Raw genomic sequence first — 239,788 nt, forward strand, 5'->3', positions numbered from 1 at the left:
GCTTGATGGGGCGGGGGCGGGGGGGGGGATGATTATTCCCATTTCATAGGTGAAGAAACACAAGATTGCAGAGGATTAGATGACTTGCCAAAATGACCCAACTAGAAAGTGGTTTGGTCGCCAGGCATCCCTGATTTCCAAGCCAGGGCTCCTCTGCTCTGCTGTCCTGCCGTTCCACGGGAGATTGGGCACCTTGGTCCTTTGGCTCTGACTTGATCTGCCTGGCAGAAAACTTGGGACCGTGCCCAGGTCTAGCCAGTCCCCTCCATCTTTTCCCAAAACGCGCTTGATGGAAGATTTGTCCTGCAAGATGATCTGCAGAGAAATGGGTTCCAAACAAACAAACGAACAAACAAACAAAAGATGGAGAAATGCTGCAAAAGAGAATTCGCTCTCGGAGATTCACGTCATATAGTAGAATCTTAAAGGCTCAGGACAGTCTTGCGTGAAAGAAACACTATCTATCTCAGTGCTTCCCAAACTGATTTGAATATAGAGAGTCCTCTTTGCTCGCATAAAATCTATTAATAACTATGGAAAATTGTGGTCTGTGGGACACATCTTGGAAAACGGTGATTAGGGACATTTTCTACACTCCCCTCTCAAGAATGACTCTCTTGAAAAAAAAAAAAAAAGAATGACTCTCCTTTTAGACTTCTGCCACTATGGTGTCACAGTTCTTGTTCTTGTACCTTTTTGGAATCGAGCTGGAGTTTGCTGCATTCTTTTGGGCAAAAGGCTGCTCTCTTGAAAGGCTTCAGTCTCCAGCCCCAAGCCCATCCAGATTTCCCACCCTCCTTCTTTTCTACGACTTCACGTTGTTGAGGCTCCAACCACGACAAGAATAAAGCCGTGTAAATGACCACACCCATAGATGTTGAGATGAAAGAGGAAAGGAAGATGACGGGGACAAAGGAAAATAGAATGAAAAAGAAGGGAACAGGTGAACAGGTTTCTGTGTGAAAGTTCGACCACCACTTCCGTAGGGGCACGTGATAACACGCAGAAGGTATTTACAAAGTTGCCTATGGTTGAACCATTCCCAAACGGCTTAACAAATCATGTTTTTGTGTCCAGAACCGTGAATTCAAAGTGAGGAAAATTCTCAGTCTTCTGCGGCAGGGATAGCACTGCAGGGGAAACGTTCTATTGTTCGGTTCTGTAGAGCACTGACTTTCTGTAGAGACAATAATGAGCTCATTCGGTCAACAAACATTTATTGAGCACCTACTAAATGCCGGGCTTAAAAAATGCTTATTTATTCTGAGATACATCGCTTCAAATCTAAATTATTTAAATCTTTCATCTAGATTGAGTTCGCTTTTTAACATAGGGTTACATAGGAATCCACCGTCATCGTTTTGTGTGTGGCTATCGAGGTATCCCAGCACCATTTGTTATAAAGAGTGTTTCTCCCCCATTGAATGGCATTCACAGCATTTATAACCACCTGGCGTATTATTTACTTGCTTGCCTATTGTTTTTTTTTTTAAGCATTTTTTAAAAATGTTTATTTATTTTGAGAGAGAGAGTTAGAGACCGAGCAAGGGAGAGGGCAGAGAGAGAGAGAGAGAGAGAGAGGGAGACAGAAAATCCCAAGCAGGCCCCACACTGTCAGCGTGGAGCCCTCACAACCAGGAGATCATGGCCTGAGCTGAAATCAAGAGTCAGATGCTTAACTGACTGAGCCACCCAGGTGCCCCAGGCTTTTTTTCTTTTCTTTTTTTCCCTACGTACTTAAACAAGTAGGTTAAAAATACTGTGTGTGCCAGGGCCCGGCCGCAGATGCAGCCAGGAGCCCAGCTGAAGCCCATGCCCCCCACTCACACTCCCCATTGCTGCCACTCCACACGCACGAGCACTGACTCACTTTACCCGGTTCCACACCCCTCCTCACCCTACCCTCCCTTCCCTGAGACAGATGGGTCAGAGGGGCCTACAGGTGGATGGGCAGAGCTGGGCCAGATCCCTTGGTGGGCAGGGGTCTGCTGAGCCAGCCCAACATCCGCTCCTGGGGGAGGTGCCAGGGGCACGTTGATCCCACTCAGTGTGACGTACATTGGTCCCAACAGGCCTGCCGCCCTCCCCTTCCTGTGTTTGGCTCTCTGGTCACTGGACGTACCCTACGCAGCCTCTGGTGACCTGGGACCTTGCCGGGCCCGGTCCCACTCCTCCCAGGGGAAGTATTGAGCCTCGGAGGAGGGGTGAAGCCCAGCTTGGATGCCGCCTCTGAGCAGGAAGTCCGAGAGCCCACCCGGGCTGCTTCTCCAGGAAAGAGACAGGCCTGGAAGGGCGAGGGGCTGGTGAGGGTCTCTGAGGAAGGTTGGGGAAGACCTGAGGCGAAAGCCCAGGCTTCCTGGGTCCCGGCCTTCTGCCCCCGCCTTCCATGCCCTGGGCTCATTCTCTACTGACGAGACTCTTCCCTCTCCCACCCCCACCCTCGGCTGGCCAAGGATTGGGGTTGGGGTGCTCCCTTTGAGCCAGCGCTGTGGAGGGAGAGACCCTGTGCCTGACCTTCCCCCCCCCCACCGCCCCCCCAGATCCGGTGCTGAGGATACAGCTCTTCTCAGTGTCTGAACAATCTCCAAAATCGAAATGTATATTTTTGCCAGGAGCCCCAGCTTCCTGTGTTTTTAATATAAATAGTATACACAGACTGACAGAACTTTAAATAAATGGGAATTAGATATTAAAAAAAAAAAAATACTGTGTGTTGGAGGGCGGTAAGTGCCGCGGAAAATAGAATAGAGAAATTGAATGAAGGGGCATCAGATGGGGAGAAGGAGGGGTACAGATTGCGCTTTTAATAGACTGGGAGAGACGAGAGGAGAGGAAGTGTAAGCAAAGATTTGAAGGAGCACAGATGAAAGCTGATACATTTTTGTAGCCATCCTTTTCTTCCTCCAACGCTCTTTTTTGCCTATGCTTCCTTGAGTTTTCATCAGGCTTCATTCATAGTTTAATTGTTGAAAAAAAAAAATTTTAACGTTTATTTATTATTGAGAGACAGAGAGACACAGAGCATGAGCAGGGGAGGGGCTGAGAGATGGGGAGACACAGAATCAGAAGCGGGTTCCAGGCTCCGAGCTGTCAGCACAGAGCCCAAGGCGGGGCTCGAACCCAAGAACCGCGAGATCATGACCTGAGCCAAAGTCGGACGCTCAACCGACTGAGCCACCCAGGCATCCCAATAGTTTAATTGTTTTTACATCCGGCTGCTTGGGACTCTCTCTCTCCCTCTCTCTGCCCCTCCCCTGCTCATGCTCTCTCTCTCTCTCAAAATAAATAAGCTTAAAGAAAATCAGAATGACATCAAAATATATACATTAAAAAATGTTACTCCTCATTTTGTGTCTAACCATCCTTTTTTCCTCCATAATGGAAATAGAACAGCTTGTGTGTATCCTTACAGTATTACTTTATATACATACAGCAAATATAGATTTATATTCTTATACTGCCTCCCTCCTCCACCTTTTACACAAAAGGTTACATGCTGTACCCTGTTTTGCACTTTGCTTTTTAACTTAACACGAGGGGGATCTTACCCATATTAGCACATAGCGGTCCTTTTCCGCTTCAGGCATTGGTTGTGTGACTGTCCTATAATTTATTTAACTGCTCCACTATTGATGGTCATTTGGGCTTCATCAGTCTTTTTTTAAATATTTTTTTTTTCAACGTTTATTTATTTTTGGGACAGAGAGAGACAGAGCATGAACGGGGGAGGGGCAGAGAGAGAGGGAGACACAGAATCGGAAACAGGCTCCAGGTTCTGAGCCATCAGCCCAGAGCCCGACGCGGGGCTCGAACTCACGGACCGCGAGATCGTGACCTGGCTGAAGTCGGATGCTTAACCGACTGCGCCACCCAGGCGCCCCTGGGCTTCATCAGTCTTAAACACAAGGTGACATGACCTTGAAATAGAATGTGCCTGAGGCACCTGAGTGGCTCAGTCGGTTAAGCGTCTGACTTCGGCTCGGGTCATGATCTCACGGTTCGTGGGTTCGAGCCCCGCATCGGGCTCTGTGCTGACAGCTCGGAGCCTGGAGCCTGTTTCAGATTCTGTGTCTCCCTCTCTCTCTGCCCCTCCCCCACTCGCGCTCTGTTTCCCTCTGTCTCAAAAATAAATAAACATTAAAAAAAAAAAAAAAAAAGAAATAGAATGTGCCTGAAACAAAATTTAAGGGATGATACTAAATTTTTCCCCTGAATTGAAGTCAGTGGGAAAAGATGTCCCACAAAACTTCCAATGACATTTATTGCTGCTTTCAATATTGAGGGTCTTTGGGCCAATGTTTATGAATGAGAAGATTTTTTTCTTTTCTTTGCATGTTTATTTCCTGTGTTAAGAGCGGTAGAAGTCGGTAATGAAACATTTAAAATAATACTTCACAGGCTTGTTCACAGGTTTTGGAATATTTTGTGAGTGTTTCTCTGGCCAACTATAATAGACATCTATTTCCACAGTAGTGGTAAAAGGAGTTAAAATTTCTGTGTCCTGTATTTCTGTGGCAATTTATTTTTATCAGTTGTTTCCTCAAAAGATTAAAATGAGTCATTGTAAGCATTAGTGTAAGATTTTTCTTCAAACTATATCTTCAGAAAGGTAGGTAGTATGAGGTTGCACAGAATGAATGAATGAATGAATGAATGAATACCAGCTTCCAGGCGTATCCTAAATCTATATCACCTGATCCTCACAAATGTGTGATGACCCATTCTTAGCCCCTTTTACAGATAAGAAAATAGAATCCCAGGGGTAAAATGTTGTGCCCAAATTACATATCTATTTAGTTTAAGAGCCAGCGTTCAGTCGATTGTGTCTTCTCGTTCTGCCATCTGTGTGCTTATCTAGTGAATTTCCCCAACTCTCAGGAAGTTCTTGGTACATGGCCTGTGACCATTTATTTGCTGACAATGTTCAGATGAATCACCTCCCTTTAAATTAAAAAAAGAAAAATCATTTTGCCATCTTTTAAATTAAGAAAACAAAAATCATTTAGGTTTCGTAAGCTAGCCAGGGACCTAGGTCAGCTCTCGCGCACACACACTCTCTCTCTCTCTCTCTCTCTCTCTCTCTCTCTCTTTGTTTGCTCTCAAGAATCAAGTAGCTCTGAAAAGAAGTGATGCATATTAGATAGTAGGTCTTGGCTTCTAAAATTTAATAATGGTACAACAAATTTTTGTAGACAAACCATTGCCCCTTCCAAAGATAAGGTAGAAAGAAACGTAGAGAAAACCGCTCTCCAGCATAATTTCAGTTCCTTCCACGCAGAAACCAGATCTGGGGAGATAAGTATGTCACCGAACAAAAGAAAGTAAAAGAAAAATGGGGCAATTAGAATCATATCTCCAGTTCTGTATAGCATGACCATACTATAACAGCTCCCTATTGACAGAAATACGCTATCATCCACTGTTGGGAGTTGTCACTTGACACAACATGTTTTATAGAATTATACTGGAAAAGAAGGAAAAACAGGGGGAGAGACCCCTGTGATTCACATATTGGAAAAATATCTTCATATATTTTGATATATCTCGAGTATAAGGTAGTTCATCCTCTTGCCTAGGTTGTTGATGTGTTCGCGAAATGCATGGGCACTGAGATTTTTCCTTCCCATTCCATCCACCTGTCTTCCCTCTTTCTCTCAGAATTGGAGAAGTAACTTGGATTTGAGGTTCTCCCTTGTGAAGTAACTCTGGTCAGGGAAAGTGTGAATGCCGTCTGTGCCTAATAACGTCAGGGCATCCGTTTGCAAGAAACAAAGCCAAAATGATATTAATGGGAAAATAGAAATCTTTTGTGCGTAGGGAAGATTCAGGGAAACAACAACAACAAAAAAGGATTCTTGTGGTTGGTGAGAGTTTGAGTTTAAGTATTTTCACGGAGGCCTTGTTGGCCCAGAGTGAAGGCGCTCTCCCAGACACATGTCCCAGTAAATCCCAACTCTGTAGGTATTTAAACCCCTTCAGTCTAGAACTGTTGCACCCTTCATGGATTCCTGGATGTATTCACTTCACTCTCTGGGCAGGCCCAGCGAGGCGATACCTGGGGATAGCGGGAGGAGGCCCATCCCCATTCACCTCAGTCAGTGCTGGGCAGAGGCAGCCGCCCCTTTGTGGTCTAAGGGCAGTGAAGCACATGTCCTGGGAGAAATGACATAGCTGAAGAAATGGAAAGATCTTTCCCCCAAATTTCCTCTTCTTGGAGGAGAGCTAATGTCTATCCACCGGGAGACCAAAAGAAGGTGCCCATCACAGGGGCTACCTACACATAAAAATATTTGTTTGCCAAGAAAGAATGGAAATTTGCCATTGGAAATACTAGTCATGCTTGTACGTTGTGTATTCTTGACATATCTTCTTGGCACGCATCGATAAAATAAGTGAAGATTCGAAATAGTGATTACCACTGGGGAAGGGGATGAAATCTACAAGGGGGTAAAAATAACTTAAAAAATTTTTTTTAATGTTTATTTATTTTTGAGACAGAGAGAGACAGAGTATGAACAGGGGAGGGGCAGAGAGAGAGGGAGACACAGAATGTGAAGCAGGCTCCAGGCTCTGAGCTGTCAGCACAGAGCCCGACGCGGGGCTGGAACTCACGAACTGTGAGATCATGACCTGAGCCAAAGTCCGACGCTTAACCGACTGAGCCACCCAGGTGCCCCGACAAGGGGGTAAAAATAACTTTCAAGTGTATCTGTTAAATTTGATGTCTTTGGAAATAATCTGAAGCAGATATGACAGACCTTAATATTTGGTAAGCTGGGTGGTTTGCTCATGGATGTTGAATGAGTTTCACTCATTTTTTTTCACGGTTTGAAATCTGTTATGTGGCAAATACGTGTTGGCTTGCTGAGGATCCATACCAATCTCCTTCTGAAGTGCCTCCCTGAGCTCAGAGACTGGAAAGCTAAAAACTAGAGTCTCTCCCCCCTGGGGTCCCTGGTATGATTCAAGTTCCTATAGCATGAGACTTAGTTGGAATTGACATCATTGAAGGGAGAGGCAGGAGTGAGGCATCTATTGGCAGGGTGGCCATAGAGGTAGTCTGTTTCATAGCTGTGGTGCAGGCTCCCCAACATAGCTGAGCTGGCATGATTTGGAGCTAGCGGGCTCTCTCAGACCATGGTGAGTGTGTCGGGGCTGTGTGTGCGTAACACCAAGCAGAGAACCAGCAGAGACGGAGTTCCAGAAATGTGGAAACCTGCATAGGGGTGGTCTTGAGTCTGTGGCTGAATTCTAAGCTGTACCCATGTAAAGTGAAATACCACAGACAGGCAAAGAACAGCTACATACGCTGAGGGCCATTCAGGTCTAGAAGATATTCAGGTCCTGACTGGCCAGAACTGAGAGACCTAGTTGAACATCCCGGGCAGTGGAGAGAAGCCTCTTATTTTAGTAGTAGGATTAAATTAGCTTTTGATTAAAGACTACTCTAGATATCCTAAAAAAGCTTATAAACAAACCTCAAAACGGTCAAATTGACTTGTGGGTAACTTAACTGCCAGCCAAAACAAAATTCAATGTTTTTTACAGGAAGAAAAAATTCAGGTAGTCAACGATATAATGTTCAAAATATCCAGCATCCAATAAAAAGGTTATTCAATATAGAAAAATGGAAAAAAAAGAGAAAAAAAGACCCAAACATGACAGCGATGATGGAATCAGCAGAAAAAGCCTTAAAACAACTACCATAAAAATGTTCAAGTATCTAAAGGAAAGCAAGACCATAATGAGGAGGAAAAAAAGATATTTAAAAGCCACAAAATGGAGGGGCACCCGGGTGGCTTAGTTGGTTAAGCGTCTGACTCTTAATCTCAGCTTAGATCTTGATCTCAGGGTCATGAGTTTAAGCCCCACATTGGACTCCATGCTGGGTGTGGAGCCTACTTAAAAAAAAAAAAAAAAAAAAGGAACTTTCTGGAGTTGAGAAATACAGTATCTAAAATAAACATTTCATTGGATGGGATTAGCAGCAGATTAGACATCCAGAAAAGAAAACACTGCAGAAGAACGGTGGGTGGTCAAACCAAAGGAAAAAAGATGAAGGAAATGAAAAGAACCTTAGCACCCAGTAGGACAATAAATATCAATTACAGGTACATGTAACTGGAGTACAGATGAAGAGGAGAAAGGAGAAAACAAAATCACTTGAAGAAAAAGATGTTTGAAGAAGTAATAGCCTCCAAATTTCCAAACCAACTGAAAAAAAAAATCCATAACCACACTGTTGGGAAACCATGATAAATATAGACTGCTAAAAGCAGTATGGGGAGAAGGGGTGGGAAGAATTACCCACGGGAAGAAAAATGTATAATCACTGATTTCTCACCTCTCTGGTATTATCTGGTATCTCTTAATATCAGCTGGAAGACAGAATATTTCTGTTCTGAAAGTAATGAGAGAGTTAAAAAACATCAACCTAGAATTCCATATCTAGCAAAAATATCCTTCAAAAGGACGGACAAAAGGACAGACATTGTTCAGGCAAAACTGCCCTACGAAAAATGTTAAAGAAAATTTGTTCTTCCAGCTGATGAAAAACGATCCCCGATTAAAAACTCAGAGCTAAATAAGGGAACAAAGAATAGCGGACATGGTAAATATGTTAGTGAATGTTAATGACTCTTTTTCTCATTAAAAAAATTTTTTTAGTGCTTATTTATTTTTGAGAGAGAGAGAGACAGACAGACAGAGACCGTGAGCAGGGGAGGGGCAGAGAGAGGGAGACACAGAATCCCAAGCAGGCTCCATGCTCGGAACTGTCAGCAAGGAGCCCAACGCGGGGCTTGAACCCATGAACTGTGAGATCACGACCTGAGCCCAAGTCGGACGCTCAACTGACTGAGCCACCCAGGCGCCCCTCTGTTTCTCATTTTTAATTATTTTTCAAATAATTGACTATGCAGGTCAAAATGAATGAGAATGTATGTGTGGCTTTTACTACATGTAGAAGTAAATTGTGTGATGACCACGGAAGAGGGGTAGGAGGGGCTGAATGAACCATGCTCTGTGCAGTGGTATCATATTATGTGAAGGTGGACAGTGAGAACTTGGAGAGGCGGTGATACATGAGGGGTCTGGGGAGGCACACAGAAGCTCTATATAGTCCCTCTGCAACTTTTCTGTAAGTTCCAGGTTATTTCAAAATAAGTTAAAACGAAATGATCAACTTTATACATATTTAAAATGGGTGCATGTTATCTTATGTTATTGGTATCTCAAGACAGTTGATTTAAGAAACAAAGATACCACCACGGACCCAGTGTTGTCTGCTCCCTGCGGGTCATGGAATCAACTTTATTTTCAAAGTGGTTAGTCATTAGAGCTTTGGGATAGCCGCCAGCCACAACCGGGACGGCTAGTTTCCTGTCTGTGGAGTCAGGGAGCAAGCACCTTACGGGAAGCTCCCATAATTCCTTCACAGAGAGCCCCCAAACATCTCTTCTTGTGTCCCGCTAAGCCCATTGGATCTCCTGCCTACTCCTGAACAGCATGCCCTGGCCTGGGAAATAGGATCAGCCAATCAGCGTCCACCCTGGAGTTGGGGGTGGGGTTAGTCTCATCTAAACCCTGATACTGGGGAGGTTGGGGTCTTCCTGAAATGTTGGTAAAAAGGAATGTATGCTGGGGAGCTGGCCAACAAATGCCTGGAAGAGATGGCTTCTGGCTTGCTAGAAGGACAATATATTTTATTTAAAATTTTTTTTAAGTTTATTTTGAGAGAGAATGAGAGTGCGCACAAGTGGGGGAGGGGCAGAGAGAGCGAGAGGGAGAGAGAATCCCAAGTACGCTCCACACTGGAGCCCAGAAGCCCAGGTGGGGCCTCAGTCCCACAAAGCATGAGGTCTTGACCTAAGCTGAAATCAAGAGTCAGTTGCTTAACCCACTGAGCCACCCAAGTGCCCAGAGACAAAATATTCTAAGTTCCCAACCAAAGAGGCTCTAAAGAGGAATTACTTAGCATGACTTAACTGTAGCTATTTCATCAGCCTACTCGCTCTTTCCAGTCAGAGAAACTTCCCAGGTTTGGGGTGAGCTTTGCACGGATACCGTTTATATCAAGCAGGAGGTAAACTCAAATCAATGCTTTTGACGACTTCCAGAAGATGCACCATTCCATTCTCTTTCTCTTTCCTCTTCCTCCCCTTGACAACCTGTGTTTCCCTTTTCCTTCCCCTCATTTCCCACCTTTTTTTTTTTTTTGGTTCTGAATACCTTGTTTATAACAACACAGGTAGAGCAATCTTTGAGTCAAGTGCAATATCCAACGAAATTTCTTTGGTTGTGTTGCTGCTGACAAAGAACATTTTGTCCTATAGATGCTTAGACTTTGATTTTTCCAACGATTATCGAATGCAAAAATAGCATTGCATATACAAATGTCAAATGTTCTGTGAGCTCGGTGCCATGGGATAGTCAGCTTAAGGGTGGGGATTAGAACCTTTGCAAATGGAAGAATGGAATGACAGAGATTCTCCCCTCACCCTTGCTTATGGTACACAATTTTGTCAAACTTCCATTGGTAGATGTTTCCCCAGTGGCTGTCATGGAAAAAGATTATAATTTTCCTGAGCCTACTCAAATGCTTCTTTCCAGCTTTGACTGAGTCTAACACTTTTGGAATGAATTTCGAATTTTCAGGGAAAATATGTATCTAGTTTCAGAGTTTGCCAATAACAGGAATCCACACCAAATAATGTATTATCTGTAATTATGTTTTGGTTGGCATGCTATTATATAATTAGCAATTTTTAGATCACTGTAATAATCAAAAGTGCATATATTTTGATAATGTACTGATTACATAGCCCACAGAAGATCGCAGTTCTTAAGATGCTTGCCTCTAAGCATTTTTAGAATTCATACAGTGAAAAGTCAGCTCATCTAGCTTCTCAGCTGCAAACCACTTAACAAATCCAGAGTGAATTTGAAAATTGCCGGTCCTGCTATCTGAAGAGCCTGCTGTTGTGCCAGATTCCGCTGATGGAGGAACGTTTTCTACAGCTCGAGTATCAATCCTGAAAACACATCCCGCAGAAAGCAGAAATATTAGACAAAGGGGGAAGACTTTTAACCAGAGAAAAGATGTACTATTTCCCTAGCTGGGGTGGTCTGGACTCATGATTGTCTGCATTCTGACTCTCCCGGTTTGTCCTTTCTAGAAGCGTTGCTTTGACTATTTTTAACTTCACAACATTTTACACCATTCGCTGTTATTAATTCCCAACTCAGCTGAGTGTTAATTAAAATAAATCAAGCATAATGTGTATGTATTTAACCCAAGTTTAAAAATCAAGGTAAATAATTGTTCTTTTCCCCCAGAATATAAAGTATTGTGTGCTGTTGCACAGGGAACGGGCATATCCACGTTAGGTATGAGTGTGTCAAGCCAGGGTTTATACTATCGACCTCACACTCAGCCTAACGGTAGAGTTCGAGACACTAGGGCCATTCTGTCCAAGAGAATATAGTGTGAGCCACATGTGTAATATCTAATTTCCTAGTAGCCGTATAACAAGCAAAAGGAAACAGGTGAGACTAATTTTAACAATATATTTTATTTTGCCCTATATATCTGAAACACATGATTTCAACATGTGGTGGATATAAAATTATTCGTAATGTACTTCACCTGTTTTTCATACTGTGTCTTTAAAATTTAGTGTGTGGAGTAAACCCGCAGCACAACTCAGTTTGGACCAGCCACCCTTCAAGCTCTCAACAGCCACACGTGGCTTGTGGACACCACATTCGACAGCCCAGCTCTAGGTGGATCCACCATGCGTTAGATGTCCTTGGCTTATCAGGCTTTTGGGAGATGAATGATGTTAATGGATTTTCTATGTTAATGGATTTTTTAAAAAATATGAACTTCTTTTGAAGTATAAACCGTACAGGAAAATGCACGGGTCATAAGCACATTTGAGTGAATTTTCGTGAAAAATGTAGTTGTTTAACCAGAAACCAAGAGATAGAGTATTAACAGAACCACAGAAGTTTCCTCACAGTCCCCTTGGATTTTCTCATATCCCAGATATCAAGACCTTGCTCTCCGTGCCCTCTTTCCTTGAAGTAGATCTACTTAGATAACCAAGAAGAAGATATTGCCGATGTGTTGAAAACCAATCCTTTGGTGCTCAGGGAATTTTCATCTATGGCTAAGAACCTGGATTATGGAGCCTCACAAATATGAAGAAACTCTCATGGGATCATGCCAGGAAAGGAGGCTTAGGGGAAAAAAAAAAATGTCCCTGACTACTTAGAGAATTGGGTGTTTCTGTATTTGTCCTGGCTCTCATTTAGTTTCAAACATACAGTGATTTATTTATTTATTTTTATGTTTATTATTATTATTATTATTATTATTTTCATTCTTGAGAGAGACAGAGTGTGAGCAGTGGAGGGGCAGAGAGAGAGGGAGACCCAGAATCTGAAGCAGGCCCCAAGCTCTGAGCTGTCAGCACGGACCCTGACTCGGGGTTTGAACTCACGAACCGTGAGATCATGACCTGAGCTGAAGTCAGACGCTTTAACTGACTGAGCCAGCCAGGTGCCCCGAGATGATACACATTTTGATCAGGCAAAGTTTTGTCTTGGCAGAGCAAGTAGCCTAGCATTTTATGTATTTTTTTTTTCTGGAAAAAATTTTTTGGAAGGCTATCTCTGAGGTCTATAGATACAAAGTCTTTCTGGAGCCAGGTTGGGGTGCAGAGGCTCACAGAAGTGGTCAGAGTGAAGGATTAAGCGTAAATGCAAGGACACAAACATGGCCAAGCTAGAGAAGAAATCACACATCTCTGACCATTCCTTCAGGGGCCTAGGCCTGGGAAGGGAGAGCTGCACGTCTTAAAGGCCCTTCCGAGGCAGAGAGCAATCTCCCCAACGCACAAATCAAAATGGCTCCCGCAGGAAATAGGACGCCTTGCTTGCTCCCGCTGTGAGCTGTCTCTCCTTCTCTCTCTTTCTGGCTCATTCTTCCCAGGAGGGTGCCTCTCTGGAAGAAAAGGTGTCTGGGCTATTTTCAAGCACCTGACAAATGAAGGTCATAATGAGAGCTGGATGGCCACATAGCTATTGAAGTCGTTAAAGACAGAAAATGATATTGGCTAAAATCCAGCCTTTCCATAGCTTAGTGACTATTTTGTCATGCCCTATTCTGAACAGACTGAAATCATTGTATAATATTGGTGTTGAGGGAACGAGGCTGAGAATTTCACGTTATATCACTTGTTCTGTGCCACAGAATATGATTTAACCCGGGCGAATCTGAATGTGGGGAAAAACTGTATCACTGTGGAGTTTCAGGATTGGGAAACGGGCTGGCAACAGTTGACCAGCCACGGGTGGAAGCTTTTTAATTCCCCACAGGACTTCTGGTTGTGTACCTTTGGGAAACTCTTCGAATAATAGCATTAGAACATTCAGGAATAAGAGGCACTTGCCTGGCTCAGTTGGTGGAGCATGTGACTCTTGGTCTTGGGGTTGTGAGTTTGAGCTCCACAGTGGGTGTAGAAATTGCTTAAAAATAAAATATTTAAGAAAAAAAAAAGAACAGGTTGCCTAAGTGGCTCAATTGGTTAATCTCCAACTCTTGACTTCGGCTCAGGTCATGATCTCACAGCTCGATTTGTGAGATCGATCCTGCCTTGGGCTCTGTGCTGACGGCATGGAGTCTGCTTGGGATTCTCTCCTATCCCTCTCTCTCTGCCCCTCCCCTGCTCATGTGCACGCATGCACTCTCTGTTTCTCTCTCTCAAAATAAGTACACTTAAAAAAAAAAAAAAAGAACATTCAAGAATAAAATAAATTGGTATAGTCTGAATATTTCTGTGGAAAACAGATCTTCCCGCCCTCTAAAAAAGAGAACCACAAAGCAAAAAAAGTTATCTGAAGTTACTGTTTTGTAAATTTCAGCTTTGTAGAGGCTTAACTTAACATAAAATTGTAAGATATTTAAAGTCTACGATGTGAGGGGGACCTGGGTGGCTCAGTTGTTTGGGCGTCTGACTCTTGATTTCAGCTCAGGTTACAATCTCGTGGTTCTGAGATCGAGCCCCGAGGCTGGGCTCTGCGCTGGCAGTGAGAAACCTGCTTGAGATTCTCTCTCTCCTTCTCTCTCTGCTCCTCTCCCACTAACACACACATGTGCCTGCTCTCTCTCTCTCTCTCTCTGTCTTTCTCAGGGTAGATATAAAATAAAATAAAATAAAATAAAATAAAATAAAATAAAATAAAAATAAAAAAGTGTACAACATGCTCTTTGTGCACATTCTTCTTAGGTAAGTTGATCACTTTCATGAATTCAGATACCTTCTATTACACCAACAACTTCTATGTCTACACATATGGCCCAGACCTTTCCTCTGAGCTCCAGACCCATAAATGGAGTTTCCAGTAGACATCTCCAAACACATGGCTTATAGGTACATCGAATTCAGCAAGTCCTGTTGAGCTTGGGGTGTTACCCTGACAGACCTGTCCTCTTCCAGTGTTTTCTGCCTCGGTGAATGGCACCGCTGTGTCCCTCGTTGTCCAAGTCTGACACCTGGGAGTCACCCATGACTCCTTCCAGTCAATCACCAAATCCTAACTGGCTCAAGTTATTCATGTCAATTCCCAACATCAACCAGATTCCAATCAACCACTAAATCTAGCTCCTGAAAATCTTTTTTATTTTTTATTATTATTATTTTTTTTAATTTTTTTTTCCCAACATTTATTTATTTTGGGGACAGAGAGAGACAGAGCATGAACAGGGGAGGGGCAGAGAGAGAGGGAGACACAGAATCGGAAACAGGCTCCAGGCTCTGAGCCATCAGCCCAGAGCCCGACGCGGGGCTCGAACTCACGGACCGCGAGATCGTGACCTGGCTGAAGTCGGACGCTTAACCGACTGCGCCACCCAGGCGCCCCCTGAAAATCTTTTTTAAAAAATAAGTTCATTTATATATTTTGAAAGCGAGACAAGGCAGGGGAGGGACAGAGAGAGAGCGTCCCAAGCAGGCTCCGCCTTGTGAGCATATAGCCTGATGCAGGGTTCAATCTCACAAACCATGAGAAAACGACCTGAGCCGAAATCAAGAGTTGGTCACTTAACTGACCGAGCCCCCCGGGCTCTTGCGTATCTTAAATCTATCCACTTCAACTTCGAGTGCCATGTCCTCAAGGATGCATGACTCTCCCGGTGTCTTTAGGTGGCAGAACCCACAGGGAGTGTCGTCAACTAACAAACTCACTCACCTGAGTGAGTTGGTTGTGCAGAGATTTTAACGGGGTTTCGTTAAGTAGGCATGGCTGATTGAACACGCCCACACTGGCTAAGCTCCATCTACTGCCCTCTCCCCTCCTGGGGGGTAAGATGGGCGCTATGTGGCTCAGTCTTTATGGTATGGTCAGTGCTCACTTTAAAACTATTGGCATAGGTCCCCCCCCCCTCCCCCCAAGGAGTTCTTGTTTTGCATTAACCTACCAGGTGCCTGCTAGGAGTCATCTAGTTAACAGAAACTGTTAGGTGTGGTCTGAGGGCCCGTCGTGAATCATAACACGTTTATTGGAATTCTTCAGGAAATTCCAAGGGTGCAAAGATCGACTCCCAAGAGCAGGGACAAAGGCCAAATCTCTCTTTGAGTAAAGTTAATTCATCACTATACAGCATCTTGGAGCTGGTAGATTGGTGCCCAGGACAGATAATCTGGGTTCCTTCCCTTACTGTACACCTAAGGCCAAAGACCACGCACACAAAAAGCAAGTTGGGGCTTGGAGAGGTTTTAGTCTTCAAATACCATTAGCACACTTTCATTCGGTTACTCTCGTCTTTGGCTACTTAAACTTCACGGTAGGATTTCCTCCTAAGAATGTGAAAGGCATATTGACAGGGAAAAATTAGTGTTAGCAGTTGTGCAAGGGAGAGAAGACCTTTCAAAACAACGACCACTAGAGTAGGGCTTAGTGAAACCAAAGGTTACAATACATTACCTTACCTTTTCCCGGTGATTTATAGTTTGCAAAATGATTTACATACCCTATTCCTTCGAGTGTTAGCCATGGTGTGAAAAGAACATAAATGAAGGATTCAAAAAGTGAGTGACAATTAAGGGAACAAAAAGATTATTCAACTTAATTTATTTAAGAATTAAATTGTGCTAGAATTCATTTTGTCGGCACTCAGAAGCATCATTTACATAAGAATTGATATGCTAATGGAGATTCACTTAGGAACTCTGTTAGGTGTCAGTGTTTTGTTAATGCAGTTAACGTTTTAAGAATTTGAAAGGTCAAATTAAAAAAAAATTTTTTTAATGTTTACTTATTTTTCAGAGAGAGAGAGAGAGAGAGAGAGAGACAGAGTGTGAGCGCGGGAGGGGCAGAGAGCGAGGAAGACACAGAATCCGAAGCAGGATCCAAGCTCCGAGCTGTCAGCGCAGAGCCCGACGCGGGGCTCGAACTCACAAACCGTGAGATCATGACCTGAGCTGAAGCCGGCTGCTCAACCGACTGAGCCATCCAGGTGCCCCAAAAGTTCAAATTTTGATACACAATAGTTTTTTGAGAGTTTTTTTTTTTTTTTTTCTGAAACCAAGCTTATGTTAGTGTGGCATGAAAAAATTAAGATAAAGCCAATAATGAACTTCCTTCTCAGAAAGAAGGTATTCACCAGTTAAGTAGAATATTTGATCCCTTGCCCCCTAAAAAGGTAGAAATTCTATCACGTGTCTTTTTGAGAACATGTGAAAGTTCTTTGCATTTAACATTATACCAGTCTACCTGTCAGTGATTTTTAGATGTGGAAAGTTATGCCTTCACCCTTTGTGTCTTTAACATTTCTATATTTAAACCCTTCACAAATCCATACTGTCCGAACTGAGGAGTCTTAGCTATAATGATGACATTTTTCTAGGCCTTTAAAAAAAATGGTTCCAGATACTTTATTTAAAAAATAAAACAGGGGCGCCTGGGTGGCTCAGTCGGTTAAGCGTCCGACTTTGGCTCGGGTCATGATCTCACGGTCCGTGGGTTTGGGCCCTGCATCGGGCTCTGGGCTGACGGCTCAGAGCCTGGAACCTGCTTCCGATTCTGTGTCTCCCTCGCTCTCTGCCCCTCCCCCGTTCATGCTGTCTCTCTCTGTCTCAAAAATAAATAAACATTAAAAAAAAATTTTTTTTAAATAAAAAATAAAACAAAAACTAACTAGGGTGCCTGGCTGGCTCAGTGGGTAGAGTATGTGACTCTTGATCTCAGAGTCGTGAGTTGGAGCGCCATCTTGGATATAGAGATTACTTAAAACAAAACAAAACAAAACAAAATAATCCCCCCCTGCAAACTAACTAAAGAATTCTGGTGCATGATAACAGATTGGGCTCAGGCCAAAGCCTTATTCTATACCTTTCAAACCCTAGAAATAAGATTAAATAAAACAAACGGGTAAGTTCCTAATTGTTGGGGGGGGGGGGGGACAGTTGGAGACCAAAAACCATGAGATGCTTCTAAAATATGGAAAGCAGAGAAGTTCAAATTTTAATTTTTTTTTTTAAGTTTATTTATTTGAGAGAGAGCATGCATGATCAGGGGAGGGGCAGAGAGAGAGGGAGAGAGAGAATCCCAAGCAGGCTCCGTGCTGTCACCATGGAGCCCTATGCAGGGCTCTAATCTCACAAACTGTGAGATCACGACCTGAGCTGAAATCAAGAGTTGGAGGCTTAACCGCATGAGCCACCCAGGTGCCCTGAGAAGTTCAAATTTTAAGTCATAGCTGGAAATGTAAGAGTAATTGCTATAAAAGAACTTTTATAAATTAATAGATGTATTCCAGTGTATCAGGGAAGTAGAGAAACAGAACCAGTAGGGGGTATATATATATATATATATATATATATATATATATAGTATAAGTGAGTAGGTACATACATATATATACTGTGTAAGTGGATATATACATACACATATATGTGTAAGTGGGTAAACCAATTCCCTGAACAAATCTTTTTGTACGTAGAAATATATACAGGAATGTGTATATAATATATATTGTGTGCATAATACAGGGATATTATATATAAGGATTATATAGGGATATAAAAATGTTTTATAAGGATATATATTATATATGGATATAGTATATATAAAGCTATATATAATATATAAAATTTAATTAATATATGTATAAATAATTGTGGGAGCTGGATTCTATAGGGATGTATAGGGATCTACATGTATATTCCTGTATAATTGTGAGAGCTACTTAAGCAGTTTCTGTGAAGCTATTGTCTCTGCATTTTATTTCTTATTTTTTATTTTTTAAAATTTTAAGTAGGCTCCATGCCCAAAGTGGGGCTTGAACTCACAACCCCAAGATCAAGAGTCACGTGCTCTGCTGACTGAGCCAGCCAGGCATCCCTGGGTCTATTTTTATTAACACATCTCTTTTCCTGGATACGAGCTACCATATTCTGCTTTTATTTTTTGCATATCTAGTAATTTTTATTGGATGATGGAAATTATGAATATTATGTTGTTGGGGATCTGAATTTTTATAAAAACTTCTTTTAAAGAGTGTTGAATTTTATTATGACTGGAAGGCAGGTTGTGTCTGGATCAGTTTATCCTTTTGACGCTTTTTTTAAACATGTATTTATCTAATTTTGAGAGAGAGAGAGAGAGAGAGAGGGAGTGCATGCATGCACAAGCAGGGAAGGGGAAGGGCGGGGGGGGGGGGGGGGGGCGGAGCAAGCTTCAGGCTCTGAGCCGTCAGCACAGAGCCTGACACCGGGCTTGAACTCACAAACCGGGAGATCATGACCTGAGCCGAAGTGGATACTTAACTGACTGAGCCACCCAAGCGCCCCTTGATGCTTCTTCATAAGCTTTGTTAAGATGGGTCTACAGTAACCTTAGCTTTAGCACTAAGTTGCAATACTTCGATGGTCTCCACGGAATGCTCCATGTTTCCAATATGGTCTCCCCATTCTAGTTTTCTAATGAGACAATCAAGCATCCCCAGCCCCATGTGAGCTCTGGGGATTTTTCAGCTCACGGCTCCTTGGCGAGACCTCATGGGGTTTCGCACCGCACATGCGCAACGTAGTATTCTGCCGAAACACCTGAACAGACTGTTGTGCGGATTTGCCTTTTTCTGGAGCTCTCGCCCTGCCCGGTTCCCATTTTCCCCAGCATTCTGCCCTACAAATTCCATTCACCTCAGCATTCCCAAACTCCAATCCCAGCGTCTTCAGTTCAGGGAGACCGTCGCGATCTGCCTGGTTCCCCCTTACTGGACTGCAGTCTGGAAAACGCCTCTAGGCAGATGCCAACAGTGATCACCAATGTCATCTTAGTTGGTTCATTTCTCTTAAGTATCACAGTCCCTACTTTGCATGTCTACAAACTGTGGTTTCAGAGACTGTCCAGTTTTCTAGATGTTTATGGCTAGTCTGGTGTCAGTTATTCTGTCATGGTTCAAAGAAGAAATCACATTTTCTCTTGGTTGTATCATTGAGCCGATGAATCACATGAAAAAGAAACGACCTCTGGACATTTTAGATGCATGAGCCAATATGTTTCCATGTTATTTTGAGACGGAGTGAGCTGGGTTTTTCTGTCACCTACGACCAAAAATTGCATATGAAGTGACATACTATATAAAGACTTATTTTCACAGCCCAAAATTAAAATACTTATTTAATATTCTATTATGTCTCCTACATGTTTGCCCCAAATTGGTCTTTCGCAATGTGAACATTGCTCTTACTTGACATTTATTGAGATGCGTCTAAATATAATATACCTAAATATAATTCAGATGCTAAGTTGGACACTGAGGCTTTAAAGGTAAATTTCCTGCTCTCAAGAAGCTAACAGGTCACTAGGGGAAATTTACATATATGTAAATAAGGGTAACGCGGTTTGTTGTGTATTGAATTATGTCCTCCAAAAAGGCGTGCAGAAGTCCTAATTTCTGACACTTGTGGTATCAATTTGGGAATAGGATCTTTGCAGAGGTAGTCAAGTTAAGGTAAGGTCATACTAGAGTAGAGTGAGCCCTAATCCAATGCTTGGTGTCCTAATAAAAAGAAGGAAATTTGGGTGCAGACACACAGAGAGGAGAAAGCCCCATGAAGACAGAAGCACAGACACACAGGAGAGAAGCCCACGTGAAGATGGAGATAGAAACCGGAATGATGCATCTATAAGCCAAGGAATGGCAAGGATTACCAGCAATCCCCAGAAGCTAGGAAGATGCAAAGAAAAGATTTTTCTCCAGAGCCTTCCTAGAGAGCGTGGCCTTGCCTACGTCTTGCTTTTGGACCTGTGGCCTCCAGAACTGTGAACCCAATAAATTTCTCTGTGTCAGGCCACCCAGTTTGTGTTACTTTGTCACAGCAGTGCTAGGAAATTAACACTGGGTTGTATACAGACAATAGTGGAATTGCACTGGGGGAGGAAGAGCACAGAGCGGGGGGGGGGGGGGGGGGGGGGGTGGGGGGGGGGGGTGGGGGGGGGTGGGGGGGGTGGGGAATGAAAGTCCCCCAGAATTTATACTCCCTGTGATTGCATCTACTAGCAGTGAGTAGAAGGACCCATTACCAGGCGCTGGTCTAGATACTTTGTATCAGTCAGAAGCCAGAGGGGGAAGGAGGGGCAGAAACAGATTTGAAGAGGTAACAGCCAACGATTTTCCAAAAGAGGTGAAAACTGTAGATCCGCCTATGGGGGAATCTCACGTTTCAGCAACAGAAAACAACAAAGATTTCTCACGCTCACGAGAGTCATTGTTTCTGGAAGACTCTGCAGGGTATCTTTCATCCAGGGGAGGGCTTAGCAGCATCTTCCTCAGCTTTGAGTGGATACCATATCATTCTTAGGATGGCCCCTAGGCAATGAGGAACAAGGCAATGGATCAAAGGCTTAGTCCTTTCTGCCCAAGGCAGGACTTCCCCGAGGGGAATCTCTGGTTCCGAGTCCTGCATTTTTTGTGGTAGATTCTACCTGGTCTGCCCTGTGATCCCACGGCTTCCCTGACCCAGTCCAACTTCCTCGCCTTTTCCTTTGTAACTTTTATTCCACCATAAAATGTTTACACCCCTAACTCCATCACCACAGCTGCTTGCTTTTTTTTTTTTTTAACATTTCTTTTTTTTCTCTTTCTATTTTTAATTTTAGAAAGAGAGACCACAAGTGGGGGAGAGGGAGAGAGATAGAGATAGATGGAGAGAGAGAGAGCGCGCGAGAGAGAATCTTAGGCAGTTTCCATGCTCTGCACGGAGCCTGATGCCGGGCTTGATCCCACAACCCTGGCATCATGACCTGAGCCGAAATTAGGAGTCGGACGCTCAGCCGACTGAGCGACCCAGGCGCCCCAGCAATGTGATTTTAATCTGGGAAAAGAGACACAGCAGTATTTGGGCGGGGGATGTTTTTGATCACTTGACAGGTCACTGTCTGAGTTTTTATACTGTCAGGAAGGACAACTCGCCAGCCTCGATTTTGCTTCATGATCCCTCCCCAAAGAGGGTTGCAAGGGACATCCCGTGTGGAATGAGAAAGCGTTCCCGTCATACTCTAGATAAAGATAGCTATCTGTGTGTAGAATTTCCTAGATGCACATTGGTCTATTTTAACTTTATGAACCTCAGTAGTTGGCTTATATTATAAAGTGGTTTCCCAAAGTCTACAGAATAAAACTCAAAATGCTTTACATAAATGCCTTGGGCATAAGGTCCCTTTCTACCTTTCTCAGCTTTATCTCCTGTCCCTTCGCACAGGCTCTGTCAGCTCATGTTATTGTAAGTTTCTTGCGGTCTGCAAAATATATTTTGTTAATACTATTTCCTCTGCCCAAAATGAGATCCACACATTGTGTCTCTGGCTAAAATGTAATCATTTCTTGAAATTCAGCTTGTATCGTCCACTCCTTGGAGCTGTCCTGCTTTCTTCTTCCTTCTCTCCTGAACGAGGCAGTGTCATTTGTTGCTTCCTTTTATATCGAATCATGGAGGCTGAGAATTGGGGAGTTACTGGCAGCTTTTACAAAAGACTAAGATTTTGTAGTCACTAATTACCCTTTTTGTAAATACGGTACATCTATTTTTTAACCTGTTCATGTAATTAAAAAAAAATTTTTTTAATGTTTGTTCATTTTTGAGAGACACAGAGAGACAGAGTGTGAACGGGGAGGGGCACACACACACACACACACACACACACACACAGAGAATCCGAAGCAGGCTCCAGGCTCTGAGCTGTCAGCACAGAACCCGATGCGGGGCTCGAACCCACGAATTGTGAGATCATGACCTGAACCAACTGAGCCACCCAGGTGCCCCCTGTTCATGCAATTCACAGGAGTCGAAGTAGAAAACATCTGTGAAACACTAATAGCTTTAAAATAAAAAAAAAGCTTACAAAAATAAAGCACTAACTAGTATAAATATTCTAATTACTATATTCTTTACTATATGTTCCCGAGGAAGAGGGCCTTACATTTAGCTCTGTGAAATGCACGATAGGCCAAATTCTGGATAGAAGAGTGAGGTAGAAATTTCAGTAATCAAATGTGTATTTTTCAATAGAGTCTTCTCGGTATCATCAAAATTTTGCTTCTGACACTATTAGTGTAAGTAAGGACTAATTTTCTAGTTCCGGAGATGGACTGTGAGTAAAGACATGCAAATTCTGTTCCCCCTCCCATCCCCCTGAGTTGCAGAGGGAAAAACAGGAAAGATTTTTGTTGACTCAGGTGGTGGGGGGGGGGGGGGCGGGTAGAGAGGTGGGGACCGGTTGGTTTTTGAAATGCATAGGTTTCCAAGGGACTGAATTCTTTTTCCACTGATTGGAGTAGAGCACTGGCATTGGTGGTCTCAGCGGCCAATGGAGTGGGCTCAGTGGAAGAGGCTGGTTATTCATCCTGTCACCCCAGACTGTCCGATAGTTGGGGACCCTGAACTCTGACTTAAGGAGCCAGCTGGATATACCTGTGCTTGTGTAAGCCTGGTAGGGCATTGGGGGTCCGGGCTGCCCAGATTCAAGTTTCTTCTTATTCTTCTTCTTGCTTCTGCCCCTCCTCCTCTCTTTCTTCTTTTTTTGTTTTAATTGAATTTATTTTTTTAAATGTTTATTTATTTTTGAGGGGCGGGGGAGAGGACATGAGTGGAGGCAGCGCAGAGAGAGAGGGGGCAGAGGATCCAAAGCGGGCCCTGCACTGACAGAAGCGAGCCCTACGTGGGGCTCGAACCCACGGACCGCGAGATCCTGACCTGAGCCGAAGTCGGACGCTCAACCGACTGAGCCACCCAGGTGCCCCTATGAGTTTGACTTTAAAGAAAAATTCCACATGTAAAGGGTACCATGCGATATGTGTCTTCCACTGTGTGGCTTATTTCAATTAGCATAATGCCCTCCAGGTTCATTCGTGATGTAGCAAATGGCAGGATTACTGTTTTTTTTTTTTTTTTTTCAACGTTTATTTATTTTTGGGACAGAGAGAGACAAAGCATGAACGGGGGAGGGGCAGAGAGAGAGGGAGACACAGAATCGGAAACAGGCTCCAGGCTCTGAGCCATCAGCCCAGAGCCCGACGCGGGGCTCGAACTCACGGACCGCGAGATCGTGACCTGGCTGAAGTCGGACGCTTAACCGACTGCGCCACCCAGGCGCCCCATGGATTACTGTCTTTTTTTAAAGGCTGAATAATTTTCCAGTGTGCGCGTGTATGTGTGTGCGTGCGTGTGCGTATCACATTTTCTTTATTCATCTGTCAATGAACACTTAGGTTGTTCCTATATCTTGGCTGTTGCGAATAATGCTGCAATCGACATGGGAGTACAAATATCTCTTTGCGATAATGATCTCATTTCCTTTGATTAAATAACCAGAAGTTGCATTGCTGGATCATATGGTAGTTATGTTTTTAATTTTTTGAGGAACTTCCATACTGTTTTTCATAGTGGCTATGCCAACATACATTCTGCCAAACGTACAAGGGTTTCCATTTCTCCAGATCCTCGCCGGCATTTGTTATCTCTTGTTTTATTGATAGTAGACATCCTAACAGGTGTGAGGTGATATCTCGTCATGGTTTTGACTTGCATTTCCTTGATGATTAATGATGTTGAGCACCTTTTTATGTACCTGTTGGCCATGTGTATGTCTTCTTTGGGAAATGTCTATTTGTCCAGTTTTAAATTGGGTTATTATTTTATTTTATTTTATTTTGCTATTGAGGTGTACGGATTCCTTGTATATTTTGGATATTAACTCCTTAATGGATATGTGATTTGCCAATATTTGCTCCCATTCCATAGGTTGCTTTTTCAGTTTGTTGATAGTTTCTTTTGCTGTGCGGAAGCTTTTTAGTTTGATTTAGTTCCACTTATTTATTTTTGCTCTTGTTACCTTTGCTTTTGTTGTCAAATGCAAAAAAATTCATGGCCAAGACCAATGTCAAGGAACTTACTCCCTGTTTTCTCCTGAGAGCTTTAAGTCATACGTTCAACTCTTAATCCTTTTTGACTTGATTTTTGTGTATGGTGTATGGTTTTCTGGGCTCTCTATTCTGTTTCACTTATCTATTTGTTTTTATGCTAATGCCATATCGTTTTGATTACTATAACTTTATAATACACTTTCAAATCAGGAATTGTGAGGCCCCCAGCTTTGTTCTTCTTTCTCAGGATTGCTTTGGCTATGGGGGCTCTTTTGTAGTTCTGTAAGAATTTTAGAATTTGTTATTCTATTTACGTGAAAAATATTGTTGGGAGTTAAATAAGGATTGCACTGAATCTGTGGATTGCTTTGGATCGTGTGGATACTTTAACAGTATTGATTTTTCCTGTTCGTGAACATGGAATGTCTTTCCATTTATTTGTGACTTCTTCAATTTCTTTCACCAGTGTTTCATAGTTTTCAGGGTATAGTTTTCAAGACCTTTCCCTTCCTGGTTAAATTTTTTTCTGAGTATTTTATTCTCTTTGATACTATTGTAAATGGGATGGTTTTCCTAATTCCTCTTTCCGATAATTCATTGTTAGGGTACAGACACACAGCTGATTTTTGTATATTGATTTTGTATCCTGCAACGTTACTGAAGTTATTTGTTTTGATAGTTTCTTAGCGGAGTCTTTAGGGTTTTCTACATATAACGTATCATCTGTGAACAGAGAAAATTTCACTTCTTCCCTTCTAACTTGTATGCCCTTTCTTTCTTTCTATCTTGGCCGAATTGTTCTGTTTAGTTAATGTCCCTGGTTCTGCACAACAGTGCTCTGCAGAGTAGCTTTGGCCATCAAATAATTTTTTCGATGCTCACAACACTCGCACATCCATACTCACGCTTAAATATGCATCTAAATATTTGAATCGGTTACATATCTGCAAAACACTAGACGTTTTCCTCGAGTCACGGACAAATGATTATGGAAATGGAATCCAGTGACCTTGCTATTCAGGCCAGAGTAACGAATGACAGCCGATTATCTTAGCCGATAGAGATCATTTTCTTGATTTTGGCTTTCAAGATGAGTTCTATCTTGATTGCAGCTACATGAAGGACCACCTTAGAACCTTCAAATCACAAACGGTAGTATTCAGAGCTAGTGAGTGATGGAACATCTGGAGTGTTCTTCTGTCATTTATTCTGGTGAACCAATTAATTAAAACCTGTACAGTTAGGAAATAGAAACTGCAAATGTTTCTCGTTACCAAAACTGTAATATTCTTTCACAACGTTCTTTTGACAAAGCATAAAGCATAGCAACGTTCTAGTCACAGGGATTCCCAGTTAGTAATGCCAAGCTTAGAATGATAGCTTTGGACTTGGATTGTATTTTATTAAGATGCTCAGAAATGTAATGAACAGAATCCAAAAGTTTTACATGAAATATAATGTTTGTGCTCAATATTAATGGGTTAAAAAAAAAGTCACTACTGTTTCACTTACTGTTACAATGTGAATGCTTAGAGCAACATTGGTTGGTGCTAACTTTCTCAAGGGTAAGTACCAGGTAGCATGCTATGACTTCAGGGGAAACAAATTACATGATAAGTGGGTTATATGTAGACCTACATTTTCTTTTCTGCAAAGATAGGCATGCATTTGTAACAGGTAGAGACTAAATTTGAAATGAAGAAGTCACCCTATTTGGAATGGAAGAAAACAAAATCTATTTTAGTATCATTTTCTTTTTGGAAGATTTCTGTATTTTAATATATCAGCTCCAGGGTGAAAAATTGAATCAGATGAATGTGATAGAGAGACTCATTGCACTTATGGGTTTGTATTGTTACTTAATCTTTGTGTGAGTTTGGCCTCAGTCTTCCATTAAGTAAAGATTTTAGAGTATATTCTCCCTCCTTAATTTTTTGATTCTTACAGAGGGATCATGGTTAAAATAAGCCCTACAATCAACTGTTCTAGAAATCATTAGCTCCTTCAAATGCCCTGAAGTTTGAGGTGTAGACAAAGTTAAAGATACACTTTAGGTAATGCTACTGATTTGTGAATTACAATTTTTTTTGAATTTATAAAATTTCACTTATAATGTCATAGATTATACTCTGCTTGAAACTATAAATTATTTGTTTAATATTTAGTAATTAAGACATTCACTGTAGACATATCTATCCATTATAATTTTTAAAAATATTAACAAGCAATGGGGATCTTTCCCCACCTACTTATTTCAAAATATACTACAGGTGATTATTACCATCTTCTTTTGCTTATTTTTTTTCTGTTGTTCGAGTACTTAGATCAAACTTTATTTTTATTTTTTTAATTTTACTTATTTATTTTGAGAGCGAGAGAGCAGGGGAGGGGCAGAGAGAGAGAGGGAGAGAATCCCAAGCAGCCTCTGCACTGGCAGCTCAGAGCCCCACGTGGAGCTCGAACTCACGAACTGTGAGAATCTGAGTGGAAATCAAGAGTTGGATACTTAACCCGCGGGGCCACCCACGCACCCCTAACTCTAGTTAAATTTAAGTAAGAATTTTCATTTGTTTTTTAAGCTGGTTTTACTTGTCATTTCTTAATGTTTATTTATTTTTGATACAGAGAGAGACAGAGCATGAACAGGGGAGGGTCAGAGAGAGAGGGAGACACAGAATCCGAAACAGGCTCCGGGCTCCAAGCTGTCAGCACAGAGCCCCACGCAGGGCTCGAACCGACGGACCGCGAGATCATGACCTGGGCCGAAGTCGGACGCTCAACCGACTGAGCCACCCAGGCGCCCCTACTTGTCATTTCTTAAAATAAGTGATGGAAAATAAAATAATTTGGAAACGAAAGACTGATAACTCTGTCCCAAATTAGACACAACTCTCCAATAATGTGTAGAAACTAAACCACCTGTCCCTAGAATGATGCTGCCTTGGAACCAGATCCCTGTAGGGTGGCCCCGCCCTTCAAATAAGGAGGACGCAGAGGACCCTCCGGAGTCGGGATGATAGTCACCACCTGCCATTCAAAAAGCTTGAGCTCAGCTCTTTTTCCAGCAGTAATCATTTATCACTCATGATCCAACCAAAATCTTTGGCCCATTTTGGTTAAGAAAGTCAAGGCCAGATCTGACCCAGGATCCTGGCCTCAATAATACCATGTGCTATTGGATTACCTTTCCACTCACCATAACAGGCAAAAAAGAAGAGATCGGAGAACCATTCTTTGTACCATCAACAGTCCCGTTTTATTCAATACAGTTTATTTTGGTGTTTCTGATCTGAGTTGTATTTTAGATCAACCCACTTATTTTCAGCTCAAGGGATGCTTCAACTGAGATCGTTAAACAGACACAATTGTTTCGCTTCTTCCCCTTCTTCTTCTTCTTCTTCGTCTTCATCTTTATCTTCTTCTTCTAAATAAGCTGAATGTCCAAAGCCAAACCAGGGAATCTTCATGTCAAGGGGTTGCTTAGATCACAGTTCCTACCGTTTATCCACAAACATAGGTTCCACATATGATGTAGAGAGCTGGCTAGTGGTGAAAGAGGTCATTCTAAGGCATCCTTCACAGAATGAGATGTCATCTCAAAGGGGTATATTGTCTCAGACACCTTTAATCCATCTTTTTCTTTAAGTGGGATGCATCCTATTTTCTTTTAAACCTCGCAACCTCTAGCAAACAAGCTGGTATCTCCAGAGTGCAAATTACAGAAACTGAGTTCAGAGTCAAAGGATTATCAAGTCGAAACTAAGAGCTAAGGGAATATGGACCCCCACCACTAAGTGAGGCTGATTTTAAAGGCCTGGAGTCAAGTACACAATGGGTATTGTTTACTTGGAAACTCTATCTCTCAGGCTTTTAAATGATCTTTTTAATGGTGTGGCTGCCTTTCCCGTGAGGGGATCGCACCTTCCCAGTGGGTGCTCAGGAGTATTACCCTTTTGAATAGCCAACAGGGCCCCCCCCGCTGATTCATGACCATTTGCAGAACAGTGTCAGTCTCTGGGGTCCTTAATTTTTTTTTTCCTCTCCTGGTACAAGACGAATGCACTGAATCTGTGCCCAGGTTTTACTTCAACCATAGCATGAGATAAAGAGGATTTACAGGCAAAGAACTCCCTTGAACCGCAGCCAAAAAAGCAGATAACTTTTAAATAAAACGATGTGGTGGAAGAAACTGCCTTGTGGCTATCTACTTTTGAGAAAAACAGCAACTATTTACAGTAAAGTGTTGGCAAACTGTGTGTGTTTAGGCTCTAGGAAAGGTGGAAGGTCACCACACTGCTTATGGGTTTTCTTTCATCGAGAACACTGACTTGAAGGTTACAGACAGAAGTTACATTTTTATTATTTATCTTCAACCAAGTTCAATTGATTTACAACAATCAGCCATATGACTCATTCACTTTGAATGGAAATGAATTCAAAGACATTAGAAGAAACATACAATGAGAAATTATCTAAATTATACAATTGCACCCCCTCACTTGAAACAGATTCAGACTTATAATAGATAATTGCTTTCTTGTACTGACGGGTTCTTTTCCTTTTCAGTATAAGGTGATTCATCTCCAGGTTTCCCTAAATAGTGAACTCTCTTAATGTTCTTAAAGTCTAATTAGTTTTCAAAAATCCTTTTCAAAAACATGTTTTGTGGAATATATCCACTGAATCCAATGAGGTTTGTTATGCTAAGACTCTCAAGTTGTTAACATGGGAGAGCTGACGATGTCATGTGCTTTAATTAGCATCCAACACCACAGTCCTTACGGGTAGTGCGTGAGGGTAATAACACCTAAGGACACTAATTTTTTTTTTTAAGTTTGTCCATTTTTGAGAGAGAGAGCGAGAGAGAGCAGGAGAGGGTCCGAGAGAGAGGGAGAGAGAGAATCCCAAGCAGGCTCCGCCCTGCCAGCACAGAGCCCAACAAGGGGCTCGAACCCACAAACTGTGAGCTCATGACCTGAGCCGAAACCAAGAGCAGGTTGTTCAACCGACTGAGCCACTCAAGTGCCCCAGGACACTGATTTTTGAACACACATAATATGAAGGGACAAAACGTCTCCTAGCCACGGAAATAACCACATAGACCGTAACAGCATCCAGGGAAGAAAGATGGTGAGTCTGAGGCGAGTAATAATCCAGATGCAAAGGAAGTGTTGTCTACGCTACGGTAGGAGAATCCATTAGATGTCTCATCTCCTCTGGCCCTAGTTCACGTTCACCCGCAATATTCTGATAGCTAGTTTGCTGCTCAAGTGCCTTAAGACCATGAAAGGAAGACCACTGGTTTAGAGGAAGTGACAGTGGTTTTCGTTACAAACTGTCTAATAGACACAGTTGGTGATCTCTGCAGGTGTGGACAGTGGCAAATTCCTGGACCAGGACTGTTGAAAACAAAATCCTATACATTCAACCCAGAACTTCTATTGGCCAGCAAGTCTTTAGATGAGCAGTTCTCAAATGTTTCCACATCATGGCATAGGAGGAAATGATAATATTTGTAAGTGTCCCTGAGGTGAACTTGAGGGCATTTGAGGAGTCACTATGGGGCTTTGTGCAAAAACGATTGCATTCCCTTTATGTTACATATTGATGATAAGGCAAGAAAATAAAACTTAGTCGAAAATATTGAATATCGAGTTTGTAAAAAACTTAGATAAAATGGCTTCACTCTTTTACGTGAAAAGTGGAGTTGGGTCCTGAGAATATTTTACACACACACACACACACACACACACACACACACACACACCTGATTTGCAGTTCAAAACCGTTCCATGTAATTCCTGATCCGAACCTTTCATATTCTTCATAGTTACCTTGGTCAGAAATTATGTTTACAGAAGCAGAGGTACCAAATAGCAGATTATCACTTTTTCTTCCATGAATGGAAACTGTTTTCTTGCCCTTTATCTTTGATCTTTTATTTTTTTAATGTTTATTTATTTTGAGAGAGAGAGAGAGAGAGAGAGAGAGAAAGAGAAAGCATGAGTTGGGGAGGGGCAGAGAGAGAGAGAGGGAGAGAGAGAATCCCAACCAGGCTCCTCCCTGTCAATGTGAAGACCGATGCAGGGTTCGATCTCATGAGCCATGAGATCATGACCTGAGCAGAAACCAAGAGTCGGCTACTTGACTGGCTGACTGACACACCCAGGTGCCCCTGATCTTTGGTCTTTTAAAATCTTACTTTGGGGGTGCCTAGATGGCTCAGTTGGTTGGGTATCTGGTTCTTGATTTTGGCTCAGGTTATGATCTCGTGGTCCTGTGGATTCGAGCTCCACGTTGGGCTCTGTGCTGATGGTGCAGAGCCTGCTTGGGATTCTCTCTCTCTCTGTCTCTCTCTCTGTCTGTCTGTCTCTCTCTCTCTCTCTCTCTCTGTCTCTCTCTCCCTCTGTCCCTCCCCTGCTTGCACTGTCTCTGTCTCTCTCAAAATAAATAAACCTTCGCAGGTCTTAGAAAGCTATTATTGAAAAAAAACCCTAAAAATCTTCCTTCGTAGGTTTATCATTTTTAAAGAATGAAAGTCCCTTCTCTTTGACAAATGCAACATTGAAATGTTTTGTGTTAATGAGTGGATTTTGAAGCCTTTAAAATGTTTTCATACTAAATATTTCAAAGTTTTCATGAAGTTTTTCTTCCAGCATAAAGATCTTGCCCCACTGGTTTTACTAATAATTTCGAGTTTGAATTCTAACAGTTACTAAATATCAGTCATGGTGTTTTTCTTTGAACGCATCAATATTGACACTACACGCTCATTTATTGCATGGGGTCCTCCCAATCTTGGGTCAAGTTCTTTAAGAAGCTCAACAACATTAGTTAACACATTTTGAAGCCACCATACCAACCCTCATATGTGCAAAGTAAGAATCATTTACACCCACACTTACACTCACAATTTCAATGGCTCTTTCAGCTCAGAGACTCCAGAAATTTTTCCTTGGTCATCCTCTTGGGTGTGGACTGGTAGTATATGTTTCTGATCTCAATTTTTGGCATAAAGCTCTAGACAAGTGTGACTGTAGTGGCTTGAATTCACCGTTTTGAAAATATCATTTAATGTCGAATATAGAACCATGGAAAATCTTTATGCCAACATTTCTCTGCATTTGTAATTGAAACACGAAGGCTTTCCTTGATGGGATTTGGGGGGACCAACATTAGCTTAACAATGAAATTGTCAATACACATCTAAGCGTTGTACCTGATATATATTATTTGTTGCAGTACATTGACTTAGCGCTATAAGCAGCTTATCTCAAGCGATTTGTTTTGGTACCTCTTTGCAGAATAAACAATGTTTTGCTGTAGCATTTCTCGTTAGGTAGCCCAACTGGATCTATTAACTGGGCACACTTGGTAATGCCTGTAGATTCAGCAATCTTTTTTTTTTTTTTTTAATTTTTTTTTTTCAACGTTTATTTATTTTTGGGACAGAGAGAGACAGAGCATGAACGGGGGAGGGGCAGAGAGAGAGGGAGACACAGAATCGGAAACAGGCTCCAGGCTCTGAGCCATCAGCCCAGAGCCTGACGCGGGGCTCGAACTCACGGACCGCGAGATCGTGGCCTGGCTGAAGTCGGACGCTTAACCGACTGCGCCACCCAGGCGCCCCTCAGCAATCATTTTTGATATCTAGATTAGTGTTAGCTCCATGGTGACTCACACGTCACAAATGCATCTATTTGTGGTACTACTCAAAAGTGACATGTTTTCTATGCCTTTACTTTGCTTGCCCCAAACATAGACAATTTTAACACAGGCTATTAAGTTGAATAATCCTATACTGTGGTCTGTGAGCTGGCTTTAGCTACGGAATTGAGTCTAATCTCACACAAGTGTAACTGACGTCATAAAAAAATGTCTTCTTTTTAAAAATTTAAGCTTGCAGATGCTTTAAGAAGTTCAAATCTTTTTCTCTTTGAAGAGATAAGCTTTGTGGAAGGGAGCTGGTCTGATGTGCTAGGCATTGTTGCTTCATTTGATAATTTTTCCACGACAAAAAAAAAAAAAAGGCTGAGGATTAAAAGAATTAATGAAGAGCATTAATGTGAATTTGAGATAAATCCTCATTATTCTGCGTGAAAGTGATTTAAGCCTCCTGATTCCTTGGCTTTCTTGGATGGCCACGTCTGCGGTGTTTTGCCCCAGATTTACTGAGGTATAATCGACATACAGCATTGTATTAAGTATAAGGTGTACCACGTGATGTTTTGATAGATATACATATTGCAAAATGAATATCACCACAAGGTTAGTGAACATATCCTTCACTTCACATAATTACTATTTTATTGTGGTGGTGGTGGTGGTGAGATTGAAACTTTGTCCTCGTAGCAACTTTCAAGTACAGTTATTGTTCACTACAGTCACCATGCTTTATCTTAGATCTCTGCAGCTTATGCATCTTCTAACTGAATGTCTGTACCCTTTGACCAACATCTCTCCATTTTTCCCGACCCCTCAACCCTGGCAACCACCATTCCACTCTGTTTCTGTGAGTTCAATGTTTTTAGATTTCAAATATAAGTGGCATCATACAGTATTTGTCTTTCTCTGTCTTATTTCACTTGGCATAATGCCCTCGAGGTCCATCCACGTTGTCGCAAATGGCAGGATTTCCTTCTTCTTTATAGCTGAATGGTATTCCATTGTATACACTTACTTTCTTTATCCTTTCGTCTGTCCGTGGACATTTAGTTTGTTTCCATGTCTTGGTTATTGTGAATAGTGCTTTGCAACACTGTTTTGAAAGTCATCTCTGACAGTTCAGTCTAGAACCTGTCACTCCAGCCCTTGCAACAATCTTATAAATCTCTAAATCCCTGCCAACGAGACTAGATTTTGCTGTCCTCAGTAGAACTTCAAAAGATACAATGACTGGTACCAGAAGTGGCTGCTGACCTCAGAAATTCAAAGACATAAATCTGGAACTGGTTGTTTAATCTGAGTGGATCTGGAAACAGTGAAGAGATCTTGAGTTTACCTTGAGAGGATGTCTTATGGGACTCACATGTGGTCTCTTAGAGAGAAGTAACTTTTGGAGACAATTTTGACAGACCAAGCCGCTACTGACATGGCACAGTGTGGTGGACAAAAGCACCTCCAGGGATGTGAGATGGGTGAAATCCTTCTAATTATATTTAGTAGTTCTGAGACAGGAAATGACAGCCTTAGAGTTTTCAGTTTTAAGCCATGGCCAGAGAACCAGATAGCTCCAACGACTGCCATACGATGATATCTTATCTCTTGTAACCACAGTCTGGATCTGTAGATTTCTGATTTATCATGTGTGCTGAACTCATAGCGTCACCAGGTTTCTGAAAAGATCTAAAAGCAGTGACCAACCCAGTAGCAATGAGAAGCCCTCGTGTTTAACTTATGGTCTCTAAATTTAATTTTCCACTAGGACGAACCTGGGCAGAAAATTTTTCCAAGTTATGTATGATAAGTGACTTGTCCCCAGAAATATAGAGGACTATTATGAGTCAATAGTAATAAGACAAACAACCCGTTATGAGTAGGCCAAATGTTTGAACAAATACTTCACAAAATAAGTTATAGAAATGGTTAACAAAAACCTAGAATGAGCTCATCATTAGTCATGAAGGAAATACAAATGAAAACCAGAAGGATACACCACTACACATCCAACAGAATGGCTGAAATTTATAAATTTTTTAACGTCTATTTATTTTTGAGAGAGAGAGAGAGACAGAGACAGAGAGACAGAGAGAGAGAGGGCGAGCATGAGGGGAGGAGGGGCAGAGAGAGAGGGAGACACAGAATCCAAAGCAGGCTCCAGGCTCTGAGCTGTCAGCACAGAGGCCAACATGGGACTTGAACCCACAAACCGTGAGATCACGACCTGAGCCGAAGTTGGATACTCAACTGACTGAGCCACCCGGGCTCACGGAATGGCTAAAATGGAAAGGCCTGCCAATACCAAGTGCTGTAGAACATAGGAAGCAATTGGATGGCTCACTCATTGGTGGTGAGCATGCAAATACAGTATAGATCCTTTGGAAAAACAGTTTGGCAAGTTCTCGTAACATCAAGCGTACACATGGCATAAGACCCAGAAATCCCATTCTTGGGTATTTTCCCAAGGAAGGAGAAACATATGTTCACACAAAAACCTGTGTCTAAATGTTTAGAGCAGATTTATTGATAACAGTCCAAAACTGGAAAGAACCCAAGTGTCCATCAACCAGTGATTGGATGTTGTATATCTGCGTAGCGCAGTCGTCCTCGGCGACGGAAAGGGACAAGCTCCTGATATATGCAACACCATGAACTAATCTTAAAAGCTAAATTAAGGAAGCCAGACACAAGAGGTAGCATATTGCATGGTGCAACCGATAAGACATTTTAAAAATACAAAATTATAGGGAGAGAAAACAGACCAGTTTTTCCCGGAGAAGAGGGTTGGAGGGAGAGGTCTGACTTCAAAGGGGCATGAAGGAAATTTGGGAGGGTGGAAATGCTGTACATCTTCATTGTGATAACAGTTACACAGCTGTAAACATTTGCCCAAACTCATCCAGCCATATATGTTCAAGTAAAAAGGACCAAGGCTGGGGGACGGACAGAGGCAGGCAAGGGACGGAGTTTGGAAAGTATGAGAGGAATTCAGGAGAGGGAGAGTTTTGTTTTGTTTTGTTTTGTTACTAAAGTCAATCAAAGGGTCTTGTAGAAGATGGCATTTGAGCTGGGCTTCGTTAAGTAGAAACAAAAGAGTATTCCAGGGGTTACACGAGCTGCGGATGATGTGGCAAACAGTAGGTGCTTAATAAATATTTGTGGAATAGACGCAATGATGAAGGGACAGTGAGCGAAATCCAGAGGAGAAAAGTATGGAAAAATTGGGGGTGACAGTCGGCTTGGCTGGGGCTTGTGTTAGGGGAGAGAGGTGGGCGGCCCAAATAGGGAATGGGCAGACGGTTTTGCATACCAGGCTAATAAGTTCAGACTTTATTTTTAGGGAGCCAACTGAAGTTTGAATAGGGGAGTGACACGTCTAGAATGAGAAGTTCTGGAAGGCTGATCTGCCTCTGGTATGGTCTCTCGTATCGATGCAGGAATAGGAGGCAGAGAGGAACCGAAGCCATCAGACGCCAAAAATGGTGGCCCAGATTGGGGTGACCGTAAGGATTAAAGAGGAGGAATAGATTAGGAGACAAAATGAAGAGGGCCCGTTGACCTCACTGCTGATTGGAGTAGAGGAGGGTGGAGGACGAAGAAGGGAAACTGAGGTCTTAGGCCGTTGGGAAGGGTGGCATAAAGAGGAAAGAAAGGTGGAAGAGGAGGAGATTTTGACGGGCCAACACAAGTGCCGTGAGGGCAGACTGGACACCCTAGGGTCTGGAAAGTGGGCCACGCAGGGGTGCGGCTTAGGGGAGCCTGGACAGGGGGGGCGGTGATGTGGCAGCGTTCGGCGCAGACTCCGGCTGGGGCCTGTCTTTGGGGGAAAGCGCCAGCATCCCAGAGTACGCGAATCCAGAGCCGGTCCGCGGGCCAGAGGCTGAGGCTGGACTGCCTGCTGATTTACAGTGTTCACCCGGACTGGCCGCGACAGTTAGGAAGAGCAGGGTTCCCGTGTCCACCCCGCGCAAAGCTCTGGACTCGGAGCTCAAGGTGCCTTCGCTGCAGACCGCTTCCCCAAGGCGGGACGGGGGGCGCGCGCGCAGCCCAGCGCGAGCTTTCAGGGCCGAGGCGCGCGCAGGCGCGGCCGGTGTCGCCTAGCAACCAAGAGCAACAGTGGCCTCGGAGGCGCGCGCGGACGGCGGCGGGTGCGGTTCTCCGGGCGCGAGGGGCCGCCGCTCGGCGGGATCCGCCGGCAGGTAAAGGCGGGCGTGCGGCTGCGCGGCTACTCCCGCGGTTTGGAGGGGCCCGGGGCCGAGGTCCCCGCAGAATTTGGGCAAGGGGGAGGTGCCCAGCGCGTGGGGACCTCTGGGACTACCGACGGAACGAATGCCTCGTTGGGGGTTGTCGGTCCCTGCCCTGTGCGCCCAGTCTCAGCCGGGGATCCGGGTGGGTTTCCTACGCATCCTGGCCTCCTTCCGTTTAACAGGTGACAAAACAGGCCCCGAGAGGGGATCTGAGAGTCTAAGATTCCGTTCCGTGCCTCCCAGCAACTCAGGAAACGAGTCCCCACTGGCTGTAGTCTTCCCCCTTCCTTCACAGTTTTTAAAATAAGGCTCCTCCTCAGAAAACATTTAAGATCGCACAGGCTGAAAGCTCACAAAGAAGTACAAACGGTCGACAAATTTGTGGGGGGAAAGCGTGGCTCCTTTCTAATGACGGAGGAGGTGGCCATTTAAAGCAGATTTGCTTTTGTACTCAATGCGGTGAAGTTCATGCCTTTTCCTCCAGTTGTTTGCCTTTCTCTTAAAGAAGCAGTTGAGGACGCGGATGAACATTTTATGTCTAAGGAGGTTCATTGCAGCCTTATCCATACTTTCGGGAAATGAGAAACAAATGTTCAACAATAGGGGACTGTCTAGATACATAGTGGATTTGACAATAGTATTTTCAATGACATGATATGCTGATTCACTGGCGATGATTGGAGCAATGAATGGACACGGAGATTTCACGAACCTGTCCATTATTGTAAGAAAGCAGTAGGAAAGGAGGGCACTTGTGGGGATGAGCCCTGGGTGTTGTCTCTAAGTGATGAAGCACGGGAATCTACCCCCAAAACCAAGAGCACACTGGACAGCCGGTATGTTAGCCAGTTTGACAATAAATTATATCAGAAATAAAAAAAAAAAAAAGAAGAAGAATATGGTAGGCAAATGGTTCCAGGAAAGGAAGTTGAGAATAGGAGATCGAAACCCATGTAGCCTGGTAAAATCCCTATAGAAAACACACAAAAAGGAACTATCCTGAAACAGTGCTCATCTCCCTGAGTTTATCCCTGAGTGATTTTTTTTTTTTTTATGCCATGTGCCCTTCCTTGTTTTCCAAATTTTCTGTAATGAAATGTATTCTGTAGAACTGGACAGTAGACACAGAACTATACAGTTAAGCAGTGTTAAAATGGTCAGTTTTATGTTGTGTATATTTTAGCACAATCGAAAACATCACTGGGAAGGGTGGTAAAATAGTCAAGGAAAGCAGGTGTGCTTCAAAAAGTCAAAGGGATTTTTTTTTTTTTTTTTAATTTTTAAAGTGTTTATTTTTGAAGGAGAGAGAGACGGAGTGTGAACAGGGGAGGGGCAGGGAGAGTGGGAGACACAGGATCGGAAGCAGGCTCCAGGCTCTGAGCTGTCAGCACAGAGGGCCATGCGGGTTCTCTCGAACCCACAGACTTGAGACATCATGACCTGAGCCAAAGTCAGATGCTTAACTGACTCGAGCCACCCAGGCGCCCCAGGATTTGTTTTCTAAAATATTTTTTTTTTTAATTTTTTTTTTTCAATGTTTATTTATTTTTGGGACAGAGAGAGACAGAGCATGAACAGGGGAGGGTCAGAGAGAGAGGGAGACACAGAATCGGAAACAGGCTCCAGGCTCTGAGCCATCAACCCAGAGCCTGATGCGGGGCTCGAACTCACGGACCGCGAGATCGTGACCTGGCTGAAGTCGGACGCTTAACCGACTGCGCCACCCAGGTGCCCCAGGATTTGTTTTCTTAATGGGGCGTCTCTGGAGCTTTAGAGGCAAACAAATCTTTAAAGAATAAACGAACATAAGATAATGTGGTTGTATCGTGTTGATTTTAAGTGAAATGTTGAATTTACAACGTTAAAAAAAAAAAACACCTTACGGTCATCTTTGAGGCTCATCGCCCCTGATCTATGTCAGCTAAATACTTTGTCCCCCATTAACTACTATACTCAATTTGGTAATAAAAACACAAACTAAATGCTTCCTACTTTACGGTACTGCCTGGGATCGACTCCCTTGCTGTTGTCCTGTGTTAAGGCGATTCTAACCTCTGTACTCTTCAGTATGCAGTTACTCAAAGCCACTATCCTGAAATGGGAAAAAATCAGTTCCTGAGTGAAAATCAGATGATGTACAGTAATTTAATGCAAGCATAATTCAGTTCTTCTTAAACATTATTCATAAGGAGTTCGTCTGTAAATCAAAGGCTGCTCTACCTTGGAGTCGATTACAAAGCGCTCTAAAATTTCTTTTTCCTAGAGATTAATCGCAAGATAGATTTGCATTTGTCCAGAATGGTTTCTGTCCATCTGCCTGGAATATCATAGACACAAAATCGAGGGTCTGTGTGCTTTTCAAACACCTATGAAAGATGTTTGAGTTTTGAAAAAAGTATTGCCTCTAAAATCTGAAAAGAAACTTGAAAAATTAATGTAAATGTTTTAATATTAAATTATATTTGAGAACAGTTTTCTCATTTTGCAAGAACTTTGAGGTATACAGCCTGCTGAATAATTTCAAATGCTTGATTTCAAAACTTTATGTGATGAAAATCGTATTTAATGGGGAATGTGGGTACATTTTAATGTTTTAATATATTGGATGTGAGGGAGGGCATCACAGTGTAAGCTTGCCCAGACCCTCAAAGATCTTGAAATTTACGTGTCCTGAACTGAGGGATCTGGATGTCTTTCAGAAGCCCCTAGGAGTTTCTATGAACATGTGGCGTTTTAAAACATGTGATAAATTCTGGTTAGTGCCTCTAATGCTAAGAGTTGCTTTTGTCCCTTGAGAGACCCTCTGAACCAATCCTGACATTGTAGATTCTCACCAAAGATTTTTGACTTCCCAGAATTTTCTGGAAACTGTACTAATTTCCCTGAGACAGGCTTGTAGCATCTGAGATTGCCCAAATGCCAAACATAACCTCTCATTGGAGAAAACTCGAAAGGTTTCTAGAGTTATTTATTCTAACAGTCCCCAACATCTTGGAAAGTCCTCTGTACCCAGATGGGGTTACTGCTCTGTGGTTTATCAGCTATCAGTACCAATCCTTTGACTTTTTGTCTGCACAGTTATGGACATACGAGGGCAGGTAGAAACAGGTCTTGTAAGCAGTAACCCCAGCTTCTCCAGAATACATCTCTTCAGATTCTCAATTACTTTTTTTTTTTTTTTTTTTTTTTTTTGAGCTATGGATTATATTAGAGAAAACTTTTGGTTATCTGGGAAAATGACACCAACGTTAATTTGGAGTTGCCTTGTCTTGGGTATCAGTCACAAAATCATACTCCCAGGAAAAACAGAGTTAATGATTTTTATACATATCGAATACCTACCATGTACCAGATACTGTTGGGATAGATCAGTGCAGGAAAGCAGACAAAAATCCGCCCCTTTGTGGCAGAACATTCTTGGAGCTCTCAAAAGTAAATTGGATTTAGTCTCCTAAGCACCCCATCAGTGAGCTATATGCATGGTAAACTGTTTCCCGTTATATAAGTAAAAGTTATGCCATGGATGTGTTCTCTTCCTTACAAGCTGGAAGCCAGGACCGATGCTCAACAATCTTAACAGTAAGTTCCTTAAAAACTGTGGCGTTTGAAATACGACTGCAGGTAACATATTTGTACAGGTACGACCATTCCTACCTATATCACATCATCTCTTTTTTAGGTAAAATTTAAACGAGGAAATAAATCTCCTTCGAAGGCATCCATAGGTAACTGAGAGATTTGTGCATATACAAGGTACAAATGACACTTTAACTAATTACTGCATCTTTTTCCAGAATGGGAAAAAAGGTAAAGAAGGAAGCAGAACCCCCTCCTAAGGATGTGGTAAGTTTCTGATTTTAAGACTAGTAGCACGTTAACAACCAGTTTTAAAAATAAATTGTTCCAACTGTTTGGCATGTACCAGCATATACATGAGTACACATTGGCAGAAGTCCAAAGTCTGACTAATGATAAGATTAGTTAGAGAAATCTAACATTATATAAACAAACATTTACAACGTTGTCATTACATAATCAGCACAATTAGAGAGTAATTATTAGCTTTTCCAGGATGTGGATGGCGTGTTTATGGGCCTAGTTAATGACCAAATAGTTTTGGTTTGTTCTTTTAAATATTTTAAATTGATATTTGCTGGTCCCTCGTTTATGTTAATCATCCAAGTGCGTTTTCAAAAATAGCTAGGAGTTTATGCTATAGCTATTAGCTCTGTATATGAGGTTGTCTGAAGATGACCATTTGAACATCAGAAGGCTCGTATTTTCCAGTTCTATGGAGAGAAAAGTCTGGGTTCATGATCTTTTTCTGTTCCAGATGTTTGACTAATACATTGCCTAAAACACAAAGCCCTGTCTCTCTTTTATTTTTTATGTATTTATTTTTTCAACGTTTATTTATTTTTGGGACAGAGAGAGACAGAGCATGAACGGGGGAGGGGCAGAGAGAGAGGGAGACACAGAATCAGAAACAGGCTCCAGGCTCTGAGCCATCAGCCCAGAGCCTGACGTGGGGCCCGAACTCACGGACCGCGAGATCGTGACCTGGCTGAAGTCGGACGCTTAACCGACTGTGCCACCCAGGCGTCCCAACTGTCTCTCTTTTAAAAGTATGTTTTTATCTTATTTCTCTAAGGTTTATGAATTACCAAAAGATTATGTTAAAAATAAAAAATGAACTTGGACAGTTTTCAGATTAGAAACTTATTTTGAGGGACACCTGCCTGGCTCAGTCAGTGGAGCGTGTGACTCTGGATCTCGGGGTTGTGAATTCGAACCTCACATTGGGTATAGAGATTAGTCAAAAATAAAATCTTAGGGGCACCTGGGTGGCTCAGGCAGTTGAGCGTCCGACTTCAGCTCAGGTCATGATCTCACGGTTCCCGAGTTTGAGCCCCGCGTCGGGCTCTGTGCTGACAGCTCGGAGCCTGGAGCCTGCTTCCAATTCTGTGTCTCCCTCTCTCTCTGCCCCTCTCTCGCTCCCTCAAAAATAAATAAACATTAAAATAAATGAAGAGATGAAAAATCGTTAAGAGCGAAAAGAAACTCATTTTGAAACAGACATTTGGTGTGATTTTCTTCAAGTAAAATGTGACTGAAAAAAAGTGTTTATGGTCCGTCAGTCGACTCACAGGGATTTTACAGTTTGAAGGAAGCTGGGCTTAGTGCAAGGTCTTTCCAACAGCACTGGAGCTTTGCGGTTACAAATGTGAGCTACGTCCCAGCCCTGCGTCTCAGGACCTGTGTTATTTGGCACAGCGTTGCCAAACGTGGCCATGTTCTTTCAGTTCTTGTTTGAAATTTCTTCAGTGTGAATTGTGAGGCCCAACTCGTTTTGGTTGTTGTGTGAATTAAAATGAAGTAAAGCTCATCACGGTTCTCAGTGCCTGGCACATAGTTAACGCTAGTAAATAAGACCTAATGTTGCGGGTCTCCTTTCGACTCTGATACACAGACCCACACAGACACACACCTGTGTAACTTCCTGTGTTTGATCCTTCAATACAGTTGGGAACGAAGACTCCAGAAGTATCTGTCTGGGGGCACCTGGGTGGCTCAGTCGGTTAACCGTCTGACTCTTGAGTGCGGCTCAGGTCATGATCTCACGGTTCCCGAGATCTGGCCCTGCGACGGGCTCTGTGCTGATACTGTGGAGCTGGCTTGGGATTCTCGCTCTCCCTCTCCCTCTCCACTGCTTCTGTGCACTCTCTCTCTCCAAATAAATAAACTTAAAAAAATAAAACGAGATGAAGGAGAAGCATCTGTCTGCTCAGGTCTAGGAACACTTTGCAGAGATAGATGGCCATGGTGGTTCACGATACAGTTTCATCATTCCAGTGGCTCTCTTTTGGACATCCTCCTAAAATGTTCCAAATTCTCTTATTTTTTTTTTTCATTGCCACTTAAGTTTGAATTATCCCTTTTTGCTGCAAAATGGCGTTTTTAAAAAAAAGATTTTATCTTTAAGTAATCCCTACACCCAGCATGGGGCTCGAACTCACAACCCCGACTGAGCCAGCCATTTTCCCCGGTCAATATCCTTATTGACATCTTATTACCAGAAAGTGGACTAATGAACACAGTACTTGATGACAAACATTTCCTGATTAAAATTAGAATTAAGGGACCATTAAACAATAGATATATTTGCCTAATACACTTGCTATCATTTTGTAATGTTTTGCTGGCTTGTCCTCTGTATTCCAGGCCTTGGGGGGCACAATCAAGGGCTTGAGAAACAGTTTTAAACCGAGTGTTAACAGAAAACTAGCTCTCCTTTGTCAGTTCACGAGAGCCTGAGGGACAGCCAAAGCATGTGTAACGGCCAATGGCAAAGACATTGCTGTCTCTGTTTTCTTCTTGGAGTTTTATGCTTTTAGGTCTCATAGTTGGGTCTTTTCATCCATTTTGGGCTTATGTCTGTGTACGGTGTAAGAAAGTGGTCCAGTTTCATGGTTTGCGTGACCGTGTAAGCCTGGGTTTATTTCCGGGCTCTCTATTATGTTCCATTGATCTATATGTCTCATGTCCGTGCCAGAATCGTACCGTTTTGATGACGAGCGCTTTGTAGTACGTCTTGAAGTCTGGGATTGTGATACCTCCAGCTTTGTTCTGCTTTCTCAAGGTTGCTTTGGCTATTGGGGATATTGTGTGGTTCCATACAGATTTTAGTATTATTTGTTCTAGTTCTGTGACAAATGTTGTTGGTATTTTGATAGGGATTGCACTAAGTATCCATCCATAGATGAATGGGTAGAGAAGATGTGGTATATATATATATATATATACACAATGGAATATTACCTAGACATAAAGAGGATGTGGTCTTGCTGTTTGCAACAATATGGATGGAGCTAGAGGGTATGATGCTACAGGAAGTAAGTCAGACAGAGAAAAATAAATACCCTGATTTCAGTCAAAAGTGGAATTTAAGGAAAAAAAGAGATAAACAACAACAACAAACAGACTTTAAGTACAGGGAACAAACTAGTTAGTGGTTGCCAGAGGGGAGATAGGTGGGGAATGGGAGAGATTAAGAGCCTACTTATAGTGGGGCGCCTGGGTGACTCAGTTAAGCGTCCGACTTCGGCTCAGGTCATGACCTTGACGTTCGTGAGTTCGAGCCCCGTGCTGGGCTCTGTGCTGACAGCTCGGAGCCTGGAACCTGCTTCAGATTCTGTGTCTCCCTCTCTTTCTGCCCCTCCCCTGTTCCCACTTTCTCTCTCTCTCTCTCTCTCAAAAATAAACATTAAAAAAGAGTATACTTACTGTGATGAGTACTGAAAAATGGATAGAATTGTTGAATCATTACATTGTACACCATAAGCTAGTATAACACCGTAGGTTAATTATGCTTTTTAAAAAAGTAGAGTGATCCAAAAAAAAAAGGATGTATATAACAATTACAATGGGCCTTGACCATGGCCTTTCCTCTTAGTCCTTCCATACTTCTCTTACTCTGACTATATGTTAATAAAGCTGGCATGTTAGTGTTAAACTATGTAACCACTTTCTATCTTGTGAATTCAAATACTTCAAAACAGTATACCACAATGTCAACTGTCTGAACTTGGCATTTGTGCCAAGGTATACCTCTTCAAAGTCCATGAAAGGGTTCTTGTACAGAGTTTAAAAGAAAACCAAATTTCAAAGATGGATGTATAACTGCTTTAAAAAATTAACTTTCCTGTGCCAACTAATAACAACTGGCTTCTTATTTCCAAAGATTCGTGTTGCTATTAGTCTTTTGTATACTAGTTAAAATGGGTAATGGGGACAGAAAGAAGAATGTTCAGTTATATGGTTAAAACAAAAAGCTCCCCTTGCTCTTCTTAATTTTCGAATCGTCAAAACATACGTTTAATATACGCCCGTATGGTTTATTGACCTCCCTTCTCGTGAAAGCGACCACTAGCTAAGAAGATGCTTAGGGACGGGGAAGATAACGGCTTGAACGACCGATGCAACTATAATCTACCTCCCCAAACATTTCCACGTCTGGCTGAAAGGTTGTTTGTGATGCTTTAACAAAAGGAAAACTTTCTATGGAATGATTGCATAAGAGAATTACTAATAGAAACAACCTTAGAAGGCAATATTTACTATAAGGCAAGATGTTTAGGGACTAAGGATCCAGGCTCTGGAATTATACCGCCAGAGACTGAATCCTCACTCCATCTGGAGGCCAAGTTCCCGAACTCTGTATACTCCAGTGAGGATATAACGAGAACCGCTTCATATCTATTCACAGTGGGGAGGCAAGGTTAGGTAAATATGAGATGCTTAGAACAGCGCTTGGCACTAGATGAGAACTTGGTCAAAGTTGTTATTCTTCATGATGTAATTGAGGGTACTGTTGATCATCCCATAAAACTTGAGAAGTTTTGCGCATTGTCAAAGGAGGCAGGGAGATCAGCTGTGGAAGACCAGCTGGCCACTAAAGTTCCTGGTGGCCTGGGGTGTGGCCCTCATGCTTCATGGTCAGGTTTTCAAGTTCATGAGCATGGAATTTTTATTTTCTTCATATTTCAGAGGCAACCGAATTTCAGCGGACTAAATCCACAGTATCTAAACTCACAAGGGACTGTGACCTGGTTCTGGAATCTCACTGTCAAGTTAACTGAATGTTTATGTATTTACGTTAATGGTTCTGCACCTTCTGTCCATAGTTAGGTGCAAATGGGGGGAGCTAAGCTCGCTGAGTGTTGAGTCAGAGCATCAGGTGACAGCAGGATCTGCTTCCTCACGTGGGTGGCCAAACCCAGTTCCTTGGAAGAGTGGGATGTCTCCAGTGACTTGTCTTCCCCGGACGCTCCCGTCACCCTCAGAATGCAACCCTTAACGCGTTGTCACGGGCTGTCAGAACTGCCTGGACTTATTTCAGAAATGAAGCTTCATGGGAATTAATTTTCCGATGTTTCTCCTACATCACAGATTTTAAAAAGTCATGATTTAAGAAAAATTAGTATAAATTAAGAAACATGCACGAAACCGTATTCTAAAAAAATCTTGCTTACCTTGATCTAAAAGTTTAATTCAAGTTGTAAAGAAACCTAGAGGCCATTTTAGCTGTTTTCATTTTAACCTTTACACTTTTTACTGGATTTTATTTTTATTTTTATTTTTTTATTTTTTTTAATTTTTGTTTTTCAACGTTTATTTTTGGGACAGAGAGAGACAGAGCATGAACGGGGGAGGGGCAGAGAGAGAGGGAGACACAGAATCGGAAACAGGCTCCAGGCTCTGAGCCATCAGCCCAGAGCCCGACGCGGGGCTTGAACTCACGGACCGCGAGATCGTGACCTGGCTGAAGTCGGACGCTTAACCGACTGCGCCACCCAGGCGCCCCAACTGGATTTTAACTGATGTCTAGATGCTTTCTACTAAAAGTCCCTACTAGAGTGAGACAGTCCGTTTCTGTTCATCTGTCTCTCTTTTCATGTATAATTGGTTTCCCCCCTGATCTGAGACCAATGATGTAGCAAACACGCTCCAATAGCCATCAAAAAAGCCTTTTCTTTGCCCTTCTTGGTACCATAAAAATTACGAGACTCTCATGATTTATCTATTGTCACTGAGTTCAACTTTACAACTTTGTATTCTTTTAGGCCCGGCCTAATGTAGCAGTCACCAGTCACCTGCGGTTATTTAAATTTAAATTAATGATGATTAAAGGCATAGTAATTGAAATTAACAACTAAAAATAAAACGAAACATTCAGCACCTCAGTCACCTTACACTTCAAGTGCTCAAAGGCCACATGCGGCTTGTGACTGCTACATTGGGCAAAGCAGAATCAGAACATTTGCAGTGTTGAACTTTGTGCTGGACAGCATTGTTCTAGAAGGTCTTGTGTCCTTAACAGAGATGTAAAAGTATCTCTGTGAGACTATGGCTGCGCTAATTGACTGAACTTAAAATTCAGAGTTTAGCCAAAATGCTTCCCCTTTATTTCACCCTTTCTGTAAATAACTTTGGTTCATCATTTGTTTTGTATACAGCGTGAAATTATAATTTCACAACCAGCTTGCTGGTGAGTGACTGTGAGTTCCTCACGGGAAAGCAGATGGGCTATGTAATTACAGCACAGTATTATTTATTTAGTTGTGTGGCATTCTGTTCTAGCTATCATTTGATTCTCAGCACCTTTTTAAATAAAAAATTACTATAATGCTGTAGGCTCTGTAGGAGAAACAGATGTCATGCCAAGTTTTCTCCGCTCTCTGTGCCAAATATTGGTATTTCTCCTCCTTTAACAGCTCTTTAGACTGTAACTCTCACAGTCTGAACCTTCCCTTCGAGCTTCTTGTACCCCATATTACCTTTTTCTTAATGACGACCAGAAGATAGGTCAAAATACCAAAGTGTTTTCTCCACCACTGAAGAAGGGTTACAAATCTTTACGATGGGTTCGGTTTAAGTATATTTTCAGGTACTCCTTTGACAACTGCAGTCACTGTGTGGAGATCGTGACATAAGTATGTTTTAACAGAGCATATTTATTCCCATGCTTATAAAATCAGCTTTAAAAATATTGAACTATCAGTGGTCTCTGAAGTGCAAGTTCTGAAGTGGAAGGGAACTTTGTCCTGAGTGGGGGTGGATAGAGAAGACAGCCAGCAGAATGCCAGGGAAACTGTTGTGGGCGGCAAAGACGATTTAAGGCTGTGATTCTCAAGGGTTGGGGGGGGTGCGGTCAGGGAGCCCTATGAGGGTGGGATGGTCAGTGTGGACTCCCTCCCCACAAAAATGCCCACCAAAAGTTTTACATACAATTTTAGTGGAAGGATCTATCCCTGAAGCCCATTGATGGCTCCACGAACCTCAGGTTTAGAACCTTCTTTTCTGACATCAAGAGACAGTACACAGTTAAAGCCCTTTCAGGCCACAGGCATAAAACGGAAGTTTCCAGAGGTATTTTCATGCACTTTTTGATAAACACTTATTGAGTATTTCCACATCCTGGGTTTATTCTAAGTCATGGCGGTAGAGAAATTACACAGTCCTTTGCCTGAAGAAATTCATTCACTTATTAGACAAATATTGAGTGAATGCCCCATTCAAGTGTTTGTCTACCTCCTGGGCATATACATGGGAGCAAAACAAAGTTCATAGCTTATATGCTAGTTAGGGGAAGCAGTCAATTAACAAATAATAATATAATTCAGGTAGTAATAAGATCAATGGGGAAAAATAAAGTAGGATATAAGGATGGGGAGGGATGGGAGAATCCAGGTCAGGGCAAGCTTTCTCAGTGGGGTCACATTTAAGAAAGACAGATGGAATGAAGAAGTCTGCTTTGCAAATATCTGGGAGAGAGCACTCTAGCTAGAGAGCACTGTAGCCATACTAAGACCTTACTTGGTATACTTGGGGAATGCCAAGAAGGTTGATGTGACTGGAGACTAGAAAGCAGGGAGCAGGAGATAGGGATTAAAGGTGGGAGGCTGGTGGTGATCACGGCCTTTTCCGCTATATTAAGGAGGTTGGATGTTTTCCTAATGTGCAAAAAGGGGAATCCATTGGAGGGTTACAAGTAGAGGATTAGTGACATCTCATTTATATTTGAAACGAAAAACATTAAGATCATTCTAGCTACAACGGGAAAAGTGGAAACTGGAAGACCAATATGGAGGCTGTTACGGAGGAGCGATGAGCTATGCAGCCCGGTGGCCTGAGTAAGTAGCCATGTTGAAGGCAGAAATGACAGGATTTGCTGCTGGATTGCATGTGGGGTGTGAGAGGAGAGGAAGTGGGAGATAGTTCCAGGTTTTGGGCTTGAGCAACCCAGGAAATGATGGTAAACATACTGAAGAAGACACGTAAACCCAAGAAACAACGCAATGCATTAAGTGCTGTTACAGAGAAGTTCAGAGGAATATAGCTGTGAAACAAAACAAAACAAAACAAAACAAAACAAAACAAAACCTTCAAAGCAACAACTGCCACAACCACAACAACACCCCAAGGATTTTTTTTTTTTTTAATATTTATTATTTTTGAGAGAGACAGAGACAGAATGAGAGTGGGTTAGGGGCAGAGAGAGAGGGAGACACAGAATCTGAAGCAGGCTCCAGGCTCCAAGCTGTCAGCACAGAACCCGACGTGGGGCTCGAACTCTCGAGCTGTGAGATCATGACCTGAGCTGAAGTCGGTCGCTCAACTGACTGAGCCACCCAGGCACTCCCACCAAGGATTTTTAATACCCAAACTATCATGAAAAAAAGCAATAAAAAACTCCTCCAGAAAGATGCAGGCCTGACAATTCAAGTAAGCCATAAGCTTCTACAGTTTCAAGCATTGTTTGTTATTTTAATTCTCTAGAAATGAGGTTAAAATGTCAAGAAGTGATAAGTAACATGGTGTTCACTGTTGATGGTCTTAGAAATATTTTGGTGAACCAATGAGGATGAAAGTCAGGGTGGAGACGTTTAGCAGAAGTATGAGGGGGAGAAAATGGAGGAAAATCAATAGTTCCTAAGAATTTTTTCATAGTTTTTTTTTTTTAATGTTTATTTTTGAGAGAGAGACAGAGTGCGAGCAGGGGAGGGGCAGAGAGAAGGAGACAAAGAATCTGAAGCAGGATCCAGGCTTGAGCTGTCAGCACAGAGCCCGACGCAGGGCTCGAACCCGGAAAATGTGAGATCATGACCTGAGCTAAAGCCAGACGCTCAACTGACTGAGCCACCCAGGCGCCCCAATAGCTCATGAGATTTTTGACTGTGGAAGGGAAGGAGAGCTAAGATAGCACCTGGAAGATGATTAATATCTAGGGAAATATTACTTTTGTTTTAAAATAAAAGAGTTTTTGGGGCGCCTGGGTGGCGCAGTCGGTTAAGCGTCCGACTTCAGCCAGGTCACGATCTCGCGGTCCGTGAGTTCGAGCCCCGCGTCGGGCTCTGGGCTGATGGCTCAGAGCCTGGAGCCTGTTTCCGATTCTGTGTCTCCCTCTCTCTCTGCCCCTCCCCCGTTCATGCTCTGTCTCTCTCTGTCCCAAAAATAAATAAACGTTGAAAAAAAAAAATTTAAAAAAAAAATAAAAAATAAAAATAAAAATAAAATAAGAGAGTTTTGAGACGTCAGAGTGTAGAGAGGCTAAGGTGGTGGAAATTTGCAGAGTGCCAGAGAGGAGGGAAATATATGGGAAAATAGCTCCAGAAATTTAGTTAATGATTTCCTTGATTCTTTGAAGTCTAAGCTGTACAGGGTGAAACTCATGTTCATGACAAAGAACAGGCATGAACAACTATCAGAGAGCTACAAGAATAATTTTAAGATTCAGACCCGTCTGGAGGGCATTCTAATTTTGATCCAAAAGATTGGAGAGATCTTGTTGAACATCTGGGGCATTAAGTAGAGCCCCCAGCAGGGTCATGCCTTAGTTGTAGTATGTCTAACCCAGCCCTAGAGCAACGGCTTCCTCAGACTTGCTGGAATAATGTTTTCAAATAGGCCTTACACAGACAAAGCTGAACCATAAATAAGACGACTGTTGACAAAATTCAACATCCCTTAAGAGAAGGACCCCCAGGGGTGCCTGGGTGGCTCAATTGGTTAAGCGTCTGACTTAAGCTCAGGTCATGATCTCACAATTCATGAGTTCAAGTCCCTGGAACCTGCTCTGGATTCTGGGTCTCCCTCTCTCTTTGCCCCTCCCCTGCTCATGTTCTGTCTGTCTCTCCTTCAAAAATAAATATTAAAAAAAATTTTTTTAAGTGAGAGATTGTCAAACTGAATAAAAAAAACAAGATCCAAACTGTAAGTTGTCTATAAGAAATCTTTAAATATAAAGATATATTGGGGCACCTGGGTGGCGCAGTCGGTTAAGCGTCCGACTTCAGCCAGGTCACGATCTCGCGGTCCGTGAGTTCGAGCCCCGCGTCGGGCTCTGGGCTGATAGCTCAGAGCCTGGAGCCTGTTCCCATTCTGTGTCTCCCTCTCTCTCTGCCCCTCCCCCGTTCATGCTCTGTCTCTCTCTGTCCCAAAAAAAATAAATAAATAAATAAAATAAAATAAAATAAATAAATAAATATAAAGATATAGCTAGGTTAAAGGTCAAATTATGGAAAGATATACTGCAAACTAAAATCATAAGAAAGCTAGAGTGCCTATATTAATACTAGATGAATTATATAACAGGGCAAATAATATTACCAGAGAAAAAGAGACCCATATCATCATAATGAAAAGGTTCATTTGTAAGAGGAAAAATGGTCCTAAATATTGTTTACCTAATGACACTTGCTTAAAATAGATGAAGAAAAAAAGATCTCATTTGCCATAGCATCAGAAACAACAAAATATTCAGAGATAAGTTTAACAAAATAAATGCAGTGCCTATGTGCTGAAAACTATAAAACATTGCCAAGACAAATTAAAGAAGACCGAAATAAGTGAAGAGATATACTATGTTGGATACAGATACATTGCTAGTGGGAACCAAGATAGTAAAACTACTTTGGAAAAACCTTATTTTTTTGGAAAGTTAAACCTGTACTACCAGTCAAGCCAGAAATTCTTCTCCTAGGTATTCACTCAAGAGAAATGAAAATATACATCTACAAGAAGACTTACGTGGAAAAGCCCATTGCAGCTTTCATTCATAATGGTCCCAAGTGAAATAACCCAAAGGTCCATCACTAATTGAACGGATAAACAAAAAGGAATGAACCACAGATACGTGGACTAATACGGATGAATCTCATAATCGTTCTGCCAAGTGAAAGGGGCCATACGTAAGGGGTACCTGTGTAATAATTTCATATTTAAAGAGTTGAAGTTAACCTACGGTGAAAGGATGCAGATCAGTGGTTGCCTAGAGGAGATATGGGAAAGGGAATCAGCTGCAGAGAGGCAGGAGAGAGTATTTTGGGGTAATGGAAAGTTCCACATATTGTTTGGAGGAGGTTAGTTAGAGGTACCTATACATTTATTAAAACTCATCAGACTTAAACTTAGGTGCATTTTATTGAATCTAAATTGGCTCTCTGCAAAGTGGACTCAGAAGTAATGGGAATAATCCAATTGTTAGGAAGAAGTTGACTACTCAAGAGAAAAAAAGGATGATTAATGGTATGACCTAACTGACAATGTGTAAGTTCTATGAGAATAGGGGACTTGATTATCATGTTTAGTATGCTGTTCTGAGTGTATGGCATTATTAGGGTTGAATGAGTGTTTATTGAATCAATGAGAGAATTAAAGGTGAATAGGTTAAAAATCCAAAGCACACATTAAATACTGGGCTTAGATAGTAGGAGAAACATTTTCTCTAAAGTAACAGAAGAAGATATAGATAGGTTTGAGCCTCCTGTGAAATTATTGATCTTGAATTTACAGCAATACTAATTTTCCCTGTAGCTTAACATTTTCCAAGAATGCTTGGATGTCGGGGTACAAATGCAAAGAAAGAAAATTCTAGTGTTTGTCCATATTCTAGAATTGATTTGATGACAAGACAGAAGGATGAAAAAAAAGTTTATTTAGGGTTTGGCAGGAGTGTTCTTAAAATAATAGATCATAATCTAAGCAAGATAAGAAACAAAGTGGAAAAAGCAAATAAAGAAAAAAAAGCAAATAAAAAATAATACCAAGGATTGGTGAGGAGGTAGAACAACTGGAACTCTTTATCTTTAGCTAGTGAGAATGAAAATTGATAAAAGTACTTTAGAAAACTGTTCAACAGTGTCTATGAAAGGTAAACGCGTGTCTACCCCATGACTCATCAAGTCCATTCCTAGGTATATGCCCAAGGGAAATGAGGGCATATATCCATAAAAAGACGTGTGCAAGAATATTCATTGCAGCTTTGTTCATGATAGCCTCCAGCCGAAAGACAAGAATCTAAACTGGTATATTCATAAAATGGAATAATATATAGCCATAGGAAGTATGACTTCGTAATACAAAAATGTGACTGAATCTCAGACATTGTGCTGAGCTAAAGAAGGAATACATGTTATATGAGTCTATTTATACAAAGTTGAAGAACAGGAAAAACTAATGGATGATTTTACTTTATTATTTATTTATTTACTTTTTTTACTGAAGGATGATTTTAAAAGTCATAGAATGGTTATCTTTCTGGGGGGTGTTTTTGGAGGGGAAAGGAGCGTAAGGGAAATATTCAGAAGTGATAAGAATGTTCTATGTCTTAGAGAGATAGATCTGAATTTGTATTCCGTAAGATCAGGTGGAAGACGTATATATCACTACACAAAAAACAAATTTTGACAAGCTGACAATCTTAGTTACTGAGATCTATTTGCCTTACAGATGTTTATTTTGACCACTGATAATATTTGGTTTTATTCCTATCATTTTTAGGTTTTTGGGTTTTCTTTGCTATATTTTCACGTTGTGTTTCTCTTGTTTTTTCTTCCCTTTTTCTGAATTGAGCAACTTTCTTTTGTAACCTTGTCTTTTTGGTAAATTGGAACGTTTACTATTTTTCTGTAGCCTATTAAGCACACATATTTAAACCTGTGTTTTTATATCAAGGAAAAAATAAATAATAACTAGGCAATAACCCAGTTCTCTTTACCAAAACAATCTGGTTTCCTTTACCTGAGCTTTACTGAGAAAAATCTAGAATTTTAATTCCAAATTCTTTTTTCCCTTATAATGTGTTATCACTACTTCAGAAATCCTTAAGAATTACATCATGATTCACAACATCATTATCATTCAATTTTACTATATATCTCGTTGTATTTATTGAGATAGTACTATTGTTTTTTTATATCTTGTCTTCCCCAGTGTTGGCTGGAGCATTTACCCAGTAATTTCTTTAAGCGTATAGTTAATGTGCTTGTTGGGTTTGTGAGTGCCTGCTGATTTTCAAGCCTCACTCCCCAAATGCTTTCCTCCCTTAAAATTTCTCTGGGTTTCCAGGTCGCTGTGCTCTCCCGATCAGTGTTGGAGCCAGTGTCTCCGCCACTGCTGTCTGCTCTGCTAGAGGCCATCTTGTCCCATTGGTTCACGTCACTGGAAACCCACAAGTACTAGAAGCTTGGTGCTTGTGGCAGACTTTCAACGAAGATTTGTCTCCCCAGAAAGAGTCTAAGAGGCTTGAGAACAAACACCATGACTTCTGTAACTCTCACAGTTTCTAGTAGAGAGTTAGACATATACAAACAATGGCTTTAATTTGGATGTTAGATAACGCTGTCCCCAAATCCAATGGCCGTTTCCCCTGCGAGGGCTATTTTTATCCCAGCTGTGCCCTTTTAGGTCACAGCTTACTGCTACCTTCTCTGTCTTCTGTACTCTTCCAGCCTCACACAATTATACCTCCTTACTCAGAGTAATCTGTCTCTCCATTCTCTGCCTGAAACCGAACACCAATGTTTGTTATATCTCCAGACGCAATAAGATGTTCATTTAGAAAGGGACCAACACAAAGAGCCAGCTAAAGCTTTGAAATTCAATTTTTTTGTCTTTAACATAAGCAGAACACCCACCTTCACCAGTCTCTGGAAATGGAAGAAAAATAGCGTAACAATTTGTTTTCTCCTTGACCAAAGAAAACCCACAGGAGTCATGCATTTGTTATTGTGTATTTTGGCTACCCATGAATTCTGAACATCTCAGAGCGGGATATAGGTCTTCCTAGAGCTCTATACTTTTTTTTTTTTTTTTTAGTGTTTTATTTTATTTTTGAGAGAGAGAGAGTGAGTGCGAGTGGCAGGAGGGGCAGAGAGAGAGAAGGAGACACAGAATCCAAAGCAGGCTCCAGGCTCTGAGCTGTCAGCCGAGAGCTTGATGCGGGGCTCGACCTCACTGACTGTGAGATCACGACCTGAGCTGAAGTCGGACACCCAACCGACTGGGTCACCCAGGCACCCCTACTTTTTCTTTATGGCATATTACCATTTGCCCTGTTTCAGATTTTATCCAGTCTTACACGGTGTTATGTGCAGTTTTCTATTGCTTTTTAGTGATTTCACGTATGTAATTTCTGCTTTCTCAGAAAGAGTAGTGATTAGAAGCAGGTACTAATTCTGGAGACTGTCAGGGCATCAAATATATACAGGTACTAAAGGCTTCTTGTGTATTGACTAAGAATGATGCCAATATATGTTATTTAATGACCTTCTATTATGTGCAGACAATGTGCTAAATGCTTTACACACATGATCTCTAATCCTCTCCTTGCTCCTTTGAGGAGATAGGTATTATTATGCTGTTTACACAGAAAGGGAAACTGCGTGAAATTCTTGCAGCGTAAGTAACTTGTTGGATTCCACATGGCTCGGTTGAAAAATTAGATCTGTCAGATTCCAAAATACTCTGCTCCTCCTGCCATCACCCCAGGAATTCCAAAGCCACCAATATTGGCAACCGTATCTCTATCAGTGATGTTTTTTTAAATAAAAACTTTACAATGCACTTAGTGGGCAGTGACCACATCCTTTTTGTATGATTATGTTCTCTGCAAGTTTCTAGACGCCATTCCCTTTTTTGGTGTGATTTTTAAAGCTCGTATGTGAACCTGATCGTTTTCTCTCTACATTTCAGTTTGATCCACTAACGATTGAGAGCAAAAAAGCGGCAACGGTGGTGTTAATGCTTAATTCTCCAGAAGAAGAAATTTTGGCTAAAGCATGTGAAGCCATTTATAGATTTGCTTTAAAAGGTTTGGCTTTTTCGGTTTATTTTTCTATTTCATTAGTTTCCTAAAATATTTACTACATAATGGGCACTCTCCTTAGTCTTTAATTCACTTCTTGTCAGATGAATTCTTTCGGACAACCAGAATATCACTTAATGCATTACCTGAAAGTAATATATCTCCCTAAGTGCCCAACGTAATCTCGAGAAGTAATTTAGTCGCTGCATAGAAGAGTCATGTTGAAGGTTTGGTTGTAGTCTAAAAGATTGTAAGTCACGGGAGCTGACAGAGCTCCCAAGGGTCAAAGCTGGCACGATTTGAGCAGCAAAATAAAGTCGTATTGGATTATAACCCAGAGCATAAGTAAGTGTTTATGAGCCTCTACTGGTAAAAGTAAATAATTGAATAAGTAAATAATTGGGCGAGAAAAGACAAATCTCCCACGCAGAAGAATGCCAAGTAATTTATGTACTCTGCCCTCAAGGAGGCAGAATATAACTTTTCACTCTTTAGGTATGAGCTTGGCATAGTGACTTCTTTCCAAAGGTTACAATATGGAAGCCGGGAGGAAAGAGTAAGTTGACAGTGGAGAAACTTAACAAACACTATCTCAGCCAGGTGATCAAAATCAGCATCAACAGTGATAAGTCCTATTGATAATGGGTGATCTTGACACGATGTAATGAAAGTGGCCCTTCCGTTATTTTTTCCCCCAAAACTTATAATCCTCAAATCAGAACAGTTCCAAGTCAGGGACACTCTACAAATACCTAACCAGTACTCCTCAAAATGGTCACTGCCGTCAAAAACAAGAAAAGTCTGAGGAACTCTCATAGCCAAGAGGAGCTAAGGAAATGTGATGACTGAATGTCATAGGAGACCCAGGGTAGGATCCTGGAACCGAGAAGGAACATTAGACTAGAAGTACGGAGATCTGAATAAACATAGACTTTAACTAATAGTAACGTATCCATATTAGTTCATTAATTGTGACAAATGTACCTACTAATGTAAAATGTTAATAATGGGAAAATGGGTATGGGATATGTGGTAACTCTATACTATCCTCGTCATTTTTCTGTAAAACTAAAACTGTCGTAAAAAACTAAAGTTTAGGGGCGCCTGGGTGGCGCAGTCGGTTAAGCGTCCGACTTCAGCCAGGTCACGATCTCGCGGTCCGTGAGTTCGAGCCCCGCGTCGGGCTCTGGGCTGATGGCTCAGAGCCTGGAGCCTGTTTCCGATTCTGTGTCTCCCTCTCTCTCTGCCCCTCCCCCGTTCATGCTCTGTCTCTCTCTGTCCCAAAAATAAATAAATGTTGAAAAAAAAAATTAAAAAAAAACAAAAAACTAAAGTTTATTTAAACACTGTAAATGTTACAGGTTAGATTCTATTGCAAGGTTTATTCATAGAGGGTTTATAAACGCAAATGATAATTATATTTTAGTTCATTCCAAGTGGTGAGAAAATGAGACTTTTATTATACTGTGTAAGTTTTTTAAGTTTCTTTATTTTGGGGTGGGGGAGGGGCAGTGTGCAAGCAAGGGGGAAGGGTAGAGAGAGAGGGGAGAGAGAATCCCAAGCAGGCTCTATTCTGTCAGCGCAGGACCCAACATGGAGTTGGATCTCATGAACCATGAGATCATGACCTGAGCCAAATCAGGAGTCCGATGCTTAACCGACTGAACTACCCAGTCTGGTATTGAGACTACTTGGAGAGTTGAGTGTAACTTTGTAATTAAAAACAAACAAACGAACAAAAACTTTTAAACTAAGAAGGGAGCAATTTGATTTTTAAGGAAATGATACTTTAAGCATTATTTTTGGGACTTGTCGGAGAGAACAACAAATCATTCTGTTAGCAAATGGTGAAATATTCTCCTTGCTACACCACTCTAGTCATCGTTGGGAATCCAGATAAAAACCAGAATCATTGCTTCCGGCAGCAATGGTTCATGAGTAATTGCGTGGAATTCTGGGCTAGATTTCAGGGAGACTGGATCATGCAGTTATGGCAGCATGAGTCTCACTCAGCCACAGGGTCATCAGATACCATCTCTTTGCATATGACATGAGGTAAAGAAACGGGTAGATTATGTGAAATCAACACAGAAAATATGGTAAGTCTGGTGTTTTATACTAGCAGTATTTTCTGTTTTTTAAAGATAAATGATGGGACTTTTCCCCCGGCCACGAAGGAGTAAGGGGTCAAATTTACTTTCCTAATTGAAACAAGTAAGAAAACAAAAACATACGAAATAACAGTGGCTGAAACACTGAGTATTAGGCGATGAAGGACAGTGACCATTGAGAGACAGGAAATGAAGGAAATAAACTCTGTGATTACATCAGCTTATTGATTTCAGAGAATATCCAGACCACATCACAGGAAGGGTTAACCTATACAGAGTCTGGTAGACACGGAGTTGAGAAGACAGATCTGAAAGTTAAGGGAGACAAAGGAAGCAAGAGTTTTCAGGACGGTAACAGAGAGGAAAGAGTTGCATAGAAAGAGAACTGGAGATTGCTAAAGGGTCCTACTCAAGACTGATCAGGGTGTATATGTACGGGAACTATTTGAAGTCGGACAAAGGACCTAACAGGATCAGAGCTAACGGTGCCTAGTGCTCACACAGGGCCACAAGTAGGGCCCGTTCCCATCAGCCAGACTGGAAAACTGCAAGATTCGTGGACGATTGTATGGAACATACACAAGGGTCTTACTTCAATAGTTAGAAATAATTAGTGCTAGATCGAACTCTGTTCTAGTACTATCTAATGAATATTTAAAAAGCAAGACCTGAAGGGATCAAATTGTTTCCAGATAATTGTGTCCCAAAACAAATTTGAAGAATATAAAAATAACCATTTACCAATTAGGTAAAATTCACAGTGTCTGGCATCCAATAAAAAATTACCAGGCATGAAAAGAAGCAAGAAAATTCGACCCATAGTGAGGATCTAAATCATCAGTAAATCAAAACTGATGCAACATATGTGTAACCGGAGTCTTTGAAAAAAATGTGAGAGGGACAGAAAAAGAATTAGAATAAATAATAGTTCCCAATTCCTCTAATTTAATGAAAACTCTAACCTTCTAGATCCAAGAAGCTCATAAAAGCCCAAGCACAATGAATATGAAGAAAATTATATACTAAGGTCTAACAAAACAAAATTGCTTAAAGAGAGTAACAAAGAGAAAATCTTAAAAGCAGTCAGAGGAAAAAACACATTACATTCAGAGAAACAAAAATGAGGATGACAATAGATTTATCATCCGAATTATGCAAGCAAGAAGTCAGTGGAGAAACATCTTTAACTAAAGCTGAAACTGAAAGAAAAAATAAAAACTTTAAACCTAGAATTCTGTTCCCAGCAAAAATACCTTTGAAAAACATAAGTGAAATAAAGTCTTTTTCAGACATTCCAGAGCCAAAGTAGTTTATTGCAACCAGAACCATACTACTAATTATGGTAAAGTAGGTCCTTCAGGAAGATGACACCAGATGGAAATGTGGATCTACACAATACAATAACAATAAAGGTAGAACGCTAGAAATTTAGCATATAAAGTTTTTCCTTATTATTTAAGTCACTTAAAAATCAAATTGGTTATTGAAAAAAAATTTAATGAAACACTTAATAAAATGTTTATTTTAATTTTGAGAGAGAGAAAGACAGTGAGAGAGAGAGAGCGAGAGCGAGAGAGAGAGAGAGAGAGCAGGAATAGGGGAGGGGCAGAGAGAGAGAGAGAGAGAAGGAAACACAGAATCCAAAGCAGGTTCCGGGTTCCAAGCTGTCAGCACAGAGCCTGACGTGGGGCTCAAACTCACGAAAACCTTGAGATCATGACCTGAGCTGAAGTCAGATGCTTAACCGACTGAGCCACCCAGGAGCCCCTCAAATCGGTTATTTCAAACAAAAATAATAATCATATACTGTGCAGCATGAAACATTTGTATAAATAAGGTATATGACAACAACAGAACCAAGGGAGAAAAGGGAAAAATGGAAGTATACTATTATGAGGTTCCTTTACTGTATGTCAAGTGGGATATCACCACTTGAAAGTGGACTGTGATAAGGATGTATACTACAGACCCCAATACAACACTAAAATAACAAAACAAAGGGTAATATCAAATAAGCCAACAAAGGAAATGAAACGGAATCATAAAAATAATCTTCAGTTCATAAAAAGAAGGCAGAAATGAAGACGAGTAAAACAAAGAATGAGACACAAAAACCAAATAGATGGTAGACTTAAACCTTAAACAGATGACCAAACGAAATGTGAATGTCTGAGCACCTCAGTCACCAGCGTGAGAGTGTTACATTGGATAAAAAGCAAGATCAGACTACATGCTGCCTTCAAGAAATGCACTTAGAGGGGCGCCTGGGTGGCGCAGTCGGTTAAGCGTCCGACTTCAGCCAGGTCACGATCTCGCGGTCCGTGAGTTCGAGCCCCGCGTCAGGCTCTGGGCTGATGGCTCAGAGCCTGGAGCCTGTTTCTGATTCTGTGTCTCCCTCTCTCTCTGCCCCTCCCCCGTTCATGCTCTGTCTCTCTCTGTCCCAAAAATAAATAAACGTTGAAAAAAAGAAATGCACTTAGAATATAATGACACAGATAACGATAGTAAAAGGATGAAAAAAAAAGGTATCTGGGACGTGAGGGTGATCTGGCTGCGACATCTGTCACCCCATTGATCGCCACGGTTGATTCGGCTGATCTGGCTGGCTAGGCGGGTGTCCCCTTCCTGCCTCACGTGCGTCCCCTCCCGAAGCTGTGAGCTCGGTCGAAGAGGACGACCTTCCCCGATAGAAGAGGACCGTTCTTTGGTCAAGGGTGTACAAGTAGCTGTGTTCCCCTCCTGGAACCTGTAAACAGGCTCTCAAGGTCCATTTGTAGGAGAACGTAGGGTAGTCAAGTTGCCATGACTCCAGACACATCCAAATGTGACACTGCACGTGGCAGTCGGCCTTTCTTAAAAAAAAAAAAAAAAAAAGATATCCTACGTTAGCACTAATCAAAAGAAAGCTGGAATGGCTGTATTAATTATCAGAAAAATAAACAGCAAAAAGAAGAGTATCAGATAAAAAACCTCATTTTATAATAATAAGGAAAGAGTCAATTAATCAAGAAGCTATGAAAAAAACCTGAGCAGTTATGTCGTTAATGTCATACCTTCTAAATACATGAAGTTAGAAATGCAGGGAGAAATAAACATCCACAAGTATAGCTGAGGATTTTGATAACCTCTTAATAAATGAAAGAACAAGTGGATAGAAAATCTGTAAGGATATAAAAGATTTGAAGAGCAATATAAATGAATTTAACCTAATGGATATTTATAGAATACTCCAAGCAGAATGTACATTCTTTTCAAATGCACAGAGGACATTTATGAAAGTAGGCAATATTCTGAGCCATAATACAAGCCTTAATAAATTTCTTTTTAAGCCTGAATGAATTTAAAAGGATTCCAATCATATAAAATATATGTCAGACCACAATAGAATTAAATTAAAAATCAATTACACAAAGGACTCTGGACAATCCTTAAATAGTTAGAAAGTAAACTGCACACTTCTAAATAATCTGTGATTGAAAGAATTCAAAAGGAAAATCCAAATTGAAAGTGAAAACACAACATATACAAATTTGTGGGATGCTACTAGAAGAGTATTTAGAGAGAAATTTATTGTACTAAATGCCAGCCGGAAAATAAGGTCTTGGGGCATCTGGGTGGTTAAGCATCCAACTTTCCTTAACTAGTCAGTTAAGCATCCAACTCTTGATATTGGCTCAGGTTGTGAACACGCAGTCATGAGATCAAGCCTCGCATTTGGCTTCATGCTGATCATGGAGCCTGCTTGAGATTCTCTCTCTCCCTCTCTCTCTCTGCCTCTCCTCCTCTCCCAAATAAATAAATAAACATTAAAAAAAGAAAATAAAGTCTCAAATCAATGACTTCAACTTCCACTTTAAGAAACTAGAAACAGAAAAGCAAATTAAACCCAATTATTAGTAATAAGGATATATGAGCAGAAATCAATGAAATAGAAAACAGAATGATGGACAAAAGTAATGAAATGAAAAGCTGGTTTTTTGAGAAAATCAACAATAATGAAACAGAGTCTTAAATGCAGAGAACAAACTGGTAGTTGTCAGAGGGGAGGTGGGTGGAGAGATGATGTAAAGGGGATTAAGAGGTATGAACTTTCTATTATAAAATAAACAAGTGAAATATATGTGTGTGTGTGTGTGTGTGTGTGTGTGTGTGTGTGTGTGTGTGTATGTGTATGACTCTTGAGCCAGATTGCTAAAAAGAGAGAAGGCAAATTATCAATACAGGAATGAAAGAGGGGACATCACTCTGGATCCTACAGATATTAAAAGGATAATATTAATACTATGAACAATCTAATGCCAATAAATTCTACAACTTAGATGAAGTAGGCAAATGTATTTTAAGACAATAAACTCCCATAGCTCACTAAAGAAAGTATAGATAGCCTGAATATCCCTGTATCTATTACAGAAATTAAAATTTGTAGTTCAAAACTGTCTCACAAAAAAAGCTCCAGGTCCAGATATTTTCGCTGCTGAATTCTACCAAATACTTAAGGAAGAGGTGCTACCAGTTATATATAAACTCTTGCAGAAAATTGAGAAAGATGGAATAATCCCCTATTCATTCCGTGAAGTCACTATTACCCTGATACCCCAAACAGACAAAGTCCTTATAGGAAAATAAATCTGCAGGTTAATATACCTCATAGATATAGATATAGATATAGATATAGATATAGATATAGATAAAGATCATGACCAACGAGATTTATTCCCAAATTGCAAGGTTGCTTTAACATTTGAAAATCAATCAAGGTATTTTACTATGTGTGGTAGGCAGAATAATAACTCCCCTAATCCCTGAAAGTTGTGAATATGTTATGTTATCGACAACCGAAATAAGGTTGTAGATATATTTAAGGTTGCTAATCAGCTGATCTTGAGAAGAGGAAAATATCTTGGATTATCCAGGTGGGGCCTACATAATTACAAGGGTCCTTATAGGTGGCAGAAGGAGACAAGAGAGTCAGAGTCAGAGGAAAAGATGTGACAGTAGACGCGGAGATCGGAGTGATGTGATTGCTGGCTTTAAAAATAGAAGATGCTCATTAGCCAAGGAATGTTCATGGGAAGAAATGAGAATGGGTTCTTGCCTAATACTTCAAAAAGGAACATAATCCTGTCCGCATCTCAAATTTAGCCCACTTGGCCAACTACATACTCCTGACTTCCAGACCATAGATAATATATTTGTGTTTTAAGCCACTACGTTTTTGGTAATTTGTTATAGCAGCATTAGGATATGAATAGACTATATTTAAAAAAAGAAAAACCATATTATGATCTGAATAAATGCAAAGAATTATCTTTATAAAGTCCAGTGTCTCCTCCTGATAAAATATCTCAGCAAAGTAGGAGTAGTTACAGACTTCCTCTATGGCCAACTAACACTTAATAGTGAAAGGCTGAATGCTTTCCCCCTAAGATCAGGAACAAGAGAAAAATGTCTGCTCTTGGCTGTATGGGAAGTTCTAATTAATGCAATCAGGTAAGAAAAAGAAACAAAAGGCATCCAGATCGGAAAAGATGAAGCAAAACTATATTTGATTTATAGACTATGATATCATCTTTCATATAGAAAAGTCTATTGAATCTACAAAAAAGCTACTAGAAATAATACATTAGCAAAGTTCCAATTGGAAGTTTAGCAAAGTTCCAATTCCAGGTTTCCAATTGGAAATCAACATGAAATTTAACACTATTTACAATAGCACCAAAAAGTATGAGATCATAGGATGAATCTGACAAAAGGTGGGAAAAAAATCTGTACACTGAAAACTATAAAATATTTCTGGGAGAAATTAAAGAAGTTCTAAATGAATGGAAAGAGATACTGTATTAATGGCGTGGAAGATGTCAATTGTTAAGATGTCATTTTTCCCCAGATTGATCTATGTATTTAATGCAATTCCTACCAAAATCTGAGCAATTTTTTTTTGTAGAAATTGACAAGCTAATTCTAAAATTCAGATGGAAATGCAAAGCTTCTAGTAAACGTCAAAACAATCTTTTTAAAAAAAATTTTTTGTGTTATTTTTATTTGAGAGAGAGAGAGAGCACGAGCAGGGGAGGGACAGAGAGACAGGATCTGAAGCAGGCTTCAGCCCAGGGCCTGATGCAGAGCTCAGATTCACAAGCAGTGAGATCATGACCTGAGCCGAGGTCAGATGCTTAGCCAACTGAGCCACCCAGACACCCTGAAAGTGAAAACAATCTTGAAAAAGTAGCAACCTTGAGAACATTCTCTTCCCGATTTAAGACTATTATAAAGCTACAGTAAGTAAGATAGCGTTATTGGCACAAAGATAAACAAATAGATCAAAGAAGCAGAATAAAGAAGCCATACATGGGCCCACATATATATGGACAATTTTTCAACCAAGGTACAAAAGCAATACAGTAGAAAAAGTCAGTCTTTTTAACAAATGGTTTTAGAATGAGATATCCACATAAAACTTAAAACTATAAAACTTCTAGAACACATAGGAGAAAACCTTTCTGAACTTGGGTTAGCCAAAAATCTCTTCGGTATGACACTAAAACATAATCCATAAGAGGACAGTTGACCGGATGTTATCAAATTTACCCTGAACCCACACACCTAACCAAAAAAAGATACACAGATGGCAAATAAGTGTGTGAAAAGGTGTCGTATGTTAACCAGGAAATTAAAGCAAGAGTGAAATATCCCCACACACCTACTAGAAGAATGGCTAAAATTGTAAACAGCATGAATTCATGGCAGCATGAAGTGCTGGTGAAGATGTGGAACAACAGGAACTTTCATTCATTGCTGGTGGAAGTCCAAAATAGTACAGGCACTTGGGAAGACCGTTTGGTAGTTTCTCGGAAAGCTAAACATAATCTTATGCATTTCTCAGAACCCATAGAGTTGTACTACACAGTCAGTGAACTGTAATGTACATTGCCAACTCTAGTTAATAGCAACGTATCAATATCGGTTCATCAATGGTAACAAATGTGCCACACTAATGCATGATGTTAATAATTAGGGAAGTGGGGGAAGGAAGAGAGATGGAGAGTATGCGAACTCTGTGTGTTTTGTTCCTTTTTTTTTATAAACCTAAAACTGCTCAAAAAAAGGTCTAGTAATTTTCTTTTTAAAGATAGGCTATAGATCGCGAGAAAATCTTTGTCAATCATATATCTGATAAAGGACTTGTGTCCAGAACTCTCAAAACTCAGTAATAAAGTAAACCAAGTTTAAACATACATATGAGCAAGAGATTTGAATAGCCACTTGGTTAAAGGGCCATATGGATGGCAAAAATCAACATCATTAGTCATGAGGGAAATACAAATTAAAACCGTGATGAGATACTATTTCACAGTCACCGGGATTACTCTAATCAGAAAGATCGACAGAAATATTGGCTAGGATATGGAGAAATAGGAACTCTCGTACATTGCTTATGAGGACGTAAAATGGTACCATCACCTTGGAAAACAGTTTGGTAGTTTCTCAAAAAGTTAAATGTACACCTACCATATGATCCAGTCAAAGTGTGGTATATCCATATGATGGTGTAGGACTCGGCAATAAAAATGATGAACTATGATACGTGCTACAACATGGATTCATCTCAAAGTAATCAGACTGAGCAAAACCAGACAATAACAAATTCATACTCTGTGATTATATAGAGTTCTGGGAAATGCCAAATAATGTATAGTAACAGGAGGAAGAAGTCACAAAGTGTCAAGAGGAAACTTTTGGGGCTGTTAGATATGTTTTTTTTTTTCCCTTAATGGTGCTGTTTGGTTTCATGGGTGTTAAACATGGGTCAAAATTTATCAAATTGTTCTCTTTAAGTTTGTACAGTCTATTGTATGTCAATGATGCCTCATCAAAACTGTCAAAAAAGAATAAAAATAGATGTAAAGATTACACAAGCTATTAATTTTGCAAATCCTCTTTTGCTGGCCATAAAATCATAATACACAGCATTGTTTATAAACTGAGAAGAAATGTATTTTGATGAAGAAATAATTCAAGTTATGTAATAAAAGTCTCAGAACAAAAATTTAAAGACAAACTTAATTTTTATGACAATATGACATATAAAATATCTTTTTATTTAAGCATAAGTATCTTAAAATTTATACTAAAGATTCATTTGACAAAATGTTTTCACCTAAGAAATTAAGTTTTAGAATTTCCTTAAGATGTAAATATTGGAAGATTTGAAGAGAAGTTTGTGATAGTCAACAATGCATATTTCAACATGTTCTTAGCAGGCGACAAATTTGACCATTTAGAGACAGGGCAATTTCATTAGGAAGATATAGTCTGCGTGTTATCAGAATATGGACCTATAACTTAAAATATAAAATACTCTAATTTTATGAGAAAACCGAGGCAAGACAAGTGAAAGGGACTTTATTATATCTCAAATTAATTTTGAAAGTGAGATCTATGTTTTCGTAGTCCATGAAATTAAAAAGCTGAAATTAATCAGGACCCAAACATTGTTCCTGACTTTGTAGAACGATATCCCACTCATCAAGATATAGCTAAATTGCTTCTATAGTTCAGCAAGACTCTGGCATTACGTGGCCTTCTGGGGTTTCTTGCCACAGCTAAGGAGTCCCCAGTTACCCTGGCGGCTCCCCTCTGTGTGTGAACCTTCATGCTAGCTGCAGACACATCTTGGATGACAAAATAGGTGCTGTAACCCCAGTGGGTGAAAAACGAACTCCCTGAACTCACCCCACCATCCCACTTTAACTTGAAGTGGGGTCCGTGTATGTTAATGAAGTCTCGTGATTAATTACGCCAGTATATGACCGGCTCTATGCTAGGCGCTGAGGATACGAGAGAACAGAACAGAAAGGGTATCTGTCCTCGTGGAAAATTAAGTTCTAGTGGAACAGGCAAACGAGGCAAGGAGATGGCTAAGTGGTATGAAGGAAATAGACTAGGGAAGAGGAAGAAAGGCTTGGACGTAGTGGTAACATTAGATAGGGTGGTCAGGGGAGACCCTCTGAGCAGGTGCAGTGTGAACTGAGAACTGAATGACAAGAGGAAGCCAGCTCTTGAAATAAGCATCAGGAGGAAGGAAAGCAGCAAATGTCGAGGATCCCTGCGCTCTAAAGTTTATTCCGAGATCTATGCGGAAATAAAGTGTATGTATATGCGGAAGCAAAGAGGAATGTGAAAGGCAAACAGCAAGTAAGAAATTAAAATGGCACGAGGGAGAGTTTTGATGAGACTGATGATATCCATGCATGATTTGATTTTACCTGTGCTATCAGGTGAAGAAAACAAAGCTACCCTCCTTGAACTTGGAGCTGTGGAACCTTTAACCAAGCTGCTCACCCATGAAGACAAAATTGTAAGACGAAATGCTACCATGATATTTGGAATCCTGGCTTCTAATAGTAAGTATCAACTCTCAGACATAATCTCATAACCTCATGTAATGCATTATCCTTTTTTTAAAATTTAACTTTAAGGGGTTTGTTTTTAATTTTATGTGAACTGACTTTGATGTTAACGAAAAGTTAAATAAATATAATACAACAGATTATGATTTCATATTTTAAGAACATATTTTTCTTCTTTATTTTACTGTTTATTTTTTTTTGAGGTGGCAGGAGGGGCAGAGAGAGTGGAAGACAGATGATCGGAAGCAGGCTTTTCACTGAAAGCACAGAGCCTGTTGCAGGGCTTGAACTCATGAACTGAAAGATCATGAGCTGAGCCAAAGTCAGATGCTTAACAGACTGAGTCACCCAGGAGCCCCGAGATATTTTTTTTTTTAATTTTTTTTTTCAACATTTATTTATTTTTGGGACAGAGAGAGACAGAGCATGAACGGGGGAGGGGCAGAGAGAGAGGGAGACAGAATCGGAAACAGGCTCCAGGCTCTGAGCCATCAGCCCAGAGCCCGACGCGGGGCTCGAACTCATGGACCGCGAGATCGTGACCTGGCTGAAGTCGGACGCTTAACCGACTGCGCCACCCAGGCGCCCCAACCCCGAGATATTTTTAAAATATAAAAATATATGCAAATATATCCATGTAAAACTCTCAGAGTTGGTGACGTGGTAGGTTTGAGTCTAACAAGTTGAAGGGCACTCATTGTCTCTTAAAATAGCTCTTTTCTGGAGTTAGCGTGACGTAATTTGTCCGCCCATATGTCAGCTACACTTCGTATGTATTTCATAGTGAAAGTAACCCAGGGCGAAGAGGTTTGATACATTTATTTTTCTGAAACTGCAAAATATACTTTGCCAAAAATAATTTTAGACATGTATTTATTTCTTAAATCAGATCTATGGCTTGAATATTTTCATATGTTTAATATGGTGAAATGATAGTATTAGTTAAAATATGCTATTATGTCTGTTAGAATACCGGTTTGACGAAAACTCTGCCAATAAAGGCAGTCCCTGACTAATGAACAGGATGCCTGTTTCACTTGAAAGTCATTTTCATGTTATAATGGTAGGTTTCTGAGTTAGCCACTAAAGGCCTTGTGACTTTATAATAAAACATGACATTCTTGGTGAAGACTGCATGAACTCTAAACCGAAACCCAGGCAGTTAGGAATAAACATATCTGTCTGTCTCATGGCATGCGGCTAAAGTTATCATCCTTCCCCCCCCTCACCAGTCTCAGCAAAAGCACAAGCTCAGTTTCCTCCCTCAACTTCCTGACTCCCCCCCCCCCCCTCACTTTCCTGAACCCTGGGGTGAGACAGGACGGGAGAGGAAGGGGGGCTCCTTATTCCACGCTGTCCAGCAGGGACGGTGGCATTAATGTCACAGACAGGAAGATGGGAAGTGATGGGGAAGGAGAGTTTTAGGTGACATCTGTGCCCTTACAGCCAACGCCGCCAAGACTGCGTGAACACTGCCTGCCGTTCTGGGGGGCTGATGGGGCCCCGCTGGGGCTGTCAGTGGAAGGGGATCTGGAGGCAAGTGCGGGAGCTCTAATGGCGGCTGTTCTGGAAGGCAGGGGCTCTGGGGGTATTTCTGGCTGCAGGATGATGAGGACAGTCGTGGGGGAGTGGATGCTCTACCAACCCAGATTTTGGTAACATTAGTCAACACTCACACAGCATTTACAATGTGCCAGGCGCTGTCCTACATGCTATTTGTACGTTCAGTCATTTAATGAGGTCGGTGCTATGGTCATTCCCTTTATATGGGGGGCAACTGAGGTACAGAGAAGTTAAACAAGGTAGTAATCATTTGTATCGTGGGGCCTTCATGAATTTGTCTCAGGGGCTGTCTGTGTACTAATTCCGCCATGTTGAATGAGCCACCTTGAAAGTATTTATAATCAAAAAAGGGAACATGAAAATTTTTCTTATGTTTTATTCCGTTTACACGCCACAGAATTTGAGAAGCGGGGGTGCTTTGTAATACCTCTTATGCAACTCCTCGTTTTAAAAATAGAAAAGAGCTCTGAAAGGATTAGCTTCCTTGTGCATTCATGCGGGTGGTTAATAGAAGAAATCAGATCAGAGCTAGAATTAGAACTCTACTCTCTGGCTCCTAGCTTTGTGGACTTGTATTCATCAAGTATTCTCCGATCCGTAACACGAGTGCACATGCTAACTCAGGTTCTCCTACTACATGATTCTGGCGGAGAATGCGTGTCCTTTGGAAAGGAGAGTCATAATTTTCTGCTGAGACTTCTGCCTTCTAACTTAGTGTCTAGGTTTCTATGACTTTTTTTTCCTATTTACTTTTGTTCTTGGTTTCTCGCATTCATTTTATTTAGAGTTTGCACCTTCCAATACACGAGGAGCTTATAATCTGTGAAGCCCTCCAAATTGTTTGCCACATTTGCCTGAGCAGGGTTTGTATGTTGCATGTCACAAGTTTCCAAAAGAGTCTGTGACCCTAAAATATTGAGAATAACCGTTGCATTTGCGTGCTCAATGTGACGGCTCTCAGACCCGTAGAGCCACCCCCTGGGAGCCTGCTGGCTGGGCTGTGACCAGTGCTGGGGTGCAGTCTGCTACCACGAAGCATAACACTGGAAAGACTTTTGCTGTCTTGGTGGTTTCCAGCGAGCCTGTGGGTCTTAGATATGGTGAATGAACCCTCCCGCCCCCTGACCAAGAGCTTTCTTTTGATTCCACGAATTGGGTAAAAAAAAAAAAAAAAAAAATCAAGGCATTTATGGGAACTGATTCATTTTCTACGTGAACGATCTGATGACACGATAACCTGCTTGGCGTCCTCAATGGCTCGTGTTCCTGCTTTGTCAGTACGGCCAGTACATGAATAGCTTTTGCTTCACTGGCCATCCATGTCCAAGGCGACTAAGCTAGTCGTTCACTCTAAACGAAAAGGCCTGGGGCACCTGAGTGGCTCCAGTCGGTTGAGCATCTGACTTCGGCTCGGGTCATGATCTCACAGTCCGGGAGTTCGAGCCCTGCCTCGGGCTCTGTGCCGACAGCTCAGAGCCTGGAGCCTCCTTCGGATGCTGTGTCTCCCTCTCTCTCTGCCCCTCCCCCACTCACACTCTGTCTCTGCCTCTCAAAAATGAATAAACGTTAAAGAAATTTTTTTCAGTGAAAAGGCATGTTTCCAGACTAATTGGTAAACAAACGCACCTCTGGTGCTGCATGGTTAAATCATCTTTAGACTGTCTTAAAATAACCGCTTTTTCTTTAGAGATGTGTATCTTCACATGCCTTTCACGTACTCAATGCTTTCACTATGTTCATAGTGGATGAACCAGTACGATGTTCCAACAGAATGCCTGGTGCTAAAAGGATTGCTGTGAGAGCAAACAAATTCTTGATTTTTCTTCTTCGTCTTTTTTCTAAAGTGATTGAGTTATGAGCCTATGCTAATCCTGGGTCATTCAAGACAAGCATTTAAATTACTGTGTTAAACCTTTTAATCAAAATGGAGTTGCTGTCTCTTACGCACCACCCCCCCCCGCCCCCGGTTTGTATTTAGTTTGATGAGGCCGTATAACAGAGGCTCATTTAATGAAGTCAGCTAAAGAGAGAGTTCATTGCCATCCTTGAAGCCCAGATTTTACATTACTTATGGCGATCTGAAGAGCTTGCCATCTTAAGAAAAGGTTGATGTAAAAGAGTATATAAGGTCAAAAATAAATTGGATGGTTCATATTAGGCAACCAGAAAGTGTAAATAAGAGTGCAGTTACAACAGATTGCATGGGATGTCTGGGTGGCTCAGTCGGTTAAGCCTCTGACTTGAGCTCAGGTCACCATCTTGCCGTTTGTGTGTTTGAGCCCCATGTCGGGCTCTGTGCTGACACCTCAGAGCCTGGAGCCAGCTTCAGATTCCGTGTCTCCCTCTGTCTCTGCCCCTCCCCTGCTTGCTCTCTCTCGCTCTCAAAACTAAGTAAAAACATTAAAAAAATGTTTTTTAAAAAAACCCAGATTGCATGAAGTTACTCCAGGAAGTGAAGGTGTTGGCAGTTCTGAACCACCTAAAATTGTATGTGTCCTAGAGTTTAGCTGGAACATATTTAAAGCCAATTTTTAAAAATGTATTTATTTATTTTGAGAGAGAGACAGCACAAGTGGGGGAGGAGCAGAGAGGAGAGACAGAATCCCAAGCAGGCTCCACGCCATCAGCGCGGAGCCCGATGCGGGGCTTGAACTCACAAACTGTGAAATCGTGACCTGAGCCGAGGTCAAGAGTCAGACGCTTAGCCAACCGTGCCACCCAGGCGCCCCCAGCTAGAACACATTTGCATGGACCAACCACAATAGATAGAGTTTCTATTCAGTTGCCCTATATGAGCGTGTTCTCTGTGGAGAAAGAAGGGGGCAGAGATCGATATTGTTTTTAAAGTGATGAAAATAGGCACTTATCCGTTATGTTTTGCTGACTTACCCTCAGGAAAAGAAAGATCCTTTAGGGACAATTGGTGTCAAAAAGCAGAATAACAAACCGATCCGCTATGCCACCGATTTATAGGCACTGCCACAGAATCTGAGCCCTCCTCTGAGCCAAGAGAAAAATGGTTTAGTGGAGAGCTCTACTAGATCTGTTACTGGACAGATTTGGCTAACTTCCTGTCTAGAAGGGAATTTCGTGGCACGGGTTTCTGTGATGAAGACTTTTGAGTTGTTAGGGCAGAAGAACGTGAGGTGTCACATACGGGCCCAGCCAGGCGGCCTCGGTCTGCGGGAGCATTTCCTTCCTGCAGGGAAACGAGAGAAGCAGAGGGCACAGTAGGATCTGAGTAGGATGCCTTCACTTGTTTAATTCCCTGTCAAGGTATACTTTTTTTTTTTTTTTTTTTAATTTTAGAGAGAGAGAGCAAGAGAAAGCATGAGCCAGGGAGAGGGACAGGGAGAGAGGGAGAGAATCTCCCGGGGCTGGATAACTGGATCCCATGACCCTGGGATCATGGATCCCATGACCCTAGGATCATGGCAGAAATCAAGAGTTGGACACTCACCCAACGAAACCACCCAGGCGCCCCCGTTTTTTGAACCAGTGTTGACTGTAAAATAACGCCCTCCACTTTGGGACGCTACCCTTTCCAGAAGCTCTACTATTCTTTTGTACTTCGAGCTTATTTACATACATGTAAGCCAGCGATAAGTTTGCTGGCCCTCTTCCGCCATTTTGAACAGAAACAGAGCAAAAGGTGTCCAATAAAAGTCAAGTATACCCAGTGGTTAATGAGGAAAAATCCATCCAGAGACTCTCAGCCGTGAAGTGAAATTTTCCAAAATGCTAATGATGCTAATTTCGGCTTACAAAGATAACTGACCAAGAACCACTGCAAAAACTAAATGAGTACCTTATTTCTTATGCCTTATTTCTCAGAAAACACGGGTTAAGGATGGCAGCGGAGAAATAGGGGCGTGTCTGCCCGGCCTTAATTAGGCTCACGTGACTAGTACAGAAGTGAACTTTAAACAAATCAATATACTTGTCTTTAATCATTTTTGGCATCTCTGATAATCAAATGGAACACAACCAAGATATAGTAATCGAAAAGGCTGAGGATAATTCTTACTTGCATTCTGCACAAGTTTTCTTAAAATCAAAATTTAAAAATACCCTTTCCAACAAAACAACACCAAAAGGAATTTCTACTATACGGTAAACAAATGTAGGGAGCAGTAACTCGGCTTTACTGATTAGTGTTCTAGGTACACTTTGCACTTTTCTGGTTATCTTTTCTAGTGTTGTCGGAAGGTAGTATATTTCGGTGATCAAGGAGAGGGGCTAGAGTCTGTCTAGGGTCCGACAGACCTGACCATGACCATGCTACCTGGTCTCACCACTGACTTGCTGATTTTGAGCCTCAGTTTCTTTATTTGTAAAATTAGGTAATAATAAAGCCTATCTCATAAGGGACTGTTTAAACAACCTCGCTGTTATTGATAATAAGAAACATTAACACGCTGTTTCTTCTTTTGCAGACGATGTTAAAAAATTGTTAAGGGAACTAGATGTCATGAATTCCGTCATCGCTCAGCTTGCTCCAGAAGGTAGTTTTGCATCACGCATCTGTTTCAAAAATGGGACTGGTTTGTTTTTCGCAGTTCATTAAACTACTCCTCGGAAATAGCCTATGTAATATCAACGGTGAATTGTCCTTAAGGTCTTTCAAGCCAAGAGGGGCTCTCACCAAAGTTAGGATTCGTGAAGCTTTGGTTTTCAAAACGTGTTTTAAAGTAGTGGTTGCGGAAGCCTTTCGCACACTTGTGTTGTTTATCTTTGATGTGCAGAGGAAGTGGTGATTCATGAGTTTGCCAGTCTTTGCCTGGCGAACATGTCTGCGGAGTATACCAGCAAAGTGCAGATATTGGAGCACGGCGGGTTAGAGCCACTCGTCAGACTGCTGGCCAGCCCAGACCCTGACGTGAAGAAGAACTCTGTTGAGTGCATTTACAACTTGACCCAGGTGAGGGTGATTTCTAAAAGTGGGTTTTGACCAAAGCTATTTATAGAATTGATTTGCCCAATAAAAAAGGCTAAAAGGTGTTAAAAACTCCTCAGTTTTGATTCACTGGTTTTTGTTTTTGTTTTTTTTTTTTTTTCTGGTACTATTTAGGAGTTATCGTTTGGGGAAAAGAAAGAATGGAGGTTGAGTGTAGATACCTTTCAACTTTCACATTTTATAAGCAATTGTGTCCCATGAAAGGGCATTTTCAGTTTGTTCTCTATAGTTAAGGATCTGTTTCTTTTTTTCTCTCTCTCTCTCTTTCTGTCTCTCTCTGTCTCTCTTTTTTGCCTTTGTTCATTTGTTTTGTTTCTTAAATTTTTAAATCATATGGTATTTGTCTTTCTCGGACTGACTTATTTTGCTTAGCATAATGCTCTAACTCCACCCGTGTTGTTGCGTTATGCCAAGACTTCATTCTTTTTTTGACCGAATAATATCTCATTATTTATATCTCCATCAACAGGTGAATGGACTGCTTCAATAAGTTGGTTATTAGACATAATGCCGCAATAAACATAGGAATGCATGTATCCCTTTATAAATTGGGGTTTTTGAATATTTGGAGTAAATATCCAGGAGTGCAATTACTGCATCAGAGAGTAGTTCTGTTTTTTTAACTTTTTGAGGAACCTCCAGACTCCCTTCCACAGTGGCTGCACCAGTTTGCATTCCCACCAACAGGGCGCGAGGGTTCTTTTTTCTCCACATCTTTGCTGACACCTGTTGTTTCTTGTGTTGTTGATTTTAGCCGTTCCGGCAGGTGTGAGGTGATAGCTCACTGTAGTTTTGATTTGCACTTCTTTGATGGTGAGTGACGTTGAGCATCTTTTCATGTGTCTGTTGGCCATCTGGATGTCTTCTTTGGAGAAGTGTCTGTTCATACTTCTACCCATGTTTAATTGGATTATTTGTTTTTTGGGTGTTGAATTGTATGAGTTCTTTATATACTGTATTTTGGATACTAACCCTTTACTGGATATGCCATTTGCAAATACCTTCTCCTATTCGGAAGGTTACCTTTCAGTTTTGTTGATTGTTTCCTTTGCTTGTATAAACTTTTTATTTTGATGTGGTCTCAATAGTTTATTTTTGCTTTTGTTTCCCTTGCCTCAGGAGCCATATCTGGAAAGGTGTTGCTATGGCCAGTGTCAGAGAAATAATTGCCTGGGCTCTATTCAGAGATTGTTATGGTTTCCTGTCTCACATTTAGGTCCTTAATCCATTTTGAGTTTATTTTTGTGTATGGTGTAAGAACGTGGCCCAGTTTCATTCTTTTGCATGTTACTGTCCAGTTTTCCCAACACCATTTATTGAAAGACTCTCTCTCCCCGTGGATGTTTTTGCATCCTTTGCCAAAGATGAATTGACCATATAATTGTGGGTTTATTTCTGGGTTTTCTATGCTGTTCCATTGATCTGGGTGTCTACTTTTGTGTCAGTTACCATCCTATTCGATTACTACAGCTTTGTATATACGTTGAAGCCTGGAGTGGTGGTTCCTCCCATCTTGTTTTTCTTTTACAAGATTGCTTTGGCTATTTGGGGTCTTATGTGGTTCCATACAAATTTTAGGATTGCCTGTTCTAGAATGTTGTTGGCATTTTGATAAGGATTGCATTAAATGTAGAGATTGCTCTGGGTAGTATAGGCATTTTAACAGTATTTGTTCTAATACATGCGCATGGAATATCTTTCCATTTCTTTGTGTTGCCTTCAATTTCCTTCAATGTTTCATCATTTTCAGAGTACAGGTCTATGAAAGGGCATTTTAGAAGTGTATGTAAATTTTCAAAGAATAGAATGGCTTGCAAATTAAGGCAGGATGAAAGTAGATAAATGTATTTCTTCTTGAAACGTGGAATCTAATACATTGAATGAGGTTTCACCCACGCAGACTTATTGACCTAACCTTGGTGATCTAAGCACATTGGATGCAATGCATACCGTATTCAGTGTACCAAGATTTTTGGATTAGACTTATTTATTGGTGAAGACCCAATGAGTTGAGTATGCTGAACAGGGCTCATTGTTTATGATTGCGAGGTGCTTTGTCACTGAACTGTTTTTCCTTTGTTATGGAAAGAAACAGCCTGCCTTGGCCTCTTCTACCTGTGCTGTCCAGCGTCCCCACCCCTCCCGCAGCCCCTCAAGGCACCGCCCCCCCACAGCAGGTCAGCTTCCTGACACTTTGAACAGCCTTCTCTGTTTCTTTTGCCGCTCAGGTTCCTGAACAATTCGCACACACATTTGATTAGCTTTGCTTAGATCAACTGAAAATACCAAAATGCCATTTGAAAGAGCTAGCAGTAGAAAATAAAAGGAAGAGATAGTGAAGTGAAGGTAAAGGAGGGTTCACCGAGAGGTGGAGTATCTAGACAAATCATATAGAAAGAGAGACAAATGGGCTATGCCCGAAGGCGGCAAGAGCATTCCCGGCCTCAGAAGTCATTGCCCCAGGCTGGGCACTCACTGGCCTCTACCCTGGCTCCTCCCTGCTCCACAGTCCCCCTTCTCTTATCCCACAGGCCTAAATAACGCGGTCAGTGGGTTAGTATCTTTCATCCCAAGACTCCTCATAGCTCTTACTTCCCTATAATTTTTTAATCAAAGAGAAATGAAAAGACTTGCCTTCACTATTCTTCACAACAGAAGTACTGGTGAATAACAGCATGTTAATTTCCTCCGACCGCCCGTAACAAACTACCCCAGACGTGGAGCGGCTTAAAACAAACAACAGGGGTTTCTCTCAGTGCTGGAGGCTGGAGGTCCGACCTCGAGGTGTCAGCAGGGCCCTGCCCCCAAGGCCGCTCTGGGAAGCATCCTCCCGGCCTCTTCCTAGCTTCTGGTGGCGGCCGTCAATCCCTGGAGGTCATTGGTATACAGCTGCCATCATTGCAATCTCTCCCTCTGTTGTGCCTCCTCTTATGTATTTAAAAAAATTTTTTTAATGTTTATTTCTTTTTGAGAGAGAGTGAGACAGGGAGTGAGCAGGGGAGGGGCAGAGAGAGAGGGAGACACAGAATCCCAAGCAGGCTGCAGGCTCTGAGCCCCAACGCGGGGCTCGAACTCACAAACTGAGATCATGACCTGAGCCAACGTCGGACACTCAACCAACTGAGCCACCAGGGCACCCCATGCTTTCTCTTCTTTTAAAGACCCCAGTCCTCTAAGGACACCGTTAAGTACCTACCCTGCTCCACTATGACATTATCTTAACTAATAACATCTCTACTGACCCTGTTTCTACATAAGGTCATGTTTTGAGATACCGAGGGTTAGGAATTCAACATACATTTTGGGGGGACCCAATTCAACCCACAGCAAACAACTTTCTACAGTTTTTATGCCTGTAGGAAGCATGCACTGAAGGATGGATAGAGAAAAGCTAAGCTGTTAATGGGACCTTTTCCACCTCAATACTATTTGACATTTATGATATTTTGATTTTAAGTGTCACGATTAGTAGTCAGAGTTTGGGGGCTTTTCATGACTTTTTGCTTGGTTTTCTCCACTGCTCACCCCAACTAGCCCTCTCCCCACCACTCACATACACAGAATTGCAGACACACAGGGGAGAGCGACTCACCGAGACTCTAACGACCCCTTGATATCATAAACGTCTTGTATAAAGGTCATGTGTCTGAACTCAACCTGGTATAAATTTGCGTGCACAGGGCCTGCCAGCAGCACTGTGTGCATGTAAGCATTTCATAAATAATCCATTTGGATGAAGATAATAAGGAATTGATGGCATCATTTCATTTTATCAAATACTATTGGAAACAGGGTATAGAGTGTGAAAAGAATTTGATTATGCGCAGATTTATTGTAGTGCTGTTAGTAACAAAAGGACTTTGCTGGATAATAAAGAAACAATAGGTACTGCAAAAATCATAGATCACATCTACTTCCTGTTATTGACAATGTCTGCATAGTTAAAATGAATATTCAGGTGTTGTCGATGGAGGGTTTTTCTTACTTACTGGGTGAGCGACTTTGGAAGGGAATCTGGAATAAAAGATGGGAAGTTTAGAACTTGTAATGTCCTTTGTTAGACCATAGAGGTTCTCCATTCTTGTGACTGACTGTATTTTGCTTTAAATTTTACTTATTTGATCATTCGTATCTCATGGCAGGATTTTCAGTGTCGAGCCGCACTTCAAGAACTAAATGCAATCCCCCTATATTGGATCTCTTGAAGTCAGAATATCCAGTTATTCAGTTGTTGGCTCTCAAAACCTTAGGTATTATTACAAATGATAAGGAGGCACGAACGACGCTGAGAGACAATCAAGGAGTGGACCACCTTATTAACATCCTAGAAACTAAGGTATTTGACACTTTTCATTCAACTTTCTCTGAGGAAATGTACCTCTCCTACATGTTGCTATAAAATCCGAATGTAGAATGCTTTTTAAAATAAAATGTTATTATATTTAAGCATAGTGTTCAGTAAAATGGATTAATTAATTTGTTTATTGCTACATTGTTTATCAGCATGAGTAAATCAGATTAATGATAGAGGCCATTATAAAAGACTTTTTTTGGGGCGCCTGGGTGGCTCGGTCGGTTAAGCGTCCGACTTCGGCTCAGGTCATGATCTCACAGTCCGCGAGTTCGAGCCCCGCGTCAGGCTCTGTGCTGAGCGCTCAGAGCCTGGAGCCTGTTTCCGATTCTGTGTCTCCCTCTCTCTCTGCCCCTCCCCTGTTCATGCTCTGTCTCTCTCTGTCTCAAAAATAAATAAACATTAAAAAATAAAAATAAAAAAAAAAGAAGCAGCCAAACTGTTAAAAAAAAAAAGACTTTTTTTGAGGGGTACCTGGGTGACTCATTGGTTAAGCGTCTGACTCTTGGCTTCAGCTCAGGTCAGGATCTCACGGTTTGTGAGTTCAAGACCCGCATCGGGCTCCATGCTGACAGTGCAGAGCCTGCTGGGGATTCTGTCTCCTTCTCTCTCTGCCCCTCCCTTACTTGCTCTCTAAATAAATTAAAATTTAAAAAATAAAATAATTTTATTCTTCTGGTTTAGAAATTTAAGATTTTTAAATTCTCGTTTAGGATCCTCTTCATGATTTCCTGAAATACCTAGAATTAGTCTTTTAGGCTTTACCAGCCATAGTTTTCTCTAGGATAAAGCAGGAAGGGTTATTTAATCCCCACTGGGGAGAATCATCTGCTTTACTTAGTCTACTGATTTATATAGTATGTTCATCTAGAGACATACCTTCATGGAAACATCTAGAATAATGTTTAACCAAATATCTGGATACCGTGGCCTAGCCAAGTTAAAACATGAACATTAATCATCACGAGTCAATTTGGCATCCCTACATATCTCCTTAAATCCTACTTAATCTCAAAATCAAGGCAATAGCAAGGTCCTTGCATGCCTAGCATGATATAACTATCCTGTGTACAACCAGAATATACTAACCCTTTCCCCAGAAGAGGATGCAATGTCCTTGGGGGATATTTAGTCTTCTCCTTGATATCCTGTAACTTAAATACTATGAAGTAAAATTAAGAATAACTACTAACTTGTAAAGTCAATACATCTTAGGTTGCCTGAGGGGATAAGAGAGGGAAAAAATGCCCACACTATTTCACAGACACACACACACACACACACACACACACACACACTCATAACAAAATAAGGAAGAAATACTCATGGCGGTTACAACCCTCTTGTCTACAAGTGGCCACATGGTGGTAGTTGGTATGGGTAACTATCTTCCTCCAATACCCATTCCACATTTCCTTTTCCTTCAGCAAGGACTTCAACCGGATGTGGTTCTTCACCCGGTGGGGTGATCCATATCTTCATACCTGAGGGTCTGGGCCATTCAGGAGGCCTGCTTGGATTAGGTTATTCTAGTTTTCTTTCAACCTTATTCACAGAGCATGGTAATACTAAGAGATACCCGAAGGGCTTCCTGTATTCCAGATATACTCTTCTTCCTGTATTCCGGATACACTCTGGTGTGGAGTAGCAGTCCAGTTTCCCCTTGGTAGTTGGGATCAGCCACCCTAGCAGCACAGTAACTTCCTTCATTGCCTGCTTATGTGGAGGCATGGGGAGGCCAAAGTGGCCGGGGGAAGTTTTAACTTCTAGTCCGGTGGAATCATTGTCATGCCTCTTGGTGGAAGCATTCTCTCCTTTGGAACTAAGACCTCTAGGCCAACAGAGCATGAGTTCTGGGAGAGAGCAAGCAAAGATATGGCTAATGGGCCACGAGGGGGTAACAATGCTACCACACCCGTTTCCACCCCCTGATTCCTGGACCCACCATCACTGGCTATGGGAGATCCAGCACCGTATATTGGCCACTGATTCAGAACGTATATGAAGTGGAGAACCTTGCCCCGGCCCTGCCAGGTATTGCCACCCACTTCACTGGCACCGTAACTGTCTTCAAAAGGCCACTTTGTTGAGCCAGCTGCTTCGGGATGGTGGGATATGGGCATGGACCCACTGGCACCCTTAGTTTGCTGTGAAGTGAGCTCCTTGACCAGAAGCATTGCTGTGTTGGAGCCCATGATAGTGGAGGCAAGAAGTCACAGACTTACAACACTTCCCTCTACCAGCTGGAGATTTTAGGGAATATGCTTTCCTTCAGCTCCTGTCTGCTTTTTCAAAGAATATTTTCTTCGGATTTTAAAATCGTTGGCGGTACGAGGTTGTATGAGCAACTTCACTGGGCTACTATTGCTGCAAGCGTCTTTATCTGTGAAAAAATGATCCTGTATCTGTGAAACATTTTGGAGCAGGGAAGCAAGAAGAGATGGGGCAAACTGTGAGGGAGAGTGATGTTATGATAATTAAACAGAACTGTTTCCTTGGGCATCTGTCACAACAACGTTAACAAGGTTATGTTCTGACTGACCTTCGTCTTGTAGTAAAATTTGGGAAGTGTCAATTTCTTTCACTACAATTTTCTGAAGTTGTATTTGCTTTTATTATTAGGAACTGAATGACCTTCATATAGAAGCACTTTCCGTGATAGCCAATTGCCTTGAAGATATGGATACTTTGGTGCTGATTCAGCAGACCGGGGGTCTTAAGAAGCTCCTGTCCTTTGCAGAAAATTCTACAATTCCTGATATTCAGAAGAATGCAGCAAAAGCAATTACTAAAGCAGCTTATGATCGTATGTCTCATTTTATATAAACTAAGCACACATGCTTCCTCTTGTATTCTTGGTTTTGATTAGTACTAACAAGCACTAGAGTATTTGTCTGCTTTTAATTAATTTTTAAAGTTTATTTCTTGTGAGAGAGAGGGAGAGCGTGTGCGTGCGTGCACGTGTGGGGGAGAGGCAGAGAGACAGGGAGAGAAAGAATCCCAAGGAGGCTCCGTGCTGTCAGCACAGAGCCCGACGCGGGGCTTGATCTCGTGAACTATGAGATCATGACCTGAGCCGAAATCAAGAGTGGGACGCCTAACCCACTGAGCCAACCGGGCACCCCAGTATTTGTCGGCTTTTAAATGAGCATTGGAGAATAGTGCTTACTATTTAAGGTCAAGATTCATCTCAATGCCAATTAGTAGAAATAGAAATTGCTTTGTCAGGGACATAATTAACTCAATATGATTTAATTATGAATCTTTTTTTTTAAAGCAATTCATTCCTAAGTTAAGCCTTTATTTCCCCTTGATTCTGAAATTTTACAGAATCCGTGCCTTGCTTGTGATCCTGAAAAACGTTGTTTCAATATACCGACATTCGGAATGATATCTGTACAGTAATTTCCACTTCGGCTGGAGACAGGCAGTGATATAGCCATGTGATATGGCTGGGAAAAATAATATGCTCACACTGTATACATAATGCAATTTTCATTTCAGTGGCAAGCTATGTTGGCATAAATCTGTAAAGTATGAGAGATTAATTACATCACAAGCACTGAAGATGAAATTATAGTTTTAATTTATGTATATTTGGAGTATTTTATTTAATAAAAGATGTGATTTTATTTTCCTCCTTCCACATCACTCCTCTTCTAAATGATGACAGTTTTGACTAGTTTAAATGATTTGTTTCTGAACATAGACACCCACATCTGTACATATATATATGCCTATGTGTATATTATGGGACCCACTTCCTTTTCAATCCATACTCAGTTCTTCAAGGCAGAGCTTTACAGCAGTAAGCCGAATGTCACCGTCCAGTACGGAGTTAACATGGAGGGGACTTGTGCGTTGCGTTATGAATGCCAAATCTAGACAGGTTGCAAAATCAAGGTTTTTAATACTGGCAAAAGTTGCCTGGCTCGGTGTTCTATCAAATGGAACTTAGACCTTATTGCGCCTGGTCAGTTCTGTTTTCCAGCTATCCCAGGTCTTCTTAGCTGTCTGAGACCGAAAGAGAGGACGATGGCGAGAGACAGACGATATCAAAGCCAAAATTTTTGCGACTTCTCTTTTGTGTGGTTGGACCATTTAAAGCCGGTCACAGCCCCTCTTGGGATAGTGAGTTTCATGAATTTATGACCCATCGTGTGACGTAGCAGTGGGAAGAGCCCTGGGTGGAGAGTCCCTGGTGGTCTAGTTTTACCACTGGTCCCGCTACCTGCAGTGCAATGACCTAAGTTGTAACTATGAATGAACCACAACCTCTCTGGACCTATTTCCTAATTCATTTACTAATTATTTATTGAGCCCCCCACTTTGGGTCAATAAACCCAGAAGGGGCAAGGAAGCAGATGATCACACTGTGCTTGATGGTGGAAGGACAGGATCACCTGGGAGGGCCACCTAAAGTCAGGTTGGATCAGATAGGTTTTCCCGACATAAGTAATTTACCAGCCAGGACATAAAGTAAATAATAGAAATTGTCTGGGCAAAGAAGGTCCTGGTGGGATGGGGAAGGGTCACCAGTGCTCTAAGGAGAAGGAACAGGGTATAAAGGCCAGAGGAGGGACAGAGCATGGTAAATTCTAGAACTGAAAGTTTTCAGACCGGCTAGTGAATAGAATGCAGCAGAAAATTGAAAGTGATGGCTGTGGTAGTAATGAGGAGCCAGATGCTAATGCGCGATATAAGCCAAGTAAGGACTTTGGACCTTATTTTGATGGCAACAAAGAGCCATTGAAGTGGCTTAGAAAGGTGAGGGACCATTGCAGATGCTCACTTTTAAAAGAAAGAGCTCTCTTGCTGCAAAGTGGGGGAGAGATTCGAAGTGTGCTGGACCGGACCCAGAAAGACCAGGAAGAGGACTGCTGTGGCCATCTAGGTGGAAGGTGAAAGTTTCCTGAAACAGACATTTGCAAGGAGAACCCCCATGACAGTGCTTGGCACATCGGAAGGGTCCATAAGTGGTCGATGAGTGACCACATGGGTTGGAGGAGGAAGAAGGTGATGTCAAGGACAAGACCAGGTTTCTGGCTAGGACAGCTGGGCGTAGAATGGTGCCATTCACAGAAATGGGGAACTCAAGAAGAGAAGCTGGTTTTGATTAAAGGAAAGGAAATGAGTTCTACTCTTTAAAAAAAAAAATGGTAGCAAGATGTACATAATGTTAAATTTAGCGTCTTAACCATTTTTAAGCTCAGCGGTATTAAGTACATTCACGCTGTTGGGCCGCCGTCTCCACCATCCATCTCCAGAGCTCTTTTCATCTTGCAGAACAGACAGCTTGTACCTATGAAACAAGAACTCCCCACTTCTCCCTCCCTGTAGTCCCCACCAACCACCACCCTTTCTGTTTCTGTGATTTTGACTATTCTAAGTACTCCTACAAGTGGAACTGTAAAATATTTGTCCTTTGGTGACTGGCTTATTTCACTCTGCGTGACCCATCTCAGGTTCCTCCATGTTCCAGCATGCATCAGAACTTCCTTCCCCTTCCTTCCCCAGTCGGTTGTGCATCGGACTTCGGCTCAGGTCATGATCTCGTGGTTTGTGAGTTCGAGCCCCGCGTCGGGCTCTGTGCTGACAGCTGGGAGCCTGGAACCCGCTTCGGATTCTGTGTCTCCCTCTCTCTCTGCCCCTCCCCTGCTTGTGCTCTGTCTCTCAAAAATGAATAAATGTAAAAAAAAAAAATTCAAAAAAAAAAAAAGAACTTCCTTCCCTTTTAAGGCTACATAGTATTCTGTATGTATACATCACATTTTGTTGACCTGTTCATCTGTTAATGGACACTTGGGTTTCTTCTACTGTTTGGCTATTGTGAATGATGCTGCTATGAACATACATATACAAATAGCTTTTCAAGTCCCTGCTTTCCGTTATTTTGGGTATATACTCATGACTGGAATTGCTAGATCATATGGTAATTCTGTGTTAAATATGTTGAGGAACTGCATACTGTTTTCCACAGCAGCTGCACCCATGTTACACGCCCGCCAACAGGGCACAAGCGTTCCAATTCTCCACATTCTCACCCATACTTGCTGTTTTATTTATTTAGTTAGTTAGTTAGTTAGTTAGTGAGTAGCCATACTCGTGTGTGTGAAGTGGTGCCTCACTGTGTTTTAATTTGTATTTCTCTAATGATCCGTGACGTTGAGCTTTTTTTTCCATGTGCTTATTTTCTTTGGAGAAAGGTCTATTTAAATCCTTTGCCCCCCCCCCCTTTTTTTTTGTTTGTTTAAACCAGGTTGTTATTGAGTTGTAGGAGTTCTTTCTATATTCGGGATGTTAACTCCTTATCAGACGTATGGTTTGCAAACATGTTCTCCCGTTCCGTGGGTTGCCTTTTCATACTATTGATCGTGTCCTTTGACGCACTGTTTTTAATTCTGGGGGAGTCCGATTCCTCTCGTTTTTCTTTCGTTTCCTATGCTGTTGGTGTTATATCCAAAAAATCATTAACAAATCCAATGTCGTGAGAAATTTCCCCTATGTTTTCTTGTAAGAATTTTATAGTTTTATCTCTTAGGTTTAGGTCTTTGATCCATTTTTGAGTTGTTTTTGTGTATGGTGTGGTGAGGGTCCAACTTCATTCTCTTGCGTGTGGAAATGCAGTTTTCCTAGCACCATTTGGTGAAATCCATTCTTTATTTGTAATACAAAGAAACTCAACCAGATAGTCTTTAAATCCCATCTGGCACTTAATGTTTTATGAATCTACTTCCTTATGTTAGTTCTTTTTTTTTTTTTTTTTAATTTTTTTTTCAACGTTTATTTATTTTTGGGACAGAGAGAGACAGAGCATGAACGGGGGAGGGGCAGAGAGAGAGGGAGACACAGAATCGGAAACAGGCTCCAGGCTCCGAGCCATCAGCCCAGAGCCTGACGCGGGGCTCGAACTCACGGACCGCGAGATCGTGACCTGGCTGAAGTCGGACGCTTAACCGACTGCGCCACCCAGGCGCCCCCCTTATGTTAGTTCTAAAATGACTACATCCCAGTTCCAAACTGTGTCTCCTCACTATTTTAGAATCAAATGACTAAATCTGTATTGATTTCATCTATGCCATTTGTGATTTTTTTTTTCATGTTTCCTTTAACCATTATTTTTCCAGACTGAAGAATCTTCAGTTAGCCTTTCCCCATACATCACGTCCTTATGCTACCCTGTAATCATTCTCTTACTTTTTCTGGATTTTCTCTTAGTCATGATATCCTCTTTGAAGTGGGGTGATGTATATTACGAACAGCATTTTAGAAACATGCACCATCATTTTATGTAATATAAAGATTTGGTTATCGTAGGATTATTTTCAATTTCAGTTTTATGAAGCAAGGATTTTAATCAGCCTTTTGACCATATCAGCAAACTGGGCCAACCCTTGAGTGAAAGACCTACAGTGAGCCCCAGATCCCATTTCTCCAGCAGGACCCAGAGTTCAAAGTCTCCCATTTTAAATTCTAACATTTTTTTGATTTGTAGTTTAAAAAATGCAAGTTTTGCTTTGAAAATAATATTGCATTGTCACCGAGGCCTAGTATATGATCTATGGATACGAGTCTTCTATGAGATCTTGAAAAAGTATGCTCTTTGCCCACTACTTAGCAAATATTTATTGTATGCCTGCTATATGCAAGGCACTGTTCTAGAAGATAAAGGTAAACAATGAATAAAATAAGGGAATAGATACTTGTTGACTAGACAAAAGGTGTATTACCAGCTCGTTAAACTCCAGATGAGTTCAATAAAGAGACACATGAAGGGACTACTTTCAGAAGTACGGTCAGGGTTAAGGGAACAAACAAGGGATAGCGAGGTCCCCACAGATTAGCAATATTGTGAAACCATCACTCGCTAGATCCAGAGGCAAGGGGATGAACCATTGTTAGGTTTATTTCTACAACTATTGTATTTGTTTCACCTTCTTCCTGACCGTGTTTGCGGTTTTCGGCTTTTCATGTTTCTATGTTGTCTTCTTTGCTTTCTTCCTTTTTTTTGTTATATAGATGAAAGGAAATTTTAAAAGACTTTTTTAAAGATAGAGTGGCTATAGTTATTGAAGACATTTAACTTTTTTGCTTCCATAACTCTTCCCTTTCCTGATGTTTGTAAATTTCATAGGGGGGTTATAGATTCTCCTCTCTAAAAATCTGTGTAATTTGGGGGCACCTGGGTGGCTCAGTGAGTTGAGCATCTGACTCTTGATTTCAGCTCAGGTCACGATCGGGTTGCGGCATTGAGTTCCGCACCAGGCTGAGTGTGGAGCCTGCTTGAGATTCTCTCTCTCTCTCTCTCTCTCTCTCTCTCTCTCTCTCTCTTTCTCTCTCTCTTCCTCTGCCTCTCTCCCCCATGCATTCTTCCTGTAAAAAATGAATACATAAATACATTTTAAAAAATCTATATAATTCTCTTTTTTTATGAATCAGTTTGCCGTTATACACTCAATTTTTTCCACACTTACTGTTATTTACATATTGAATCCACTTCAATGTACATTGTAAATTTCTCATGATAAAACATACCCATTCTTAAGATTTTATTTAGGAAAAAAGCACATAGGACGGTTTGGCTGGGTCTGGAACTGTTACATCACAGCATTTTCTCCAATTTTCTACGAACCTTCGTTTTGTAGCGTCTGAGTCTAAGGGCAGTCTGACTTCCATTCTTCTTTATAGAAAATATTTTCTTTTTGTATTTGTGCTGAATCCCTTATCCTATAAGTTAAAAAAAACTTTGTCAAAATGTGTCTGACACATACCCACCCTCTCTCTCTGCCTGAAACAGAAAAGTCTTGTCATCTACTGAATCGTGGTTTGGGATTTGTTTTTTGTTTTCTAACTCAGGAAACTTTTTTCCTATTATACTTTTGGTTATTACTTTTGTTTTATTTTCGGTTTTTTTTTTTTTTCCCCCGGGAAAATTTATTATTTTAGCCCGTCTCTGTTCTCTTTCTTCCATACCTATTACACATTCCTAATTGTGGTCTTTAATGTTTTGATGTTTTTGTTTTTTTTTTCATCAACTAGGCCTAGTTACAATAATCAGACAAGACCTGCAGGATGCCCTTGCTTATTTACCCCATCAACTGAGATGGCAGTGGAGTCCTTTAGCCCAGTTTTGGATGATGATGAGGCTTTCCCACTAATGTGGCATTACAACACTGGGGTGCTATTTTCTCCTGGTCCTAGTGGTTATATAGGAGGAAACTGATACAAATTTAGAACCTTCTGAGGAGCCCATAATTGTTCATTGACCAGGAGTAGTTTACAGAAATTTGTTTCTTCCCGACTTGTCCCTGACCCACGGCCCCCTCTTTCCCCCCTTTTCTTCTCAATCGACTTCTTTGAAAGACTAGTTAATTTTATTTAAAAAAAAAATTTTTTTTTAATGTTTATTTATTTTTGAGACAGAGAGAGACAGAGCATGAATGGGGGAGGGTCAGAGAGAGAGGGAGACACAGAATCTGAAGCAGGCTCCAGGCTCTGAGTGGTCAGCACAGAGCCCGACGCGGGGCTCGAACTCACGGACCGTGAGATCATGACCTGAGCCGAAGTCGGACGCCCAACCGACTGAGCCACCCAGGCGCCCCAAAAGACTAGTTAATTTTAAATAACTTCACCTCTTCATCTCATCTTCATCCCTCGACCGACTGCATGCGACTTCAGCTTCTCCCATTCTGCCAAAACAGTCCTCGTAGGATTTGACATCGACTTCCCAACTCCTAAATCCTACAGCCGTATCGTTTACCTGATGATCTGTTTTATTTGTTGTTTATTTACTTCCTTACGCTGTTTACTTGGCCAGATCGACAATAAGTACCTCTTCTTCCCTGCCTCCCTTCTGTACTGTGCCTTCTTTTCAAGCCCTACCTGTGTTTCTTGTCTACCCCTTTTTATACCAAATGTTGCCTGCCTTGACTTCTCTCTGCCAGACCCAGCCAGATCTAGGATGCTTTATTTTATATTAACTAGTGACAATGAAAAACTAAAAACTTACTAAGGAATAACAAAGTTCTCTCCTACTATTTCTGTATTGGAAGTAAATAATCATGAAGTCTCAAATAATTTTCCACAGTTAGAAAACCCCAGAAGAGAGCACAGGCAGTAATTTCTCTGACATCAGCTGTAGCCGCATTTTTCTAGATGTCTCCCGAGGCAAGGGAAACAAACGCAAAAATAAGCTATTGGGACTACATCAAAATGAAAAGCTTCTGCACAGCATAGGGAACAATCACCAAGACTAAAAGACAACCTACTGAATGAGAGAAGATATTTGCACAGTAAGAGAACTCCATTTACAAGTAGGTTTTCACAACTATAGCTCCTTATCCTGTTATTAAGACTAATGTAACCATCAGTATTCACGTAAAACTTTCTTTCTTACTTTTTCATCATCAAAAATGTTTTGTAAGTTAGGGAATGCATTGTCATTGCATGTCAAAAACACACAGACACATAATACATATTCTTTAAAAGAAATTTTTTTTTAATGTTTATTTATTTTTGAGAGAGAGAGAGCAAGGGAGGGGCAGAGAGAGGGAGACACAGAATCCGAAGCAGGCCCCAGGCTCTGAACTCTGAGCTTCAGCACAGAGACCAAAAGGGGGCTCGAACTCACAACCGTGTGATCATAACCTGAGCCAAAGTCGGACGGACGCTTAACCTGTTGAGCCACCCGGCGCCCCTTAATACACATTCTTTAAGTTTTGTTTGTTGAGTACTTTTTAACATGCGTCCCCACAGTCGAAAGCCCAGATCAGTCAGTTTTTGACCTGGGACCGGGAGGAGGAAGGTGTTAATTACCACGTTGCCAGGAGGTTTATGAACTGACATTAACATCTCAGCAGGAGCAAAGGTGGCGCCATAGCAACTTCCCGAGAGCGGGTGAAGAAAAGCATCATTATGTGTAGATTTATTTCCAGTTACAAAGCCTCACGCTTTTTATTTTAGTGATACTGCACAAATGTTATCTTTAAAGGACATTACTCTATTAGTAGCATAATTACCTTGCCATCTTTATTATCTGTATAATTAAAACATAAATACTTTACTTCTCGGTGCAGCAATTCAGTGAAGGTACTTGGTTAATATGTTAATTCATCTTTTAAATCTATTATGGCCACACTGCAGTCAGCACTTTTGAGGTTTGGTGAACGCAGCTGGATTTTGAGAACACTCCCAGCAGGGATGAGAAACTAATTGGCCGTGGTACTTAGATTATTTTTAAAAAAAATATTTCCAAGAATTGCATATATACTGGTTTTTGAATGCGACAACCACATACTCCAAAGTTAGTCTTGACAAATTAATTCTTCTGGCTGATTTTCCTGGTAGAAGTTATGCTCAGAGTGTTCTGTTTAGTAAAGTTAATTTAGGGCTATCAGGGAAATCTTAATTATAAATCTAAGCATTTTAGGTCAAAGACTCTAGAAGAGTTTCAGATCTTTTTTATTCAGGGAATACTAATCAGGACTACATATATTTTAAAACCTTTCAGAAGCCACATACTTGAGATTTAAGTATTAATCGCACCATTTACAAGAGTAAAACAGTCATGACCTGCCTGAATCCTCAGTTTAAGTGAAAGGAGCAAGGGATTAAAACGATAGGATTACAGGACATGGTTCATAATTGGTTTAAGACAAATGAACAGAAGTGTTAGTGATGTAGCCAGTGCCAGTTGTGACCAGGTTGCTGTGTTTGGAATGAACAAAGGCCAAAAGTGATTGCAAAGGTGGTGGCATGTGAGTGTGGTTCCGCTTCTGCGCAAAAGGGGGCAATTTGAGAAAACTCACGGTTAAAAGAACAAAGAGATCCTCTATTAACTTTAAAGTGGACAAGCAGTTATGATAAGTTCTGAGAATATTCCTAGAAACACAAGTTAGTTGTAATATATGTAAACGATGAATTAGTTCCTCGTGCAGAAGTCACGTATGATCGAAATGAGTAGGGCGGTTTTTGCAGAGATTTTTTATTCTAACAGAATAGTCTCCTCTTAACGTATATCAACATCCTAAGAGCATATCTTACACGTTCTTCTATTTTAACCACGTAAATCGACTTCAAAGGGTAATTAATGGAAAGTCAAACCTATGATGACGCTTTTTGGAGGACTGTAAACAAATTAGCAAAGAATTATTTGTAAGCTGGTTCTTTTCAAACTAGTCTCTGATTCCTCTTACGGCATTAAAATTGAGTTTGGTTTAATATATCTTTTTTCTAGTACATGCCTTTAATAAAGAGTAACTTATGGGATGCCTGGATGGCTCAGTTGGTTGATCATGTGACTCTTGATTTTGGCTCAGGTCATGATCTCATGGTTTGTGAGATCAAGCCCCACGTCGGGCTCTGACCTGACAGCATGGAGATTCTGTCTTAAAATTCCGTCTCTCTCTCTCTCTCTCTCTCTCCCTCTGCCCTGCTCCCCCACTTGTGCGGTCTCTCTCTCTCCAAAAATAAAAACATTAAAATAATAAAAATTTAAATTAAAAAATAGCTGGAGAACACAAAACAAAAAAATGAGGTTTTAACGTTCTAATTTAGTTTAATGCAGTGCTTGCTTAGTATAGTAATGAGGTTGTCATTTATTTAAAAAAATGAAAGGAAATCAAGAGAAAAACAGTAAGGAACAAAAAGAACATTGAAAATACTTTGATTTTTAATTAAGTGTTTCATAATGGGGTGAATATCATGGTATGTTCTTAGAGTCACAATTTTATTTGTTTTCAAATTAAAAAAAAACCATGCTAATGTATGTTTAGGTTGTATCAATGGTAATTCAGCAATTAAATATTTATTGTAATTTTTGCTGCAACAGCATTTATTGTAACTTGAGATAAAAATGATTATGATTTTTTGATATAAGATTATAAATCCCGAAGACTTAGGCTCATTCTCTTTTACTCATTTTTACTTTCTCTACTTCTCTCCTTTTCTCTTGAGTATCCAGCATGCCAGTTTGTATGTCTTAGGCATTCTTCAAATGTTGAGTTTTGTATTTAAAATAAACATCAAATAAGCAGGGTTTTGTCCTTTCTAAAAAAAAAAAAAAAAAAGTCTTTATTTATTTACTTTGAGAGAAAGAGAGAGACAGAGCTGGGGAGGGGCAGAGAGAGGGAGAGAGAGAATCCCAAGCAGGGTCCACCCTGCCAGCACGGAGCCCCGTGCGAGCTCGAACTCATAAACTGGGAGATCGTGACCAGAGCCCGAATCTAGTATTAGGCGCTTCACCGACTGAGTCACCCAGGCGCCCCAAACAGGGTTTTGTCCTTAGTGAGAAGACAGCATTGTGTGAACACGGCACCGTGCCAGGCAGCATGACTGGCGTTAAATAAATTTTCCCTAAATCTGAAACTTGCCTCTTTCTTATCATAGAATTTTCTTTGCCCTAGTACTGGTATTATACAAGGGAACAGGAACTTAAGTTTTAATATTCATAAGTCACTTTGCATAGTCACTGTGTTCTAGAGGTTGAGTGGGGGAATATTTTATTTAGTGTAGAGCTTTGTGGCTGAGGCTAAGAAACAGTTGGAACCTCTTGTCACATTTTAGATGAGGAAGTAGTTACCCTTGCATGGTTTTTTGCGGCAAAATCCTGATTAATTTTTTTCCTTTTGGTTTATGAAAGCTGAGAATAGAAAACTTTTTCACGAACAAGAGGTTGAAAAATGCCTCGTAGCCCTTTTGGACTCTGAAAACGACGGAACTAAAATTGCTGCTTCCCAAGCGATCTCGGCAATGTGTGAGAATACGGGCAGCAAGGAATTTTTCAATAACCAGGGTAAGCAAAGCAGAAAAAACCATTTCGAACATTTTTAGGTCCCCAGTTGTAGTTTAGCTGGGTATTCACAAAACCACATCTTCCCTCTCTTTTTCTGTAGGGATTCCACAGTTAATCCTGCTGCTGAAGAGTGACAGTGAGGAAGTGAGGGAAGCCGCCTCCCTGGCCCTGGCCAATCTAACCACATGCCATCCCGCTAATGCAAAGTAAGGAGAAACTCAACGCTGACTTGTTTAGGGGTATCTAACAGTCCAAGATGTTCTCATTTTAATATTTTGGCTTTCCAGGCAATTTGCATATTCTTTCAGATGTTCTCTCTTGGGTTACTCCTCAGGAATCCTTATGAAAGTCAGAGTCATCAGATGGCCCTGATTTTCAAAGATGTTACAAAATCTTGACTCTTCTGGGCCGATTGGGAAAATGGGTGAGCCATCTGGTTCAGCTCACAGTCTAACTTTTGTGCACGATTCCAGAAGAAACAAAACGGGAAATATTAAAGGCAACTTTGTAGAAACATTTGATAAATCTAGAGAAAATTTAAAAGATCCGTTTTATTTATTTATTTATTTCTTAGAGTTTATTTATTTATTTTTGAGAGAGAGAGAAAGAGGGGGAGACACAGAATCCAAATCCCAAGCAGGCTCCAGGCTGAGCCGTCGGCACAGAGCCCAACATGGGGCTAGAACTCACGAGCGCCACCCAGGCGCCCCTCCAAGACCCATTTTAAAAAGACGTAAGTATTAGGTAATTCTAGAAACATTTTAAAAAGTCAGTGGAGGGGCACCTGGGTGGCTCAGTCGGTTAAGCGTCCGACTTCAGCTCAGGTCATGATCTCGCGGTCCGTGAGTTCGAGCCCCGCGTCGGGCTCTGGGCTGATGGCTCAGAGCCTGGAGCCTGCTTCCCATTCTGTGTCTCCCTCTCTCTCTGTCCCTCCCCCGTTCATATTCTGTCTCTCTCTGCCTCAAAAATAAATACACGTTAAAAAAAATTAAAAAAAAAAGTCAATGGAAAGCAATATATTTATGGGTAAACACTATGTGGAAAGATTGGAAAGGAGTGCCCTCTATATTCTAAGCACTGTGGTATGTGATCTATATTCAGCACAAACTTCAATTACCAAGATAATCTGTCAGCAGATGAGGAAACCGAGGCTCTGCAAGGTTACCTAATTTTCCTGGGTACGCACATTTATTAAAATGGCTGAGCTGGAAATTAAATCTGGAATCTGTGTTCTTTCCTCCACAGAAGATTGCCTTATAAAAGAGCGAGAACTTCTTGAAAGAAACGTTCATAAATAATTATTTACCCTCCCTGTATCTCATTTGGTATGTTTATTATTAAGGATTCTCTAGAGAAACAGAACCAATAGGACATAATATACAGATATGAGAAGGTTTATTATAGGAACTGGCTTATGTGATTATGGAGGCCAAGAAGTTTCATCATCTGCCATCTCTAAACTGGGGAACCAGGAAAGATGATCTCTTGGTATAATTCAGTGTGAATCTGAAAGCCTGAGAGCCAGGGAAGCCAGTGTCCCAGGCTGGAAAAGATGAATGCTCCAGCTTAGGCAGAGAGCAATTCACCCCACCACCTTTTCGTTCCATTCGGACCCTCAACGGATTAGATGATGCCCACCCCCATTGGTGAGGGCCACCTTTACTCAGTCTCCTGACTCAAATGCTAACCTCTTCCAGAAACACCTTCACATATGCACTCAGAAATCATATTTTACCAGCTATCTGGGTATTGTTCCGCCCAGTCAAGTTGACACATAAAATCCACCATCACAATACGTAAGTTATTAACTTTTGTGTATTATTGCTTTATGGCATTGTGGCTGAGATCACTCTTTTCTAACTTGAAATTGATGTTCCTCTACCTCCATCATATACTTAATCTATTTCTTACCCTTCCTACCCTTTCTTTCCCTTTCTCTACTCCCACACAGTATTTTATGAGATCTTAATGGAATGACTAAAAATCTAACAATGCCTGATTAAAATACAGCCAAAATAGGATAAGCATCAGAACAAAACTGTGTTCCTTTAATAGCTCCAATCTTTGACATAGCAATTTCCTAAATTCAGGGTCATCATTATCTATGTGAAAGTACACAAATTTCTAGAATATTGAGTCATAATAAGTAGCAATTTGAAAATAACATTGTTCCAGGATAGTGGTGCCAGTGAAAAGTCTTACCAGTGACATTAAAACACTTCTATCTTGGGTGCATTTAGATTGATATATTATCTAAAATACTTTAATAGGCCTCCAGAGTGTATAGATGTCTTAATTTGATGTGAGTTTGCCTGGCTTACATAATTTCACAGTTTTCTACAAAATCATAGAAAATTAGGATGTTAAGTAGCTTCTGAAAGAGGCTCCTTCAGACTTTCTCTTGCAATTCAGTCGTCTGTTACACAGAACTTTGTCATCCGACTCTATGGTTCCATGTTGTCAACATAGAAAGGTCAACTAAGACTAAATGATGCCACGCGTCTCTTTATTTTTGTGATTTATTTTTATTTTTATAAAATTTTAATGGCAGGTGTTTCTTTAACCTGTTATATACTGTCCATTCTGATCATTTTTTTCAATATGTGTTTGGAATGGGAAATGGGATGTGAATGAAAATGGTTGTCTCTTGAGATATCTCTTAATGGCTATGGATATCTGTCTCTCTTGAGACCTATATACTTTTTACTTTGGACTTTTTGAGCTAAAAGATACTGAAAATGAATGTTTTGGGGGAGGAAATGGAGTCAGATTTGACATATTTGTGCCAAATGCTGAAGACTGGAGTTGGCAAAGATTCTACAGTCAACCAAAAGGAATGAAAACAAATAAACCACATTGCCCATCCTTCTAGCAAGCCTCCTAGAGCATTAATTAGAACCAAAACAGAAGAGGCAATAACCATGATTGATTATTTTTAATCAAAAGTGTATTCTACTCAGAGTGTCTTTAAAAACATACTAGCTTAGGGGCGCCTGGGTGGCGCAGTCGGTTAAGCGTCCGACTTCAGCCAGGTCACGATCTCGCGGTCCGTGAGTTCGAGCCCCGCGTCGGGCTCTGGGCTGATGGCTCAGAGCCTGGAGCCTGTTTCCGATTCTGTGTCTCCCTCTCTCTCTCTGCCCTTCCCCCGTTCATGCTCTGTCTCTCTCTGTCCCAAAAATAAATAAACGTCGAAAAAAAAATTAAAAAAAAAAAAAAAGAAAAATTTGCAATTAAGCATTGTGAATACTAATTTTGTTTGTTAGAAGACAACCTCTTCTCTGACAGTCATATCTCAATGTGCCTAAAGTGGATTTCTAATTATTTTTTTTTAATTTTTTATTATTCAAGTTTATTTATTTATTTTGAGAGAGAGCAGGGGAGGGGTAGAGAGAGAGAGAGAGAGAGAAAGAGAATCCCAAGCAGGCTCTCTGCTGCCAGTGCAGACAGAGCCTGATGTTGGGTTCAGACTCACAAACTGTGAGATCACGACCTGACCAGAAATGGAGAGTCACATGCTCAACCAACTGAACCACCCAGGAGCCCCTGGATTTCTAATTCTTAAAGTCAGGGCACCTTCTGGAATTGGAGGCCCGTTTTATGCATTGAGTGATCTCTGGTATATTATGATTACACGTAATGCTGGCATAATTTCCTTTATGTAACAACGGATTTTGGGGGGAAAGTGGACTTACACCGAAAATGCGATGGAAGGTGAAAGGACAGTGAAAAATCAGAAGGTCTGACATCAACCAATGCCCGTAATTGAGAACAGAAAGCGATCGTTTGTATTGTTGTGTTTTTACATGATTTGGATCACAGAAGCAACAGTGGAAACTTACCTCTAAGACTTTTCTCTTTGTACTATTCATTCTTTATTATCTGCAGGGTAAAGATCACTTAAAGTGGATAAAAATATGGAAAGGCCATGAACACAAATAAAATTAACAATTTGAGGGGCCCCTGGGTGGCTCAGTTGGTTGAGCGACCCACGGGCTCATCATGATCTTGCCATTGGCGAATTCAAGCCCTGTGTCGGGCTCTGTACTGACAGTGTAGTGCCTGCTTCAGATCCTCTGTTCCCCCTCTCTCTCTACCCATTCCCCACTCGTACACTCTCACTCTCCCTCAAAAATAAACAAACATTTAAAAAAAATAACAATTTGAAGGCATAGGAAAAAAAGGACAAGAACAGTCAGATTAACTTATTTTATTTAATGTTTATTTATTTAGAGGGAGAGAGAGAGCATGAGCGAGCACGTTGGGGGGTGGCATAGAGAGCGAGGGAAAGGGAGGGAGAATCCCAAATAGGCTCTGAACTGTGAGCCCAGAGCCCGATGTGGGCCTCAATCTCAAGGTCCGTGAAATCATGACCTGAGCTGAAACCAAGAGTCAGACGCTTAACCGACCGGGCCACCCAGGCGCCCCTAACCAGATTTGCTTATTTAAAGTGATAGAAGGAGAAAGAAAAGTGAAATCATTTTTAAGCGAATAAATAAAAAGTGAGAAGGCTAAGACAACCCTTGTAGGAAGAAATAGATGAAAATAGAAACCTAAGAGCAATAATGAATTCCATATGAAAAGGTAACCCATTTAGTCACTTTGGGCACTTTTCCTTGCTTCGTTCACTGCTAATCTTTCTGACAATTCTCCATTTGTGATACTTCTTGGAAAGGAGAAAGTTGTTGATTTTTGATCCAGGAAATAGCATCTCAGCGAAATTTCAGGTGATCTTTACTTGCGCTCTCCTGTCCAATTATTCATATTAAAGTTGTACATGATTTACGCAAATAGGGAGGGAATTATTACCCGTGGTTGACATTCTTCTGAGGAGCAGATTCCACACATTACAAGAATATTTTAAGCTGTTAATTTATAACATCACTGCCATCTGTTGGATCTGATCAGAATTAGAGGTTTTGAGTTATCTGAAGACTAAAAAGACTTTCATGTTTTTCATTTTCCTTTCCAACACGAAGTGAATTTTGGCTATTAGTAAACTAGGAAAAGATTAGAAAATAGTATGGTTGTTGCCAGGATAGCTTTCAAACGATGCAGTTATTTTAGGAAATAAGACAAGGAATAAAATAAAAATACAAAAAGTAGGGGCACTTGGGTGGCTCAGTTGGTTTAGCCTCCAACTTTGGCTCAGGTCATGGTCCCACAGTTCGTGGGTTTGAGCCCTGCATCCGACTCTCCGCTGTCATCACAAAGCCCACTTAGGATCCTCTGTCCCCCTCTCTCTCTGTCCCTCCCCCGCTTGCACTCTCTCTCAAAAAATAAATAAAAACATTTAAAAAAAATATGAAAAGTAATAATACAATTAATACCCATAGATAAGTAGGTAGTAACTAGTTTTGCCATAGAAAACACATAATCTATAGTCTCCGTTGTTCACAGATCATACTAACTCCTGATTCTTCCTGCTTATTCTGTGTTACCTCCGTGAAGAACTGGGTGATTTCCCTTAAGCTTAGAGAACTTATCTCCATTTCTTCTCTTTTTTTTTTTTTTTTTTTTAATTTTTTGTACCCCTTCTTGGGCTTTCCACAACAGCAGTGACTTAAGAGAGTTCTAAATGACAGCACATATAATGGTTACCCACCCCTCCCCCCCCCAAATGAATGATTACTGGGCCACTGCAGGTCTCCATGACACGAGGGTCAAAGAGCTCTTCTGTGGGGACCCTTCTACTGCTGTGTGACCTATAAGTAAGGAGTATACCCCAAAGGGATCCCAGAAAGAGCCACAGTGCCCCCAAGTTGTATGGGTGTATGTTTGAGTAGTTTGGGAACTTTTGAATGTTTTTTTTTTTTAATTTTTTTTTTTTTTTCAACGTTTATTTATTTTTGGGACAGAGAGAGACAGAGCATGAACGGGGGAGGGGCAGAGAGAGAGGGAGACACAGAATCGGAAACAGGCTCCAGGATCTGAGCCATCAGCCCAAAGCCTGACGCGGGGCTCGAACTCACGGACCGCGAGATCGTGACCTGGCTGAAGTCGGACGCTTAACCGACTGTGCCACCCAGGCGCCCCTTGAATGTTTTTTTTTTTTTATCATCTGTGGATAACCTGTCATTTCATATTACTCTTCACTAACAGAGAAATAAAGCATTGACTGAATAGTTTTAAGGCCTAGCAGAATTATTCGTGGAGTACCGTGCCTCAGAAAGCCATGTAACGTGTAGAGAAACCATTTAAAAGGTATGTCATGGACAGAACTTAACACAGAACTTCAAGAAAAGGACTTCATTTATTCACAGTGACCCGACTCCCTGTCAGTCATTTGGCATTGGCGTTATCGGGGAAGAGTCTGGCCCGAAGTGATTTTCTTCTTGGAATGTTAAATCTCTGTAGTGTGTATAAAAAGCACTTTCAAAGCTTTTTTTTTTTTTTTTTTTTTTCCATTCCCATCCCATTAAATAGAGTTAGGAGAAGGTAATACATATTTATTTTTATAAATACCTCTTTTTTTTTAAACATTTTTTTTCAACGTTTATTTGTTTTTGGGACAGAGAGAGACAGAGCATGAATGGGGGAGGGGCAGAGAGAGAGGGAGACACAGAATCGGAAACAGGCTCCAGGCTCTGAGCCATCAGCCCAGAGCCCGACGCGGGGCTCGAACTCACGGACCGCGAGATCGTGACCTGGCTGAAGTCGGACGCTTAACGACTGCGCCACCCAGGCGCCCCTATAAATACCTCTTTATTTGTAGACTCAAGTATAGACCAACGCTGTTTCTTAGGATGGCCTGTGTTGTGCATGTGGGGCTGCACCGAATGACAAGAGTCCTTTTGAAGGAGAAAAAACAGTCTCTCTTAAAGTTGGCAAAACGCCACAAAGTTCCCCTCCATCTCCGCCCTTCTACAGGAAGAGGTGGGATGTATGGCTTTGAGATGGCTGGAGTTGTGTCATTCCACCCTTTGAAATTAAAAAAAAAAAATTTTTTTTAATGTTTATTTACTTTCGAGAGAGAGAGAGAGAGAGAGAGAGAGAATGCGAGCGGGGGAAGGGTAGAGAGAGAGGGAGACACAGTATCCGAGGCAGGCCCCAGGCTCCGAGCCGTCAGGACGGAGCTCGACGCGGGGCTCGAACCTGAGCTGCAGTCGGCCGCTCAACCGACTGAGCCACCCAGGCGCCCCCCACCCTTTGAAATGTTAACGTCTGTTCTAGAGCATACTTTGTGCCCAATACACACAGGTTCACTTAGAAGAAGTAATCTTGTCACGGTGACTGCTTTGTTACTAAAGAAACATTGACTATAGAACGAATCCACCGTGATTTACAAAATTAAAATGCGGTCTCATGAAAAATGCAAACTCATGTCATAGACTCGATGTGTCCAGTCTAAGATAGACTTAAGAATGCTGCAGCTCTACAGTTATTGTCTTTATTGCGCGAGGGTTTTACCCTGGGAAAATGTTTCCAGGGCTCTGTTTTCCCTGCCGAGCAGTGAAGGGAACCGTGTCTTTATACTGACCCCTAGTGGTGCTTAAGGAGGAAGTTGGGGGAGGGGCAAAAAATTGGCAACGGAAAGATTGCTCTGTATTTTAGTGGAAGACACATTAATTTAATTTGAAACACCCTCTGGCGTGTCTAACGTAATAGCTTAAAGCATTATTAAAATATTGTGATCTGGCAAGCATTTCATTGTGTTGCTTTTAAAGAGAGAATATTCTACCACTAACAGTGTGTTCATGCTTGAGTTTGTCTTTGGTCCTTTGTAAGGGGCAGTCGTTTAAAAATGTTCTGACACATTCATAGTTCTGGTGGCTGAGTATGTGCCGTGCTATATAACCACACAGGATTAATATAATGTGCTTGGACAGCATCAGTTAATCGCATCGTTATCGTAATTACTCTAGAGTTGATTTTTCGCTCTTGACTGTGTACCCTGGAAAAGAATATTTTGTTTTAAAATGCCTGTTAGTATCACTTTGTCGTAAGATGCTACCTCCTTTGAATTAGAATGCTCACAATATGAGCGACCTACAAGATAAATAAGCTAGTTTCATAACCTTTTAGGAAATTCAGTTTTGTGCATAAGGATGTTTTAAACTTTTGTATTAAGGTTGATCCCTCAAAGAACTAAATGTGTTATTTACCATTTTAAAAGACTTCTGAAGTTAACAGATGAAATAAATGGGAAGAGTCTTTGAGGTAAACTTAAAATTTCTTCTTTTTTTAAAAGTTTATTTATTTATTTTGAGAGAGAGAACACGAGCGGGGAAGGGGCAGAGAGAGAGAGAGGGAGAGAGAGAATCCTAAGCAGCCTCCATGCTGACAGCACAGAGCCTAATACGGGGCTTGATCTCAGGAACCATGAGATCATGACCTGAGCTGAAACCAAGAGTTGGACACTTAACTGACTGAGCCACCCAGGCGCCCCTTAAAATTTATTCTTGTGTTACTTCCATCCAAGTTTACTGAATGGATACTTTTCTTTTCTATCTTGATTCCTTCTCTGCCTGATGGAACATGGTTATAACACAGGCTATATAGTAGGCCGGAAAAAAATCATACTGGATTTGAAGAAAGATACAGAATGAAAAGTTGGATTTTGCAGTAAACCAAGTTGATTCCATATCCCCATTTTGTGTTCGTTGTTGTCTAGTCAACTTTCACAAACGGTTTAAACTTTATTGGCTACCAGTTTTGTGAAGCTCTGTGAATCCCATGAAGTGACCAATTAGAAAATTATCTATGCTGCTTTTATTACCCAGAGAGCAGACGCTAACATTTGCATTAACCTTATTTTAAAGCTGCTGGTACCTCTTTCCAGTTTAATTCCCAGCAGTACTGATTTTCCTAGAAAACTATCAAATTATTGTGCGATTTTTTTTTTCTCTTGCCCTCTCAGTTTGAAGCAGTAGTTAAAACCTACATAAATTCCATTTTTACTTATCCTTGACGTTTCGTATTAATCATTTTCTGTGTGTTTTCTTCTTCTCTGGAAATGGCTTTTCTTGATCATTGACTGCACCTAACTGGGAAAGGCTTGGGTGGGATCCCGAGAATGTCCCAGCTCCAGCCCTGCAAGTGTTGGAGATTTGACCACTTAGCCGAAAAGTTGTTTGAAAATGAGAATTTCATACACACAGGCAAACTTGGAAATACGGTGTTTTCCCGTGGTCCGAGAAATCGAGACAGGATATGGGAAAATCCCTGCACCGAGGCTCACTGAACAGGAGTAGACAATGGTGGTGATGACCGTTGGGCCAGGCATTAAGCTAAGTTCCTGAAGTGGAACATATTACTAAATCCTCGAAGCAGTGCCATGAGGCAGGGATAATTGTTAGGTACACGTTGCAGATGAGGAAACAGAGGCACGGTCTTTGCTCAGGGTCACGGCAGTGGGGTCGAGCTACGCCGAGGCGGACTGCTCTGTACATCCCTAGGGAGTTTGCCATGGTGGAAACTTCTAGTCTGCACTCCTGCAACTGCTCTTTCTCTCTGCCTCCTGCTCAGTGTCTGAGTCTGAACTTTTCCAGGTCGTCCCTGAAATGCTTTTCTTTGCTTTCCTGATCTCTTTGAATTCTTCCAGACTGGAACAGCCATGACTCCTTGAACTCCAGTAGGGCGCTTGGGAGGCATGAGCTTTCATTTCCTCCTTTCCTTCCTCCCCTCCTTCCTCTTCTCCCAGCTTCCTTTCCCTGTTGTCCCCCCTCCACTTCCTCTTCTTACCCCTCCTTCTATAAAGGGAATAAAGAAAAGGGAAAAAATGTATCCAATGGTCACTAAGAATTTCCCACTATGCTACATATCAGAATGGCCCATGGCCCACCTCATTTCTCATTCCCTGAGGAATGATGAAATGAACCAGGTAGATCTTGGCGCGCTTTTTTTTTTTTTCCTTTTTCCTGGAAAAAAAAAACCCCACCGTACTTTTTTAAAGCTTCAGAGATCGATGGTTATAAAAGGTTATAGATAAGTCAGACCACCATAGTTTTAATCCTGTGTTGGTTGATTGACTTGCCTGGTGGTTAAGTCTTAGTCTCTCTAAATTTTCTCTCTTAACTATAAAACAAAGAAAAGTGAGCCTAGATTACCTATTATATTTTGGGTATCTGAATAATTACCCTCTGTCTAGTATCCTAGGGCGTTTGGAACAAAGCTTCCACTAGGAAGGATGGGATTGCTCTTGACCTCTTTTATTGTTTTATCTCAAAGGTGAAGGAGGTTATTACTTATGAATTTAGGTTTCTTTTGTAATTCTCTCACCAGTGCCCAAGTGTTCTTTATGTCTGTTCTTAGCTGCAGGGATACCGTAGGGAACACAACAAAGGTTCCACGAAACTGCTGTCGTGAAACTTACGTGTTGGATGGGAGACAGAGACCATATACGAGTAACTTTAAGAAGGTAATTTCAGAAGTGATAACAGCATCAGTTAAATAAAACAGCACAATGTCAGAGAGAGGGGCACACATGACACCAGGGTTGTGAAAGGGGTCGAGGGAATGACATAATGCTCGTCAAAGATGGCCTCTCCAGAAGAAGGTGACATTAGAGCTGACGAGAATAAGGCAGCCCCAGCAAGTGCTGTCACACGAAAGCACGCAGCGTCCTTATGATTTAGTTAAGAAAACCAACAACACGGTACCTCTAATTACTTTGGGATTGCGTCCCTTGTCATGTGCAGATATGCAAAGAGACTGATTTCCAGGCTAAACAGAAACATTGGGTAACCGCGAAAGCCATTTATTGCGAATATTCGGACACCTTGACCATTATTCCTATTTTATCAGGAGACAAGTCAGCCATGTAAAATGAAGACAGTTGTTCTTTCCTGATGGCAGCTAGTTAATTATTGGCAGCCATTCCAGCTTTTGAAACAGAAGGTGGCATGTATGGAAGGAAGTATTGTGATTGGACAGATAGGTCAATAAGGATTCCATGTCACTCGTGAGAAAATTGCATTTGAAATCCCTAGACTTTGGTTGACTGCCTCGTAATTGGTAACAAAAACCTGCATGCTGTTTTGAAGGTGCTGGGTCAGCCTCTGCTAGGTGCTTTGCAACTAGCCATTATCTCTTTGGAAACCATGATGTCATAGCAACTAGAGCAGAAAAGCACACTCTGAAGGTCTCAAAATTATGCCACTCAGAGACACCAACGTGATAGAAGCAATTTGGTTTCGCGTCCTTTAAAAAAAAATTTTTTTTGCGTTGTTCCTATTTTGCTGTGGAGTGTAAAACGTCGTGCATTTGTTTTTGTGGCTGGGTTTTATTTTAATAATTGTATGTTGCTTAAAAACCCTTCATTTTGAGCATTTGCCTACAATTCATTGTGATTCTCTCCCTTACTGCTGATAAGCTTCTTTAAATACTATTCCTTTAAAAGGAGAACTCTCTTGGCTACTTTTGTCTATCCTGGAGCTCAGCCAGAGCTGGGGCACGTATCCCGTTCTCCTGCAACCGTGGGGCTGCAGCGGGGTCATAGTTCTTTTCGATGCGCTCAGAAATCGATCAACTTCACGAATACGCTCGACTTCTTGGATCATTACTTTTGTTGAAAAATTGGCTGGAACCAGAGTCAGGAATCCTGTTCACAGCATTCCAGATCTGGCTGTGATACCCGAGAGACCCGTGTATCATAACGGCCAGCGTCCCATCCCCAGGCACCTGTACAGCCTCACTGGGAGCCCGCAAGGCTTAACCGCGCCAGCCCTGAGCCGGCGGCATATGCACCTCTCCTGACCACTTGCGGTGCGTCTGTTGCCAATATGTCTTCCTTGGTGTGACGAACTTCGCAGAGACATATGAAAAGTCACGCTGGTGAGAATGGTTGTAATCACTGTTAACAAACAAGGTTCTGATTGCCAATATCACCATCTGTTCCATCGGGTTCCACATATTACCCTGTATGTGGGCTCTGTTAAACAGATTTCTGCACCGCCCAAGGTCACCCTTGATTCACGTAACCAGCCTTCGCAGATGGGTTAAACGTGAACCTCCAAACTGCAGTGAGGGTTTTCTGAGAAGTACCAAATAGCGTCATCTGATGATGGGACCCGAGTAAACAGGTCAACAACGTCTGCAAAGACAAAACGTAGACATCCTTTGGCACATGAAATGGATATATCCCTAAGAGGTTGTCTAAAGCGTAAGATGCCGTGTGCTAAACCCCACATGATAATTACTTCACGGAAATAATTAGAGTAGCATTGGGGGTGGGGAGGGCAGCCGTAGGTGATCTGAGCAGAGACCTCAACTTGGTTGGGTCCTATGCCTTCTTGCAAACTTAACGCTGAGCCGGGCATTTTCCCCTCACCCTCTCGCGACTCCTACTGAGGTTTTCTTCATTGCTTCCCTTGAGCTGAGTCAAGTCAGTTTAGATATATTGATCTTCTCAGCCCTGGGGATATAAATTGGACTCAAGCCCTGCCTCTAAGAAGGGGGAGCCAGGTGTAGACATAGCAAGAGGAGGGAGTGAATAACAAAGGGAGGCAGCGATGGACAAGAACGGACAAGAACGACTCCACACAGGAAGGGACAGTTGAGCAGGTTTTGAAGGGTGAGCTACAGTCCCCCAGGCAGAGGTGTGGAGGGATAGGGACCCGCCTTTTGGGCAGAGAAAACATGAGTGCAAAGACACACAGACATGAAATAGCATAGTATTTTCAGGGAGCCATAAAGAGACACTTATTTGAGCGCAATGTTCTTAGTGCCCATGCCCGTAAGTGCTTTTTCATCTTGGGGCTCCAGGATTTAAATTTTTATTTTTAATGTTTTTATTTATTTTTGAAGGAGAAAGAGAGACAGAGCATGAGCAGGGGAGGAGCAGAGAGAGAGGGAGACACAGACTCGGAAGCAGGCTCCAGGCTCTAAGCTGTCAACACAGAGCCCGACGCGGGGCCCGAACTCACAGACTGAGAGATCGTGACCTGAGCTGAAGCCAGATGCCCAACTGACTGAGCCACCCAGGTGCCCCGGGGCTCCAGGATTTAAACGAGAAACTTTGTGCTAAGCTCCTTCCCACAACAAGCTTCTATAAAATAGTATTTCAAGATTGCTGCTGTTCTGTGTGACCATTTGCGCCAAAACATCATTTTAAAAAATGTCTCTATGTTGAGCAAACAAATGATCTCGAGCTCACGTGGAAAAGAGCTCTGATCCAGTTGGGGGGTTATGCTTCCTAGAGGAAGAGGCATTTGTGCTGAACTTGGCAAGGTGAATAGGAATTTTCCGGGGGAAGAGTTTGATAGGAAGTCAGAACGGCGTTCTGGAACATTCAGGGGGAGACAGAGCCCGGTGGCGGTAGCGTGATGCAGGTCCCCAGCGAGGCCCAGAGCACAGAGCCACAGGAAGAGGTGAGAGGCCTCCGGCAGCGGTGGGGGAGGCAGGTTGGCTCCTGCAGGGACTTGGAGGCAAAGTGAGAAATTTGGAACTTCATCCTGAGCAATGGGAAACCAAAAACATTTTAAGTAGGGGAGACATCTGATTGTATGTACTATATATTTCACTGTATATATAATTATAATAACCTGATTCTGGGGCGCCTGGTGGCTCAGTTGGTTAGGCGTCCGGCTTCGGCTCAGGTCATGATCTCGCGGTCCGTGAGATCGAGCCCCGTGTCGGCCTCTGTGCTGACAGTTCAGAGCCTGGAGCCTGTTTCAGATTCTGTGTCTCCCTCTCTCTCTGACCTTCCCCGCTCATGCTCTGTCTCTCTCTGTCTCAAAAATAAATAAACGTTAACAAAGAAAATTAAAAAAAAATAACCTGATTCTGATTTTATGTATTATGTATATTATTGTATGTTTAATTATAATAATCTGATTACTTATCTAGTTTTAAATGTTCATTCATTTTTTAGATAGTGTGAGTGGGTGAGGGGCAGAGGGAGAGGAGGGGAGAGGGGCAGAGGATCCCAAGCAGGCTCTGCGCTGACAGCAGCGAGCCCAGGGGGCTCGAACTCAGGAACCGGGAGATGATAACGCGAGTCCAAGTTGGTCACTTGACCGACCGAGCCACCCAGGTGTCCTGGATTATTATTTTAAAAGCTCGCTTTAGCTGCAAATTGGAGAAAGGATTGGAGGGGGAGAGGAGAGACCGCTTAGAAGAGCACATCAATTCACAAGAGAGGATGTGGACTGGATTGGATCGGAGAGAGACAGCTGGAGAAAAGAGAGAGGTTCGAGAAATATGGGGGCGGAAACCAGTCAGGACTTGGTAATAAATTGGATACACATGACGTGTCGAACTTCACTTCTGTTTACATATATCAAGTGATACAAACAGATGTTTTTATACATTCCCATATTTGAGTTTTAGTTATTTTTTTTAATGCCCATTTTAAACTCTTACTTGATTAAACTCCAACGGGTGGAGGTTAATGATAGTAAGAATCAAAATATTTTCGGATTGTCATGATGACGCATGGCCCTACAATTCTGGATTTTGTAGCAAAGCAGTTTGACTTCTGTCCCATTCATTTGGAGAATGCTATAGACTATCTAGGAAACGGAAATGTGTTTTTAAAATATGACAGGCTTCAGCTAGCGTGCACGTTAGACACAGAAAAATAAAACAGAACGTCTTGGGTCTGAATCACAAAATTAATGCCATTCTTTTTTTTTTTTTTTTAAGAAAAATATAAATTCTGTGCTCTATTTCTAGAAATGAAATTAAGGTTTGTTTTTTTTTTTTTTAGGTAAGAATAATAAGCTGGATTTTTTTTCACCGTAATAATTTCATCTCGGTTACGCTTTTTACACTTGAACGGAGTGCACACAGCACATTACAGGCAGGGATCTACCCACAGTGCAAGTAGTTCTCCCAGCTGCACGCGTGCGATTTGTCTTTCAGTGTTGGCAGTTATGTTCCATTTAGTAAAAGCTCTATTCCACTGTGTACTAGAATCTTTGGTTTCTTAAACAGCTAGGATTTTATGTACTTCTCTTTACTGGCTCATAAAGAGCACAGAAAAAGGCAGAAGATAGAGATACAAAGGAACCAAGGCAACATATGCCTTTGTCCAGGAAAAAGGAAGAAGCCAAAATGAAACACAAAGGCTGTGGGCAGAGGTACATCTGATGAAAATTCCTGTATCTCGTAGCCCCCCCTTTTTTTTTTTTGAACAAATAAGAGAAATCAAAACGATGGAGTGTGATCCTATGTATTTACTTAAATTTTCCATACAAAAGACAAAGCCCTTGAGAACTGACTGGTATGCGTGTACCTAAAATACTGTACCTTCCGTCTCGGTCGCCATTGAAATACCTCCACCGTCGGCTCCTCCTTTATTCTCCGGGATGTTTTAAAAGGTGAATCCCGTCAAAGGAAAAATCGCCAAGTGGCAAAGGAATTGTGCATTCTCACCAAGGCATAGTTTGCAATGATTAAAAACTACAACGTAATTCGGCTGAAGGGACTGAACGATTGCATTCAGTGCCTGAAAAACAAGTCATAGAAATAAAATGAGTTTGGAGCAGGTTTACGTCTCTAATGATTAGAAAATGTGCGTAATTTCAAATGCTTGCTGGCAGTAAGAAAGAATGGGAGACACCACAAGAAGGATTAAATATGTACCAAGGACTAGAGCATGGGTAGAAGTGGAAACAGACACTCTTGACTTTGCCTTCGTATCAGTATGGTGTGTTTCCCGGATGGATTTATTCACACCAGGGGTGGGAGGTGCCTTGAGGGATAGTACCAACTGACCCGGCATTCTCCAGAGCCTGAGTCATTTTGTCCCCACCTAGTTGCTGTCGGTTCCGTCCACCTCTGAGCTGGTCTGTGTGACAATCATAGCTTCTTTTCTCCTCGGTGATATTTCATTTACATTCTGTACTCTCTTGGGCAATTGTGATAACTTCTATTCTTTTTTTTTTTTTTTTTTTTTAGTTTTTTAAAATATTTATTTATTTATTGGAAGAGAGACAGAGAAAGAGAGAGACAGAGAAAGAGAGAGAGAGAGCAAGCTAGGGAGGGGCAGAGAGAGAGGGAGAAAAATCCCAAGCAAGATCCACACTGTCAGCGCAGAATGCGACACAGGGCTCAAACTCACAATCCGTGAGATCATGACCTTGACCTGAGCCCAAACCAAGAGCGGGACGCTTAACTGAGTCACCCAGGTGCCTGGATAACTCCTATTCTTGAGTTTGTCACTTCTTCACAATCAGCAAATTTAAGTGACGACCAAATTAAATTTAATTCATCAGAATACAGGGTGATGGGCTGAATCATATAGCCTCACTTTTTTTTTTCTTCCACTTTTGGTTCTTAATATGATCCTAAGTGGAATGTGTCAAATATAAACCTTAAAGAGATGTTCATATTATTGAAGTCTCAGGTATGTTTTTTGTTGTCTTGATTACCTCCATTCCCACGATGATGCAAGCGGATTTTTAACAAGAATTCGGGGTCTTCCTTTGAAACTAGGATGCTCTGTATATCTTATTGTTTGGAACATCTCTCGTCTGAAGCAGTTCCGAATATTAAGGAGCATAATTAAATCATCGTCCACTTGTTAAAATGATTTCTTTTTTTTTTTTTTTAATTTTTTTTTTCAACGTTTATTCATTTTTGGGACAGAGAGAGACAGAGCATGAACAGGGGAGGGGCAGAGAGAGAGGGAGACACAGAATCGGAAACAGGTTCCAGGCTCTGAGCCATCAGCCCAGAGCCTGATGCGGGGCTCGAACTCACGGACCGCGAGATCGTGACCTGGCTGAAGTCGGACGCCTAACCGACTGCGCCACCCAGGCGCCCCAATGATTTCTTTTTTTATTTTTGCTCCTTTATGAGCTTTTTAAGTAATTAGAAAGCAAGGACTATAGAAAGTATGGCGTTCTTAAAAAGAGATTTCGGCGTATTACTTGTCAGACTGTTAATATCGTTACGGATGACTGTGGTCTCTTTATAGCAGAAATAGGAAATTTACCAACTGAATATGCCAGCATTACTGACAGTAGTTAGTAGTTATCATGTCAGGAGTATGACTTTGATCTTTGATGTTTTTTTTTTTTTCAACGTTTATTTATTTTTGGGACAGAGAGAGACAGAGCATGAACGGGGGAGGGGCAGAGAGAGAGGGAGACACAGAATCGGAAACAGGCTCCAGGCTCCGAGCCATCAGCCCAGAGCCCGACGCGGGGCTCGAACTCACGGACCGCGAGATCGTGACCTGGCTGAAGTCGGACGCTTAACCGACTGCGCCACCCAGGCACCCCATGATGTTTAATCTGTAAAAGCAACATTCACCTCCAAAATGTTTTGCTGGCTCCAAATGTGTTACGCTCTGCCCACAATTAACAGCCTCATTTAAATACGGGGAAGATGAACTAAAGAATCTTAAACCAGGAGCATTCCCTCCACACTCATTCCTACTATTTATTTATTTTTAATTTTTTTTTCATGTTTATTTTTTTAAGAGAGACAGGGCATGAGCGGGGGAGGGGCGGAGAGAGAGGGAGACACAGAATCCCAAGCAGGCTCCAGGCTGTGAGCTGTCAGCACAGAGCCCGAGGCGGGGCTCGAACCCATGGACCGTGAGACCATTCCTACTATTTAAAGCTTTGCGGGGCACCTGGGTGAGTCAGTCATTGGAGCATCTGACTTCAGCTCAGGTCATGATCTCATGCTTCATGAGTTTGAGTCCCGCCTCGGGCTCTGTGCTGACAGCTCGGAGCCTGGATCCTGCTTCGGATTCTGTGTCTCCCTCTCTCTCTGACCTTCCCCCACTCTCTCTCTCTCTCTCTCTCTCTCTCTCTCTTTCAAAGATCAATAAACATTAAAAAAATTAAAAACTAAAAGCTTTGCTTTCCTACCGGATGGGAATATCTTGATCGACTTTCTCCGAATAGAACTTCCTGATCTTACAAGTATCACTGAGTTAAAAAATGAACAGCGGTAAGAGGATTTCTAAGATGTCGTGATGCCTTTTTCTCTAACTGCAAGCTGCGGAAGTAGGAAAGGGGTAATTGAAATTCATTCTTAACCGACATTTTCCCGACATCACTAGCACCTCCATGCCGGGTTCAGCGCGGCGCAAATTAATTTCTTTCCCAAACGGTTTGATCAGGACTCCGTTGCGGCAGAGGTTCAGGTGTACAAGCCAAAGACAACGTCCTGAACTCGGATGAATGACGCTCATTTCTCCTCCGCTTCCCCAGGGCTGTTGCTGAAGCTGACGGTGTTGATCCGTTAGTCAACATCCTGTCGAGCAGACGGGACGGAGCCGTCGCCAACGCGGCTACAGTGTTAGCGAACGTGGCAATGCAGGAGCCTCTGCGCGCCGGCCTCCAGAGCCACGGCGTCTCGAGCGCCCTCCTGGGCCCGCTGCGTTCCGCGAACACGGTCGTGCAGAGCAAAGCGGCTCTCACCGTGGCCGCAACTGCGTGCGATGTGGAGGCCCGGACAGAGGTGAGAGCTTTTGCTGACCTGGAGTCTCTCATTTTTTCCACCCATCGGTGGATTACTCTGAAACACTTTCAAGGGTTTGAACCTACCCATCCTTTAGGTTCTTCAAAAGTGGTGCAACCCTTCAACCATGGACTCTGGGTGATGATAACGCGTCAGTGTGTGTTCGCCGGTGGTAACCAATGTCCCAATCCGGTAGGGGACTTGGTAATGGGGAAGCCGCACGTGTGGGGGCGGCGAGTGTGGGAAATCTCTGTCCCGCGGCTCAGTTTTGCTGTGAACCTAAAACTGCTCCACAAAGACCAAAATCTGCTACATCGGGGCAGTACTTTGGAAAACAAATCGGCAGTATCTAGGCGCCAGGAAGCATTGTTTATAATATCTACATGATGGGAAACACACCAGTTGTCCAGTTTTGAAGAGAATGGTCAAATAAATTTGTGGTATATTCACGAAGCGGAATTTCACGTCAGTGAGAATGAATGACCTGTAGTTACAGACAGCAACAGGGATGCATCTCAAGCACAATGCCGAGCAAAATCAAATTGCAAAAGAATACACGTTTCAGATTCTATTTATGTGGCGTTCGGAAATAATGTAGATCTAAGCAATACGTTGTTTAGGTAAACAGACACGTAAGTTAAAACTATAGAGACAAGCTAGAGAATGATTAACCCCCAATTCAAGAAATCCTCCTGGGGGCTCAAGGGAGTGGATGCACTTCAGAGAAGCAAACAGGGGCTCAAGGTCATTTGAAAGTGTCATTCCTTAAGCTGAGTGTTAGACAGGTGTGCCTTTACTATGACGCTTTATAGCGTACATATGGATTCCACACACTCTTGTGTTTCTTGTATATTTCAAAGTTGTAAAACCTAGAATTTCATTTTTTTACAAGTGGATCATATTTATTTTGCTCGTGCTTTTCCCATATTTGCTTGTCACCTGGCACTCACTCAAAGAGCCTAAGACTTTGTTGCTCTCCTGCCAATAACATAAATAACAACAGCTAACCCTTGCTATGTGGTGGGGACTGTGCTCAGCACTTGACAAACCTTTAGCCTCCCTCATGACAGGCTGATTCGTAATCCCCATTTTACAGATGTGGAAAACGAGGCTTAAAGACGTAGTGGGCTCAAAGCAGAGTTCGTAAGTTGGAAGATCAGGGATGCGATCTAGACCCCAAGCTGCTGCACTCTGCCCCTGCCCAGACAACTAACAAATCTTTTCTCCTCAGTCCCTTAGGTATCTATTCTATCCTGTGTCTTTGTTCCCATTGATTCGGTTCATTTGTATTCATCCATCAAGGCACTAAGATTACCAAATATTTATTTTATGTCTACTGTGTGCCGGGTGCTATGCTGGGCTTCGGCAACAGAACGATAAAAGCGTATTGGTCACACCTCCATGCGGTCTGCAGAATAGTCCATCCATTTCCTGGAATACCGCAGATCAGCCCACCGCTTCCCCCTGCTCCGGGCTCCTGCTTCCCACACTGCCTCCAGGCTGATCTTTCAAATTTGTGAGCCTCATCGCCTCATTGCAAGTTCCCGCTGCCCGGGGGAAAAGTTCAGCTGCTTCGCGGGATGTGCAACGGCCGTCACTGACCCGCACCTACCCACCTGCGCCTAACGCCTCTTCCCAGGCAGAACTCCATACTCCAGAAATACCATTCCATTTGTAATTCTGTCCATACGCTCTGCTCTCCTAGTTTCACCTCTTTGATTTCTCCCTTTGGAAAACCAGCGTCACTTTTGTCCGCCTGCTAAAATCCTGCTTTTCCCGCAAAACCCATCTCCGCCATCCTGCCTTCCGTGACAGCCCTCGAACCCCGGAGTATCCTCTGCTATTGTTCCCGCTACCCCCATGCATGCTTCCCTTGTCTGTTGCGCATATATGGTTCCTGTGTGAAAGACTATAAGCTCCTCGAGGCTGTGGGGAAGGGAACTGAGAGTTTTTCTTTCCTGTGTCGACGTCATTAACATATATCTGACGCAGAGTGCATGCTTAATAAGCAGTAGTTGAATGAATGAGGAAACGAATGTAGGAATTCATAAATGAGATCTTTGCCGAAAGAACACACGGACGTAGACCATCGTGTGTTACACGCGGAAGTAAAGATGTTCCGAAGTTTGACTTGTGTGAGACGCTTCAGGGAAACTTTTCTAAGCTGTGCATGTTGCACGTGCTAAAGTATCATCTCTGAGAGGAAACTACCACTGGACACTGACCGAAAATGACCGAATCAAGTAGCTCTTCTCCCACAAGGGCTCTCGTCTTCAGATACTGCACACAGAAACTGACAGACTATTCTTTTTCTTTGGTCCTCTAGGTTCAGATAATGCAATATTGCATTTCAGGCAGTAGATAAGAGCTCTGTCGGATCTTTTTTTTTCCCCTCCCCCCCCTCCTTGGACTAATTCTATACATGAGTAATTACCTTCAGTACCTGAATTTCCTTTAATACCGTGATTAGTTCTGCCCGATTTTCATTCTATTCTTTTCTTCGTCTCTTTTTCACTCTTTGGAGAAATGACGAAAAGACGCTGTGCAGTGATAACAAAAATTGCTCTTTTTCTAGGGAATTGCTACAACACTGCCCTGGCCACACTGATGGTCTGGTGGTGGTATACGGTGGCACGTAGTGTATCAGTTCCCCCTGCCCAGCCTTAGGGACCGTGTTAGTTTCCTCTTGCCGCTGTAACGACCACGTTGTGGCTTCAAGTAATATAAACCTATCATCTTACAGTTTACAAAGCCGGAAGCCGAAACCGGGTCTTAAGGGTTAAAATCAAGGTGTTGGCAGGGGCGTGTTCCTTTGGGAGACTCTGGGGGGAAATGTGTCTCCTGGCCCTTTCTAGCTTTTACCATCCACCTCCATCCCTCGGCTGTGGCCCCTTCCTCCGTCTTCAAAGGGTATTTGTCCAATCCCTGCTTCTCCACACCCCCTTTCTTGAGGTTTTACAGGAGATCTTTCACCCCGGGATGTAAAAATCCCAATTATGCACAGATCCTAAAATGCTCGTACATAGTTAAACTCTCTTCACCACCAAACAAGGCGATTACAGAAACAAACAAACAAAAAACCCCACGAATGTTTATATTGTGTCCTCCCAACGCGTACACTTGCAGTTTCTACTTTCAGTTAAGGAATTCAGGTGGCCTGGAGCCGCTGGTCGAGCTCCTGCGCTCGAAGCACGATGAAGTAAGAAGGCACGCCAGCTGGGCGGTGATGGTCTGCGCCAACGACGAGCTCACGGCTGTCGAACTTTGCAAGCTCGGGTGAGTGGGGCTGCCTCGAGTTTCTGGCTCAGATGGAGAGCAGAGGAGGAAGGCGGACAGTCTTCAGGCCCAAGGAAGGGCAGGCAGGGCCCTGGGGAGCTGGGCTGGGCACCTCGAGCCTTCCCCCCAGAAAGGACCGCCTGGTGGGAGCAGGATCATCTGGGCTCCTCCCAACCCCTGGAGACCTCCCTCCCCGCCCCCGCTCCGTGACAAAACCATCTTGACCGTCTCCCCGTCCGTTTTTCATCCTGATAAACACCTCTCTTCCACTCTGCAATCGCGAAACGACACCTCTGCCTGGCTACTTTTTTTTTTTTTTTTAAGTTTCTTTTTCTTTTTAAGTTTATTTATTTTGAGAGAGGGGGAGACAGAGGATCCCGAGCAGGCTCCTCGCCGTTGGTGCAGAGCCTGACGCCGGGCTCGAACTCACCAACCCGTGAGGTCATGACTTAAGAGCAAACCAAGAGTCCGTTTCTTACTGGACTGAGCCGCCCAGGCGCCCCTGTCCCTCCACTTTGGAAGCCAAAATAAAATGCGTGAGCCCTGACCGCCTCAGAATTCTGCATTTAACCAAACCGACAAACAGGCTTTTTAAGGTTCCACTGACAGGTTTCCCCATTTCTAACCATCTTTATTTATATTTGTATTTATATTTCTGCTTGTATTTATATTTATATTTACATTTTATCTTTATCTTTATATTTAATATTTATTTGAAAACATTTTATTTTTTTTTAAACATTAAAAAAAATTTTTTTTTAACGTTTATTTATTTTTGAGACAGAGAGAGGCAGAGCATGAACGGGGGAGGGTCAGAGAGAGAGGGAGACACAGAATCGGAAACAGGCTCCAGGCTCTGAGCCATCAGCCCAGAGCCCGACGCGGGGCTCGAACTCATGGACCGCGAGATCGTGACCTGAGCTGAAGTCGGACGCTTAACCGACTGAGCCATCCAGCCGCCCCTAAAAAACATTTTAAGTCACCCCCACATCCAGTACGGGGCGTCAAACTTAGGATCCTGAGATCAAGAGTCACCCACTTGACAGACGGAGCCAGCCAGGTGCCCCCCTAACCATCTTTATTTTCGTATGTATATATTGCCTGCTTAGCTGGAGAAATTGGAGTCTGATACTGCTTTTGCTTTAAATGAAGACCTTTCTCCCCCTGCAGAGTATCCTTTTCAACTGTTTGAACATGAGGCACTACATGGCATATGTATTCTCAGAAAGGACTGATTGGTCTTAATAATTCTGTCAACATTACTTTATCTAAAAGGGTGAGATGTCGGGGCGGCCTGGTGGGGGGGCTCAGTCGGTTAAGCGTCCGACTTCAGCCCAGGTCCTGATCTCAGGTTTGTGTGTTCGAGCCCCACATCGGGCTCTGTGCTGACAGCTCGGAGCCTGGAGCCTGTTTCGGATTCTGTGTCTCCCCCTCTCCCTCTGCCCCTCCCCCACTCATGCTCTGTCCCTCTCTCAAAAAACAAACAGTAAAACATAAATAAATAGAAAAAAAGGGTGAGGTGTCTTTAACCTTTCCATCTCAATTCTTCACTCAGGGTCTTAGCTACGGATATACATGGGAATTTAATGTTGGATTGCTTGTTTAGAGCAAATAATGCTCTTTTCTTTTATTGACAGGGCTTTAGATATCCTTGAAGAAGTTAATCTATCAGTAAGTCGAAAAAATAAATTCAGTGAGGCAGCTTATAACAAATTGCTCAACAACAACCTGTCTCTGAAATATAGCCTGACTGGCTACTTGTCATCAAGTAACATAATTAGTGATGGATTCTATGATTACGGTCGGGTAAGTGACAGCACTAATTTGTATTTCAGTACGTGCGATCGTTTCTTTAGTCACGATGCCATTACATTGCAATTTTATAACCACCTAGCAGAATGTATATTTTTATAGACAGAAACTTGGGAATCAGAGCTTAACTCTTAACTCTGTCTGCTATAAGATTTTGCATTTATGTACAGTTTTACCTAGAATCTGATTACCTGTAGTAGAAATCAGCTTGCTAATGCTACTCTCGAGTTTCAGAGAAAATATAAAAGAAGGAGCACTTTCTGTTTGGGGGTTCTGTTATCTCCAGGGCTCAGCTCAGCGATAAGAATAGAAGTGTAAGTGTTTTGCTTTAATTAAAAAAAAAATTTTTTTTTAACGTTTATTCATTTTTGAGAGAGTTAGAGACACAGAGCGTGAGTGGGGGAGGGGCAGAGAGAGAGGGAGACACAGAATCCAAAGCAGGCTCCAGGCTCCCAGCTGTCGGCACAGAGCCCGACGCGGGGCTCGAGCACACAAACCTTGAGATCAGGACCTGGGCTGAAGTCAGAGGCTTAACCGACTGAGCCTCTCAGGCACCCCTTGTTTTATTAGTCATAATCTAATTGAAATTAACCAAAGTGTATTACCAGATTTTAAAATGTGATATAGAAGAATGTTATTTAAGCTGCATTTCTGATTCTGATTTTAAAACCAATATACAGTGTAATGCAGTGTGGACGTCCAGAGAAATGGGAAGCTGAAAATTAGAATCTTGAGGACTTTCTGGCATTGCGGCTTAAGTTAGCATCTTCCTTTCTTCTGGAGACCAAAAGCAATGAGGAGAATAGGGGAAATTTTTTAAATCTACAAATCCCATATTAAGCAAACCTAGGAAGCAGATATGATCCACAGACTTCAAAAAAAAAAAAAAAAAAACATAAGGGGGGGCCGGGTGGCTCAGGCAGCTGAGCGTTGTCCTCTTGGTTTGTGTTCAGCTCGCGCATGATCCCAGGGTCATGGGATTGAGCCCCGCGTCAGGCTCCGTGCTGAGTGTGGAGGCTACTTGGATTCTCTCTCCCTCCCCCCCCCGCCCCCCTCTTGCACCTGTGTGTGTGCTGGCACTCTCTCTCTTTCTCTCTAAAATTACAAAAAAAAAAAAAAAAGTAGGAGTTACTGAAATTCCCTGAGATCAAGCAGAAGGGGTGCAGGCGAAAAATGAAAAGGGGAAAAAATAATCACAGAGAGGGACGAGGGAGCCAGCGGTGGCAGGCCTCAGAAAGCACCATCAGCCATCCATACTGCCTCAGGTGATGGGAGAGCTCAGCGGCGCACAAGCCAAATGCTGTGTTTGCCGGGCAGGTGCAGGACCCGAGCACCCGGGATGAGCAAGGCAGGCAGCGGAAGCCTTCTTGGATCAGTGTGGTCCAAAAAGGCAGAGGAGACAGGGCCATGAAGGAATCACATAGGCGAGCCGTGTTTGCAAGAAACACTCTGCGATGCTAACAGTTCTAGAGACATGAAAAATTATTTTATTTTATTAAATTTTTTTCAAAGTTTATTTATTTTGCAGGGAGGGGAGCAAACAGGGGAGGGCCAGAGAGAAGGGGAGACAGACTCGCATCAGTGCAGAGCCTGAGACGGGGTTTGAACTCACGAACCAGGAGAGCACGACCTGAACAGAAATCTAGAGTCGGTCGTATTGTATTGTATTGTATTTTATTTTATTTTATTTATTTTATTTATTTTATTTATTTTTATTGTTATTTAATGTTTAATTATTTTAAGTTTATTTATTTTGAGAGACAACACAAGTGGGGTAAGGGCAGAGAGAGAGGGGAGAGAGAGAATCCCAAGCAGCCTGCACACTGCCTTCACAGAGCCCGATATGGGGCTTGAACTCACAAACCATGGGATCATGACCTGAGCTGAAACCAAGAGCTGGGCACTCAATCAACTAAGCCCCCCAGGCACCCCCGTTTTTAAAGTAATCTTTACAATGTGGGGCTCGAACTCATGCTCCTGAGGTAAAGAGTCACGTGCTTTACCGGCTGAGCCAGGCAGGTGCCCCTAGAGGCATTTCGAATAATGAAAATGGCTAGCCTAAAACTGGACTCTTGATCCTCCTTCTGACTTCCCCTAGCACATTATTAGTACAAAGATGCTTTGAGAAAAATGAGGAAATGGGCAGAAAAACCAACAGAGAACACTTACCAGGAAAATGTTGCCGTGGATCAGATAAAACTGTGAGAAAATGTATTTGCTCACGAGTTTTAAAAAAAATTTAATGAAACAATATTTTTTATAAAGGAGAATTCTCTGGGGTGCCTGGGTGGCTCAGTTGGTTGAGCGTCCGACTTCGGCTCAGATCATGATCTCGCGGTTCACGAGTTCGAGCCCCGCGTCGGGCTCTGTGCTGACCGCTCGGAGACTGGAGCCTGTTTCAGATTCTGTGTCTCCCTCTCTCTCTGTCCCTCCTCCGCTCATGCTCTGTCTCTGTCTCTCTCTCTCTCTCTCTCAAAAATAAATAAACATTCAAAAAAATTTATTTTAAAAATAGAGGAGAATTCTCTGATTCATTCATTCAGTAAATATTAAGTTTCTAATATTGTAGGTTGGAATAGTCAGTGAATAAAAGAGACATATCTCTACTTCTGTGGCACCGGTGAGAGGAAAGAGTCAATAAATAGGAAACATAACAAATAAATAAATTATATCACACGATCAAAATGATCAGAGCATTGGGGGCAAAAATAGATCAGAGGCCAAGATAAGGGGGCTCTATAGTGCTGGGGGTTGCTGGGGTTGATGTTCATAATTGTAGAAATCGTGATCCGGTAGGCCTCACAGGGAGGGTCATACTTGAGCAAAAACTACAAGGTGAGGGATTGAGCCATGGAGATGGCTCGGGGAAGAGCTTTCCAGGCAGAAGAAACAGCTGGTACAGAAGCCGTAAGATGTAAAGATGCTTGGCAGATTTGAGAAACAGCAAGGTCAGTATAGAGCTGAATGAACCAAGGAGCACGATAGTGAGGACTAAATCAGAGAGATACAGAGAGACCAGATCATGTTAAGTCTTGTAGACCATTGGAAGGATTTTGGCTTTTACTTTGAATGAAGTGGGAAAACTTGGCAGACAGAGTTCTGGGCAGAAAAATGACATGATCTGTCTGATATATATATGTTTTTGTTTGCTTTCTGAGAGAAAGAGAGAGAGAGACAGAGCATGAGTGGGGGAGAGGCAGAGAGAGAAGGAGACAGACAATCGGAAGCAGGCTCCAGGCTCCGAGCCATCAGCACAGAGCTCGATGCGGGGCTCAAACCCCCGAAACCATGAGATCATGATGTGGGCCAAGGTCGGACACTTAACCAACTGAACCACCACGGCACCCCATGATCTGTCTGATCTTTAAAGGATCCTAAAAAGTGTCTTGGATGAGAGAGGGATCTAATTATAGTATGATTGGAAAAAGACCTCAGAAAATGGTGTGGTCTAACCCGCCTCACCAGGCTGGTGAAATTGCTAATATAGGACTTTGTCTAGCCTATTTTTAGATAGCCTCGCAATATTTTTAGTGATCTCTTTAGTAATTAGTTACTCTGACAGACAACAAATTCTCCCAGAGTGATCAGTTCTTAAATTATCTACAGATAAATCCTGGCACCAAACTTTTGCCTTTGAAGGATCTCTGCTTACAAGAACCAAGTGATCAACGTGCTGTACTTTTAGTGAACAGTAAATCATCTGATGTGTGAGTCTCTCGGCGGTGGAAGGATGCAGGGAAGCATAATGGTTTTTGTTTGTCCATCATCACGTGGATATGTAAAGATTCGCAGGATGGCACCTTTTTGTCCCCTGTATTTAGCGTCACCCTGAAAATCAACACTGGTCCGTAAATTTGTAGCCTGACCTAGTAAAGACCATGAAATCACCACCAACGTGGTTTTTCCTTTGACTCCCCGTTACCACTCAATTCCAGATGTATTTCTGTAGTCAGTGCCTATTCCCTTCCCGGCAACATGAAGTTAATTGAAGAAAGTATAAATAGACAGGAGCAAACCGAAACGAGTTGTGTTTACAGGGCTCCAGAACTGTATGCAGGACTATAATGCTGCCTGGGGCTTTTAAAAAATATAAAATAAGAAGTAAATAATAAAGCTAAAAATGCAAGCTTCAGAATTTTAAAAAATGGTCACGGATACCTATATATATCTACATATTTTATGGGACACATTTTATAAAAATATTTCCTGTTCCAGTTCATGAAAACCTTTACAATATTCTTTGTGTTACCTTTATGCGTTTATTAGGTCACTGTTACAAGTCAGCTCCAAATATGACTTTCAAAAAAAAAAACAAAACAAAAAAAACCTGTCTTTTGTAGGCAGATCCAATATTGACAAATCAAGTATTTTAACTTGTGTATAATTTCAAATATGTAAAATTTTAGTTCTCCGCCTCCATCGACGGAAGATAAATCATCAGATGTTGGTTATGGTCGGAGCATTTCTTCTTCGTCTTCCTTTAGAAGAGCAAGCAAAGAAAAGACCAAGTAAGAAAATGGTATTTTGTCTGGACTCGATTCTCCCCTCAATGTGGGAGTAAAAAAAAAAAAAAAAAAAAAAATTTAGGTTTTAGATCTTGGCAACGTAATTCTTTTCATCCTTATAGTGATATAATTCCATCATTGCTTAAAAAATTTTTTTTAATGTTTATTTATTTTGAGAGAGAGAGATAGAATGCAAGCAGGGGAGGGGCCGAGAGAGGGAGACAGAGAATCCCAAGCAGGCTTGCACTGTCAGCGCAGAGCCAGATGCAGGGCTCGAACTCATGAACTGTGAGCCAGGCTCATGACCTGAGCCGAAATCAAGAGTCGGATGCCTAACCGACTGAGCCACCCAGGTGCCCCTCGTAATTGCTTTTTCAAATTGCCACGGAAAACATCTCTGGAAAAGTAGCTAGTGAGACTGGCTTTACGTCCTGTGTGCCATGAACATACACTGAGCTCTGGACCACGGGACACAGTGGCCGTGGGCAGGCTTTGTGTTACTATTTGTAGATGGAAGAGTGCCTCGTGCCCTGCTTCACCCCTGCCTTGACGGGAGAGAGATCGAGGCATGTCACGGCAGTGACAAATGCCTTCTAACTTAGGAGACGCCTTGCACATGTAATGTTTTCTTATTTTTCATGTGACTGAAATCGATCATGAGTTTTTTCATACAATCAGAAAAAATAGTTATCATTTTAGTACCGGATTTGGATCTCCCACAGAAGAGAAATCCGAGCCTCCTTCTGGACGAAATACTGCTCTTAGTAAAGGCACCACAAAAGAAAGAGGATCAAGGTAGGGGATGTGTGATTATGTTCTCTTCCTAATTGTGATCATGTCAGGCTTTGACTCCCCAGCAGAGTTGGGGAATGGAAGGGGTGGCTTTTAAATAGGAAGCTTTGCTTCTGGAATCGGCACGTTGTGCGAAGCGAGACTCAGGAGCTGTAATTAAAAAGTAACTTACTTCGTTTTTGTCTCTTGCAACCTTTTTAAAACTTAACCAGAGGGAATTTCTTCTTCTGCCTCTGGGTGAGAACTCGGGTCACTTTGATCACTATACAGTCCTACAGGCACTTTAATTCAAAAACGACCACAGAAACAGCAGTCCTAGTGACTCATTTACAAGTCCAACCCGGCGTAGAGATCGATGTAAAATGAACCCTGTGCCCTCCCCCATGGCTGCCTTTGTGGGTGGTGAGCCACACACGCTGGCGTGTGGTTCTCTCTCCCTCTCTCTCTCTCTGTCTTCCTCTCTCTCTCTCTCTGCCTTATGCCTCCACCTCCCCTCCCCATCCAGCTCACCCAGAGAAACCTCTGACCTTCGGGAGGCAGCGAGAGGGGGGAGAGGGACATTGGATCAAGTGTTTACATGATGGAACGATTACAGTGTGGTTTCATGCTTTTTAGGCCTGGCATGTTTTAAACATGCTTTCTGTATGTGTACGTATTTTTAAACATATTATTTCTCTAATGAGCACTTTCCTGGATTCCTCAAAAACCCACGTGGACCTCTTGCCACGCTCCGTGACCCTTTAATTATTGTTGACTTAAGCCCTTCAGAACCGCTGTGGTATTGGAGGCCATCTAGCACACATGTCCAGCATCCGCTTTCTAAACGGGGACTGCCCCCGAAGGTCTCCCAAGGTGCAGACAGCGGTTTGCTCTCTTCCTCAGACCTCAGAGCTGTTTATTTTCTGTTTCGGACTTCATTCTCTACTGTGAGCCTCCGTGGCTCATTCTTCTCATCTCTGCTTCTAATCTGCGCCTGTCGTTCTAGGCCTGATACCTTTTGCCCTTCCCTCTCCTCCCCTCCCTTTTTTCCCCCCTCCCTTTTCTTCCCGGCTTTCCTTTCCTCCTTAGGCTTCTCAGCCTCACCTCTACTGCACAGGACAAGAACATAGGCTGATTGGAGTATTTCCCTTTTCATCCCCAGTGTTTAGCCTAGCACTTGGTTGGCACACATAGGCCTCCGTGTTTATTCAAGAGAACAGAAATCTGAAATTGACAGGAAAGGGTTATTTTTGACAAGGTCCACCCGCCTAAGCCGTGTGTCTTGAACAAATTGGGTACCTTCTCTTTGCCCAAGTCCCCTCATCGGTGAAATGGGCGTAACCTAGGCTGTTGTGACGATTACATAAATTAGCACATGAACAGTCCATAGAGCAGTGCCTGGCACAAAGTAAACACTCAACAAATGCTAGTACTGTTGTGCGAAACAGTTACAAGGAGCCCAAATCCACTCAACCCTTGCAGGGACGTAGAGGAATCTCCAGGGTCCAATGTGGGAAATGCAGCCATCCCCAAAAGGACAGGAGCTGGGATGAAGTCCATAACTGTAGGGTCTCTCTGGCTTTCTCCCTCTCTTTCTCTCTCTCCCTCTCTCCACGTGCGTGGTATCTTATTTACAGACCCTTTGTTATCCTCCTTGACCCTCTTTTGGTTATTGCCTCACCCATAACTGTAGCGTATGTGACTTTGGTTTGCCATGGGACAGACCTGGCTCCGGTTCCAAGCAAACTTTCCGTTCTAAAGCCCAACAACTATCAGGTGCAAATTTGTAAGAGGGACCACCTTCTCTTCAGTGGCCAAAGCATTGGCTGGCTTTGGGGCAGGTGTCTCCCTTTGGTCTACCCAGCCATGGCCCTGGGGAAGAATTAGCTTTCTGCCCCCTTGATAGGGGAGGGTAGGCACTTGTCTGATGAGTGACCATTATGCGTATACTGTACCTATCATCATCAATCAAAGTGTATCTTCCCTCTGATATCTCTGATATCACATCAGCTTAAATCTTTGCTGATTCTGCTGTTCTTGGCTCTTTCGCACTATCTTATTTTTCTTACAGCCCCGTCTGGTTCTTTTTTTTATTAATTGAAAAAAAAAAAATTTTTTTTTTTTTTTTTAAATAAAGCTACCGTTGACATTTATGTGCCCCTTTCCTGAGTCCTGGCTTCTCTATCCTGCTGGCCTGGAAACAGTGCGTTTCTAACGAAACTCATTGTTCCCCCAACTCCCAAACCTCCTTCTCCTCCTCTGTTCCCAATGCCGATGAATGTTACCTCCCATGCAATTGCTCAAGCTTTGGCATCATCTTAAAATCCTTCTTCTCCTTACTCCCCTTCACTGAATGAGCCTCAGCCCTATGCACTCGATGTCTTCAGTGCCTCTTAAGTCATTGTTTCCCTTCATTTTCACCTTTACCTCCCCTCTTCAGGCCTTTGCATTATATCTCAGCACACTAACCCCCTGATCGTACGATCCTCCTGCATTTTATTTAGCCCTCCATAAACCCATCCTCCGTGCGACCACCCCCCCCCCCACCGAATTAACTTCCCAAAGTGAAAGGCTGATCATATTACTCTGCCCAAAACAACGATTTCCTATCATCCTCCAGATGAAGTCCAAACAGGAATTGTGTAGGCATGGCAAACGCCTGAAAAAATAAAAATAAAAAATAATAACCAAAAAAAATTTATAGATTAAATACTCACAAATTCTTTCAAATATTGAAGGCTTGTTGTTGAAAGGAATAGTGGTTTGACTCCCTGGCAATATGCCCCGGGGAGAATAAGTATAAACAAGTGAGGATCATTATTTCTTCTCACACCACTTCCGGTCTCCTCCTTGTCTCTGCATACTCTTGCCTCTTACTCCCCACTGAGAGATAAGCCCTGACGTGCTCCTAACATTCAGACAGGTTGTTAGCATACAGGAAAACATACATTTGGATTCGGTCAACACTGGTCCTTGGTTTTCTCATCTCTGAAATGGAAGTGATGATTCCTTCCTCGCAGAGGTGCTGTAAGAATACGTGAAACAATGTTTGTTGAGTGCCTAAACCATTGCCTGGCATACTTAAGTGACCCCATATACGTCCAGTCCCTTTCCCCTCCTTATTCCTGGGTCCACTGGGCGGATAGATTGGTCGTAATCGTGTTGCCCTGTTGTCTATCTTTTGGTAAGCCCTTCTTGTCTTGTTCCTATGAGAACTTTGGACCCCTGACGATAGAGTAACACATTTTAACTCTACCCATCTGATAATGTCGTAGAGAATGTGCGGTGTTAACAAAAAGTTACTGAGAGGTACTGCCGAAAATGACGAGACATCTAGAACCACAAAGTGGCCAAGGTCTTAAAAGGAAGAGAGGGGACAGGAAATAGGCAAACCAGTTATGTGTGTGGTGGCCCAATACAGACAAGGGAAGTATGATTTGTCTCTGTCTCCTCATGAATATTATCACCATGTACCATGTAAATTAAAATCCTTAAGCGACAGTCTCTCGCTGGGTGACTAGCAACTATATTGTTCTTCTGTGCGAAGCGTTCAGCTGTTCCCTCCTTCACGGCAAAACACTCATAGGAGACGTGATTGGTTTCGCCTTTATCCAGCTGCCATCTTGATACTTTCCTAGCCTTCACTGAATCCGACCAACCTAATATGCCCTCTAAAGCTTTTCTTTATAAAGACCATTCCCCTCACAATAAACACTTACTATACCTATTTGTGAGTGTATCAGAAGTTCTATCTGTAGCATATTTTTGTATTCAGACCAGATTTCATAAATATTTAAGTTGATTGCACATGAGTTGATTATACACACTTAAAAGTTTATTGCTTTCCTGTCTCTGTTTTGTTTCCTTCCAGTCTGTTCATCTCTGGAGTCTTTTAGAAATTTACAACATATACTTAAACATTTCTGCCGCTCAATCTTGATCCTCATCATAACGACTTCCTAAAACATTGTTATTTTTTGAAGAATTTCCCTCAACCGCTTTTTTTTAACCTTCGCTTAGCCGTTTTTTCCCCCTTCCTCCCAAATCTTGACTAACTGCAAAAGTCTTTCAGAAATAGATGTTGTTTCTTAATCACATTTAACATCTTAATCACGTTTAAATACCTTCTCACCTTCTTTTCTTGAATTTTTTCATTCGTTCAGCAAATACTTATTGTATTAGGTATCAGGAGTTGTTCCCACGTTAGAGATACAGCAGTGAACATAAACCTTTGTTTTCATAGAACTTACATCCTACTGGGACACTGACAAATAAGAAAATAAACCACACACACACACACACACACACGCACGCATGCACACACACGTATGCACACATACATCCTTCTAAACCCAGAATACATTGTGTGTCCACTTTATACAATACTCTCTCCTCATCTTTTTGGAATAGACTGGGGGGAACAGGACACCCAACTGGGATAGATTTCTGGAACATCTCGAATTTCTTATTTTTACCACTCATGTGGAATTTATCGAATGCTACCTGGTATTGTGATAATTTTTCATAGACCAAAATCTTCCTGCCTAAATTGAAACCCCACATGGGCCAGCTTCATGACTTCCATTTCTCCCAGCAGCCTTGCCTTATAACTTATATGTCCAAATAGTTGATGGAATCAAAAAGGAGCAAGTGATTAAACTTTGAAAATGTCAGTACACAGGGCGCCTGGGTGGCGCAGTCGGTTAAGCGTCCGACTTCAGCCAGGTCACGATCTCGCCGTCCGGGAGTTCGAGCCCCGCGTCGGGCTCTGGGCTGATGGCTCAGAGCCTGGAGCCTGTTTCCGATTCTGTGTCTCCCTCTCTCTCTGCCCCTCCCCCGTTCATGCTCTGTCTCTCTCTGTCCCAAAAATAAATAAACGTTAAAAAAAAAAAAAAAAAAAAAAAGAAAGAAAATGTCAGTACACAGTTTGGAGCCAGACAAATGTGTCTTTCTGTTTAGCTATCTGCCTTCTCATCCACCCATGAACATAGAAAATATCCTTATTGTTTTGGATTCCCACAGTAACTCTCTGTTTTCTGAGGTAGTTTTGCTAAAGTCTTGGTAAGAAAAGTAAAAGTTCCGCTATCTTTAATCGCAAACTGATGTTCTTTCTGAGGGTTAATTTTACGAGAGTTAATTTTGTAATTTCTTAGCACTTGTCTCCATAGTGATTTAGAAATGGAATTCATTTGGGGTGCCTGGGTGGCTCAGTCGGTTAAGCGTCCGACTTCAGCTCAGGGCATGATCTCATGGTTCATGATCTTACGGTTCGTAGGTTTGAGCCCCACATCAGGCTCACTGCTGTCAGTGCAGAGCCCGGAGCCTGCTTCGGACTCTGTGTCTCCCTCTCTCTCTCTGCCCCTCCCCTGCTTGCGCTCTGTCTCTCAAAAATAAATAAATGTTTAAAAAAAAAAAAAGAAGACGAAGAAATAAAATCCATTTAAGTATTGAAGCCCTTATTGACATACCCAGGCAGGCTTCATGGGAAAGAGGTCCAAATGAAGTACTTCTGTTTGTAGCAGCAGAAACTACAGTTCAGAGGTTCCTATAAATTATCCCTTTTTAACCACTCAATAGGATTGCCCTCCATGATGTGCTAAGTCCTGCGTGCTGGCTCTCGGCTGCCACGTACCAAATGATTCTCCTCTCGCACCTCAGCACACTCAGAAATACACCTGCTTTGTGTTATAGGTGCTCTGAGTCAAGCTGTCCAATCTTATAAAGCTACCCTGTAACTTTAGGAGCAGGTAAATCTAAATATGCTTTTCACCATTCTAATTGACCTTTCTCGTGGTGACTCCCAATTTACTAAAATCTTACTATGTATGTGAAGATGTTCTATTTATTTGTCTTGCAAAAGAAGAAATGTGTTCAAAAATTTTTAAGTGTTATTTGTTTTTGAGAGAGAGATAGTGCAAGCGTGAGAAGGGCAGAGAGAGAGAGAGAGAGAGAGGGAGACACAGAATATGCAGCGGACTCCAGGCTCTGAGCTGTCAGCACAGAGCCGGACGTGGGGCTCAAACCCACAAACCATGAGATCATGGCCTGAGCCAAAGTCCAACGCTTAACCAATTGAACCACCCAGGCACCCCAGGAAAGGTATTCAGATGATAGAGCTGGAAATATTAATTTTTGCTTAGAAATTTTATCATAATATATGGGGAGTACATTTTAGATTCTACTTAGCTGCAGTAAATAGAATATTGAATTAAAAAATACAAAACGTTGGGTATTTGTGGTGATTATAGTTTTGTGTAATGCTCCAAAAGCAATTAATAAGATTATTTTTTGTATTTCTTCCTCCAAATGAATTAAAGAGAAAACTCACATGGCCTTTGGTTGACCCCCCCCCCCCCCTTCATCCTGTACTTCGAGAAATATTTAAAGATAATTCCTGCTTCTAATTTACAGCTAGTGGAACAAAATGCAAAATAGTTGCAAAGACACAATTTAGGAGATTCACCTGGCCTGGCCCCATTTTCTTAGCTAGGGGATGGGTGTGTGTCTGTGTGTGTCTATATATAATATATGATATATGATATGTGATATGTGATGTGATATGTAATACATAATATGTAATATATAATATGTAATACATAATATGTAATATATTGTCTATATATAATATATGTTATATATAATATGTTATATATGTAATATATAATATAATATAATATAATATAATATAATATAATATAATTATGGCTAAGGTTTATTTTAGTAAAAGATACAATACAGGAACAGCAGGAAAAAAATAGACGTAAGCAAAGGCTATAGAAGTTCACATGGAGGTTTCCTCGTCCCCCCCTCCAGTTCTGCTAGCATAACAAGGGCTGCAATTTTCTCGTGAGGTAGCTCGACCCGAGGAAGTGCACCTGAATCGTGGGATCTGAATTCATATCGGGAAATTCCAATTTGAATGACGGTGCATTTCTCGGAGGCCACAAGGAAGTGGCACCACGTGTCTCAACTGCCAAAGGCATCAACCACGTGATCTCTCTCGGGCGAAACTATCCTTTAACAATGAAGAGGGGGAGGTAAAGACATTCCCCAGTGAAGGAACACAAAGAATTACGTTTCAAAAACTGGTTAACAGCCTCCAGGACAATAAACTGTGACCGCTGGCAATGCCTTTTCCACTGACAGGAATCATTTGCATCTCTGCTACACATGTTAACTAGCAAATTCTCTCGGGTTGAAACCATTAATTAAGAGTAGATTTTAATTAAGCAGTATCTTTACTGTTTGTTAAGTACATTTCAGTTTTTGTAAGTGCAGAACTAAGTACATTTCTTTAGATAAACTTCAGGTAAGTCTTCACCCCTGCATGACATGGAAATGCTGTGCTATCCGTATTTTGGTTTGCTTTTTTCCATGTTTAGGGTAATTTTTAAAAAAAATTTTGTAAAGTTTATTTACTTTTGAGAGAGAGACACACACACGGGAGTGTGAACAGGGGAGGGGCGGAGAGAGAGAGGGAGACATAGAAGCCGAAGCAGGCTCTAGGCTCTGAGCTGTCAGCACAGAATCCTACGCGGGGCTCGAACTCACAAACCGTGAGATCATGACCTGAGCCGAAGTCGGACGCTTAAGGGACTGGGCCACCCAGGTACCCCTGGGGAATTTTTTCTTAAAAATGGTGATGTAAACTCTTCTTGCCGAAGGCCCCGACTGAAGCAAGAGATGGTGCAAGACTGGCTTCGACTCCCCGAGGAAGCAACCTATTTTCTCCCAATTCAATAAATGCTTCTTGCATACCTACTGTGCACCAGACAGCTCGCTAAGCAATTATACGGAAGACCAACGTACGATTTTCGTATGTACCAATCAGGCAGCGTTACCTTGAAAGTTAATTTCTCCTGCATAATGTAGAGGCTATAAAACTCCATCACTGTCATCGAAAAATTGAAAACGGCATATGATATGGTCATTGAGGTTTAAAATCATCTATGTCTGTGGGGTTCTTTAGATGACTCAGAGCACAGTTGGTGTGGTTCATTTTGTGACGTTGATTGCTGCCGTGTCCTCTCAAAGGAAAGGCCGAGGGAAAAAAGAGGAGGAAAAAGTGAAGGAGGAAGAAGAGGTTCCGACATTACCAAAATTGATGGGAGAAGGAAGCCCCGAGAAAGAATGGTATCCTCCCTTCGATCCTGACTTCCGTGTTTACGTGTATGAAGTGACCAAATCAATATTTCCCATAACCAATATTAAGGAACAGATTGAGGTCCTTGCGAGGTAAGTCAGTTGTCTCTGTCTATTCATGCACATTTTCAGTTTCTGAGAAAAAGTTTCTGATGTTAGCGGTTTGCATTTTTTAGCCAGTTTTTAGGTGACTCCGTCATAATAACTGCACCCCACCGCTGACTCTGAAGCAGAAACACAATCAATTGAAAAAACGCTCCATTTCTATTTTACGTCCTATTTCCACCAAGAATCAGAGCTAGGAGCTGGAAATTGCTTCAAGAAAAATGCCTTTGCTTTTGTCATTTTCTCCAGCGAAACCACTAAAGCCATCCTTCAATGTGATCCTAAGGAATGAATCAAGTGTGAAAATTAAATGACTCCGTAGGTAGATGGGGTGCTCACAATTTAAAGGAATCGTATTGTGAATTATTTGTAGACTCAAAAATTATGTTCTAATACAAACAACCATCACTGATTTTTATGTCCTATGTCTGATATTTTGCACTGCACGTTGCTCTAACGTGGGGGTGTGAGTGTTCTGAGGGATGGCTATTTGGGCAGGCTCAACACCCTGCAGATGCCAGTGAGGCTGCCTTCTTTAACTTAAAAAAAATTTTTTTTAATGTTCATTTATTTTTGAAAGAAAGAGAGACACAGAGCAGGAGCGGGGAGGAGGCAGAGATCAAGGGAGACACGGAATCCGAGGCAGGCTCCAGGCTCCGAGCTGTCAGCACGGAGCCCGACGCTGGGCTCGAACTCATGAACTGTGGGATCGCGACCTGAGCCGAAGTCGGACGCCCAACCGACTGAGCCACCCAGGCGCCCCGATCCTGCCTTCTTAATTGGAGCATTTAGTGTGAGTCCGCTAAGAGAAACCTGGGAACTTGACGTGGTAGCTGTGAGGGGTTAGGAATCACTTCAAGTGGAGGGTGGCCTTCGCCACTGGCACCAAGAAGGAGCAGGTGAATTAGGTAAGCAGGTGGATCCTGCAACAGCTGGGGCCTCCGCGGGAGCTTGTACCCTCTCCAAGTTGAAGTGCACTGCACTCATCAAACCTGGATGTGACAACCGCAAGAAGCAACAGCCGCCAGATCATTGACTTCTCGTCAGCCAGAACCGGAAGAGAACATTTTTGGCTGCTGGCGTTTTTCGGGTGTCCTTGAGAAGTGATGACTCAAGCAGAACTCTGATCTAGCTCATTTCAGCATTTGCCAAACGTCCTTGTGCTTTGTTCCTATCGGGAATACTTTTCATCATTCCCAAATAATTGTGGGTTTTTCGTTGTTTTTTTTTTTTTGTTTTGTTTTGTTTTTTTTTTTTAAACCGGAGCCCGCACCAAGACGGGGATGCTGAGATTTGCCCCCGAGCTGTTGGTCCCCAGCATTGATCACAGTCTGCCTGGCTGGGTCGTGCGACAGCTTTCTCCCCCACCTTTCCTCCTGTTTTCGGCCATTGTTCTTCCTCGCTTGGTTCTCTGTACAGCAAGACGAAAGTTTTTCTTAAAACGTGCAACTCTGCCTCTACTCCAAGATGCGGTATAGCCTTAGTTGACAGAGGATTTTTGTAGACGTGTGTACTGACCTCTTCAGGGAGAGCCTCCAATGAGGAGAAACCCCCGGGCGCATCCATTCCAACTCCTCACCCAACTTATTTTTCCTTCTGCCTCCTTCCTCTCTTCCTCTCACTTTAGTGTTACCTAAACGCCATCTTTCTCTAAATCAAAAAAAAATTTAATCAAATATATCTATATTTTTAAGGTTATGTTTTTATTTTGAGAGAGAGAGAGAGAGCCCCACCAGGGCAGGGGTAGAGAGAGGGAGGGAGAGAGAGGCAGAATCCCAAGCAGGCTCTGCGCTCTCAGTGCTCAGAGCCCAATGCAAGGCTCAAACCCACGAACTGTGGGACCATGACCTGAGCAGAAAACCAAGAGTCAGACGCTTGACCGACTGAGCCACCCAGGCGCCCCCCAAAATAATAAAATTTAACAGGGAAAAATTAGAAAACTTGAAAATATTTGGGAATCCAAAGGAAAAATTTCCAATGTGTGCACGTTATCTCTAAGTTCAAATTCGTTAAAAGAAGGACCGTGTACGTTAGCACGATGCCTTGGATTTCAGATTGAAGCATTTGTGAGTATTTTGTCAAGGGCAAGGTAAAGCTTTAAAACTGTGTTGATAGGAACTTTGTGTGATATGATTTGTTTCTTGTTATAAATATTGCGAAGATTAGCATTCATTTCTTCCTTTGTGTTGAATGAAATTGTGAGAGTTTCAGTCTCTATGTGATAGTTTGAATACAGCGAGCCTAATGTTAACCCACTTATAGTAAGTTTAAAAAGTAAAGCAAATAAGAAAGCCAGAGGAAATGCAGCTTTTACACATACAACTGTACGTAGAGTTACACCCAAAGCATCCAAAATGGGACATGAAACTCGATCGATTTGATCTCAATGTCATTGACACAGGTACGTGGCAGAAAAAATGGGTGGTAAAATGTCAAAGGAGAAACTCCATAATTTCAGCTGGGAACTCCATATCAGTGAACTAAAATTTCAACTTAAATCCAATGTTGTGCCAATTGGACAGATCAAAAAAGGAATCTTCTATCATCGAGCTTTGCTTTTCAAGGTATTTGAGATATTTTGCCTCATTTGCCTTTAGGTAAAGATGTTTGTCTTTCTCATAATAGCGTGAGCCACTTGCTAACGTTTAACTGGCTAATATTAATCCTGCCACCTAGATTTACTTATTTGTGTGTGTGTGTACACACACACACACACGCGCACACACGTATATATTTGTCAGACTACCGGAAGCATATTCATTCAATATTTATCATACACCTACTACAGGTCAAGGGCTCTTCTAAGGTCTGGGAATATGGATCTCCTAAAGCGATAGCCCCTGCATACACACAAGGGCTAGACTTGTGGGTTCTCAGGTGATGTCAGGGAAAGTTTCAGGGGAGGAAGTGATGTGTAGCCTGAGTATTAGAGAATACATAGGATTTCATCGGGTAAAGAAGGAAGACAAGAACATTCTAAACAAAGCAAACATTTTATACAAGATGACAGGAATGAGAGTCCATGGTCGACTTGAGGAATGTAGCATAGTTTGTCTGGAAAAAGGAAAGAGGACGGGTCAGATGCAGCTAAAGGGCCAGAGTGTAAAGCTCCATGTGAGTTTGCACTTGATCCTAAAATCTGCAAGTGGCCACTGAAAGTTGTTAAGGGGAGAGCATGATTTAAAAAATACTTATATAGGGGCACCTGGGTGGCTCGGTCGGTTAAGCGTCCGACTTCGGCTCAGGTCATGATCTCACGGTCCGTGAGTTCGAGCCCCGTGTCGGGCTCTGTGCTGACCGCTCAGAGCCTGGAGCCTGTTTCCGATTCTGTGTCTCCCTCTCTCTCTGACCTTCCCCCGTTCATGCTCTGTCTCTCTCTGTCTCAAAAATAAACATTAAAAAAATGTTTTAAAATCGATCAATCAATCAATAAAAAATACATATATATGTATATATATGTATGTATATGTATATATTTCAAGTTTATTTATTTTTAGAGAGAGTGAGCAAGTGGAGGCGGGGGGAGTAGAGACAGAGGGAGAGAGAGAGAATCCCAAGCAGTCTCCACACTGTCAGTGCAGAGCCGGATGCGGGGCTTGAACCCACGAGCCATGAGAACGTGACCTGAGCCAAAGTCACGTAACCAACTGAACCACCCAGGTACCCCGCAGTAACGTGATTCTGAAAGACCATGCAAGCAGCCGAATGGGGAATGAATTAGAGCAGGGACAGGACTGGTGACACGAGGACCAGTTGGAAGGTCAGTGGAGCAAGAACTACAGGTGACCTCTACTAAAGCCATAGCCACAGCCATGAAGATGTGAAAGGAGGCGTGAACTCACAGAGATTTAAGAGCTAAACTGACAGCCATTGGCGTCTGCCTCGGTGCGGTGTGAGGGACTGCACGAGAAGAACAGCAGCCTAGAGAAATCCTCCATAGACCTTAGAATTCGCTAACTTCCCTCATCTTCTTGACCCCATCCTTCCTCTCCCCTGCCTCGCCAGTCCACCCTGGGCCAGTCTGATTGCTTGCCCGTTCCACTGTGCCACCCAGGCTGTGGAACAGGACAGTGGGGGGGGGGGGGGGGGGACGCCACAGCCACCTCAGGGTGCCCAACTCAGGTGGACATTCAGGTGTCACTTTTCCATCTCCTGGTCACAGGCTTTTCTCTTTCTTCCTCAGCAGCTGTGCCCCACATCTGTCTTTCCTCCTACTAACACTTTTCATCTCTACCTCTTTCTGAGCAGACAACCTTGTTTCCCACCTCACAACGAAAATCCAGACTTTCGGATGAGAACTCATTCAACTCAGTGGGAGGCAGGGTCACCCTGAGGTTAGGACTCAGACTCTGGAGACAGATCCCCTGCCTTCCACGTTAGGTCACCACTTACTGTGACCTCCTTGGGGAAAATTATCTGACCTTGGTTTTACTCTCCATAAAATGGGAAATGCAATAGTATCTATTTCACAGGATTATTGTGATGATTTAAAGTGCCTTGCGGGGCGCCTGGGTGGCGCAGTCGGTTAAGCGTCCGACTTCAGCTCGGGTCACGATCTCGCGGTCCGTGAGTTGGAGCCCCGCGTCGGGCTCTGGGCTGATGGCTCAGAGCCTGGAGCCTGCTTCCGATTCTGTGTCTCCCTCTCTCTCTGCCCCTCCCCCGTTCATGCTCTGTCTCTCTCTGTCTCAAAAATAAATAAACGTGGGGCGCCTGGGTGGCGCAGTCGGTTAAGCGTCCGACTTCAGCCAGGTCACGATCTCGCGGTCCGTGAGTTCGAGCCCCGCGTCGGGCTCTGGGCTGATGGCTCAGAGCCTGGAGCCTGCTTCCGATTCTGTGTCTCCCTCTCTCTCTGCCCCTCCCCCGTTCATGCTCTGTCTCCCTCTGTCTCAAAAATAAATAAACATTAAAAAAATTTAAAAAAAGAAAAAAAAATAAAGTGCCTTGCCATGGAGTTTAAGAGATCAGTAGCTATTATTTTTTGTTTTTTTTGTTTTTTTTGTTTTTTTTTTTTTAATTTTTTTTTCAACGTTTATTTATTTTTGGGAGAGAGAGAGACAGAGCATGAATGGGGGAGGGGCAGAGAGAGAGGGAGACACAGAATCGGAAACAGGCTCCAGGCTCTGAGCCATCAGCCCAGAGCCCGACGCGGGGCTCGAACTCACGGACCGCGAGATCGTGACCTGGCTGAAGTCGGACGCTTAACCGACTGCGCCACCCAGGCGCCCCAGTAGCTATTATTTTGGAAAGCATGTTTATTTTTGGCTCTCTACCCCGCAAGACAGTGAGTGTAAGATGATTCTGGTACCAATTCCAATGGGGGAGGGGTGGCGGGGATCGGGGTGGGCAGTTTCTATACATTCAGGTAATCCTCCGACCTCAGCTGGGTCAGTTCAACTCGATTCTGACACTACCTGCCTGGAGATGATGTCAGATCCCACAGGTTAAGGACTCAGTCCTACAAGACTGTCCCCTCCCGGCCACACACGTTTCAGCCACCAGTCACAAGCCCAGGTTGTCGTCTGTGCCTCTGACCAACAGATTGGAGGTTCCCCTGGACACAGCCCCCTCAGGGTTGATTAATTTGTTAGAGCGGCTCCCAGAACTCACATTTTCCTGACTTGATCGGCAGTTTATTAGAAAAGGATGTAACTCAGGAACAGCCAGATGGAAGAATTGCATGAAGAATGGTATGGGGTTGGGGCGCCTGGGTGGCTCAGTCGGTTGAGCGTCCGATTTCGGCTCAGGTCATGATCTCGCAGTTTGTGGGTTCGAGCCCCGAGTCGGGCTCTGTGCTGACAGCTCGGAGCCTGGAGCCTGCTTCGGATTCTGTGTCTCCCTCTCTCTCTCTCTCTCTGCCCCTCCCCCACTCATGCTCTGTCTCTGTCAAAAATAAATAAACATTAAAAAAAAAAAAGAATGGTATGGGGAGAGGGCTTGGAGCCTCCGTGTCCCCTCCAGGCACACCACTCTCCCCGAATCTCCATGTGGTTGCCAACCCGGCACTTCTCCAGAACCTCTCCTTTTGGATTTTTATAGAGGCTTCATTACATAGTCATGATTGATGAAGTCATTGGCCACAGGGGACTGATTCAACCTGCAACCCCCTCCCCTCCCCAGAGGTCAGGAGGTGGGGCTGAAAGTTCTCACCCTCCAGTCGCAAGATTGGTTCTCCTGCCAAACCATCCCCACCCTTGGGTGTGGTCCAAAAGCCGCCTCATGAAGAAAACACACTTTTATGGCGCTCATCACTTAGGAAATCCCAAGGGTTTAGGAGTTCTGTGCGGAAACGGACGAAGACCAACCATGCATTTCGTATCACAAATGACAATACCACGGAGTGCCATACATTTGGATACTGTCACGTGAGAGTTGACGGTTTATCAGGCAGGCTCAGCCTAGATAGGAGGTAAGGCCCGAAGAATGACGACCATGTCTTAATCGTCTTGGTCCACCCAAGACTGCCTGGTGCCATCACGACACAGTACGTAATCAGTAAGTCACATGAATATATAAACAGGTGATTAAAACAACGCGATTCCTGCCTCCTCTGGCTAGGAGCATTTATTGAGCACCTGCTCTGTGCGGGGCTCACAGCCCTAAGCACTTGACACGTTTTCATCCACTTCATCCTTACAACCTGCTAAGCAGGAGGCTCTACCGTTATCCTCATTTCCCAGACGAAGAAACGGAAACACAGAGAGGCTGAGCCCTTTGTTTGCGGTGACAGCAGCCAGGGAGCGGCTGAGCCGAAATTCAAACCCACGCAAGTCTGAGCCAGCTCTCTCAATCCATCATGATGTGGCAAAGAAGTTTCCAGATTATTATTTTTTAACGTTTGCTTATTAATTTGAGAGAGACAGAGAGAGAGAGAGATGGAGAGTGTGAGCAGGGGAGGAGCAGAGAGAGAGGGAGACACAGAATCTGAAACAGGCTCCAGGCTCTGAGCTGTCAGCACAGGGTCCAACGTGGGGCTCGTACCCACCTTACGGTGAGATCGTGACCTGGTCAAGAATCGGATGCTTCACCGACCGAGTCACCCGGGCGCCCCAGTTTCCAGATTATTTTGAAGGTACTTTGTAAATAACCTCAAAACCAGGACTAACTGAAGAGACCACTTCCAAGGAACATTACACAACTCAGGAAGTGGCAGCAGGCAGCCCCAGCAGAGCAGGACCGTCCCCGGCCAACCAGCTCCTCCTGCTCACGGCACGATTTCCATCACACAGAACAAATCGGCAAGAAATAGGTTCCCACCAATTTGATCCCTCCATTCAATCCCACTGCATATCACACCCCCAGAGCAGCCTAGAAGCATGGGAAGATTGATAGATGCACTAGTGTTGAAAACCCGCGGAATAGCTTTTCTCCAATGACGTTATCAATCTTGTGCTGATACAATGCCGTGTAACTGCCTGAAAAATGTCACTTCCCAGCAGGACCTACACAGAGATTTTTGAGGCTACAGGATCTCGAGGAAGAAGGGAACTTGTCACATTTTATTGGCTCCTATCACAATATTCCACATGTTTTTTGTTTTTTGTTTTTTTTTCCTTCCAGCTTCCTTTCTAAGCACTTCTTTGCAAGAGTTGTAGATTTCACCTTCAACAAGATGGGTCTTAGAGCTCAGGATGTTTTTTTTCTCCCCTCCTCTCCCTCCTCACTTTTGGTCGATCTTGTGTTTTCTCCCACAGGCTCTGGCTGATAAAATTGGCATCGGCTGCTCTCTGGTTCGTGGGGACTATGGCAGAGCGTGGAATGAAGTTCAGTTGATGAATGAATCTCGTAAGGGACTGATCGGGGCTCTCCCTCCTCCTGAGGTCTACATAGTTGACCTCATGTTCCATCCAGGCGGGCTGATGAAGTTAAGGAGTAGAGAGGCAGATCTTTACAGATACCTCTAAACGATCCAATGACCAAACAGGGGTTCACGGGAGAAGTTCATTAGATACGCTTTCTCTGAAGTTCACCAATTGGTTGTATTTCTTTACATAAAAGTATGAGAAAGGGTCTTTCTCTCTGCGTGGAAATGAGGACACTGGGATTGAACTTGGTTGTGTTTCTGATTTCAGTCTCTTGGCAAGAGTTCAGTCTGATTGGATCATTTTATGCTCCCTGGCCCTCATGTAAAGTTTATTATTGTCAAAATTAATCCTCTCCACTGTTTCCTAAGGAGCCTCCGTGCCCTTTGGGAATCATGTGTAAAACCACCCAGCTGCTGTTCCCGGGACAATACCGTGGCCTCATGACTGTCATTCTTCATGCCCAGAATGCTTCAGGAACACTTGGCTAAATACACTCAATGGTATTCAATGTCTTCAGTCACCTTGTCTCACTTTTGTAAAGTAGGATTATTGATAGTTCGAACATTTATAGATTGATTTTAGTACTACAAATTCCTTTCTAAAAATTTGTGTTCATATTTTTTAAAGTGTATTTCTGTTAATAACACCATTTAATATCCTTCACTGACCCAAAAATCTTTCTCAAACCTGTTCCCGTGAACTGTTTGTCTTCTGTCCTGTCTTGGATTACTTGAAACTGTACCTCCAGTTCAAAACAATTCTGATTTCCTTTTACGCATTTTGATGCTGGGTCACGAGAAGAGTATTTTAAATGTATTTAGCTTAAAAATTCTTTCTTTAGAAAATTTTAAATGTAGAAATCGAGTAAATCTTTGTCAGAAATTGTGTTTTCGGTATTCCGAACAAAATGGGGAACAGACACACATTTCAAATGATGAGTAAAACTAGTAATGGGATGACTCTCATCAAATATATATATCTTAGTCTGGCTTTGAGTCTCACGTTTATTGTAACCGTTTTACTCGAAGGTTTTTAAAAGTCAGCTTGATTTTAGAAGTGAAGGCTGAGATGATTCTGTATGAGCCGATGTGTAACTTCAAAGAATTTGTATTTCCTTATTTCAAAATAAAGCTCTTTATATCAAATGGTGGGGCAATTACATTTATCATGCAATTTCATGAACTGGAGCATAGATTATAGGATGCAAACCCGTCTAAGCATTTTCAAGTCTGTTTTGATCCAGAACGCATTTAAAGTGGATTACAGAGATATATAAGATGTAACAAGGTAAAAATAAATGAAAAACAGGCCTAAGTGTCGGAAAGAAAGTTCACCAGGGCCAGAAATAAGCTTAGAATTCAAACGCATCCATGAAAATCCCATGCATTTGTTAGCAGTGGGTGAAAATTTGACGCTAAGCTCTCCAGCAGACAATGCAGAGGGAAATGCTATCAGTTACATGATTTATAATAGGGTCCGCTCGCTAAAAGCACAAAGCGGTTTCTCAGGAGGAACAAAGACCAGGGAATTTCCTCTTTGGGAGTTTCATACAGATGACAAATGTAATATAGAAAATAACATCTTTGAAAAACAACCTCCTAGTAAGTTCTGAAAAGGGTTTTCGTAGGCGATGGCCTAACATCAAAATGGATTCCATTCAGAGTCCCTATGCTACGGTCCAGGTAGACATTACATTTTCCAGCCTGGTACAGGCCAAGGGTTACCCCCCTCTCCCCTTTTTTTCATCTTTGAAACATTTGTGTATAATGTCTCTCTCAGCGAGGCTCTAGGTAATTACTGAACAGGAATGAGTTTCAATTATATTTTCAGACAGTTCTTTGAAGTTTATCTATTTTGTGTTACCACGAGACAATACGTTCACAATAGCCACACACGGCATAAAATACCTAGAAATCGATTTAATAAGAAATACGCAAGAAAAACTATAAAATTTTAACGAGATCTGAATTAATGAAGATACACGCCATTTTCCTTGATGGAAACTCAGCAGTACAAAGATTTTAATGCTTCCCATATTAATATATGCATTTAGGATCTCATTTAGAATCCCGACACATTTTCTTTTCTGGAAACTGACAAATAGTAAACTTTATCTGGAAGAATGAATGCATATGCATGCCAATAATATTTGAAAGTAAAAAAAGAAAGAATTGGTTTCATCATATATCAGGACATATATTAAAAAGCAGTAATAAATTAGTATGGTATGGACATAAAAATAGAAAAATATTAAGAGTACAGACACAGATACATATTATATATATACGTATATATATGTGTATATATGTATGTATGTATATGTATAAATATACATACATACATATATATATATGTGTATATATATATATATATATATATAGGGATTTAGTATTGATAAAAATCGCTTTTCCGCCAGGAACAGGGCACAGTGATAGCCTATTCAGTAAGTGACAATGGGAATAATTTTCCCAAGGGAAGATCCTTTCTATAATGACAGATAAATGAGAAGCCACAGAAGAAAATATCTGACAAGTTTGGCTCCGTAAATCTTTCAAATTCCTGTGTAGAAAAATACAGCATCAGCAAAAATCTTTCTGTTCAGCAAAATAAAATGTAAGCAAAATCATAGTCAGGGAGTAAAATATTTGCAGCATATGTATCAGACATCATGTCAGTGTCCTTAACAAACAAAGAGCTTCTATAAACCAATGAGCAAAAGATAACCCACTCGGAGAATAGTCAAAGACAACGGTGTTTACGTAGGGACATCCATACAGTGGTAATAAACAATCGCCTGATCTCAGTAGCCTGTCCTTTGTCGTATTACATGTCAAACACAGGTCAGTAAAGGAGGCTCTGTTTTCACACAGTCACCCAAGGACCCAGGCTGACAGCAGCCCTTCTGCTTTATAGCAGTATGACCCGGAACACATGACTGTCTAAGCCACTGCAGTGGGGGCAGAAAGTGCTGAGGATCTCTTTCGGGAATTAGGTGCTTTGGGCTGAAATAACAGGTTATTTGGTCAGAACTAGACCCAGGAAACATGGGGAAATATCTGGAACCAAGGAGATGTGAGTTGGAATCCTACTCTGTCACTTAAAAGCTGTGAATACCCCGCAGGTGTTGTGGTTGTGAGGTTTCAAAACAATGTATTATAAAGTAGTGTGTTGTTCTCTTCTGGAGGTCAAACCATTTCATTAAAATTAATACCTAACTTTTAAAAGCAGCTATTAATTGAATAGAGAAATGGACAGGTAAATAGAATCCTCTCCCCAGGCTTCCCTCCCCGGCTCTTGAGCAGGTATCCTAAATGAGGATTCGAGTCCACACTGCACTTTTATGACGTACACATCAGATTTCAAATGCACTAATTCCTTGTCAAAGAAGCACCATTGTCGTCCATGAAAAATACTTTTCCAGATGCTCAAAATACTATGCGAAGTCAAATGGATACTAACCTTTTCTTTTTACTGCCACAGAATTCTTCAAATATGGTAACTTGTTTCTCAACAAGATTATCACCGTGATACTCCTCTGCAGAAGGTGTAATCTGGAGATACGATGCATCAGGAGATGATGGTGTGTTTTCCTTTAGAACTCTCCATTTATTTTAAATTTTTTAATGTTTTTATTTTTGAGAGAAAGAGAGACAGAGAGACACAGAGACACAGAGAGAAAGAGACAGAGCATGACTAGGAGAGGGGCAGAGAGAGAGGGAGACAACAGAATCCAAAGCAGGCTCCAGGCTCTGAGCCATCAGCACAGAGCCCGATGCGGGCTGAACTCCCGGACCGTGAGATCATGACCCGAGCCGAGGTCGGACGTTTCACCCACTGAGCCACCCAGGCGCCCCTCCTTTAGAACTCTTCAAAGAAACGCTGTAATACATATACTAGTTGTTTCTTTCTTGTCCTAACTCAGCACTAATAAGGTAGGATAAACAGGCTCTACGAAGATTACATGGAAAAGATCACTGTTTGGGGTGTAATCTTAAAGCAATACAATAGTAACGAATCACTTATCTACAATTTAGTATTTAAAAGTACTATTCTTTAAAATTACCTGAATATTTTTATATTGATAACTGGCAAAAGCTTTGCTGGGCTTATACTCTTAAAACCCTGAATATAATTATTTTAATAATAAAAGTGGACCTGACTTCAAAAGACAGCCATCAAAGTGTGAGATGGGAATATATTAATATAATGAATTCAAATAAGGCTCTCATGGAACTCAGGCAGTACAGGAGACCTGTACTGATCTGCCAATAAACAACCCACAAATAACCATTTTTAAAATATTAAGTATTGTTGGAAAGGGTAAAGAAATTCTGCTGTGATTTTACTAATGAATTCAATAGGCCCTTATTATCGAGAAGCAATATAATAGCGGGGGTAAAGGCCCAGATTTTCGGGTCAGAGCTGAAGTTAAGTTGTGCATCTAACTTTTTCTACCTGTGTGACCTGGACAAAGTTACTCAACCTCTCTGTTCCTCAGCTTACTCTTTTGGAAAATGGGGAGACACAATAACAAATATGTGCGTATTGTTTCCTATGTGTCAAGAGAAGCTAAGTAACTTATCCAAAAATCACTCGGCTAAGAAGCAGCAAAGTTTTAAATTTGAACCCGATTTGTTTCCGGAGGCTATGCTCCCAATAGTATGTGCCTAATAATCCCGCTGTTCAGATGAAAGGCGACCATGGTGCAAATGACCGAAGTGTGTGTGATTAGGGGCAGGAAGGGGTGTGGATATGGGAGTACACGCCCGTGTGTGTGTGCATGTGTGTACGTGGGTGTGTTTATAGCTCGTTTTCCTCACATTGCTCACACAGTGTTCTGCTCACACCTCTTCCTTTAGCACATTTTGAGGGCATTCTTTATTCTATTTGGCTCCTGGGCCGGTCCGTCAACCCTCACTTCCGGTGACGCGCATTTTGAGGGTAAGGACAGGCAAGCAGTCATGCTTTACCTCACTTAGTCTCCGAGCACCTGGCTAAAAATTTAAGGGAGACTCTCACGCTGGCATTTTGTCTTCCTTGGTTTCTTTAGGCTGTAAGATGGACCTACTTGATGTTAATCCAATGGACCCCAGAGCAGTGGCCTTATTTTTCTACAAGGACGAGGACACACGTGGCCCGTGTAGGAAAGAAATGTTCCTAACTTCTGGAGGGTGAAGGGTCTGAGGGTTTACTCCAGGGGCAAGCTAACTGCCACAGTTTCTTGGCTGCTGGCATCAGACATGAGACTCCTGGGTCAAAGACAAAGGACTTCGTTACTCACCGCACAGCAAGCAGCGTGAGCCAAGCACAGTGTGTCCGTTCTCTCTGCTCCCAAGTCTCGTGGGGACGGCCTGGATAGACCCAGACGCACGCCGGCGAGTGCAGTGGATTGTGCGTCGGGAGAGGGACCTTGCTCTTCAGAACCCAGGCTTTTGTAATGGGCAGTAAGCACAACCGCCCTTTCACCAGAGGGAGACGCTATCTCTATCTTCCCAGGCTGTGTGCTTTTCAACATCCTTGAAAAGAGAGTCAAGGCAGAACAAAGGCAGTCAGGAAGCCTCTGAGTGTAAGACACGCAGAAACAAAGGAGAGTCACGGGGAATTCTCTCCCAGGCACTTGATCAATTCTTACGGTATAAAAGGCGTTATGGAATTTCTTATCTATAAAATAGAGAGATAGTCGACCCATGGTTATGGAAACCTACCCTAGCCATTATCTCTATAGTTATATATATATATTTTTTTAATTTTTTTAAGTTTATTTATTTGTTTTTGAGAGAGAGAGAGTGCGAATGGGGGAGGCGCAGAGAGAGAGAAAGAGAGGCAGAGAGAGAGAGGGAAAGAGAGAATTTCAAGCAGGCTCCGCGCTGTTAGCGCAGAGCCCGATGCGGGGGTCGAACTCGCGAACGGTGAGACCGTGACCCGAGCCAAAACCAAGAGTCGGACACTTAACCGACTGAGCCACTCAGACACCCTGAGATACACCGCTTTATAACATTTTATATAAATACATAAAACTTTATTATGTATCCGTAATTGTATATCAGCTCAATGACTTATATATTGAGCTCGATGACTCGTGAGTCCAATTTTCCTTCTAAAGGAGTGTTGGTGAGAGAGTGTGGTAGTTATCCTCCGTATCATCCCCCCTAATCTTTTGTTTACAAGTTCAAATTCAGAGAAGCCTCACTTTCTCCCCTGAGCTTCCCCGGATGCCTTTTGCTCTTCTGATGACCTCTATAACGCTGTCTTTGGCACTCACTCTGGCTTTTCCCCGTATGCCCACTGCCTGGGCCCACCATGTTCGTAAAGCAAGCAAACATCAGGTACTGTTTCCGAGCAACAGAGAAACTTGGGAGTCAGAGGAACTTGGGTGTGAGCCCTCCTTCCACCATTCTCAACTGTGGGATGTTGAGCAAATGTTTTGGTTTTCTTGTCTTTAAAATGAGGATGTAATAGGGATGCCTGGGTGACACAGTCGGTTAAGCATCCGACTCTTGGTCTGGGCACAGGTCATGATCTCAAGGTTTCATGAGTTCGAGCCCCACAGCAGGCTCTGCCCCGACAGTGCTGTGGAGGCTGCTTGGGATTCTCTCTCTCTCTCTCTCTGTCTCTCTCTCTGTCTCTCTCTCTCCCTCTCTCTGCCCCTCCTCGATTGTATGCTCCGCCTCTCTCTCTCTCAAAATAAATAAACTTAAAAAATTTTTAAATGAGGATGTAATAACACCAGCGACCTCACCAGGTTGTCCTGCGGAAGAAATAATAAGAAAGTGCCCGTAACTTGCACAGTGCAGGGCCAAACACGGTAAGCAGACAACTGTTAGCTATTATGCTTTGATCTCTCCCAACGAAACGGGAGATTATTTCGCGTCTGGCAAACACCTTACTGGCAGATTTACTAGCACGAGATGAGGTGAGCGATATTTGTTGACTGTCTTGATGCCTGAAACGAGCTGACTTTAAAAACTAAAAATGGGCTTTTCATCCGTTTTCATTTTCCCCTGGATACTTTCGAAAATAGCGGTGCGGTCAGGAGTAGTACTCTCATTTCCAGGTGAAATGCCTTCTCCCCTTCGGTGTAGGGGAGGCAATGACCGCACAGCCGCTTGTGAATTTGTGCAACAGGAAGTGAAAATGCAGAAAGGCTCGCGGTCTTTGGAGCGGACGCCCCCACACCATCCTCATCGCGCATGCGTGCATTCCCACGTAACCCGCCCCTTGCCTACCAGCAGGATGCAACCTGTCGTGGCTGCTTCGTTAGGAGAGAACAGAGCGTGGCTTCCACGGCTTAATGACTTTGTATTGCTGCTTGGCCCAGCTCGTCTGCGACTGTGAGTGATTCATCTCGCACGTTTCCCTTCCAACGTACCGTTTGCGTCGTGAGGACCACTCAGGTCCTTGTTAGCTTGCTAACCGTGCGTAGAGCTCCAGATTGGCTCAGATCTTTCCGTCATCGGAAACCTGCACAGGAGAAGGCCCTTGCTCTTACACGTCCCCAGTAATCGGCATCTGCTTTGGGTCTATTTCAGGCACGAGTGTCTGGGTCTGACCTCAGGGCGATGAGCCGAGAGCCATCAATTTCCTTTTCCAGCTCCTAGGTATCAGCCCCCAAATCCTGCAGACAGTCGGACTCTGATTATCTTGAGAAAGTCCCAGTTTGTTTTACACAACAACAGCTGGCATACAAATGGAATCAAGCACTTTTAAGTAGTCATTAATCATACTGATGAGAACAGCTGAACCAAACAGTGTTCTCTCTAAGTACTTACACATCTGACATACAAATCAAGTGATCGTCCAATTAGTTATTTATAGGTTCCTTTCTTTGGAAAATCTTAATGTCTGTCTTTCCTTTTTGATATTCCATAGTCTTTACTTTTAGAGGAAAAAAAAAAAAAAACCTTGAAAAACCCAGATGAATGCATTTATGTCTATATTATCAAGTCATTTATCTGCTAAATCACTGAGCGATTTCGTTTATTGGCTTCCCAGGAAAAAAAAAAAAACTTTAATCTCTTTTAACTTTTTTAATACGCGTAAGAGAGAAATGCGGAACGAGAGGTACGCAGGATAGACGCTTACAGAACAGAAAGCTTGACTTGTATCCCTTCTATGCAATTATTTATTCCTTTAAGAATTAGGATGAGAGAGAAAACTTGGCTGAATGAGATGAGATTTTCCTTATTCAGTTTGAATTTTCCCTGGCTAAGTAGGACAATCATAAAATAAAACGTAAAAAGGGAGCTCAGAATTGCCAGAGAGGGACATCAGTGCCCCACTCAGAGGTAATAATATGGAACCCACCCTAGCAGGCTTTAGGGATTAGCACAAAATTTAGCATCAGGAAAGCCCTCTCCATGCCCGGGAGCCATGATTACTAGCTACGTAGACATTACTGGTGAGTTAAAAACATTTATGGGATAACTCAAACGCTCCCTTCTTGCTCATGCTCTTTACTAAATGAGTGCCCTGGGACTCAGGATTGCCATGTGGCGCCATTCAGAGAACATGCTCACAGATATGAAATCCCATAGAAAGCAAATGGAGAAATGAGGACGGCTTTGGTATATCTCTTAAATACCAGCCATCCGATTCCTTTTAGGCTTACTCTGGGGTTCATCGTTCCATTATTGACAGAGTCCCGAAGGCCTGGGCTCTCTACCCCCCCATCTGGGGGATGGCGTCTGGCTGGGAACATAGTCCAGAGCCGTAAAGTAAATCACTCCAGGGAAGAAACCAAATCTTGCCTTAGCTTGTCGCTGGCCGAGCCTCAGAGCCTGGGAGAGGACACCCGGTGAGTAGCCTCCCCCAGGACATGTTCTGTTATCATTTTTCACGTACAGTTGGCATCTCTGTCGGAGACACCATGTAAAAAGGACACAAGAACCCACAGAGGTTAGCTACGAACTAGAAAATTCCACAGAGAAGGTCAGAGAGGATCTTTAGCAAGTGTTCCAAAGTGTTCCCTCAGCTCAGGTTTCAACGTCAAGGGTTAAGTGTGGGTATGAAGACATTAATCCAAGCAGAGATTTGCAAGTTACCGTTCTTCAAAGTTAAAGAGAAACAAAAGAACGCAACTTTTTTTGTTAAGTACGCTCTACCGTTAACATGGGGCTTGAACTCACGCCCCCCAGGGGTTGTGAGTTGCATACTTTACTGACAGAACCAGCCAGGCTCCCCCAAACTTTTTTTTTTTTAATGAATGGATTCATTTCCATAAGGAGACAATTTAAAAAATATAAGAAATAAGTTGTCTAAGAAATTTGTCACCCACGCTACGCTGAAAGCCTAGGTTGCAAGATGCCATCGGCTTTAACATTTTGTTATTCCAGTTTTGTTGTTTGCTGATGACAGGGTTCACGGCAACTTGGCACACTGAAAATTTTTAGCGGACGGAATTTGAGTAACGGCAGGTGCGGGAAGGTCTCCCCGACCTCCCCGGTGGCCCCCAAAACAGGTCATGAGACCCTCACATGAGAGGTGCCCTCCTTATACCCAGAGGAAAGGAATATCCTCATCTCCAAAGACTGAACAGGGCGCTGAGAGGAATTCAAACATAGAGGACTCGCTAAGTTTTCTCCAAGTTTACTGCAATTAGCTCGTATCCTTTTGTCTTATTGTGTTCTCCCACAACTTTCCACCGTCCTCCAAGCCTAGTGTAAAAACACGCAGGGTTCACCTTTCTCGGGTCTTCTTTTTCTTATGAAAGCTCCCGTGTCATGTAAAGCTTATGTTAAATACACTTGTGTCCTTTTGTCTGGTGAACCAGAATTTTGTGAGTCCCATCTACGGAGCTCCAGCCAGAGAACCTACGAGGGTAGGTGGACAAAGACCTTTCCCTCCCCTGCACTGAACCGGGGCAGGCTTGAGTTGGTTGACTCATCTCCTCGTCTTTTTGTTTATTTGTTTTTAAATGGTTATTTATTTTGAGAGAGAGAGAGAGAGAGAGAGAGAGAATCCCAAGCAGGCTCTGCGCTGTTGACCCAACACGGAGCTCGATCTCATGAACGGTAAGATCACGACCTGAGCCCAAGTCAGTAGTCGGGCACCCAACCGACTGAGTCACCCAGGCACCCCTCCTTGTCTTTTTAGACTCATGCCATTGAGACACATAACCACTGAAATCCTTGGACCCTGAGAATATTTAGATGATGGGCTCCCAGTGCCCGTTGGTATGGTATTTTTATTCTTGGGACTTGGGTATGTGGTTTCCACAGGGAGTAATATCTGTACCCTCCCTTTTGGAGCAATAGAATCACTCACTCCCCAGTCTCCTAATTATGGATGTAAATTGTGAGCACATTATAATTAGCATAACGCCTGGAGAGGTATCTCATTATAATTTTTTAAAGTTTTATGCACAGCTGTAAGCAAAATCCGAAATGACCATCGTGGGAGACGTGTGTTGGGGTATCGGCTGATACCGTGGTCATCAGGTTCATTGCCTAGCTCTGCTACTAAGTGAGTGGTCTTGGGCAGGCGACTCTGGCTCTCAGTTTCTTTGCCCAGAAGATGGCAATGACAATAATCGCTTCTCATCAGGTTGTTGTGAGTGAGAATCGAACAGATGAATAAACACAAAGCTGTCAACAACGGTGCCTGGCACAGAGAATGAACCCGGTGAATGTCCGCTCTCCTTAGCCCCTTCACACCATGCCTGGGGACCCACATTTTCAGACATAATCCGCATAAAGGGGAATCCGTGGATTCAAACAATCCACAGCCTCCTTTCATTCAGTGCTGGATGGAAGGAGAACCGTGGCGCAAATCGCCTCCCTGACCAAACCTGAAAACCTCTCTCTCCCCCCCCCGGGGGTGTGTAAGGGCGAGTTGGGGTGAGGACAGCTACTCCCTCCCACTTCTGCATCTGAAAAAACAAGACTAGGAAAATCTACCCGAAGGGTTTCTGACAGCCCTAGGAGTATGATAAAAGGCTTCTTTTTTCTTAAAAGAAAAATCACTTTTAATCACTCAGTGTCAGGAGCCGGGAACTTTCTGTTGTGAAATAACCTGAGCTCCTGCTTCCTTTGCTCCCCCTGCAGAGCCCCGGGTGGGAGGAGGCGAGGGCGTCTGGGCAGAGCCCTTGAAACTCAAGGGCAAGGGAGGGCCCGGAAGGTCCAGGGTTTCCTGATCTCCGGGGCTGCAGACGACAGCTGGGCTTTCCAGGAATTCGGTCCTGCAAAGCAGGGAGGGTCCTCATGTCTGTACTTGAGATTCCCAGTGTGCTGGCTCACCAGGTGCACCCGTGGCAAACCTCGTGGGGGGCAAAAGCTGGTTTCCCAGCCCAGTTTCCACCCTTTTCCCCCAGCACACCCCCCTCCGCCCCCACACACCCTCAGGTTCATCAGAGCCTGCTCTCTGGAGGCCCATCAATTCCAAAGCCTTCTTTCTAGAATGATGAACTCTTCAGAATCTGCATTGTTTTACTTTTTTCTTTTTTTAACGTTGATTTATTTTTGAGAGAGAGAGAGAGACAGAGTGTGAGTGGGAGAGGGGCAGAGAGAGAGAGGGAGACACAGAATCTGAAGCAGGCTCCAGGCTCCGAGCTGTCAGCACAGAGCCCGACGCGGGGCTGGAACCCATGAACGGCAAGATCGTGACCTGAGCCGAAGTCAAAAGCTTAACCAACTGAGCCACCCAGGTGCCCCAGAATCTGCATTTTAAACGTATAAAAAACTTGAGGCCAAATGAGCGACTCCTTAATTGTGGAAGTTCAAGTCTCAGTGAATGTCCTCAAGTGCATTCCTTTGTTCTTGAGAAATACGTGCTCGTGATAGGGGATACGGAAAACGGAGCAAAGAAGTTTTCTATCAGGAAGAGTATTTGTGTTTTGATAGATTTCTCTCCAGCCTATTAATCTGTACTTTTTAAAAACCTTAATGACCTACTGAATATGCAGATTTTGTTCCTATCCAACATAGATGACAGTTATTTAGGAAGGACACTGGGGGAGAAGGGCTGGAACAAGAGGGATCCTTCTGGCGTCCAGAAGTCGTGCTACAGTTAGCAGCTCCGTGCCCTGGACACCTGCCATCGTCCCTCCCCTTGTTCAAGGGAAAGCCCGGCAATAAGCAAAGTGGGGAGAAAAGAACTTGGCCATGGTACGTTTCCTGCCTCCTCTTCCTGTGCTTTGAGCCACTGGCCCCTTCTCAAAGGCCTTGGCTTTGTGGAATAGCAGCCACAGCCCGTGACAAGCTGGGTGATAAATAGGATATTGATGGGCAATTACCTGACACCAAATAGCTCCATAAATCAACGCGCTAGAAGCTGGTACCACAGTCAAGGGCAGCTCTCAGTGAATGCAGGCCCCACAGCCCCGCGAGGTGATGACGGGGAGCAGAGGCAGGGCCCCTTTGGAGCACCTTTCGGAGAATGGAGATCTCCTACATGGGGAGCAGATGCCCCCCGCTCCTGCCACGCTGCGGCTGCCAGGTCAGGGTTCGTGCGGCCTCAGGAGGGGTTCCAGCCCAAATGGGGCTGAGTTCTTGCTTTGGTGCCTTCCCGCTACGGTCACCTCCGTGATCTCTCGCGACCTTCTCCTGCATGGGGAGTTTAAAAATAATTAGCGGGTACCGGGGTGGCTCAGTCGGTTAAGCATCCGACTTCGGCTCAGGTCATGATCTCACGGTGCGTGGGTTCGAGCCCCGTGTCGGAGTCTGTGCTGACGGCTGAGAGCCTGGAGCGTGCTCTGGATTCTGTGTCTCCCTCTCTCTCTGTCCCTTCCCCAGCTCGCGCTCTGTCTCTCCCTCTCTCTCAAAAATAAACAAACATTAAAAAAAATTTTTTTTGTAATTAGTGTTTCAGGATTCTGAAAGTAATACAGTCTCATTGTGGAGACTTGTTAAAAGGTTAGGCAAATATATAAAGAAGCAACTGTCACTCACAGTCCCGTGACCAGGGGTAACTAACCTCTGTTAACATTTTGTCCCCTTACAGGCTTACAAAAAATGGTATACCCATAATCCTGGATGCTACAAAGCTGTGCATTTTCATCCTCTGGCCCCATCACCACCCATTCAAGGACAAAGCTTCCCTCCCCTCCCCACCACCGGGGGGCCAATTCATCTTTCCCTCGTTCAAAAGGCAGGGAGTGCAAATGTCCAGCAACCACTCACTGTCTTGCCACAAGATGGCTCCAGAAGCTTCGAGCTGCCCTGATGCCTGACATGCTGAGTCCTCCCCACTCAGTCTTATTCCAGACACTACAGGATGTGCCATACCACCCACAACATGTCCACCCAGGCAGAAAAGAACATTCCACTACAAAAAGAAGAAGGAGAAGAAGAAGAGAGAGAAAGAAAGAAAAAGAAAGAGAAAAAAAGAAAGAAAGAAAGAGAAGAAGAGAGAGAAAAAGAAAGAAAGAAAGAAAGAAAGAAAGAAAGAAAGAAAGAAAGAAAGAAAAGAAAGAAAACGAAAAACTTGGAAATCTGATCTTAAAGATACACATTTTAGGCGCTCCAGGCGGAGACGTTTGCCAGAGAGAATGACAAGCCGCTCTCCTGACTGTCCCCGGGGAAAACCTTTACAGACTTCTCTCCAGTGGGGCTCCTTCCTGGGAGGAAAAGAAGATCGAACAAAGGCTTTGCTCCCTCACTCCTACGGGAGTCATTCTTAGAAATAATAAATGAAGTCAGATTGAGAGACTTAATAAAGTCCTCTAATACAGTTATTTTGCAGTTAATGACTGAAGCTTTCTTTAAAGCCCCTTTGCAACAACATTTTGAATCCAGAAAAAGCAGGAACTGCTGGAAATGAACGCTCCTTGATGCCTCATCTTTCAGCCAGTATATGCAGACCAGTACAGGGCACGGATGTTTTTCACTTGCTGTGGGGATGTATCTCATTTCTCATAAGGTTCCTTATCCATTACAGCCTACGTGGAGTTTACCCGTTGTGTTTCCGCAGTCACACAAGCGTGTCTAAATGAAAAACACACCTTCTCGGGCCCTCTAACAACATCAATCCCTCAGCAGGAGAGTGAAAGCTTGTCTAGATCTTGCATTGAAATGCACATTTGCATGCTAATTACCCAGAAAGCCCTCAAATTCACCGAGGTGTTATGGAAATGCTAAGTCGGAATTCTAGGAGCCCAGGAACGGGGAACGGTTTTGATGGAAACAACTGGAGTACAATTTATGTTCAAAGTCATTTCTAGAATCCGCTTGAGTTGGATTCGTCGTGTCCAGATGAACCAGAGACGGGTCTCTCGAAGTTGGTTTGACCGTGAGCAGCAAACAGCTCACTTTTGTTTCTATGCCATTTACAGCCTAGGGACGCCTTTTCACTCAGGCTCCAAAGTCTGTGTGCCTGAATAGGAGAAAACTCAAACATCAAAACTCACAGACCGCTGCAAAGAAGCACTCAGTCACAGCTCCAAAGGTTCTGTTCGATGGCTAAAAATACATTGTTTTCAAATAGGGTGATAATTGAAAAGAATTATTCTCTGATTGAATAAAATGAAGCGACATCTATTCAGCAAAATCAATCTGCGAACACAATTTGAAAACTGCTTTCTTCCCCTGGAAACGACAAAGTGTTCATACATACAAATGAAAAGCAAAAAGCTTTTTGGTTTTCTTAATTTTCTCCATTCTCTATATATTTGAGGGGAGTGGGAAACATTTTTCCTTCTCCCTTCTCGGGAGGATGCTCTGTTTCTTTTGTTTTGCCATTTGTTTTTCTTTCTGTTTTCCTTCTGGAAGGTTTTGAAACCCCCAAGAACGCCAAATAGAAGGGGACATTTTTCTTAAGTCTTCGGTGGTGTTTTATGCTCTGACTTGGTTTTCTACTTGTGCCAATGTATCTCCTGTTCGGAATGTTCTCTCACACACCAGTGATGTCAGAGGGGCAGCACTCCCACATTCACCAAAAACGCCGGCAAGGCAGGGCCAGTGTGCCTGCCTTCCTAATCCTGAGTCCAAACCAGCCTCATAACTTGAATGGAGCACACAGGTTGCCCACTTTCTTGTCCTCTTAGTTCAAAATCTCTCTCTCAAAATTATTTGCGCTTTTAAATCTTGAATTAAAATCATGCATCGGGACCCAAGGGATCGTTCACCTTTTTGCATTGTTCTCCCAGAACCAGGGATCCTCAGTGGTGCGTGGGGGTGGAACAGTAACAAAGAGGGCAGGGTGTAGAAGCATGCAGTGTAGACAATGTGTTACGGGTCTACGCCGTGATATTTACTTAGCACGTTCCGAACACCAGTCAAGAGTACACCGGGTTATTAAAACCTTTTTTTCTATACAAAATGAGGGGATTATGAGAAATCCAAGAAATAGTCTGGCAGTTATCTCTCCATGGTAAACATAATGTAATGGCAGCTATTTTCAGAGGCGGTTGACTCAGTTTCCCCCCAAGATACGAAGCTCCCCTGCCAAGATGAGTGTCAACCACACTGGTGATCGGAGGACTGTGCCTCCCTAACCAAAGCGGAACCTATCTTTCTTCTATACCGTCCTCCCCTCCTCCATCATTTAATTCATTCATAAAATAACTATGAAGAACCTGTTATCCAACAATCATACTAAAAATTCACCCAGAAAGGGTTCCACCGTCCTAGAAAATAGATCTGCTCCCGCTGACGAAGATTCTTTCCTTGACCAAACTTGGGACAGGATCCTCCGCTCCCTCTTTTAAGTAGGTCTCATCCTTGGACCTTGTCTTTGACCTGCCTCGTCCAGTTGTAGCAAAAAAGCCTGCCGAGTCGGTTTGGTAAGGATTCTCCCATCCTTGGTATCTTGCCTGCATCGAGCATCCGGTCAAATGGGTTTAGCAAGAATCCCTTCTTAAAAACAAGACAATGGGTCCAAGATGGAGTTGCTTGTGCTAAGACTCACGTCACTAAACCTGTGAGAGTCTTCATTCTGTACAACTCCTTGGAGATTGTTTCTGTCTGCTAGATGGGATGCGATGTGATTCATGGATCGTTGCATTAAGCCAAAAAGCCAATAAGATCTTTAAAAGTTATGCATTTGAATTTTGCTTTTTACCACCCCCTACCCTTGATGTCTCTTCTTAGTGATTTGCCATCCATTGACCGCCCCCCCCCCACTCTGTTCCTTGGCTATAAATCTCTAGCTGTCTTTACTGTATTTGGAGGTCAGCCTGATTTTCTCTCCCCTACCTCTCAGCGATAGCCTTGACACCTTGCAATAGTCCCGAATAAACCTTTTCTTGTCCTTTTAACAAATGCCAGAATGATTTTTTCCTAGCAACCCAAATAGCTGAGTACTTAAAGCTTATTTAGACCTTATGTATATGAATAGTCCATTGATATTCTGTTTTTATTCTTTCTGAAAGAACTTCTATGTATTATCTTCTGGCTGCACATATGCCATTGTTAAAGAAGGAAGTGACGTCAGGGCGCCTGGGTGGCTCAGTTGGTTAAGCGTCCGACTTAGGCTCAGGTCATGATCTCACGGTTCGTGGGTTCGAGCCCCCACGTCGGGCTCTGTGCTGACAGCTCGGAGCCTGGGGCCTGCTTCAGATTCTGTGTCTCCCTCTTTGCCCCTCCCCCACTCACACTCTCTCTCTCTCTCTCTCAAAAATGAATAAACATTAAAAAATTTAAAAAAAAGGAAGTGATGAGTCATAACATCTTTAAGGCAACCAAAGCGTGCCAGAGAAAATGAGTATTTCACATCTACACTTGATAAAAGCCACTGCCCTAGTTAGACTCAATAATGACAAGAGAGATTTAAAGCTTGAAGAATTCCTAGAGACCATCTTGTTCAACCTTCTTATTTTACGGGGGGAAACTAAGACTCAGAGAAACAAAGTGATTCGCTAAAGGTTTTTAAGAAGTTCCTGGCAATGCTGGTCGTGAATACAGGTCTCCGCACTCCCAGGGAAGTTGGCTTTCCATTCCCGAGGGAGGTGCGAAACCCGACCAACTGGCCCCTCAAGAGCAAAGAAAATGTCTTCTTTTTTGTGGCCTCCACCAGATCCTGTCTCCAGGCCCCAGTCCCCTCCCCCAGGAGTCAGCCCAGCCCTGGGTGCCAAGAGAGTGTCGAATGCACCGCGGGTGAGGAGGTCAGTGCTGGGCCCAAGTGCAAGGGTGAGGCTCTTGTCTACGCTCTGCAGAGGACTCGTGTCTTACCTGTGAGATGAAAAGGCCGGACCAGGTCTTTCCGGCTTACCAAGCACTGTCACATGGGAGTCCACAGGACGGCCACAGACACCTGGGAGGCAGGTCCATCCACACCTAAGAAGCGAAGAGAGAACCTCAGATCGGGGAGGTTTTTACATAACCACTGAGTGTCACCTTTCTAAATCTTTTTACCACAATGATTCATGATAAACCCTCCTTGTTCCATCACTGGTACAGTTAAAAAAATAATTTATAGTGATCATAGTTAGACTCCTAGGACTGCGTCCACATTATAGATTTCCCCAAGGAGTTCAAATAATCCAGAAATCAGGATGGATTCCTGGACTTGAGCAGTGTCCCCAGTGACCCGCCGCCTCCTTGGCAGAATCCCCTGGGGAATGTCCCGTCCTGGGACCCCTCCCTCCTCCTGGTAACTTCATGGGAATACTCCCACTGTCTGGCCGAATCAGAAACTGGCTGATGTGAGGGCACTCTCGCGACGCGGGAAGAGAACGATTTCTCTCTGCCTGGAGTGTGTAAAACATGAACAGCATAGTGTAGAGTAGCTCTTAAATCATTTATATTTTCCCTTTTTATGATGCCATTGCAAATTAGCTATTTTTTGCATTTGTAATTAGAGGCTGGAACAGATGGGGAGGCCGTGGTTCAGGGAGATAAATTTGCAGCCATCCACTGGCTGCTGGGTACCCCTCGCTGTAAGTCATCCAAATGCCTCCCAGGAAGCCCGGGTGCCAGGACCTGGGCCTTGTTCCCCAACCCCACCTCCAGCAATCTCTTTCCAGTTGGGGAGACTCCCGCTTGCCAGTTGTAACTTCTTCCCAGTTATCGAGGGGAAGGAAGCATCGAAAGTAGAAACTACAGGGGTGCCTGGCTCAGTAGTTAAATTGGTTAAGCGTCCGACTTCAGCTCAGGTCACGATCTCATGGTTTGCAGGTTCGAGCCCCGCATCGGGCTCTGTGCTGACAGCTCAGAGCCTGGAGCCTGCTTCGGATTCTGTGTCTCCCTCTGTTTCTGCCCTTCTCCCTGCTCATGCTCTGTCTCTCTGTCTCTCTCAAAAATAAATAAACATTAAAAGAAAAAAAAAAAAAAAGAATAGTTTCGGGGCTCCTGGGTGGCTGGTTAAGCATCTGACTTCGGCTCAGGTCACCATCTCACGGTTCCTGGGTTCGAGCCCCGCGTCGGGCTCTGTGCTGACAGCTCAGAGCCTGGAACCTGCTTTGGATTCTGTGTCTCCCTCTCTCTCTCTCTCTCTCTGCCCCTCCCCTGTTCACACTCTGTCTCTCTCTCTCTCTGTCTCCAAAGTAGCCTGAAAGCTATTTCTGAAGGAATAACCGGCCCGCGGGTCTTGAGTTCTGAGCACGGTGTCTGCCTCATGCTTCATAAATGCCTGGGGAAGGGTGCTTGGCTGGGAAAATAAAAGACGTAGGAGTGGAAAGGTAATCGTGTTGGATGAGGTGATTTTGTTGTGTGAGGCTCTTCCTGGAGCATCCAATCAAACCCGGGATTCTTTCACATCGGGCTGAGCCCCTGGGCTCCGTGGGCGGCCAAGCTGGGACGGAGGCTCACTGTCCCCCGCCTCCCGGGAAGGCTCCAGCTCTCGCTGCCCCCAGCCGCGCTGCGCCACCCGGGAGATCTCTTCTTTCCCAGAACATCTCCTCTGCTCCGAGAGCACATCCAGCTGCGATCAAGCCACTGGAAGGCCTCAGAAAATGAAAGGTAAACTGGCCGAAAAGGCCCAGCTCCTCTTTCAGCCCCCAGGAAGAGGTTTACGCTGGGGGTGGTGTTGGATAGCGGCTGGGGCCCCGTGAACACATCGCCACCACCACAAATCAGCCCGTTGCATTCTTAGATGACACTGGCCAAATAAACTCCGGGATTGCAAGGCGCTGCCTTTTGTCGAAACGTAAAACGAGGCGGGGAAACCGGATATGGGACATGGGCATGAGAATCAGGAACGGGTCTGAAATCCGCTTGGAGCCCTGCTTCTGTTCTCTCTGCCGTGAAAATACAGTTTGGGTTACATGGCATATGGGTAATACCTCGCGGCCCGCCCTTACAATTATTCCTGTCCAACTTGACCCAGCCTGCAAAGAGCTGCTGACAGCCAACAGCTGAAGGAAGACGTTTCAACTGGTCCTGGCGAGCAGATGTTTGTGTGCTGGGGTCTTAGATGGGTGACGGCATTTTCGACGCTCTTTGTAAACTAAAACCGGACATTTGTTACCGTTTGGAGAAAACAATATCGTAAAGAAAGAGCTTCTAAGAAAGAATAAACCACGCTCGGGAGTGGGTTTGAACTTCGGAAGAGCACTCGCCCCAATACCCGGAGCAGCAAGGAAAAAACTGAGATTTGCCACTTGCCATTTGATGTCTCTTTGGGGGGCGGCGGGGGGGGGGGGGTGGTGGCGCGAGTCCCAGCATCTTTCAGTTAAATGCTTGACGTGACAGATTTCGCTTCCACATCCCCTCCCGTCCCACTTCTCCCCAAGATGACATCCGGGAGGTCAGTGGTCTGCAGAGTCACCGGGTCTGTGAGATCGATCATGGAGAACGGCAGGCTCCCGGCCTGCCTTTCAAGGAAGGGGGGGTGGGGACACTAAGCTGTCACCGTGGTCACAACCATTAGCCTCTGGCCACAAATTCCACGTGTTCTCTGGCTTCTCTGTTCCAAGCCTCTGTCAGCCATTGAGCCCTCCGGCCCCTCTTGCTGGAGCGTGCGGTAGGTTCTAGATCCCCCCACAAACTCTGTAAAGACTGGGCAAAGCTTTGGGGTGCCTGAGTGGCGCTGTCGGCTGAGCATCCAAGTTCGGCGCAGGTCATGATCTTGCAGCTCGTGAGTTCGAGCCCCGCGTCGGGCTCTGTGCTGACAGCTCGGAGCCTGCAGCCGGCTGCTGCGGATTCTGGGCCTCCCTCTCTGCCCCTCCCCCACTCATGCTCTGCGTCTCCAAGTCTCTCAAAAATGAATGAACAATACAAAAGTTAAAAAAAAAAAAAAAAGGGGGCGCCTGGGTGGCGCAGTCGGTTAAGCGTCCGACTTTAGCCAGGTCACGATCTCACGGTCCGTGAGTTCGAGACCCGCGTCGGGCTCTGGGCTGATGGCCCAGAGCCTGGAGCCTGTTTCCGATTCTGTGTCTCCCTCTCTCTCTGCCCCTCCCCCATTCATGCTCTGTCTCTCTCTGTCCCAAAAATAAATAAACGTTGAAAAAAAAAATTAAAAAAAAAAAAAAAAAAAAAGATTGGGCAAAGCCAGAAGCACTAAGTGCTATGGCCACTGGCCCAGACACGCGTGTCCCCCCACCTCCAAAGCTGCACGACAGCTCCCTGGCAGGGTGTTGAGCAAAATGCAGGCGTCCTTTGGAGGCTTACAGCCTCCTCCATCCTGTACCCAGGAAAACGGGCCGCTGGTTCCTGATGTGCTCAGGTTTTCCAAAATCTACAGAACGCCTCTTGCCTACCCTGTCCCTCCTACTCAAGAGCTGAAAGAACAAGAAGCTTGGCATTTGACCTTCTCATCTTACTTATTCTCCGACCTTCCACCCTCCACCAGTGCAGAGAATGGCCGCTCCTTTTAGTTTCCCGTCTGCCTTCTTTACTCCAGCCTCATGATGAGCTGGTGTTTCCTCGAGCGATTGCTGTGTAACCAGCAACTATAAATCCTAGCGGCATATAACTTTGAGCGCTTACTGAGCTGACAGGCCGGTGGGCATGCTGAGGGCGGCTGATCTAGGCGGGCCTTCCCCGGGCTGGCTGTGCTCTGTGGCCCTCAGCCCCTTCTCAGCCCAGAGGGCCTGCCCAAGCCTGTGCTTCCCCGGGAAACGGCTACCTCACCAGAGCCGCACGCGGAAACACCCAAGGTGTCTTAAGATTCGGTCCGGAACTTGCACACTCACTTGTACGCCACTCTTTTGGCCAAGACAAGTTCCACGGCCAAACACAAGGTCGAGCGGTTGGGAAAGGTACTCTGCTCCTTTGGTGGAAAAAATTGCAAAGTCACGGGGCGAAAGGAATGAATGTAGAGAGGGGGAACGGTCTGGGGACAACGATACGCGGTATCACAATATGGGCTCAGGGAGAGAGACCGGCTTGCTAATGATGGAATGTTTGGGGACGTCACTCAAAACTTTGAGATCTATTCTGTGCGTCCATATCCCAGAGCCAAAAATGGTTGCTTGCCCTGGTAGGTAGAGTAACTGACCCTTGGGAAACCCGCTTCCTCTTTCCCCATCTCACGGGTAGGTCACAAGCAGGAATCTTCGCCAGCCTGCCAAGGTATATGGATTGTTTATGGAAGGTGTTCCATTCCCCCGGCATCACCCACGCTGAAGGCACACCTTGCAAAGAAGACAGCTTCTCCACAGCAGCGGTGTCCTGGCCTTGTGTAGTGCACTTAGATGATCTCCAGCGTCCAGATTTTGAAGAAAGCTGCTCATCGAGCCACGGGCTAGATCAAGTCCGTTAACGTATCCATTTAATGAGCATGCATCCAGTATTCCGGGGCCAAGCAAGTGCTATCCCCCTTCCTGTACACAGAGATTACATATCACATATAACAGATTCATCGTAGGAGAAACAGTTTTCTCTGCCCAACCTGAGGATCCACAGCAGCTATGACTTTATCAGAAACTCTGGGTATGGGACGACAACCTCAAATGATAATAGTTCGAATAGAAATCACGATCTTCTGGGGCGCCTGGGTGGCGCAGTCGGTTAAGCGTCCGACTTCAGCCAGGTCACGATCTCGCGGTCCGTGAGTTCGAGCCCCGCGTCGGGCTCTGGGCTGATGGCTCAGAGCCTGGAGCCTGTTTCCGATTCTGTGTCTCCCTCTCTCTCTGCCCCTCCCCCGTTCATGCTCTGTCTCTCTGTCCCAAAAAAAAATAAACGTTGAAAAAAAAAAAAAAAGAAATCACGATCTTCTGAAGTTGAGCATTGTACCAGGTTAGATGTTATCTCTGTCTCCAGAATTGCCCGATTATTTAAGATGAAACGTAACAATATACAATAGATATTAAAGCCAAAGGGGGCATATGATTTACTAAGGAATATAAAGGGGGCCAAGAACTCATTTTAAATAGGCAGCATAATATTTTGAATACTTACTTTCCAGGTACTGTTCCAAGTAGTCACATTCACAGCTCATTTAATGCTCTCTACAATCCTTTGAAGATGCTATTATTATTTTCCTTTTAGAGATGAAACCTGAGGCTGGAAATTTGGAGAACTTGTCCAAGCCCAGGGTTACTTGGATAATGAATGGTGGGGGGGAGGGGAGGGTCCTTGATTCCATCTAGAAATATGTGGTCAAGAGTCTCTCACTTTCCCCTCCAGGTCTTAGCTGAGCCTCGAGGTCTGCTACACTAATTTCGCAGGAATTTGTAAATTGCTACAATTTAAGGTTACTATTTTAGTGTCTGGAAGGCACAACATCTGGGAGATACAGTTTTTCTAGGAGGCTGGACCAATATACAAAAATATTCACAGTGGTTCTCTCTTAGGTAGTGGGATTTCAGGTGATTTTTGTTTCTACTTTTCTTTGTGCTTTTCTGTATCAAATAACATTACATTTACACTGAGTAGAAAATTGACACTTTTTCTCGTTCATTTTTTATTATTTTGGAAAATAGTTATTTTTCATAAAAATGTGTTACTTATGAACACAGAGTGGGTTTATTGCTGTTATTTTTAATGTATGAACAGACATTTAACTTCCTCAGTTTTAATTTCTTTTTTTAATGTTTTTAATGGTTTTTTTTTTATATTTTTATTTTTGAGAGACAAAGTGTGAGTGGGCAGGGGGCAGGGAAAAAGGGAGACACACAATCCAAAGCAGGCTCCAGGCTCTGAGCTGTCAGCACAGAGCCTGACGTGGGGCTCGAACTCAGGAACTGCGAGATCATGACCTGAGCCGAAGTCGGATGCTTAGCCGACTGAGCCACCCAGGCACCCCATTTTAATTTCTAATACAGTAAATCATAATAGATATGTCCTACAGAAACAATACTCTTCGGTGTCCTTCATAATAGAATGTAGGGGCACCCAGGGGGCTCAGTTGGTTGAGCGTCCAACTTTGGCTCAGGTCCTGATCTCGAGGCTGGTGAGTTCAAGCCCCACGTTGGGCTCATTGCTGTCAGCGCAGAGCCTGCCTCAGATCCTCTGTCCCCCTCTCTGTCTGCCCTTCCCCTGCTTGCACGCTCCCAAAAATAAATAAACATTTAAAAAATATTATGGGGCGCCTGGGTGGCTCAGTCGGTTAAGCGTCCGACTTCAGCCAGGTCACGATCTCGCGGTCCGTGAGTTCGAGCCCTGCGTCGGGCTCTGGGCTGATGGCTCAGAGCCTGGAGCCTGTTTCCGATTCTGTGTCTCCCTCTCTCTCTGCCCCTTCCCCGTTCGTGCTCTGTCTCTCTCTGTCTCAAAAATAAATAAACGTTAGGGGCGCCTGGGTGGCGCAGTCGGTTAGGTGTCCGACTTCAGCCAGGTCACGATCTCGCAGTCCGTGAGTTCGAGCCCTGCGTCGGGCTCTGGGCTGATGGCTCAGAGCCCGGAGCCTGTTTCCGATTCTGTGTCTCCCTCTCTCTCTGCCCCTCCCCCGTTCATGCTCTGTCTCTCTCTGTCCCAAAAATAAATAAACGTTGAAAAAAAAAATTTAAAAATAAATAAATAAACGTTAAAAAAATTTTTTTTAAATAAAAAATATTAGAATATAAAGGGGTCCTGAGACAGGAGGATTTGGGAACAGTGACAAAAGGGCACCACAGGGTTTGGAGGTGGGGATTCTGAATCCGAGTTCCAGTTTTGTCACTTCTCTGAATTTGATTTTAGGAAAGATACCTAAGGGAGGCAGGAGTCAGACTGTGTGTGGTAGTAATGTGGCTCCACCCGTGCTGGCAGTGTGACCTTGGCCGAGTCGTTTCACTTTGGTAAACCCGGGTAACTAGAATGCTGGTTCATCAGATTGCTCCGAGGATTACACAGCACGATCCTTTCCAAGCGTTTACACCTGTTCCCAGAGGGCAGCAAGAGCCCCGTCAATGCCAGCCGCGATTTGTTCGTCTGAAACACCTTCCAACAGGAAAAGTTCCTTCCTCTTTCATGAGCTCACGGTTCCAAATTGTCAGTCACGACGTGGGACTCCAAAAGACCGGAAGCCACTGCAGAACTGGCCTTCCGCACCATCATCACCTCCTGCTTCCATCAGGTCCGGCCCTGAAGGCGAAATGGATCATCGCTGTTTTCCCGAAAGAGGATGTGAGGAAGACACGTGACTCCAAGGCAAGAGAAAGATCGTGAGGTTGCCGTTGACACAGGGGCCTGGGAGGACCTGAGAGGCCCAGACGGCCGGGCCCACCGGATGCCCACAACCTCTGGGCCTGGAGACATCCTGCTCCCCTAATTAAGGCCAACCCTGGCTCCTTCCCTGAACCTCCCCGCCCCCACTGCCCCTCCATTTGCTCCACAAAAACACCATAGCCCAATGGCCCTGGGGCTCCCCAGTCCCACAGCATGCAGCCTTCCCTCCTTTCCCCTCCTTTGTCCTCTCCCCCCCATCCTCCTCCTCCTCCTCCTCCTCCTCTCCCTCCTCCTCCTCCTTCTCCTCCTCCTCCTGTCCTTTCCCCCTCACTAGCTCGCCAGCTACCACTCCCTTCTCCCTGATCCCCCTCCTCACCCTCCCATCCGGGGGGTGGCGGGGCTCTTCTCTGTCAAACCCATTCACCGCCAGATGAAGGCCTTCCAGGAACAGTTCCAGAGCCTCCGGGGGTGGGGGGCATCCCAACACCGGGGCTGGCAGCCGGGCCGGCTCCTTGCAGAAAGGTGAGCCATTCCGAGGCGCTGGGCGCCCCCTAGTGGGCCCTTCGTTACGCCAACCCCGCAGACACCACAACCTCGCTCTCCCGAGGGGAAAGACGCCTTCCCTCCGGGGAAAGAAGGTTCAGAGGATTCGGATCCCGTTCTAATCCCACGACAAAACCACCTCTGCTCCCTCCCGCGCCACAACAGTTTCCGAAGAAGGTACACGGCGGCGCAAAGCGGAAAGTTGTCAGGCCGGGAGCTCGCGCGCTTTCCTGCAGCCTTCCGTTTGTCCAGGGCACCTGGGAAGGCTCCCCAGCACGAAAACACAGCGAAACGCCCGCCGCCGAGTCAAAGCGCGATGCGGGGACGCGACTGGAAGGAGCCACGGGCCCGAGTCACGTGGCTCCGGCGGTGGCTGGGGTTTGACTCCTGGGCGCTCCGAGCCCTCTGGTTTACACCCAGATGTGAGGGCAGGGGCGCGGAGGGTGCCCTTCGGGGGCGGTGGGTGTGCAAGCGAGCCGGTCACTGTTCGCTGGGCATCCCGCTTCCCCGCCCGCGGTTGCCCACCCCAGGCAGTACCTACGACCCGACCCCGATAGGGAACATTTCTCTGCTCTGAGCTTAACACACCCCCTTTGAGGAACCACACTGTGCCAGGCCCCACACCCACCTCCGGAGGTCCCAGAGGACTCCCGGCCCCAGACTCTGCTCTCTCCATTGCTGAGACCCCGTTCTCTTTATATTTCTTAAAGGTTATTTATTTTGGAAGAGAGAGCGCGCCTGCCCGCACAAGCAGGAGAGGGGCAGACAGAGAGAGGGAGACGGAATCCTAAGCAGGCGCCACGCTATCAGCACGGAGCCCATGCGGGTTCGAACCCACCAACCCCTGCGTGAGACCATGACCTGAGCCGAAGTCGAGAATCAAGACACTTGACCCACGGAGCCACCCAGGCGTCCCCGCCCCATTCTCTTTAAATGGCAGATTGTTCCCACTGAAAAAAATCCCTCCTGTACAGTTAGCCCAGGATCGAAGCAGATTGCTCTAACCTGTAACTTAAAATTTGTTTTTTAATGTGTATTCATGTTTGAGAGAGACAGAGTGTGAGTGGGGGAGGGGCGGAGAGAGCCGGAGACACAGAATCCGAAGCAGGCTCCAGGCTCTGAGCTGTCAGCACAGAGCCCGATGTGGGGCTCGAACCCACGAACCCTGAGATCATGACCTGAGCCGAAGTCGGACAGACGCTCAACCGACTGAGCCACCCAGGGTCCCCTAACTTGTAACTTTTAAAGTCAGTTTGTCATAACCTGGGACTCTAGGAGACATCATCATGAAATCATAAAGCTTGTGTTTAGCCAACCGATATGTTCGTGTATCAATCATTCATGCAATCCGGGGCAAATGCAATTTTAACAGATCTCAGTACACACATAAGCTCGGAGAACCTCTCCATTAATAACTGTCTGCTTGTTCTGGGAGATTGGAGAGACCTCTCCTCAGCTACAGGCTCAAGTTCACAGTCAGCTGGGAATGGTATTTCCATTTAGGTAACATTCGTAGACACGTGGAGGTTCCTGACAATTGGCAGGACATAAATATGTGACCCGTGCGACTGTTTTTTAACAGGTTCACGCAGGCAGTGATTACCCCTTGGTCTTATTTGACACATGCTAATTCCTACCTTGTGCGAACTGATTTGATTTGAGGTCCCCGGGTCTTACAGTGATAGCAGGGAAGTTAGGAGGAATACATAATGACGTTTCCCGAGAAAGAACAATTCCCACACATGTTCCAGAGGAAGAACGGGGCACGGTTAGGATATGGTGGTGACGGCTGCTTGAGGCACAGGGAGGAACTGGGGGCAGGTGGGCAGGGACTCCTATACTCTGGCACCAACCTTTTCCTCAGTAGTTACCCATCTCATTAGCCGAAGAAAGCTCAACGAAAGGAAAAGACTCTCTCCTGGTCAGGCCGAGTATATACACTCTCCTGGCCATTCCTAGCGGTTTAAACCCAGAAAGATCTCTTAAGAACGCTGAGGCCAGCGCTGTTCTTTTAATCGCACATTCTGATATACAGTTCTTGTCAGTTTCATAGAAACCATTGTAAAACGCAGACCATGGGGCCTCCGGGTGGCTGGGTCGGTTGGGCATCCGACTTCGGCTCAGGTCACGATCTCACGGCTTGTGGGTTCGAGCCCCGCGTCGGGCTCTGTGCTGACAGCTCGGAGCCCGGAGCCTGCCTCGGATTCTGTGTCTCCCTCTCTCTCTCTGCCCCTAACCCACTCGCATTCTGTCCCTGTCTCTCTCAAAAATAAATAAACATTAAAAAAAAAAAAAGAAAAACAATGCAGACCCGCACGTACATTTAAGACGAGAGCCATCGAGGCTGTGTCTCAAGCACATGGAAAAAGAGAGAGGAGGCAAGGATTGGTAATTCGAGTGCTAAAACACTGCTGTCTGCAGTGTCCGTTGATTGCAACTCAAGAAATAATGCACCCCGCGTAGATCTAGGTTTTTCTTTTTCTCCATTGCGCCTTTGGTCATGGTTGGGTAACCAGCTGTGGGCTCTGCCCACATTCAGACATCTCTCCAGAAGACTAGCTACCAACTACCCAATTTGTTGACATCATTGTCTAATTGTAAACAGTCAAGTAATTACACCATTAACCAGGCTAAGGAGCTATGCCCCCCAAACCACAAGCCACTTTAAAAGAAAAGCAATCTTTAATGTTCCCGTCACTAACTACCACCTTGCATTAGCTAAGCCAGGGTATGCCTCAGACACAGGAAGCTAAAGTGTGTTCATTGCTCGCACGGCATGATTCTACTCAAGGCCCTCGTTCTCCCACTCGATTGAGAGAGCGGTGGTCTCAGACTTCAGCGGGCATCAGAACTGCCTGCATTCTGCTCGCGACCGGCCCCACTCTCGGAGGGCCCGATTCAGTAGGTCTGGGGTCAGGCCTGAGAATCTGCATTTGCAGCAACTTCCCAGGGTCTACTGACCCTGCCAGTCTGGGGCCACCCTTTGAGAACCACTGACCTAGAATCTAAAGAAATCTTCCACTTGGGCTAGCTTTTGTTTCCCAACTTTTGCATACCAAGGCACACAGCCGATACTACTCTCTCCTGAGGAGGTAACTACCATCTTGGTTTATAACTGAAGGAGATAGGCAGTTCTGAGAATTTCTAGAGACCCCTCATTTATAACCTATGGGAGTTTCCATTGTTAGCCTTCTTCGTGCCCCGGAGAGATTATCACTGGGAATAAGGAAAATACTAGATTCTGAAATGGGTTGCCTTCCAGTAACAGCTGTCACCACATTGAGGGCATTTGAGCCAAATAAAGTCACACTCAACTGTTTTCTCTCCTTTTCTATACACCGAATATTTTCCCAGTCAGCAGAATCTCTAAGATATCTGGCACAAAGAATGAAAAGCAAAGAGTTAAGATCTAAATGCAGCAATTCAAGAGCAAGGAAGGAGATTTAGAAGTAGACGATAGCTTTATTTTCTAAACTGCCCACTTTAGCACATGATTTTTTGTTTTTTTTTTTGAGAGAGAGAGAGAGAGAAAGACCACGTATGAGCAGGGGAGAGGGGCAGAAGGAGAGAGAGAGAGAGAGGGAGAGGGAGACTCTTAAACAGGCTCCACGTTCAGCACAGAGCCCGATGTGGGGCTCGATCCCATGATCCTGGCATCATGACCTGAGCCAAAATCAGGAGTGGGATTCTCAACCAACTGAGCCACCCAGGAGCCCGTAGCACAGGATTTTTAAATTGGAAAAGAGATAGCAAATTCTGCCCATATCTCTATCGAAATGACTCTCCATTGACTCACTGGCCCCAAGCCCTGTAGATTTGTAGCTTGATAATACAAACGAGCTAACGTATAATTATATGTGTAATTAATGTGTAATTATATACTCAGAGCGCAGTTTTAGCTCAATCCTTTGTGCCAGAAAGATGCCGTCAACCGTGAGCCTCATGAAGTCACAGCCTTGAAGGTTTGACACCCTCAGCGAAGAACTTAGCCCCAGTCCATGTTCATTCAATGATTATTTTCCATGGTCATAGTCCATGATGGCGGCCACAAAGCAAGGGCCACCTCTATAACTGCCTGGGTAGGACTCTTCATGATGAGACTGTTTAAAAACAAAACAAAAAAAACCCCGAGAGGATGAACACATCCTAGGCTTGTAAATATTCAGTTGTAAATTTTGATGTCTGTTGCAAGTTCTGTCTTGCAGTTTCACAACTAAGCTTGACATCGTTCGGCATATTTGATTACATCGTGTGCTTTCTTTATACATGATGGTGAGCCTGGGGTTTTCGAGAGTGATGGCCACAGTTTCCTTGAGTTTCAAGACTGCGTGTGAAGTCATGAGGTACGGGGTCCTGCACTTCAGCGCTGTGAGCTGGAAGAAGAAAGAAGGAATCTCAGCATTCCAGGAACGACAAGAAGGGAGAGACCTCACGGAGCAAAGACTGGACAGGAGCTGGGAACAGGGGTGGGAACTGGAGGCAGGAGGTTGGAAAGGTGTGGGGTCTGCAGACAAAGCAACCGTACGACGAGGGTGCTCCTTCCGCGCATAGGCTGCTTGTTTGGAAAGTCTGGACTTACAGCTCTTCCCAGTGGGAATTTCCTCAGCATTGAAGACAAAGGGCCACGCTGCCCTGATTGCATCTTTTGGCGTCTACACAGGGCAGCCCTGCGCTCAGGGCACTCAATAAAGAACAGCTGTTATAATGAAATATTTGTCAGGGACTGGCGCTTGAATGCTTTGCGACATCGCTCTATTCGAGCTTGTTATTCACCCGCGTGGTGGTAAAAAGGCAGAGAGTTAGGTGTCGTTTTGTAGGAATCAGAGTGATAGTTCTGTCTCTGGAACCCTAAAGCTGTCAAACGCGATGTGTGTGCTTTCTTTTGCTGTTTATATATTTCCATGCCACCTTGTTCTACAAATAATTTGGAAAGGCTTAGGATCTGCATGCCACTTTTTTCAAAAAAAAAAAAAACAACTTATTTTGAGAGAAAGAGAGTGAGCACACATGAGTGGAACAGGGGCAGAGAGAGAGGGAGGAAGGGGATCCCAAGCAGGCTCCCCGCTGCCAGCGCAGAGCCCCATGCGGGGCTCGAACTCACGACCCGTGCGATCATGACCTGAGCCGAAACCAGGAGTCACCCGCTTAACTGACTGAGCCACCCCGGGAACCCCTGCATGTCACTTTAAATTAGAGAATGTGATGTAAGTGATGAATCGCTAAATTCTACTCCCGAAGCCAATATTACACTATGTGTTAACTAAATAGAATTTAAATTAAAAGTTTAGAAAATAAATTCTATTTTTGCAACAACAAAAAAAATTAGAGGATGTGAATTAGAAGTCAAGCTGAGGGACTATATGGGTGGAATGGGAAGATATGACCAGAAAGTCCCAGGCAATTTCCAGAATGGGAGACTAGGCCAGAAATTGGGCCCTGGGCTTTTCAGCAGCCAAAGAAAAAGAGGAGAAATGCAAAATTCATGTTGTCTAGCAAAAGAAAACATACCAGTTTATCAGAAGAAAGACTTTCCCCAATTAAAAAAAATTTTTTTTCATGTTTATTTATTTTGGAGACGAGCATGAACGGGGAGGGGCAGGGAGAGAGGGAGACACAGAATCTGAAGCAGGCTCCAGGCTCTGAACTGTCAGCACAGAGCCCGATGCGGGGCTCGAACTCACGGACTGTGAGATCATGACCTGAGCTGAAGCCGGATGCCCAGCTGACTGAGCCACCCAGGCGCCCCTCATGTTTTCCTTATTATTGCTTTAGCCTTCCTGGCCATAACGGTCATGCCTGCCTTCCCACATGTCTTTCTGAGTCTGTGGGTCCACACTGATACCCTCTCCATACACATTCGACACACATTCTGAATTCAAAACCAGCCTATGTCCCGGAGAGCTGTGAGCAGTCCCTGATTTATTCCAGCCCCTCTCAAGTTCAAGCTCTTGAGCAAATCAGTGATTGACCCGAAAAACCCATTCATGTGTTCATTTGTCCCAATTTCTACTTTTTGCTCAACTCACTCCATCGTCCTTTCTCACCATCCTTTCTTCATCGTACAGCCCGACATGCATCCCAACATGCATCTACACACCTAGCCAAGTCTAAGGCAGAGCATTGGCAATGAATATAATTTTATTTTGTATACTCAGTTTTTAAAAGGCATTACACTTTGCTCCTAAAGCCACAGAGAGGTGATGTCAATTGCTTATTTTAAAAGGTTCCATATAATAAAAATTTGTTTTTATTTTATTTTTGTAACGTTCATTTGTGAAGAGAGAGAGGATCCAAAGCAGCCTCCGTCTGACAGCAGAGAGCCCAACGTGGGGCTCGAACACATGAGCCACTGGGTCATGAGCCGAGCCAAAGCCAGAGGCCCAACTGACTGAGTCACCCAGGCGCCCCTAGAAGATTGTTTTTAATCCCAAATACAGATGGGATAAGGATAAAATACAGATTGTGAGAAGAGTCACAAAGCCAAGGTGAAAATTTCACCAAATGACCATCAAAAACAGAGGCTCAGACTTGTAATTCATATGCTACCATGATTGAAATTTGTTTATTTTCACTCTGGTCTTGGTGGTGGGTATGGGGCTGTTCAAGTTAGTCTCTGTATTAAAACAAAGGAACTCATACAAAACAAAAGAAGACTTTTGTCTCTCGTTGTCTTGTCTCTCATTCTGTAAGTTTTTCATCAGCTCTGCTTCCCACTCTCGTGACACCTGGGGACAAGTTCTCCAGGTTGAGGGGTCCTCAGTGGCTCAAGTTTGTAAAGATACATGAGTGCATTTCGTCATGAGGTTGCCATCTGGAAAAACTGCTGTTCCAAGTACAAGTGATACTTCCTTCGTACTTAAAACTGTGCCAGGGTGGCTCAGTTCGTTGGACATCCAACTCTTGATTTTGGCTCAGGTCATGGTCCCAGGATCTTGGGATTGAACCCCACATTGGGCTCTGCACTGAGCGTAGTGCCTAACTTGGGATTCTCTCTCTTTCCCCCTTCTCCCCTCTCCCCTGCTCACACGTACTCTTTCTCTCTCAAAAGAAAAAAAAAAAGAATGAAAAAAGAAAGATGTCTTCTATTGAAAGAGTTCCTTCCACTTATGACAAGATCCATCCCTGATTAAAGTGATTTCCCTCTATTTTTGAAGACAAAGGATGAAATAGGAAGTATAATAATACTGTATATATAATCGGAAAAAAAATTCTAGCAACTCATACATTCATTTTCTGGATAGAGTTAGCTGGCTTCTTTAAAGCCTCAAACTTAAAAACAAAGAGAACCCAGCCAACCTCGGATGGCAATCTTTCTAAAATGAATTGCGGATGCAAATGATTTACCAAAGAATTTCAATTCTTTGAGGATACAGACATTGTTTTTCTCCAACCGCAGCTGTCATGGAGATTTGTCCAATGGGTTTTTCCCTTCTCCTAATGATGGCTTAGGCAGAATCCATGCCCATCTCTCAAGGAGCACAGAGAAGTTGGTTAGGTTGGGACTATACCCCACCTCTCCCCAGGCCACTCGCATGGTTCAAGACTTGCTGGGCCAGAACACCCCACTGGACACTGGGCCAAACATTGGCAACAGCCCCCATGTGCTTGCATAACCCCCAACTCTAGAGGATTCATGTCAAGCGTCCCTAAGAATTCTCTCACCGCTCTTTGGTCCTATTTGTTAAGTTTCCCACAGGGGATCAGAGGCAAGTCTTTTGCAGGCACTGCAATTTCTATAAATGACTATCTTAGAAAAAAAGCGAGAATTAAGTTAAAGAAAAGAAAAAGAAGGCAGAGTTTGCTTAAGTCCAATTCTGGAAAGGCATGTATTTGATCTGAGCGAGAAGCGGAGTAGAATAAAAGTCCTCAGGGAAAGAACTAGAATGTTGTTTCGCTTCTTTCCGACAGAGGAGCTCCTGAAAAGTTCACTCCCAAGAAGAAAAGGAAACACATTGGTTCACGTCACCTTCCAGATTTCCATTGTTTATGACTCCGTAAGTGCTGTGGTTTTTCTCTTTCATTATTTGGGGACCACACTATCTCTTAGCCTTACAAAAGAAAGTTCCTTATGCATCATGTCTTACAACACAGGAAAATATTACTTCGTGGCTGAAAGAGAACTTTCAACCAGCTTGGCCTGTCAGGCATTAGTATGTAAAGATTGATGGAGTGTTCCTCAGGGAGAAATTAATGAATATGCATGCATGACTGAAGCTTTTCATTAGTGCTCCTTCTCTCTCTCTCTCTCTCTCTCTGGGGTGTGTGTGTGTGTGTGTGTGTGGTATGTTAAAAACTTTGACTTACATAGATGGTCCATGGCTCAGTCTAGTTAGAAAATGAAATAACAGAACTTTCCATCGAAGAGCTAGTTTAACAAGCCAGAGTTAGTGCAAACATTTTATATCAGCTACTAAATGTAAATATCTGTCTCAGCACCTTGTGGCACCCAAAAAATGTTGTTGACTTGTTATTAGTCCCAGGATACTCTTATTTTATACTTTCCAATAGAAAAATTCTCCTTACTCTTGCATATAATAAGTAGTAAGAATATTTTAGTTCCATGAGTGAATATCCACAATTTTGGTGGATTAAAGCATTAACCAATCTATTGTCGTTCGGAGACTAATGAAATACTGGTTGCTATGGTGATATTATGTGTTGAGAATCTCATTATGCTTAGATATCCCATCTGAACGTTCAATGTTTACACACACACACACACACACACACGACATATCTGCAAAACAGGTAGAAATTCAGATGTGATTATGTATCAGGGTTTAGTCTTTATCATAAAAAAATAGAGCGGAACAGCAGAGTTCTGGGGCAAGTGGGTGGCTCAGTCAGTTAAACGTCCTACTTCAGCTCAGATCATGATCTCGCGGTTTGTGGGTTCGAGCCCCGCGTCGAGCTCTGTGCTGACAGCTTGGAGCCTGAAGCCTGCTTCGGATTCTGTGTCTCCCTGTCTGTCTGCCCCTCTCTCACTCATGCTTTCTCTCTCTCTCAAAAATAAATAGACATTTAAATAATAATAATAATTAATAATAATAGAACAGCAGAGTGTTGCTGGAGGCACTCAGACTCAGCTACAAGGCAGTCTGACATTTCAGCAGAAATGATTTTCAGCACATATTAATCGAAATGTAAATATGTACTTTAAACTAGAAATGTAATGCCAGCAAAAGTACTTTTCACGTAGCAGGTGCAACCCCAGGATTTGCTGAGGGTTTTCCTTCAGGCCTCCGATGCCCATCACTCCTTCTACTTGACTTCTTAAAGATCTGTTCCCCGTCTCACCTCCCCTGTGCGATGGTAGTTAGAAACTCGAAATTGGAAGCTATAATAATCATGGCTATGACAAGAATTTATCTAACAACTAAATAGTAATCTTAAAATAACATAGGTCATGGGCGCCTTTCACTTGTGCCCTCCCTCCCTCCCTCTCTCTCTCTCTCTCTCTCTCTCAAGGAAAAAATAACGTGGGTCACAGGGCAGACCCGAGGCTAGAGCCTGCAGTGAGGCTGGTCCAAGGACGTCCACTCCGAGCGGAAACTGAAACATAGTATATTAAGTGGGCATAAGTCTTCGCCGCCTTCTGGTTTGCGAGGCAGGGAAAAGCAGCACTTAGTGAAATTTGCACACCACTCCACCGGAAGCGGTCCCAAGGTCTCACACGGTTTGCAAGAATAGATACAAACATTTGGCTCCGGCCATCTCGACCCCCGGCTTGTAGAAGCCGTGTGAGAGCTCGGTGGTTCGGGCACATGCCATGGAACGAGGCGTTTGGATCTCAAATTCTGCCGCCTCTTCCCCATCGCCATTGGCTGTGGCACCTGCAGTCCGTCGCTTCCCTCTGCAAACTTCAACCTCTCCGTCTGTGAAAGAGGGGCGGGAATGATATTCATTTCCTGCTGAAGTCAGGTGACAACTAATACCTCGTCTTCAGGGGAGTTAAATACGATCAAGTAGGTCCACAGATAGAGTGCTTGGATTTCCAGGACTGTCAGACAATAGTGGGTCTTATTTACTCTCTCAGAGACTGTAGCCTCACAAATAGCCCGCCTGCTCTCTCTCTATTTCTGGTTGCTGGCCTACTCTCGCTTTGAGGGCTTTTTTGCCCCCCGGCTTCGCAGATTCTCTCCTTCCATACCCACGTTCACTGTCGCCTCTGTAAAACTACCCCTCATTTACCCGGTTTCTCCCCAACGATGTTTCCATTCACGTGGGTCTACATCTTGACTGCCTAGCTTGGTGAGAGACATCACGAAGACAGAAATAATATCATGTCCTCTATTTTATGACTTAAAAAAAAATGTTTATTTCTTTATTTTGATTGAGAGACAGAGAGAGAGAGAGAGAGAGAGAGAGAGCAGGCGAGGGGCAGAAAGAAATGAAGAAAGAGAATCCCAAGCAGGCTCTGCACTGTCAGCACAGATCCCGACGTGGGGATCAATCCCGCGAACCGTGAGATCCTAACGTTAGCTGAAATCAAAAGTCGGCCGCCTAATGTGCCGAGCCACCCAGGTGCCCCTATTTTATGACTTGTTACAAGCACTTACTGAATACTCACTGAGTTAAGTCCCTCAATGAGGTAGCATTTATAAGACTGACAGCTTAGGGATGATGCCTCTTTAAGTCATAATTTGAACATATTAAAGTTCGGCAACATTATGAATAATAAGTAATCAAGAAGCGAATGATTTTTATTCAAAGGAAGGTTATTTATTTATAAAGGCATACAAATAGATGATACCCTGTGTGGATAATTATTCGATTTAGGTGAACTTGGCTTTCAGAGAAATGGCGTATGACGTTCTGCTTTTTGGTTTGCAGTCCAGCCATCCAAACCCCAGAAAGATCTCGGTAAGTAAAGAGAAGTGAGGTAAAGTGTAATCAAAATTGGCTGCAACGGACCGCTGATTCAGCTGTTAAGATGGCTACTTTTAAATAAAATGTATGCCTTCATTATAACAAAAATAAATATGTTCAATGAAAACATGGGCTCTAAAGGAGCAATGAAACAAGAATTAAGAAAGAATGCACAGATATATTCAAGATAAAAGAGATAGGATCATTTTAGCTACTTCTATTTCACCATGGCCCTCCTACAGAGTTCTCTGGTGAATAGAACTTATTGAAAAACAGATCTAATAAGGCAAGGGAACCAGAATATGGGACTCTTTCATTTGCATTGTGAAGCATCAGGAATCTCCACTAACGGTTAGAAAATGCAAGCTGTCAATCTGTTTCTGATCCTTTATTATTATTTAAAAAATTTTTTTTTACCTTTATTTTTGAGAGACAGAGCACAAGTGGGGGAGGGGCAGAGAGAGAGAGAAGGAGACACAGAATCCGAAGCAGGCTCCAGGCTCTGAGCGGTCAGCACAGAGCCCGACGTGGGGCTTGAACCCACAAACCGCGAGATCATGACCTGAGCTGAAAGTCGGACGCTCAATCGACTGAGCCACCCAGGCGCCCCTCCTTTATTATTTCTTTAATGTTTATCTTATTTGAGAGAGACGGGGAAGGAGAGGGAGAGAGAGAGAGAGAGAGAGAAAGAGAGAGACACAGCATGAGTGGGGGAGGGGCAGAAAGAGGCAGAGAAAGAATCCCAAGCAGCCTGCACACTGTTGGCACAGAGCCCGATGGGACCCCATCTCAGGAATCGTGAGCAGTCAAGAGTTGGTCAAATAACTGACTGAGCCACCCAGGCACCCCCTGATCCTTTCGATGTATGAAACTGGGGACAACGTCAGCCTCTCTGGCCCTCATTTGACTAAAATGGAAATGGAGAAGTTGAATCTGGTGACTTCTAAAGACACCTCAACTCTACCATTCAACCCGATTCTTGCACAATGTTGGGACTATACTATGGGTTCGAGTGTTTAATTTTAGAAGTTCAGATTATTGCATCTTTAAAACATTATTTCAGGTGACTCGGGTCGTGATCTCATGGTTCACGAGTTTGAGCCCTGCGTCGGGCTCTGTGCTGACAGCTCGGAGCCGGGAGCCTGCATCAGCTTCTGTGTCTTCCTCTCTCTCTCTGCCCCCTCCCCCTGCTCACGCTCTGTCTCTCTCTCGCTAAAAACAAAAACAAAACAAAACATTATTTCATGAACTGTAGTGGATTGACTACTCCCTAGCTTGGCTGTGGGGTGGGTAGGGTGGATAGGTTTGAGGGTGGGTTTCACTTTGACCATGACTAAATTCAGAGTGTAGACCACAAAGTCCGGCTACCTGCTTGAGATCAAGGCACTTTCCTAGATTGGAAAGTGAATTGGAAGGCTTGGGACCGTCAGGAAGCTTGACCTGGTGTTCCTCGGCCTTGTCTAAGAAAAAGTCAGAGTTTGATGACTACTCTTGAACAGTGGGAAATCAGAGCATGTTCATACGGACATAAGCATGGAACTAGGAGGGAAATAAGGCAAGCAAGTTTTCTGCCGGCTACGTTGACCCGGGCTTTGTAAACCTAGATGTTTATATGTTCTGTGTGCATCAGTCCCTCTCTGATTTCTCTTAAGCAAAATTCTAGTGTATACAGACTTACTGCCACATATAACTTTTCTGTAGCTGCCAAAATTCCATTTGGCATAGAAGCAAATCTCAAGTCACTCTTATTAGAGAGAGTTAACAAAAGAAGGAACTGGACATAGAGAAGAAGAAAGGGGCCAAAACCGAAAGAACCATCGACACATTTATTCAGCACCACCTTAGGAAGATGAATGAACAAACGAAAATATAGGATTCCTTCCCCCCGAACACGAAGGTTTGTATGTCTCAACACCCCTGAGCTGATTTTTGGTTCTGGTCACGATGAGCTAACAAGAATCAGAGTGGCCCTTCTAACACAAAAACTGTCAAACTGAACAAAATATGTAGGGCAACAATTTCAGGCAGTGGACAATGGACACCACAAAATCGTGATCTTTGAAAGAAAGGAAACTGCGCATGCACCTTGCAATCTGCCCGATGGCACCTTCCAAACTATGGCACAGCAAACGGGACCCCAACAGCAGGAATGGTGTCCCTGGGCTGAGGAAGCAGAGGTCAGGTTCAAGGACGTTAAAGTGGAGATGGGCGGATAAAATGCGATAGAGGAGGGAGCTTCACGGAGAAGCGGCTCCAGAAATCTTGGATTTTCAAAGGGTCCTCTTGAGTTTTTGGCTGTGGTCTACACTGCGTATGTGCAGGGTGAGAGCTTGGGGGGGCAGAGACCCTGTCTGAGCAGGACAGAGTCACCATCCGCCATGCAGGGCTGGAAGATTTTGGACTTCCAACCACCCAGGGGGGAGAGAACTTCCTGAACATTGAGCCGAGAGCTTAGAAAGGCCACATGTAGAGCAAGGACAGCCCGACCCCTGCCCTAACAGAGCCTAAAACAAGTCTCAGCAGGGTCGAACTGATCCATCTGCAAACCAACTGAATGCCAGAAGTGAACCCACCACTCTTTAAAGAAAAACATCAAAATTCATCGCTAAGTAGCATTTTCAAAGTACGTAATTAAAAAAAAAAAATCGCTAGATGTGGATGCGGCAGAGAAAAGTGACTCATAAGTGGGAGGAATAAAAAGTTAATAGGAACAGACCCAGAGATGGCCATGCTGGAATTACGAGAACGGGTATTATAAATTTGTTCAAAATTTATGAACATGAAAAGATGAACACGAGATACAGATATGGAATCTCGGACTAAAAATGAAAACTATAATAAAAAGAAGCCAAATGGAAATAATTGATCTGAAAAAGAAGATATCTAAATCTAAACGTAACTATAATATAATAAATATAACATAATATGATTTTATACTATAAACTGTATTGGTTTAACAGCAGACTAGACACTGCACAAGAAAAAGCCAATGAACTTGAACACAGGATGATAGAAATTTTCAAAGCAGAAGCACAGAGAGAAAGAAGGATTTTATTTTAAGTTTATTTATTTATTTTGAGAGAGACAGAGAGCAAGCAAGCACATGGGAGGGAGAGAGAGAGAAAGGGAGAGACACAGAGAGAGAATCCCAAGCAGGCTCTGCATTGTCAGCACGGAGCCCGACATGGGGCTCAAACTCACAAACCGTGAGATCGTGACCTGAGCAGAAATCAAGAGTCAGATGCTTAACTGACTGAACCACCCAGGTGCCCTGAGAAAAAAAGGACTTTTTGAGTTAACTTAAACAGAGCCTCAGTGACCTGGGGAATGCATCAAGTTATCTCATATACATATAATAAGAGCCGAAAAAGAAGAAGAAAGTGAGAGATTGAGACAGGAAAAAACATTTGAAGACACAATGGCTGAAAAAAATTCTGATCTTGTGGAGAAATTTCAACCCAAAGGGTCAAGAATCTCAACAAACCTCATATAGAACAAACATAGTGGTAAAGACACCCACATACATCATAGTCAAAATGCTGAAAATCGAATCTTAAAATCAGCTGGTGAATATAATACACTGTGATAAGGATGTATATGGCCATGTCTAGGGCAACCATTAAAACATAAAACAGAGAGGTATAACCTGAAAAGCCAGCATGGGAAGAAAGATCGGTACCAAAGAAACACACAAACAAAAAACTGAATTAAGAAAATTGGAGAATGAGATAAAAATGAAACAAACAAAAAAATTGGATAATTGGAAAACAAATAGCTCTCCCTCTGCCAACTGTAATGGTTCCTGGGGGTAGCTCAGTTCCGGTGGGAAAAGCCCTTGGAAACATTGTTAGGTTCACGAAACCACGTAAACAGAGCAGCACACAAAATCAATAGTTATATCTATGATAATTACATACTAATTAATTCTAATTAATTAATTCTAATATTGAATTAGCATGAGTGAGTTTCTAATAATTCCCATGGACTCTCTAGTACACCAAAGAAATTTATAGGAGCTTCTTTCCTAACAATTTCGATAAGAAGCTTGGGAATCTGCCCTGCCTCAGACAAAATATATCTTAAGACTAAGAGCTATTCCCCCAATAATCGAGGTATTTCTGATTCTGTGTCCGGGAGTTCTACTGTGGCTGCTGGGAGATGAAAAGCTCTGGTTGTCACCTTTTATTTAAGTTGCCTGGCTTAATGATTCTGATGCTCCAGCTGCCTGCAGGAGGCAGCGGAAGATATTAAACTTGGAGCCACACAGACCTACCGTTAGGGTGTCGAACAGTCCTCTACGTGAACTCTGAGATCACCCAGCAGTTGGGCTGGAGAGAAACACAAAGAGCCAGGTGCAAATGTCCTCGGTGAATGGGGGAGAGTGACCTGAAGGTTGACAGATGGCAGGACTGAGGAACAGGTCATGGGTATTGTAGACGTCAAGTAACCCGAGCCTCAAAGCAGGAGTTTGTTTATGGTAGAATGAGTTACACAGGGCACATTGGAAGGGAAGCCGGGGGAGGAAGAGTTTGGGCACGGTGAAATCAGCTTAGGGGAGAGACTAACAGAATGGAAGAGGCTTCGTTCTGTTTGTTTCCTTTGATTTTCCTTTTGCGTTTACTCACGTTCTGTAGAAATCGTCATTCTGCCCGGGCTGTGCTGAGGAGGAACCCAGTACGTTCTTCTGTTGTTCACAGCAGCGCAGGACGCGGGACACTGGTGGCTTTGAAGGGGCAGCCAGTGTCCAACGGGAGAGAACTGAGACCCTTGTGCGGACTCACCCTCTTCGGTTTGGGAGACAGCCCTTCTCTGCCAACACAGCGGAGGGCTCCGGGTTTCACGTATCGGGGCAAGTTCTTTCTTTGCAGATAATGCCTCGGATTTCATTCCATCACCGCTGCTGCTCCAACACGAGCAACTTGACCTCCGCGTACTTTGTTATCTCCATCTATTAAGTGTGGAACGGGAGATTTACAAGGCACCCAACTGGTGGGGAGTCTCATGAGACTAAGTCGTCACAAAGACTTTTATGTCATGTGCGATAAAACAGAATTAGGAGTCCGTCTCTCCAGCTTTTAAAAGCAATGTGTAATGAAGTCAATGCACCATTTTACAATGGCTAATAAAATCTAATTTAAATACAAACTTTAGTTATTTACGAAATTGAAGGAAGCGCCAATGACTAAGGTTTTGTTTTTAACTTTACTCGAACCGCAAGAACACTGTTTTCTCGCTCCTTCGTGACCTCTGGAGAGTCGTAAAAGCCAAGACAGTAGCTGCGTCAAGAATGTTGCAAGTCTATTACGGTTTCTGAAGGTGGTTTTTACTCCATAATCTTGGTAGTATTTCTAAAGAGGCGTTAAACACAAGCACCGGACCCTTTCATCGGCTTGGTGACTGATCTCCTTGATTTCCTGGTGGAATTCAAGATGCTTCACGTTTTAAAACTTCACCATGGCCATCAAATTAAGGAAAAGCATTTACTCAGCTCCTAATTTTTCCTGGGGTAGAACTTCAGTCCTGGAGTGTGAATTGGACTTTTATGACTTGCTGAAGGTGATGTCGAGTCGTCCCTATCACGAGCTCTGGGAACATCCCGACTCAGGTCGCCGCAGACCAAAAGCCGATCAACAGGCAAAGGCGAGCCCAGCTATGCGATTATTTCCCAAACCCAACGTTTTGATGCTTTTGTTTTGCTTTTAAATGTGGCCAAATCCGGACGCCCCTGAGCTCGTGAGCAAAACTAAAACAGATACACGCATGGATGTGGAACAGCAGACAACCTCGCTCACACTCAGACATAACACAACTCAATCAGGCTCAGCTGTCTGCATGGCAAAGGTCCTACAAGAGAGGCTTTGCACAAAGCTTCGGAGGTTGAGAAACCCAGGGCTGTGTGGAATAATTTGTTCTTAGTTTGTTTTTTTTTTCCCCCCATGGTTCTGATTTTTTAAGTGTAGAGGATTACCCATTGCCTGGAGCTCATTAATCACGGGAGCTTTTGATTATGAAAAGTGCAATCCAAAAGATAGTAGTCTGAGGACTTGGCAGAGAGGTTCTATGCCCATCCCTTAAATGTGCCAGAACACCCTGAACTCTGCCAACTGTGATTACACTTGGCATTAATTGAAGATGCCGAGAGCTATAAGCCTTCCTGAATTTTGCCACCTGGAGCAGATTAAAATCTGGGTCCTGCCCGTGAGGAGGTCTGAGGGATTGGGAATACAAGGCTGTTTTAATCTTTTCCAAGTCAGGCTGTTTAGAAATATCCATACATCAAATGTTCACGGATCTCATACAATTTCCTTCTCATGGGAGAATGCAATTACCAGTAACATGAAGTGGGATTAGCTTGTTGTGGTGAGCCATCTGGAGAGAGGAGATTCACCAGCCCCGGGAAATATGTTCAGAGATTTGCCACCATGATTTTGAAGGAGTTGCCGAAGGTGCTCAAAGGCACAATGATGTTTCCTCTGAAAGCCTTGTTCGGTTGACCCAATTAAAATGCAATGGGAGGAAAATCTAGACCTCCCTCCTTGCTGAAATATTCTTCTGCCCCAGAAGGGTGATACTTGGGTTTTAAGGACTGGTTTGAGTACTTGTAAAGCTACCACAACAAACAAACAGCAACAACAACAACAACAAACAATGGAAACTGTCCTAAAACTGTAATGTATATGGATAAACAGGAATGCTCATAAAAAGGAAAGGGAGTGGAAGGAGGGACTAACAGGGAAATCACTCTGAGTCAGAATTCAGCTCTCTGGATCATTCTAGAGTGTCAGGTAAGGGCTGGCTCCCTTGAAGAGCATAGAAGTGAATTTAGATTAGGATTCTGAGGAGCACAGAAGGCAAAGAAAGCCTTCGTGTTTTCACAGGGGAAAAAAATGAATCAGCATAGTCTGGGGATAGAGACAAGATGGCACAGATCAAAGGCCAACCCAAAGTTCCCTGGACCGACACAGGCCATCTGAAATGATGCCAGTCCTCTCCCTCCAGAGGCAGAATTGAACCTCAGTGAAAAAGTAAGTGCCAGTCACACCAATTTGGCCAGGAAATTTTTACGATATGGGGGCAGAACCAGAAAAGTCAGGAAAATCACAGATTATTGGGGCGCCTGAGTGGCTCAGTCCGTTGAGCTTCGGCTCAGGTCATGGTCTTGCATTCATGGGTCCGAGAGTTGCATCGGGCTCTGTGCTGACTGCTCTGAGCCTGGAGCCTGTTTCGGATTCTGTGACTCCCTCTCTCTCTGCCCCTCCCCTGCTCACACTCTATCTCTCTCTGTCTCTCAAAAAATAAAATGTTGGGGCGCCTGGGTGGCGCAGTCGGTTAAGCGTCCGACTTCAGCCAGGTCACGATCTCGCGGTCCGTGAGTTCGAGCCCCGCGTCAGGCTCTGGGCTGATGGCTCAGAACCTGGAGCCTGTTTCCGATTCTGTGTCTCCCTCTCTCTCTGCCCCTCCCCCGTTCATGCTCTGTCTCTCTCTGTCCCAAAAATAAATAAACGTTGAAAAAAAAAAAAAATTAAAAAAATAAAAAAAAAATAAAATAAAATGTTAAAATTTGTTTAATGTACAAAATCTTATAAAGGAAAATAACAGATTATTTTAAAATTGGTTTTATTAATTATTTACCATCCTCACAATTAAAATTACTGACAAACTACACATGGTGTCTTCTTCAATTTATAAATAAATTATGATACATCCAAATAACAGGGAAGCCATTAAAATTATGATACATAGCTACATCGATTGATTTTGAGCAATATACATAAAAGCTTCTAGACTTATTTGGTGAGACTATCATAAATTTGATGTTAAAACCAGCCAACGACGCCACGAGAAAGGATGACAACAAAGTAAACTCAATTTTGAATATAAATGTGAAAATCCTAAATAAAATATTGGCAATCTAACAATGTGTAAAAAAATATGTCACCACCAAGCTGAGCTGATCTCAAGATTTCAATGATGGTTTGCTACTGGTAGAAAAACTATTACTGTAATATTAACTGTAATATACGGTACTATTAACATAGTAAAAAAGAAAGGCCACATGATCATCTCACTAGATACAGGAAAGCCAACAAATAAAAGTCAACACTCATTCAGGATAAGAACTCTTAGTATCCTAGGGATAGAAAGGAGCATTTCCATCCTAGTAAAGATTACCAAAAATTTACAACAAACGTCATGTATATTGGAGAAATGTCAGAAGTATTTCTTCTAGAGTCAGAACAAAAAAAGGTGCCTGCTGTCAATATATCTGTCCAACATTTATGAAGGTCTAAACCAGCACAATAAGAAACTAAAGATATAAAGACTAGAAAGAAAGAAAGATGATATAACTATAAGATTGTTTTCATAGACAATTCGAGAAACTCTTCAAGACAAACTACTGAATATAAGAAGAACCTTTGGAAAGATTACTGGGTAAAATATTGATATGCCAAAATTACATTCAAATATACAAACAGTAAATAATGAGAATATGTAATTAAACATACAATAGCCACCAAAGCTACCAAGTTTCTTGTAGCAAACAAAGTATGGCAACACTTCTACTGATAGTAACAGAACACTATGAAAAAATACAAAAGAAAACCTAAATAAATGAAGAGCTACGTTACTTTTATCAATATTATCAAAAATAGAAATTGTCTACCCCTTAGTTTATAAATTCAATGCAATTCCAACCAACATTCCAACAGAGATATTTTCATGCAGTTAAATACATGGAAGGCGATTCTGTATTTTACTTAGATGAACGAAAAGCCAAGAAAAGCCAATACATTTTTGAAGAAAGGAGATTTATATTTGCTAAATTAAAGCTTAATATAAAATTATAGTATTGGACAAAATAAAATGACAGTGTTGAAACAGTGTGATATTGGTATGGAGATAAACATATAGGCCAGTGGAACAGAACAGACTCTTTAATAAATGGTTTAATAAATGAACATTTAGGGGCGCCTGGGTGGCTCAGTCGGTTAAGCGGTTGACTCTTGGTTTCAGCATGGGTCATGATCTCACGCGTCGTAAGTAGGAGCCCGCACTGGGCTCCTCACTGACAGCGTGGAACCTGCTTGGGATTCTCTCTCTCTGCCCCTCCCCTGCTCGTGCTCTCTCTCTCTCTCTCAAGACCAATAAATAAACTTAAAAAAAAAATGAACATTTATAAGTAGTTCTGACAATTGACTTTCCGTGTAGAAAAAGACAAAATTAGACCCTTACTTCATACGCAGAAGTTAATTTCAAGAGGGCCAAAAACTCAAATGTGAAAAATAAAACTTTAAGCTTCAGAAGATAACATAAGAGAATGTCATTATTACAAAAGACCCATTCAAATAAATGAGATAGATTTTTAAAAGCCATACAGGTAAAATTTGAAAACAAAATATAAGAAAAGCAAGTGGGAACAGGGTATATACAGTATGATTGCAACCGTGTATACTGTTTGTGGAATATTAGACCCACCCAACCCATGAACATAAGGGGATAAACACATAAGAGGATATAAACAAACTCTAAAGGTATAGGTAGATCATTTGACTACTTAAAAGTGAAAACTTCCGGGGGCGCCTGGGTGGCGCAGTCGGTTAAGCGTCCGACTTCAGCCAGGTCACGATCTCGCGGTCCGTGAGTTCGAGCCCCGCGTCGGGCTCTGGGCTGATGGCTCAGAGCCTGGAGCCTGTTTCCGATTCTGTGTCTCCCTCTCTCTCTGCCCCTCCCCCTTTCATGCTCTGTCTCTTTGTCCCAAAAAAATAAATTAAAAAAAAAAAATGTGAAAACTTCCGTACAAAAGATATGAGCAAAGTAAACATCCAATTCACATTATGGGAGAAAACAATTGAAACCCGTACAATCACAAAACAAATCGGTATGCCTAATTACAAAGAATTCTAACGAGCTTTAACAGAAAGAAAAACAATCTAAAAGAAAAAGAGACCAGAACGCACCCAATTCACAGACAGAAGAAACTCAGTGGGTAGTAAAGGTCTGAAAAGATTCTCAACCCCATTAACAACCCAGGAAATGAAAATTAAAAATTAATGAAACCCCATTTTGTACCCATTACATTGGGAAAAATTAGTAAATCGCGTAATACTAAATGTTGACGAAGATGTGGGGAAACAGGGGCTGGTACACGTTGGTACCACCACTCTGAAGAGCGATACGGAAGGCCTGAAAAAGCTGAAGGTGCATTGTTCTTCCGTCTAGCAATTTCACTTCTAGATGTCTAGACTAGAGAAATCCCACACGAACAGGGTTTGTACAAAGTTATGCATTCGTAGCAGGGTAGCATGGTTTGTAATAGCTGCAGAATGAAAACATCCTATGTTCTCTAAGTAGAATAACGAATATCCTCTGGTTTATCGATACAATATATTCTATACAGCAGTTGAAGGAATGAACTAAATCTATATTTGTCTATCTATCTCCATACATCTTTAAAAAATAAAATACTGAGTGATAACATCAAGTTGTCAAAGCGTACCAACAATACGACACTTCTTACGTGAGATTGAAAAAGACCCTAAACGATAGTTTAAAGGGTTTTAGGATACAGTTATTTGTAACCCCGAGAATGGTTCCCAACCGAGGGTGAATTTGCCCCCAGGGGACATTTGTCAATGTCACAACTGGAGGAGGATGCTACTGGCCTCTAGTGGGTAAGAGGCCAGGAATGCTATTAAATACTCTACAATGCATTCATTGAATAACCGTTTCCCACCCTCCCTCCAACACACATCAATGGATTATTTGTCCCCAAATGTCTGAAGTTCTGAGGTTGAGAAACCTTGCTCTAAACCCATCCTATCCAAATGATATAACTGAGAATGGGGTGGGCAGTACAGTTACCCAGGTTGGGGAGGAGTTTAGTCTTTAATGAAAAATCAGAGTACAGGTCGAGGAGAAAGGGAAGTATTTAAAACATATTAACCAAAGTATATATGAAAAAGATTAAAAGAATATATACCACGTATTACCAGTAAGATTTCTGAGATAGTGCTTAAGAATTTTTTTGCACACCTCTATTTTCTAATTTATCCAAAGGAATATGAGCATTTGTAAAATTAAGAAGAAAATCCTTTGAAAGTCCAAAAACTATCTTTTCACCAAAAACAGTATCTTCTCCAAAATTTTATGCTTCAGAACACGGTTTCACAGCGCACGCATTTACGTGTTATTATTCTTGGGTATCACCTATTTTGTTTTCTACCTTTCCCCTCGACATTATTTCACAGAGATCATGCCATAAACCCAGATAATCCTCATATTTGATGTTTTAATGGCTAGATAATGTTTCACTGTATTTCTATGTCAAGATTTATGCAGCCATTTCCTGGCTGTGGATGATTTTAGCCTCTTCTACTATTGTGAAAAGCATAGCTATAAACACCTTTGCAAAAATTGGGTACTTCCCCCTTCTTGAACTCTCTCCTTAGGATTTGCTCTCCAAAGCAGATGTGCCAAAGTTCGGTGATCTTCATGTTGTCGGATTTCTTTCCGGAAAAATGATGCCACGTACTAATACTCAGTGTATGAGTATACCTGAGTCCCCAAAGGACAATTAACTTTGGTTTAAAAAACCTGCCATTAATAATTTAATATGTATAAAATTGTATATTAGGTTATTGTAGTTTGCAATTCTTTAATTATTAGGGAAGCTAAACAGCCTTCCCAGCGTCAGTTCACTATTTGTATTTTCCCTTGTGCAAACCATCTGCTCTACGCTTTTACCATCTGTCCAGTCAGATCTGAGTTTGCCCATATAGATAATATTAATTTCCCTTATATTATAATAGTAAATGTTTATAAGTTATTACAATGCTCCCCTGTTGTTTTCCTTTTTATTTTTCCGATTTGGGACTGTGATGGTTCCTGTGATGGTGTCAGTTTGGGCTATGAGACACCCACATAACTAGTTAGACATTATTTCTGGGTGTGTCCCCTAGAAAGGGCGATTCTAGACGAGATTAATGTTTGAATTGGTGGGCTGAGTAAAGGCAGTGACTCTGTCCAGCGTAGGCCAGCATCCAATCACTAGAGGCAGAGGAATGTTGACTTGTTCTCGGCCTGACTCCTTGAGCTGGGTCAAACCCTCAGCACATCTGCTTCTGAACGCTCTCCATCTCTCAGGACTTGAACTACAGGCTTCCTGGTTCTCCAACCTGTAGATTTTTCAGTCTCCATAATTACATGTGCCAATCCCTTCAAATAAGTTTTTCTATATTATATACATCTCCCATTGGTTCTGTGTCTCTGGAGAGCCCTCACTAATACAGGAATTAATCATTTATTGTTTTGAATTTTGTGGTCAATATGTATGCATTTTAAAGTTGTTTTAATCTTTTACATTTATTTTGAGAGAGAGTGAGCATGTGCGAGGAGGGAAGGGGCAGAGAAAGAAACAGAGAGAATCCCAACCAGGCTCCATGATATTAGCACGGAGCCCAATGCAGGGCTTGAACTCATGAGGCGTGAGATCATTACCCGAGCCAAAATCAAAAGTCAGATGCTTAACCGACTGAGTCAGTCACCTCCAGTAGGTATGCATTTTAATTTTCCTGTACCTGAACCTGTTGATATTTGCATTGGTTCATTGGAAATTCCTTTGACTGCTTCTATTGCCTCAAAGCCTTTTTTTCCCAAATGGATATGTATAGTCTTGCTTTGTTTCATAGATATATATGTATATACGCATGTATATGACACTAAATTTAACTCAAAAATGATTTCTTTTGGTTGGAATAAATTATCATTCTAAACCTTAGACTCTATGGTTATTTTCCTGTATTGATGGTCACTTTGCCCCAAACACAGCTTGAATAATTTTATATCCCATTGTTTATAATGGCTTAAATATATATTGATTTGAAGAGTCTCTATGTATCTCCCAGGCCTCAGTTTGGATTAGCCCATTTTGATAGATACCATTTCCTAAAAAGGCATTGTAGTATATGGTATAGCCATATATTATTACAAAAGCATTTTTTCCCCACACTTATTTTAGTTGTTTGGTCAATTTCAACAAAGTAACCCGATGGAATTATAAATGATATTGCTTAAATCTATAAATTAACTTGAATGTTATTTTAATCTTCAGCTTTCTGGTCAGCAGGAGCTTATAACGTTCCATTTTTCACCAAAAATCATATGGTTACAGACTTACGAGAGTTCAGATACCATTCAATTTCGAGTTCTAGGCCACCCTGCCCTGCACTTGTGCCGTTTTACAAATCATCAAATCAAGGCCCCCAAACCTGTATCTGGTTAGGGAGACGCTGAAGACAAGTCCCAGGGTCTATCTCATTCTGCTTTTCTATCACACCATTTATTCACTCGCTCCCTTTAATACTTTAAAATGTCTACGGATGTTAGTTGGAAACATCCCAGTTGGTTCATTTCTAGGACTTTTCTAGATTGCCATAGGGAAAAAATGGGCATGGATACTGAACTTGAGGCATGTGTTTTGTTCAATGGGGAGAAAATGCACACAGCTTATTCCATTTCCTCATACCTAAATGGTTTGGTCGTGTTTGTTTTGTTTGTTTGTTTGTTTGTTTGATTTGTTTTTTTCTTCATGGGGAAAGCAAACTGGCTTTTGAGCTGATCTCCCATTTTCTGGGTCACTCTATCTTTTTAAGGGTTTTATTGTGAACAATAGTTTCTTATTTACTACAGTCTACAGGCAAGTATAGAGATAGACAAAGAGATAAAGTTACAGAATCTTGCCTTTCCAAGAGATTCTCACAATCAAATGCAGAACACCAGATACAGAGTGTATCAGTTCCACACAACAGAGAATCCAAATAGCAGTGGTTTAAAGAAAAGATGGACTTGTCTCTCATGTAATGAGAAATCTGAAGACAGGCAATCCATTACATTGGTTACACAGCGTCATCAGAGACCCAGGCCAACTTACGGACTTTTACTCTGATATCAGGGTGTGGGACTCATGAACATTTATATCAGGAGATTGCTAGTGTGCTAGCCATCATCACTAATTTGCAGGACAGAAAGAAAAGGAAAAGCAGAAAGCCAATGCCAGCCAAGTTAGCTCTTCTGTAACTGGTTTTCCTGGAAGTCTTCCTATGATGTCCGCTTTTTGTCATTGCGCACAACTGCATCAAATGACCGCCACTAGCAACAAGGGAGCTGTTGGGTGAAACATTTTAGCCAGGCACTTTGCTCCCCTCAGTAAAATCAAACATCTTTCTGTAAATAAAGAGAGGAGAATGGATATCAGACAGGCAGCTTGTAGTCTCTAGCGCTCAGTATATGAGGTAAAACATTACCTAGGATTTTCTTTAGACCAGGGTTTCCATTTGGCTAATGAGAAATTGGCGCATGGTCGTCATGGTTAAGTTGGACTTAGAGAAATGGTCGAGGGCAGAGGGGGCATTTCAACACAAGAAAGGGCCTGAGCAAAGAGTCCTCATAGCAGGTGTATGGGAGAATGGCAGTAGCGAGGGAGGGAGGCCCTCCATGTTTTGGAATGTCTTTCCAAAGTGAGAGTGGGGGGCGCACGGAAGTGCAGGGGTGGATTGGTTAGCAACTCTGCTTACCAATCAGTGTTTTCCTCATTACATCTTCATAGCAGTAATTAACATTTATGAAAACCAACTATTTCCCAGAGGATTTCTAAGTGTTTCACTATGCATTGTCTCTAATCCTTGCAATATCCCCAGTTTAGGGATAAAGAAACTGGATATTTGACCAAGGTCATGCATCTCAGGAATGTAAGATACCCAGAACTGGGTCTTAGGCCAGTTTACGATGTCACAATGTTAAATTTATTTCTTGGGAATAAACTTCTTTATTGGGATGGGATGGTAAAGATGAGCGGGTTACCCTTCTGCTATTTCTTGATAGTTTCTAAAATCTAAACTTGAGGGGGACTTTACAAACTCTTCAACTAACCAGCAGAATGACCATGGACAAGCGACTTAATCTCCCTGACTGAGTCAAATACAAAACCAGTCAGACATTACAAGAAAAGAACACTACAAACTGCTATCCCTCATGAACATGAATGCAAAAGCTCTAAACCAAATTGTTAATAGAATCACATAAATAAAAATTTTTTAAATGCAATCCATATTTTCTGATCCAGCATATATACGTGTGTATAGAGATCTACACCTGTACCTTTGTCTATACATCCTGGATTCATTCTTTTATTTATTTATTGTCATTTTGGAAGATCTACCTAGGAGGTTCCCACCAGCGAGTTACGCGCCATGCGGTTTTGAAGGAGAATGAACAAGGCTGAAACTTACAATGCTGGGCTAGCGAAGATTAAAAAGAAAAAAGAAAAAAGAAAAAAGGCTTCAAATGCAGTGGTATGGTTTGTTAGCTTTGCCACCATTTCTGAGTTGAAATTGTGCAGCAAAAGCTCAAAAAGATGCACAGGGTTATTGGAAACTCATTTATCAAAATTCAAAAGGAGGAAGGGGAAATGGCAGGAGAAATCTCAGAGAATACAGAAAGCTGCTGCATTTTGAGTAAAACATACACTAAACAGTACATCCAAGCGCTCTGCAGGTAGAGATTGGAGGAAGGGAGGTGCTTGGTGCTAAATGTACCTACCAGATGCTATTTAGTATAGTACCTTTCATGTGGAAAGTCTAAGAAGTAGGAATTTTTGGCATTGGGAGGTGTGTGTGCGTATCTATCTATATCATCTATATCTATATCTTTATATCGCTATCTCTATCTCATCTATATCTATCTATCTAGCAAGAAAATCTCAGGAACATCCTTCTGACTTCTCTTCTTGTCTCCCACTTGGTGACACCTGGCTTTGGGAAGCCACACTTCTAATCCCGATTCCTACCTACTGGTTGGTTGTGTGATGTTGATAAACCACTAGCCACACTGGCCCCATTTTCCCCGTGAACAACCAACGTTAAAGTAAGTGGCCAGATGATCTTGCAAGTACTTTCTAGCTCTAAACTTAGGCATGGCCTAAGTGAGTGATCTCGGCCACTTGGATCCCAAGCACCCGGCATACTTAAAGTAATCTCATTTGAATACAAATTGTATGTGTACAATCTTATAACATGGCAAACAAAACACCGGAAAAATTACATCACTGGAATTATCCAAAACAAGGTTGGTCACTTTAACATTGCAGTGCTGTGACGTCTTTGATAATATTATTTACCCAAGAGAAAAGAAAGCACATATGCATACAAAGATTTGTACAGGAATGTTCCTAGCAGCTCTATTTCTAATAGGGGAAAACTGGAAACAATATACGTATCTATCAATAGGTGACGAGGTAAGTACATTGTGTAATATACACAATTGGAATACTACTCAGCACGAACAAGGATTCCATTTATAGGCAACTGAAGAAAATGCAGAATAACCTATAGTTCCACAATATATTCAATTCTAGAAAATGCAAAGTAAAACAGATCATTGCGGGGCGGGGGTGGGGGGGTGGGAAGTGGAGTTGGGGAAGGTGGTGGAGGGCAGGGCCAGGGGAGGAGCAGGGAGGGGGTAGGAGCCCAGCGAAGCGTGCGGGCACGCTGGAGCAAGCAGGAGGGGAGAGCGGTGCCAAGGAGAGGGGGCCAGGGAGGGCCCCGAGGAGGGGAGGGCTGTAGGGGCAGGGGCGGGAAAGGGTTAGGAGGCGGGACTTGGGAGGGGGAGGAGCAGGGTGGTGACGGGTGTTGGAGGCGGGGCGCGCGGGGGGAGGCGGGGCGCGCGGGGGGAGGCGGGGCGCGCGGGGGGAGGCGGGGCGCGCGGGGGGAGGCGGGGCGCGCGGGAACTGCGTGCTTGGCTCTGTGCGGCCCGCACGCGGCGTCATGGCGCGCCTGCTCCGGGCGTTCTGGGCCTGGCCCTTCCGAGAAGTAGCCCGGCGGACCGGGGCGGGCCTAGCGGGCAGCGGCGGCGCCGGCACGGGGGCAGGTCACGCGAACTCAGGTAGGCCCCGCTGCCGCCGCCTCCCGGCTTGCGGTTTCACTTCACCCGCCTGAACTTGGGGGTCCGAGTGCTGGTTCTGCACGTGACTCTTCCTTCTAGAGAAACTTCTTGGCTGCGCCCCTGGGTGCTGTTCAGGACAGTGCGTTGTACATTTGGACGGACATGGGTGGGTGTCCCTGAATATTTCCTTGGTAAAATGTCGGGCTCAGGAGCCCCTGACGCTTGTCGCCAGACTCCAGGCAAACGATGCTCCCTCCTGTAATGGCCCGTGATCTGTTACACTGTCCCCCTCTTAAATTCTGCATGCTTCTTTTCCCAGGGGAGAAACGAGCGGTTCAGACTTTGGATGCCTGCGGATTTGCTTCCTGCCCTGCTCTATTTCTATGTGTGTGTCCCAGATCTAGGGAGACGTGTAGGCTAATAACTCGTTCCCCTTTAGACTGATAATCATTGATTGTCAGTGGCTCTGAGACCAGTGAAAAGTGTGTGTGTGATGTGTCTGTGTTTCTTTAACATGCCTTTGGCTCCTCTGTCGGATTGGGACGCATTCGCATGTCATCTTTTAGTTTGGAGTCACCTGTGGAGACCTGTGTCAATTGTATTTCAGATCTATTTCAGGGTGATTTAGTGCTCCCCGTGGATTGCCTTCTTGGGCAACTGCCCAGCTGTCCCATCTCTGAATCCGATTCTGTTATATGCCCATTGAGGAAATTTCAAGATACCTGTCTCCTCTGAAATGTACCAATCACTTGGAATTCTTTCCATCCCCTGAAGTTCTCAAAGTATAGTTTTAAATAAATAAAAGCACAGGCTGCGTGAAGTAGTAGCTGATCCAACATGACTTCCAGGCAAGACCTTCAGCACCCCATGGTGTCTTAGTCAGCCAGTCTGATGATATTTGTTGCATACCTACTGTGTGTCAAGCGTTGGCTTCCTGAGAACCACAGGTGATGGAAACATCACACTTGTGGGCCAGAGCTCTCCTCATTACCTTTTTATAGGATAGTGGTTTCAATGGCAGCTTGGCTTTTATGTTTGTTCTGGTGTTGTCAGAAATAGCCTTGATGAATTGCCTGGGGATCTAACGTCTTCAGCAACGTTTAAAATCTGGCCAGACACCAAAACATAACAGGAGCTTTGTAACTTCTCAGACACCCCCTCCTGGGAATTTATTCTGAGGAAATAATTCAAAAGAACAAAGTTATACGTACAAAAATGTTTTTAACAGCACCACTCTTAAGAACCAGAAGCTGGCCGTAACCCAAATGTCCATCAGTTAAGGAATGCTTAAGTAAACCAGAAAAGTTCAATTCCAAAAACTATTAGGCACCCGTTAAAAATTATAGACAGGTAAGAGTTTGGTGTTGGCATGTTGGGCATGTTCTGAACTTGGTAAGCTTAAGCCTGTGTTTTTCTTCTGTAAAATAATGATAGTAGTAGGGTTACTGTACAGACTAAATGAAAAACATTTTAAACGCTTCATCACAATGACTGGCCCTTAGCATACGGTAAGTGTTAATTATAATTACATAAGCAAATACAAAGGACAAAAGTATAGCTACATTTAACCTACGTTACAGACTTAGGGAAGGTTGAGAGAGCAATGAGATGTCGTTAGTGACAGAAGACGGTTCCACAGCACTGAGATTTCTGCTACGCAAGAGGCAAGGCCCCTATGACTTTGTCTTTGAGATCGTCAAGAGCAAATCGAGAGAGGAAAGTAAGAAGTATCCTGGAGAAAACTGTTGTTTCAGGAAAACATTCTAGAAATGCTCTGCTAGGAAACCATCCTGAGCACTGGTTAAACCAGTCCAGTCACTGGGGTGGGAAAGAAGACTAGTCTGCAAATTACAATGGGCTGGGGATTCTTTTTTGTGCCAGTTCCTAATAGGTTTCCTTAGTCTCGACAAGTCTTTATTGAAACAAGGCCGCCTTGTGTGTGACACTGGGTAGCAGAGCAGCTGTGACCAGAAAGGTGAACAAAACCAGAAGGAGGTAACCAGTATGTGACCATATGACCAAGAGAGGGTGTTAGGTTATTTTATTTTATTTTTAAATGTTTATGTATTTATTTTGAGAGAGAGCGAGAGAGAGCAAGGGCACGAGCAGGGGAGGGGCAGAGCAAGAGAGAGAGAATCTTAGGCTCTGCACTGTCCACGCAGAGCCCAACACGGGACTCTGTCTCGTAAACTGTGAGATCATGACCTGAGCTGAACTCAAGAGCTGGCCGCTAAAGCAGCTGAGCCCACCCAGGTACCCCAAGAGGGTGTTCTTTACAGATGAGAAAATCTAAGCCCACCTCTTGAAATATATTGCCAACAAGAAAGATAACCTGTGCCAATCACAGCACAAAGCGAGAAAAGAACCCAGAGGAATCCACGTGTATCAAAGCATAGTTCAAGGTAAAGCTGTGTAGCTATCTAGCACAATAATAAGAGCCACCAAATCTTTTGGTAGCGAAGATCGCGAGAGAGAACGCAGAGGGAATCTGAAAGACGCATGGTCCCTAAAGGACCAACTTGAGGTGCAGACGACCAGGACTAAGGACAGAAAACACCTCTACACACACTCAAAAGGACCAGAAGCCCAACGTTGAGTCCTCTCTGGCCACCGGTGTCCAAGTGACCTTACTCCTTCCTAAAATGGTCACTGGTTGGGTGTTGTATGTACAGGCGCCTAAATTGCTGTTCGGTGAAACTGCAGTTTACACATAATGCAATTTCCATTCAAACTTTAGTTTCCTAAAGCGTAGTATGTGAATTGGCCGGAGCAGCCACAACAGAATGCCACAGGCTGGGAGGCTGAAACACAGAAATTTGTTTTCTCATCATTCTGGAAGCTGGGAGTTCAAGATCAAAGTATTCGCAGGGTTGGTTTCTCCTGAGAGGCCTCTGTCTTTGGCTTGCAGATGGCCTTGTCTCTGTGCTCACACAGCCCTAGAGTCTCTTCCTCCTCATGTGAGGACACTGGTCAGATTTGGCCCATCCTGTGGCCTCATTTTTAACATAATCACCTCCTTAAAGGCCCCATCTCTGAAATACAGCTATAGAGATTAGGGTCCACCCATATGACCTCATTTGACCTTATCTCTTTAAAGGCCTTATCACCGGGGCGCCTGGGTGGCGCAGTCGGTTGAGCGTCCGACTTCAACCAGGTCACGATCTCGCGGTCCGTGAGTTCAAGCCCCGCGTCGGGCTCTGGGCTGATGGCTCAGAGCCTGGAGCCTGTTTCCGATTCTGTGTCTCCCTCTCTCTCTGCACCTCCCCCATTCATGCTCTGTCTCTCTCTGTCCCAAAAATAAATAAACGTTGAAAAATAAAAAATAAAAAAAAAATAAAAAAAAATAAAGGCCTTATCACCAAATACTGTTACATTCTAAGGTACTGAGGATTGGGACTTGAGCATATGAATTTTGGGAGGACACAGTTCACCCCCTAACACCATGATTAAAGAAACCTCCGTAAGCGATGCAGACCTGATCCTGACCCGAGAGCACCCAGCTGCCCGCTGGCCATTTTGCTATCAAGGCAGGGTCCGTCTTCTCTTGATGGTGTCTTCTAGGCTGCAGATTTACAGTTAAATGTTGCATATTTGGTGCTTGAAGAACAACTAGTCTGAACATTGTTACCTACCCATGAAACCTTTCACACACATTGTGTAAAAGGTACGTACAGATAAGGATTAGAAGAGCCGTGAAAAATGGGGGAGAGGGGCCGAGGGAGGGAGAGAGAATCTTCAGCAGGCTCCACACTCAGGGCAGAGCCCGATGTGTGGCTTGATCCCGTGACCCTGGGATCATGACCTGAGCCGAAATCAAGAATCAGACATTCCACCAACTGATCCACCCAGGCTCCCCAAAAAACGTACTTATTTAGATAAAGGAGTAATTCTTCCGTCTGACAATATAACAAACAAATTTTTAGGCTTTATTTGTTTTTGAGAGAAAGCGTGAGTGGGAGAGGGCAGAGAGAGAGAGAGGGAGACACAGAATTGGAAGCAGGCTTCAGGCTCTGAGCTGTCAGCACAGAGCCTGACGTGGGGCTCGGGCTCAGCAACGGCGAGATCTTGGCCTAAGCCGAAGTCGGACGCTTAACCGACAGGCGCCCCTTTTGTCTAACAATTTAAATCTTAGTTTTAAAGTTTAAGCTAAAAAAATAGGAGAAGGGGAGTGTCTGAAAAGAATTAGTCACTCTAATAGGTGTGGTAAAATACAGAGCTATAGGAGAGGGATCTGGGGGCCCATCCAGGATTCAGACCTTGGGTTCGAAGCTGAAGGGCGGGAGTCCCGCTGAACTTTCTCTCGCTTCTTGAATTCCCTCTTTCTGGTGTCAGCAATTGTATTACATGTGGAAAGACCCTAAGGGCAATGCTTCCAGGAAACAGTAGTGGGTTTTTTTCCCTCTAACCCATTCCACTTCCTCCCCAAAAGGAGAAGGGAAGATAATAGCAACTTTCCAGACTATAAATCTTAGTACCAAAAGTCAGTTCTCGTCTTAGAATTCCACAGAAATAATAAAAGACCTTTGCCAAAGGCAAGAATGTAGGTGGAGTGATGCGGCAGGACAGACACTTGGAGGGTAAGGAGAGCGTTTTATCATGGTGCTCTCCTGCTCCTTTCTATAACCAGTGTCAGTGATATAGCCAAGGGTTCAGGTTTCCCACATTTCCCTCAAAACCAGTTTAGATTCTGGGAGGGAGAATCAAATCCCGCTCTTGCTTTTGCCGTCCTTTTTTTCACTATTTGAGGTGGCCTTTGTGTGACCAGTCCCGGCTTAGGTCACACAGACACGTTGGCCCTGGACAGCTTTTGGATCTTGCCCTTGGTTGAAGGCTTACAAAATATAGTTATACACATCTGTTGGGCTTTTCAAGGGCCTTAAGTAGAATGTCTTCCGCTTCTCTTGTGGTTAAACACATAGTTCCAATTAAAGCCAGTTCTGATCCCACTTGGTCTTAAAACAACCAAAACACCTTTCCCTGCTAACCGCGCCTGAAAAGATTGCACAGTGTTTTCCCCTCACTGGGCGGTTAGGCTGGCATTGCTTTGTAAAAGTCTTTTATTGTCACCTTGAATAGTTATCTAAAGCTTACACCGTCAATAAAATGTTCACAGTTTCATTGTTCTCCTATATTTCATCCACCTAAGGTCAAGGTCCAAAACGGCTCCACAGCTCTCCCCTCTTTCTCCTAAATCATCAACTTACGCTCTTCAGTGGACAATTCCCAACAGCATACTAGGATACTGTGATCTTTCTCCTCATAAAGAGGACTCTCGATCGTACCTTCCATTCCAGCTAACTGCAGAACTCCCGAGGGACCTGTCTGCACTGTCTCCCTTTCCTTCCTCCTCTTCTCTATCAGATCTATTCTAGTCACACACACACACACACACACACACACACACACACACACACACACTCCTCCGCCTAAACTGCCCTTTTTCAGGGCACCAGTGACGGCCACATTGCCAAACCCGATGGTTAATTATCAGTCATCTCTTTCCAGGACGGCACATTCTTGCGGTTTCCTTCCTGCCTCGCTGTCTGCTCGTCCCCATCTCCTCCACCTGTTTATCTTGGGGCGCCTCCAAGTCCAACCCTTGGGCCTCTCTGTTCTTCCCACACTCGCCGACTTGGGGATCTTCCAGGCTCATGGCTTTAAATAACATCATAATGCTGTGAGGAGTCCCAAATTTACGTGGCCACCTTGGGCCTCTCCCCAGTTTCTGCATCCATAAATCCAGCTGCCTGCCTGACGTGTCCACTTGAATATTGAGCTGGCATTTTTATTAACAAGCCTTCAAACCTGCTCCTCCTGTAGGCTTCCCCGTCTTCCCCTGGTCGGACCTAGAGCCTTGGAGTGGTGCCCCTTTGTGTCCTTTCTCTCGTACTTCACATCTGCAAGTCCTCTAGCTCTGCCATCAGAATACAGCTGGCGAGGGACCTCTCTAAGTCTGTCTGCTGCCGCCGCCCTGACCCAGGACTCCTCCCATCTCTCGGCCAGGTTGTTCAAGTGCCCTCTGTGCTGGGTGCCCTGCGACGACCTTTGCCCTGCTTCAATTTTTTTGGTACATCAGCCAGTAACTCTTTTAGGTATGTTAGATCATGTCATGCCTCTGCTCATCTTCCAGTGACTTCTGCACTCAGAATAAAAGCCACCAACCTTAGGGTAGCCTTCAAGGCCCTTGGTGGTATGCCCGCTACCCCATTAGCTCTCTGCTCGCACTTCTGCATATTTTCCTGCTCGCTCCACCCATTCCCCTGGCCTTCCCGCTATTCATCAGACATGCCAGGCACACCCAGCCAGGTTTTTCTCTTGCCTACGTGCTCTTCTAGGTATTCACACGGCATGTTTTCTGATTTCTGTGTGGCAACACCGAACAGTTTGGGGCAGTGAGGAAGAAGAAGTGGAGCAAATAGGGGAGGGCGTTTTGTAATCGGGGACTTTTGTCATCTCTGCTGGAGATAATGGCGGCCTGAGCCAAGGTAGTGGCAGATAAGTGAGGATGAGCAGATCCTAGAGCTATTTAAGAAGGAGAAGCAACAGGGCTTGGTGCATGGAAACGGAAAGAGTCACGGAGGACGGCCTGGCGTTCCGGTTTAAAGCGTGGGATCAGAGAGCTGGAGCACATGAGAGGAGGAGCAGATTTGGGTCGGGCGGGGCAGGGGAGACACGCGGAGTCCTCTCGCGCACGGTGTTTGAAACGGGACAGCCTCAAGGTACCCGTCTGTGGTTGCATATGGATCTGGAACTCAGCAGAGAGGATGGAAGGAAGCTAGATGTGGGCATCTCATCGTGTGGATGGTCCTTAAGCTACTCAGCGGACAAAATCACCCAAGGGCAGGCAGGTGTGGTGCGGTGACAGAGGCAAGCCTAGGACAGCCGGGCTCGTTCCAGGGCTGGCTGACGAAGGATGCCGAAAGGGAGCCGTGGGAGAGACCAGAGAATCGGGTGCCACGGAAGCCCAGGGAAAGCAAAGGTACCACGGGAGAATGCCAAGTGTCAGAACTACGGGGAAATGAGAGAGAAGGATGAAGGGTTCCCAGGCTTCACGGAGAAGGTGTCAGTGGGCTCCCTGAATTTGGAGGCAGTGCGGTGGGGCGTGCGACGTCTTCAGTGCCTCACGCCCAGAGGCCCGTGATGTCAGCCTGCCCCGCTGTCGGCGATGCTCCCTTTGCTTCTTTGGTTAAGGTGGTGACGTGTACGTTTTTCCGTTGTAGAGGCTCATTTTCTTCCTTGTAATTAACACTATCTTGAAAATGTGTAACTGTTCCATTCTTCCAACAGTCGTTTGCCCAGGGTTTTAGAATCCCCTGCCGATTCTTGCTTGAGTCAGTGACTATTTTACTGATTATAAAAGGGTGATTTTTTTTTTTTTTAAATTGTATCATTCCCCCGTCCATTTATTGCATGGCATTCTGCATTGGTAACTCTGAAAGGCCACTGAGCAGTAGTAATCGTCACATAAATACATCTCGCTTTGCGCCCCAGGAAATGAGTCCTGGGGAAACCGTGTGCAGTTGAACTATATTTTCATAGGAAAATTTCGGAGGTGTATTTCCAGAGTAAAAAAGAAGTCCCCATAGCTTTACCAAAAGTATTTAAGAAAGGGCAACTATTGACATATTTAACAGATTAAAAACTTTTTAATAAAATGTGAACAACCATAAGCAACAACAACACACGATACCAAAAATACCGTATTATGCGGTATTATGAGCTAGCGATGAAGATACAGATCTTCATTATTTAGGACCTCTTTCTGGTAACAAAATGAATTTCAAATATGATTTTCAGACATGTTCGATATTTGGCGGTAACACCATAAGTGTCTAACCTTTTATCTTTGTTGCTATGGTCAGTTACTAAGTCTTCGGGCCGCCGTTTTCTCATTGGGAAGTTGAGGTGGACAGATCAACCCTTTTGCATTCTTCGTGTTGGATGGTTGAAGCATTGGTTATATATGCCTTGGGCTTCCTCCTCCCCTTTGGCTAAAAAGAGTATTGTCCTAGTTAATTTGTTTACATTCACTGGAGTAAAAGTCGTAAGATTGAAGCATAAGGATGGATTCTGGAAGGTCTCCGTTTCTTTGCAGGGGCATACGCTGTAGGAGCCTCTTTTTTTTTTCCGCACTAGATTTTTTTTAATAAAGACTTCTGCCGACAAACAACAGCAGAGAGATTTTTATAAACCAGCGAAGGAGAGGAGTTGAATAACCCACTAGCTCACGGTTCTTTTCTCTCCAGTCACTCAGCTACTCCCAGCCGTGTCCTGACAAGAAATACTCCTCTGGATGCGGTAATAGAAGAGGGATCAATGTGCACCCCCGGGCACCCGAGGAGATCTTATTCTGCATAATTTCATATTTCAGCTGCCTCTTTAGCTCCCGCGCCCCAGTGGGACGAGAAAACCGGCTGTCCGCTTACTGCTCCTTTCTCGTGAAACTAATGAGTCCGTTGAAGCATTTTGTACCGGAGCTTTCTGGTCCCCGGGACGAAGGGAGTCGTGGGAGAGGGGAGGGACGGCCGTGTCCTGGGGGTGGCCGTGCACTTGAGGAGCAAGGCTCAGGGGAAACGTTCATTGGGCCCTTTTGTTCTAATTACAACAGGTTCCCATTTAACCACCCCGGGTCCCTCACAGAGCGCGAGCCAGTCTCTCACCCGGAGCGAGTGGCAAAAGAAGCTGACTCCAGAGGGGTTCTACGTCACGAGGCGAAAGGGAACCGACCCGGTAGGCCACACTGCCGACGGTTTGGTGACTGGATGGACCGGGGGTGGCTGGAGGGGGGTATGGGGTACGTGTCGCTTGGATGGACCGGGGGTGGCTGGAGGGGGGGTTGGGGTACGTGTCGCTCATCCGCTCTGCCCGTCGTCCGGCCCTCCTCTGTGGTTCTCCCTGTCGGGCACCCATGTCCACCTGCCTGTAGGGACCGGAAGCCTCCCCAGACCCCCCTCCCTCCCCTCACCCTGTTCTGCCTCCTCAGTAACCTTCCCGTTGCTCTCCTTCTGGCCCCCCTTCTCCGCACGGCCGCCAGAGAGATCCGAAAACACAAGTCCGACCACGGCCCTCCGCCGCCCCTCCAGAGGCTTCCCGATGCTTCCAAGGTAAAGAGCAAAGTTTACAAATGGCTAATTAGGCCCCATTGGCTCTGCCCCCAGCGGCTCTGGCCCCAGCCTCCTGCCCCTCTCCTCAGTCGGGCTGTTTTTCCTATTTCTGCGCTTGGGCCACACTGAGCTTCCTTCCGCTCTCAAACACCCTGGGCTCCCTCTCCCTTCCGCCCTTGACCCTGTGTCCTGCTCTCCCCCATCCCCTCGCCCACCCTCCCTGCCCCTTCAGACCTACCTCTCAACCCCCAGCCCCTGTGCTCAGGGAGGCCTTTCTCGGCCCCAAGCTGGCCTTGCTGTTCCCAGCGCTTTTCCTTCAGAGCACTTGCCATTGTTGGTGTGGCCCTCGCACAAAACACAGCGCCTGGCCGTGGTCCGCCCTCAGAAAGTAAATTTTTGTGACTTCTGAGTGAGTGCGGGCTAAGAGGCAGAAACATTAAGCTGCATTCATCAAGCTCAGCTTTGACTCGTTTCCGGGGGGGGCCGTCCTCCGTCCTCCGTGGTTCCTCATTACGGTACTGTTTTCCCAGCACAGTGCTTCTTAACCAGTAATGTGTCTCACACCCAAGTATAGCCGCTGGAATAAAGCCGTAGAACGCGGTTACTAGACCTTTTCATTGGGGAAGTGGACCCCACAGAGTGGACCACAGCGCTTTTGCGGAGCTGCGGGGTATTTCTGTCTTTCCTTCAGCAGGCCCCACCGAGTTCATGTGCACGTGGCCGTGGAATCATGGCACACCCTCGGTTTCTCCGATGCTGACGTCCTGAGGCCGGCAGATCCCAATAGATTCTTGTGAAGTCCTGCTATTTTTTAAAAGTTCCTGTGGGTGGGACTCTAATAATCCTTCACTGGGAAAGAGACCGTGGTTATTAGTGCAGGTAGTACGGGGAGCCATGTGTGATTCTCTGTGTGCAGTTGGGCGTATCCCAGAATATTCTAAGCCAGCCCTTTCTCAGGGACACACACAGCCAGGCAGGGTTTGGTATATATGCCGAGCCTGGAGATGAGCTGACAGATGTTGAGGAGAAGAAATCTGTGGGATTCTCAGACAGATGGTGCAGTATGCTCTGTGCATTTGGCCATTTTACAAAATGAGCATCATCCAGTATTTTCAGTAATGTTATAAATCCCTTTCAGCTGACCCACGTCCACACGTAACTTCTTGGAATAATGCAGAACTAGCTGTAAGCCTTGCTAACGAGAGAGAAGTAACACGTCTAAGCTTTCTATTTGGTCACCCACACTTAAAAATTCGGTCGCGCGTGTTCGTATTGGGCCGCAGGGGTACGTTAGCACTCGGGTTGACACAGCAGATGAGTTTACAGCCTGGTCGCACCATAAAAGTCCGACAGAAGGCAGTCGAAGGCAGGTTTTATGCAGGTCACCCGCTGTCTGCCCCGCAGAACTGCTCTCCACATGCTTCGCTCCGCTCTGAGCTCTGGGAAGAAGACACGCGCCCCTTCCCTCTGGCTACTGACCGAGTGTGGCAGTGGATGATGCCGGTGACGTCAGAGGACACAACCGAGAAATCAGGATCCGGGGTCCTCTCGGCGGCCGTGCTCCTGCAGGCCGCCCTCACCTACGGCCGCAGCCTCACGGGTGCTGGGAGCTGCCCCATCCTTGGCCCCACAGGCCTAGTAGGGTAGTGTGTTCTCAAAGCCACGGGCCCGGGACTGCTTCACCCTCCCTGTTGGTTTCCGCTGGCCCTGTCCCCACCTTTGTAAATAGTTCTATATGAAATTATGTGCAAATCGCCCTTTTGAGCGTGCCATCTGTTCCCAACAGGTATGTTGTATGGACGAGATCAAAGAAAGAGGTCCCGTTGGTCCAGACAGACTGCCTTCAGGGCCACCATAGCAGAATACCACAGACTTGGGGGCTTAGACAACAGACATTTATTTCTCACAGTTCTGGAGGCTGGGAAGTCCCATATGAAGGGGCTGGCCAGTTCAGTTCCCGGTCTTTTCCTCCCCATCTCTGTAACGGCACCCAGACCAGCCCTGGGTACATAGTAGGTTTTCAGGTAAATACTAGAATGCACAATTGAGTTAAAAGCTGAGTTCGGCCCTAAATAGATGATAAGACTTATATAAAATTGAGGTGTAAGGGGAAGGAGGCATCAGGAAATCGGTCTAGGAGGCCTGGATAGATGTCATTTCATAAAATGTGTCCGTTGAAGCTTCCTAGGCTTTCTAGCTCAGCCCCAGGGCTGGTGGCCCTCTGGCATGTGTGTCTCGTCAGCCCAGGCGGGAGGGATGTGGAGCTTGGTTGCAGATGCCACGGGTGGGAGCAGGCACCCAGGGGGACAGGCCTTAAAAAGACCAGCTTACTACTGTGCAGAACTACTGTTCTGCAGCTCAGCTTAGAGTCTTTGGAGAGGGAAAACGTCCAAGTGTGCCCAGATGGTAGGCTCAGCAGGTTATTTTGAAATTGTCCGTTATGCGGCTCGCTGAAAACGGGCTGTTAATATTACCACGGGGAATCTGAATGTTTGACCTGTGATTTTGTCGAGACGGGAAATCTAGGAAGGGCAGAAGAGTCCAGCCTGCCTCCCGAGTCCGTTCTGCAACGTGGCGACCCGTTCAGAGGAGCGCTGGCTTCTCTTTCATCCCGTGCAGTTGGGGGAGGGCTTGCTGCCCGGCCCTGCCGGTGGATGGTCCGTAGTTGGCTGGGGTGAGAGGGTTGGTTTTGTTTTTGTTTTCTTCCCTTTTAATTTACTTTCACAAAAGGAATTGGGCAAAAAGCTCTTTGTTTCTTTTTCCAACAGCGAGATCCAATTTGCAAAATGACATTTTGAAAAATATATGTCAAGACTTGGCTGACTCATTGCCTCAAGTCTCCCTGTGTTTTTCTTGGGAAACCTCTGGAAACCCACAAACTCTTTAGGCCACAATTAATGAAGTCATTTCATCTAGGTAGTAACTTTGGTATGGGATAATCTAACTCATTATTTAAACGTTTTGTAAGTATGCAACGCCCTAAATGCCGCGCAAAGCGTATTAAAGGCACAGCCACGAGCTGACAGAGCTATGCTATTTATGTATTTATATTCTGTCTTTAATTGGAGATTTCAAAGTGTTTTAGACAGTGGACTGGATTCCTATTGTATTAACTATTTTGAGACGAAGACTGAAATCTTACACCATGCAGAGGACTGTTCTCTCACTTTTTCACGGACTTTGATGTTCTTGGATGAAAGGTGCTACATAAATACAAAGCACTATTAATGTCATAATTTGAATATTTGGCACAATAAAGGCTGGGTTGTGATAAGCCTGCAGGCTGCTTCGTCGGGCACGTTGTAATTTTCTCTCCGGTGATGTTTGCACTTCGTCAAATTAGTACAAAAATTCCTTGATTTGGGGACTGAACCTTGGATTTCAATCCGCCACATCATCTCCTGCTGGTGTTAGGAGAACCCTACACATGATGTATCTCATTTGCTTCCAGCCTTTCAGTGGGATCTACCTGAATAACAAGGAATCAGGAATGTATCACTGCGTGTGCTGGGACAACCCACTCTTCAGGAAAGGTCAAGGTGGAGAGGTACTGAAGGAGAACGGACCTCCAGATTTCATGCAGCTCTGTCTCATTTGAAGTCTTGGCTAAATATATACCCCTGTTGTTTTTAATTGCCCTCCTCATTTGGCATGGTTGCTAGAAGGAGAGCTGTTTATATAAAATACTTGCCTGTCTGGATTATTTCTAGCATGTAGAGCAGTTAGCGAGATCTCTTAGCCTGTATTCTTTCTCTCTGTATCCCGGAGAACTAGACAACAAGTGAAACTTCATGGGCACCTTAAGGTAACACTATTAGAATATTTTCCTGGGAAAGTATTTAAAGAAACCTAAACCATAATAGTATTTGCCTGGCCATGTGATTAAAACTACATCTCTCCCAGGGAAAATGGGTTTATAATTTAATTTGGGAAATGTAGAATTTTATGAGGATAGATTCCCCACAGTGCTTGACAGTAGTGAATACCATACCCTGTTCTATACCAGCTAAAAGTAAATTTAATTGTCCCTTGATTTCAAAGCCTCTTTTAAGTCAATCAGGATCTGAAATCTCTCAACAAAGGCTTTTTTGTTTAGCCATGCAGGAAACAGTCTAAAAACAGTAGATTCGATGAAGAAGAAAGGAAAACATCTTTGAAGTCCTGTTTTCAGAACTTCAAAGATATTTTCCTTTCTTCTGCATCAACCCTAAATTGGTTTAGAATAAAATATAAATCAAGCCAGCTCTGTGAATCTTCCATTAAGCCAGGCTTCATTATGTCCTTTGGGCTTTGAGCAGACCGGGCTTTCTTGGGCTGCTGGCTGCTAATGTGGGCCGGATTTGGAAAGCCAGACCCCGCCGGCAAGGATGAGGAACAATTAGGATCGATTTCCCTTCATGCTTGCGGAAGGGCAAGTCTTTGCCCGGATTCACTCACTACGACAAGTGGCTGGTGAGGAGACGTCTAAGAGAGCAGTCGGCCCGGGATGGCCTGGGGAGAACTAAGAGAAGCAGGTTATTTTAACGCAGGAAGATGTGGCATGCGTATTTCTGAGCCATTAGTTATTCCTTGACCTTTGGTTCTGTTAAGGAGAAGCAGGACCTTGAGATGGCCAGCCTGCTTTTAGTCAAAAATAAAGGTGGACAATAACCAGACGGATGCTCTGTTTCTACCTTGGGGCCGTGAAGACAGGATGAGAAGTTGTCCTCGTAGGGGCATTCTCCCACTTTGCGTTCATTTTCTTACTTCACTGGTGTTCCAGTTTCTGCACTAGTAAAATTGAGGCCGTTTCCTCCCCGGGGCCCACCATCCCCTCACCGCAGCAGCCAGTCTGGAATCACAGGACGTTGGAGCCGGGATGGACCTGAGACTAGAGCAGTAGGGTAGACTGTCCAGGAGCAATTTCTGCCTCCATGGAAATGCTCCGGATCTGCTCTATCCAATATGGTAGCCACTAATCGCATATGGCTCTTGAACGCTCAGTGTCGTTGAAGATGAATTTTTAATTTTACTTAACTCGTAATTCATTTAAAACTAAAAGCCCACATGTGGCCAGTGGCTACCGTATCGGCACAATGCGTGTCCAAATTAAGGAAGTCGAGTGACCAACCCCAGGTCACTGAGATAGTGAAGCAGCCAAGACTAACAGGAGAACCAGCCAGTTCTCGAGAAGCCCGTTTACCAAAGGCCAGTTTGCGAAGCTGCCGATTCACCAACCTTACTTATTTCTTTTTTAATCATCTAGTTTTAGTTGAAAGGTTTCTATTTTTTTTTCCCCCCTTAGGGACTTTTGAGTTGGTTTCTGTTCCATTTTCCTGCTGCTGCTGAATGATTGAAACTGGAAGAAATACGAATATGTTTAAAAGGATCTTTTATGCTCCAGAATATACTTTTCTTAAAGATGTATTTGTTTATAGGAGAGGTAAGATACTGAAGTGGCTAGGGGTCTGCTCCCCTGCTCTGTGACCTTGGGCGTGTCTCTGAACCAGTCTGTGGCTTGATTTCCTCACCTGTAACGTGCTAGCACGATAGTTGGACTTCATAAGGTTGTTGAGAGGATTAACTGAGTCGTGAGGTAATGCACCAGCGCAGTTCCCGGCGTGTGCCCAGCAAGCACTCAGTACTTGTTGGCAATGACTGTCCTCAGAGACGGATCCTTCTTAGGGCTGCATATGGAGATAAATCTTTGAGAATGAGGAATTCTTGTGAATATAGTCTCATTAATGAGAATCTATCCATGAAGCTTATATTTCCGAGCATGCTTCCCATTCAAGAGCTTGGTCTTAGGAAAATATTCTTGTTTTGCCTCTCTCTTTCTCTAGTCTCCAGCCTTCATAATAGCAAGCGGGGGTGGAGAAAAAAAGTAAACATTCCTCCAAATGCTTGTGTAGGGTCAAAATGAGGGGGAAAGTTGGTCAGCCAAGAAAGAGTCAAGTGGATGTGGGACCACTGCCTCTTGGCAGAATTGGCTTCACACAGAACCAGTATGGTGCCTGTTTCGGGAGACATGCCTCCTGTCCAAATCAGAGGCCTTTAATCCAAGGTTTCCAGGTCCAGAACACTCTTCGGATGTTATCACCCCTCTGGGGGCTCCAGACTGTTGCTTCATTTGCCACCACTTCCCTGCTTCCTCTGTTCCCCTTCCTTCTCCTTCCCCCCCATGTACCCATTCTGGAAGTGTTTATTAAAATCTACTGTGGGATCACATGTTGGGTGCTCCTACATCCTTCTCAGAATAGAAGGAAACTGAAAGCCTAATATTACTTTCCTTCTTACATAACATCAGGATGTCCTGCATGTTACAAGTAACTAAGTAACATTGGTTAAAAACCTTTTTTGTGGGGCGCCTGGGTGGCGCAGTCGGTTAAGCGTCCGACTTCAGCCAGGTCACGATCTCGCGGTCCGTGAGTTCGAGCCCCGCGTCAGGCTCTGGGCTGATGGCTCAGAGCCTGGAGCCTGTTTCCGATTCTGTGTCTCCCTCTCTCTCTGCCCCTCCCCCGTTCATGCTCTGTCTCTCTCTGTCCCAAAAATAAATAAAAAACGTTGAAAAAAAAAAAAAATTAAAACAAAAAAAACAAAAAAAAACAAAAAACCTTTTTTGTGTTCCGGTTCCTCCGAATGAATGGAAATTCTTCTAAGATTTTAGAGTTGTCAGTTATCACCAGGTGCCTCGGCTGTAGTTTGGGGGCTGTGGAATTTCCAGAAATGAAGAAAAACCAAAACAAATAAACACGTAACGAACACGCAAACACACAGCAAAAAAACAAAACCAAAGAAACACCTCCAAGAGTATATGAAAAGAGATGATCCAGAGTGGTTTTAGTTTCCCAAGGTGGAGTCTTATAATCTGGTAATCATTTAAATATGTTTATTTTAATTTCTTTTTTTTTTATTTAAAAAATTTTAATGTATATTTATTATTTGTTTATTTGACAGTCTCGTGTGCGTGCGTGAGCGGGGGGAGGGGCAGAGAGGGAGACGGAGAATCCACAGTGGGCCCTAGCACTCGCAGTGCAGAGCTCAAAGTGGGGCTCGAACCCATGAGCCATGAGCTCATAACCTGAGCTAAAGTCAGATGCTCAACCGACCGCGCCATCCAGGAGCTCCCATATATTGGAATTTCTAATTGACCTTAATATTTAGGTTTCCATTCTGAAATTCTTTATGATGGACCTCTCATTATTACCTGGTAAAATCTGCAGATTCCGTTAATTGCATCAAGAAAGATTTATTGTTTCCCATAAACATTTTAAATGACTTTTTATTAGTCTTTAGATTAATTCATTAAAAAATGTATTACATTCATAATTCTCCATCAAAATGCCTTTAATGATCACTGGTTTACGTGTAATGTTAAGGGTGGAAAGGCTGTGACTAAAACATACTCAAAATGTTTTTCCCTGGGCCAGGGTGGCTCAGATGAATAGTTTTGAGCCCTTTGGAAAGGTTTGCAAAAAAAAAAAGTGGACCTATGGCTGCTCAGATTTCATGGATATCTGTTATTAATAATAGTAATGATTTTTAGAAATAATGGCTACCGATTCATGTACCGTTTATCCAACACTATGCTAAATACACTGTACCTATAGGGAAACTATTTCAGGTAATCTTGTCAGCAACCTTGTGAGGCAATAATGCCTTTACTGTTCTATCCGTTAGGGCACTGAGGCTTTAAAAGACTAAATCACTTGCCAAGGTCACAGATATAGCAGAGCCTGGCTCCACGCCCACACCTTTCAGAAGTCAGGGCCTTACTCCTCAGAGTTCTCAAAGGCTGGTCTGAGGATCCTGGGAGTTTCTGGGACCGTTTTAGGGGCCCTACAAGGCCCTCCCTCTCTTTCGTTACTGCATATCCATGAGGCCACATCCTCTTCTGTAGCTCAATCAAAATAACAGTGCAGCAGATTGAATCCAGAAGCACATACGAAGAGTCAATGGTCTTTTTCCTTTTTCTAAGCTAGATGTTAAAGAGATGCGCAGAATTGTGAAACAGTGCATCTCTTCTCACTAAGTGTTTGTTTCATTTTGGAAAATATAATCCGCTGTCAGAAAAGTAGGTTATTTATGGGACCAGGTAATGAATTCGTTATTTTTAAAAACAACTTCATGGATGATTGTTTACAACTTGTCAGTTACAATTTCTAATTTGTTAAACATCGGTATCGGTAATTCCCGTAAACAAAAGCTCTCAGAGCTCCTCAGTGATTTAATAGAGAGCAGTCCTGAGAGGCGAGTGTTTGAGGATGACCGCCTCAAACCTGACTCTTCCTGCTGCGGCGCGTGCTCTCCCCCGAGCTTCCTTCTGCGTTCATAGGCTAGGGAGTTGGTTATTTGCCATTTTTCCTTCTCTTTACTCAGGTTTTTTGGTTTTTGGCTCTTGGTTTGTCTGTTCGTTTGTTTGTTTTGCAGAGTTTATAGTGCATTTCTTCTCCCTCTTCCTTAGAGAGCCCTTCCCCTGCCATTGCAGATTTTCCACTCGGGTTCCCTAGTGCCCTTTGAGGGAGCTCACCGGGGGTCCCTGGCGCGTGGATTTGCGTGTTTCCCTCTCACTCCTCTGGTCGGCCCCTCTGGGCCTCTCCCACCTCGGCGCCATTCGTTCCCATGGGACGTGTCCAGGAGGGTCACGGCGCCACAGCGACTGTTCAGAGCGAACCTTCACGAGCACTTACTGCCCCCCCCCCCGCCCCCGCAGAGTATCTCCTTCAAACCTCAAAACGTCTCCATGACGTAGGTGTTATTCTCCCCATGCTACAGATGGGGCCCGGACAGGTGACATAGCCTGCCCAGTGTCACACAGCTGCGAAATGGCAGAGGCAGTCAGGCTTCTGTGTCGGGGTAACCGGCAGGTCCTGCTGCTGAAAATGCGTTTCATCAGGTCTCCCCCTGCTGGGCCCAGACTGTGACGCCCTCCATGGACCACTGCTGTTTCGTTTCCGTTTCCCCCTTTTCCACATTTAGACCACTTGGATTGGATCTGTGTTTCCTAACGGGCATCACAGTTCACAAAGCCTCTAGTGTTTTTCGGTCCCTGTCGGACATCGGGAGGGGAGCCGGCAGCATCCCAGGAACAAGAGATCCTTTCAGGGGGACGGGACAACGTGTTCAATAGCGACAGTGCAGCGGGCAGGGTTCCTGCAGAACTGATTGTTCACCTAACTGGCCTGGAGGTCTGGCAGAGGAGGGAGGGGATCAGAAAAATGAATTGGGGCATCCAATGCTCTTCGTGTGTTCATAACAATCTCAGCAGCTGCCGCGTGGCCAATGTCTTCCCCGGTTCCGAGAAAAAGTACTGCTCCGGCACCGGACGGCCTTCGTTTTCTGAGGCTCACGGGACATCTGGCTCCGATGAAAGGGACGCGGGGATCCTGAGAGGCGTGGACACCTCGTTAGGATTAACTCGCACCAAGGTTGTCTGCAAGCAGGTGGGGCTTTTTTGTTTTGTCTCTTTGGTTTTCCCCGATGCTGCAAAGAGCGTAGCTGGCCTTATGACGCGGGAGTATTTTCATACTTTGCTACACTGGCTACTTCAGATCCTTCTCCCATCATTCTGGGCACTGCAGGGAAGAAAAAGAACCTTCCTGAGCCACTCTCTGACCTAGCCGTTCCTGGTTGTGGCCTTCCAGAGATGGGGCAGAGGGAGGAGAGAGAGAGAGACAGAGACAGAGTGAGCAGAGGAGGGGCAGAGAGAGAGGGGGGGAGAGAGAGAGAATCCTCAGCAGGCTCCATGCTGCCAGCGCAGAGCCCGACACAGGGCTCGAACTCACGGGCCATGAGATCATGACCTGAGCCAAAGTCAAGAATCGGACCCTTAACTGCCTGAGCCACCCAGGCGCCCCTGTCTTCTTTCATTTCTTAATCAAATTCTGATGTGATGGGCTTCCCTCCCCCCATACAAATGTCAGACACCAGAGTGGGGTGGCCATGTGGGGTGCGGCCACGTGGGGCTCACCTGTCTAGTTTCACGTAAAGAACTTTGTCTCGGTGGGGAAATGACGGCGGCCTCTCTCCCGTGCAGTGTGGAGCCCGTCTTGGCCGCGTGCTTCCTGATGGACGTGGGCCTAGTGGGCAGAGGTTTTGCATCAACAGTGTGGCACTGAAGTTCAAACCAAGGAAATACTGACTGTCTCCAGGGTCCCCTCCTCTCGCCACTGCTTCATTTACACCCTCAGTTGTCATCGCTCATATGAATGACGTGTTCTGTTGGCTACCAAGCTAGGCCAAATGTGCTGCTGGCACCAGGCAAGTCACAACCTCTGGGATGTATTTACCTGGACTCAGCCCAACCCTGACTCCAGCTTGGACTGGAATTTCACGCAGTGACAGAAGGGCAGCCATTTCCATCGAATTGACTTCTGTAGGCTTTGCCTGGGACCGGAGGGTGTGACTCTTGGGGGACATTAAGAAGCTGATGGACCACGAGCCAAAAAACTCCTACAAAACTACCCTGACCTTACCACTGCAGTGAAGCACTTCGTGGACCTATACAGGTGAGGGGTCAAGGGACAAGAGGAAGGGGACGCGGGATTAGAGTAATCAACAATCCCAGCGCCGAAAGAAATGCCAAGGACCGGGGTTGTGGAACAGCAGAGTTTGGGAGGCACATGCAGTGATCGATGGGATGCATGGTTCTTTTTCATAGCTTTAGAATGTCTTGACCATTCTGGTTTCATGCTTTCTACCCACAAATAAGTGCCAGTGGGAGCTTGTTAGATTTCAGTGATTAATGAGTCAAAGTGGCTGCAAAGTTAAGCTTTAACATGTTCAAATAAAATACTTACTAAAATTGGTGTTTACTCTGTGTCTAAGCCTATGAATTTGCTCTTTTGTGAAAACTCTAAATCAGATACCAAAAGAAAAAAGAAATAGATTACGTTGGAGTAGGCATCTGGTTATACAACCTTAATAGAACTCAACTGTTTTACAAATTGAGAGTCTTGAATACTTTGCTATTGAAAGCGTTTAAATTATTTGGGATTTTATAGGCAGAAAGAAAAACCTAATGATTCCATTTTTCTCTTTATTAGTTTGTAGTGCATCATGTAGCTTTTCTTTTGGTGGTTACCATGGAAATCACAACATGCATCCTTAACTTGTCACAGCCATATAACAATTATTTTTGCTACTTTTCCAAGAATGCTCTCCTTAGATCGCTTTAACCTCATTAATACCCTTCCATATTTTGTGTTACTGTTGCTATGAATTTAATTTTACACACATTTTAAGCCCCACAAGTCATTAATTTATATGCCAATATTTATTTATATTTACCTACATATTTCCTCCTTATTTCTTCCTGAAATATCACATTTCCCTGTGGGATTGTTTTCTTCTGCCTGAAGAACTCTTTAAAAAAAATTTTTTTTTTAATGTTTATTTATTTTTGAGACAGAGCATGAGCAGGGGAGGGGCAGAGATGGGGAGACACAGAATCTGAAACAGGCTCCAGGCTCTGAGCTGTCAGCACAGAGCCTGGCGCGGGGCTCGAACTCACAAACTATGAAATCATGACCTGAGCCGAAGTCGGACGCTCAACTGACTGAGCCTCCCAGGCGCCCCAGAACTCTTTCTTTTAGTTCATGATTCCTAGTGTTGAATCTTCTCAGTTTCTTTTGTTGGCTGAGAAATGTATTTATTCTCCTTTAAAATGTTTAAAGCTTTATCGAGGAAAAGATATACCAAAAAATTGCACCTATTTAATGTATACATTTTGGTGAGTTTTATCTCCGTTCATTTTGGAAATATTTTCCCTGGGCATAGAATTCTAATTTGGACATTTTATTTTGGCATTTTTAAAGTTTCGTTCCATCGTCTTATGGCTTCCATTGTTCCCTCTGTGAAATCAGCTGCCCGTGCTATTGGTGCTCCTTTGAAAGCAGTACGTTCCCTGCCCCAACCCGCAGCTGTTGTTATGAATTTCTCTTTTGATTTGATTTTCAGCAGTTTATGATGTGCCCTGGTGTGGTTGTCTTTGTATTTCTTGTGCTTGGAGTTCACACAGTTCTTTGAATCTTTGGTTGATACTTTCATCAGTTTTGGAGATTCTGTTACTCTCCCTTCATGATTGCTTTTTCCCTGACCTCACTCCTCTCCTTCTAGAACTTGAATCACACAAATTTTAGGCCATTCATTTCATCCCATGTGTCTCTATGGTTCTTTTCTGAATTTTCCCAGTCTTCTAAATTTCCATACTTCAGTTTGGTTTTTTTGTTTTTTGTTTTCTTTTTTTTTTTTTTTTGGTCAACATGCTCTGTAATTTACCATTCTTATCCTTTTGCTTGTTTAATCTGCTTTTAAACACATCTTTTTAAACACCTCATTTTAAGCGGTATATACCTTTTTAGTCCTAAAATAACCATTTGATTCTTTTTTATGCATTCCAATTCTCTGTTGAAGTTCTCCATCTTCAACAGAGAAAAATGGGTGTATTTTCCTCCCATGGTTTTCATCTCTGCTCTTGAACATGTTAATCATAGTTTTAAATATGTTCTTGCCTTTGGGAATTCCTAGTAGTGGGTTTCCATGCATCTCAGATATAATCCTCCAGAGTAAGAGCGTGGGAAAAAGGCCCATTCAGAAAATATTGACTAATCAGAAAGGTCCCTTTGGCCCATCCAGTGACCCATCTGTAGCACCTTTTCCCATAGTGCTATGCCTGATTTCAGAAGTGTTTGCCACAATATCTGTTAAGTTTTCACTCCGACCATACTTTCATTTAAGAAAGACCTCTCCTAAAAATAGAAACAGTTCTTGGTACCCTAGTCGGCCCACCTTTCTGGAGGCTTCTGCCATTCCAACCAAGTACCAACTGTGTAAGCACTCTCATCCTGAAGCACTGAATAATGCATGCAGAGGAGCAATTTTAATAGAATATTTCTTTCATCTACTTTCCAGACATGGTTTTCTTTGGCCTCAGAAGAGAATATTACTATTTTATTGTATCAGCCATTTTATATGCTAACCTCCTATCCAGTAACTTTATTTCTACCTCTCACCATCAAATTAGCACCCATACACACAGGGTTAAGAAAAAAATCTATATTTAGAAAGAAGTTGAAACCAGTGACTTGTTTGAGTAGACTCATAACTGGCGAAATGACCATTGGATTATGTGTTGGTGGGTTGGTTACACCTCTGCTCCCTATCTCAGCAGCAACAACAAAAAGGCCAAAACACTCCATAAGTGACTGGTTTGACTTAACATCTGAAGGTGGAAAGAATATCAACTTGCTAGAGCGAATGATTAAATTATATTCTTTCTTAAAAAAGTAAATTATTAAGTAATGTATTGACTGCGGTGCAATTCTGATCCTAACCACCCAGAGTTAGTACCCACTCCACCGGTGTGGGGCACAGTCCCCAACAAGACTACTCTCGTGTCCTTTGCCAGCTGCAGGTCTGGGAGTCCTTAGGCTACTTGCACTTCTGACCATCTGGCTACAAATCCAAAGGTGCTCCTGCGACCTCCTTCAGATTCAACAGTTCACCAGACTCACAGAACTCAGGAAACTGCTATACTTAATTATTACAGTTTATTCTAAAGGATACAAATCAAGACCAGTCAGTGAAGAAACACACCGCGAGAGGTTCTGTGCCCTCTCTGTGTGGAATCAGGTCACATCATCCCCCCCAAACACGTCAATATGCTCAGCAACCAGGATGCTCAGCAGAGCTTCAGTGTTCGGTGTTTACTGGGATTTCATTGCATATATGTGACCGATGGACTCATTGGCCACATGATTGAACTCAATCTCCCTTCCCCCAGAGGCGGGGGGGGGGGGGGGTTGGGCTGATAACACGTGGCTCAAAGCCTCGAGCGGCCCTCTAATCACACGATTGGTCTTACCAACATGACCAGTGCCCATCCAAGTCATCTTAGCATAAACTCGGGTGTGGTCCAGTGACCCCTCATGAATAAGAAAGACACACTTAACCACTCAGGAATCTCCAGGGGTTTAAAAGCTCTATCTCGGGAACCCAGAACAAGGATGAGACAAATTCTCGATTATATGACATTTAAGAAAATAACACTACGTATCAAAAATTATAGGCTATTGTTAAGATATTCGTAGCTTCAAATTCTTTTCTTTTTTATAAAAGAAAGCAAATGAAATAAAAGATTCATTTAACGAAGTTAGAAAAAAGAATAAAGCAATCTTATTAGATATCTTCATAGGATAAAGAAAGGACAAACTAAGAGGAGACAGTGAATTAGGAGAGCAATTTATTAGAACATCAAAGAAATGCGTCTCTGAAAAACAATGGCAACATAAAACAGACTTCCAGTCATTTTAATCAAGAAGAGAGAATGTTCATCTGAACTAAAACAGAAATGAAATGTGGAGTATAAAAACAGGTAACAGGAGATTTTAGAATTGTTAACACATGCTTGTTAGAGCTCAACTGGAAAATACAGATGAAACGTGTGGGGTATTTTTATTTGAAGTATATAGTTGACCTACAACATTACATTAGGTGTATAACATAGTGGGTATATAACATGCTGATTTGACAGTTACGTACATTACAAAATGCTCACTAAGGTTAAGTGGTCACCATCTGTCACAGACACAAAATTATTACAGTATTATTGACTATATTCTCTATGCTGTGTTCTTTATCCCTGTGACTTACTTATTTTGTTCCTGGGAGTGTGAGTGTGCAGCTCTTAATCTCCTTCACCTCTTTCACCCATCCTCGCACTCCCCTCTGCTCGGGCAGCCACCAGGTCCCTATTTTTGTGAGTGTATTTCTGCTTGTTTATTCATTTGTTTTTTAGATTCCACAGATAAATGAGATCATACGCTATTTGTGTTTACCTGCCTTATTTCACTTAGCATAATACCCTCTAGTTCCAGGCACGTTGTTGTGAATGGCAAGATGCCATCCTTTTTTATGGCTAAGTAATATTCCAGTGTGGGGGTGGGGGCGGGTGTCCATACCACATCTGTATTCATTTGTCTATCAGTGGACCCTGGGGTTGCTGGCAGATCTTGGCTATCGTAAATGATGCTCCACTAAACATATGGGTGCTTGTATCCTTTTAAATTCATGTTTTCATTTCCTTCGGGTAAATACCCAGAAGCGGAATTACTGTATTGTATGATGTTATTCCTCTTTTTAATATTCGAGGAACTTCCATACTATTTCCACAGTTTCTGCACCAATTTACATTCCTACTGGCAGTGCACAAGGGTTCCTCTTTCTCCACATCCTTGCCAACACCTGTCTTTCTGACATCAGCCATTCTGACTGGTGTGAGGTGATGTATCATTGTGGTTTTGATTTGCATTTCCCTGATGATTAGTGATGTTGAGTGTCTTTTCATGTGTCTGATGGCCATCTGTGTGTCTCCTTTGGAAAAATGTCTAAACCCTCTGCCCATTTTTTATTGGATTATTTATTTTTTGGGGTTGAGTTGTATGAGTTCTTTGTATATTTTAGATATTAACTCCTTATTGGATATATGATTTACAAATATCTTCTCCCATTCAGTAGGCTGCCTTTCCATTCAAATATGTGATTTTTATGGGAAATACTAAATTAAAAAAATTGTTATAAGAAGATCTTTTTTTGAAAAAAAGAGATTTTATTTTTTTATTTTTTTATTTTTTCCAACGTTTATTTATTTTTGGGACAGAGAGAGAGCATGAACGGGGGAGGGGCAGAGAGAGGGAGACACAGAATCGGAAACAGGCTCCAGGCTCTGAGCCATCAGCCCAGAGCCCGACGCGGGGCTCGAACTCACGGACGGCGAGATCATGACCTGGCTGAAGTCGGACGCTTAACCGACTGCGCCACCCAGGTGCCCCAAAAGAGATTTTATTATTAAGTAATCTCCACACGCAATGTGGGGCTTGAAGTTACAACTCTGAGATCAGGAGTCACGCACTGTACCGACTGAGCCAGCCGGGCGCCCCAAGAAGATCTTAATATCTGAATAGACTAATACACAAGGAGAAATGACTCATAGTTGCCTCTCAAAAATAACTCTGGACCAGGAGAGTTTCATGAACAAATTCCTTCAAACCTCCAACAATTCCTAAGCCATATCCATAGTAGATTTTAATATTTGCAAAAATAACACAACAGTGACATTAGATCCTGTCAAAGGTAGAGGATAACATAGAGGAAGGAGATGTATAAACCGATTTTATCTAAGAAAATATATGTGAGAACATTAAGCAAATTACTAACAATGAATTTAGTCATATATTCATTTGTTAAAATGGTATCAAAAGAATAAAATTTAGCTTTCTCTGTGATCAGCATGAAAAATTAGATTCTTTGAAGGTCCCTCCTGTTCAAGACAAAACAGAACCTGTACGAAACATACTGATTTTTCGAATCACATTGCTAGACCTGCAAGATGTAAGAGACGTCTTCAAGACATGTTGGGTGCGGTGGGGGCAGGACTCTAACAGGAAGCGAGGGCCCTTCACACTCAGAGAAGGCTGGGCTGCCTGGGTGTGGGGGGTGGTTCAGCCGACGTCACTCATCCATTCAAGTACTTATCCAACAGATGTTGAAGGGGTACTTGCTGTTCTCTGGGCTCTTTTCTAGTTACCGGAGACACGGCAGTCAACAACACAGATGAAGTCTCTGAGCTCCTGCCCTCATTTGGAGCTTCCGTAGAGGTAGAGGAGGTAGGCAATCGGCTAAATTAATAAGTAAAATAAGATTTTAGCCAGCACTGAGAGCTGTGGAGAAAAGCCAAGCGTGGAGGCGGATGGGACACGTTGGGTGGGTTATAATTTTAGATTGGGTAACTAGGGGAATGCCTCACTGAGAAAACTTGCAGGTGAGGGAAGAGCATTCGGGCAGAGAGGACCACACACCGCACAGTTTATGTGGAGGGAGTGCCCTTCACGAACAGCGAGGGGACCAGCGGGGCTCATTACAAGCGAAGGAAGAAAAGAATTCTCTACAGTGACCCATCTTGTTTCTTCCGACATAATGAGTTAAATGGAGGTATAGTGATGCCAAAATTGGGGGCGGGGAGGAGTGATCGTAATTAGAATCGTAGAATAATAATTAGAGTAATAATACGAATTAGAAATTGCAGGGAGGCCAAGAGAGCAGGACTGCTTTTGTAAGGAGAGCTCCTTCTGGCTGGTGTTGGTGGGTATTCCTCTGAAGCATGTCTTCCTTCAGGCTGATCAAAGGATCCCAGTGGTTGGGTTGGCTGTAATCGGACTTAGGAAAGGAAGGAGCGGACCCGTGTCACATCGCCACCAGCGTGCACATCCCGTCCTGAATGATGCCATCAGGCTCAGCTCAAAAGGTGAGTCGAGAACGGGCCCCGGCAAGCACTCCCGCGACTTGCAAAGGTGTAAATCCCAGCCCGAAGGCTGGCTGATGACCCGACGGGTGTTCTCCCTGTGGCCACGGGCGTGCTGGACCCACCATTGGTCTGAGGGGTGTCAGAGGCCTGTTCCTCACAGATTTGTTAAATCATCACATTGTACACCTGAAACGCATATAACGTGTATATTAACTATACTTGGATTAAAAAAAGAAAGCAAGCCCGTCCTCAGGAATAGCCCAAGGATGTTTCTCCAAGGTTATCTGTCATGGTTTGATCCCGGCATAGGCCGCAAACAGCACTCTCCATCCGCCCGGGGCAAGGGTGGCCTGCGAGGGGCCACTGGGGCCGGAGGACTCCAGGAAAAGGCCGTTTTCTCAAGACGTCAGCAAGTGAGGAATTCTTCACAGAAGGGGCTGTCGGCAGGCTCGCGTCTGCCCAACTTCCTCTCCTCACGCTCTCTGACCTTTCTCCCACCTTAGGACGCACTAACTGAGGGTCCCCCGAGTCTGGCTCTGGGGAGCAGGGGTGGGAGCACGGCCTTGGCGGCCGGCTGAGAAGCTTCTGGTCGTTTCCTCTGCACAGGGGGCACCCGTGGGGCTGCCTCCCGTCTGTGTAAGGGAGGGAGGTTTGTGTCTGCGAAGTCACCCACGACGAGGTCCTGGAGTGTTCCCACGGACGGGATGCCCTCCTCCCCGAGAGTCGTCGTGAACAAAAGAGTGCTTCCTGTTACATTTAGATGCCGATTATCAGGGAGGGGGTAGTGATTGATGAGATGAGGGTGCAGGGAGCGTTCTCTCCGTCGTAGGAGTATTTGGCTGCTTGGTAACTGTTCACAGCCTGTTTCTTCCTCGTGCGCAACCTGAAATCATTTTCTTTGTAAATGTTAAAAGCCGTGTGAAAAACACCCAACCACCTCGATGAGTCCTCTTTGGACTTCCATCAGCAGCACGGCAGCCTCTGAATAAACTGTAATTTCCTTCACCCCACCTGTTGAGAACATTTAGGCCACATTTAGGAAAAACAACAACAACGACACCTGGATAGGGGTCTCAAGAACAATTAGCAATTAAAATAATCTATGTTCTCCACCTCCGTATCAACACGGCCGCTTGACTCATTTCCGTCTCAGGCACAGCCTCGCTCGGGAGCACCGTCCTCCCCCATTCGGAGCCGTCGGAATCACCGGAGGCATCTTAGGTGTTGGGAGGCATCTCTCCGTGTTCGAGAATCTATCGGCGCATCACTCACTTTAGAACCGAACTCGATGCCTTTTCCAGAGAATAGGCTTCTAGGGGTCACCGGTCCTCCCCTCAAGTCTCCACCGCTCGGGACTAAAGAAAGTGCCTGGCCCGGGGCGGGTGCACCTGTGCTGTCTGTTACCCCCTCCCCCAGCTGCCCGGACCCCAGCCACAGCCTGGGCTTTCCCTAAAGATACTCCTCTGTGGGGGTTATTCCCGGAGTCACCGACCCCCAGCACCATAAAATGCCACAGAGAGAAGGGAATGAAAAGTCACTGGGTCCAACCCCTGTGGATTTTACAGGTAAACAAACTGAACCCCGGAGAGACTTACCTAGCTAGTGGCAGCCATGACACCCAAGGTTCCTGAACCTCAGCCCACTTTCTCCCCTGGGTGGTCTTCATGGGCAGAAACTGGATTCGGTGGTCTCTGTCTTGGAAAAGCAAGATGTCAACTTCACCTCAGGCGTTCTTTGCTAACTTTGCCTGGAGGCTTTCCCAAGGCCATGGTCAGGCCCAAGAGCCTGAGAGCTCCAGAAAACATGGCAGCGCTCCATATAAGGGGGTGGCCATCCTACAGCGCCTCGTTTCCCCTTCCCGAACCTCCCCAGAGACCAGACACGGAGGCCTGCAGCAGGGCTAGGACTTCTATGAGGCGGGAAAGGCAGCTCACTGGTCGGGGCACTCGCCCTCAGACCCTAGGGGCGGCGGATGCTAAGATCATTCCGAGATCGGAACAACGACCACATGGACAGAGCTGCTCCCTGGGGCCTCCTCCCCAAGGTCAGAGACCCTGGGACAATCCATAGGCAAGGTTGGGAGGAGCCACCTAAGGGTCCCCTGTTGCCAAGACACATTGAGGGATGGTCACCACATGACCCTCTACAAAATGTCCTCAGTGGGCCGGGGTCTTCAGTTCAGCAACGCTTCCAGAATGTCCGAGCTGAGCGTCACAGTGCTTTGCCACGGACAGCAAGCCCCCGGAGCCCGGGGACCCCCCCCCCCAACCGCCACTGATCAGTGTGCACTTAACAAAAATGCTCGGGCTCATTCTAAACACAGGTTGATAGTTTAGGATGCAGAATAACCGATCGATGACAGTGATAGTAAAACATAAAGCAGTAAATAGTAAAAAAAAACTTTTATGAGCCTTTAAACATTTTTTTTTCCACTTGCTATGATTTTGTTTTGAAATCTAGGCGTGCTTGCATGAGAACTGTAATATTTATGAGTCCTTGGACTATTTTATGAATTTATGTATTTTTTTAGGAAATTGTTTCTAAAGTGGGGGCATTTTGTTCCTAGTTCGTTTCAATCAGTATGCTTAATGTTTTCTGTGAATTTAAAATTGCCTCCTTGAGGTGCCTGGGTGGCTCAGTTGGTTAAGCATCCAACTCTTGATCTGGGCTCAGGTCATGATCTCACAGTTTGTGAATTTGTGAGTTGTGGAGCCTCACGGATTCTCTCTCTCCCTGTCTTTCCCTCTCTCTCTGCACCTCCCCTGCTTGTATGCAAGCATACATTTCTCTCTCTAAAGATAAATAAACATTAAAATAAAATAAAATTTGTTTGGTTCTAAGTAAATCTCTGAAAGAATATTGATCAAAATTAATCTTTTCACATCACTAGTATTTTTTTTTTAATTTTTTAAATGTTTATTTATTTTTGAGAGAGACAGAGCACAAGCGGGAGAGGGGCAGAGAGAGAGGAAGGCAGAATGTGAAGCAGGCTCCGGGCTCTGAGCTGTCGGCACGGAGCACGACACGAGGCTCGAACTCATGAACCTGAGCCGAAGTGGGACGCCCAACCAAATAAGCCACCCAGATGCCCCAGCTGTATCCCTTTTAAAGTATGTTCCCAGAGGGAGACCTGGGTGGCTCAGTCGGTCGAGCACCGACTTCGGCTCGGGTCATGATCTCAGGTTTGTGAGTTGGAGCCCCACGTCGGGCTCTGTGCTGACAGCCCAGAGCCTGCTTCGGATCCTGTGTCTCCCTCTCTCTCTGCCCCTCCCCCCTTCTCTCTCTCTCAAAAATAAAATAAACATAACAATTTAAAAGCAAAAGGGTTTAAAGTATGTTCAGGGAACCTCAAACTATTGTAGTCTGAGCATTAAAAACGAATGGGGTTTCATTGTTGTAGCCCCAGGCTGGTGAAGCCTGAATGTACCCTGTATGCCTGTCATGATTGTAATGCTCAGTTAAAGAGATTATCCAGACAAAACATTTCTTTCCTCTTTATTCATATCTTGATAGAAAAAAAAATGGCATGAAAAATTAATCCAGTTAAAACTCCACCAAGATATTTCTGACCTATGACACGGGCAAATTCCAAACGTTTGCTAGCACGCTCTGGTGGTGGGACTCTGGAGAGACAGGTTTCACGATACAAAATGGCACAACCAACCGAAGGGCAATTTGACAATATCGGTCAGAAAACCTACACTCGACCTTTGACCCGGCAACTTCACTCCTAGGAATTGATCCCAAAGATACATCGGGGGAAATAAGACCGGGAGCGTGCAACGCGGTTAGTAAAAGCGAGACTGGAAATAATCCAGATGTTCTTCAGTCGGGCGAAGACGGAACAAACTAGGCTCGGGCACACAATGGAGCATTGTCCAGTTACAAAAAGAAATGAAGGGCTGCTCTATATGTTATTACGGATTGATCTTCAGGACATAGTGTTCAGTGAAAAAAAACCACAGTGGAGGATAATGTGGGCAATGTCCTGCTATCGATCTGATAAAGAGGGAGACTTCTCCAAGGAAATTCCTTTGTAGATTTGCGTTAGAAACCGTGAAAATAGTTTATATAATTCTCAAACAAAATTAAATTTAAAAAAGCAATTCCCAAGCAATCAAGACCAAAGCGAAGCGATGCACCCAACTGTATCATGTTAGCAGCATAACCACAGAGAGGCACAGTCTTAAGTGATTTTAAAACGTGGTGATTTGACTGCGTATCTATAATGGGCTGTTCCAGAGGACAGAAAGAACTGCGAGAGAAAAACTGTTAAACTATTCTCAGTGTCATACTTTTGGCAATGACGTTACTGTCATTGGGAACGGGGATTTTCGGTACGGAAGCAAGGAGAAACCCACGTCAGATGGATAAGGTTGACTGAAGACCCTATAGGTTTCAATTTGATTGGAAATACCTGTATGAAATCATATTAAACTTATTATTTTTTTCTCTGAAAAAGAGAATTTCCCAACTCTATCCTCAAAGAGGTCTAAAAACAAGGAGCATTCCAGGGGCACCCGGGTGGCTCACTCAGTTAAGCATCTGAGTCTTGACTTTGGCTCAGGTCATGATCTCACAGTTCATGGGATCAGAGCCTGGGTTGGGCTCTGCCCTGACGGCATGGAGCCTGGAACCTGCTTTGAATTCTTTGTTTCCCTTCCTCTCTCTGCCCCTCCCCTGCTCGCTCTCTCACTCTCAATATACATACATACATACATACGTACATACATACATACAAAGAACAGGACACCTGGGTGGCTCAGTCGGTTAAGCGTCCGACTTCAGCTCAGGTCATGAGCTCCCGGTTTGTGGATTTGAGCCCACATCCGGCTCTGTGCTTGACAGCTCAGAGCCTGGAGCCTGCTTCGGATTCTGTGTCTCCCTCTCTCTCTGCCCCTTGTCTGCTCACACTCTGTCTCTCTCAAGAATAAATAAATGTAAATAAATAAATAAATAATAAATACAAACAAGGCACATTCCAATGGGGGTAAGCAGTTTCTGGTCTCTTACTATTTCCCACTTGAAGAATCAGATGACTCAGAGGTGGGGCAGGGAGAGTAAAAGATGAACCAGGAATATCTTGTCACAGCCTCGCGACAAGGAGGCTATCTAGCACCTGAACACGATCATGTCACAAGCACCCAAGACCCGAACTGAGAGGGCCCACACAGTCTAAAGATGGGACAGTTGGAGGGTCGGTAAGATTAGCGTCTACAAGAGAGCACAACCCTTCAGGTGTGTTCCCGCCTTGAGTTCCTAATGGTAAAAATAAAACATCCATTGGGCCACTTTTGAGGACTTTAACCAAGTCATTATTCTGAAAAGCGCCTGCTACAGACTGAATGCTTGTAACCCCCCCAGACTTCATATGTTGAAACCCAGTGCCCGTTGCGACGGCACTTGGAAGTGGGGCCTTGGGCAGTAATTGTGTCGCGAGGCTGGAGTCCTTAGGTCATGGATGGGTCTGGTGCCCTTCTAAGAGACTCCAGGGAGCTCCCTTCCCGTCTCTGTACATGAGAACGTAGCAAGATGGCCATCTGTCAGCGAGGAATGGGCCTTCACAGACATCGAACCTGCCAGCGCCTTGATCTTAGAATTCCCAGTCTCCGCGCTGTGAGAAATAAATTTCTGTGGTTTATAAGCCACCCAATCTACTGTATTCTGTTGTAGCGTCCACGTGGACTGAGAGATGGGCAGATAAAAGGAAGGACCCAGGCGCTGATCCTGCCTTACCTATAGGGCCTTGACTTGGGGATCGTCAAATCCTTGATTTTAGAGAGGCCTCTCTTTATAGAAGTAATCCAGACAATAAACAGATACAACATTCAGCACCAGCATTTTGTCCCTAATAAAACAACAGATCCAGGTAATCATCAAAAAAAAAAAAAAAAAAAAAAAAAAAAAGAGAGAGAGAGAGAGAAACAAGGAGACATTTGAAGTAATCTTACCCCAGAATTCAGAATTCCAGACTAAAACTGATGAAGTGGCCGTCTGTTTGTTTCTGGGTTTTTTTGTTTGTTTTTTTGAGAGAGGGCACAAGTGAGTGAGGGGCAGAGAGAAAGAGAATCCCACAAGGGGCAGAGAGAGAAAGAGAGAAGCTGGGTTTATCCGAAGCAGGGCTCGAGCTCAGCCGAAGCGGGGCGCGGGCTCGCGAACCGTGAGATCATGGCCTGAGCCAAAGTCAGACGCTTAACGGACTGAGCCGCCCAGGTGCCCCTGAGCCAATGAAGCTCTAACTGCTAACTCTTCATAGTTCCCAGGTCCCTGGTGGAGTCTCCCGAGCAGCTGAGCTCCAGTACAGCTTTGCTGAGGATAGTAAGGGAGGAAAAACAATTTCCTCCCGGGTCCAGATGGTCACTGAGAATACACCACCTGTCGGGAGCATTCGATATGTATCATATTCGATATGTATCATCTCATTGAATCCCTACAACAACGCTGTGAGATGGGTATTGGGACTCCCATTCTACAGATGAGAAGTTGAAGTGACCATGTTGGGATCTGAACCCAGATCTTTCTGATTCCAAAATCTGTGTTTGGGGCACTACTTTATAGGTAACTTGGACCCTCTGCCCCCATCAAGTTATGTGCCACGGATCTAACATCCCAGATCGATCTGCCAGCGAAGATCCTGGCCTTAAAACCCAGGAGAAACGGCAGAGCCAGCCCTGCTGGGGCAAGAAGCCAGTTTTTTTTTTTTTAGCAGTGCCAGATTGGCCCCACCCTAGGGTGCAGCTGAGCTGAACCCCATCTGTGATGGCTCTTGGACATGGGATTTCCAGGCCACTTGAAAGATAAAACCCCAACCCAGGAAGCTGCAAGACGCGTCTGGGACATCACAACGAGTCGGCTCGGGAAAACGTGCAGAGGGGCCCTGAGAGAACGCGGCTGCTGTCCCCGCGGCGGGAGGTGGAGCCGGCAGCGGCCCAAGCGGAGGGACCCCGGGGCCTCGCGGGGCTGGCGCAAAATTGTCCCTGTCCCCCGTCCCCCGTCCTGGTTCCGCCTGCTCCCCTGCTGCCCGGGGCACTTCCGTGCACCTTCCAGGAAACAGAGTGTGTCCGTCAGCTGCTTTACTCGAAAACTCCACAAAGCCTTTTACTGCTCTGCCAAATGCTGGGAAAGAAAGAAAGAAACCAAGCATGTGAATTTCCCTTCTTGATGCTCCATAGTGGCCTTGTTGGGATCCCTAGACGCGCTGTGCCCTTTCTCGAGGGGAGCCTGCAGGGCCTCTGCAAGAAAGCCCCTACCTTCCCTCCTGGGTCTCAGCTTCCAGTCGCCTCCTCAGGGGGGAAAAACCTGTGAGCTCCGGGACCAGGTCAGATCCTCCCCTCACGCACCCTGGACTCTCTCGCATTACCTACTGCACCCGCACTTCATGAATTATGTAATTACTTAACATTCTTCCTCTCTTGATGATGGGCTGCAGGCGTCTGGATATGGTTTCCCAGCTGCTACTTAGCCACGGTCCCTCCATCCCTTTTTGTGGAGGAACCGAATGCGGGTTTAAATGGCAAGTCTCACGTGTGGCTTAGAAAGCCAGAGTCTGATGGCGCCTTGGCTTGGAGCAGCAGGCCCTGGAGACATCTCCAAAGGCAAGACTGGTCCTCTTGGTGGAGGTGATGGGCTCAGAGGGGGGCCTCCCCACGTCTGTCATGCCACTGCTGTTTTTCTGGGACCTACACAGTACCTGGTTCACAGCAGGTGCTCACTAAATGCCCCACTGGATGACTGACTGCTAGTCTGAGTCACGGGCTGCACAAAGTGTTTCTGACGTACAGAGTTCGGATGACCTTATGTCGATCCTGTGCCTGGCTTGTCCTGCTCTGTGCCCTATCCTTTCCAAGAATGTCCTAAGTTTTTTGTTTTCTTTTTTTAATGTTTATTTCTTTTTGAGAGAGACCGAGAGAGTGTGAACAGGGAAGGGGCAGAGAGAGAGAGGGAGACACAGAATCGGGAGGAGGATCCAGGCTCTGAGCTGTCAGCACAGAGCCCGACACGGGGCCCGAACTTACGAACCATGAGATCCTGACCTGAGCTGAAGTCGGACACTTAACTGAGCCACCCAGGCGCCCCAAGGTATTTATGTTTTTGAACCAACTTCTACACGGGTTAGCCAAAGCTCTTTTAGACATAGGCTCTAAGCTAGAAGTGAAGACAGAAGTTGTTTTTCTCTCATCTGCAGAAAAGTGATCAGCTGCTAGCCCACTCCTGCCCCATGTGTTTTATAAAGGGTAATACTGACCTCAAATTCTTCTTTTTGAAGAGGAAGGGGAGAGTTGGTCATAATTCTATTTTTTCCCAACAGCTAACACTCAAGTCCTGGGAGGAAACTGGCCACCATACAGGCAGGGGTGAAAATCCCTCGCTCAGAGCTCTAAATCCCTTTTTTACATTGATTCTAGGTTCAAGAATTTACATGCAAATCACTTTTTTTCTTATATGAGAGTGATAAACATTCAGTTTGGGAAATTCAGAAAATACAGATATGCCAAAAGAAGAAAATCTAACTCATCATAACCCAATGCCCAGAGACAGTCACGATGCATATTTTGAGATCGTTTTTCTCCCATGAAAATATATCCTTTTTTAAAAAAAAAAAATGAAAGCATATTGGGGACCGTTGAAAAAAAATTCATACAGAATGTATAATATACCTGCACTGTTCACCAGCAGCATTGACGGCTGTGAACATCTAGTAATTGTGTGTGTATGTGTGTGTGTGTGTGAATGGAGTATTTCAGATAAAGTTGGCATCCTCTTGGTTTCTCTTTACAATTCCATTCTCGTCCCTCATTCCCCAAGAGTAATCAATAACGTGAATTGATATCTCTGTCTCTTTCCAGGCTGTGTGTGTGTGTGTGTGTGTGTGTGTGTCTAGCGTATGTGTTTACATTATTTAAATAAAAGGTAATATCTGTGCAGATTGATCTGAAACCTGTTACTCCCAGTCTACAGTTTTTAGATCTCCGTGTTGCTTTATGTAGTACCAACTGATTTGCCGGAACAGCTATGTAGCATTCTGTTGTATGAATAGATCACATTTCATTTACTCCACGACTGCTAAAATTTCGGTTGTATCCAATATTTTACTATCACAGCCATTGCTGCAAGGAAACCCCCTGTACAAGCTACTGTGTGCCCTCCTTCAAGGGTTTCTTGAGACGTGTATTCAGAGCTAGGATTGCTGGTGGAGCCGTATCAGTCTTTCAAGACGCCAGGTTTCAGACCGCTTACGTGGGTCCCAATCGCACGGGCCAGAGATTGTATCTCACTCTTTTTCATTACCCTTCTGGGCGTGATTGGCCGTGAATCTAAGCCACACGCTGTTTTGTGCACTTAATACTTAATGCATCTTGAACACCTTCTCACATAAATACTCTCGCATATAATTTTAAAAGGCGAAAGATTTATGCGATCTGAAGAGAAACCAGAGTATCTCCCATATAATTTTAAAGCATATTATGTTGAATGGCCATGCCACTATTTATGTAGCAAATGGCCTGCCATCGGACCTTCACATTTCCGCTCCCCAGGTTTGCCACTAGAAATGGCACCCGGGAACTTTTATAGCAGAGTAGTGACGAGGGCAGACTTTAGATTCAGACACAACCTGGCGTTGCCTCTGGGCACCCCACCCCCCACTTGCCAGCCATGCAGCCCTGGGCAGGCCCCTGGATCTCACGGGGCAGCAGGACCGCTGAAGGTCAGCCCCTGAGGCCAGCTACTGTTTGAATCCTGATTCTGCCCTGTACGAGGTATGTGGCCCTAGGAGAGTTCTCTAACTCCTCTGTGCCTCAGTCTCCTTTTCTGTAAAATTGGACACGATAATAACAGCACCCGGCTCAGAGGCTGTTGGAAGGACGATGCAATGTAATGGATGGTTTTAGCCCAGTCTGGCATTTGAGAGTATCTAGCGTTCACGATGTGCCTACTCTCCAGTCTAATTGGAAGAAAACAGAATTGGCACCGAAAGGGACCAGCAAAAGTCACGTCTGATTTGCCCAGATGGAGGAAGCGAAGCCCGGGGGAGGTAGCGATTGGCCCGCGGCTGCACAGGGAGTTGCTGTCAGATCAGTCTGTGGAAACCAAATGAGCAGGGGGCCACCGGTGTGCTCCCTCTGGTGCCTCGAGGTGACATGAGAGGAAAGCGAGAATGCCACGCATCTGTAAAGTGTCACTCCTTCCGCATAGACCTTCCACGGAGTCCCACGACGGCTCTCTTGCAGCCTCTGCTGGCTCACCAGTCACTCTGGGGGTGATGTGCCCCCGGGCCCGGCAAGGTGGGTGTTAACCCGAGGTTTCCAGCACCTGTCACCAAGCCCGTGCATTGGAGGCACAAGCTCTGTGTTCTCACTGCTGGGAAACAGGGGAGCCTGATCGGTGACTGTGGCCACCATAATAAATCAAAAGCTCTAATTGTCTGTCAGAGAGCCCTCAGGGGGGTGGAGGGTGGGCACGGCTAAGATCTGCAAGTTGCCCAGGCAGCATGTAACCCTTCGTGACCCTGAACATCTTGTCGCTGTTCCCGTGATTTGTTATCTCGCCCGGAGCAGGCCAGGGTGCACCTCACGTCATGGCAGATCAGCCGGGGCCAGGCCAGGCAGCAGGGGTGACAGTCACGAGACCAGAGGGGACGCTGCACAGCCCGGACACCCAGAACCGCAGCTGAAGGTTTTCACTCTTCCACCCCTTTACTTCCTCTGTTCCCTTCTGGAATCATTCTTGGGCTTTTGTCACTCAAATGCACAACGGGGACATTGCCAAAAGGCAATAAATATAGTTTTCCTTTCAGGGTAAATCGCTTGGGTATCGAGAAGATTAGCCAAATGTAGGCACGTGCCCAACGAGATTTCTGGAGAGTGTTCTCAATCCCATATCCCTTTGCGAGGATGCTTCGGAAAGAGTTCTAAAACTCGCTAAACCGCTAGACAGCTCAGTCACTGTCGGTGCTTTTCTCCACGGTCACAGTCACGACGAGTGCTGGAAGTCCTATTTTTATGAAGTTGAAAAAGTCTCTCCCTGGGGCGCCTGGGTGGCTCAGTCGGTTGAGTGTCCGACTTCGGCTCAGGTCATGATCTCACGGCCCGTGGGTTTGAGCCCCGCGTCGGGCTCTGTGCTGACAGCTGGGGACCTGGAGCCTGCTTCGGATTCTGTGTCTCCCTCTGTCTGCCCCTCCCCCGCTCGCATTCTCTCTCTCTCTCTCTCTCTCTCTCTCTCTCTTCTCTCTCAAAAATAGACATTAAAAAAAATTAAAAAAAAATAAATAACAGGCGTGTGAACAGATCATTACAAGACAGCAATCTGGTAAGCACTGCATTCCAGAGTCGCTCCCTGCTTTTGCGTCGGCCACTGGATTTTACCTAGACTGCTCGCCCGCGGCCCGCACCCCTGCGAGAACCCAGACGCCTTGAGGCCACAGCTGGATATTACCCACTCTTCAATTCCCACCAGGTCACCTTGAGCTGATGTGAACCCCCCACCCCTCCACCTGCAGTCAGGTTAGAGGAGATCTGCCTGCGGCTGAGGATACGAGATGAGAGCTTGGGAGAAACTAGCCACTGACGTGCCCTGAGTCCCTGGACAAAAGCCAAGGTCTGTGGACGGCATCCAAAACCTGATGTCCCTTCCCCGGTGTCCCATGAGTCTGCCATCATGATGAGCTCGAGGCACAGCGGTCCCATCTAATAATACAGCATCATCAAAAGCGGGCAGATGGAGGGGGGCAAGGCGGAGTCCTGGGGGCCGAGGAGGGAGTTCACTGACCCCATCCATGGGTAGAAGGAAAAGTAAGTGCGTGGAATCTTTCTGGACCTGCTTTTGTGCTGCGGGGGCGGGCCCTCTGGACCCCAGAGAGAGCCACGGTGCCCTGAGTCTGGGCAGGGCTGAGCTCGGAAGCCCCTCCTCTGCCTGCTTCCACCGTGGGGGCAGAGAAACCTCGGCGATCCCTATCGCCCTGACCAGCTGTGATTCAGAAATCGTACGTGGTTTAGAAAGTGTACGTGTACCTATATGCACGTATACACGTGCCCTTACACACGTATACACACACGCGTGCGCACAATCAACTGCAAATTGTGCGTTAGCCTCATGGATCTTTAGCATTAACTATCTTTTATTAACCGTTATACATGTGTAACTAATATTGTGTGTATGGGGGGGCGGGGTCTTGTAACTCGTAAAGGCTCAGAAACATAACCTAGTGTGAGCATAGATACTGTGAGAATTCCAAACGAAGGGGGGGGGGGGATCTCCCGTGTGGGACTTATCGGTGCCAATAGAGGGCGTCCGTTACCTTCACAAGTCATGAGCAGTTTGGGTTTGTTTTGTTTTTGTTTTTGTTTTGGAGGGGGTAGGCAAGACCCTGAGATAGTTAATGTTTGTTTTGTTTTGCTTTGCTTTGTTTTGTTTTGCTCTAGACTAAGGCACTAGGTGTGGGAAGGGAGGGGTAATTGGTGGCTAGAAAATTACACGAATATTGCCGAAATGCCATATCCCTTTTGCATGGAATAGAGTTTGATCAATTTTATCTCTTCACTTAATCTCTGGGTCTGCCTACATTGACCTAAAGCTCTCTCAGCCGACTGCCCCACCCTTGGCACAAAGCCAAGAGTTTAGGTTAAGCGACTGAGTCGTTGTAGCTTTTCCATTCTCCACACAGGTGCGCGTTTGTGCGTGACCCACTACAGCGAGGGAATAAGCAATTCTGCAAAGTCCCACTAGAGGGAGCCAAATGATTGCTTTAGAACCATTCCCCGCAGGTTTGCGGTTCCTCTTTGGGAAGCTGCTTTGTAATATCCTTTGGGCGACCCTCCCTCCTCTCCTCTTCCCCTCCCCCAAGATATACAAAAATCAGAAGTATTTTCTCACTGAACAGCTCACACACGTCAAGCAAAAAGATAATTCCGCTGTGGAAAAGTATTTAACAGTGTCAAGAATCTCTGCCCTCTCGATAGGGAGCGGAATAATTAAAGAACTCTTGCCTTAGGAAGAAAATTAAACTGTGGATGCAGAGTGAGGAATAAATCCAGTCGAGTGTATTGGTGGGCTAGGGGTTGAGGGAGGACGGGAGAATGATTTATGATTATGAACAACTGACCCAAGTAAGTTGATCGCTTTTCGTGTATTCTCAACGAGCAGTATTTTAAGCATCTGTTTCATTATTCTTGTTATTGTTATTATTATTATTGAAGTATAGTTGGAATGCAATGTTGCATTCGTTTCAGGTGTACAACATAGATATTTGACCATTCTCTACAAAAGTGTAGTCACCATTTCTCACCAAACCACAGTATTACAATATTATTGACTATTTAAACATCTCTTTTAAAGAGGGCTTGACCATGAGTTTTTCTTGGGTTGCAGTAGGGTTTGCTCTGCATTAGGATCCACCTAGACAAATGCGTCTTTCCGGCACCTGCCCTACTTTAGACCTATGAGACTGTCCGTTGAGATCAACAGCTTTCTTCCTGTGGCATCACCTGTGATCGGGCACTCAGTATGCCAGGAACTTCCGGGAAAATGGTGTATCTGAATTTCAGCCAAGCTCTTTCAAAATATCCTCTTTCCTTCATTTTTTTTTAATCCATAGTTTTTTTTTTTAATTTTTTTTTTCAACGTTTATTTATTTTTGGGACAGAGAGAGACAGAGCATGAACGGGGGAGGGGCAGAGAGAGAGAGGGAGACACAGAATCGGAAACAGGCTCCAGGCTCTGAGCCATCAGCCCAGAGCCTGACGCGGGGCTCGAACTCACGGACCGCGAGATCGTGACCTGGCTGAAGCCGGACGCTTAACCGACTGCGCCACCCAGGCGCCCCAAATATATAGTTTTTTTTTAAGTTTATTTATTTATTTTGAGAGCAAGAGAACCAGTGGAGGACGGGCGGGGGGCGGGGGTGGGACAGAGAATCCAAACTGGGCTCTGTGCTGAAAGCAGAGAGGCTGATGCGGGGCTCGAACTCATGAACCGTGAGATCATGACCTGAGCCGAAGTCTAACACTTGACTGACTGAGCCACCCAGGCGCCCCTCCTCCCTCCGTCTTGGTACCCACTCTCACCTTTCTACCCACAGCCTTGGGGCTAATGGGTCCTTCTTCTGAGATCCCACACATTTTGTTACATATTACAGCTCCAATTCCATTAGGTTGTTATTTTAAATCTGACTTCCTTATGAAGCCGTCAGCCCCTTGAGGAAAGAATCTGGCCTTAATTTTCTCCGTAGCCCGGAGCCTGTCAGAGTGCAAGGCACATCCTAGGAGTTAATCAGTGTTTGTGGAATATACAATATCCTTATGAACAGAATGTAAAATAATAACAGAGCAAGCAGGTTTTACTATGTGCCAGGCTTGCTCTAAGCATTAGATATGTTAACTCATTGAATCTCCAGAAACGCCTTATGAAATAGGTCATAGGTAATAACTATTCTCTGCATTTTAAATGGAGACAATGAGGTGAGTGATGAGGGTTAATTTGCCCAGTCATCAGTGGTCTAAACTAGGGCTCGAACCCCGGAAGGCCAAGGCCAGAATCCAAGCACTCAATCACAATGCCATAAAGAGTTGCAGCCAGAATTAGAGAGAGGGGGCTATGCAGATCCTTACCAGCTTACTGCCCGTACATTGAGGGTGCTGATAGAGTCACAATTACGAAAAACCTTGATTATAATAACATGCAACTTACCTGAAGCCTTAGGTTGAGCAAAAGTCTACGCTGCCATAGTAAGAGGCTCCCCCACCCCAAAAGAAATACAATGGCTACAAGAGAAGAAAATCATTTCTTTCTGACACATATAATAGTCTGGAGTGAGTGTTCTGAGCCAGTGGGCAGCTCTATTCCATGTGGCCATCCCGGGACCAAGGCTTTTCCGTCCTGTTGGCCCTCCCATTCCCAAGGGCTTTGTCGTCTGTGTGGCTAGGGCTTGGGCACGCTGAGCCCAGATCACACCCAGCAGGAAGGTGGAAGAGAGCACAAGGTGGGGGGGGGGGCACACTCCCTGTCTTAGATGCCTTGTCTTTGGGGAGAACTTGGTCACACACTCATGTAACAGCTGGGAAAGGAAGTCTTGCTGGGCAGACACGCACACAGCTACAAGTCCATTACCATGGAGAAAGGCAAGGGGGGCTTTGATGAGAAGTTAGCTGTCTCCAGCACACTCAGTCCTCAGGCCCGTGCCGATCAACATTTTATTATTCACTTTCATAAGGACAGACAGTGTCTGCTCATTAAATTAGAGAATAATAGTATGGAGAAAAGAAAAAATATATACTGGGTGACAGATGAGGCTTTTTTAAACATTTAAAACCTTAGGCAACGGTTTCTTAGATATGACACCAAAGCCATAAACCAGCGAAAGAAAAAAATAGAAAAAGTGAACATCATCAAAATGAAAAACGTGTGTTTCAGAGGACCCCATCAGGAAAGCGAAAAGAAAACCCACAGAATGGGGGAGAAGCCTCGCAAATTATATATCTGAGAAGAGTCTTATGTCTCGAATATGAAAAGAATTATTATAGCTCGATTATAAAAAGACAACCCAATTTTTTTAAATTTGGCAATCCGAATAGCCGTTTCTCCAAAGAAGATGTACAGATGGCCAATAAGCACATGAGAAGTGCTCAGCATCATTAATGACCAGGTAAATGCAAATCAAAACCAAAGTAAGGTGCCACTCCATACTCTCTAGTACAGCTGTAATAAAAAGACGGATAACAACAAGTGTTGGGGAGAAACGAACCCACGACACTGCTGGTGGGAATGTAAAATGGAGTAGCCACTTTGGAAAACAGTCTGACATAGAGCTGCCATGTTCTACTTCTAAGTATGTATCCAAGAGACATCAAGACATATGTCCACTTGTACACAAATGTTCACAGCGGTAACAAGAGGAAATTGATCATGGCTCCAACTCATATCCAGCTTCTAGACTCTGGGGGCAGGGGGCGGGGAGGTGGATACATGGCTTAACCGTGAAGCCAGGGAAAGGGGGTCAAGGTTTCAGCAGATCACAAGCTCATTATGAACTAAGGGCACAACAGAGTTACCAGGACAGTTGAACATGCTGAACGGAAGATTGTCTGCACCCGATGAATCTTAAGGCGGCTGTTAGGAGCTTTAAGGCACAGGTTACCCTGGAAAACGGAGTCAACAGACATCATTTGGTTCTAAACTCAGGAACAATAAACATGAGAAGCTGAAGCCTCTACAGCAGTTACTGTCAAGGCTTAAATGTCAGAAGGGTCTAGCTGGTGTCAGACCTGGCTGGGACCCCATCCCCCCTCCCCGTGTGCCACCATCTGAGGAGGGACTGCCCAGATCTCAGTGGGGAAGTCCCCACAATTTGGGGCTGTTGGCTAAAGGTCTGCATTGGCAGCCCCTTGGAAGCCAGGCTTCCTGTGGATTCTGATGAAACAAGGAAGAAAGTTGGTCAGTGAGTCGGGAATCAAACGGGGTTGAAAGACGAAAATCAAAATTATAACAGGGATAATATTTTAAAAATAAGTCCTGGGGTGCCTGGGTGGCTCAGTCGGCTAAGCGTCTGACTCTTGCTTTCGGCTCAGGTCACGACCTCACGGTTTGTGGGTTCGAGCCCCACATCAGGCTGCCTGCTAACAGTGTGCAGCCTTCTTGGGATTCTCTTTCTCCCTCTCTCTCTTTCTCTCTGCCTCTCCCCTGAATGCTCTCTGTCTCGCTGTCTCTCTCTCAAAATAAATAAAGAAACATTTTCTTAAAAACCTTCCCAATTATGCTTTCTTATCAGTAAGTCAGTCTCTCACTCTCAATTTTTCCTAAAAAGTCAGCTTGACTTTTCTTCCTCTCTATCCTACCTCTCTCTCCCAAATAATCTGAAGACAGAAAGTTTGAGCCAAATGAAAGGCTCAATGTCATTGTTCTGACTAGGTTTCCAAGGCACCTGTGAGCTCTCTGGCAGAAAGAAAACAAAATTGCTTACAAGGTCCCCACTTTCAGGAAGGAGAAAGCATATCGCAGTTTCAAGATAGAGAAGATTTATTGACACAACAGCAAAAAAGAATTTGCTGACATGAATCTTGGTTTCAGAGGATAAAATGTAGGTAATGGAAAATCATATTTCAATAAAGCAGAAAAAGCATTTTATTTTATATGCGTTGCTCAGAAGTTACTGACCTTTCTATTCTACCGGCGGTCTGCATATGTCAGAAATCCAGTCAAATTGCTTCAATGTCTGCTATAAGTCAGCCCCACAATAAATAAGCCAGCGGTTATTTCTGTACCCTCTTCTGTCCCGGCATTGGTGTGAATGAAAGAAGAGATATGGAAAATGAGAATGGTGTTTGCCTTCTAGAAACTTCCTTGGAAGGTAACAACAGCACGCAGGAAATCATCTGAAACCTGAAACTGAAGACACTCAGACACTGGGCTGGGTGGCAGCCAGGCACCTTACCTTTGTCGTGTCGGAGTTCCAGAGGAGAGATCACCGAGAACCACAGTGGTAAATAAGGCAGAGTCAGAATGGCTGTCTGGAAACCCAATCTGAACAGTTCTGACCAGCTTGCTCCATAAAGAGGGCGGGAGGCTCACACCCATCTAAGAAAGGCTGGTCCCATGCCAACGAGGCCACGCCACGCCACAGGCCTCATTACAGGACAGCCGTCCCCCCACAACAGGTGCAACCCCACCCAAACAAGACAGTCTGGGGACAAAGGAGACCTAAATCCCTTGGCCACCCCCGGCCCCCGCCCCTCTCAGCATCGCTGAGGCCTCAAAGGCGCCAGGTGGCACGGAGGGCAAGTCTGCCATCCGATCCTGGGAACTGGCACTTTTTAATCTGCTCAATTAGAAATGTAACGACTTCTTGCTTGCATTTGCCAGGCTGGCAGGGAGAAGGTACAGATAGCCAAGCGTGTTCGGTGTCGCTTAGCAAAAGCCGAGAAAACACAACCGAAAAGTGACCTCCTTCGGAATGATAAGGATTCACGAGAAAAAACAAAACAAAACAAAAAAACACAACCAACCTGAATGTGCCCAGCTCTTCTTCCTGGCTGTCCCTGCTTGGTCACGACTGCACGGTCGTGACAGCCAGAGACGTGGGCTACGTGTCTGTTTTTCTCATCCCTAAACAGGTGTAATAATCCATCCTACCTGCTTCTGCAAAGATTAAGACCGTGCGTATAATGTGCTTACACCTGGTATCTGACGCTTTAGAGGTTTCATTGTCAGCTGCTATGACCCTGTTGGTTTCCAGCATTTTTGTCCCTCCATCTAGCATTTGTCCTCCCTCCACCCCTCAGGGCAACATTGCGACAACAGGCCTCCAGCGATGCAAGGAGGAAGGGTTCAGCCCTGCCGTACCGGCACTCAGCATAGCAGGTGTCTCGGCAACAAGTCAAGCGGTGACCTGAAAATACCCAGAAAGTTGACAGGGATATTTCAGGAAACCCCAGGATGTCATTTCCAGGATTGCAATGCACGGTCACTTCCACTCGGGGCCTCCTCCCCCTTTGCTACTCCGTGGCATATGCCCATCAACCGTTTTGTTTCAAAGGGTCTGAGGAAGGCCGGATAACGGAGCGACGCCCTCCTCCCTCGAACGTGTGTGTGCCTACGATAGGTTCCATCGCAAAGAGGAATGAAGGCTGCAGGTGCAATGAGGCTTGCTAATCCTCTGATGGCAAAATAAAGGGATTCTTCCCGATGATATGGGTGGGCACTGAGTGATCACAGCGTTCTTAAAAGTGCAACAGGGAGGCAGAAGGAGGCGTGGCTACAGAAAAAAATGGTCAGAGAGCTGCGTTGTCGCCGGCTTTGGAGATGGAGGAAGGGGGGCAACAAGCCAAAGGATGTGGGCTCCAGAAGCTGGAAGGCCAGGAAACAGATTCTTCCCTAGAGCCTCCAGAAAGGAACGCAGCCCTGCTAAAACCTTCATATCGCCCAGCAGGGCTTGTGTCAGACTTTCTACCTGCAGACGGTGAGACGATAAATGTGCGCTGTTTTAAGGCACCACGTTCATGGTCATTTGCTAAAGCAACCAGAGAAAATGAATACAGGCTTTTTCTGGTCATCATCTGGTGACACCCATTCTGGTTCCCAAGGGGTATTTCTTACAGAAGTGACACGCATCATCCCCAAGATTTTTTTTTAATTTTTAATGTTTGTTTTTTTATTTTTGAGAAAGAGAGAGCACGCACAAGAGGGAGAGGGGTCAGAAAGAGAGGGAGACACAGACTCCGAAGCAGGCTCCAGGCTCCGAGCTGTCAGTACAGAGCCCGACGCGGGGCTCGAACCCACGAACCGTGAGATCATGATCTGAGCCAAAGTTGGATGTTTAACTGATTGAGACACCCAGGCGCCCCAAGATTTTTTTTCTTTTATCCTGGTATAACAGGCTAGTTGAATGCTCGGTCCCTAGGCCCCACAAATATGGGTGAAAGTGTCATCACACACGGGAGCCCCAAGGCCCTAGGAAGTACAGAGTGGCCAGGAAGGGTTATCGGAGCCGACAGTTATCAGAGCATGTTCAGGGGCTTCAAGAGCACCCAAGTTGTGCCTCATAAACCCTTCAGTCTTGCCAATCTCATCATCGCTACACGCCCTATGCTCCCCAAGGTTTAAGAGAGTATGCTCTTCCATTTTGATTCATCAGAGATACATATAACTTCCAAACAAAGCTTGTGATTAACCCAAAATGGCCAGCGCTCTCTCCCAGTGATTCATAGAATTCCAGGCAAAAACAAAGCCAGGAGACTTTAGAAATCCAACCTCCAGTAAAGGTTTGATTTTTCTGCGTTTTGATTTAATATTTAAAATACTTTGTGAGGCCCCATGACCAGCTCTACGGCCTTCCTAAAGGCCTCAGCTTGAGAACTGCTGAAAAGATTTCATTCAGGTGATCCATTTACCACCACCCCACCCCCATCTAACCCTGTTCACACAACTGTTATTTCTGAGTACCTCTCAGCTCCCTGGAGGGGGGGGGGGTGGCGTGTTTTTTTTTTTTTTTTTCATTATATTGGTAGATTCACTTCAAGCTTAGATTCTGATCTGTCAAATGGATAGCAATGGTGACATCCACTGTGAGCCTTGGGGAACTCCATAATCTAATCCTGAGGCTTTCCCCAGCCTGTCCCTGAGAAAAAAAAAGGGGGGGGGGCGCTGAAAACAAATCTTCTGCAGTCTCTTTTTACGGGCCTTATATTCCCATTCCAAAACTTTCAGTTTATGGGCGTGTAACTATTAGAAACACTATTGAAAACAATTTAGATAAAACAGATAGGCATTACCTATCTACTGAAGGTAAAGGCGTGCCTACCCTCTGACCCAGAAATTCCGCTTCTAGCTTTATACTCAAAGAAACGTCTGCCCATGCGCGCTAAGAGACACGTACAAGAATGTTCATAGCAGCATTATTCATAATGGCCCAAACTGGAAACATTAATGGAGAAATGCTACGTAAAGAGTGGGGTGTTCGTACAATGCTGTACTGGCCAGCATTGTGCTACCTGCCACGACATGGATGCATGTCTATAGCGCTGAATAAAAGAAAGCAGATACGAAGGGATGTTCTACGATTCCATTTACACGATGTTCAAAAAGCAGATGAAATCATGGTGTTTAAGGATTCAAGCTCAAGCAGACAGAATTCTAAAGAAAAAGGAGGAAGTGGTTACCATAGGAGGTTAATAGTATTACTCCTTTAATAGTTGTTACACCTTTCTAAGATGTGACGTATGTCCTTTTTCCACAGTCGGCATTTGAGCAACTTAACCAAGTCCAGACAGGCTCGTCTTGAGTCCAGTTAGAATAGCTTCTCCCAGAACTGGGTCAACTGCTCTGTTGCTCTCCCCAAACTGACGGTTCAGTCCAACGGTACCACTAAAATTGAATTCACATCCCTTTCTCTCTCTTCCCACTGAGATGCATGGCTCATGCTTAGATCACCCAGTAAGATTCCTTAAAGGAGTAGAGCTATAAGTTCTTACATCAGTAAGTCTCTAAATGCTTAGAGCAAGAATTCCTTTTTTTTAGTGTTTATTATTTTTGAGAAAGAGAGAGAGAGAGTGCAAGTGGGAGAGGGGCAGAGAGAGAGAGAGAGAGAGAGAGACAGAATCTGAAGCAGGCTCCAGGCTCTGAGCTGTCAGCACAGAGCCCAACGCGGGGCTCAAACTCACAAACCGTGAGATCATGACCTGAGCCGAAGTCGTAACGTTCAACTGACTGAGCCACCCAGGCGCCCCTTAGGGCAAGAATTCTGACAAAGTTTTTAGAGTCTTCATTGTTAAATTAGAATATTGATGTCCGTTTTGGAGGAATACATGTGAGCATAAATAAGATAATGCATGAAAGGTATTAAGCATAGTGTCTGCCCATAGCAGACTGTCTACAGACAAGAGTGCTCTTCCTTCCTTTTTTCTCTGAGACTCATCTTTTCCCCTCAGTGACGGCAGGATCAAGGAAGAAAGAGAAAGAGAAGGGACATTTTCCGAAAACAAATAGCACAAAACCAATAACTTCCAAGTATATTTTGTTGAGGTGGCGACATTCATAAGAGGTCATTAGAGAGGTCCTTACCCCAAACCTTGCATTCACCTGGACTGCTACCATATTTGGAATCTTGCCGTTTGAGTCATTCTTATAAGCTGGGGAACTGTCACCAGAGTGAATCATTTGCTTCATCATAGTTTTGTATGATGTGGTTTCTCCAAATGTAGTTATTAGGCCATTTTAGAATCAGCTGGTGTATTCAGGTGAGTAAAGCTAGACGCCGTAAGAAGCAGTCCCTGAATCTCAGTAGCTTTACCAGCAGAACACTGCAGTCACTGCTTATTTCAAGTTCATGAATAGGTTGTAAAGGGTGGTCTTCCCATGCAGGGGCAAAGATTCTTTCTACGTAATGTCTCTGCTATCATCCAGGGCCTCAGAGTCCTCTGCTAGATTCTTTGTGTCCAGCTGGCAGCTAACAAGAGACGAAAAGCCAATGTCAGGAGAATGCAAGGGTAGTTTTAGGGACCAATGGTAGAAGTCATCTGTATCACTTTGCTTACATTCTATTCGTCAGGATTCAATCGCACAATCCCACATAGCTGCAGGAAAGGCTGTGAACTTTGTTTAGCTCTCTTCAGGAAGAAAAACAATTTTGGTGATCTCATTGCATAGATATGAAGTTCAGTATACATATTTGTAAATGTGTTTTTTCAGTGATACTGATACTGAGTCAGAATATCTACAGCCTAGGAATGTGAAGTTGAAACAGATGATTTTCACGGACAGTAAACTGGCCCAGAGGTGTTTTTGATGGTTTCCAGCACAAGGGACAGCGGCAGCCCTGTCATTGATCTTACCTAAGATACCAACCTGGGTACCCTGAGTATTTTTGCAAATCTTTTAGAACGTGCGAGAACTGTAGTATAAGGACTCCCGGGATGGCTTGCCCTCCACACTCAGATTCCAACAGTGCGCTGGGAGCGGGTAAGCATGGCATTTGCCAGGTCCTTTTCTCAGCCGTTTTGTTCTTCCTCAGACAAAGGGGATATTGTAGGGCTATACTGATTGACAGAAATAGAAGCCAGCCTACATAACTCAAATCCATTTACTTTAGGGACATTGTTGAGGTCAGTGCTCAAGACATCATTTTATGGAGACACATAGAAAAAATTTCTCTCAGGTGTCCATACTATAAATAGTTGTTTTTCTATGAGAAAGCAGTTGACTTGTATTTTACCCACTGTGAATCATGACATTTATCATGTTTCCTCTTTGTACTAAGTTTTGGGAAGTTTGGAGCCAAAATTTTAGACCATCTATTGCAAGTGTGCAGAACTTAGTTCCACTGTATCTTATTTTCTTACTTTTAACTCAAATATTTGTTTCTTAACTTGTTAAAGTGTACATCTTCACACATGCTACTTGGTTCCTATTTTCAATGTGAAGGTCATAGAAATGGATTTTTAATGATTAAATATGACATTGTGACAGAAAAGTGAACAGAAATATTGGCCCATGGTGTTTCAATCATGTTTTAACCCCTGAGAAATGTTTCCCACAAATGACACGCATGAACCCTTCATCACCATTTAACCCAGTACCAAAAGACTTTCCTCAGAGACCTCAGAATAGAATATTAGTTAAAACCAGCTTTACTTTTCCAAGGTCACTCTGTCCCAGTCCTCATTTCTTTTTCTGAGATGTAATCCTCTTTTTCTGAGCCCAGAGATAGTACAGAACCTAAAAACCTTCAGGGAGTAGAATGTTGGGTGAACAGCTCTGGGCTTTGATAAGTTTTGCTCTCTGTCCAAACGTCCTCACAACAATGTTTAAAATCAAATTGTGGAAAGGAAGCCAGGACAAAAAAGTTCATGTACTTTGAAGACATTCTAAGACGATTATTTAGTAAAAATTTCCCACAATGAAATTGTGGAAGGGATTAAGCTATGGAAGGGATTAAGAGAAAGGTACCCAAACATCCACTCAATTAACTAAAATTTAGTGGGCCTCTCTTTATGTTCTAGTGCTAGTGGCTTTGACGTTCTTCCCACTTTACACTCGTGCACACACACGAAACAAGCACACCCTCTGGGAGGGAGGGAAGTATTAAGAGGGTGTAGTCGAATTTCTTTTGGCAGCTTCACTGGCCACTGATTTGGGAGACTTTGCCTCCGAAGGCGTGGCCTTTACCTTCAGCACCAAGGCCAGCGCACCTGGCTCTTTCCTGGGTTCCCCGTATCCTCACTAGCGAACTCGCACTCCCAGAACTGTGATAAAGAAATGTTCTTTGTCAGCTAAACTCGCCTTCCTTATTCTTTTTTTTTTTAATTTTCTTTTCAACGTTTATTTATTTTTGGGACAGAGAGAGACAGAGCATGAACGGGGGAGGGGCAGAGAGAGAGGGAGACACAGAATCGGAAACAGGCTCCAGGCTCTGAGCCATCAGCCCAGAGCCCGACGCGGGGCTCGAACCCACGGACCGCGAGATCGTGACCTGGCTGAAGTCGGACGCTTAACCGACTGCGCCACCCAGGCGCCCCATCGCCTTTCTTATTCTTAAAAGAACATCATAAATTGTTCTTCATGGAGTGGCCACCGGTACCAGCAGGAAAAGTTTCTGACCAGAGATGAAAATTTATTCGCGACCTGCCTCCTTCTGAATCTAAGCGCGCGCACACGCACACGCGCGCGCGCACGCTGCCAGATGGGCTGTTTTGGTCTGGTTCTGCTCTCATCACTCCCTCTTAGCATCGGGAAGCAGTTAGGAAGAGCATTCTTGGCCTCCTGTCCCAACAGAAAGTGACACACATGCACAGACGGAGACGGAAGGTGGGAGGGGAACGCAAGTGCTCAGGCCTCTGGTCTTCTGAGATTTGTCCTTCTAAGAGCTTTTTACCTCTTGGGTTTGTGTATAACCCTTGACTTTAAGGCTAACAAACAAGAACAATCTACCAAAAAGATCGCCGTTCCCAGCTAAAGTAATACAAACGCGAGGAAGACAAATCGGACCCTGGCAACATTATTCCCATTTCAAGAATGCGGAAACTGAGCCGGAGACGTTAAGCTACTTGCCCAAGAAAACACAGTGACCCACTGACAAAGGCGAACCAAAAAGCCAGATTTCGTCTTCCTTCCTGTTGGTCTTTCATCAGCAATATATAGTTGCCAACTGTCTTCAGGAACCCCAATTCTGTACCCCTCCCTCCGGCCCAATTATCTGAAAACCAAAAGAGTAGAAAATCGAAAATGAGATG

At 43.8% G+C, this 239,788-nt stretch overlaps 2 protein-coding genes across 14 annotated transcripts; both read left to right on the forward strand.

Annotated features, from left to right (window-relative positions):
• The first annotated feature begins 36,204 nt into the window (after nucleotides 1-36,204).
• On the forward strand, nucleotides 36,205-137,087 carry ARMC3 (armadillo repeat containing 3). Its single transcript, XM_045463541.1, is given in 20 exon segments — nucleotides 36,205-36,291; nucleotides 40,134-40,182; nucleotides 54,874-54,991; nucleotides 66,375-66,500; nucleotides 72,506-72,574; nucleotides 72,815-72,990; nucleotides 77,169-77,205; nucleotides 77,208-77,362; nucleotides 80,000-80,183; nucleotides 91,017-91,169; nucleotides 91,270-91,375; nucleotides 109,280-109,529; nucleotides 112,669-112,805; nucleotides 114,443-114,611; nucleotides 118,224-118,324; nucleotides 119,024-119,125; nucleotides 119,801-119,917; nucleotides 127,928-128,128; nucleotides 130,542-130,704; nucleotides 135,832-137,087. Coding segments are annotated over 19 exon segments (2,622 nt in total). The 5' UTR covers nucleotides 36,205-36,291; nucleotide 40,134; the 3' UTR covers nucleotides 136,042-137,087.
• A 51,427-nt stretch (nucleotides 137,088-188,514) lies between these two features.
• On the forward strand, nucleotides 188,515-222,215 carry MSRB2 (methionine sulfoxide reductase B2). 13 transcript variants are annotated; one of them, XR_006708573.1, is made up of 11 exons: nucleotides 188,515-188,690; nucleotides 197,299-197,420; nucleotides 197,725-197,794; nucleotides 200,308-200,387; nucleotides 200,420-200,476; nucleotides 201,246-201,322; nucleotides 207,039-207,216; nucleotides 207,810-208,281; nucleotides 214,314-214,437; nucleotides 214,593-214,762; nucleotides 214,946-217,476. XR_006708573.1 is itself a non-coding variant. In XM_045462831.1 (8 exons), the coding sequence occupies exons 1-8, from the start codon at nucleotides 188,573-188,575 to the stop codon at nucleotides 207,912-207,914; spliced, it is 807 nt and encodes a 268-aa protein (XP_045318787.1). In that variant the 5' UTR covers nucleotides 188,515-188,572; the 3' UTR covers nucleotides 207,915-208,587. The 13 variants fall into 13 exon arrangements, 2 of the variants coding, with proteins under 2 accessions (XP_045318787.1, XP_045318786.1); XR_006708575.1 differs by having other exon boundaries at nucleotides 214,355-214,437; XR_006708579.1 differs by having other exon boundaries at nucleotides 207,042-207,216.
• The last annotated feature ends 17,573 nt before the right edge of the window (nucleotides 222,216-239,788 follow it).

The sequence above is a fragment of the Leopardus geoffroyi genome, chromosome B4 (genome assembly GCF_018350155.1).
Source record: "Leopardus geoffroyi isolate Oge1 chromosome B4, O.geoffroyi_Oge1_pat1.0, whole genome shotgun sequence".
NCBI lineage: Eukaryota > Metazoa > Chordata > Mammalia > Carnivora > Felidae > Leopardus > Leopardus geoffroyi.

Excerpts from the sequence above, each read along its gene's own strand:
- MSRB2 (XM_045462830.1), top strand. The coding sequence starts at position 188,573 with ATGGCGCGCCTGCTCCGGGCGTTCTGGGCCTGGCCCTTCCGAGAAGTA. Across the intron at positions 188,691-197,298 it reads GGCAGGTCACGCGAACTCAG|GTTCCCATTTAACCACCCCG; the intron begins GTAGGCCCCGCT and ends TAATTACAACAG. Across the intron at positions 197,795-198,932 it reads GGCTTCCCGATGCTTCCAAG|CTGACCCACGTCCACACGTA; the intron begins GTAAAGAGCAAA and ends AATCCCTTTCAG.